This window comes from Natator depressus, chromosome 10 (genome assembly GCF_965152275.1).
Source record: "Natator depressus isolate rNatDep1 chromosome 10, rNatDep2.hap1, whole genome shotgun sequence".
Taxonomy (NCBI): domain Eukaryota; kingdom Metazoa; phylum Chordata; order Testudines; family Cheloniidae; genus Natator; species Natator depressus.
In genome coordinates, this window is record NC_134243.1 from 17,964,301 (window position 1) to 18,252,658 (window position 288,358).

General features: G+C 41.4%; 3 protein-coding genes across 4 annotated transcripts; all 3 read left to right on the forward strand.

The window, feature by feature from the left end:
* Positions 1 to 50,462: 50,462 nt before the first annotated feature.
* SMG1 (SMG1 nonsense mediated mRNA decay associated PI3K related kinase) lies at positions 50,463 to 166,614 on the forward strand. Of its 2 annotated transcripts, none has more exons than XM_074965387.1 (63): positions 50,463 to 50,664; positions 70,920 to 71,083; positions 76,098 to 76,253; positions 83,418 to 83,554; positions 88,830 to 88,888; positions 91,636 to 91,849; positions 94,809 to 94,934; positions 95,032 to 95,104; positions 96,023 to 96,120; positions 97,150 to 97,323; positions 99,024 to 99,248; positions 100,113 to 100,214; positions 100,888 to 101,157; positions 102,155 to 102,285; positions 103,808 to 103,969; positions 104,444 to 104,562; positions 105,402 to 105,489; positions 105,578 to 105,679; positions 107,416 to 107,556; positions 116,218 to 116,417; positions 116,744 to 116,940; positions 118,488 to 118,634; positions 119,524 to 119,678; positions 123,795 to 123,940; positions 124,679 to 124,880; positions 128,189 to 128,298; positions 128,689 to 128,836; positions 129,329 to 129,488; positions 129,953 to 130,073; positions 132,120 to 132,368; positions 132,810 to 133,094; positions 133,843 to 133,987; positions 134,280 to 134,415; positions 134,787 to 135,017; positions 135,136 to 135,313; positions 136,275 to 136,436; positions 136,887 to 137,104; positions 140,615 to 140,769; positions 142,432 to 142,654; positions 145,587 to 145,833; positions 146,555 to 146,784; positions 147,455 to 147,703; positions 148,149 to 148,287; positions 148,369 to 148,478; positions 149,942 to 150,160; positions 150,639 to 150,829; positions 151,178 to 151,350; positions 151,578 to 151,857; positions 153,185 to 153,457; positions 154,693 to 154,927; positions 156,466 to 156,692; positions 157,202 to 157,352; positions 157,436 to 157,625; positions 158,333 to 158,802; positions 159,546 to 159,683; positions 160,114 to 160,266; positions 160,562 to 160,741; positions 160,959 to 161,186; positions 161,713 to 161,924; positions 162,134 to 162,240; positions 163,351 to 163,530; positions 163,624 to 163,730; positions 165,086 to 166,614. In XM_074965387.1, the coding sequence occupies exons 1-63, from the start codon at positions 50,576 to 50,578 to the stop codon at positions 165,161 to 165,163; spliced, it is 10,965 nt and encodes a 3,654-aa protein (XP_074821488.1). In that variant the 5' UTR covers positions 50,463 to 50,575; the 3' UTR covers positions 165,164 to 166,614. The 2 variants fall into 2 exon arrangements, with proteins under 2 accessions (XP_074821488.1, XP_074821489.1); XM_074965388.1 differs by having other exon boundaries at positions 163,627 to 163,730.
* A 13,947-nt stretch (positions 166,615 to 180,561) lies between these two features.
* On the forward strand, positions 180,562 to 189,252 carry ARL6IP1 (ARL6 interacting reticulophagy regulator 1). The gene is made up of 6 exons (XM_074965389.1): positions 180,562 to 180,836; positions 184,327 to 184,460; positions 185,553 to 185,672; positions 186,832 to 186,949; positions 187,646 to 187,730; positions 188,839 to 189,252. Exons 1-6 carry the CDS (start codon positions 180,801 to 180,803, stop codon positions 188,955 to 188,957), a joined length of 612 nt encoding a protein of 203 aa, XP_074821490.1. The 5' UTR covers positions 180,562 to 180,800; the 3' UTR covers positions 188,958 to 189,252.
* Positions 189,253 to 195,685: 6,433 nt separating this feature from the next.
* Positions 195,686 to 202,582, forward strand: RPS15A (ribosomal protein S15a). Its single transcript, XM_074964614.1, has 5 exons — positions 195,686 to 195,848; positions 197,453 to 197,590; positions 198,531 to 198,610; positions 201,039 to 201,124; positions 202,449 to 202,582. The coding sequence occupies exons 1-5, from the start codon at positions 195,701 to 195,703 to the stop codon at positions 202,540 to 202,542; spliced, it is 546 nt and encodes a 181-aa protein (XP_074820715.1). The 5' UTR covers positions 195,686 to 195,700; the 3' UTR covers positions 202,543 to 202,582.
* Positions 202,583 to 288,358: the final 85,776 nt, after the last annotated feature.

Genomic DNA, 288,358 nt, shown 5'->3' on the forward strand with positions numbered 1-288,358 from the left:
TTTCTGTGGAGTGAAACAAAATATTTAATCAAAGAAGGAAGCATTTCTGACTGGTAATGACTGGGTTTATAGTGTGACCTTTACCCATTGGGAGGTTGAATGGCATATGCTAAGCCACTGAAGGAAAAATTGTGCACCAAATGGACAATAGAAAGACTGGTTTCTGAGCCAGCTGTCCACAGCCATTTGCCACTTGTGCTCTCCTTTAGAAGAGAGAGAGGCAAATAGCTGCTAAATTGCTCTTCCTGACTGACCTCAGGAGGAATGAAGCTGCCAGCCAGGAAGGATACAAGCCCAGAGTGCTGGACATGGAGAAAGTTGCAGAGCGTTGTGTTTCTCTCATGTCACTGGAAAGGCAATTGACAAAGTGTGCTTGTTTTAGACAGTTGAGCGACATGGACAGAATCATACTTAATAGCTCACAACTGGGTTTGTTTTAGTGTGGGAATGTAATGTTGAAACTAAGGCACCAACTGAGTTTAAGTACTTTGCTGAAACTTCAATCGCATGGAGCCTAAATGACTGCCTTTCAACAAAATACTGTCTTGTTACGATCAATACTGGGGAGATTACTTTGGTTCAACTGGTTTTGTACCCCCTTCACACAGATTGTCACAAAGCTGCCAAAGCCGGGCCCATGCTCAACCTCTTAAAATCTCAGGGTCAATGGGCTGTTACAGTCTCCAATGCTCTTCGCCCTTTCTTAGAGAGGAAGTTGTTCTTCCCTCATCCTTCACTTTGAGGAATGTTTGCTCAACAAAATATGCCTTAGCTCCTTATGCAGCAGAGTCTGCTGGAGCTAAACTGCTATGGAGAATAAATCCTCTCGGTGACTATTGAGTCTCAATGCTCATGTCCTTCTTGGTTATCTTCATGGGATGAGTAATATTTTTTAGCTGTTCGTTTCTTTCTACAAAGCCTAAAATCCCACCTCTATTCCCTAAAAGTTTGCTTTCAGAAGGATTAACAACAGAAAAGCAGGTACAAAAAGAGGCATTTCAAAGACTAGTTTGAAAAGGAATTAGAATGGCTTGCATATCTTTATCTTTGAAAACTCATGGCGATCGGGGGAAGTCCCGGACGACTGGAAAAAGGCTAATGTAGTGCCCATCTTTAAAAAAGGGAAGAAGGAGGATCCTGGGAACTACAGGCCAGTCAGCCTCACCTCAGTCCCTGGAAAAATCATGGAGCAGGTCCTCAAGGAATCAATTCTGAAGCACTTAGAGGAGAGGAAAGGGATCAGGAACAGTCAGCGTGGATTCACCAAGGGCAAGTCATGCCTGACTAATCTAATTGCCTTCTATGATGAGATAACTGGTTCTGTGGATGAAGGGAAAGCAGTGGACATGTTATTCCTTGACTTTAGCAAAGCTTTTGACACTGTCTCCCACAGTATTCTTGCCAGCAAGTTAAAGAAGTATGGGCTGGATGAATGGACTATAAGGTGGATAGAAAGCTGGCTAGATTGTCGGGCTCAACGGGTAGTGATCAATGGCTCCATGTCTAGTTGGCAGCCGGTACCAAGTGGAGTGCCCCAAGGGTCGGTCCTGGGGCCGGTTTTGTTCAATATCTTCATTAATGATCTGGAGGATGGTGTGGATTGCACTCTCAGCAAACTTTCAGATGACACTAAACTGGGAGGAGAGGTAGATACGCTGGAGGGTAGGGATAGGATACAGAGGGACCTAGACAAATTGGAGGATTGGGCCAAAAGAAATCTGATGAGGTTCAACAAGGACAAGTGCAGAGTCCTGAACTTAGGACGGAAGAATCCAATGCACCGCTACAGACTAGGGACCGAATGGCTAGGCAGCAGTTCTGCAGAGAAGGACCTAGGGGTGACAGTGAACGAGAAGCTGGATATGAGTCAACAGTGTGTCCTTGTTGCCAAGAAGGCCAATGGCATTTTGGGATGTATAAGTAGGGGCATTGCCAGCAGATCGAGGGACGTGATCGTTCCCCTTTATTCGACACTGGTGAGGCCTCATCAGGAGTACTGTGTCCAGTTTTGGGCCCCACACTACAAGAAGGATGTGGAAAAATTGGGAAGAGTCCAGCAGAGGGCAACAAAAATGATTAGGGGACTGGAACACATGAGTTATGAGGAGAGGCTGAGGGAACTGGGGATGTTTAGTCTACAGAAGAGAAGAATGAGGAGGGATTTGATAGCTGCTTTCAACTACCTGAAAGGGGGTTCCAAAGAGGATGGCTCTAGACTGTTCTCAGTGGTAGCAGATGACAGAACAAGGAGTAATGGTCTCAAGTTGCAGTGGGGGAGATTTAGGTTGGATATTAGGAAAAACTTTTTCACTAGGAGGGTGGTGAAACACTGGAATGCGTTACCTAGGGAGGTGGTGGAATCTCCTTCCTTAGAAGTTTTTAAGGTCAGGCTTGACAAAGCCCTGGCTGGGATGAGTTAGTTGGGGATCGGCCCTGATTTGAGCAGGGGGTTGGACTAGATGACCTCCTGAGGTCCCTTCCAACCCTGATATTCTATGATTCATATATACAGCACCTTTCATCCCAGGGGAAAAAGCCCTTTATATCCGGAAATTACTCCATCCACCACTGACATTAAGCCATCTCTGGAATAATACACAGAAACTGATGAATAATACACAGCAATACACAAGAGCTTGAGACAGAAAATGAAAAATTTTCTATCCACTTGAAACTGCCAAGGGAATTTTGGCAACAAGAATGAAATTTCTCAAATTGGAAACAACCTAGGATACCAGCATTATTAGCTCTACCCTTGTGAAAAATGCAATGGGATCTTTGATAATCACTGGGAACCAGGGCCTTAGGTAACACTTTGAAAAAGTGTCTAAGTCATTTAGGCTGCTCACTGACTTAGGTGCTTTTAAAAATATTTCCTCCTTGGCTTTATGTACACATCAGTCATATAAGCTATCATATCAGCATCTATATTATAAGACATTTTGAAACATTAAAACAGAAACTATATAGTATGGTAAACCCTCATAACCCAGTGCAATATTATAGTGAAATTGCAGGTTTTTATTTAAAAAGGGCAAGACTATGAAACTGAGTGTTTGTGTAAAAAAAAATTGCCAGGTACTTTTAACTTGTGCAACACATCTCCTTTCTAAATGAAACATTTTATGAATTCAAATCTCATTTGTTTGTTGAGTCTGCACTGGAAGAACTCATGTTCTGTTCCGCCACCTACTGGCAGTAAATGAGAATGTTGGTTTAATTGCAGGTAGGTCTAGTCAGATATTGTCAGTGTTTTCTAGGGTTTTTTTTTTATCACAAATATTTGAAATGAGAAATAATATTTATCTGTTTAAAATGTCTAGCTTTAACATAGCATCTTGCAGGTCAAAATATTGATCTATACTTTGGTGAGCTTGTGAGGTTTTTCCTGGAAGGAACAGAAGTTGTATAATTCTTCATGCATTTTGCAATATTGTTTATAAAAAAGTAAATGCCAAGTATGTGCATGACATTTCTTAAATATACATGCCTAGAGTTTTGTTCCACACTACGTTGCCCTTTCTCTGTAAATGTTATGAATGCATGGTAATATTTGGCCATCTGCTGGTGATAATAAGAATTGCATTATAACTATGCTAGTAGCTGGGAGCCCACTTAGTTCATATTCATTCATTGTGGTAGAGCAAGCATTTACAAAAAGATGCCTTCACTTAGGCCCTGATCCTGCAACTGACTCCTTGCAGAGAGACCCCTGTGCTCATACGGAGCCCTATCGAAGGCAAACACTACAGAATTGTCTTCCTGCAAAAAACAAACCCTGACAACGACTTTTGCAGTACTCCTTCTCCCCACTCACACACGACACCCCCTGCACACTGAAAACTACACAGAGAGGGTTTTGAAGCAGCTCTGCCCAGGGTGGGCCACATAGGAGCACAGTTCCCATTGGAGTCACATTGCTCTGAGGGAGCGGAGTACTGGGAAGCAATGCACTTCAGAGATCACGGGCTGCAGAGTGCCGTTCAAAGTAAGGGGGTCTAGATTTGCCCCCACACACACTTGACCCTCTTCTTCCCTTCTCAGGTTCCCTGCTGCTGCCACCACCGTGACCCATGAGCCTCTACCCCGACTCCTTCCAAATTTGAGTGAGTGGCATGGCAACCTGGTGAAAACCTGAGTAGGGGTGTCAACTTCCTATTTGCACAAAATCTAACACCCTTGCCCTGCCCCTCCTCTGAGGCCCCGCCCCGCCGCCCGTCACCTGCTCTCTCCACCTTCATTCACTCGGTCATTTTCACCGGGCTGGCTCAGGAAGTTGGGGTACAGGAAGGGGTGAGGACTCCAGCTGGGGGTGTGGGCTCTGGTGTGGGGCCAGAAATGAGGAGTCCAGGGTGTGGGAGGGGGCTCAGGACTGGGGCAGTGGGTTGGGATGCAGGAAGAGGTGAGGGCTCCCTCTGGGGATGCAGGCTTTGGGGTAGGGCTGGGGATGAGGGGTTTGGGGTGCAGAGGGGTATCTGAACTGGGGCTGAGGGGTTTGGAGTGTGGGAGGGGGCTCTAGGCTAGTGCAGGGGTTTGGGATGTGGGGGGGTATAAGGACTCCAGATGGGGGTGTGGGGCTAGGGATGAGGGGTTTAGGGTTCTGGTGGGTGCTCCAGGCTGGGCTCAAGAGGTTCGGAGGGTGGGAGGGGGATCAGAGATGGGGCAGGGGGTTAGGACACAGGAGGGGATTCATGCTCCAGGTGGCGCTTACCTCAGGCAGCTCCCTGAAGCAGCGGCATGTCCCCCCTCTGGCTCCTAGGCGAAGGCGCGATTAGACAGGTCTGTGCACTGCCCCATCCGCAGGTGTCGCCCCATCCTCAGGCACTGCCCCTGCAGCTCCCATTGGCCATGGTTCTCAGCCAGTGGAAGCTGCAGAGCCGGCACTTGGAGCAGGGGCAATGCGTGGAGCCCCCTGGCTGCCCCTATGCCTAGGAGCCAGAGCTGGGACATGCCGCTGCTTCTGGGATCCTGCCTTAGCCTGGTGCGCCACCAACTGGACTTTTAATGTCCCGGTCAGCAGTGCTGACAGGAGCCACCAGGGTCCCTTTTCAACTGGGCGTTTGGGTCGAACACTGGACACCTGGCAACCCTAAACCCTGCGTGCTAGGTTGCAACACCACTGGCTCAGATTTGGCCTGGCCGTGCCTCCATCATGACAGGATCACAGCAACCTGGCGCCCATGGCTCAGCTCGGTTGACAGAAGAATGCTTCTGTCACCCTAGCTATCATCACTCAGGGCAGTATATCACTACAGCAATGGGAAAACCCCTTCCATCCCTCTAGGAAGCATCTACGTTATAACGACATAGCTACGGTGCTGTGACAGCGCTACTGTAGTGCTTGTAGCATAGACATGGCCGAACAGAAATAATTCACCTAAACAAAGAACACAGCAATAAATGAGGGAGTGGTGAAGATAGTGTCTCAGGCAAAATATTGTTTGATGTAATTTGTTGGTGTCCAGGAACTATGCTGATGAGTGCCCAAAAAATACAATAGATTGATATGCAGATAGAAAGGGTAAAATCCTGGCTCCATTAAAGCCAATGGCAAAACTCCCATTGTCTTCAAAGGGACAGGAATTCATCTATAGGGTTTTGGTTTTTTTATATAAGATAGTTTCTCCTCCTCCTCTCTGCTCTGTGTTTTTCATTCTTTTTGAATTTTCTCTGCCCTGTTTCGCCTCATTCCTTCTTCTTTTTCTTTCCCACCCCAAATTGTTCTTGTTTTTCTTTTTAACTAGGTTGTCTTTGGTGAAAACAAACCAATGTTCAGGTCAGAATTGACAAACTGGATCAACAAAATTCCAGTGAGTTCATAATTTATGCAAGATGAATTTGTCCAGCCATAGCTTAAACTTATTTTGACTAGTGAAGGCCAGGCCAAAATTTGGGTGAAAAGAGACCAGTAAATATTTGTTTGAAATCAAACCCCACTCCACCAGCCTCAAACCCTTTTCTCTGAAATCAGCATCTCTGTGCTCTCTGATATTAGCATTTCATCACTCTAAGCTTGTCTACACTCGACTTTAGTGCCCCAAATTTCCTACCATGTCTATCACCGGATCAGCTCCCTGGTGTAAGTGCTAGTATAGACAAGGTACCAGCAGCCTCCGGCTCTTTAAGCACTGTGTTGTATAGACCTGTTCTGAGTTGGGTCAAGTGACACTGTGCTTAAAACATCAGAGCCCTTTCAAATCAACATTCCCTGAAACCTTACCACAAGTGGAGCTGAACCAAGTGTGGCAACAGTGGGAAGACTGGGGCAAAAAAGCCTTATATTTCTAATCTATTAGTGAGGATCACCATTAATTTCCAATTAAGCAGCAGCGTTGTGTGATCCTTGATGTTAGGATTATAAGGCTTGAATATTGTGTAGATGTAGAAACTTTGCCTATAACTGATGCTAACCCCATTCTTTCAAGAATCCTCTCATGAGGCAAATGTTCTGCCCACATCCCAGTCTGTAAGTCAGCATACTCCGAATTCATACTCTGAAGGTAAGAGTGTCAGAAGGAAAAGAACCCCAAGATACTGGTAAAGAACTAGGCGTGACCATCCCAACCCCTTCAACTACCACGGGTCCAATTCATGCCCAGAATAACTCCACTGATATCCGTGAATTTACACCAGTGACTAATCTTGCCAACTGCGTCTGAAAAATGTCTTTGTCCACTACAAACTGCCATCATTTAAAAAATTGCTTCTGGACCTCACAGCAAGGGTATTGATTCACTTCTGTCTATTCTGTTTTTCAGCTCAGAGCTGAGAGATAAAAAGCCTCTGCATTTAGCTGTTGGTCTTATTTATCCCAGCTACTGATTTTTCATTGCATTTCCCCTTCACTTTACCAGAAAAAAATAGTCTCGTGCTAACTGTAGATGTGCTGGTTTTCAAACCTGGAACAGAGATTGACTGAAACTTCAAACTTCATGGGTGTTTGTTGCTGGGGTTTTTAGCTTAGCTCATTATAAAAATGAGTAATTTGCAAATTTGGATCTGAATCCAGTTTGAATGCAGCCCAAACTAGAGGTTTTTGTTCAGATCCTTCTCTAATAATAATCAGAGCAAAATAACAAGTATTGGCCTTTCAGTTATTGCATGTGATTTTTATTATTCCCCCCATCCCCACAGAAAGAAACATGTCACAGATCGAAGTATTTGTTGGGGATGTCATACAGGAGAGAATGAGCCATGCAATTTGGAGCTGTAGAAGAACACATGACTTAAATTGATATGCAAAGGGTGGATGCATTGTTTAAGGAAAGTGACAGCAGCCCGGTAGGCATGAAATTCCTTCTGCTGGGAACACTGACCAATTTCTTCAGGTCGCAACAAAGGAACCTGCACAAAATTCTTCCCTCTTATGCCAAAAAATCCCCAAACCATAAACAATACAAGAATGCAAAACTTCTACAAACAAATCAGTCGATTGAATCCCTGACCCATGTGAAATCCAAAGTGGAAATCTGTAATATCTGGTAAGTAGTGGGGTAGATTCTTCTCTCAATTAAATCATTATAAATTCGCAGAAATAGCATTATCATCACTGGCAGTCTTTTCACTTGTAATTGAGATCAGAATTTGGCCCTATGACATTAATTTGTTTGTTTCCCCCTTTACTCTCTCATTTGCAAGCTTATTAAAATCCCCAACTACATTTAGAATTTGAGTTATATCACTTCTATTGTGAGTACCCAGTAGATACAAAAATTGGTTAATATGTTCAATTATCTGTGTCTTAGTTTTTAATCCCTGTTGACAGTATATTTATTTATCCTCACCTTTTCCCCATTTTCCTGCTTTCTTCCTTTCTTTTGTTTAAAAAATAAAAATATTTAAAATTGAAAAAGGGGGGTTGAAGAAAAATCAGTTTTCATGGGATTCCAACTGCATGATTAAATTCTGCCAAGCTATAATTCCCTGGGTCCTGCTTGTCTGCGGCACTGTAGGCTCAACCTGCACTATTGAATTCAGTGGGAGTACAGCCATTGACTTCAGTGGGGGCTGGACTGAGCCTATCTGAATAACTCCCATTGACTTTAATGGGAAGTATTTGGCTACTGTGGGGCTTGAATAGAATACCCTGTAGCTTTGACGAGAGAAAGTATTCACTCTACCCTGATCTGGTGTGGAGTGTAGCTATGTGATGTTTAACGTCTGATGCCTTCTGTTCGAGAGGTGGCTGCATTTTAGTAATGGATAAAGCAAGCACAATGCTGTATGAAAGGATGGATAGATTAAGTACAGACACGGACAGGGATCACTCCATAGATGGCAAATGGGACAACCTGTGTAAGAAAGACGCACAAGATTTGGTCCAGAATTTGTGAAGTCTGTCACTTTTGGATGTGTGGATGAAAGGCACTATAGTGATCACAGGTATTATTACTGTGGAGGTGTGTTGCTTCACTTTGGCTTGCCTTCTTGCGGTGTTTATGTTTTCATATTCCATGCATTTTGAAATGCTCCCCAAGTGGGTACATATTAATTGGCTTCACAGGAAGGCATCCTGTATAATACAGTCTGTTTTCTTGGCAGCCCAAACTAACTGCAAGCAATTTTTCTCCATTGTTCTTTTTTATTTGGCATATAAGCGTCTGTACATGCCATCCAGAAGAATGAGGCATGTGTTACCAATGAGCTCTTGACCATTATAGAAGAGAGGCTCCCTTCAGCAGCAGGGACTATACTTGTGACATTAGGATGACTACACGGCTAATCCAATCTTTTCTTGTGGAAAAAGAAAAAATGTGAATAGAAAGATAAACAGGATTAAATAATGTTGCATCCTGTGGAAGGTGATATGATCCAAACGCACTGCTAAAGGAATATAAAAATAATGTTGAGATAACCCTGCTTTACATTGTGTCTGACAAAAAATTATGGCCAACATTTTCAAAAGGGGCCTCTGATTTGAGTGTCTAACTTGGACCTCATTTTTTTTCCAGGTGGGTTCATCACCTGCAACCTCTAGTCATCTTTAGATCTTGCAGTTCTTGTTAAAATGGACCTTTCTGCCTTGGATGGGGCAGGTTATGATAAGTAAGGTCTGACCTTGCACAGCTTACCAGCATCTGTTCTACTGATTTTGGTAGCTCCTCAGAAGGCATAATATCTTTTCAAAAATCAGTTTTAGAATAATGTCTACTTTAGAATTACAAAGTGCTGGGAGCCAGTTTATTTATCAGAAAGTAAATTCCATGGTTTAGCAGCTCTTTCTTCAAACCCACAGCTGATTGAAATTGGGTAAAAGGTTCTCCATGTGTCAGAGTCAGCAGGCAGCTGGCTGAAAGAACACACTGTCAGAACTATAGGCAATGGGAGTGCTCCCAGCTAGGTAGTGACACTGAGCAGACTAGAGAGACTGGTTCCCTTAGGAGCTTATGTACCTGTCTTGGGATCACCTGGGGGGGTCCTCACCTGTGGATTGGCTGGACCCTGATTGAATGTTATGGGGCCTATCATAAGATCTGCAGGTAATTGCCTCTGATGACTCATCACACTCACTGGTTCAGGTATGGCTCGTTGGGCTCAGAAGTAACTAATTGTACCATGCTGACACATGGAAGAACAAAATTAAGCAACATAGCTGGTTTCAACATCTCTTAAGCACTGAGACTGACATTTTCAAAAGTGGCCACTGATATCTCAGGTTTTGGGTGATCAATCTGAGACAGCTAGGGTCTGCTTTCAGAAGTTCTGAGCACTCACAAGTCCAAATAAATCAATGTCAAAATTGCCTAATGAGCTGCAGAAAATGAAATGCACGTTTTCACCCTAGCCTTGAAAATGGAGGATTAGTTTTACCATTTGAAAATAGTGATGGGGGAAGGCAGAGTGGGGCAGGGAACATGGATGCGGACTTTCTTGCTAATTAAGCTCTGATCTTGCAAAGTCAGTGGGAGTTCTGAGTGCAAATTGGGTCTCAATTCTAGAGTAGGGGGCTAATTCATGTCTGGTATAAGTAGATTTAGAACTATTGACTTCAGTGGAGTGGAGCTTGCTTACACCAGGGCTGAGTTTTACCCTATGTCTTCTTTGAAGTGAGTTCTAGGGGGTGCCCTTATAACAATCCCGGTGAGTTCTAGCTGGATTCTCTCAATCCCGCTGGTTTCCTGAGCTCTTCCTTGTTTTCCAATGACACATCAGAAAATGCTGTTTTTCAACTGGGCTCTACTGGCTTGGCAAACGCTGTTCAGAATTTGCAGGTGTGCCCATCACCCTTTCTGTGAGAGTCACATACTTCAGCTAATAAATAAACTGAATTAAACCAAATTGCCAAAAGAATTAAAGGGCAATTACATTTTTTTTTACAAAAAGCTCACAAGAATCTAGAGAATTTAATTTCAATCAAATCTCATTCAAACAAATTATAAAATAGGATTTTTTCCCCTGCAAAAGCAGCTGAACAGCCTTCCTTGTTTTTCAGTAAGTGCTGACATTATTTATTTTCACTGTTAAGATGATAAATGATGTTGCAGTACATTTTTACAACAGAGAGATCATACTCTATACAAAACTGTGGAACAAAACTGGAACAGCAGCTCTGTTTTGTCTTTTTAGCCCCAATTCTGCAAGGTGTTGAATGCTCTCTATTCCGAAGGTTGCTGGATATACTCAGCACTTTGCTAGACCAAGTCCGATTCATATTAGCATTGTTTATTTTTTGTTTTACAGGGCCCAGAAGTGTTCAAGTCACTTTACAGAACAGACAGGAGACCTGGTCCCTGCCCCGCAGAGCTTAGAATCTAAATGAGACCCTGACACAGCCAATGGATATGAGAAAAATGGGAGGAAAGTGAAAGGTGCTCAATAACCAGGTGACCTTGAGTGGGTAGATATATAAATAGAAAGTGAAAGGAGAACAAGGGTTACAGCACGAATGTGGAGCTGCTTAGAATAACACATGCAGCTTAATGGATTATTGATTTGAGGGGGTTTTGGTTTGTTTCTGTTCCTGTTTTTGTCTTTGTTGTTTGAGTATGTTTTTAGCTAATGTCTTATGTACTTTGGGCCAGAGTCTGATAGCATTATTCTAGTTTAGTAGCAGCTTACTCCATGGGTAGTCTCATTGACTTTACTGTGACTACCCTTGGAGTTAGTCTCACTCATATTGAATATTGTCTGGCCCATTTTAAATACACACAGTGTGGGAGGGAGTGTATTACCACATCCATTTAAATGACATTGTGGTTGTATTTGGCATGTGTATTGATTTGTTAATTCCAAATAGGTTTTCTTCATTTACTTCTCCAGTTACATTTTGTCTTTATATTGTAATGGGGGCTAAATGAAAGGACTGTGAGGTGGGTAGCATGAAAGCAGGACTGGCCAACTAATGGGCAGCCAGAAGGAGTGAATTTTCAGGATGCACCTGATGGAGAAACGTGACCTCTTCAAAGTGCTTTTGAAATATGAATTAATCTTCACCACACCCCTGCAAAGCAAAAACTGTATTATTGTCCCCCGCTTTAAAGATAGAGACTAAGGCAGAGAGAGTAAGTCTCAGAGGGAACCAGTCTCAGAGCCCCTGCTAGAGCTCAGGAGTTCCCTGCATCACATGCTGTTGTAAATATCCAGTTCAACTTATCTTGTATTCTCTGGGGAAGATGAATACAGCCTGAAGTGGAAATCACCTAAACTGAAAGGTGCCACTTAGTACAGTATTTTCACAGATGTTAATATACTTTTGAGAAGCACTTGATTTTTAGTGATCTTTTTGTTCATATGTTCTTTTCATAGAAGGGTTGCCACCATTTAGAGGGTTCCATTTATGTCTGCAAAGCTAGCCCCCATATTTTTATACCTGCTATTGAACTGTATATGCCACTGTAAGTACTTGTGTCTTTACTAACCTGGCTGAACACTCAGGTCAGGTACTCAGACACGTAATCTGTTTTCATGGGTGCAAGCTTTGTGGGCACCACTTATTCCTGCAAAAGGGAGAATGGGAATAATCCGAGCTAAAAATACATCCCCTAAAAGTTTGACTCATGCTGTACAATGTATTCAATTTAAATTAAAGGGCAGTTAAATTAAAAGCCCTCCTTTGAATCTCTCCACTCTCTTCCACCTTGTTTCACTACAAGTTCACGCTTTCTGTTCTCATCTTCAAGACCCTATTTGCCTGCTTCTCCCTGTTATCATGCCTCTACTCTGCCAGGGACAGCTCTCCTGTCAGCTTGTCCTGCAAACATCTCAGGGCCTTTTTCCATGCTGCCCCTAAAGCATGGAATATACCTTCCTTGAACTGATCTATTAAACCACTCCCCTCTCCCGAATGTCTGCTCATGACCCATCTCTGCTGTGACACCTAAAATAAATCAGCCAATCAATGGGCTGAGGTGGGTCAAATAGGAAAATTGGAATTTACTTTCTGTATTTATAATTATCAGCAAAAGAAATTGCAAATGTAGGTAAGACATATATTATAGGCGAGGCCAGTAGCACTGCCTCTTATAAGGTTATAAGACCCTGTTTTCACTTGCTTATAACTTTGCCAGACTTAAAACTGCTCAGGCTGAAATTTTCCATGTCAGCTGCCTGCCTCAGCATGATTTTTTTTTGACTGATTGATTGATAGCTTTAGCCAACACAGTTCAGCCATTTCCACAAATACGATGAAGGAAAAATACATTGTTTTGCTCACGTTAAAAAAATAGATATGGTGATCTTTGCTTTGCAAAGCTGAAGAGCCCCCATACTTTGGAGTAGGGACTTGAAAACTGGCAGAGGCTCTTTGTGTCAGCAATCCTTGTAAAACTCTGCCCAAATCTGGCCAAGTTTATAAGCCTTGGAACACTCACAGTTCACACATGCTCAGGAAAGACTTCTTCAGTTTTAACAGCTAAAGACTCTGAAGATTCCATCCTCACTCAACATGTTCAAGCTTCTCACAGTTCCTAGTGATGACTGGTCCGCACGTGCCTCATTCCCACAGAGCAACTGAGCTTGCTTCATCCCCTCATAGCTGCTTCCCGTGCCTGGACAGTACATATGCCATCCCCACAGAGCGACTGTGACTTTACTTGTAATGGCTGCTCTAGCCTGGGGTGGGACCAAGCCCTGAAACCAAGAGAAGGGAGTTTGTCTCTCCTGTGCTCTCTATGACCTGCCTGCTAGTGCCCAGCCAAGTGTGGAGGAGGACGCCATCTGATTAGAATGCAAAGGGGACAAAAGCCAGAGCAGGGAGAGGGAAAGGAGTAGATTGGGTCAAGAAGTCCATTGAAACTGGGGTGGGAGAGAAACTGTGACTGACTGGGCAAAGAGACATGTACTGGGAGATGGGGATGCTGGGAGTTGGAGGGGAAGCTAGACCTGGTAGGGCAAGGAGACTGGAGCTTGGGCTGTCACCACTAGTGGTCAGAATCAGAGTCGGGGGTCAAGCCAAAGGACAGAGCCAGCATCAGAGAGTCAAGCCAAAGGTCAGATCAGGAACAAGGCAGAAACAGGTCAGGGAAACAGGAACCTGGAGCAAGGCAGGGAAGCAGGAACAAGTCAGGAGAACAAGGCTCAGAAGTCAGGGTCCAATGGAGCAGAAGTCCAGGAATAAATCCAGTTGCACAGACAACTTCCTGTGTCTCCTTCCAGCTTGAACAGTGCAGCTGGGTGAATTGATGGGGTCAGGCACTCCTCTAAGCAGGACTCACATGGATGATGCCTCTGGTAGAACCAGGATTCCATTACCCACTCAGCCCACTACTTACTAGCAAGCCATTGGGCTGGCATACAAAGATTGCCTGGGGACTGCAAACACAGATTCAAGACCTGTTGGTCCACAGAGAGAATGGGGAGGGGACTGGAACTGGAAGCTGGAGGAGGAAAGAGGGCTAGGACTGGCTGGACCAGGAGACTGGGACTAGGAGCCAGGCAGGGAGAGTGGGACTTGGGGGATGGGGAGAGACTGGGAATAGGCAGGGAACCGGGATTCTAAGAGCGAGTCCAAAGACTCGCTCAGAAAGGAAACAGGGACTGGGATGAGAAGCCTGAGGGGTGGAAATTGGGACTGGGTAGGTAAAGAGAATGGGACTAAAACAAGGAAGGACAGGACAGAAGGATCAAGGTTCGGGGGAATTGGCAAAAGTCGGTGCCTACTAGAGTATGTTCCCCTCCAGAGCCTGGAATGGCACCCAAGACAGGGCCTCACTATTCTTCTGCTCTTCACAAAAGTGAAAAACCCACTGGCAAAGTGTGTCGAGTGCTGGTCCACTTAGTGGATGACAACTTACTACTGCTGTGACTTACTCTGTTAGGTCAAGTGGCAGAAGTCTGTGCAAGAGATGTGAAGCTTCCAAACCTGCTAATGAGCCACATAGGTATCAATACTATGTTACATGATGGAATTTCAGAGTGATGTGGGAGGGGGAATCTCAGTTTGCTTTCTTTTTAAAACCTAGCAAATGACACACAAAAACTATGTTAAAAGAACATTATCAAGGTCCCAAAGTCATGCACCCAAAAGTTAGGAAATGCCAGAATTAAGATTGCCTGTAAAACCTTAATATGGCGCCCTTGTGCATGTGGATTAGGATACTGGCTTTCATTACATTCTCACATACTGTTTTTTCCACAGCTCCATCCACAGGATCTGGTCTGAGCATGAATCAGGGTTATGCAGTGAAGGAGATCCTTGACTGTAGGAACCCTGCTTCACTTGTAGCAGAAGATGGAAGGTGAACTGTGAATGAGGCAGGAGATTTCAGGAAGAGAAAGGACAGTCCTGGTGAAGGCAGTTGAATATTGCCTTGGAGAACTGGATTCTTTCCCTGCTTCTTCCATAGTGTTCAAACGAAATGCTGGGCAAGTAACTTAAATCAAACTTTCCACAGGTCTCTCACTAATTGTGCATTCCTCATTTTCTGGGTGTGCAGTTTGGTAGCCTGGGGTCTGATTTGCAGAAGTGCTGGGCATTCCCAGCTGTGAAATGTTCTTTGAACAGATAAAGTGCAATACAATGCTAAGTACTCAGAAATTTCAGGTCCTCGGCACCCCAAATTAGTGGAAAAATTTGAATTTAAGCTCTGTGCCTCAGTTCCCCATGTGTAAAATGGGGATTATACCAGCCCTTCACCTCACAGTGGTGGTGTGAAGATTAATCAACGTTTGCAAACCACTCAGATTCTGTAGTGATGAGTGCCATGGATGAGCTCATGAGGAAATTAATAATTCTGTCTTCAGTGCAGGGCTTGAATGGTGTGTATAAAATAGAACATGGGGCCACACACTGAACACTGAGGAGAAAAGAAAAGATCGAATAGCTGCTCATTAAGTGAGCACTGTTCAGTCTGTGCACTGAATGAGACAGGGTTCCATGGGAAAAAATAGAAGGTGATCATGTAATAAAATACTGCATCAGAATACATACGCATGGGGGGAAGGTGTATTAAGATTGCACCGGCAATCTTAATTCTAGCAGTTCCTAACTTCTGAGTGCTTAACTCTGCAATGGTAGTTTTTGTGTGTGTAATATATAATGTGCACAAATATGTATATACATATTTACAGTTCATTTAAAGTGTTTATAGTTTTATGCTCAATAATAGGGTTTCCTCATGTTGTTTATTATTTGTCTTTAGTGTAGTCATTTTATGACATATAAATTACCTTACCTGCGGAGAATGCAAGGGATCTAGCTTTAGATTTTCTATGCAGCTCTTTTAGTCCCACACAGCTCTGTTGCTGGCAAGGAGACATATCTCTGGCTTGTATCCTCTGTGTGGTTTCTCTTATTGGTATGCTTTTTCATTGCTATGGAGACTATCAGAAACTCATATAGCAACTTCCAGTGCCCCCTTATGAATGCGTATTTCATATCTGACTGCCTCAGAATGAAACATGCTGTTTTACTTCTACTTTCACACCTGCACTGAACGTTAAGAATATTAAAGGGGGTGTCTACACTGGGAATTTTTTGAACTGATGTAGTTGAACTGGTGCAAACCCCTCTTGTAGATACACTGCTAAGATGGAAAAAGTGACTGAATTAACCCAGTTTCAAAGTGCGGTAAACCACATCTGTGCCTGTGCGAGTCACTTTTTACACTGCTGCAGTGTTTCTACAGTCAGGTGCAGCTATACCAGTCCAAAAAATCCCAGCATAGACAAGTTCATTAATTTTCAGATCTTCAGTGATTATGCTGCTGAGTTTTTCAATAATGTTAATGGGCTGACACTATTGATGTATCACTCATGGTTGGATAAAACAATTCCTGCAAACACGTGGGCCAAATCAAAATTGATTAAGATAAACCACACATTAAAACACTGTTAGCCTTGTTGTGCTCCCAACCTTCATGGGATCCAAGTTCTCTTGAGTATAGGTGCAGTATGTGCGACAGTCATTAGACTCTGCTGTTAACTCAGAGAAGACTGGGGCTCTATGTAACCCCCAATGAAAACACAGAGGGCCAGTTTCACCACAGGCTTAAGAGGCCTGTCCTGCCCGTGGAGAGGGCTCCAGGGAACAGATAATTGAGCTTCCGCCTGTATTTCCTTTCGTAGGCACCACCATGGGGCGTGAGTAGATACGCGTGTTCTCTGTCTCACGCCAGTGCAGGCAGCCCACTTCCTGCTCCCCGCCCACCTGTTTCTGCCCTCCCTCTATAGGCTCCACAGTGCAGCACAGGTGGCAGCCCCCCCGCTCTACTGGAGGGGTGAGATCCATGGGGAGAGTTCTCTCCCGGTAGGCACTGACCCTGGGTGTAGCAACCTACCCTGAACTTGGAGGGAGGTGCACAGGTGCAGGAGGGAAGAGATTGGAGGAGGCACCAGCAGTTCAGTCTGTGTGTGTGTGTGTGTGTGTGTGTGTGTGTGCGTGTGTGCAGTGGCTGGGATGGGAGCTGAAGTGGCAGCACCTCTGTAGTTAGCTCTCTGAATAAAGGGTCCTCTCATGTTATTACCCAGCACACAGTACATGCAGCATGGCATCATCAGCGGTCAGTCCAGAGAGACCTCCAGCAAGGCAGAGGGCGTGACTGACAGGAGAACAAAGCAGCACCTCAGAACGGAACAAATCGGCAACCATATCATGAGTTAATTTGTGTATTTCTGAACCATATGCCTTTGACCAAAACCTTCTGTTTATGGTCAACACTTCCTGCCCAAGCAGTGGCAGGGGAAGGACAAGGAGCTGCCCCAAATTTGTCAGCTATGGCTAGGGTGGATGGTAGGGGGTCTTCAGGGCTGCTAGAATAGCCGGTGGAGGCCAAGAGGGTGTTGGGGGTGTGGCACTGGGATGTGGGCGGAGGTCAGCGGTACTGTGTCTGAAGGTAGGAGAGTGCTGGAAGGTGCCTGGGGTGCTGGGTAGAGGGGTGGGTGCTGGAGAGAGGCTAGAATTTCTGTAGGATGTCTGGGGATGCTGGATATCTTCCTGTCATGAGGTAGGCAGTTGGAAGCTGCATGGGGATCTGGGGGGAACACTGGTGGCTGCCTGGTGGGCTGTTGGGTGGAGGGGCAGAAGCCAAACGTCTGGTGGGTAAACTGTGGGAACGAGGGGGGTCTCTGCTGGGGCTGAGTGGGTAAGCTGTAGGCTGAGTGGCTGGGGGATAACCTGGGAGCGGAGGTGCTTTCGGGGTGGGGGGGAAGGCTGCGTGGGGTGCCGATGGTTAAAGTGGGGGTTAAGATGTGCTCGGTCTGGATGTCTAAAGTAGAAGTTGGGGAGGGACCTGAGGCTGTGGGGCTGGCTGACTGGGATGGTGCTGGGGGAGCCTGGTGTCAGTACTGGGCCTCTCCCTTTGGCTGCTGCTGTTGGTGCCACCTGCACTTCTAGGCTGCTGCTTCCCCCCTGTGATCCAGCAGTGCTGCGAAAATGTGGTACAGGGCCACCGGCTGAGTGAGTGTCATTCACAATATAGGACACCCAGCAGCCCTGAATCTGGCCCCTCAGCCATGAGCACTCCTTGTGCTGTTGTCTATATCCCTGTTTAACTTAATGCCTGCTCCTGCTCCATTCCCAGTTGCTCATATTGGTGCCTTCTGTGGCCAGTGTGAGCTGCAGTCAGCTTGCGCTTCTGTGCACTGCTTTTGGGGGACTTCCAGCTGCTGCAGGGTAGAAAGCCATGTCGTGAATTGGGCCCTGGTTCTGAGTCTGATCTTACACTGGTGTCAATCAGGATGAACTTCCTTTGGTCAATGGAGGACACTGGCCTGATTCTTCTGTCAATTACACCAATTTCAGATGGGTGTAACTATTGATTTCAGGGAGGCTACTCCTGATTTACACCAGTGTGAGTGGAGAATCTGTCCCATACTATTACAAACTACTGTGAGATCAGAAGCAGACTTTATGGGCCTGACTCTCCATCTGCCATACCAGTTTTATGCTGTGTGTGACTCCAGGGGTTTCTTGTTTGTGTGTGACTTACACCAGTTCAGGCCTGTGGAGGATCAAGCTCTGTATATTTAAAGTGCGGCAGGCTGTGACATCATCCAGCAGATCTTCACACACAACATGGGTAATTGCAATAGTCACTAGTATGGGCCTTTTACACAAAAGAATTGGTCTTGGGAATGGTTCAGTGACTGAGGTGGACAAAAAGGGATAAATAATATCCCAACACTTTGTAGGACCATGCCCCTAACCAGTGTCTCATGTAGTAGTTAAATACTTATTTCCCTTGTAGGTGCTTATTCTGGTTGCCTTCCCAGACCAATCACTTCTAGTGCCTTTTTCCAAGTAAGGTCTCTATCCGAGGAACAGTAACAGGGAATGTTTTTATGGATACAGTCTGCTGCTGTGAAGTTGAGACATAGCTGGAGTCTGATGAGAGTGGACAAATACTTTGCTATTTTAACTATTTGTGGTTGACTTGTCCTGCTTCACTGTGTATTGTATTTAAGTGTCCTGTGCAGATTTTGCATTGCTTATTGTTGTGATAAAAGAGGTGAGCCCAGTCCTGTACCTGTAAACAAGATGTTCTTGGGAACAGGAGCAGGCCTTTACTTATTAAACAAAAGGGATCCGGATTTGCCAGAATGTTGGTGTAAAGCAGGAGTAACTCCACTGAGGTCAATTACATCACACTACTGTAGAACAGGTAAGAGAGGAGCATCAGAACTATTGTCACAAAGAAAATGTATCAGTTTAAAAACAGCTGGCATTCCCCTAACTTAAAAACAGTTTAATAGGTCATTCTGGAATTCGATTTCTTTATGAGCTGAAACTCTAAATTTCTACCTGGAGTGAATCTGTATAGCTGGGAAACAAAAACTGGGCCAGAAGCTGTTAACCAACTTCCATAGAATTATGCTGATTTACCCCAGCTGAGGACCTGCATTTCTGTAATGCAAACAGAAAAGCGGCTCTTAAATAATCAAACACATCTTATTGCAGGTAAGAAAAGTTAAGCAATTAATCACAGCATGCATTTTTTTAAAAGTCTAATTTACATATTTTACAAGGCATGAGATTTGCAATGAACTAGAAAAAAATAAATATGGCCTGTCACTTATGTAAATAGCCCTGTGTTCACGGATAAATTAATTAGCTATATGTGAGGTTGCTTTAACATTCTGATGTATTCTGAGCAGACATTTATTTAGAGTTCTGTACATAGCCCAGATTGTACCATTTTACTCACTGCTCAGAATGGTGCAGAGATGCATCGTTCCAGGTGGCACATCTCCTGAAACTACCTGGAGCACTGAGGAGTATACACACTACTACATCTCTTGCGGAGTGCAGCCTATTCTCCTCTATATTAGTCCCATTCCGTCCTGCCCTCTTAGGAGAGTAGGGACAGAGCAGTGTAGGGCCTGCAATTCTGCCTCGCCCTTATATGAACTGTGCAGGAAGGTGGGGGAAGGCTCCCGCACCCTCTTCACACCCACTGCATACCTATTTAAGGACCGTAAAATCTGGCCCATTGAGTCTATCTCATTGTGATTTTCCTGTTCATTGTTTAAACGTCTCAGTTGTTCTTCAGCACATGTGCACGCACGCATGCATCCAGGATGTATGGCTGTATGAACGTGTCAGTGTGGGCTGGAGGATGGGGTCAGAACATCTCAGACTGAATTCCATTTTATCCGGAGAGTTGATTTGAACAAATAGACACATTAGGCTTTGAACAAATGCAAAGCAGTTTATTGTCTCAGAGTTTCACGCTTACATCTGAATTAGTAGGGAAGAATCAAAATAAAGCTTCAGTGTTATACTCTGTGAACAGAGGCAGTGAGGAAAAGCAATGTGCTGAAAGAAACAGCTTGTGCGTGATATATTATTGCAAGGTTAGTATTATTTAAGTGGAATGATCTCTTTAGCTGAAAGATTGGGGAATAATCTAAACTAGGAAAATTGTGATTCCATGCCATATTCTAAAAACAATCTAATGTCTCAAGCATTTAATGTAATTTACGTGTAAAAGGGTAGTAAATGTGTCACTTATTAATTATGTCCTAACTGTATGATAGATTGGTTATTAAAAAGGACATTTGTAGCTAGAATACTGTTCTGTATATTAGCTACAGAAAGGGTGGCCTTGAGGAAGACAGCTGTGTGGAATTTGGGGATGTGCAACAGAGCAATGTAAAGCCTGGTCTACACTGGGCGGGGGCAAGCTAAGTCAGTCTAAGTTACACAACTTCAGCTATGAAAATAGCGTAGCTGAAGTCGATGTACTTAGAGCTACTTACCGCGGTGTCTTCACTGCGGTAGGTCGACTGCTGATGCCCCCCCATCAACTCCGCCTACACTTCTTGCTCCGGTGGAGTACCAGAGTTGACAGGAGAGCGCTCAGCGGTCGATTTATCTCTTCTTCACTAGATGCGATAAATTGACCCCCGCTGGATCGATCGCTCCGGAGGTAAGTGTAGACATGCCCTGAGCTACAGCCTAGTAAAAGAAAGAAAAAAGATGACTTTGGTAAAGGATGTGATTCTACTTTCTTTGACTTCAACAGACTACCATTAGACTCTTCTACAGTAAAATTATTATTAATATTACAGTAGCATTGAGACCGTAATTAGGATCAGGGATCCATCATGCAAGCCACTGTACAAACACATACAAAAACACAGTTCCTGCCACTTGCAGTCTAAGACAGGTCACTTACAAAGGGTACAGGGAGGGGAAAGCAATTATAATATAAAAACATCCACACACAAAAAACTATATTAAAAGAACATTATTAACGTTGCAAAGTCAAGCACTTAAAAATTAGGAAATGCATGAATTAAGGTTGCCTGTGCAATTTTAATTTGGTCTCCTTTTATGTATGTATTATGATGATCTTTAATTTTAATACAATTTTGTGTATGTATTATGATAGTTTTTTATTACATAATTACATACTATTTTTTCCATAAAACTCCTGCTGTAACCTTAATTCTGGCAACAATGCATTTTCCCCCTCAGAAATGGTTGAACTGTTTTGGCTGAAATTTTCCAGACAAATTTATCATGAAGCAGACACCTGGCATGGAAAATTCCAGCTTGAATGGTTAAACGTTCAGCAAAGTTATTAGCAACTGAAAACAAAGTCTTATAATGGGAAGTGTAGCCCCGCCTACAATTATTGTTGTTATAAATACCCACACGTGTATGTAGAAGAAATTACACATATACTTGAGCATTTTTCCTTTTAATTAGTGACTAAAGAGAGAAATTTATTTTGTTAAATTTAATTTTATGCATCAGTGGCATGATATCCTTCTCTCTATGGTGAATTAATTCACTTTATACACTGCATTTTGTAAATGAACTGTAAATACAGAATGTGTGTGAGACCTTATTTGTGATGGTCTAGCTGTTTTATTAGCATATATTTGGGTTGGCCCCATTACTCACAAATGGTAAAAGTAGGCCAGGAAGGTTTGGATTCTAGGACTGATTTATTTCCTAGCTGAAAATGTAAACGAGTGGGGACACACAATGGTTACTTTACCCAAGCTTACATTGATTTTAAGTGTTTACAAGTCCTATAGAATATATTTTTGAATGGGAATATTAGATAGAAACAACACAGCACAGTTTACAAATCCCATCAGTCCCGAAACTAGCTGTGTGTGTATATGACACTCCTAGGTAGATTAGAGATTTTTTTTTAATGCAAAGGTAACACTTCATTCTTTTGATCGAGTAGGCTGACCAATGCCTCAGGATGGCCATAACAATTAAGGGCCTAAAGCAGAGGTGGGCATACTACGGCCCACAAGCCACATCTGGCCCACGGGACCATCCTGCCCCTCCCCTGCTGTCCCCCCTTCCCCCAGCCTCAGCTCACCGTGCCACCAGCGCTCTGCGCAGCGGGGCTGCGAGCTCCTGACGGCTCTAGACTGCACGGCTGTGTGCCTGGCTCCGGCCGGGTGGCGCAGCTGCCAGTCCTGGTGCTTGGAGCGGCATGGTTGGGGGGTTGGATAAGGGGCAGGGGGTTCCGGGGGGCAGGCAGGGGACAGGGGGCGGTTGGATAGGCATGGGAGTCCCGGGGGGCCTGTCAGGGGGCAGGGGTGTGGACAGGTGTTGGGGTAGTCAGGAAACAGGGAGCAGGGGGGGTTGGATAGGGGGTGGGGTCCCAGGAGGTGGTCAGGGGTGGGGGGTCCCAGGAGGGGGCAGTCAGGGGACAAGGAGCAGGGGGGGTTCGATGGGTTGGGAGTTCTGAGGGGGGCAGTCAGGGGGTAGGAAGTGGGAGGAGGTGGATAGGGGGCAGGGGCCAGGCTGTTTGGGGATGTACAGTCTTCCCTGCCCAGCCCTCCATACAGTTTCGGAACCCCGATGTGGCCCTCAGGCCAAAAAGTTTGCCCACCCCGACCTAAAGGGTGATTTTGTAAAATTTCTTCCTTTTGCTTTTATCTCCCATCAAATATTAGTCTGTCATTATCTGCTAGTTTTATATTTCTTTGCTTTGCTTTGAAGGCATATACATTGTGATTTTTATTTTTAAGCCCTAAACTGTAGTTCTGAAGTAATAATTAATTGTGAGGGTATTCCATAGAATGAGAGGACTGAAATTAATGTAAAGTCTTTGTACCGGTTATGCACTGTAAGAAGAGAACAATTATTATCTGATTCTGTTCAATTATATTGTATTGTTATTATTTATACACTGACCCTGCACTCCGCACTAAGGCAAAGTGTATGACTATTATATAAATGAAGTTTTAATCGAGTTGTATAAATGGCTCAAATTCCCAGTGTGGAAAACTTTAACTCTCATTAGGGCTGCTCTAATTTATGGCCGCTAGCTATGGCGTCCCAGAGGCCATTCAGCAGCCAAGTTTAGCCAGAACATAGCAACCCCCATCCAGTCAAACTTCCCCCACACGTTCACTCACATACTCACACCCAATGGTGGTGTGTAGCCGCGGCATAAGAACTGGTTTGGCTGGATCTATACCAACTCGGGAGTCTTGGCCAGTTTTTGCCCTTCGGCAGGCGAATGTGGGCCACTATGTATGACCCCTTTGTCCCATGTGTGGCGATTATCCTGTAGGACTGTTATGTGTCTTAACACATTAATTATTTTATGCTCCTCCTTGGGCTGTTTCTTTGGCTAACTGCTACTGAGCAGGTTTTCAATCTTCTATGCATGCTTTATTTGCACAGTATGCACACCGATCAAACAAGGGAGTTCAGCTCTGTTTGTTTTCCAGCCATGGCCTGTTTCACTTAGAATGAATGCATTCACATATCAATCAATCTGTTTTTCTGACATGATTTTACTTTTTTGACTCACCTGTCTGTTTAAAAAGGCAGGCCTGGTGCTATTAGTCAGGTTATCCCCAAAGCAGTCCCCAGCTTCAAGGCCAGAATCCTTCCTCCCCTCTCTACTGACATTTGATCAGCATAGATGATTATGTGACGGGTTTTCCCCCAGGTGCCACCTGGAACTAGGGTACCACTCAGCCCGCCTGACCTACCAGCCTGGGTTTACACTTAATTGCTGAGGCAAGCCAGTCAAGCCCTCCCTCTGGCTTCACACTGCACTTAACCTGGACGCATACAGGTAGGGACATACCCAGCATAAATGAAGTAAATACATAGGTGATTTCGTCAGTCAGGACCTGATCCAAAGCCCATGGAAGTCAATAGGAATCTTTCCATTGACTTCAGTGAACTTGTATCCTGTAGCCATCATGAAGGAAATGGGTCTTCAGGGGGGATATGAATGCAGAGCAGGTAGTGGCCTGCAGACCAGTTCAGGAAGGGCATTCCTTGGATTGGGGGTATAGAAAAAAGAGAAGGAGATGGTTGTAGGAGAAACAGAGTATCAAAGCTGCCATTATTGATGGAGTGGAGGGGATGGGTTATGGTATGAGATATGACACCTGAAAGTGACCCTGATAAAGATGTTGCTGCTTAGGAATTTTCCCCTTTCTTTTGAGGGTCTGGAGATGGTTATTCTCTTATTGACCTTTGTTGTATGTAGAGAAGCCACTTTGTAAATAATTTTCCCTGTAAGTATGCATAGAAACTCATTATTAATCATTTCAAGTCCCTAAAGAAATTGTCATAATTTTCACAGGGGTGGCATTGTCTCCTGAAAGAAATGCTTACAAATGCAGTTTGAAGAACTTCTAGCCACTGGGGTGTCTTAGGAGGACATAATCCTGAAATGTTTGGTCAATAAATAATGTCTCCACTTTGTTCCTCTTCGTCTTTGGCACTGCTGAAGAATTACTTCTTCTGAACATTTTTTAAACATGGACACATTGATGATTGCTTCATAGACTAAGACTGGAATAGTGAATCAGTGGGTATTTTGCAGGCATTTTTGGCTCTCAATTTTTTTGCTTTAACCACTAGATCATAAGCCTTTTAAAAATATTATTCATATTACAATAGCATGTGGAGGGCCAACTGGATGGAGGCCTATTGACCTACTGTATAGATACACTGTAGGGGACAGAGTTTATATTCTAAACATATAAAACAGACTAAGGGTGTGGGGAGAAGCAAACACACAGAAGTGAGGTAACATGCCCCAGATCACACAGCCGGTAGGTGGCAAAGCCAGGAAAACAACCCAGGTCTCCTGAGTCCCAGCCCAGTGCTATATCAGTGCCTATATAGGGCTGCTGCTCAGTTTCTCTGCATTTATTGTCCTCTTGGGGCTGTTGGCAGCTGGCAGAGGAACAGCTGATTCTGAGCACTTCTCTTCCTTAGCTGCACCATTGGCTACAGCTGAGGATTTGGCCTGGAGTCTTTATAGTGATGGCTTCCTTTTTTCACCCCACAATCCATTCACTTTGACTTTTGCAAATAGTCTGACAAGGGAAAATGTAATCAATCAATGAACAAGAAAAATTATTTAATTTTAAAACTAATAACAAAAAACAAACAAACCACTGATAGAATTAAGGTAATTGACTATGGAGGGACAAATGTATCTCTTAATTTATCTGGAGAACTGTAGGTCGTTTTGCATGTATATTTTAATCATAACAGGACAAGGTAGATTGCATAAATACTAAATGGATATATATATTTATTGGGTGCCTACTCTCTGCCTTCCCCCTCAGGAGCTTTGGGTGACGAAAGATAATATAAGAAGTATAAATAAAACATCAAAAAGTATAGATCAGTTAAAATGTAAACAAAATCAAAGTTCAGACAAATCCTTAGAGCTTAGCACCTGTTTTTTTTAAGACCACGAGGACATGACCAGACCTCCTGTGATATGACCCATTCCACATTCTTCAGGAAATCACTGCAAATGCACACTTGTCTACAAACTCAACACAAGCTGGCAATGCCACAAGGGGTTTGTCTGCACTGGGAAATTGCACAGGGGTAGAACACCACCTCTGGGAGTTGTGGTAACTAACATGATGTTAAACATTCAGTGTAGAGAGGGCCTATCATAGTTAACATTGCATCAACTGGTTGTGGTTAACCTTAGGGTTAACATTGAATACTACGTCATGTTTAATATTGAATTAGTTACTATGACTTAACATGTATTGTATTGGTTACTATGGCTCAACAAGCTATTTTGTTGCAGAGGAAAGATATAAAGAGCCTCAGGAGGCCAGTGTGGCTGCACATTGAGTTTTTTAGCTATCTGTAACCTTTCTGCCAGGTGGAGTCAGCAGCAACTAGAGCCAGGTTCAATATGTAGGGGTTCCTTTCAATCGATACCACATAGAACTGGCTTGAGCCCGCATCAGTAACCTGAGAAAATTACACACCACCCCTAGGTGCCTTTGAGAGGGAATATTTCCCCACTCGCAAACACAGAGTCTGAGTGTAGAAAAGAAACATTTAATGAAAGCAGGGAAGTCACCCAACATTAATTAGGGAAAATGCCACAAGTGGGATTCATCATAGTAAAACTGTGGGCAGGACACCCACCCCAGAGTGTGTGGGGCAGTGCCTTATGCCTCATGTTCTTGAGTTCTACGACCAACAGTTCCTTTTCTGTGCCCCTCTCTGCTCCCTCACAATCCCCTACTCACAGTGGTTATCCTTGGTCAGAGACAACCTCAGGGTTCAGAGGCACATCTGTGTGAGTTCACCTCCCACCCAGAGAAGAAGGCACCTTACTTGCTCTGGTATCTGAGCACTGGCTTTGGCTGGCTGCCCCAGCACCCGCTACTCCTCTCCGCTGGCTGTCCTGCCAGCTGCTGATCCTCTCTGCCTCCCCAGCTGCTCATTCTGTGCACTGCCTCACCAGCCACTTGTTCACCAGCTGACTGTCAGTCACCTTCTGCTGCCACCTGCCTCTCTGCTGTGACCTCTGCACATCAGTCTCTTAGTAATTGTCAGCTCTTAAAAGACAAGGCAGAAACACTGCCCCACCACAACTGATGTCAGCTTTGAGTGGGCATTTAAAATAACAAAGAGGCTCCTAATGAAGCCTATTTAGCTCTTTCTTTGAACAGTGGGGAGGAACAGGTTAAACCAGTCTGGGGAAGACCCTGAGGGAGGGGGGCCACACACCTTCTGGCTGGGACACCTGTCCCTACCCCTCTTATTTCCACAGGGCTCTGGCATTCAAGCCCCTGGCTTAACAAGGTCCTTTCAGCTGAGGGTGACCCCCTTGTGTGGGACAGGTTAAGCACAGTTCTGCTCCCCTTTATTCATACAATAATGCCAACATTGGTAACAGCATTTCACTACCCCTGAATTCAGTACTAAGGTGATTTGTAACCCAACACCAGACACAGTTGATCACTTTAAGCAACACAGCTCTATCTGTTGGATATCTAAGTAGAGTAGGTGTGTTCTTGTAAATACAGTTTGCTCCTTAAATCTCTTCCCCCTCCCAGCTAGCTGTCAGGGAAGAATTCAGCAGACCCTGTTTACATATCTAAAAAACAAAAGGGATAGATGCTGCAAATGGAAGGAGGGGCATGTCACCAAGGAAGTATAGATGGGAATAGCACAAGTGTGTAGGGACAAAATTAGGAAAGCCAAGGCAAAGAATGAGTGACAGCTGGCAAAAAATGTTAGAGACAACAAGAAGGGGTTCTTCAAATATGTCAGACAATAACGAAAGATCAAGGATGGTGTGGGTCCGCTGCTCAGTGGAGCAGGTGAGCTGGTAATGGAAGATTAATAGATTCATAGATATTTAGGTCAGAAGGGACCATTATGATCATCTAGTCTGACCTCCTGCACAACGCAGGCCACGGAATTTCACCCACCCACTCCTGCAATAGACCTCTCACCTATGTCTGTGCTATTGAAGTCCTCAAATCGTGGTTTAAAGACTTCAAGGAGCAGAGAATCCTCCAGCAAGTGATCCGTGCCCCATGCTACAGAGGAAGGAGAAAAACCTCCAGGGCCTCTTCCAATCTGCTCTGGAGGAAAATTTCTTCCCGACCCCAAATATGGCGATCAGCTAAACCCTGAGCATATGGGCAAGATTCACCAGCCAGATACTACAGAAAATTCTTTCCTGGGTAACTCAGATCCCACCCCATCTAATATCCCATCACAGGCCATTGGGCCCATTTACCATGAATATTTAATTACCAAAACCATGTTATCCCATCATACCATCTCCTCCATAAACTTATTGAGTTTAATCTTAAAGCCAGATAGATCTTTTGCCCCCACTGCTTCCCTTGGAAGGCTGTGCCAAAACTTCACTCCTCTGATGGTTAGAAACCTTTGTCTAATTTCTAGTCTAAATTTCCTGGTGGCCAGTTTATATCCATTTGTTCTTGTGTCCACATTGGTACTGAGCTTAAATAATTCGTCTCCCTCTCCGGTATTTATCCCTCTGATATATTTATAGAGAGCAATCATATCTCCCCTCAACCTTCTTTTAGTTAGGCTAAACAAGCCAAGCTCCTGGAGTCTCCTTTCATAAGACAAGTTTTCCATTCCTCGGATCATCCTAGTAGCCCTTCTCTGTACCTGTTCCAGTTTGAATTCATCCTTCTTAAACATGGGAGACCAGAACTGCACACAGTATTCCAGGTGAGGTCTCACCAGTGTCTCGTATAACGGTACTAAAACCTCCTTATCCCTACTGGAAATACCTCTCCTGATGCATCCCAAGACCGCATTAGCTTTTTTCACAGCCATATCACATTGGCCGCTCATAGTCATCCTATGATCAACCAATACTCCAAGGCCCTTCTCCTCCTCCGTTACTTCTAATTGATGCATCCCCAGTTTATAACTAAAATTCTTGTTATTAATCCCTAAATGCATGACCTTAAACTTCTCACTATTAAATTTCATCCTATTACTATTACTCCAGTTTACAAGGTCATCCAGATCCTCCTGTAGGATACCCCTGTCCTTCTCTAAATTGGCAATACCTCCCAGCTTTGTATCATCCGCAAACTTTATTAGCACACTCCCACTTTTTATTGCACTCTGCTTTTTCAGAAAAGTGTAACCCTTTAGTCCCAAAGGACTCTCCCTCGCTATCCTTTAAGAACTGCATTCCCAGTTCCAGTCTAGCAATATGCTTGAACTTTCCAACCAGGCTTTTCAAACTTTTTGACTACCTCTATTCCTCATCTCTGTCTGCCCATTCGCTCCCATAAACTTAATATTTTAGCCTCCCATTCACCAGTTACGTTGTGTGTACCTCAGCCTGCTAATGACCTCTCCTCTAATCCTGGTTCTCCCCACATTCCCCCACTCCCTGTAACCTAGTTCTTATCCATCAACACACTTTTAAAAGTGTAAAATAAAAAACATGCACACATTGTCTCTATATCCCTCTGCTTCCCTCTTTATATATTACTTTTTTTTTTAACAAAATAATACCTAGAGCCAAATCAGCTCAGAGGAAAAATTTAATCAGAAAAATTTGAATGATAATTGGGAATCATTTAAGAACACTTTCCAAGATGATAGGAAGGCAAAGCTACTCAATGCCTACATTGCTTCAGTCTTCTCACAAAAAATAACATGTGACTGAATGACTAGCAAAGTTACCATAGACAATAAGGGGTAGGAATAAATGGTCAGTTTTCGGAATGAAAGAGATCTTGGAGTGAATGAGTGAGACCCTGGAGTGAAGAGTGAATCTTCAGAATAAAAGAGATCTTGGAGTCATTGTGGAGAATCCTCTGAAAACATCCACTTAATGTGCAGCAGCAGTCAAAAAAGCGAACAGAATGTTGGGAATCATTAAGAAAGGGATAGATAATAAGACAGAAAATATCATATTGCCTCTATAAAAATCCCTGGTACACCTACATCTTGAATACTGCGTGCAGATATGGTCGCCCCACCTCAAAAAATATATATTGGACTTGGAAAAGGTTCAGAAAAGGGCAACAAAAGTGATTAGGGTATGGAAATGGCTGCCTTATGAGGAGGGATTAATAAGACTGGGACTTTTCAGCTTGGAAAAGAGACATCTAAGGGAGGATATGATAGAGGTCTATAAAATCATGACTGGTGTAGAGAAAGTAAAGAAGGAAGTGTTATTTATTCCTTCTCATAACGCAAGAACTAAGGGTCTCCAAATGAAATTAATAGGCAGCAGGTTTAAAACAAATAAAAGGAAGTATGTTTTCACACAATGCACAGTCAACCTGTGGAACTCCTTGCAAGAGGATGTTGTAAAGACCAAGACTATAACAGCGTTCAAAAAAGACCTAGATAAATTCATGGAGGATAGGTCCATCAATGGCTATTAGCCAGGATGGGCAGGGATGGTGTCCCTAGCCTCTGTTTGCCAGAAGCTGGGAATGGGCGACAGGGGATGGATTACTAGATGATTACCTGTTCTGTTCATTCCCTCTGGGGCACCTGGTATTGGCCACTGTTGGAAGACAGGATACTGGGCTAGACGGACCTTTGGTCTGACTGAGTATGGTCATTCTAATGTTGAATTTCACTGTGTTGTAATTGTAGGGGTCCTGGCCCAAAAAGGAGTGTTGGAGGGGGGGTGGTTGCAAGGTTATTGTAGAGAGGGTTGCGGAACTGCTACCCTTACTTCTGCACTGCTGCTGGCGGCGGTGCTGCTTTCATAACTGGGCAGCTGGAGAGCAGTGGCTGCTGGCCAGGAGCCCAGCTCTGAAGGCAGAGCTGCCACCAGCAGCAGTGCAGACATAAGGATGGCATGGGTAGCACTGCTACCCATACTTTTGCGCTGCTGTCTGCAGAGCTGGGCCCTCACTCAACAGCTGCCACTCTCCGGCTACCTAGCTCTGAAGGTAGTGCGGAAATAAGAGTGGCAATACCACAACCCCCCTAAAATAACCTTGGGAGCCCCCTGCAACTGCCTTTTGGGTCATGGCCCCCAATTTGAGAAACTCTGGTCTCCCCCATGAAATCTGTGTAGTATAGTTCCTTGGTTCAGTGTTTTGAAATGGGAGTCTTGTTGGATCCCTAACATGTTTGTGGGAAAGAGAACTACTGCTTCTTGCAGTGATTTCATAGTCTTAATTTGGCATAAGCAAATGTTTACTCGATTCAGAGCCAGTGCTATCTAACAGGCAGAAATGAGATTCTCACACTGTGGCCATGTCTACACTGGCTCACATACTTGGGTACTGGACTGTGCACATGCTTGCTCATGTTCCCTATACCCACGTTGAGTGTCCACATAGGATGTGCTGGACACAGGTAATGCTGCATCTACACATATACCCACACCCACAGTGCTGCTGCTGTTATGCAACTTTAGCACTGCCATTTCAGAGGCGGTATCCCAGACAGATATGCTCTAGGAACTGCTTTGCTCTGCGTTTGTTGGTACTGTCCCCTGCCTTCACACATTTGGTGATGGCAGTTCTTGATCACGTCTCCCTCCTGCCAAACTGGGTGGAAGACATGGAGCAATAGGATGATGATGTGGTTCTTCTCCATATTGTGGGACAGATTATGTTTATGCAATGGAGTAGACTATCAGCGAGATGCTGGATGAAATTTGAGCAGAACTTTCTGACACATCAAAGACTGCTGACCTTAAGGGTCAATGACAGTTAATTCAGCTCACATGGTACAGGTTTGGTGAATGCTGGTATTGCCTCAGTATGAACATTGCTTCTGGTGCATGAGAACTAGCATGTGCAGAGGGATCACATTGTTATGGAAACATGGGATGACAAGCCATGGCTTCAGAACTTCTGCATGAGGAAACAGACCTTCATGAAGCTGTGTGAGGAGCTTGCGTCAAACCTCCAGTGCCAGAAGATTCGATTCAGGGAAACCATACCAATGAAGAAGCGGATGGCTATTTCCCTGTGGAAGCTGGCAACACCAAACAGCTATCAGTCTATTGCAAACCACTTTGGGCTTGGAAAGCCCATTGCCTGGGTAATGGTTGTGCAAGTTTAAGACAGTTAACGCTGTGATCTACCCACAGGTGGTTGCCATAAGAAAAGTTCCAGAAATAATAATGGGATTTTGTCAGGAATCAGAGCCTACAGCACAGCCAGTCTCTGGGTAACCTAATGGGTGCAGCTGGCCTATAGTTGGCTGCCTGAATGGTTACGCTGCCTGATTGGTTGGAAGAGTCAGCAGACCAGCTCTTAAGCCCAGCAGCAGTTCAGTGGTTGCTCAAAGCATTCACCCACAGTTGCAATAGTTCTTGCAGTGGCTTGTTCTCAGCCTTGCTCCTGCCTCTTTCTAACCTTGTTCCAGCCTTGCCCCTGCCTTGATTCACTTCAGGTAAGCCAGTTCTGACCTTCAGCTCTGTTCCTGACTTTGGCTCTGACTCTGATCTCTGACTCTGGGTCTGGGTCTGGGTCTGGGCTCTGGTTCCTGACTCCAATTCTGACCCTTGGTTCTGGCCTCTAACTCTTGTTCTGACCCTAGGCTCCAGCTCCTGATTCTGGTTGTCATGCTTTGGTTCTGGCACTTGGCCTCTGACTCTAGCTCTAACCTTGGGCTCTGATTTTTGGCTACTGACTCTTGTTCTAACCACTAAGCCTGACTCCTGCTCCAATCACTAGGCACTTCTGAATCAAGTCCTGGTCACATGAAATTTGAGAGGATGAGGCTTCTGTCAATGGCACCTATATGCCAATACTTTGCTCACCAAAAGAGGCAAGTGAGTATATAAACCAGAAAGGTTACCATTTACTCATTCTGCAAGGCTTAGTGGTCTATAGAGGCAGATTCAAGAATAAAATATGGGAAACATTGGAGAGGTTCATAACACCAAAGTGTTGAGGAGATCAGGATTGTACTTAAAGGGGGAGGAAGGAACTTTATTCCACAAAAACTATATTATTCTTTGTGGTGTGTCTGTGCCAGCAGTTATTTTGGGGCCCTTCATACCTGCATGTAACTTGGCTCATGCAAGGCCTGGGAAAAAGGGAATTCAGTTACAAACAATTCAGTTACAGCACAATTACTGTGCTGCAGTGGCTCAGCTGCACCGGTGCAGGTGTGCCACTGTAGCAGTTAGTGAAGACACTACCTCCACTGACAGGAGAGCTTCTCCTATTGGCGTAGGTACTCCACCTCTCTTAGAAGTGGTATCTATGTCAGTGGGAGAAGTTCTCCCATTTATATAGCGCTGCCTATACCTGGAGTTCAGTCAGTATAACTGCATCACTCAGGGGTGTGGCTTTTCCACACCTCTGAGCAATGTCGTTATACCAACATAATTCTGTAATAGAGACTTGGGCTCAGTAGCTGCAGAATGGTCATGGAGTGTGTGTTTGGTAGATTGAAATCATAAGAACGGCCATACTGGGTCAGACCAAAGGTCCATCTCACCCAGTATCCTGTCTTCTGACAGTAGCCAATGCCAGGTGCTTCAGAGGGAATGAACAGAACAGTCAATCATAAGTGATTCATCCCCTGTCGCTCATTCCCAGCTTCTGGCAAACAGAGGCTAGGGACACCATCCCTGCCCATCCTGGCTAACAGCCATTAATAGACCTATCCTCCATGAACTTATCTAGTTCTTTTTTTGAACCCTATTATAGTCTTGGCCTTCACAACATCCTCTGGCAAAGAGTTCCACAGGTTGACTGTGCATTGTGTGAAGAAATACTTCCTTTTATTTTAAATAAACAAAATAAAACAGTTGCCTAGTAATTTCATTTGGCGATCCCTAGTTCTTGCGTAACATGAAGGTGTAAAGAATACTTCCTTATTCACTTTCTCCACACCTGTCATGATTTTATAGACCTCTATCATATTTCCCCTTAGTCATCTCTTTTCCAATCTGAAAAGTCCCAGTCTCTCCTCATATGGCAGACATTCCATACCCCTAATCCTTTTTGCTGCCTTCTTCTGAACCTTTTCTAGCTCCAATATATCTTTTTTGAGATGGGGTGACCACATCTCCACGTGGTATTCAAGATGTGGACAGATCATGGATTTATACAGAGGCAATATGATATTTCCTGTCTTATCTATCACTTTCTTAATGATTCTCAACTCTCTGTTAGCTTTTCTGACTGCCACTGCACATTGAGTGGATGTTTTCAGAGAACTATCCACAATGACTCCAAGATCTTTCTTGGGGGGGGGGGGTAACAGCTAATTTAGACCCCATCATTTTATACGTATAGTCGGGATTATGTTTTCCAATGTTCATTACTTTGCATTTATCAACATTGAATTTCATCTGCCATTTTGTTGCCCAGTCACCCAGTTTTGTGAGATTCCTTTGTAACTGTTCACAGTCTGCTTTGGACTGAACTATCATGAGTAGTTTTGTATCATCTGCAAATTTTGCCACCTCACTGTTTACCCCTTTTTCTAGATCATTTATGAATATTTTGAAAAGTATTGGTCCCAATAAAGGCCTCCGGGGGACACCACTATTTAGTTCTCTCCATTCTGAAAACTGATCATTTATTCCTACCCTTCATTTCCTGTCTTTTAACCAGTTACCAATCCATGAGCGGACCTTCCCTCTTATCCCATGACAGCTTTCTTTGCTTAAGAGCCTTTGGTGAGGGACCTTGTCAAAGGCTTTCTGAAAATCTAAGTACACTATGTCCACTGGATTCCCCCTTGTGCTTGTTGACCCCCCTCAAATAATTTAATAGATTGGTGAGGCACAATTTCCCTTTATAAAAACCATGTTGACTCTTCCACAACAAATTGTGTTCACCTATGTGTCTGACAATTCTGTTCTTTACTATAGTTTCAACCCAGTTTGCCCAGTACTGAAGTTAGGCTTACCTGTCTGTAATTGCCGGGATCACCTCTGGAACCGTGTTTTTTTTTTTTTTTTTTTTTTAAATTGGCATCACATTAGCTATCCTCCAGTCATCTGGTACAGAAGCTGATTTAAATGATAGGTTACATACCACGGTTGTTAGTTCTGCAATTTCACATTTGAGTTCCTTCAGAACTCTTGGGTGAATACCATCTGGTCCTGGTGACTTATTACTGTTTATCAATTTGTTCCAAAACCTCCTCTAATGACACCTCAGTCTGGGACAGTTCCTCATATTTGTCACCTAAAAAGAATGTCTCAGGTTTGGGAATCTCCCTCAGATCCTCAGCCATGAAGACTGATGCAAAGAATTAATTTAGTTTCTTCGCAGTGGCCTTATTGTCATTAAGTGCTCCTTTAGCATCTTGATCGTCTAGTGGCCCCAGTGGTTGTTTAGCAGGCTTCCTGCTTCTGATGTACTTACAATTTTTTTTGCTATTACTTTTTGAGTCTTTGGCTAGTTGAGCTTCAAATTCTTTTTTTGGCCTTCCTAATTATATTTTCACACTTAACTTGTCAGAGTTTATGGACCTTTCTATTTTCCTCATAGGATTTAACTTTCACTTTTTAAAGGATGCTTCTTTGCCTCTCACTGTTTCTCTTACTTTGTTTAGCCGCAGTGGTACTTTTTTGGTTCTTACTATGTTTTTTTAATTAGGGGTATACATTTAAGTTGAGCCTCTATTATGGTGTCTTTAAAAAGTTTCCTGCAGCTTGCAGGGATTTCAATTTTGGCACTGTACCTTTTAATTTCTGTTTAATTAACTTCCTCACTCTTGTAGCGTTCCCCTTTCTGAAATTAAATGGTACCGTGTTGTGCTGCTGTGGTGTTTCCCTGCCACAGAGATGTTAAATTTAATTATATTGTGGTCACTATTACCAAGCAGTTCAGCTATAGTCACCTCTTGGACCAGATCCTGTGCTCCACTTAGGACTAAATCAGGAATAGCCTCTCCCCTTGTGGATTCCAGGACTAGCTGCTTCCAGAAGCAGTCATTTAAGGTGTCAAGAAACTTTATCTCTACATCCCATCCTGTGATGTGTACCCAGTCAAGATGAGGATAGTTGAAATCCCCCATTATTATTGATTTTTTTTTTAATAGCTCCTCTAATCTCCCTGAGCATTTCAGTCACTATCACCATCCTGGTCAGTAGTATATCCCTACTGCTATATTCTTATCATTCAAGCATGGAATTACTATCTATAGAGATTCTATGGCATTGTTTGGTTCATTTTAAGACTTACTTCATTTGATTCTATGATTTCTTTCACATAGAGTGCCACTTCCCCACCAGCATGACCTGTTCTTCTGATATATTTTGTACCCTGGTATTACTGTGTCCCATTGATTATCTCATTGGGGCTGCCTACCCACCCATGTAGGTGCCAATGTGGAAAATACCATTTATATAGCTGTCACCTGCTGCACACTCCATTATGTATGTGAGGGTAAATGGAAGTGCTTCCATCCTGAGTGGACTCGGGACAAGTCCGGTTTACAAACTCTGTACAGGCAACCAGATCACAGCCTTGTGCATGCTGGTCCTGGCACCCAGACAGCAAGGGAAATCAGGGATTCTGTAGGTGTGCACCTCTTGACACAGCAGGGAGGCAGAGGGTGATATATATCTGTGCCAAGGAACACCTTCAAACCCTGTGCAACTGCTGGAAAAGCACATGAGGGAACACTGGCACATACTAGTGGCACTATGTACCTTTTTGAGGGTTTTGTTTCCTGGTAACTGAAGGTCATTAGCCATTCATTCCTGTAACAATTCACACATTACAGACAGTTATAAAAGGCACTTCCGCTGGGTTAACACTTTAAGAGTGGGTTTGTGCTGTGGAGGGTAGCAGCTGGTTGTGATGCAGTCCTTGTGCAATGCTTTCCTCCTCGCTGTTCACACCTGTTTGCAAATCTCTGTTGTTGGGAGTACTCAATCTCTCTGAATCGCCTTATCCACATTTGCTTTGGAGAGGGTGCATCAATTTTTTTTTTAATTGTTCTTTGTCAGTGGTGCTAACTGCACTTAGCAGCCATTATCAAGCACTAAAGTTGCTACTAAGGTTGAAACTGGGCAAGGTTTGTGGAAGCAGGGAGAAAGGAGGGGTTGTTTAATCAGTGGGCAATGGCAGATGCCTGTATTGATACTTGAATTGTGTTTTGATTTACTGCATGTTAACCAAGCCATAAAGACACTTATCTACCCACTTCCAGTGTTGTGACCTCTACTGCGCTGAGAACTAGCAGTGCTTTCTGTAAGCACACAACACCCACTGCCCTTTTTCCATCCCTCCCACAGATCCTCGGGACTCCGGATATTTCTGAACCTGGGGGAGGGGAGGAGCTGTGGGTGTGCGACAGACAGAAAAGTGTTTGCAGTATCATGACACCAGCCAGTTACGCCCTTCCAATTCATGTGCTGTGAATCATGGAGCCCAATCCCAAACTCTCAAACACCTTATATTCATCATCCTTAGGAAGAAGGGTCCACACAAGTCAAGGAAACTATAACATTTATTAGAAGTACTTTGGAACATGTAAGTAAAATATTTTTTAAAAGACATGTAAACCAGCAAAACATAATGGGGATTGAATCCGTGAACAATGACGTGTTAATGTCTCTGCACCTGTGTCCTTGCCCTCTCCTTTTTTTCATCAGTAGATTCCCTTCTTTCCTTCCCGCTGTATGGCTTCAGCTGCATAGCATGCAACCATCTGTTCACCACCCCTTTTCATCCTTTCCCAAACCAGGTTTACGTCAGTTTAACCGCATCTCTCAGGGGTATTGATTTTTTTCACACTCTGAGCAATGTAGTTATACCGACCGAATTTCCTCAGTCAACTTAGATATCAATACCTCTGCTGCCAAACTTAAACAGTTCTTCTTCTGACAGGCAGTGTTAGCTGCTGTGTTGTTTGTGTTTGAACTTACCAGGTATTTCACACCCTTCCTTCCCTTTTTTTGTAAATTTTGTTAAAGAGACAGACGTCCCACTAATAAGCAAAACTTGCCTACGAATGCCTCCTCTAACTGATATGTTGGGGGCATCCCTACTCATCCAAGATAATGCAGGTAAGAATCCTGGATGAGTGGGAGGCGGCTGAGTATCCTTATTGGGGGATGGAGGAAATGGTTCTAGTCAGCAGAACACTCCCATCCTTGGGGTCAGTTCCTGAAGCCTCTGCACCTCATGCAAGGTGATCCATAGGTGCCCATGGCCACTCTCATTCACACCTTCTCCGATAACCAGGGGGTCCTGGCCTATCCTCCCTCAGAATTGGGCTTCTGCCACTTTCAACCCTGAATGCTTTAGCCTCATCCACTGTGCCCTGGAGGGTAAGAATAAGGACATGGCAAAAAGCACATGCCACTTTTTCAGCCAAAGGCTGAACATTAGTACTACCCCATCAAACCCCATTTTAACTGCCTCTTTAACTTCTGTAAGTAGCCCATCTACAACAAGTGGTATGGAGTCTGGATCATCACAAGAGGAATTATTAGTGACCAGAAAACAAGCAAAGAAAAGTCATTCTTCATATTCTGCAGGGGGTTCCTTAGTTTTCAGCACCAACAGTGATGATTGCTGCGTCAGATCCAAATAAAATTCAGATAATCTCTGAACACAAGAACTGCCACTGTCCCTGACTCTCTAGCCCTGTGGAATATGCAGCCAAACCTCAGGGTCCACTTCCTTCTCCAAAATGGTCTCCTAGTCAAATCACAAAGTTCAGCCTGCACCCTAATTTTCACAAACCACTTTAACACTTTCTCTATGCCCCTGCTTCTGGGACAAGGCCCTATCAGCCATAATGAAAGAAATATCTCCACTGGTGAAAGATTTTTAACCTTCACTTCCCTTCGTGTAACACCCTGATTTTTTGGACTGTGACAGTCACCTATAAGCATTTTAGCGTCCAGATTGTTCAAGGAAGGAAAAAATGGATTATAAAAAGGTGGAGCCTCCTGACTATTAATATAATCCTCCTCACTATATTAATGCTTTCTCCTCCCAAAAGTTTCACTGTCTGATTAACAGTGCCTGTCAGGTCTCTCTCTTCTCCAATTGCACGGCTTCTAGCTGTGCTTGCAGCATGCTTTCTGCTCCTTCAGACTCACATTCTCACTCAAAGCCTTAGAATAGTAAAAAGAAAAGGAGTACTTGTGGCACCTTAGACTAACAAATTTATTTGAGCATCCGATGAAGTGAGCTGTAGCTCATGAAAGCTTGTGCTCAAATAAATTGGTTAGTCTCTAAGGTGCCACAAGTCCTCCTTTTCTTTTTGCGGATACAGACTAACACAGCTGCTACTCTGAAACCTGTCAAAATAGTAAAACACCGTGCCTGTAACTCAGTGACCTTGTTTCTCAGTTCTTGTAACTCACCCTTCGCATTTCTATAACTTGTTTCATATTTTCTGCATTCCATTGTTTCACAAAAGCTCTGGCTGCCACTAGCAAACCCTTAACAACTACAGCTTTTACCCTCTTCTTAGCAACTTTTTGTTGCCAGATAAGTAGCATTCCGGGAGATTAGCCACTGCCTCCAGCCAGATTTCTTAATTTTATTAAGATAATGTTGAAATAAGAAATGGTACAGAGTTCAAGCATAGAAGTTTCTGGTTGTCAGGGGATAAGGTACAGATGATCAAGGGGTGTAAAATTCGATTTAGGAGCTGGTGGAGTAAGGATTACATAATCTGCAATCTCCCCAACTGGGGGTAGAAGTTTAACCGGTCAGAGTACAACATTGAGATCTGGGGTAAGTTAGCCACACAACGGCTATATTCAGTATGCAGAGTATAGTGAGTGGATATGATGGTGGGGATGGGTCTACCCTCATTTGGTGGGATTTAATGTTCAGTGGGTTTATGGTTCCAGTTCATACGGTCCGATTGGGAAAGCCTCTCAGTCTCTTTCCCACAGTGGGTGCACAATGTCGTACCGGCTCACTCCTCCTGGTACTGTCGGTGGCTGGTGATGTGCTCGATGTAGATGTCCCTGGACCATCGGACGGTGTCCAAGACCATGAGGCGCTGCATGAGCCGTGCGTAGCGTCTACCGATCCCACAGGTCTACAGCACACGCTCGTTGCAGGGGTCCCAGGCGCCCAGGGCTCTGACGATCAGGGCGTCCAGCTGCACCTCGTAGCCCTTCGCTCTCAGGGTGTCGGCCAGAGGGGCGTATTTTTCCAGTTTCCGAGTTCGGGCTTCTCGGAAGCCCGGGGTCCTGTTCTCGAAGGGAACCGTGATGTCGACGAGGATGATCTTTTTCTGGGTTTCGTTGGTGACAACCACGTCGGGTCGCAGCGGGCTGTCGGTACCGGGGATGGCGCAGTTCACGGCGACCTCCTCCAGGCACGGTGAGATGGCTTTCACCAGGCAGTTCTGGATGGCGTTGTGGCGCAGCTGCCAGGCTCTGGAGTGGGGCTTGCAGCTGCACAGGACGTGGGGCAGGGTCTTGTTGGAGTAGCCGCACTTCCTGCAACGCTTGTCTCGGTTCCCGTGGCGGACGGCTCCATTGAGTGGGACGCAGTTGAGCCGGGCGCGGTGGATGAACTGCCAGTCGGTGAAGCCGCCCCCGGCGAGGAAGTGGTTGCTGACGTCCCACTTGCTGGTCAGTTCGAAGGCTTTTCCCTGGTCCAGCTTACGCTTCAGGGCTTCTATGTACAGCAAGTGGATGGCTGCCTTCAGGGTCTTCTCCAGCAGGCCCCTGGCGCTCGGGGTGACGATGGTGTTGCCCTCAGACCTGATCTGCGGCACCAGGCCTCCCAGCTTATCTATATATCTCCCCAGTGACTCCTTCACTTAAAAACTCCTTAAACCTCTCAATACTCTTAGGTCATGGGCCCTGGGATATTGGTTGTTAACCCCAATCTACATGTAAGCAGTGTCAGGATGAGCTCCACCCTGACATCTGGTGGTGAGGTGTGGCAAGTTGTGGAAAAGAACTTCGGGGCTGATCTCATTTGCATAGGCACACCAACCCCGCCTAGAATGAGGCCATAGCTGCCCAAATGGTCACTTTGACTGCTGTGGGATCCCCAGTGTCTGTTATTGGGGCAGGAAGAATAAATGGTTATTACCCTGATTATGGGAACTGTGCTTGGAACTGTACTTGGCCTTTTGTTATGATGGAGGGACTCGCCATCAACTAAGTAGCACTTGCTAGGTAAGGGTCATGGGTTCCAAAACTCTGTGAATTGAGAGAGGCTGGGACAAGTATTAATACTTGGTGGCATGGGCCCCTTGGTGAGGGCCTTACATGCTAATTGCACTTCCTCCTCTCTCCACTGTGGAATATTAGAGCTAATTTTGATTTCATTAGAAGTCTAGTTACAGACTGCTGAGCTCACTTTGGGCTAATAGTGCACCAGCACTGAGGCTCCCCTACTACAAGCTGAATTCACCAAAGAGCTGAACTGACTAAGAGCTGAGATCACTGAGTGTTGTGTTAAGTAGTGGGGGAGCCTGAAGATATATTGTGGAGCAGTTTGCGGGATGGCTGGAGTGCCTTGTGGACAGGCTGGTGGAGCAGTTCGTAGGACGGCGGGAGCTGCTGGGTGGGATGCGGAGCAGTTCGTGGGACAGCGGGAGCTGCTGGTGGGCCGCGGAGCTGAGCAAAGCAGTTTGTGGGGCAGCTGGCGGAGCAGAGCGAAGGCCTATGGAGCTGTGGGGTGCTCAGCTTCAGATCATGTAAGGTGCCTCTTACCCCCGCCCCCATCTCCACCCAGGTTGGGAGGTAAAGCTCTGCAGATAAACTTTCGAACTCTGGGGCTGCCCTGACCAGGGACAGAGACTTTCGGGTCATTGGACTTTTGGGACTTTGGGTGACTTGGGGTTGCTGGACTCAAGAACCAAAGGGAAAGGGCATGCCCCAATTTGCTTGGGGTGGGTTTTTTTTGCTCATGGGTTGTGTTATGAATCCTGTTGGTGGTGGTTCGCCAACATAATGCCACATTGTTTCTCTCTGTTATTAAAAGGCTTTTTGCTACACTCAGACTATGTGCTCACGAGAGGGGAAGTATTGCCTCTTGGAGGTGCCCAGCAGGGGTGGTATATATTTGTCCCAGGTCACTGGGTGGGGGCGTGAGCCGGTTTGCATTGTGTTATTGGGCCGGATCCCCTAGATATTGAACCCGGCCCTTGTTGCTGCCAACTCTGACGGGTAGAAGGGTTACATACATGCTGGCTGGCTTGCCAAAATGTTGGATTGAAATTCACTTCACTCCCAACACTGGCCACTGTCGGAACTTGGAAGACAGGATACCGGGCTAGGTGGACCATTGTCCTAACCCACCATGGCCATTCTTATGATCTTATAACATAACTTTGTGGCAGAAGCCCACAATTTTGATACTTTTCAGCATTCCAGGAATGTGACTGTTAGGCTTTGTCTACACTGGCACTTTTGTTGCTCAGGGGTGTGAAAAAACACCGGCCCCCCCTGGAATGACAAAAGTTTTAGCAATGAAAAGCACTGGTGTGGACAGCGCTTTGTTGGAGGTGGCTTTATTTTGTTGCTGGGAGAGCTCTCTCCTGGCAATAAAGAGCACTCACACAGCACACCTTGCAACAGCACGGCTGCAGTGGCACAGCTGCGTTGTTGTAAGGTGCGCAGTGTAGACATAGCCTTAGACTATCCTTGGTTCTCAGACAACTTTTTGCAGCTAGGAGTAGAGGTAAGAAATATCTACTAATGGTAAGAAATATGTACTAATGGTTTAAAAAAATTAAAATGTTCATAATGTCTCAATTACCAGTTTGAAATTTCTTCTTAAAAGGCTGGCCAACATTTGGAGAACATGAGTTTTCAAGGTACCAGAATGGAAAAGAGAGGTGGCTTTCCAGTCTCGTGGTGAGATCTGGCAATCTATGGCAGAGATGTTTCTGCTAATGTTCATACTTCGACATATTGCTGAGTGGAGAGGTCTGGCCAGCTATGAAGGTGGACCAAGCAGCTTTGTACTGCCGTTGAACCTCAAGAACCAGATGGAGTTTCTGCTACACCAGAAATTTGCTGAAATATATGCTTACACGACTGGAAAGCAATTTGACTAGAAATTGACTATATTCTCAGCTGTCATATGGAATTTCCATGCAAAAGGAGATGCGAACCACAAAAACTGCCCACTCTGCTGGCATCACCAGAAAATTCAGCCCCTGTTCCTACCTAACAACAGAGAAATGGACAGAGAAAGAAGAGGTGGGTGATGTATTATCCTCAGTCTGAATAAGAGTTCTGTGTAAGCTCAAAAGCTTGTCTCTTTTACCAACAGAAATGGATACAGTAAAGATATTATCTCACACACCTTGTTTCTCTAAATCCTGGAGCCAACATGGCTACAACAACACCGCATACAGGGAAAGAAAGAGAAACACTGCAACTTTATTTGGTTCCCTGAAGTTTCAGGTCAGCACCACAAGTCCCTTGCCTCTCCACTGCAAAGGGACACCACAGTGTGTTTATCCAACTGCCAGTCCAGATCTTTCTCCCACCCCCATTTCCCTCAGTTCCTGCAGCATGGCTCAGTGCAGGGAGAGGCCAGACACCAGGGACCAGGATGGTAAAAATGTTGTAATCCTCCAAAGGAGAAAGGAGTGCTGTGACTAACTTTTCCTCAGACAACCAAAGTGCTCCCTTCCCCCTTTCTGGACCTATCCGCCCTCCACCTCAACCTTTTCCTCCACTCTGTAACGGGATAGTAAGAGTTGGGGTGGGAGGTATAGAAGCACTGAAACTGTGTAATCTTCCAAGGAACAAAAGACCAGCCATTACTATGTTTACACAAACAACTGTCAGTTTCCTGCAACTGTCCCATCCCCAACTGGGACCTTTCTAAGCCTGTTCCCTTCCTTCCCCCAGTTCATGTGGACCCAGGATCATTGCTGCCTGCATGCTGGCTGAGAAATGCACAGACACAGGGGCACAAGATTTTTAGTTGTTAATCTGTTTTTTCAGACAGTGATTCATCTGAAATCAATAAAATAATTGATCTATGGCTGTATCTTGTTCGTGGACCATTTAAGGGTTGAAGCGGAGCTCAGGCTGGGCTTAAAATCAGGAATGTAGCAATAGAGTAAGAGGAGATATCGGTGGGTTCTGGTTCCTGCCATCATGGCTTGGCGCCTCCTTGGGTTCATTGGGAGGGGCGGGGGGAGTTTCCTTAACTGGCTTCTCTGGGTAGAAGTGCAAAATCACATGCTCCTTGTCCTCCGGTTCCTGCTGCCTCCTCCCTCTGGTGGCCCGTATTCCTATTAGACAATGAGGCCAGCGGGAAAGAAGAGGGAATTGTGAGCCACTTCAGGCTCTGTACTGGAAGCCCTAGATAGCACCCTGGCCAACTCCTCATAGAAGGGGGGTATGTACAATGAGCCCTCCTGGAGCAACTGTTTGAGTATTTTGCCCTTCTGTACAGGAGCCTCAAGTGCTTGACGCATTCTTGGCGTGGAGCTGGAGTCCACTCAATGCCTGCCGGCTCCAGCCTTTGAAATTTACCAGTACAGCTGTACATTTTGTGTCACTCCAGGCAAAGTCATAGAAGATAGCCTACTCCTACCACAGTGATCAGCACCCGGGTGGGCTCAGCAGACCAGAAAGCTACTCTTGGAGCAGGATCCGTGTTCACCTGTATTGATCTGTAAAGAGTGCAGCAGGAAGCTGTTCTGATGTGGTCAGTGTAGCTCACTATTACAAGTGAAAATGCAGGGCCAGGGACCTTTATAGATTGGTTCAGGGTCAGGAAGAAAAGGCTTCAGTGCTTTGGGGGACTGGAGTGGAAGAACTATTGAAACTCAAGACCTGTGCCCTCCCCTGACCCCTATCCACACTATACACTGGTACGGGTATGGTGCTGTGACATCTCTGACAGCGTGTACTGATCCAGTCTTCTCAGGTATAGTGGCTTACTCACCATCAGACACATGCTTCTGCCCTTTAGATGTGGATAATAGAGGGGTTATGGCAGAACCACGTGCATGGACACATGTAAAGTCATTAGTGTAGACAAAGCTAAAGAATTCAGTTAGGATCCCCAGAGAGGTATAAACACACTTTAAAAACAATCACAAGAAATTGCTGTGCAGTCTATATTGTCTTTCATCTAGTGATTTCATGTGCTTTGCAAATAATTATAAAAAGGCTGCTGCAGTATGTGCTCCCTTGAGACAGTGGCAGAATCGAGTCTGCTGTTGTGGCATTTCTTTCCACCACCTATGCTGGCTGAAGTTTAAGAGACAATATGGCCTGTTATATAATATGAATTATAATTGTACTGTTATGCATATTTTTTGCAGCGCACTTTATTTAATCTCCTAGACTTAATCTGTTCTCAGTGACATTGGTGTCAAAAGTAACTCCACTGAGTAGTTACTTATCCAGAAACCATTCACTTTAATGGAGTTATTCAGCTTTATGCCAGTGTAATTACAGGATGTGGCCCCTTGGTGCAGAGCATTTAAAGTAATCTGCATTTAATGAACAGATCATATGGAAGTTTATATTTGTGGGCAGGCCTCATGTATTCCATGGCATAAACCCAAGTTCTGTAGCAAGAACCCATAAATTCAAACTTAAGTATACGATATTAACTTATATTGGAGACCTGCAATAACCATCTTTTAATAGAATGTTTAAAAAAATTATATAAATTGGAAATATAAATGGTTCAGTGGAAAGAAAGTAATTGTATCAGTTGTGTTACCAAAGGAATACTGCTCCATGTAAACTGTCCTCTAAATGACCTTGATGCCATAGGTTAAATTCCCACATACCGTATCAGCTGTACTCAAATAATTTTTGAAATAAGTGATCAGTGGAAAACGTGTTAGTAATTGGAACAGATTTGTGAGTAGGTAAAATGTATTTTTCTCTTGTCATCCACATCAACAGGGAAGGTTACAAGATATTATTTTTTGTTTATTAGTGTTCAATTTACTGTATATTTTAGGTCTGTCAAGCAATTAAAAAATTAATCAGGATTAATCGCACTGTTAATAATAGAATACCATTTATTTAAATATTTTGATGTTTTCTACATTTTCAAATATATTGATTTTAATTACCACACAGAATACAAAGTGCATGGTGCTCACTTTATATTACACCTCTACCCCGATATAACGCTGTCCTCAGGAACAAAAAAAATCTTACCGCATCATAGGTGAAACTGCATTATTTCAAACTTGCTTTGATCCACTGGAGCGCGCAGCCCCGCCCCCCTGGAGCGCTGCTTTACCGCGTTATATCCGAATTCGTGTTATATCAGGGCACAGGTGTATTTTTTTATAACAAATATTTTCACAGTAAAAAACAAAAGAAATAGTATTTTTCAATTCAGCTAATACAAATAATGTAGCGCCATCTCTTTATCACGAAAGTTGAACTTACAAATGTAGAATTATGTAGACAAAAAATAACTGCACTCAAATAAGACAATGTAAAATTTTAGAGCCTCCATGTCCACTCAGTCCTACTTCTTGTTCAGCCAACTGCTCAGACAAACAAGTTTGTCTATAAGCAAGAAGCATTATCTCCTGCAAATGTAATGTCACCTGAAAGTGACAACAGGTGTTTGCATGGCACTGTTGTAACTGGTGTTGCAAGATATTTACGTGCCAGATGCGCTAAAGATTCATGTCCCTTCACGCTTCAACCACCATTCCAGAGAACATGTGTCCATGCTGATGACTGGTTTTGCTCGATAACAGTCCAAAGCAGTGCGGCCTCACACACATTCATTTTCATCATCTGAGTCAGATGCCACCAGCAGAAGGTTGATTTTTGTTTTTGGTGGTTCAGTTCTTTAGTTTCTGCATCGGAGTGTTTGTTCTTTTAAGACTTCTAAAAGGATGCTCCACATCTGTGTTTTAAATTTTTTAAATTAAATCATCTGATATTTAATTAAACATCTGTGTTTTAATTAAAATCAATATATTTGAAAATGTAGAAACATTTCAATTGGTATTGTATTATTTAACAGTGTGATTAAAAGTGCAATTAATCGTGATTAATTTTTTTAATCGCAATTAATTTTTTTTAGTTAATCGTGTGAGTTAACTGTGATTAATCAACAGCCTTAATTTACCATATCACTCAAAGAAGCTATTGTAAGATTTCTTGGCATTAAATGAACAAAATTTGCAATGGCAACAACGATCTAGAATGTATGAGCGTGTTATCTTATGAGGTCCATTGTTTCAGTTTGTTTACACGTTAGTGTAAAGGAGGTTGTGTAAACATCAATTTTGGATTAAATGAAAATTATACAATGTGTACATGATACAGTCATATCTGCATAGCAGTGTTATCTTTACAGGGAATCTCTATTCTAGGAATTCTTTGCAGGCTTTAGTAGGCACCCACTTGTAATTCTCAAACTACAGAATCTTGGTGGGTTGTGTTTCTCTGCTCAAATACTGTTTTTCTCCTTGGCCTCAGTCCTGTTTCCAAACTAGGAAATGGTTAGCATCTCTTTCCCACACCCACAATGGTGATTGTTTGTTTGTTTTTTTTTTTCTTTCAATATGTGGCTTTGTTAAGGGTATAGGTGGAGCTATGGAACCCAGAAAATGGCTTGGCTTGGCTTGTGCTCCTTACCATGCACAGATTTTTTTTTAGAAAAGCCATGCTGGGTAAGGAAGCAAACTGGTGAAGGTTGGAAGATGTAATGTGCTGTCTTATTTAAGCACAGTAGAAGTATACACCCTGCTTTTTATTACAACTAAAAGTGACACTTGGACTAATAGTTTTACATATTAAATCAGTAAATCATGAGGATAAATTGGAAATCAGCAAAGAATTAGTGGTGTCAATCAGCTCCAGAATTCTGCAATAGAAAGAACATTAGCAATGTGGTCTAGTGGACTGAGCACATTGCTGGGAGTGAGAAGACCAGAGTCCTATTTCCAGCACTCCTACTGACTCATTCTGTGACATTGGACAAGTGACTTAAACCTACATTTTCAAAAATGGTCTCTAATTTTGGGTGCCGCAATTTTTGGATATGCAGCTTTACACACCTACAGCTTTATTTTCAAAGGTGCTGAGCATCTGTAGCTCCCATAGACATCAATCCTGGGCTCTAGGTATCTAAATCTTGGACCCAAAAACTAAGAAGAGCAAACTGAAATGCCAATTTTGAAAATGTGGGCCTCAACTTCCCTGTGCTTTAGCTATCTCCTCTGCAAAATGGTGATTAAATGTTTTTATCCACTTTTGTAAAGTACCTTGAGATTTACAGATGAAAAAGTTCTGTGTGACAAATATTATTATTAATCTCATTGATCATGATGAGTTTAATTATTACTTAAGACTATCAAAATTTCACAATGTAGTCATTCTAAACAGAAATAGTTCAATTACGTATTGAATAGTGCTTGGCACTTACATAGCATTTTAATATTTGTACAGTGATTTCAAAATGACTCTGAAACCTGTCATTATGCAAGGCACTGAATTTAGCCGTATAGAGTGGAAATCTATCAACTTCATGAATTTTTAAATTTGTTAGTCTCTAAGGTGCCACAAGTACTCCTTTTCTTTTTGCGAATACAGACTAACACGGCTGCTACTCTGAAACCTGTCATTATTATCCCTGTTTTACAAAAGGAGAAAATGATACTCAGAGCGGCTAAATTATTTCCACAAGACCACACAGATTCAGGAGCAGTTTCATGACTAGAATCCAGTTCTTATACAATACTTCCTGCTCTACCCAATAAATCGGCAGTGCTCAAACTGTGGTGGTCTACAGACAGAGGTTGGCCACATGGTTCTGATTCTCTTTCTTGTGTCCAGCTGCTAAATCACATTAAAAGGCAGCTAAAAATACGTCCCTAATATTATGTTTCCTTTCCCCACAGGGGAGATAATCTGCTCCATTATCAGTGGGTGGTGATATGATCCATAAGATTCTTTCTTTGAAAGTCAGAGAATCTTTGCACTCGATATTGCTAGTACTCCACTAAAATCTGATTTTGATTTTACTGTTTTAAATTTATTTCTTCAGCTTGCTGAATATCAAATGCTACTGGTTAATTTTCTCAATTTAAATACCAAAAGAAGTAGAACTAAGACAGCAAATGAAAGGATTTATAATGCCGTATACAAGGGGTTATATGTGTAAAACTGACTCAAATATTTAAGAGTTGCAAGTGAACCAACATGATTTATAGTATTGCCCTGAAACTCCTAAGCACTTCAAAGCTAGTAGGTAGAAACACAGTGCATACACAGCGCCTACCCAAGGTTACCATTTGTGACACTGCGATGCATTATGATGACACTGGGTCACATCACATCAAAATATAATTATGTTGCAATTCAGCATTGTGATGTGATGGCTCTGAGCCCTGGAATTTTATTTTGGAACCTGTGGATGTCCTGCAAGCATTGCTTGAGGGATGCAAAACCACATCAATATGTTCAGTGCTGTCCAATAAAAAGCTAGAAGTGGCAATGTGCCAATTGACTCAGCTCATTCACCAACACAACTGCAGTTTATTGGCTTATATTAACAAGGCCCCCAACTCGTGCTGTTGTCCAACCTCGGATACAGTAATAAATAAGAGCAGTTAGGCCTATGAGCATCTTTACTGACTGTTTGCTTACAGTGTATTAGATTTCATGAAAACTTGAGGAATACTCAGTAAGAACAGGAACACAGGGTGACCAAATAAGCCAATGCAAGGCATCCATTTCTTGGAGGAGAAAAAAAATGCCTGTGTCAGACTACAACTTCAGCTGCTGCAGTTGCACCACTGTAGCACTTCACTGTAGACACTCACTACAGTGAGGGAGAGGTGCTCCTGTCGCTGTAGTTAATCCGCCTCCTCAAGAGGTGGTAGATGGTTTGACAGATGAATTCTTCCATTAACCTAATGCTGTCTACAGAGGGGTTAGGTCGGCTTAACTATGTTGGATGTGGTGTGGATTTTTCACACAAGAGTGACCTAGCTGGGTTGATGTAACTTTTTAGTGTCGACCCGGCCCTAGTATATTCCTTGAAAATGTATCCAATGGCACAGGTTTTCACATTCTTTCAAGTGTGAACCACGTTATAATATACAGGCATTTTCTTGTAGATTTGTCTCCCCTCCCATTTTCAGTCACATCCTTGTGGCAACTACAGCAGTTGTTTCCCTAGAAAAGTACTAGTACAAAGGTATCATGTATCTTTTAAAATGCATTTTAGCAGCTGGAAGTAAAAAGGAGAAACCAGCACAGTAGATTTAGCCAGCTTCCTGCTAACCACCCCCAATACCCTGTAGCGCACCAACCTATGAACTTCTGTCCTATATGTGGGAGAAAGAACCCCTGTGTGAATTGGGCTGGGTCAGGTAGGCAGGAGACCCCTCAAGGTACGTGGCAAGGTAGGAAACTACTTTGGGGGAGTAGTCCCCTCAATATGCGTGGGAGGGCAGGAAATCCTACTCGCCCTTCATGGGGATAGGAGACACCCTCATCACAGGATGACCCCCTCCTGAGGATAAACCCCCTCTTCGGGTGGGTGGGGGCCAGGAGGCTCCCTTAGGGGAAGGCAACCCCCCGGAACACACCAAAGAATGGGAGATAGGGGAGAGTTACACCAGGGGGAGACCCCTCCGGGGCGGGGGCCAGGAGGATGAGGGCTGAGTCCCCCGCTGCGGAGACTCCCCCCGGCTCGGTGTGCCCTCTCGGCGTGAGGGAAAGGTTAGGGAAGCCCGTTGTGAGGATACGGCGGGTCGGGGGGGCCGCCCCGGCCCAGTCCAGGGGGGTTTTCTGCGTGACCCCGCGGGAGTGACCCCGCTCGATGGCCGCTGTCCCAGGGTGCCCCGCGGAGGGCGGGCGAGCGGGGCGGCCCCATGGCCCGCGATCCCAGCATGCCGTTCGGCCAGGCAGCAGCAGCAGGCGGAGTCGCCACCGCCGCCGTCGTCTCCTCCTTGCCTGTGAGACAGCAGCAGCTTGAGGGGAGCGAGTGAGGAGCCGCCGCCGCCGCCGCCCCTGCCCCGCGCCGCTGCCCGGCCGGCCATGCCCTCTCGGGCAAGGTAATGAGCCGCAGAGCCCCGGGGTCTCGGCTGAGCGGCATCGGCACCAGGCAGCACTATCACCCGCGGAGCTGGAATGACTGGCAACCCAGGTGGGTTGGGCTCGGGCAGGGGGAGGCGCGGCCTAGGCGGCCTCCGGGGACACGCGGGGAGGGGGCCTGGCCTGTTCCCGCTGTGCTGGGGCCTGTGGAGATTGGGAGGAGGGAAGGTGTGGGGGAGAGGAGAAACCCCCGGCTTTCTACGTAGGCAGGCCCAGCTTCCTGAGTGCTGGGGCCTAGAGGGAAATGGGGAGAGGGGAGTGACCCACCCCCTGACTATTGGGGCCTAGAGGGGGGGTGCGGGGGGAGTGACCCATTCCTTGACTCTTGGGGCCTAGAGGGAGTTGGTGGGGGCGGGGGAGAGGAGGTGCGAGTGACCCAGTCCCTGACTATTGGGGCCTACACACTCAGGATTGGGGTGTGTGTGGGGTGAACGGGCACTGCCTCTCTAATGTGGCCTAGTCAAATGGGGAACGAAACGCCAGGACGCCTCTGATATAAAGGATCCAGACTTTGCTGGGTACTGGAAAGAGCTGGGGTAGGAGGTGTGGACAGTGGAGGGTATTTCCTGCTATATAAGCAATCCCTTATCTGTTGGTGGTTAGAGAGACAAAATGTTTCTATATCACACAACACGTAACGTCCTAGGATCCTAGTTGGGTTTATCTTGATTTAGCCCAGGCTCTCCTTCGCCTTTCAGGGTTTTGTCCTAAGTGATTTATGGTTTATGATGATTTTAAGACATTTCAGTTCAACTGTTGCTGGCACCCCACACAGTATTGTAAGTAGCAACTTTGTTGCTCAGTGACGTATTTTATAGTAGGAGACACTTTCCTTTAGTGGTAAATAGACGTTTTGAGTTGCTTGTATTGAAACAGAATTTACGGGAACCTTCAGTAAGTGCATTTTTGTTCTCTTTTTGTGTTTTTTAATTGGAAATTACTTGAAGGAGAATGGAGGCTGCAAACATACTGGCGGTTTTTCAAGGGCTAAAAAAATACCACACAAAACATATGTATAAATTTTGTTCTTTAATCAGGGAAAAGTAGTTCAGAGTTGTAAGTAAACTAATGAGATTTTTGTTTGGGATGTGTTGCAGTTATTACATTTCAATAAGTGAAAAGTGTATTTTGCATCTGAACTATTTCCAGCATGTCCTGTCACCCATATAGTTGCTAAACTGCTTTAGTTTACTATATTAATTTTTAAAGTTGTTTTTGTAAAACTTTGTAATTTGGCCTGAAGTACAGTATCTAAGTCCTTTGACTTAATTGTTTCTATGTCAAACTTTTTTGGCTTTGTTTGAATGTTACTAAAACTTAAGTTGGCAGAGAAAGGGACTACGGTTCTGAAGTTTGCTGTCAGTATCATGTAGTTTATTAAATTGATAGATTGTCATTGGAATGGGGAGATTGAATGGATGTGGAAGTGGATCCTGCTATTGTATGGGTGGAATGTTAGTTTCATATATGTGAAAGAATCAAAAGTTCATTTTGACTAAGTAGTCAGCTCTCCACATGTTAGGGATGTTAAGTATGCAAAAAGCATGCAACATTTAAATGATCACATGGTCAGACCTCACTAAATTCTGCTCTCTTTAGTTGTTGAGGTGTAGTAAATTGTAAGTTTAAAAGTTAGAAATTTGCAAACCATCATATTGATGTCCTGTTGTGGCATCCTATTTCTTCAGTAACTGTGGAGGACTTCTGATGGCCTACAGTCTGGTACCTCCCTTACTCTGCAGGCAATCATTTAGGGAATAATGGACTCCATACTTGAAGTCCTGGACTCCATACTTGAAGTCAAAAACTTTTAAGCTCTTGACCCAGAGTTTTCCCCCTAAGGGAAAGCAATAGATGTACAGTTTGTGTCCCTGCTGATATGGTGACAGCTGTGATAACGGCTTCCTGATAGGACATATTCATTTGCCACAAGACCCATCTTATTTTCAGCATAGAAAATGTGCTTTATAGATGCTGAAGCCCTCTCTATGCTAAGAAATTGACTTACTGAAAACCATTGAACTGGAGGAGGTGAAAATGGTATAACTGTTGGCACTGTAAGAACAAAACTATTCAGCAGTATTACAGAAAGTGAGACTGAGAGGAGATGAACCATTGTCACTGACAAGTTAGTTTCCTAATGTGAATGGGGCCTGGTCCTCTGCATCCGGAGGATCATGAAATTGGAGCATTTGTAAAGGAATAAGTGAGATCTGTAGCTGTCCTCGGGAGCAACCTAAACCTGCAGCAATTAGCTTTACCCCTTAGTTTATCTACTAGGCACCCAAAAGAGTATAAAAATGTGCATCATGAGAGTTGAGAGCTAATTCTACATATATATGAAGTCTAAAAATGTTACCATAATACAAAGATCACTTTGACCATATGAATGAATATATGGTTGTTTAGTTGAGCCTTGAACATGAAAAAAATCTTTGCAAAGGTATATTGTCAACGAATTTTAAAAAAATCTGATAGAACTCCCTTAAATAGTATGTTCTGATATATTTTTTTTAATTTAAAAGTAGCTGTGAATTTTTTTGCTTCCTTGTTTTATGTTTAGAATGAACTTTTGGATAGCAATTATAACACAAAATATGCTCACACTTTTTTTCTTTTTCTTCTTCTGTGTATACACCTGTCTGCTGTTTACTTACCAGTTCGGTTCTAGCTCTGTTGCTGCTGGTTAATGGTAAATAGCTTCTTGCAGGGACAGAGGAAGGTTGTATGCAGGGACCAAAATTGCAAAAATTCTATCAAATTTCCAATGCAAGAAAAAAGAAAATAGAACTTTTTTCACTAATCTTTCATGACACAGAACTTTCAAATGGAAATACTATTTTTGAAGTTGACTGTATCCCTCTAATTAGGATATTGTGTTTTGAAGTTTAATTATCTGTAAATGTGATAAATGAGATGAAATCTGAACTATATCATCAGAATCAAAACTTCCTGACCTTTGAGGTGTGAAAAATGTGGTTCTGATTTTTGTAGCTCAGATCCATCTCTAATAAAGTCTAGTTGGTGAAGCAGAATTTGAATTTCATGCCCATGTGAATGCGGCAGTACCTGTCAGATATGTGTGGGCTGGTCTACACAAAGTTTTTGTAACACTGTATATTGACCAGGAATAAGCTATATGATATACTATAAGCTCCTTTATTCCTGAATAACTGCATCCATGCTAGGAGGTTGTACCGGTTTAACTATATCTGTTTCTAAATGGATATAGCTTACTGTGTATGGACAAGATCTGAGTATATGTGGCAGAACTTTGATCAGGAGACTTGATCAGATTTATACCCTCCATTGCTACCTTTCTGAACTTTCAAGTTTCCACTTCCTTTGGCTTTTGGAAGTAAGAAAAAAAATTAAAAATTCATATCACTGTGTAGCTCCTGCTAGTTTGTCTGCTATTAATCTTTAGCATTGAGCTGATTTAACTGTGCAACACACAGTACTTCACACTGACAGGAAAGCAGGGTTTGTGCAACACAGTAGCATAAAGCAAACTGATGTCTACTGATGCAGCATAATGGTAAAGACTAGAACCATGGTTTTAACGTTCACCTTTTCAGGCTATGGAGAGAAAGGATAGATGGATTTTAAATCGCCTGCTCCTGTAATCAGGAGTTACTTCTGGAATAACTGAACTTCTCTTTATGAACAGAAAAAGACACAAACAAACCAGTAGCTGAGGATGTATATGGAAAAGTAAGAAACAAAAGCTCTGACTGGTAAAAGTTCCAAAACTACTCTGATAGATACAAGTTCAATCCTGGAATTTAATTCTTGAAAATGGAAGTTATCCTTCTCATGCAATGTAAGTTAGTGTTTTGAATTATTATTGTTCATTTGTATTACCGTGGCACCTAGAACCCCTGGTCATGAATTAGGATACACGTGTGGTAGGTGCTGTACAAATACAGAACAAAAACATGGTCCCTGCCCTCAAAGTGCTTATAGCCTAAATTTTAGGCCTGAGCTACATTAGAAAATTGTGGATCAGAAAATCCACACCCTTGAGTGCTGTAGTTAAGTTGGCCTAACCCCCAGTGTAGACATGATTGAGATGAGACCCCCATAAGAGTTTTAGCTGTGTGAATTGATAGACAAGGCTGTATCTTAGATGTTATACAGAAAGAATCGACAAGATTTATGCATAGACTTGATGTGAGGACCTAGAGAGAGAGAGATCCAAGATGATAATGACATGCAGGTTACGGGCCTGAATGACAGGCAGGAAGGTGGTATCATCCACTGTGATTGAGAAAGCGGGTAATGGGGAGGGTTTGGTGGAAAAGATTAACAGCTCTTACTTTAGCTGTATTCAGCTTGAGCTGACAGACAACCACAAGGACATGTCAGAAGGGGACATATCTGGTGAGAAGTGGTAGATCTATGAGCATAGAGATGGTTGTTCAGTTTCTTTGTGGATGATATTCCCCAGAGATAAAGTGTAGAGAGAGAAGAGAAGGGGGGCCAAGTACAGAGCCCTGTGGAACCCCCACAGAAAGTTGGACAGGTGATGTGGAGGATCTACCAAAAGACATGCTGAAGTACCAGTTACAGAGGTAGGAATAGAACCAGGAGAGGACAGAAGCATGAAAGGCAAGGGAGGGCAAGGTTTCAAAGAAAAGCATGGTTGACTATGTTGAAGGTGGCTGACAGGTCAAGAAGGATGAGGATGGAATACTGGTTCTAAACTTTGATTAGGAAGAGGTCATTAGAGATTTTGGGGTGAGGGATTTCAGTGGAGTGCAAGTGACAGAAGCCAAATTAGAGAGGGTCAAGGATGGAATTGGAGAAAAGAAAGCTATTGTAACCAGTGTGTTCAATGACAGGTTTCAGAGTAGCAGCCGTGTTAGTCTGTATCTGCAAAAAGAACAGGAATACTTGTGGCACCTTAGAGACTAACAAATTTATTAGAGCATAAGCTTTCGTGGACTACAGCCCACTTCATTGGATGCATAGAATGGAACATATAGTAATATATATACATACAACACATACAGATAAATTGGAAGTTACCATACAAACTGAGAGGCTAATTAGTTAAGATGAGATATTATCAGCAGGAGAAAAAAACTTTTGTAGTGATAATCAAGATGGCCCATTTAGACAGTTGACAAGAAGGTGTGAGGATACTTAATTTATGGAAATAGATTCAATGTGTGTAATGACCCAGCCACTCCCAGTCTCTATTCAAAGCCAAGTTAATGGTATCTAGTTTGCATATTAATTCAAGCTCAGCAGTTTCTCCTTGGAGTCTGTTTTTGAAGCTTTTCTGTTGCAAAATTGCCACCCTTAAATCTTTTACTGAGTGGCCAGAGAGGTTGAAGTGTTCTCCTACCAGTTTTTGAATGTTATGATTCCTGATGTCAGATTTGTGTCCATTTATTCTTTTTGCGTAGAGACTGTCCAGTTTGGCCAATGTACAGGGCAGAGGGGCATTGCTGGTGCGTGAAGGCATATATCACATTGGTAGATGTGCAGGTGAACGAGCCCCTGATGGCGTGGCTAATGTGATTAGGTCCTATGATGGTGTCACTTGAATAAATGTGTGGACGGAGTTGGCACTGGGCTTTGTTGCAAGGATAGGTTCCTGGGTTAGTGGTGTGTGGTGTGTGGTTGCTGGTGAGTATTTGCTTCAGGTTGGGGGGCTGTCTGTGTTCAATGAACTTACAGATAGATGGAAGAAGGTGTTGGAGAGGCAAGTGGGGTCAAGGTGGTTCTAGTCTTTCTTAAAGCAGTCACTCTTAACCTTCCAGACTACTGTACCCCTTTCAGGAGTCTGATTTTCCTTGCATGCTCCCCAGTTTCATCTCACTTAAAAACTACTTGCTTAAAAAATCAAACATAAAAATACAAAAATATCACACCATATTATTACTGACAAATTGCTTGCTTTCTCATTTTTACCATATAATTATAAAATAAATCAACTGGAATATAAGGATTGTACTTACATTTCAGTGTATAGTATACAGAGCAGTATAAATAAGTCCTTGTCTGTATGAAATTTTAGTTTGTACTGACTTCACTAGTGCTTTTTATGTAGCCTGTTGTAAAACCAGACAAATATCTAGAAGCGTTGGTGTACCCCCAGAAAACCTCTGTGTACCCCCAGGGTTGAGAACCACTGAATTAAAGCATGTTTATTTGTATTGTGAGGGGAAGAGCGAGAGGAGAGTGACAGGTTGAGGAGAAGAGGAAATGAGGGTATGAGAGGAAATCAGGAGATGGCATGGGATGGGGTCACTGAGGCAAGTGGAGGGATTAGAGAAGGTCAGACAAGAAACTTCTATGTCTCAGACAGGAGAGAGCTATAGGAGGGGATTGGGAAAGGAAGGAAGCCAAGGGAAAGGGAAAGTTGTCACATTTTGCCTATGTTGTCAACTTTTTCTTGTACAAGTTCATCCTGAGTGCAGAGAGAAATGGAGGCAGGAGGCAGGGAGGGTTTGAGTACTGAGTCAAAAATGTTGAAAAGGTGGCTGGGATGGAGGACATGACATTCAGTTAAGTTGGAGAAGTGGAGTTGTTTAGGAAGATAGCTTGATTACAGGCTTTTTGCCAGAGATGCTCTGCTGTGTGGGAGCAGAAGGAAGTGGATGTTGTGACTGAGCCAAGGCTGCAGATGGACAGGATGGGTCTTGCAAAAGAGTCAAGGTGTGGAGGGGAATGAACCATGGAGAGAATCAGCCACCATATCAGTGGATAAAAAGGGAGGTGAGGACTGAGAGCAGATAAGAAGTCATCAACCTTGATAGACTGGAAGTCACAGAATATTCTGAATGTTTCAGTGTTGTATGTAGCAAAGAATCAAAGCATATTATAATTAATTTGATCAGGATCTCCTATTTGATATTCTGTTGGTTTCATGTAATGTTCATGGAGCAGTTTCTTTTATGCAATCCATAAACATTGTTAGTTTTTCTGCAAGTTACAAGTTCTTGTGTGGCTTTTTCAGTTTCTTTTCAAGTGTGGCACATGGATTTCAAGATTTTCTGTTCTAATATACAGAGCTTTTAAGCTAATTATGTCAAGGATTCAAACTTGTATAGAGATAACGTAAGCATGTAGTGTAGTATACAGAGAGTTACCTGCACAAGTCCATTTACTGTGTACATGCTCTATTGCCTTTTCGGTGCCAGCTTGCACTGAAAAGATAACTTACTGAGGTAACAACTGATAGTTGTGGTTCGTGTTCCCAACAGAGATACTGCAAAATCCTAGTAGAATGCTTTTCCTAGCACAGAAACCCTTTTTTAAATATTGTAGTGTATCGGATTCCTATTCCACTCAGAATGAAGAGATACTTTTTTCTAATTCAAGCAGTTTTACTGTTGTATTGGGGATTACGTTTTAATTTTATGACAAGAAAGAGCAATAAGGCTTGATGTGTAAAACGAAGGTAGAAAGAATTGAGGTAGCAGTGATCACATTAGTAAAATTACGGTAAGAGAGATCCTTCATATGATGAATATTTACCTATAGTTACTCAGACGCCACACTTCGCTGCTGGCCTCCTTGAAGTGTTTTGTTGTTGTTTTTTTTTAAACAAGTATTCTATTTCTGTCGTCGTTGTTTTGAATCAGCTTCAGTAGTTTGTCCCAAATGCCATGCTTTTCTAATCTTGAAATCAGTCAGTTCAGTTGTCCACTGAATTGCTTTACAGAAATTGATTGATATGTAATATTTTATCCTTGTTGGCCACATTAGTGCTGTTATCTAAGCATTCATGAAAACTGTTGTGAATAATTTTCCTCGTCAATCTTACTAGTCTTTAAAATGACCTGCAATGGATTTTTAAGTATTATACATTATTAATTCTATATAAAAGTGGCCTGTAAGATGATGTGTGTGGGGGGGAGAAGATGTTGTTTTTTGTTCCTTTTTAATAACTTGGTAAATAACTGAAATATCAAGCTTGGGTTTTTTTCTAGTTTTGCTGGAAGACCTCTCCCAGGTCTCGGAGCAAATAGATTGTGATCTCCCATGTCTTGACTGAATGGTCAGTGGAGTTGAATCTTCTAATAAAGATATCCTTTCTTCAGAATGTTCTATGATCATCTCTGCTACTACAGCTAGAGGCCCAAGTCATTTCTGGGATCTTATTGTGCTAGACACTACAAATACAGAAATAGACATTGTCGTCTTGTCATTAGGAGGATTCTTTAACCACAACATTTCTAATTGTTTTTAAATGGGCATCAACAAACACCGTTTTAAACATTCTGACTAAAAATGCCTTTTTCTCTGTTGCCTAGGTTTATCTTTTGAATTCTGTGAAATAAAAATTGGGGGAGAAAGGGATAATCTTTCCTTCCCATTTTCCTTAAAATGTGGGGGTTGGTGGAATAGCAGTGGAAGTTTTCTCCCATTTTTCAGGTGCTTGGACTTTGGTTTCAGGAAGTGGGAGCTTGCTTTTGAAAAACAGCCTTGGCAAACAGGGCAGGAAACGCAGATCAAAGCCTGCCACCCCCACCCCCTTTTTTTTAAAACTGGATTTCGATGCCAATTTGTTTCTACGTATTTTGGGGAAAGGAGAGCAGTTCTGTGACCCATAGGGATTTATTTTTCATTCTAGAAATGTACCTCAACTTCAATTTTGGACAGCATATTTTCAAATTCATATATTACCTCAAGGCAAAATACACTCTACCTGATGGATGTATAACTCCTCTGCTCCTTCAGATTTCCATCTTGATTTGTCAACATGTAGCTATCAGAAAGGTCAGTTACTATTGTCACCTCATTTGTTATCCGTACTCCTTTCTACCCTTCATTGGTGTCTTGTTGACCCCAAGGACTTTGGTGGACCTCCCTGTGCTCTAGCACAGTAGTGATTTTGTCATTTTTGTTGGCACAGTGTGAAACTGACCAGGATCACATAATCCTGGTGCTGGCACCATTGTGGGTGGGTAGTTATAGAGGATTGAATTTGAATGGCTGTATGCCAGAGGGTGTGTGAAGAATACTAAGTATTGAGAGTCTCTTGGCTAATTCAGACCAATAAACAGGCTAGATGTTCAGTTAGTCATTCACCTGTGCTGTTGCAGGTTATAAAATCTCTGCTAAGAGTGAATATTTTAATAATTAACTTCCTCTGGAAAAAATGCCTACCTTGCAAGGTGGGTACAAATCTGACTTTTTTTTTAAAAAAAAAAACAACAAACCAAAAACTAAAAACAAATATTTTTTATTTTATTTTATTTTTAAAAAGTAAATATGTTTAAAATTAACCTTGAATTTAGTACCAAATCTGTTTTAGGCCTAAATTTATTATAATCTCTTAAATAAGTAGGCTGAATCCATGAGCCTCTGTGACGAACTGTATGTTAAAGGCTACTCTTCTGTATAAAAAAAAAAAAAATCGGGGGAAAAAATTAACTTTTAGTATCAAGCTTTATAAATATGGCAAAATAGGTCATGTACTCTATTAAGGGCTTGTTTTGTTTAAAACAGTTTATATGCTGTTTTGTGTGTTTAATTAAATTCTAGTCACCTTTCTAATGCATCCGGACACAAATCATGAATAGAAAATTAATTATCTTGTAAATAAGCAATATATTCATCATCTTCTAATACTAAATACTAGTACATACTAAAAATGTACAGTTAATAAGAATCTGAAAACGTTAAACCTTTAATAGTTGTTTAAATAAATAAATGCTATAGTTTAAGGCTACATTTTAGTCAAGGGTATTTTTATTAAAAGTCATGCACAGGTCACGTGCCGTAAACAAAAATTCATTGTACTGTATACCCCTAACTAAAACTTGGGCTGGGCACCGCAGGTGTGTGTCGGGGGGGATGTGGGCTGGGGTAGGGCAGGTGCTGCAGGGCGGGCGCACGTGGGGGGCCGGGGCTCCTGGTGGAGGTCAGGGGGCGCAGCTGGGGTGGGCCGGGCGGCGGCTGCAAGTGGCCTAGCACCCCAATGGTTCTGGGTGGCGGGGGGTTGGAAGGTCTGGCAGGCTCCGTACCCGGATCCCTGCAGCTCCCTGGAAGTGGCTGGCATGTCCCTGCAGCTCCTAGGGGAAGGGAAGGCCAGGGGAGCTCTGTGCGCTGCCCCCGCCATGAGGTCTGGCCCCGCACCCCAACCCCCTGACCTGGCCCTGAGTCCACTTGCATAACCAAACTGCTGCTGCTGGGCATTCTTAGGCAACCCCTGAGCTAGCCACACCGGCCGCTGCTTTACTGCGGAGGTCATGGAAAGTCACGGAATCCATGACCTCTGTGACAGACACGCAGCCTTATTATAGTGCAAAAAGATGTACCAAATCTAGTGTAATGGCTCTATTTAGTTGTAAATCAACATTTTAATGGTTATATCAACCAGTCAGAATGCACCTTTCTTTAAAAAATAACTGAAGTACAAATGGAAAAGTTGCTTAAAATTGATGATTTAAATTGAGGCCTTCCAGTTGGAGATTTAAATCAATCCACCCTGCTACCTTGGGCACGTAGGTACTGGGGGTTGTCTGCATGGAACACTTGACCAGCAAGGCTATTCCAGAATAACTAATCTGCTATAAAATCACTTTTATTCCAGAGTAATTTCCACAGAGGACAGTTATTCTGGGATGGCTAAATAATAGCAGAATAGTTAATCTGAAGTGGCCATGCCAGTGCATTGCTTCTTTGTAGACAAGGCCATAGAAATCGTAAACCCTTCTGGCATCCTAAAAGTGTTATCTCCACCCAGCTGCTATGATAGGTTATTTTTACTGACTTGGAACTATAATCAATATATTCATCTAGGAGGGAAGAAACCAATCTATTTGTAAGGTCACTGACCTTCACGGGATGATGTATTTCCTCAATCATAATGACTCTACTTTTGACTGACTATTAAGTGTACTCCTTTTCCAAAGAGATTTCTGCTTGTCTCCTTATTCATTTTTTAGAACATGAGTACAGTAACTTTTGCGAACATGCAGTGACTATTTGAGTGTTTTAATAAACTGGACTGCTCTTTTTTTTTTTTGGATAGGTGGGGAAAGAGAATTCAGAATGTTGCTTTGTGAATGTGAGCTTCCCAGTTTCGAAGTGCAACACAAAAACAATCACTGTATGGGCAAGGAAATTGCTCAGTAGGCAGCTATGCTGATTTGCTTCTCTTCTGTTACCTGATAGTGCATCTTCTATCCATACTATTCTGTGTTCTTTGTCTGCTCTCTAATCATGAGTTTATCATATAGAAACAAAATCTAATTGGCACTGCCCTGTGGAAGTGCATCTAACACCTTATAGTGTCGTTATGGTTATCCACCTTCATTTGGTTTCTCACATCTCATTCCAACTGCACAATTTTTATTCAATATCTCATCATGTATTTGTGACTGAGCTGGTCTACTGGCACCACTGCATAATGGCTTGGTCACCACATTGTGTGTGTTCTCTTATGAGGTCATGTCAAAATATGTGACCGATGTAAAATCGGCATTCCACAAGACTTTATGAGACGGCATTAACAGAGTTATGTTCATTACTCAAACTTATCTGCCTGGCACAATCTAGTCAAAATATAAATATTACTTTATGAACAAGAAAAGTGCCATCTTAAAATACAGGCATGCGTTTAGAAAGGCAAGAATACAAGTTTTGTATATCTAATTTGCTTGATGTTTGATGGCACAATTGTATTGCATCATAAAAGAGGAAATGGGGAGACAGGTCAAGGAAGTATACTTTTAAATGCAAGTCACTGAAAAGGTTCTGTATTTGTAAGTATCTATGTAAAGTGTGTTATGGTTTTAAAGTGGATAAAATAGATTAGCACTCTCTCCAAAATATATCTACTCTAATATAGGAAGAAGCTTTTAAACTTTAAATGATTGAAAATGGGTTTATTTTTATGGTTTTATTCTTAGTATTTACCAGTAATTGTACAAACACATTTGGATAAGCACGCACAAGCCATGATTTCAGCAGTCATCTTGCTTTTTGTTCCTTCAGTGAAATATAGAGGCTGAATTTCCATAGTGACATATTATGATGTCACACATGGAACTCTGATAAGATCAAATCAAAAAGAGAATATGGGCTGTGTGACTGTTACTTAAACACACATTTTTGAATAAGTAACAAAGTAATACTGAAATGACTGCTAAGAAAATTGCATAAATTTTTGCATAAATTTTCTTATTCCAAGCTTGCTTCAGTGTGAGAATCCATCTTCAAAGCATGACAGGTCATAGTTGAATCATTAAGTCTATTCTCAGGAAATCAAAAACTTGTATTGAAGTGGCCCCTTTGTGCCTGCTGAGAGAGGATCAGAAATTGATGGTTGTTTGAAATGAGAACATTGATTGCAAACGAGAGGAACAGACTTTTTAAAAGAGATAATAATGCTTGCTTGAGAAAGATGCATGGTGGCAAAAGAGCTTTTTTATTTAAACAAAACGCCACTCTCCCTTCTGCAGTTGATGGGCTGTTATGCCAGGTTGACCGGCATCTCTTGTTTCTGTTAGTTTGCAAGACTCTGCTCCCAAACACAGAACCACAATAGTACATAATACTTCTCAAAGCATCTACAGGCTTGTAAAGCATGTAGGCTTCACCACAATAAAAAAGATTTTAAAACACTCTTTTTAAAAGAAGGCAACATTTCAGGAAGTGAGGTTAGTCAAGAACATGTGCAATTCTCAGGTCAACTGATGTACAGAACCCCCCAGAGTTTAAAAGTGCGAAGTCAGTTAATGCTTTACTCAACTTAGGGTATGTCTACACTACGAAATTAGGTCGAATTTATAGAAGTCGGTTTTTTAGAAATCGGTTTTATATAGTCAATTGTCTGTGTCCCCACACAAAATGCTCTCAGTACATTAAGTGCATTAACTTGGCGGAGTGCTTCCACAGTGCCGAGGCTAGCTATCCCACAGTTCCTGCAGTCTCTGCCGTCCATTGGAATTCTGGGTTGAGATCCCAATGCCAAATGGGGCAAAAACATTGTCGCAGGTGGTTCTGGGTACATGTCGTCAAGCATGAAAGCAACGGCAGACAATCGTTTCGCACCTTTTTTCCTGAATTACCTGTGCAGACGCCATACCATGGCAAGCATGGAGCCCACTCAGCTCACTGTCACCGTACGTCTCCTGGGTGCTGGCTTTTTTGCATTGCTACAGAGCAGCAGCTCATTGCCTTTTGGCAGCAGGCGGTGCAATAGGCCTGATAACCATCGTCATCATGTCCGAGGTGCTCTTGGCCTCCCTGGTAAGGTTGGTCAGGAGCGTCTGGGCAGACATGGGCACAGGGACTAAAATAGGAGTGACTCGACCAGGTCATTCTCTTTAGTCCTGCCGGCAGTCCTATTGCACCGCCTTCTGCCGAGCAGCCAGGAGATGAGGATGACTAGCAGTCCTACTGCGCCGTCTGCTGCCAGCCAAAGATGTAAAAGATAGATGGAGTGGATCAAAACAAGAAATACGCCAGATTTGTTTTGTACTCATTTGCTCCCCCCCCCCCCCATGGAATCAACGACCGACAATCGTTTCGGTGAGGTCTGTCAGGGGCACCTTGAAAAGTTTAATGGAGATTCAGTCCTGCCTGGAATACCGGGGGGGAGGGATAGTTCAGTGGGTTGAGCATTGGCCTGCTAAACCCAGGGTTTTGAGTTCAATCCTTGAGGGGGCCATTCTGTGTGACAGTTGTTCTTGTTTCTCCTTGATGTAAAGCCACCCCCTTTGTTGATTTTAATTCCCTGTAAGCCGTGTCATCAGTCGCCCCTCTCTCTGTCAGAGCAATGGCTGACAATTGTTCCGCGCCTTTTTTCCATGTCGATGCCATACCACGGGAAGCATGGAGCCCGCTCAGATCACTTTGGCAATTATGAGCACATTAAGCGCCACGCGCATTATCCAGCGGTATATGCAGCACCAGAACCTGGCAAAGCGAAACCAGGCGAGTAGGTGACATCAGCGCAGTGACGAGAGTGATGAGGACATGGACACAGACTTCTCTCAAAGCACGGGCCCTGGCAATGTGAGCATCATGGTGCTAATGGGGTAGGTTCATGCCGTGGAACACCGATTGTGGGCCCAGGAAACCAGCACAGGCTGGTGGGACCGCTTAGTGTTGCCGGTCTGGGACAATTCCCAACAGCTGCGAAACTTTTGCATGTGTAAAGGCACTTTCATGGAACTTTGTGACTTGCTTTCCCCTGCCCTGAAGCGCAAGAATACCAAGATGAGAGCAGCCCTCACATTTGAGAAGCGAGTGGCAATAGCCCTGTGGAAGCTTGCAGCGCCAGACAGCCACTGGTCAGTCGGGAATCAGTTTGGAGTAGGCAAATCTACTGTGGGGGCTGCTGTGATGCAAGTAGCCAACGCAATCAAAGATCTGCTGATATCAAGGGTAGTGTGCCTGGGAAATGTGCAGGTCATAATGGATGGCTTTGCTGCAATGGGATTCCCTAACTGTGATGGGGCCGTAGACGGAACCCATATCCCTGTCTTGGCACCGGAGTACAGGCCGGCGAGTACATAAACCGCAAGGGGTACTTTTCAATGGTGCTGCAAGCACTGGTGGATCACAAGGGACGTTTCACCAACATCAGCGTGGGATGGCCAGGAAAGGTACATGACGCTCGCATCTTCAGGAACTCTGGTCTGTTTCAAAAGCTGCAGGAAGGGGCTTTCTTCCCAGACCAGAAAATAACTGTTGGGGATGTTGAAATGCCTATAGTTATTCTTGGGAACCCAGCCTACCCCTTAATGCCATGGCTCATGAAGCCGTACACGGGCAGCCTGGACAGTAGTCAGGAGCTGTTCAACTACAGGCTGAGCAAGTGCAGAATAGTGGTAGAATGTGTATTTGGACTTTTAAAAGCGCGCTGGTGCAGTTTACTGACTAGGTTAGACCTCAGAGGAACCAATATTCCCACTGTTATTACTGCTTGCTGTGCGCTCCACAATATCTGTGAGAGTAAGGGGGAGACGTTTATGGCGGGGTGGGAGGTTGAGGCAAATTGCCTGGCCGCTGGTTACACGCAGCCAGACACCAGGGCAGTTAGAAGAGCACAGGAGGGCGCGGTACACATCAGAGAAGCTTTGAAAACCAGTTTCATGACTGGCCAGGCTACGGTGTGAAAGTTCTGTTTGTTTCTCCTTGATGAATCGCCCTCCCCCTTGGTTCACTCTACTTCCCTGTAAGCTAACCACCCTTCCCTGCTCCCTTCGATCACCACTTGCGGAGGCAATAAAGTCATTGTTGCTTCACATTCATGCGTTCTTTGTTAATTCATCACACAAATAGGGGGATAACTGCCAAGGTAGCTCGGAAGGGGTGGTGGAGGAGGGAAGGACAAGGCCACACAGCACTTTAAAACTTATTGAATGCCAGCCTTCTGTTGCTTAGGCAATCCTCTGGGGTGGAGTGGCTGGGTGGCCGAAGGGGCCCCCCCACCACGTTCTTGGGCATCTGGGTGAGGAGGCTATGGAACTCGGGGAGGAGGGCGGTTGGTTGCACAGGGGCTGTAGCGGCGGTCTGTGGTCCTGCTGCCTTTCCTGCAGCTCAACCATATGCTGGAACATTAGTTTGATCCGTCATCAGCCTCGTCATTGAATCCTGCCTCCTCTCATCACACTGCTGCCACCTATCAGCTTCAGCCCTCTCTTCAGCCCGCCACCTCTCCTCCTGGTCATTTTGTGCTTTCCTGCACTCTGACATTGTCTGCCTCCACGCATTCGTCTGTGCTCTGTCAGCGTGGGAGGTCAGCATGAGGTCAGAGAACATTTCATTGCAAGTGTGGTTTTTTTTCACCTTCTAATCTTCGCTAGTGTCTGGGAAGGAGAAGATCCTGTGATCCTTGAAATACATGCAGATGGTGGAGGAAAAAAAGGGACAGTGGTATTTAAAGACACCTTTTCTAGAGCAATGGGTACACTCTTTCATGGTAAACCTTGCTGTTAACATTACATACATAGCATATGTGCTTTCGTTACAAGGTTGCATTTTGCCTTCCCCCACCACATGGCTAGCCCCTCCCCATGGCTAACAGCGGGGAACGTTTCTGTTCAGCCGCAGGCAAACAGCCCAGCAGGAACAGGCACCTCTGAATGTCCCCTTAAGAAAAGCACCCTATTTCAACCAGGTGACCATGAATGATATCACTCTCCTGAGGATAACACAGAGAGATAAAGAACGGATGTTGTTTGAATGCCAGCAAACATACGCTATAATGCTTTGTTCTGCAATGATTCCTGACTACGTGCTACTGGCCTGGTGTGCTAAAGTGTCCTACCATGGTGGACGGAATAAGGCTGCCCTCCCCAGAAACCTTTTGATAAGGCTTTGGGAGTACATCCCGGAGAGCTTTATGGAGATGTCCCTGGAGGATTTCCGCTCCATCCTCAGACACATTAACAGACTTTTCCAGTAGCTGTACTGGCCGCGAATGCCAGGGCAAATTAATCATTAAACACGCTTGCTTTTAAACCATGTATACTATTTAAGAAGGTACACTCACCAGAGGTCCCTTCTCCGCCTGCCAGGTCCGGGAGGCAGCCTTGGGTGAGTTCGGGGGGTACTGGTTCCAGGTCCAGGGTGAGAAACAGTTCCTGACTGTTGGGATAACCGGTTTCTCCGCTTGCTTGCTGTGAGCTGTCTACAACCTCATCATCTTCATCTTCCTCATCCCCAAAACCTGCTTCCATGTTGCCTCCATCTCCATTGAAGGAGTCAAACAACATGGTTAGGGTAGTGGTGGCTGAATCCCCTAGAATGGCATGCAGCTCATCATAGAAGTGGCATGTTTGGGGCTCTGACCCAGAGCAGCGGTTCGCCTCTCTGGTTTTCTGGTAGGCTTGCCTCAGCTCCTTAAGTTTCAGGCGGCACTGCATCGGGTCCCTGTTATGGCCTCTGTCCGTCATGGCCTGGGAGATTTTGACAAATGTTTTGGCATTTCGAAAACTGGAACAGAGTTCTGATAGCACGGATTCCTCTCCCCATACAGCGATCAGATCCCGTACCTCCTGTTCGGTCCATGCTGGAGCTCTTTTGCGATTCTGGGACTCCATCATGGTCACCTCTGCTGATGAGCTCTGCACTCACCTGCTGCTTGCCTCGCTGGTCAAACAGGAATGAAATTCAAAGGTTCGCGGGCCTTTTCCTGTCTACCTGGCCAGTGCATCTGAGTTGAGAGTGCTGTTCAGAGCGGTCGCAATGGAGCACTCTGGGATAGCTTCCAGAGGCCAATACTGTCTGATTGCGTCCATGCTACCCCAAATTTGACCCATTTTGACAGTACGAGATAGTACAGTGTACTGTACTGGAAGGCCATGGTTATCAGAGGAGCCAACTGTTATGAAACTTTTGGGTGTTTAAGCTCAAAGCAATTGAAAATCTGCTGCTCTGTTGCATTGGGTGGCTGAGACAGCAGACACGCTATATGGGACATTCTCCATCTCCCTGAGCGTGAACTAGAAATTTCTGCAGTTTACCCTGGAGGGAGAAAATGTGCAAGGGCCATGTAAGTGGAGTTGGAGTATGATACAGATACATGTGTCATAAAATGGGCTTCATTTGCTACTTAATACCATATGCTGTAGTAGTGACTGTAGTTCAGTTGTGTGGGCATGTTCACAGCCCACAGTTAGTTCTCATGAGCAAAGTCTTTTATTCAGGCTTTCCCTGTTGGATCAGGATTTGGGCCTAAGGGACATCTGTCTGTTGCAATAGGAAAGTATTAATTGGGACTCTTAACTACTTGAGTCTGTAGACTGGGGACAAAATTGTAATTTGGGGTGGGCATTGGGGAATTCAGGAAAACAGATGTTTGTGTTTTGTTTTGTTTTTTTAAATCCCCATGTCAAGGTTCCTCCCCCACTCTGAACTCTAGAGTACAGATGTGGGGACCTGCATGAAAAACCTCCTAAGCTTATCTTTACCAGCTTAGGTCAAAACTTCCCCAAGGTACAAAATATTCCACCCTTTGTCCTTGGATTGGCCGCTACCACCACCAAACTAATACTGGTTACTGGGGAAGAGCTGTTTGGACGCGTCTTTCCCCCCAAAATACTTCCCAAAACCTTGCACCCCACTTCCTGGACAAGGTTTGGTAAAAAGCCTCACCAATTTGCCTAGGTGACTACAGACCCAGACCCTTGGATCCTAAGAACAATGAACAATCCTCCCAACACTTGCACCCCCCCTTTCCTGGGAAATGTTGGATTAAAAAGCCTCACCAATTGCATAGGTGACCACAGACCCAAACCCTTGGATCTGAGAATAATGAAAAAGCATTCAGTTTTCTTACAAGAAGACTTTTAATAAAAATAGAAGTAAATAGAAATAAAGAAATCCCTCCTGTAAAATCAGGATGGTAGATACCTTACAGGGTAATTAGATTCAAAACATAGAGAACCCCTCTAGGCAAAACCTTAAGTTACAAAAAAGATACACAGACAGAAATAGTTATTCTATTCAGCACAGTTCTTTTCTCAGCCATTTAAAGAAATCATAATCTAACACATACCTAGCTAGATTACTTACTAAAAGTTCTAAGACTCCATTCCTGGTCTATCCCCGGCAAAGACAGAATGTAGACAGACACACAGACCCTTTGTTTCTCTCCCTCCTCCCAGCTTTTGAAAGTATCTTGTCTCCTCATTGGTCATTTTGGTCAGGTGCCAGCAAGGTTACTTTTAGCTTCTTAACCCTTTACAGGTGAGAGGAGCTTTCCCCTGGCCAGGAGGGATTTCAAAGGGGTTTACCCTTCCCTTTATATTTATGACACCCCAATAATATTTTTAGTGGTTTTTCACCTGCAAAGTGCTTGACAAGCACTAACCCTCAGGACTGTTGTTGTTTTGTAGATTGGGAAGCTGATCTTTGAGGGCATCTTTAAGAAATGGTTGAAGAAATAAATCTCTTACTATTTCTTGGTTTGGTAACCTTTTTGCCTGCAAAGTGTATTTAATTCCACTGTTTTGAATTTGCCTCTTGGCTCTTACCACAGTGACCTGTTTCGTTTTTATTGGAAGACCATTGAGGATTTGTCGTATTTTCTCTTCTGATTTTTTGGGGGGTTTATATTTAAGAGTAGAAAAATTAGACTATCATTTTTTTTCTTGATTTATTAAATATAAACAAAGCTCATAATGAGTATGGGAGATCTTTGTGGCTTGCTGAACAGCCCCCTCTGTGAATAATTTTCAGCAATGTGAACTCAGGTATCATTCAGTGTGTTGTATAAAAATCATTTTTGTTGGATATAGTTTTACTGGATTTAACCTAAAACCTCCAATGCTACTTATAAGGAAGCATTTAAGAGTCTGGTCTTAATTAACTTAAGATACTGGACTTGGATATGGAAAACCAATAACTTCAGAATATTAAATCAAGTTACACCATTCAAAGTCAAATTCACTTGACATATATGGGGAGAAAATGAATGATGTTTCAGTTTGTCACTCCCCCCAAAGTTATTTAGCATGACATAAAGTATATCCAACACACTTAATGAAAGTAATGCACCTTTATAGTCTTTTCCCAGTTTCTTGTTTTGTAGTTATCCTGTGTATGCTAAATAACTTCCTAACGTTAAACTTGCTGCTATACTTTTGCATTATACTTGAGAGGTACTGAAAATATTTGGTAAAAATTCTTATTATATAATTATTTTGAGACGTATTAGTGTGATAGTCTTATGATTTGGTTTTTTAAAATCTCCAATTCTGGGACATCACAATTAAACTTCATTCTGCAAAGGAATTGCCTGAAAAGTCATTTGTAATTTCCTGACCCTTGAAAAGGGTAACAGTTCTTACTTTGCAGGTTTAATTCTTCCACAGTCACTTTCCCTTTAAATCTCATCTCAGTATTATGCAGCTCATCACAAACAATATGTCTGCTTACAGGGAGGAATTACCTTGGAGCAGTTCTTAGTTCCTCCACAGTTAACTACATGGTGTTTGTTCCTCGCTGGGGTGGGTATGTGTGTGTGTGACAGAGAGCTCAGTCTGCTTTTCTCTTTTTGTCCATCTCTTCTTTCTTGCCAAATTGATCAAGATCTGACATTCCATGCAGTCCATCCAAGTCTGAGAACTTGACCGTAGTTCTTACAGCAGGGCATTGACCCGCTAGAACACATTACCTTTGTGTTCTGTTACTGTGCTTACTCAGTTCTGATTCAAGGCACAAGTTTAAGGTGCTTGCTTCTTCTAAAAGTAGCTAGGGTATACAGTGTAGCCTTATTTTTCTTTCTAAGAAGATTATTGGATTGTTTTTGAATGTGAGCTGTGTTCATAAATGTGAATCCCTCTTTTAGTGTACTCTTACGTAAAAATAATTTTCTTTTTGTAGATCTGACAGTGCATCAGCTGATCAAGACAGTTTAAAATACCCTGCATCCAGAGACCGGGGCAGCTCTGCCTCCTATGGATTACAACCCTCAAATTCAGCTGTGGTGTCTCGACAAAGACACGATGATATCAGAGTCCACACTGACATACAGAATGAAGAAAAAGGTATATGGATTTCTGTTTCATGTGTAAAGCACCAGGGGATATCCAAAAAAACCCTGAAAGGCAGAAAACTTAAAATTGATAAAAGGGATTGTCTTTACACAAAGCGTAATTAATCTGTGAAATTGATTGCCACAAGATATAACTGAGTCTAAAACATAGCAAGATTCAAAAAATATTAGACGTTTGATATGGATAATGAGAAAATCCAGAGTTGCATTATATAAAATAAAAAAACAGATATTAATTGACTGATTAGAAAGAAACTTTGCTGTGGTTCTGTTATTCCATAATTGTCTGCTATGGCTTTCTGGCTCCTTCCTCTGAAATACCTGGTACTGGTTGCTGTTGGCAGTAGGTTACTGAAATAGATGGACCATAGGTCTAATCTCTTATGGGAATCACTATTTTTCTAGTGATCCTAGCAGTGGATTTGGAATTTACTTCTGGGATCTAGTCTGTACTTTTCCGCTCGCTGTAATCTTGAGCAGATTGTTTAACTTTCTGCCTCAGCTTACCTTTATTATAAAATTGGTGTGATATCTATCTATCCCACAGTATTATGAAGTTGGTAGATAAAACACTTCATGGTGCTTGGAGAAAGTATGAAGTATGTTCCTATATCTATATAAAAAAGTGACATTTGTCTTCAACTTTATAGCTGTTTTCTGATTGGGAAGGTTCTCTAGATTCTAACAGCTGGTCTACGCAGCACAGCAACGTGCACTAGAGTAATTTGAATTCTAAAACCCACCAGTGTTGTGCAGTAACTAGCATGTGTGGACTCTGCTGTGTGCACTAAAAATTCCCTAGTAGGAAAGGGTCTGAGTTAGAAGAGTCCATGATTCTCTCCCCCCCCCCGCAAGTTCTGAAAAATCATAGTTTTGCAGTTTTCTTTGTGAAAGTCTATACTGTGGAAATGACCAAACACACTGATTTTGGTCATAAGGCTTGGGAAGTATTTCGTTCTAGTAGACTTAAAGGATACATACCTCCACATTCTTATCTTATCCACTAAAGGAACTCGCATTTTATGATGATAAATCCATATTTCTGTCTAGCTTTGTTTTTTGCTCTGGTCTTTGCACTAGTGGTGTTTTTGGGTATGTCTACATTACAGACTTCTCTCCACTGAGTCTGCCTATAGAGGTCCAGGTACTTGTGGCTGCTTGTGTGTGAACTAGTACATGTATATTTAACCTGATCAGAATAAGTTATGTTTTGTCCAAGAAATAGTCAAGCTAATAGCCTGTAGACAGATAATTGTCACAAATGGATTGTTTCTATTCATTCACAATTTTGACTCAGTAGTGATCATTGGACTGCCATTGGTGGAATGTTTCAATCCTGTAACAAGACTTGAGAGGTTACACCACTCTTGAGCAACACTCTAGGAGGTGGTGTTTGGCAAGGAGGGGAAGAGTACATTTCCTCTTTTCTTCCCTGTTGTAGGCAGGTAACATTACATTTGATTGTGAGGGTACTGGAAGTTCATTCCACAACCTTTCACAGCAGCAAGCTATTCCCCTGTGTACTAAATTTCCACCATTGCACACAATGTTGTCTGCATGTTTCTTCTAAAATGAAGAACACTGTAATATTAACATATTTAATTACTCCTGGTGGAATTTTGCACCAAAATATTAAAAATTATATGGACAATATTGTAAAATTCTGCATATTTTATTTGTCAGAATAACACAATATAATCATGTGAGCACCAATTATTTTGGTAATTTATTTCAAAATACCTGTCAGCAAATATGTCTGTAACAATACAGATGACACACAAGATTCAGGAAATATTTTTTGACAAATAGATTCCTTACTAGGCATATTAACACAGAACGTTGAGTAAAAATTCATTTAAACTACAGTGTAGGAACATATTTCCTGCACCCCTCAGAAGCAGTGCAAAGGCTTGGGGGAGTCAGGGTAACAGAGGAGCTGAGGGAGAGGGAAATAATTGCTGGGAAGAACCCTAGTTGTGAACTTGGAGGGTTGTTGGGTGTGGATGGGAGACATATGGAACGCTTTTTGGGGGTGGGGGGGGGTGTAAGGGAGTCAGTGAGCCTCCCTCATGCAGACCCTGGCCAGCCCCTAGCCTCTCCCGTTCAGTCAGGCACATCTGTCCCCGTCATCTGTGTCCCGGCGCCTTCACTCAGCCACCACTCTTCTCCTGTCCCCCATGTGTCCCTGCACCCCCACTCTCATTCAGCCCTGCCTCAATACTATCACCCCACTAGCTCCTGTGCCGGTGCTCCAGTCTCTTCCCCCCCCCCCCCAGCCCTTCTGAACCCCAGTCTATATGACACCCCAGCAGGTCCATGTGCCACACTCTGTCCTTCCGTCTCTTCCCCCCCCCCCCCCCCCCCCCCCCCCCGGTCATATCCCGTTCCTCCTTATCTGTATGACAAGGTGGATATTTAAATGTGGCTTTGGTTTGGTATGAAGTCAGATGTTACCTGTCACCTTCAATTAAATTACATGCTTTTAGTCTTGAATTTTATTGTGGTATACTGTCCCTTAACCATAAAATGTATTATAAACATAACAATTAAAAGAAGTGTTGTTGTAGCCATGTTGGTCCCAGGATATTAGACAGACAAGGTAATATCTCTTATTAGATCACCTTTTAGTGGTGAAAGAGACCAACTTTCAAGCTTATACACAGCTCTTATTCAGATCTGGGGAAGGTATGCAGTGTCACAGCTAAATAAAAGAGGGGGACAGATAAGGAGTAACCTGTGGTGCAAGAGACCATTCAAGGTGAAGTGAGCTGTTAACATCTCTAGAGTCATAGGACAAAAGAGGGTTAGTGGTTTACAGATTGTTGTAATGAGCGATAAATCCAGTGGAGATACATCTGCAGGTTTTGCATCTGTTATTTCTCTTAAAACTGCCTTCACCAAACAAGGAAACTCCAGAGTGGAGTGTTGCTTTACTTGTGGCAAAAAAGCCTTGATGACATATATTCTTTCTGTCTGAACTGAAAAAAATGAGAGAGAAGTTGTAGATCAAATAAAAATACATAATAAAAGATTATCCTTTACTATAATTTTCCAGTTAATTACATAATATACTGTACATAATTTCAAAGTAAGGAAGTTATAGGTCTCTGTACAGAAGTTTGTGGGGTCCTGAGGGAATGGTGAAATTTTCATTAACATCTCAGATGCACTGCTCTTGGAGAGAAGCTTTATAATTGCTCTTTGGGTCCACTGCATCTCAACATCATTTGGACTTCAGTTTTTAAATTTCCTAATTCCTGCAGCTTTAAAAGACATACCTGTTCCAAGCAACTGCTATGGCTGCTGGAAGATGGTCTGCGTAATAGTCATATTTCTTTTTCATCTTCCTTATATTGTGAGGCAGTTTGGCTTCTGGAAGTGGTGTTGCTGAGAGAGGGCCTATCAGCCATTGGTGATCTTGTGTCAAAAAATCTAGATGAGTTCTTCCATGGTTGACTGACTGGAGGGGTCAGGTAGGGAAGAAATGTTAAAAGGCTGCCTGCATGGCCTGAAATTTTCTTTCCATGTCTGAGCTTCAAGATTGAGTTCTTGCCAATCAGACAAAGGATTGTGAAGGCCCAATAGACTGTTCTTTACCCTGTACAAATTGGCAATCCTGCGGAGAGATGGGCAGAGGGAAGTCCACCACACAAAGTGCTGCAGGAGACATGATGGAGCAGAAGGTTTCTTCCATTCACTATGTAAATTCTCAGAGAACTGGTTCTTTCAGGATGACAGTGGCATTTGGCTGTCACCATAGGACAGTATGAACACCACTGGGCTGTGCAGTACCATGAGGAGGCGCTGCAGGGCATTGGGAAGGTCATGCACAAGAGACCATCCTTTCCTCTGGGTTGGCTGATCAATGGTGAATCAGTATCTAATTAACTTCCAGGGCTTGTATAGCCTGGAAATGTGCAGGCTTTTAAGGAACATGATCCATTAGGGGAAAATGTGTTAGTTCAGAAAGGTTTTTAGAATTTAAGGCCGTGACAGCATTTTAAATTTTATTTAACTGTTAGTGGAAGTGTTTCCAGTTTAAGTATATGTTGTGCACTTAGAGTGGACCAGTGGTTCTCAATTTTTTGTATTGGTCAGCAAGCTTCTGAATGCGACCCGACCCTCTTCCCCCCCCCCCCCCCTTACAAATTAGAAATACTTAAAAAAAATATTCAATACTGTTATAAATGCTGGATGTGAAGTGGTGTTTGGGGGTGGAGGCTGACGGCTCGCAATCCCCACATTACCTTGTGAACCCCTGAGGAGTCATGACCCCCAATTTGAGAACGCCTGGAATAGACTCTGTTCCAAATTTAAAAATGTTTTTCCAAATAATAGATTTGTTAGTACACCGTATGTGAGTGAGGATATTCGTTGACACATGCAATTTTTCAAATTGACAATGTCCCTTTTAAGCATTTCTACCTGGAATTTTTTTTTACTGGCTATTGCTACAAATAACCCCTAACATCTTTATGACTGAAACTAGAGAACTTCCTCTCAGTGTGTTTTCACCATTTCCCAGAGTGTACAAGATAATGTTTACCTGTTAATAGCAGCAGCAGGTCTGGAACTGGAAATAAGCAGGCAGCAAGGAACAGGTGGGTAAGTGCACAGAGGATGGGTGGGCCCTAAGCCTGTTTACACTCAGGCCCACCCAGAAGACCTCTCTAAGCATAAATAAAACCCTAATCTTTTTAAGGGATTTTAAAAAACTCAAACATCTGTATTATTTTGAAAATTGAACTTCGATTTTTTTTTAACTCTAATTTCAGTTTGATAGTGTCCCTTTAATTTAATCTGAACAGGTGACCCAGAAACTCAAAGGGCCTAGCAAAGCACTTTTGCATATGAAAGTCTAAAATCAAGCCAAATAACAAATTCAATTTTATTCATAATTAAAACTGGAAGCCTTTTAATTATTTAAACACTTTATTACATTGGTATAATGAGGTACTAAATAGACAATGCAATAACATTCTGATTTCAAACCAATTTTTTCCCAGGTGGCTACAATGTCAATGGAGGATCTGGGGAAAATACTTATGGTCGGAAGTCGGTGGGGCAAGAGCTGAGAGTTAACAATGTGACCAACCCTGATTTTACCAGTGTTCAGCATGGAAATCGTGCTTTAGCCACAAAAGACATGAGGAAATCACAGGGTAAGAATGCTGTGTGTTTACAGGAAGAATACAATTTTACACTTCAAAATAATTTACTGTTAAACTTCCAAAGATAGGTTGACTGCAGATTAAAAATATTTGGGGAAAAATACACAATTTAAAAACAAATGTTTTGGCTATATTGTTACATGGGAAAAAGAACATCAAAATATGACTCTCTAATTTGACAGCTCAATTTATCTTCTAAAGTGAGGAGCGTGGTCTACTTAGTGATAAGAGCAAGATGGGAATCAGTCATGGGCTCTGCTCCCGCTGCATCAGAGACTTCCTATGTGAAGTTGAACAGATCTTCAGCCTTATTTTTATGATGGTTTAATTTGAACGGTGTTTGCGTGAAAATAGGATTTGTTTTATGACTAAATGAACTCAAAACACTAACTACAGTTGTGTTACTTAGTCCAACAACAGCCGATTGTTATAATTACATCTCTACTCCGATATAATGCGGTCCGATATAACATGAATTCGGATATAACGCGGTAAAGCAGCGCTCCGGGGAGCAGGGCTGCTTTACCTCGTGATATCCGAATTTATGTTACCACAAGTGGTTCCTCTGAGCTCCCCCCCCCCCCCCACTTGCCGCGGCTCCCCCATCCCAGCTCACCTCCGCTCCGCCCCCTCCCATGAATTCGCTATAGCTCCGCTTCTCCCCCTTCCCAGGCTTGCCACGATTGGGGCAGCAAGAGGAACCTCTCCCTGCCCCAGGTCACCTGCGCTCCGCCTCGGCTTCCTCCCCTGAGCCCGCTGCCACCGCTCCGCTTCTCTCCGACCTTCTTTCCAGGCTTCCCACACCAAACAGCTGATAGGCGCAGCAAGCCTGGGAGGAAGGGAAGGAACGGCGAGAAGCGGAGCAGCAGCGGTGGGCTCAGGGGAGGAGGCGGAGCGGAGATGAGCTGGGGCGGGGAGCTTGGTTTTCCTCTCCCTACCCCGATATAACACGGTCTCACCTATAAGACAGTAAGACTTTTAGGCTCCCGAGGACTGCGTTATAGCGGGGTAGAGGTGTAATTAGTGGTTCCTAAAGGCCTCCACCAAAATTGACTGTGCTATGCAATTTATAAACAAATAGTAATGGACAGTCCTTGCCCCAGATAGTTTAGTCTACTCTAGGGAAGACAGACAAAAGCTGTGAGAGACGAATACTATCTCCATTTTACAGATTAGAAAACGGGGACACAGACTGACTTATTCAAATAGAGATTTTGTGGCAGAGCCAGGAATTAAACCTAGACCTCCTGAGTCCCAGTCTAGTTCCTTAACAACAAGAATATCCTGCCCTTTCTGATCTCTTCAGATGAGTCATAAGTAGAAGAATGACTAATAGCTGTCCCTGTTTTAAGTCTCATGTCTCTAGTAATAGAATTTAGGGGTGAGAAGAGAGAATACTTTTCAGTATTAGCAGAATATTCTTAATAGTATGTATGTTTCCCTTGAGCAAGCCACATCTCTAAGTTGCTTCTTAAAGTGCAAAAACTACAGTCTTTAAAGAATGAAATTTAAAAATAACCATCTGTGACTAGTACACATCTGTTCGTATTTCATCTGTCTTTGGACTCAACAGTTTGAGGGCAACTTTTTATTGGGGAGAGTTCACTAATTGGTGGTGTAATCTCTTAGCAAGTTATGTTGAAACTTGGTGTCTCCTTTGAAATATAGAATAATTTTTTTGTGGTAGGATTTTATTTTTAATTTCTTTGTTTGCCATGATCTGAATGTGGTTTCTTTACAGTTGTTTAAATATGGAGGTTGTCTTACTTTGAGGGGTAATTAGCATGTTGCAGAAACTTCCCTATTTTGCAAACAGAAAGTCTTTTGCAGGTGTCCTGTGTTTAACGCTTTGCTTTGCACAACTTTATTCACGTTCATTTTGTCTTTCTGACTTGGTTTTCAGCCTATGATTTAGGCTCAACTAACTGGCAGTCTCAACATTTTATTATGTAATAAAGGTCAATATTTCATTATTAATCAAATTGAAAGAAAGCTGTTTTTAACAGAATTATAAACTGGAAGACTTTTTCATGGAGAAATGAAGTACGTCTATCTAACCAGTAAACTGTCTTTTTTTTTTTTTGCAGTTTCATATTGTCGTTTCTTTTTGTATATAAAACAGCACAGCTGCATTTTAATTGAGAAATAAATGTATAGTTCTTGCTCTGAAGAGATTACAAACAAAAGGATAGACACACAAGATGAGACACCAGGAAGTCAAGAGATGAAGATTTAATTACTACAGGTTTAGTTATTTCTGTTAACTTTAGATCTACAAGTTAAAACTGAAGAGCCTGCCAGTTCGCTCCTACCTCCAGAGCTGCAACTGGTGACAGAAATCCCTCTGCGCAAGTTTAGCACTGCCTTATTCAAGACATTTCTAAATTAGTTACTAAAGAGTACTTATATTCTTATTCCTAACTATAGTATAACTAGTACAGAGTGCATTTCAGAAAACTAGTTTCTCTGTAAGGCTCCGGTGACCTGTTTCTCTGCAACCCAAATGCTACAGAAATTGGCTGACAAGGCAAAAGAAAACTTTGAGCAAAACTACTCATCCTGTTCCTCTCCTTTCTTCCACAGTGGGTCAGAGATTGGTGATTTTCTGTTTTCAGATGAGTCATTACAGTGCCCTTGCACCCTGCTCTCCTATCTCTATAGCTTAGCCATGTATGGGACATTGGCAGGTAATCTTTACAGAGCAGCTGCCAAATAAGTCCAGCAGCCAAAGGTTTCTCAAATTAGAGTGATCTTCTTGTAGCAGGGATTCCAGTTCCTAGAGTGGGAATTTCATGGAAGAAATTCCAGCTCTTGCATTAGCAACACCAGGAGCTGACTGTGGTTCCTTCAACACTCCTCACTGGATATATGGTGTGCTTTCCCATTTCTTAAGACCATGACTTCCAGATAAGCCAAGAGAAAAGGAAAATGAATTCCGTATACATGGCTATAGTAAAGTTGAATACATTGTGCTCAGTTCCAAGGAAGAAATTACAATGAGGAAGTAACACGTTCTCCAAAAGCCTTTTTGAAATTCTTTGAGCTTTTGGGGATGTATAGACATGCTGGCCAGAAACAAGATGTACATTAGACTGCGTCAAGTTTTCCTTGCCATTTCCTTTTCATAAAGATGCCCAATCACCTATCTTCCTCAAAGTTTTAAGACTCTGAACTAATGGCCGATGAGAAACGGATTCTCAAATGCCATTTAATTTTTTTTTAAACCAGGCAGGGCAGCTACAACAATCGATACCTGTCTGGAAGGTTGGGAAGCACCTTTCCCAACCAGAATACCACAAGGAGCGTGGTCTCCTAGGGTGAAATGACCAATTAATGGTTTACCAGAACAAAGAGTGACAATCCACAATGGTCTCAAACCATTGATCTAGTAGTCATTGATGACTAACCATAATCTTTCTCATGCTCCATATGTCTTAAACAGCAGGGAAAATCTAGCCAACCAGTCTTCCAGAAGGAGCCCTACATTCCCCTTTAAACAGGGGAAGAAAAACTACTACCCATCTGAACTCCCCCATTCAAGAGAACACCATCACAGTTGGCTGGCTAAGCAAAGAATGGATGAATTTTATGGATTGGCGTTGCCACTTCCTGTCTTAGTATTAGTAGTAAAATTGGTTGGCTTTCAGACCTAAGGGCATCCAAGCAAAACTACAATTCTTCTTTTTGTATTTTTACCCACGAGACTAAAACATGGAGCAGTAGCCACTCTCAGTTAGGACCAAGGGAGCTCTTGTCCATGTTTACTTTTTTCTTCAGAACCAGAGATCTCACTGAAGATCAAAAGAAGAAGAGCAATAGTCTTTCTTATCATGCAAACCTGATGTAGGATACCATGTATTTGGGGATCAACAATCTCTGGGAAATAATCGGTTTGTTCCACACAGGAAGAATCTGCTAGCATAGGAATCAATGCCATATCAAGATCCTGCCAGATAGAAGTTAGCTGTCTGGTTGTTTAGGTTATCTAATTATTCTCTTTTCCCCAGTGTTAACATGCCTTTCTCCTCAAAGAAAGAATTATGAATAAAGTCTATGTATGCCTGTTGGTATTCAAACACTAGAACAAGGTTGGACAAATCACTCCTAATTCTCATTAAGATTGTACAAGTGCGGGATTTTTTATCACTATGGTATGGATAAAGATGAATCCATGTGGAGTGCATGTTTCCTCTATCCTTGTTTGTTCTCATAGTAATGACTACGATTTTCCATCATCCAGATGTTAAGATATAGCTTAAAGCAGACTCTCTATTACTTCTGATAGATGAGCAGTTCATTTTCCTCAGTTCTTCTATCTGATATTAAAAATATTTACTGAAAATTGATTTAGGTTTCACTGTACATTTTATTTATCAGAGTCTTTTCACCTTCTCATGACCTGATTTGTAGTGAGGGATCTCAGGGGAAACTCACTTATGTTTGTTCTGCTTAGACAAACAGGTACCAAACATAGATTCTATTTCCGAAGTAAACCAAACTTTTCATAGTTCTGGAGTAGTTCTGATGTCATTTGGTAAGATTCTCTCCATGTAAAATAAATCTGACAAATTTTAGACAACTGCAGAGTCATCAAGATTCCTGAAGCTAGTAGGTTACCATCTTATTTAGCAAAAACAACAAGGAATCCTTGTGGCAACTTAGAGACTAACAAATGTATTTGAGCATAAGCTTTCGTGGGCGAGAACCCACTTCATCAGATGCATGGAGTCAACTGTCAGTAATGGGCCACTCTCTTACCACCTCAAAAGTTATTTTTCCTCCCTTAGTATCCTGCTGTTAATAGATTTATCTCATTAGATTGACCTCACACTTGGTAAAGCAACCCCCATCCTTTCATGTATTTATACCTGTTCCTGTATTTTCACTCCATGCATCTGATGAAGTGGGTTCTAGCCCATGAAAGCTTATGCCCAAACAAATTTGTTAGTCTCTAAGGTACCACAAGGACTCCTCGTTGTTTTTGCTGATACAGACTAACCTGGCTATCCCTCTGAAACCTGTCATCTTATATAGGGCTCCAACTCACCTATCAGTAATAACCTTGTGGACCATGGGATGGCACATCTCAAATGAAGGTACTGGTCAGGTAGTAAATTGATCACTCATTCACTAAACAATACAAAACTTATGTGGAGTCCATACTCAACACAACATTTGGACGGAAAGGTTTGCATGTAGTAGTAACTTGTTAACTTACATTTATTTTATATTACAGTGGCACAAAAGAAGCCCCGACTGAGATCATAGCCCCATTTGCTCTGTACATACACATATATTATAAACAGTCCCTGCCCAGAAGATCTTGGAGTCTTAAACAAGACAGAGAGGATGGAAGAAATAAGTATGATGCCTATTTTACAGATTAAAAATTCTGTATTTGTCTCTCTCCTAACATTAAAACAACGTGACCTGCCACCCTCAGTGGAGTGGCAGTACTTAAAACTAAAACAGTTCCTAATCTTTCAGTTTGGTGTGGATGCCCTAAGCCTGCTAAAGGCCCCAGAGTGACAGGAAACCTTGGAAATGCCTCATAAACTCCCCAAGTCCATGTCTGCTATATATGCTTTATATATGCTTTAGTCTGGAGTTCTTTGTGTAAGCATATGAAGGTGAGTTATCACAGTCCTTAAAAGAATCTCAGTAGCAGAGCATATTACAGAATGTTACAAATGCTTCTGTGGATCTCAGACTATGCCTGATACAGCAAAAGATTCTATTCAAAATGTATTGGACTCCACGGAGGTTTTGCAAGATGAGGGCTTTGTCCTCTGATGTATGTTGGTGCTGTAATAGAGAAAAAGGAAGCCTTCTGCATGCTATGGGACTGTTGAACAGTCAGGCAGTTGTGGAAAGAGGTGGACGCAAGTGATACACTTCTTCAACCAGACCTCAGTTTAAAATTATTTCCTAGGTTATGTACCTACTATGCTTGGTTTAACTCCACCACAAGACTTTGATTCTTGAGGGTTGCCATGATTATGAAGCTCATGATTTTACAAAAAATGAAGGAGTAGGCTTATGCCCGGAATAGAGCAATAGTATTCGGACCTGTCTGAGTGAGCAGTGAAAGAAAGAATATCTTACCAAAATTGAGAGCACTTATATGAATTGGAAGAAATTTGGACCCTGTTTCTTGATACACTTGGATAAAGAATGCAGACAGCTCAAGGAATACAGACTTCCATTCTATCTGACTCCTCTACTTTTTTTCCTCTCCTTTCATCCCCCCAGTTCTCTCTTTCCCTTTTTTGGCTATTTGTGTGTATTTTTATTGTTACCTCAATCCTAACATGTTGTCTCTGTGCAGTATTGTTTTATTTTTGTATTATCTAGTCTTGCATCTTTGACAAGCTGTAAAATTGCATAATTTTATTGAATAGCCTGTGAAATGGGTGGTATTTGGTAACATACAAGCTGTAAATTGTTTACTTTTTGTATTTTTTGTTTCTTTATGAATACTAATAAAAATGATTGTCAAATCTGTGTTCTACTGTTCTGAATTTCTGAAAATGTGTTGTTTCATTCCAGTTAAAATCTCTCCTGCTTGGGACACCAGCTGCTAAGATTTCATTTTAAGATCTTTGGGCCTGAATATACTGGAGATTAGGAAAGTTTTATATTCCCCTGAAAACTTCCTTTTTCTTAATAGTTAGGGAGAATAGGATCCTATAAGAAGTGGAGACATAATTACAGTAAAGGTGTTTTGTTTTGTTTTTATAAGTAGAAGACCCTGCTGCAGAGGCAGGAAAACAGAGCTGTTCAAAACAGTTAACCTGTTCTTATTGTTAATCCATCATAAAATTAAATTTATTTCAGTTTTGAAGTTATTGCTCTTCAACAGGCAGGGTTAGCCTAATGCTGTAACCACAGGTTTTGTTCTGCCTAAGAGCAACAAGGAGACCAAAGAGACATTATAGAGTGTGTACTATTTGCTAAAGAGAAGAAATTTTCAGGTATCTGAACCCATTTTTCTATTTCATTTTTTTAATTTGAGGCTAAGGTAAAAACAAAAATAAAACTGGGTTTTGTTTTTTCTCAAGAAATGGCTATGCTATTAAAATATACCCATGAATTTAAGTTCAGCTTGCTTAGTAAATACTCATACACCATTATAGAGAAAAAAATATTTTTCAGAGCGATCGTTGTCTTATTCTGACGAGTCTCGACTGTCAAATCTTCTTCGGAGAATTACTCGGGAAGACGACAGAGACCGAAGACTGGCTACTGTAAAGCAATTGAAAGAATTTCTTCAGCAACCAGAAAACAAACTGGTTAGTAATGTTAACATGCAGTTCCATGTATCATTAAAATGTATAATATGTTCGTTTTCTAAATCAATTTTCTAAACATTTGACTACTGAAGTGTAGGCTGGGTTAATGCACTTGTTTTTTTTTTGTTTTTTTTAAAGGGTAAACATTTCTGGGCCATGTGCCTTTTCTGTAGTGTTCAGGAAATGATTTATAGCTTGATTACTTAAGACGTTTGCCTCAAAGCAAAACCACAAAATACGTGTGAGCCCAAGATGTAAATACGACATCCATTGTACAGCAGTCAGTCTGTTCTTTTTCTTCTGACTGCTCCTGGAAATATTTTCTTGATGCATTAAGTGCATTTTTACTTGCATTGAAATGATTTTCTTGTATTCAAAATAATAATTAACTCGAATATTTTTAATAAAAATTGAATACTTATATAAATCATGGATTACTGTGGCAAGGTTCACAGCTGAGGGAAATACAATTTTCTAGAAAATACAGATGGGGGAGGGAAGAACTTCCTACAATGGTACTTGGGGAACCAGAAGCACCCCATCCCCATTTCAATTATGAGCTAGCTTGATGCAAATATCATTGTCTCACCAGTAGTTTCCCAGCTGTTGAACAGGGACGGGTGATAGATTAGAATCCTGTGAAACCTGCGTGATAGATTATTTCAGAAAAACGAACATTTGCTTAACACCAACCTCTCAGATCTCTCTGAAGGGCAAAATAGAACCACTGAAGCATGAACCTACTACTCCTTCCAGGAATCGCTGCCAAGTTAGCAAAATCTCATTGTTAACTGTATAATATAATAAATCTGAATCCTGTCCATTACCAGGATTGGATTGATAGTTAATGATTAAAGGGCAGTCTCTGTGTTGCAAACCAGACTTAAAGCCAGTTAAAAGGGGCAAGGTCATAAGAGGGCTCCACATGGAGTTAATTTTGCTATAGCCATCTTACTATCTTTGCCCAAATAGGAAAGATTATGGCAAAATAGCTCTGGTTCCACTGCAGCCCTCTGACTTACTTCATCCTTGATCCTGTGTAACAGGATAGCTTGCACCTTTTAAAGGTGAGAGGCCTGGGGCCAGCCAATCTTTGGGAAGTAGGCACACCTTTGCAGGGATCAGGTTAGTTCCCTATAAGAGCAGCAGGAACCTGCAGAGAGAGGGCATGCTCAGGGAGAGAGAACCAGAGGAAGCTGTGACAGAGACTGTAAGAAGAGTTGTTGTGCACACGAGACCTTTGTCCAGGCAGAAGGGTTTGGGCCTGGAAGACGGAGAACAAGGCTGAGGGCCAAGGAGAGCAGATTCCATGGGAAGAGAGAGACTTCAGCCAGGTGGGGCTGAGAGTGGCTTGCCAAGACAGGAAAGAGCTGGGGGGAGAAGAGAAGTCCCAGGACTGAGTATAGTTTTGCCTTTCATGCCAATAAATTAGATCCTAGGAGAAGGGGTGTTATTTAAGGAGCCCCTTGAAGGGGGGAAATTGAGGCAGGGTTGCCTGTTGAGTGACTTCGGCTGCGAGAGGGCGCGGAAGGCAGTCCTCACGATGAAACTCTAGCTGCAGGCCTTTACCATGAGACTGCGCTGCAATTGTTAATTGATATCTTAGCAGTAGACTGAGTTCAGATATTGTCTGTGTTGATTATTTTAGGTCCGCTACCATAAGGGGCACAAGTCCAGTTTGCAAGTTGGAAGTCAAAGCTTTGTGAGCCCATCTAGTATTTTAAAAATGAACTGAAACAGAGAAGACATTGCATTGGTCTCCTCTAAATACAAATTTGCTACCATGAAGGCATCCAGTCTGGCCACAACAGAAATATTACTGTTTCTTGGAGAAGGCAGCCTTGATTCAGTAGACAGTATACCTCTCAAAGACATTCTGGTGGTTAGGGCTTCCTTGTTCTGGAAGAAAGTGTTTTGCCTCCTCTGAATCACTGTTAGACACAATAAGAGTCTTCTAATCCCATTCTGCAATTTACAAAGGTTTGGCATTATAGACCTGAGGTGTGAGAAACAAAGAGCAAGTTTGCCAGTATTTACTTGTTGGCGAGAGAATGAATCTATGCAGGTAAAATAGCTACATGGGATATTTATGAATTTCCTGTTCTGCAGCAATTGGTGCTGAGTTCAACAGTCTTGCTATCAACATCAGAGGCTTCTTTTGAAAATCATATAAATGTTTTTCCCTCTTAAAGTTTAAAGCAGTGCACTTTTCTCATGCAAATGAGACCTACATCAGTTACTCTCCTTTAGCTTATTTTACAGTAACTGTAAAGTTTCCTTCTGAAAATCAGTGTGGTGTTGATTTCTGCATCATATTGAGTATCTTCTTTTATTGAATAAATCTTGTGTTTGGTCTTGATTATTAAAAACCAGGAAATGCATATTCCATTAAGGATTCCTATTGTCTATCAGGCATGTGAGAGGAGCTATTATATATATGTCTTTAAAAAAATAAATAAAGGCATAAGAATACTCCCAGTGAAGTGCATGCCTGTTTTTATGCATTTCATAGCCACAATGCTGTTAAAACTTCTGAAGGAACCCACTACTCATAAAAAGTCTTATCTGATGCTGATTGGAATAAAAATTAAGCATAAGTAGCTGGGAGGTCAGACTACTTTTACATGTGAATTTTAGTTCACATGTATTTATAAACATCTTTTTGGAATCTAACATAGGCCTGTTTCCCTCCCACCCCTTGTGGATCTTACATGTTTTAGGCTTAGTTGTATCTGTCAAGCTCTCCAGTGGCCTTGGGATTTTTCATACGTATACTCAGAAAAAAATACTGATGGGCATCTGTGAGCATTTCATGTTGTTTATTTTGGGGTGGAGTATAAGTGTGTGTGTGTGTTTTAATGTGGGAGAAGTTAAGACTCCTCAAAATGGGACAGTTGAGAGCACTGTCATCATTTTAGTTTGCTAGCATGAAAGCAGGACTTCAAAATTAAGGGTTAGCCTAGCTGAAAATATGAGGACTTGCTAAAAATCTCTTCATATCATTTTATTTGTAGGATCTTGGCTCAGGCTCTCACTATTTATTAGTCGACCTCTTCCCCATGCCCTTTTCCATCCTCAGTCCAACCTCAGTTTTTCATAATCTTTTTAATTTAGACTTTTTATAACACTAGGGAAGATACAGTAGACTTGCAGATATATTTCTCAGAACACAGTGCTAATGCCCATCAAACTTGTCCTTAACTCAACAGTGAAGGAAGTTTTAGGGTAGACCCACAAACCATTAGAACAGTAAGTATCATACTTCTCACACGTGGCCTGTCAGAACATTGTCAAAGCCTCTCCACAGTGTCCAACTTTTAATATTTTTATAAAGGAAATATTTTCTTTAACTTAGACCATTCCAGGAAGTACACTTTTCATCACTGAAATTTTTAGCTATGAGCGGATAATGTTCTTGACATAATCTTGAGCCAAAACTTTAAAACCTACTCAAGACAAAGATTTTTAGTGACCCATAATATCTGTAGGCACTAGATCAGGGGTGGGCAAACGTTTTGGCCCGAGGGCCACATCTGGGTATGGAAATTGTATGGTGGGCCATGAATGCTCACAAAATTGGGGGTTGGGGCGTGGGAGGGGGTGAGGGCTCCGGCTGGGGGTGTGGGCTCTGGGGTGCAGGAGGGTGGGACCCCAAGGGGTTCAAAGGGCAGGAGTGAGATCCAGGTTGGGGCAAAGGGTTGGGGCATGGGAGGAGGTCGGGGTGCAGACTCCAGGCAGTGCTTACCTCAAGCAGCTCCTGGAAGCAGCGGCATGTTCCCCCTCTGACTCCTACACAGAGTTGTGGCCAGGTGGCTCTGAACGCTGCCCTGTTCGCAGGCGCTGCCCCTGCAACTCCCATTGGACCTGTTTGCTGGCCAATAGGAGCTGCAGGGGTGGCGCTTGAGGAAGGGGCAGGGGCCGTGTGCGGAGCAGAGCTGCATAGAGCAAGCCCCTGACCCCGCTCCATGGCAGGAGCTCGAGGGCCAGATTAAAACGTCTGAAGGGTCGGACACGGCCTCCGGGCCGTAGTTTGCCCACCCCTGCACTAGATGCCACCACCGTTTTTGCATTCTGTCTTGCAAAGCCTGCATAAGTCTTTCCCTTCCTTGTTGCATGGTATCCTGTGCCTTTTCATACTTTCTTTCCCAGAAGCAAAGGTTCCCCAACTTGTTTTATAATGACACCATGGTATTCTGAGGGAGTCGAGCACACAGTCCCTCTCATTTTGCCATTGTTTTCTGAAATGGATCAGCATTGATCAGAATGTAAGATTTTTTGAAGTGACCACACACTTTTTTCCCCAAGCACATTAGAAGGTAAACATGTTTTATAAATAAAAAAAACATAAAAGTAGGAGTATTAGTTTTTAAACATGTCATGTTTTTTGTTATAGTGCCTAACACTATTGTAGTTGATGTATTTTTGTTTGACCGTGCATTGCAGTATATACCATGCAAGTAACTATTCCTCTAGCTTCAGCAATAATTTCCTTTGCAGAATAAGAGATGTTACTGTTTTTTCCAAAGTTAGGATCACCTAACAAAATGTGCTTTTTTAAAAATTTTTTTAATAAATACCCCCCAGCCTTAACTAATCAATTAAAGGGTTATTCTGCTGATATACCTGATGGTCAGCACAAAATTGTGTACCCGTAGAAGACATGACAATAGAATCTCAGAGTTACGAACACCTTGGGAATGGAGGTTCGAAATGTTCGTAACTCTGAACAAAACATTATGGTGGTCCTTTTAAAAGTTTACAACTAAACACTGACTTAATACAGCTTTGAAACTTTACTATGCAGAAGAAAAATTCTGCTTTCCTTTTTTTTTTTTTTTAAGTTGTTTACATTTAACACAATATTGTATTGTGTTTTGGGGGTTTTTTGGGTCTCTTCTGCTGTCTGATTGCATACTTCCGGTTCCAAATGAGGTGTCTGGTTGATTGGGCAATTTGTAATTCTGGTGTTTGTAACTCTAAAGTTCTACTGTACTGGAGATAAGGCTCTCTTCATGTTTGTGATGCAACAGTATACGTTTAGGCTTAATTGCAGCATGTTAGTAAGCTTTTCTAGCCAGTGCAGATAGGTATGAAACATAATCTGTAGCACAATATTACAAATCTATTTAAAATAATTCATAGCTGTGTATGATGTCCAGGGAAGATATAATGGTTGTCCACTGTTGCTAATAATGTTTTAATGTGAGTGTAGGAAGGGTCTAAATTGCAGTAGCAATTGTGTCAGTTTTAAGTGTATATCCTTTAACTATTGCAGGTACTAGTTAAACAACTGGATAATATCCTGACTGCCATACATGATGTGCTTAATGAAAGGTAAGCTGCAATAAGTTAGAAAAACGAAGCAGTCGAAAGTTTTAAAGGGAAACTGTCCACTTGAATGTTTTCAAATTGACTAATTTCTAAAATGTCTATTTTCTTATAGAGCACCTTTTCAAATATTGTGCCCTGACTTAAAATAAAAAATCCTTTTAAACATTTTTAAGTGCTTTTCTGCTCCTGTGTTAACAGCAAAGGTGAAACTGACTGTTGGAAGTATGTAGAGTCAGTTTCACAAAGTAAACACAGTGCAAAAAGACATTTTTCTCCAACTGTCTATGAAGTAATACTTCATAGGCATGACAAGCTATATGAGTAGGGTGGGATTTTAAAAAATGCTTAAGGGAGTTGGGGTTCCAACTCTTAGGCATGTCAGAAAATCCCACCCACATTGCTGAAGTGCAAAAATGACACACACCTTATATTTCTGAGGTGTTTACTTTTTTTTCAAATCTTAGATGCTACTTTTAACAATAACATGGACAGAATTTTAATGTAGAAACGTGATTGTTATTTGTTGTTATCCCTGTAATTGAAAGGTTCTATAACATCATTGACAGGTTTCAGAGTAGCAGCCGTGTTAGTCTGTATTCGCAAAAAGAAAAGGAGTACTTGTGGCACCTTAGAGACTAACCAATTTATTTGAGCATAAGCTTTCGTGAGCTACAGCCGTTGAAGTGAGCTGTAGCTCACGAAAGCTTACGCTCAAATAAATTGGTTAGTCTCTAAGGTGCCACAAGTACTCCTTTTCTTATAACATCATTGACACTTGTTTATTCTCAATTGGTATACTTAAAATATAGATTAGTATGTAAGATTCGTATAAATGCTCATTAGTAGCCATAGGTATTTTGACAAACTTTTATTTGGTGGTCATTGCAGCAGAAAGCCTCTCTTGGCTTTCATCCAACATGATACACTATATGTATTGCATTACAATCAACTTCCTAATCCTTATAAGTTGCCAAGGATACTTTCACAAAGCTACTGGTCCTGTTTCACGATGTGTATTGAGCTGACCACTGTTTAGTAAAAGTCACTAATATCCCTGTTCAGACATTAAAATAATTCTTCAGATGACATTTTTTGTTTCAAATTCAGGAGATCTTTCATGAACAAATTCTACAAAATAAAAAAAATTAACTTGAGCTTATTTTTCAAAAACTCTTTCATATTATATCCATTTGCAATTTGCATCTCTCCATAATAGTTTCCTACTCCTTTGTTTATATAGTAGCTTTTTTCCAAAATTTCTGCAGACACCCAAATCCCCTCTTGTCTCTGTCGCTATACATGAAGGAGACATTAGATATGGTTACAAGGAAGTAAAATTTTACACAACTAGAATTTTACATAACTAACCTCTGGAACTAAATGCAACTAGAAATCATTGGGACTAAGAATTTAAGTAGGACTCAAAAGAGTGATCCGTTTGTATGGGTAAATAAGAACATCCATAATTGCATTAGACTCAAAATACCTTTTTAGAAGTGTGTGTGTGTATGGGCATAAGCAAACCCACTAAGTGACAGGGGTTAGAAGGAAGCTTCTTTTGTGAGCAGGTTATTCCGTCATTGTCTGCTATGGGGTTTTTTGCACCCTTCTCTGAAATATCTAGTGCAACTGCTAAACAGGATACTGATGTACACAGACTGCTGATTTGATCTGGTATTGTACGTAATTCCTAGGTTCCTAAATAATGAAAATAATTCAGACATTAAGCATTGGCATTTTTTTAACTTAACCTGAAAGTTCAATTTCACGACAGTAGCTTCTGAATCTGTCAGTTTTATTTTGCCGTGTTTTCTGCTGGCTGAATTAAATAGTTGGACTCTTCAAGTTTTTAAATTTTATACCTAGAATACTGGAGCTTTATTATAATGTAAAGGAAGTAAGTTATCCTTGGGGGGTTGGAGTGAGAGAACCCAAGTTTTACTCATTTGAATATCTAATTATAGGAGCATACAGATTACAGAAATTTTATGCCAAATGCAACCTTGGTACCTATGTGCTATAACTTAAAATAAAATTAATATTAAATGTTACATATAAAAAATAAATTAGTATTTTTTTAAGCCTCCCCCATTGGCCAATAGACAAACTTCATACAAGCGAAGAAACACAGTCCAACTAAAAGCTAAATGGAAACTGTTTTACATGGTTTCTAGAAAGTGGCCAGACATAAGTTTTCATGTAGTGTGAGAGGGAGTGAGTTCCAGAGGATCTCCCATTAAGAGTGCATTGCCATAGGCCACAATAAGGTCATTTTGTAGGGTTGCCAGAAGAACACCTGAGTAGATAGAATCTGTTGCAAGTGGAGCATGAGAGAGAGGCAGTGTCTGAGGTAGCCAGGCCCTGAACTTTATCTCTACTATGTATTCTTGTATCTAAAGTCAGCTGTCTGTTTACTTGAGGAGATTTGTTCATCAGATGGCAGGTCTAAAATAGTTTTGCCAATCTAACTGTAGTATTTCCATATTTATATAGACTTGTTTAGTGGAAATCCATTTCTTATTATTCATTTTTACATAACTGATCTAAATGGCTGGTGCAGCTATTTAGTGGAAGGAATACAATAGCTTCATATATACATGCCTTTTTTGCATTAGAAATGATTGCTTGTGCAAACTTTTTTACTGAATATGTTCAAGATTTTTTCTGTTCTTGTACTTGTTCACTGTGTAAAAAGATCTAACTGCTTTTACCTTCTGAAAGCTTAAATTAATTTTTTTTTATAAATACAGTAGCAAATTGCTTCAGGAACTGAGACAAGAGGGAGCTTGCTGTCTTGGCCTTCTTTGTGCTTCTTTGAGCTACGAGGCTGAGAAGATCTTTAAATGGATTTTTAGCAAATTTAGCTCATCCACTAAAGATGAAGTTAAACTTCTTTACTTGTGTGCAACCTACAAAGCACTAGAGACTGTGGGAGAAAAGAAAGCCTTTTCATCTGTAATGCAGGTAAGAATAAAAGTTAAAATTGGGGCATTATTGCTTTTCCGGTATTTTATTGATGCACAGCTTGAATCAAATCATTGCTTTTACTAAAATGAACACATGAAGAGTAAGCAGTCAGGGTGTTAGAATAATAGAGATACATAACCCTGTGGAAAAACACATTTTACATTTGGAATAGAAAAGTTTAATATTTTATGAGATTTAAGTTTACTTTTTCCTTTAAAAATGTGATTTGAATTTGATGTCTGGATTATAGTTTGAAAAATCTTTATATAGTAAGGATGTGTGAAATGTCCTTCTTTATTCTGTTCTTGGTTAATATCTAGTCTGTAAGTATTTTAGAACTAAAACTACTACTTTATCTCACTTCTTGTGACCTTGCCGCCTGCTCTTGGTTATTATAGCAATTTTTTCCACCTTTTTACTTGATTAAACTGGAAGACTTGGCAGCAAAACTTGCCAGACCCTCCCTCCCTCCCCTTGAAAAATTATTTTCAGTCACAGGGACATCTGAAATATCACCTGTCCAGTATGAGGGCTGTGAAATATTTAAAATAAGCCTGGTGGCTGGAAGGTCCACCAGAGCACTAGCTTGTTTTTGTCTTGTATTTTAATTTGTACCTTTTTACTCTTCATCCCATTTTGTTCTTGTGAGTATTCATGATTTCATCAGTTCCCTGGGTTGTTTTTGGTTGGGAGACCTGCCTACACTTAAAAGGGTTTCCGGTATAGATATACTGGTAGAGTTATGTTGGCAAACTGCCCTAGATGGAGATGTTCTTTTGCTAGTATAGCTTAAACCAGTTTCTAAGATGGAGTAAGGCTTTGTCTGTATTTAAAAGTTTTTTGCTGGCATAATTATGACTGACATAGTTATGCTGGCAAAAGCCCTGGTATAGATGGCCATTCTGGCAAACCTTCTAGTGTAGACAGAAATTATATTAATAAAAGAGTTTTATTGCCAATATAGCTTACGCCAGTTCCCAAATAAACTTTACTGGCAAAAGGACTCTTGCCAGTATAGCTGTGTCTACACTAGGTTTTTGTTTTTTCTCCTCCTGTCCTTGACCGACAGCTATGCTGGCAAAAGCCATAGTATAGAAGCAGGTACAGTGGCAGAAAATTCATCTTGCCAGTATAGCTTATTTTGTTCAGGGAACTGGTAAGAGTTGTACTGGCAGTAAAACTCTTTTGCCAGTATAAGTTGCATTTATATTAGAAGAGTATGCTAGAATAGGTATAGTGGAATAACTATATTGGCAAACCTTTTGTAGCGTAGACCGGGCCTAAGGACTCTTACCAGTTTAACTGCATCTGTACTAGGGCTTTTGCTGGCATAGCTATGTCAGTCAAGGTTGGAGAAAAATCACACACCTTACCGATATAGCTATGCTGACAAAAGTTTTAAGTGTAGACCAGGCCCACACCTGTAGCATAGTTGCTACGCTCGTTTTGAAATGCTAAACTTTTTTTTCCACGGTCACTTATGAGGATTCCTTCAGTGGAAGAAGTCTGTAAGGAAAAAATGCCAATTATGGTCAAGGAGCTCATTTTATTTAGTGGTCGCTTCAGTTAGCCTTTGGCCTGAGGTACCTTACACTTTTTTCCATCTCTCAAATGTTTTATTATGGCGTGGCTATAGCTCCACCCTCCCCTTCTCCAGACAGTCGCTCCAAGCTAAAAACATTTGTGATTTACCCTGGGGATCAGCCTACAGTAAACCCCAAATGTTTGGGTAAAAAGTATTCAGACTGTCTTTTAAAAGGTGTTAATTGTCAGTCAGTTAAGTCAAGATAAACTGTAGAGAAACAAGGCATGAGTTTATGCTTTACCTTTAGATTGTGTCTACAATCTGGAGACTTGATCTGCACTTAAAAATTAGGTTGACATAGCTATGCCATTCAAGGCTGTGAACAATTTCGTTCCCTGAGCACTGTAATTAGGTTGACCTAACCCTGGCGGAGTTGTGGCTAGGTCGATGGAATAGTTCTTCCATCAACCTAGGTACCACTAAGCTGCAGTGCTGTAGCTGTGTTATTGTAGTTTGTGTAGTGTAGACTAGACATACCCTTAATTTGGGTGGTGGTGTTCCTACATTGATGGGAAAAACCCTTCTATTGACATGTCTGTGCTCCAGGGTTATGCTGGCATAGCCACACTCACATTGGAAGGGGTTTTTCCATCCGTGTAGGAACACTGCCTCCACAAATGAAATTAGCTATGTTGACGGAAGCATTCTTCCGTTAACATAGTTGTATCTACACGGGGAGGGGCGGGGAAGGTCAGCATAGCTGTGTGATCAGGGGTATGTTTTTTTTCCCACACCCCTGATCAGTGTAGCTATGTAGATGTAACTTGTAAGTGTGTAGGCCAGGCCTTAGGAAAGACCAGGCTTCTCCCTAAGCTAAAGCATGAATGCTTGTAGCCTGGATCAAAGTGAAGAGTGACCACTTAGTCTTTATGAATGTTAAATATCTCCTAACTGGACGTAAAAAGTCTAGTGAAGACAAGCCCTTTGTGAACCTCAGGTATTTTGGAATACCCATCCACACGTTCAGCCCAGGCAAGTGTTAGAAGAATTGTTAGGGGAACCTTCAAGTCTTTTGTAGTTCGTTGGAAACCCTAACACCATGCAAGCCCTCTCCCAGGTAGCCTTATTAGTCTCTGTAATTCCTAGTAAGCTTAAATAAATTTGTCATTGTTAACCTATCACTTTCCCCCCCCCTTTCACACCTTGGCATTTCCATGTTTCATAGGAAGGCAGAAAATATATACTATACATCAAAATGCTATGCAAGTACCTGTTGCTTGAATCTTAACAATGAGCAGCCATCTGTTTTGTATCAGATCTTTCTTATGCCAGTCAAGGTTACAATTGATTTAACAGCATTCATGACTTTTCAATATTTTTGAATAAGCTGAAATGACTAGTAACTTTTTTTAATTTGTGACTCTTTTTAAGCTTGTAATGACCAGCCTGCAGTCCATTCTAGAAAATGTGGATACACCAGAGTTACTGTGCAAATGTGTCAAGTGCATCCTTCTGGTGTCCCGATGTTACCCACATATTTTCAGCACCAATTTTAGGGTAAGCTTGTGCCTGAATTTCTTCTGCCCCCTCTTATTGTATAAAACATTGACATAGCACATCACATAGGTGATTTACCTTTTTCATTGCTTTCAAGGACACAGTTGACATATTGGTTGGGTGGCATATAGATCACACTCAGAAACCTTCTCTGACACAGCAGGTGTCTGGTAAGTCTGGCCTACAAAATCGTTACATGTGATGACCTACTATTAGTGTTCTGCTCCACCTTGTGGAGGATGTGGATTTATTTCTAAGCGTTACTCACTGCCACTGCGCGCACACTGCTGTGGAGGCAACCTGCCTGATCCCCAGACAGAGGATGCCTCTTGTCACTCAGTGGCAACCCCTCCATGTAAGTGGCATTCATTAATTATTAAAAGTCCAATGCAGTTCCTTCCCACATGGGGTAAAGGAGTTTACATAAAAACAAACAAACAAAAAAGTCTGGTTATATGGGAGACTTAGTGTATTAACAGAACTCAGAACCAAAAAACCTATTGTCATATACCATTCATGTCAGTCAGTTAAAATTTAATTAAAGGACATTTTAGCCAGCCTGCATTTAAACATCATTTGCTTTCTCTGTTAGAGAAAATTAATTCATTCTTATAGTTATCAACCCTCAAGCAATTTCTGAAAACATAACCTCCTTCTTGTGCACCTTTTAAAAATAATGTGTTAGAAAAAAGGAAGGATGGATTGGGATTCAGGAGACAAGTTAATTTTCTGGCTTTACCACAGACTTCCTGTGATGACTTTGGGCATGTCACTTAATCTCTCTATGCCTCAGGTGCTCATCTGTAAAAGGGGACTAATGTTTCCTTTGTCTGTTTAAATTGTAGACTCTTTCTTACAATGTATTTATGCAGTGTCTAGCCCAGTATGACCCCAATCTCCTTGAGGCTCCTTGGGTTACTGTAATACAGATAATTATAAATAAAAATAATTTTGTTCTTAAAAAAAAAAAAGAGAGAGAAATTTAAATGAGTCATCTTTTCCATCCTTCAGTAATATGTATCTGAAATTTTATACCTGTGTTCTACTTTGCTTGTAACAATCTGTTTCACTTGGTCTGACTTATACAGGATGGCTACAGAGCTTGGAGCCATTTTGGGTAGCTGATCTTGCTTTTTCCACCACACTTTTGGGTCAGTTTCTAGAGGATATGGAGGCATATGCTGAGGTAAGCAAAGTTTATTGTGAAGCAGCATTAAGAGTTCTAAAATAATTAAGATATATTATAGCCATAAAGGCCTGTTTGAAGAGCTCTGTGTAAGCTTGAAAACTCATCTCTCTCCAACATAAGTTTATCCAATAAAAGGTATTACCTCACCCACCTTGTGTGTCTGATCATATTACCTTGTTTTGTTAAGTTTATAGAAAGTACGTTGAAAGTAAGGTGTGGGGTTGATGAGAGGGGACTCAAATGCTGCATACGCTTGTAGAAAATAAAATAAAATATAAAGGTGCTTGCATACTGATATGCTTCTTGGATGAAATTCTAGCCCCATTAAAGTCAGCCCCTCTTGTTTTTAGGAAGTCTAATTTTGAGGATGGAACTAGGGAAGAAACAATGATCTTTCGTAACAGATTAGTCAGTTAGCTCTGGGATGTGTTTAAGACATGCATGTTGAAACAGTGGGGTGCAATATTGCATTTTCTTAGAGAGACAAGGTAGGTGAGGTAATGTCTTTTATTGAACCAGCCAGCTTCTGTTAGTGAGAGAGACAAGCTTTTCTTAGCATTTTCCGCTAGTTTGTAATGTTGTCGTCGTCATGATTTCCTGTTAAAACAGATGAGATGACATTGAGATGTTCACAATAATTGAAAGGACGACATAAAAAAGAAAGTTGCTTCTTAAATCTTATTTAATATGGTACCTGGTTTTATTTTGCTATAAATTACAACAATTATGCATCTGTAATTTGTACACCAGTAATCTATCTTAAAATTTGTGGTGACTGTATACACAGAGCTAATGTAAATACAGTTTTCCAGACATTTTGTGGTGTTTGTCATCTTTAATTAACAAGTATAATTACAGCTTGTTGAAGCTATAGTGTAAAGAGAAAACTCTGGGCTTCTTAGTGTTGTCATATTTATTGTGATACATTTGGGATACATCTGATATTAAAACTGAATTTTATATATATTTTGTCTATATTATAACTGCTTGTACTTACTACTTAATGACATAAATTTTCCTATCTAGGACCTCAGCCATGTGGCCTCTGGAGAATCAGTGGACGAAGATATTCCTCCTCCTTCAGTATCACTACCTAAATTAGCTGCACTTCTTCGGGTTTTCAGCACTGTGGTGAGGAGTATTGGGGAACGCTTCAGCCCAATTAGAGGACAGCCAATTACTGAAGCATATGTAACTGATGTAAGATTTCAGAACATGTTTCATGCTACTTATTAAGAAATATTTGCTGGTAAATTTATTGTAAATAATAATGAAACCCAACATCCATATTTTTGCAAAATTTGGCAGTGTACAAATGTACTCATGGTCAACTTTACTGAAGGACTAGATTTGTTTGACAGCTAATAGAATCTGATTTAATATTAGTAGTGATTGTGACAGAGACCTGAGATAGCTATATGTACCAGAAACCACAATGTATTTGATGTAAGTATTTTTCCAAAGGTTTTTCAGTCTGACCTGGCTATAGACCTTTGTTATGATCTGTTCAAATTATCATGGTGCAAATTATCATGATGCTTTAAAAAAACTGGAGTATAATTATAACCAGCTAAAGGTTTGTACTTTATCCCTTTCTAATCTTCATCTAGTTGAAATCTGGTATATAAAGTTTTTTTCATTTTAGAGTATCTTTTGGAATAGATACTATTGCACAGTATGAGAAGGTGACTTTTGTTCTTACGTTGGTAATACAAAAATAATTAATGGGTTACAATCACAGTTAAAGCAACAAGGATCCAATGTAATCAAAACAAGGAGACACAGGCATAAGGTCCTGATTCTGCAGTTGAATCTGAGTGGGTGGACCTATGCCTGTACAGAATCCCATTGATATGCCTGCAAGGAGTCCCAGATTTAAGGGTCCACCTGCACAGATTTCATTATTGGGATCTAAGGTTGTCTGAGTGACATGTGCATAGGCACTGAAATATGAGACCCTTGTGGGACAAGTTAAGAAAAGAAGACCAGTTCTTTTCTCACTGAAAGCAATAGAAGTTCTAACATTGACTTCAGTTCAAGGACCCAAAGTAATTACTTTAACTCTGTGTTTCTGTGCTTCTTTTAGTTCATTGTCTTTAAAATTACTCTAAATTTGGAGTTGTTGCATTTTTTGTATTTAATGAAAATATAAATGCACATTAAGCATTTTTAATATTTATTTTGACAAAGAACTTGCTCCAGTGCAGAGTAGTGTTGGATTCTGAGATTATTAACAGGAGTGTCATATGTAAGACATGGAAGGCAATTATTCCACTCTACTCTGTACTGGTGAAGCCTCAGATGGAGTACTGTGTCCAGTTTTGGACATCACGCTTTTCAGAAAAATGTGGACAAATTAGAGAGAGTCTGGAGGAGAGCAACAAAAATAAGAGGTTTAGAAAACATGAGGAAAGGTTAAAAAGCCTGGACATGTTTAGTCTATAGGAGAGAAGCCCTGAGGAGGGACACAAGTCTTCAAATATGTAAAAGGTTGTTACAAGCAGTGTGGTGTTCAGTTGTTTTCCTGTTCATCAAGGGTAGGACAAGAAGTAATCGGCTTAGTTGTCAGCACAAGAGATTTAGGTTAGATATTAAGAAAAACTTTCTAACTCTAAGGATAGTTAAGCACTGAAACAGGTTACCTAAGGAGGTTGTGGAATCCTTATTCTTGGTGGTTTTTAAAAAACAGATTAGATAGACATCTGGCAGGGATGTTTTAGATGTACTTAATCTTGCCTCATCATGGGGGGATGGGGGAGATTAGATGACCTCTTGAGGTCCCTTCTAGCCCTGCATTTCTGGTTCTGTGTAGTTTCAAATGGATGTGGGTTTTTCCCCTATGCTTAAATAACATCCAGTACTAGTTAAACTGACTTGAATTCACTTTCCTTCTTTTCCAGGTTCTGTACAGAGTAATGAGATGTGTGACTACAGCAAACCAAGTGTTCTTCTCTGAGGCTGTATTGACCGCTGCCAATGAGTGTGTTGGGGTTTTACTTGGTAGTCTGGACCCCAGTATGACTATACACTGTGACATGGTCATCACATATGGCTTAGATCAACTGGAGAATTGCCAGACTTGTGGTACCGATTATATCATCTCGGTCTTGAATTTATTGACACTGGTACATACAAATTCTCATTTTTGTGGGGCTTTACAATTAGAAAAAAATATTTAACATATCTCATTCAGGCACCTGAATTACAAACCGATTTAACAGTAAATCGTGATCTTTGTTTCCTTTTTTTCTATTTCAATGTCTTGTATTCCCCTTCCCCTTCTCCCCCCCCCCCCAAAAAAAACCCCCAAAACAAACAAACAAAAACCTATCAAATGTTTGTAATCATTTTGAAAAACTGGTAGAGCTTGTGCTGATAGCCTTCCTACTTAGTCCTATTACTGAATAGTTTCCAGTTTATCCAAAATAATTTTCCTTTGACCTTTGGATAGTGCCTATTCTTTAACCAATAGGTTAACTTTCCTCTGCAAATGGTAGCAGTATTTTTGATGAACTGCCAGAGAGACTAGGATTTAGTATGTTTATGCAGTCACTCTGCCATGGCTAAACACTTTGGATAGCGGATGACTTCAGAATATTGATCTCAACAACCTGTGTGTTGGCTAAATAACTGTTTTAACCTCTATTGGCTAAATAACCATATTAGCACATTACCATAGAACTTACGTCCAGCAATCTATATTGGTCATATGCTTGAGTTCCACTTCGGTTGACAAGATAGCATAAAAATAGCCTGTCCTCTGAATATTGACTTTTGGCAGAGCAGTTATGTTTTTTCATTAACTTACAAAAGTAACTAATCGGTATCTATGTAACTGATTTCTTAACTCTAATGTAGTCAAATATTTATAAATATCTTTAAGGGGTTCTGATTTATTAAGTTCTGTAAATTAGTGCCATAAATATGTCTGAATAAAGAATTCAGGCAACTGAAGATGTATATTATCAGTGCTTATGTTTTGTCTCTAGATTGTTGAACAAATAAATACAAAATTGCCATCGACATTTGTAGAGAAATTGTTTGTACCAGAATCTAAACTACTTGTACTCCGTTACCATAAGGAGAAAGAGGTAAGAAGTGGATGGTTGCTACTAATATGCTATAGCAATTCTAATACTGTTTTAGAGGAGTGGTATATTATCTTATGGAATTTTGCCCATAAGAAGAACAGTTAGTTGCGTAGATGTCTGAACTCATTAGAAAAACAGAAGCCTAAACTCAGGTTTGGTTATTGTTCATTCGGTTGTGGCATGTGAGGAAACATACTTTGTCACATACCAGTCAGAAGAGAATTCTTTTTAATTTGCATAGCATCATTTGTTAATAATATAAATTGGAAGGTGGAAAAGAAAAGGATTACAATCCAGTGTTTACTTGGGGGTTTTTTGTGTGCGTGCTAAATATATCTTAACTCAAAGTTTATTTAGTAGGGCTTTTAGCATATATTTTAAGATTAACTCAATTTTAATTTTAGTTTTACAGTTGATTCTGAATGGAAGTTCATCTACTTGTGGCAAATAGTCTAATTTGTTTTACTATTGGCTGATGTAGTTTTGGTACCCTAAAATAATGATCAGCTTAATTTGCCTAGAAGAATTAAAGAAACAGTTAATTATAATAAACTGAAGAGTGAGACCCTGTCAGACCATACATGTTCATAAGTCTTTCTTTCATCTAACAAGAAAGCTTCACTTCAGAAATATCTCACAGTTAAATAACATTTTGAATCTTTTCATTTTCAAGGTTGTTGCAGCAGCCCATGCTGTCTATCAAGCAGTATTGAGCCTGAAAAACATTCCTGTTTTGGAGACTGCTTACAGGTTGATTCTGGGAGAAATGACCTGTGCTCTAAATAGTCTCCTTTGTAGCCTACAACTTCCTGAGGCATGTTCTGAAATCCAGCATGATGCTTTTAAGAACCATGTATTCAATGTGGCTAATGCAAAGTTTGTAGTTATATTTGACCTCAGTGCCCTAACTACTATTGGAAATGCTAAAAACTCATTGATTGGGGTAAGTGTTTAACTGCAGTAAAAATAAATACTTTTTTAATTTTTGCTCAATAAATCATATAATGTTTGGCTTTTATTGATAGATACAAGTCTCTGTGGATTCATGTAATGCATATAATCTTCATTTCATGCGTGCATATATGTACTTAAGGTGTCTTTTTCTTGATACTTCATTACTTTTGAGGGAGGAATTTTAATAACTTCCATGGTGCAAAATTGTTTGAGATAATTATTTCTAGTCTTAAAAGTGTGATGAAATATAACTTCCACATTACAGTACTTTACTGGGGTGATGGTAATTACTTCTGATACCATCAGGACATTCTACTATCTTGATGAGAAAAGAAAGAAACTAAAATAGTTTTGACATATCTTGCAGTGATCCTCACTGACAATAAAACGCTACCTTGCATTTGATGTCGTGTTTTCTGTCTTTTCAAGGTAGAATATAAACCTTTTGGGGCAGTGTATGTATAGGGTGCTTTTAAAAAAAAATGGGGACAGCAAAGTAGAAGATTAGCAAACAAGGTCAGAAATATGAAGGATATATTTTCATTAAATCATTTAAAATATAAACAGCCAAAAAAAACCCAAATCTGCCATTGTATTTGAATACAGTATATCGAAATTACCGAGTAGGAAAGAAAAATGTAGAAAACTGCACTGTCTCCAACTTCCGTATTGTGCCACTTTGATTCAAAGTACCCTTGCATCACCTTTTAAAGAAAACTTTTACTCAGAAAAGACAGATGTGTGTTTCTTCAACTATGGGCAGGACAGCATTCACATTTGAGAAATTCTAGATAGACAAAAACAGTAAAGATTACTAGTAAAAATGTCCTAATTTCAGCAGGTTTTTTGTGATTTCAGCATTACATTTTTTTGTTTAAAGCAAATTTGACCATTTATTTCTTTATAAACCAGATACATGTAAATATGACTGATAGCAATATCCTTTACATACATATTTTTATGCTTTTATTACAATTGTTTTGTAGATGTGGGCCCTTTCTCCAACTGTGTTTGCACTGTTGAGTAAGAATTTGATGATTGTTCACAGTGACATAGCCATTCACTTTCCTGCTGTCCAGTATGCAGTTCTCTACACTTTATATTCACATTGTACCAGGTAGGAAGATCACTAAGGCATTAATATTTAAGAGCATAAATAGATAGATGTAAACTGTATTTGAGTTTAGGGAAGAATTTTACGATAGCAGCACTGATGGTCGTGTAATCAATGTGTTGCCACCATTTCTCTTATAAATCCTTATTTTCATTGATTTTATTTTCATAGGTACTAGAGATCACCCATGAAAAACGGTTCTAGGTTGAAATTGGCAATGCATATTCTCAGTTTCCTAAATATCTGTGCAAAACATAATTTTAGATAGTTTTAAGATTGAGAGTTAAGGTTTATTTTATAATTTCTAATTTAAGTGTGTCTAAAATAATTTTGCAAGCAGTTTATGATGTGAACTAATGGGTTTTCCTTTTTTGAAAAAAATTAACCTCTGGTATGTTACATGGTTCCTCTGATACTTAGCGTATTCTTTTCAGTACACATTAAACAATGCTTCATTTTGTATGGCATCTTGCATGCAAACATTAACTGAAACATTGTACATTGCAACTGCAAAAATTAAAGTAGATTTTAATTGTTGTATTGGGGATAAAATACCTATGAATAAAAAACTTCTAGATTTCAGATCAACAAGTAGTCATAACATGTCCTAATGACTGCAAGGGTGAAGTAAAAAATCCAGCTTGAAATAGAAGAAATCTGGGGGGGAACAGATTGCTGAGACACAAGTTGCTCCTGTGCCACCTTGGAATTAATAGTACATGATTGGTCACTCGTTATCTAATGCTTGCAGTGATGTTGTGGCTGTGTTGGTCCCAGGATATTAGAGACACAAGGTGGGTGAGGTAATATCTTTTATTGGATCAATTTCTGTTAGTGAAAGAGACAAGTTGAAGAAAAGCTCTTTGTAGCACGAAAAGCTCTTTCACCAACAGAAGTTGGTCCAATAAAAGATATTACCTCACCATTCTTGTCATTCATTACTTAAAGTATTTTGCAAGGTATGTCTTGTGGTTGAATCCATCATTGGTGATGAGGGATAGGAGCACTGACATAAACTAGAACCATGGTGCGCACAAGCACGGTGGCAGCATCTACATGCAGTTTTGCAGGTCAGGACTGAATGACATAGGCAGTACTCTTATTATTCTAGACTTGGGACGCTTTTGAGCAAATGCTAATAGATGTGACAAACGGTGTGGTGATTTTGTAGTGGAACACATCTGGATCAGACCCTCTCAACTTATCTAGCTTTAGCTTCCTTTCTTGCTTATATACCTCATATTATTTCTGTCGCTGTTTAATGTTGAAATTACATTTATTTTCAGTACTTCAGAGGATTTGAGGCTGTAGTTAGCATAAAACTATTTAAAAATAATTAATTTAACCCATTCTTATTTAGCTAGGCATTCATAGTGCATTGGAGCTTTTAAATTTTAGACTATCATGCGATTATAACACTGAAACTAGTTTCTGGGCAACACATCTGAGTATAACACTGATTTTTTTTTTCTGATTTAGTTGTATGTTTAAGGAAATAAAATACTTTTTTCTAATTTTCCTTCAGGCATGACCACTTCATATCCAGTAGCCTCAGCTCCTCCTCTCCTTCTTTGTTTGATGGAGCAGTGATTAGCACTGTAACCACAGCTACAAAGAAACATTTCTCTATCATACTAAACCTTTTGGGGTTATTGCTTAAGAAGGATAACCTTATTCAAGATACCAGGTAAATAGTATTGTCTTCATATCAGAGATTGAGATTTTTTTTAAAGAGAATTATTAGTTCTGATTTAGAACCAAGAAAATGTTTGTCATTTTCTTTAGAATAAAAAAAGGAGTGGTGAGGACTAAATATTTCAAAGTGGAGGATTTTGGTTTCATACAAAACATAAGAACTAAAATAATCATTCATGCTCAACATAATTGGTTCATAGGATTCAGGCTAAAACACTGAAAAAAAAAAAGTTTTCATATTCATGAAAACACCAAAGGTGAAACTCTTCTAGGCCAAACATTGAATATAGAGCTTCCAAAACTCAATTGTTAGGTAATTTTCACTTATTTAATGGTTTTCTTTCACAAATATTTGCAAGTTTGCATTACCACATTGATGTGAAAACTCAGGATATTTAATGTTTTATGAGTAACACTGTCCCAGAATCTAGTTTTATAGAGTGACTAGTCTGTAATGCATTTTTAGGAAACTACTGATGACCTGGGCTTTGGAAGTGGCTGTTCTAATGAAAAAATCAGAAACATATGCGCCGTTATTCTCTCTTCCATCTTTCCACAAGTTTTGTAAAGGACTTCTAGGAAACAGTAAGATCACACAAAATTGTTTTTTCTTATTGATTACCCTTTATAAGATGCCATTAACTGTATTGATATGTCCTTGGGTAAAGACAGCTGATTGATAGATACATCTGTGGTCATCTTCTGATTTGCAGTTTTTTGTTGAGCTCTGGTTGCAGCTGCATAACCACTCCCTTGCCTTTTCCTCTTCTTCTTGTTCCTCAAACTGTCAGTTATTTGGAGAAGAGAATGTCCTTGCATGAAGGGACTACAATCATGAGACTGATTAAGCTTCTCAGTGGAATAATAGATATTTGGAAGTCAGATTGCATATGTTTGACAAAGGATAAACAGTCCTACCATAATTTGAGGTATTGTGTTTGATAGAGATTGGAAAACTAAATGGTGACAGGGTTATGGAAACAAGTATTCTAGCCCTGCTCTTATATCCTTCTGGCCTTGGACAATTAATTTACTTTCTTTAACTCTGTTTCTCCTAACTGCAAAATAGGCAAACGTATATTATCCCCAACACATAGGGCAATATAAGGATTAACCTGTCAACAATGTTTTAGGTCAGAAAGTGCTACATAAGTGCCAGGGATTATTCTTGATGATGATTATACATTTTTAAAATGACACAATCATGTTAAATATACATGGTAGGGATACAATTTCAGTTTTGATTTCCATGCGGCTTCTATTAGTATTAATAAAATCCATGCAGTTAAAACGGAACAAAATAAAAATGAAATTATTTTTTTATACAGTAATGTCCTTAAACGTTCAGGATAGCTCTGTGTGGAGATGAATGAGTTTTTCCATCTTAATGAAAATGACATCCTTTATTTGTACCCTTAATGCAGCCCTTCTTGAAGATGTGAATATCTGTCTTCAAGCATGTAGTAGCCTCCATGCTCTTTCATCTTCCCTACCAGATGACCTTTTACAAAGGTACTTCCCAAAAATTCAATAAATTTTCTTAATATATTACTAGATGCACATTTTATTATGACTCAATTTATTTTATTTATTTATGCAGGTGTGTTGATGTGTGCCGAGTTCAGCTAATCCATAGTGGTGCCCGTGTAAGACAAGCTTTTGGGAAACTGTTAAAGTCAATTCCTTTGGATGTAGTTCTGAGGTAAATAGTTTGTTTTAAGTATTTGTGTATCTAGAAAGTGTTTTACTACTTTGTTTCACAGTCTAACTTTATTTTAATTTTAAGAAAGTACACTTCTGTAATGTATCCAAATAGCTTAGCTATACAGAATTAATATTTTTTAAAAGATCATATAAAACATGACAGTACCATGAGAGTGTTTTTTTGTTTTTTTTATTGGGTGCTTAGTGTACTTTTAGCATAAAATGACAGTTATTGACTTGGAGTTTAATGAAATGTGAACTTTGTAAGATCAGTATCACCCGGTGTTTCAACAATAACATCATCTTGGTCTCCAGGACACAGACTCCTGGCTTCCAAAAAGCATTTTTCATTCTCATAATCTGCGAACATACTTATTTCCAGCAGTTATAACTTTTATTTTGACTGGGAAGAAGGTTGTTGCTTCTGTGCATATCTAGTAAATTCTGATTTTAATATATCAAATTGTATTCTTAATCTAGGAACATATGAATGTGTTTCCTTCATAACGTCGTCTTTTGGGCTGAAACAGCTACTATCTAGAGTCAAATATTGACAAACAATGTATGGCAACTCTGTTATATATATATATATTATAGACCACCCTATAATTCAGTAAGATGATTCAACTTGTATAGGCAGAGTACTTGAAGTCCAGAAATGCTTCTAGTATCTGGTAAATTTATCGAAGTATCAAGTCCCTCAAACCTTACATAAATCTTTAGATTCTACCTTAACATGTATTTATGAGCTGTTTTCTTTTATCCTTGGATAATTAAATAATCTATATTTTTAGACATTTCTTACTCTAATTTCTCCTGTTCTGCCAGAGACTGCCATCTTTCTTAAGGTGTTCTTCCGACTCGGCAAAACAAGTGGCAATGTTATACAAAATTCTTTTTAAAAAAAGTAATTTGTGGTATTTTCCTGGCAAATTAAAAAGGTATAAGTGGCAGAGACTGGCTATAGAGAGACTCCTACCCCTATTCTTCCCAGTCCAGCATTTATATATATGTTGAGGGGGTTTTGATGGTGGGACTTCTCTGGAAACTTTGTCTCTTTAGAAGCTTTTCAGAAACTCAGTTGTTTCCCTCAAGGAAATCCTGCCAATATAAAATTCCACACATGTATTAAAAAATTTAAAATGTACTAGTCAGCCCCAAATCTCTTAATGATAACAACACACACAACAGAAAAAGCCCTTGCTTTACTCCAAAGGGTGAGTAGTGTACTGTCAAAATTGTAGTTTACAAAACCAGTTATAATCCTTAACTTCAAAACTTTCACTGAGGAGTTTCTCAGCTATTTAGTATAGTAACTTTTCAAGCAAACAGCCAAGTCTCAAAATCTTTATCAGTGACCTAAAACAGGTACAAAAGCAGTTCAACAAATTGTACTCCAAAATAAAATATGTAGTTCTGCTTGGTTGAGGTCACTGAGTTGAAAAAAGGTAAAGACAATTACAAATGTATAGGTAATTGGAGATAAAGTACATTACTTTTTTAGTTTTTGCTTATCCCTTCTCTCTAGGCCTATGTGGGATGAGATTGGCCCAATGAGCTCTAGGGATGTTTTGCTGTACATGCAAAAACTAGTTAAAACTGAAATAGTGTTGCAGTTTCTTTCCTAAAATTAGTAAATACCGGGAATAATTTAAATTTGTTTTGTGAACTTCCTTGTATAGTATAGTTTGGTCTAAGGAGAATCAGACATATCTTATGTTTTTCTGTTTGTAGTAACAGCAACCACACAGAAATACAAGAAATCTCTTTGGCTGTAAGAAATCACATGAGCAAAGCTCCAAGTAATACATTCCACCCACAGGACTTCTCTGATGTCATTAGTTTTATTTTGTATGGGAGCTGTCACAGAACAGGGTAAGAACTTTTTGTACCTTTTAAAATAAAAAATATCATGTAGAATCCACACTTGACTATTTACTAAGTATATGCCTATTATTATTGGACAAGTTTAATGTGTTTGGTTTGCATTGGTTACCTTGAATCCTGAAATACGAAATTAGCTCATCAACAGACCTACTTCAAAAGTGGTAACTAATTTACAAATGGTTTTGCTTCATAATGTAGATATTATCTGTGATGGAATTTGAGACTCTGCTTTTATTAAATATGTAAGACCAAATAGCTTTGGTAGCTCTCTTCAATGCCCCCTGGAAGAATTGGATTCATTTCAGAACTTGGGCCTCTTGCTCTTAAGAGTTATGGAAAGTCACTTTTGGTGGTAGAAGGCTGCTTCCACCTTTCAAAAACTCCTGTTCAGCTACTAAAAAAAATTGCTTTTTGTTCACCCTCTCAACCTTTCAGTTAGTGAGAACTGTGTATAGGGTTGTGCTGGTGACAGTGTAATTGAACAAGCATTTTAATTACATGACTGTCTTTTCAGATGTTTGTAAGTGTGTGCGTACTTTGTGCTCTAACTTCTCATTCTTTTTCTCATCCCAAAGGCTAAACTTATTTTGGAAAGTTTGGTAAAATTCCATTGAGCTGTTTGAATTATCAGGATGGGAAATGCTTGTGGGAAGGTGTCTTCTGTCTTAGGCCCCAGTTCTATAAAGAACACCATGTGAGCAGACACCCATTGTAGTTGGTGTTGCTCCACCCGAGCACATAGGTTTACACCTGGCTAACTTGGGGGATTTAGTTTTAAAAATGAAACTTCTCATGCTTGAGCCTTTAGATATGTGTGAAGAAATTTAGTTTAGAAAACGCGTAGGTGTGTGATTGAAATAGCCACCAAATTATAACAATTTAGCCTTGTGAGCTGTATGTAGTGTTTTTCAGTTAAATGCAAATGCCAGTACATTTGTTTGGGTGCAGTCTCACAAACGTGATTATATTTACAGCATACACGATATGATTGTGTAGACATTGAAATGAATGTATGATCATTTTGCACGTCACATCACACACAACAAAACCTACAATACTGTGTATAACCAAGGGGGATTAGTTACAGACTGAGATGTTACTGCAATACAAATAATAAATAGTAATTGCAGGAATGCAGTTGCTGTGGGAAAATTGCTTTATATATCCTGATGCTTTAAGATATTATTAATCCTCAATCACTTTTCCATTGAATTAAAGAAGGTAAGATTCTTCTTTGAAGTAGATGTAGCCATGTATTCCATGTGGATGTGTGCACCCCACATACCAGTGAGCCAGAGAACTTTGCCTCGCAGTACCTGTAGGGGCAGCACTTGCGCCCTGCAGCCATAGCTCTTCCCCTGGCCACATAAGGGTGGTGCTGCCCTCACCACCTCGGTTTCTTTGCACTGCCCATGGATAGAGTTGGAGCTCTGTGTGGTATCTTCACCTCATAAGAACGACCATTCTGGGTCAGACCAACGGTCCATCTAGCCCAGTATCCTGTCTTCCAACAGTAGTCAATGCCAGATGCTTCAAAGGGAATGAACCGAACAGGGCAATTATTAAGTGATCCCAGTTATGATTTTCACCTTCATGGCATCTTCAGGTAATGAATTCCACAAATTATGTGTTGTACGACGAAGTACTTTCTTTGTTTTAAATCTGCTGCCTATTAATTTCATTGGGTGACTCTGGTTCATGTATATGTGAAGGGGTAAATAACACTTCCGTATTCACTTTCTTCACACCATTGATGATTTTATAGATCTCGGTCATATCCCCCCTTAGTCATCTCTTTTCCAAGATGAACAATCCCAGTCTTTTAATCTCTCCTCACAGGGAAGTTGTGCCATACCCTTAATGGTTTTTCTTGCCCTTCTCTATACCTTTTCCATTTCTAATATATCTCTTTTGAGATGAGCAACCAGAATTGCACACAGTATTCAAGGTGGGAGAGCAGTGGTATATTTTCATATTATCTGTTCCTTTCCTAATGGTTCCTAACTTTGTTAGGTTTTTTGACTGCTGCTGCACATTAAGCGAATGTTTTTAGAGAACTATCCACAATGACTCCAAGATTTTTCTTGAATGGTAATAGCTAATTTAGACCCCATCATTTTGTATGTATAGTTGAGAATTTTTTTCAGTATGCATTACTTTGCGTTTATCAACACTGAATTTCATCTGCCCTTTTGTTGATCAGTCACCCAGTTTTGTGATATCCCTTTGTAACTCTTTGCTGACTGCTTTGGAGTTAATTATCTTGAGTAATTTTGTACCATCAGCAAACTTTGCCACTTCACTGCTTACCCCTTTTTCAGGATCATTTATAAATACGTTGAACAGCACTGGTCACAGTATAGATTCTTAGGGAACCCTGCTATTTACCTCTGTCCATTCTGAAAACAAACCAATGATTCCTTCCCTTTTAACCAGTTACTTATGCATGAAAAAAACTTCCCTCTTATCCCATCACTGCTTAATTTGCTTAAGAGCATTTGGTGATGGACCTTGTCAAAGGTTTTCTGAAAGTCCAAGTACATTGTATCCACTGGATCACCCTTGTCCACATGTTTTTTGAGGCCCCTCAAAGAATTCTAATAGACTGGTGAGGCATGATTTCCCTTTAAAATAGCCAGTTGACTCTTCCCCCAACAAATAGTGTTCATCTGTGTCTGATCATTCTGTTCTTAACTGTAATTTCAACCAATTTGCTTGGTACTGAAGTTAGGCATATCAGTCTGTAATTGCCAGCATCACCTCTGGAGACTTTTTTTAAAAATTAGTGTCACATTGGCTATACTCCCATCATCTGGACAGAGCCTGATTTAAGTGATAGGTTACATACCACATTTAGTAATTCTGCAACTTCATGTATGAGTTCCTTCAGAACTCTTGGGTGAATACCATCCGGTCCTGGTAACTTATTACTGTTGAATTTATCAATTTGTTCCAAAACATCCTCTACTGACACCTCAGTCTGAGAGAGTTCCTCAGATTTGTTACCTAAAAAGAATGGCTTAGCTGTGGGAATCTCCATCACATCCTCTGCAGTAAAGACCAACGCAAAGAATTCATTTAGCTTCTCCGTAGCACACTTGTCTTCCCTGAGTACTCCTGTAGCATCTTGATTGTCCAGTGGCCCCACTGATTGTTTGGAAGGCTTCCTGCTTCTATTGTACTTAAATTTTTTTTGCTGTTTGCTAGTTGCTCTTCAAATTCTTTTTTGACCGACCTAATTATACTTTTACATTTGACTTGCCAGAGTTTATGCTCCTTTCTATTTTCCTTAGTAGGATTTGGCTTCCAGTTTTTAAAAGATGCCTTTTTGACTCTATTGGTGGCATTTTTTTGGTCCTCTTACAGTTTTTTTTAAATTTGGGGTAAACATTTAATTTGAACCTCTCATGTTTTAAAAAAGATTCCATGCAGCTTGTAGTCATTAAGCAGTCACACTTTCACTCCCAGTTTTCTGAGAACTTTTATATAGTAATATTAGTACCTTCGATTAAGTTTAAGTGTTAGTTTAGTGTTAGAGTAGTTAGCTGCCCTGTGTGATGCCCTCACCAGGGTTCAAGCAATGCCCACCATGTAGGGGGGCTATCCCCAACAGTTTATTGTGCCTCAGCGAGGGTCAGAGCACCTCTGTTTAATCTATCTGCAAGTCATTCACCAAGAGGACTCAGGTGGCAAGAGACTTGCAGTTGAAGCAGAATCTTCTGGAGCAGGCCTTGAGGCCCTCATCTCCTCAGCAGTTGCCTTTGGATCCAGCAAGTGATGTTGGCCTGCTCTCGGGCCCTGCTGCTTCCCCCAAGAGAAAAGGGGGTTGTTCACCCTCTCTGGTGCAGTGAGAAAGAGGTCCTAAAAAATATGAGTTGGGCCCGTTCCAGGGCTCGGGGAGATGATGACTTTTCTAGGAGGAGTGTTGACCAGCATTGTATTTCCTTTGGCATGTGGAATGGAGCAAGTCTGTCCAACCGCTCCCTAATATTGGACCGAGAGCAGCGAGGGCCCTTACTGCCAACTTTGGTTCTGGCCATGGTGCACAGGTTGAGTCAGGTATTGACGAGATTGGCACCAGCGCTAACTGTCTCCATTATGATAACATACCATGCATCAGACCTGCTTTGCCTCTCAATCCCAGACTTTCTCTTGTTTCAGGAGTTCTCTAGTGTTATGGCATCTACTGGCTCATCCTCCATTGTGTCTTTGGCACCTTCTGGCCATATCGCAGTCACCAGCTCTGTTGGCAATGCAACTTCTATCGCATAGGCCAGACTGCGGAGTCAAGGCTGGGCCCAGCACTGAAGGCCCCCACGATGCTGGTGCAGGCTTCAGCACAGTTACTGTCTTGGAGGCAGATCCCATCATTGAGTTTGGTACCAGCTTCGGTGCTGAAGCCTCTGCTGGCAGTACTCGTGCAACTGATGCCGATTCCTCCCTCCTCTTTGGCACCTATGCTGCCTCCTTATTGTGCTTTAGATGAGTCTGACTGGTTCTTTGCCCCATCAGGAAATGATTCCCCCATTGTTACCACAGAAACTCTGGTATTCCTCAAGATCCAGGCTGGGGTTATCCTCCTCGTCCGATAGGTGCCAGAGATCACCCTGAGATCACTTTCACTTCCAAGATTGACATCTGTCCTGCAGTTGGGAGAGGGTCTCTTGGCCCTCTACCTACTGGCCACCAATGCCTTATACACAAGTCATCTAGTGGCCTCCTTGGAATTCCTGGGATACTCCTCAGTCCCTGAGGTCCTGCTCCAGATCAAGATCACCAATCCTGATCACCACTCCCATACCATTTCAGCTGCAAGTGATTGCTGAGTTGATTCCCCAAGGACCTATGTGGCTCTTCTGTCATGATCTTGTGGTACAAGAACAGAATCAGTCATTGGCACAGCAAACTACCTTCTTGTCCTGCCCACTCTACTGTGCTGGAATCTTCCTCTCACTTGGTGTCTGAGGACATTAAAACTTATCAGGACCTCCTCTGGCATATGGCCACTGCCTTGGGTATACAGGAAGAATTTCTGCAGGAGAATACGCATAAGTTGCTGGATATTCTCCAATCATTAGCTCCAGGTAGAGCACCCCTCCTGATTAAATGAGGCTTTTCTGGAGACTACAAAGGCCCTCTGGAATACCCCATCTTCATTGCCCCCTGTGGCGAAGTGTTTGGATGCAAGGGTTCCTATGCAAGGGTTTGAGGGTTTCTCTTTCCACCAAGCCACTAACTCCCTGGTGGTGACTCCCTGCCAAGCCCTGTCATTTGCTGCAATGTGTAAATCCACACCCAAGGACAGAGAGTGCCAAAGAGGATGGAATTGGGGAGAAAGATTGTATACCTCCTCTTCCCTGCAGATACGCATATGAACCAGCGGGTGTTGCTCTCTAAATATGACTTTGTTAATTGGGCAACCATATCTAAGTTCATGGAGAAATTGCCAGAAGCCTCCAGGGAAAAGTTTAAGGTATTAATTGCAGAAGGCCATTTGGCCAAGATTTTGTTGCAGGCAGCTCTGGAAGGGGCGAGTGCCTCAGCCAGGATTATGGCATTGTCTGTAACCATGAGGAGAGCCTGATGGTGACAGAACTCAGGTTTTGTGCCTGATGTGCAGCAGACCATTGAAGGTTTACATTTGATGGCTGGGTTTTGTTTTCAGGAAAGACTGACAAAACTTTACCCTCTTTTAAAAGACTCCTGAGCTACTTTGTGCTTTGGGAGTATATTCTCTGGCTGTGAAGAGGCACCACTATAGTGGTTAGCTGCTGCAGCAGTTATACCGCTTGCAGTGATTTTTTTTGGATAATTGTCCCATCCTGTGTGGCAGTGGAATTACTCCAGAAAGAGCCAGTGATTACAAAGGAGGAGGTCCTCTGGTTCTGAGTTTAACTAGTCCCTCCCACCCATCTGTCCACCTGGCATCTAGTGGGTACCCATTTTGACTTGTTTAACCTCTCCTTTTCCATGCCCCCAGTTCAGGGACAAGCTAGCCCACTTGTACAGTGTTTGGGACTCAATTACAATGGACAACTGGATCCTAAACACAGTCAGATTGGGATATGCCATACTGTTCCTCTCCATCCATCCTCTATTTAAGCCTCTAGCAACTTCTTCTTTCCACTTTCTGTGTCAGAGAACAGCTTTCCTTGTGGTGGTAACATTTGTAAGGAGAGTGTGCACATTGCAGGCTTGGATGGCGGAGCCTCTCCACATGCAATTTTCAAAAGACAAAGTAATCCTGAGGCCGCACCCAAAGCAAAGGTGATTTCCCAGTGTCACTTGAACAGTGTTATATATTTACCAGTGTTCTTCCTTAAGCTGCATTGAACCCCAAAGGAACAGAGTCTTCGCACCTTGAATGTCAGGTGATTTTACATTTTTATGTGGCTAGAATTAAACCTTTTCATTCCTCTCTGTCTGTTTCATATGCAGACTGAATGAAGGGTCAAGTGGTCCCTTCACAGACAATCTCCAGGTGGATAACATCATGTATTTTGACAGCATATGAAGTAGCCCAGGCTACGCCTCCTCAAGAGGTGTGAGTGCATTCCAAGCAAGTTCAGGCAATGACCACAGCAATTTTCTATGACGTTCCTATATTGGACATTTGCAGGGTGGCCACTTGGTACTCTGTGCATACTTTTGCTATGTGCTATGTCATTACAGCTGTGTCTGGATCAGATGCAAACTTTAGGAAGGTAGATGTGCTGCCTTCTTTAAGTAGACTCTGAGCCTCACGTCCTGCGAGTACTGCTTGCAAGTCACCTGCATGGAGTACACGGCTGCATCTACCTGAAGTAAAAAAAAGTTACCTACCTGTAACTGTTGTTCTTCCAGATGTGATACAAATGTGTATTTTGTGACCTGCCCTTCGTTGCCTCTGCATTTGGGGTCTGTACTTCAGACCTTTTATATGAAGGAACTGAGAGGATCGGGGCAGTGCCACCCGTATACAGCCAGGGGAGGCCCTACAGCCCCAAGGTGTGAGAGCCTCTGTTACTGGTATGTCCCAGCTCCAGAGCATGGAGTGCACACACCGACCTGGAATACACGTCTGCATCACATCTTGAAGAACAGAAGATAATGTATTTTTCCAGACAGAAACTATTAAAATTACATAATTTACTAATGCAGATTGTAAATATTAAATTTAAAGTTTCAGTTAATTCTTTTTGGTATGTAAAGACTTAATGTATTAAATCTACAAGAAGGGATGTTATGTAAGCCTTTGTGTAATCAGTTTTGTCACCATGTAGCTACTAAAACCCACTACTCTGCTCACATCCATGTTGAAAGAGTTGAATATGTTTTTTTATTTTACTTTTTATTACCACTGGGTTGGTCATGTGGCATTAGGAGGGCCTTGAATGTTTTCAGAAGTTTCTGAAAGCAGACTAGGTAAGGCAGCATTTGTGAACCCAGAGAGCAAATTCTATATACCTCATAGTCTTCAACCATCTGTTCCTCTTTTATCCCTGCCAATTCACTCTTAAAATTAAGGTCTTTTCAGCTGTAAGTAAATAATTTTTTTGTTTGGGTTTTTTTGTTTGATTTTAATTGTGGTCTGTTTAATAGTTGATTATTTTTTTTCTGATAGCCTTAAGTCAGCTGGGTGTGATAGGTGAATTTGAGTAACTTCTTTTTCTTGTCTTAATTGCACCATTGTCCTAGTGGATTTCCTTAGCTTGATGCACCCAGTACCTCTATACAGCTAGTCCCATTGTGCACAAAAGATGCTACAAACTAATGTTGACTGGTATATAGCACACTGCTTCCTCAGGTACTCCAGATGCCATCAACCTTCTTGCCTGGAACCATATGCTCCATATAGTTATACATGCCCCTTCCTCTCCTCCTTCCCCCCCACCTCCCTCCCCCAATGTATAGGTATTCAATACAGATGTCTTTATACCATTTCTGTAGGATGCCTATCTCCTTCTCATGTATTTGACATATGATACACACAGAAGTTATACTGATATCATCTGCATTCTGAGACTGCAGACTCAATGCAAACTGACAATGAGGCATGTTTTGATGGTGTTGGTTCATGTTAGAAGATGAGACAGTGTTGGAACAGATATTGAGTTGTGCTACTTGCAGTTGGCTTCACTGTGATCTTTCTAACTTGTGGGCCTTCTCTGTCATTTTGTACACCTGGAAGAGAATGTCTAAAATCCTTTTTCCGGTTTTTGGCACCAGCTGAAACGATTTACCATTCCAGTTTTTGGGATGCAATATTTTATGCTGCTAAATCCTCACAATCTTCATTAATTTCTATTCACATCTATTTTTATCTCTCAGAATTTTGAATATCTTATTTCTCTTTGCTCATTTTCATTTTCAACCAAAAGTGTATGCCTCTTTTTCAAATTTGTCTTCTGCACTGTGTTTTCTTTACTTTTGGCTAGCAAACCCTTTGTCTCCATTTTTTCTGCCTTTGTCATTTTTTTTGCAATGTTCTTGAGCTCTGTATTTGCTCCTGCAGAATAATCCTGTGTGTGTGTACACGCATGTGCATGACCATAGGAAACATAGGTCCATTAGAGGTTTGATTACAAGAGTAATCAGTTACAAGCTAAAATACATTTACAGCTATGCATATAGATATGAATTGCTATATTTGTCTTAACTTTTTTTCAGGAAGGACAATTGGTTAGAAAGATTGTTCTACAGCTGTCAGAGATTAGATAAGCGTGACCAATCGACCATTCCTCGCAATCTCTTGAAGACGGATGCTGTACTGTGGCAGTGGGCTGTTTGGGAAGCAGCTCAGTTTACAGTCCTTTCTAAGTTAAGAACCCCTCTAGGTAGAGCCCAAGATACGTTCCAGACAATTGAAGGTAATATAAAGAATGTATATTTTTTTAATGGGATATTTGGTTTAAGAAATAGAGTAGTGAGCTGTTTTCTTAAGTTATGGTCAAGATAGGAAAAAATTACTTTCTTTTTCAGCAATTTGTTGCTTTTTTTAGACCTTTCTTAAATGTCAAGAAATCAAGTGTTATATAATAATTATGGAGATGCTTTATGTAGTTTTTTATTTGTTGAAGTACATGTTAATAATTTTAGACTCAATTTTCACAGCTATTTTTATATTCTATAAAGATGTGAATACCTGATTATTTGGTAACCAGTGTGTTGACAAGTTCTGGCCAAATGTTCATAGGTATCATTAGAAGTCTTGCAGCCCACACGTTAAACCCGGATCAAGATGTTAGCCAGTGGACTATAGCAGACAATGATGAAGGACACAGCAGTAATCAGCTTAGACTTGTTCTCCTTCTACAGTACTTGGAGAATCTGGAGAAATTGATGTACAATGCTTATGAAGGATGTGCTAATGCACTCACTTCTCCACCCAAGGTTTGTCTCTTTCAATGCTGACCATGTACTGCAAACTGTCCCACAAAAGTGGGAATATTTCACTGTATATCACTAGATGTTTATCAAGAATCATATGCCACTTCTGAATGATTCCTTGTAATAACTTTTCTATCGAAATGTCCGATATACTACCCTGATTATAAGCCAACAATTTTTCCACTTTTAAAAAATTAAAAAAGCTCAGGATTACCTAGTTGTTCTCCCTATTGGTGGAGCTTACTGTTTTTGAAAAAGATCAGCTGCAGACAACCTGGTTTCCAAACATTGTAGGCTTGTGTTCTGATTTTCATTTAACCTTGTTTGTCTAATTTCTTTTCAAACAAACATGATATATTCCTTCAATTTCTTTTGCTTTACTTGATGTTATTTGCTATTAAACAACTGAAAAGGGAACATCATTTTCTTGAGTAACTGTTTACACAGCAGCACAATATCAAACACGTTGCAGATGATAAAATGAATAACTATTGAATGTGAATTAAAGGCACAGTAGTCACTGCTCTATTAAGCTATCGACATTTGTTATGAAATGCATTCAGTTGTGAGGGGTTCAAGCTGCCATTTGTTGGATATGAAACAAAAATTGATGTATTTACAGTTAAATCTATGAAGCTTTGGCCTTCATAGAAACAAATTGCTTTAAAAATTGAAAGGACCACTTTGCTGTTTTCCCATTTCTGTTTAAACAATCTGTAAAATGGCCAAGCTGTTGACATTGTAAATCATGTCATAATTGCAATGAGTTTTTGCAAGAATTATTTGTTTGCTATTTTGCCTGTCCAGACATGTATTTGGAAGGGTTCCAAGGAAACCATTTCTGTTTGTTGAGAACAAATCCATCCAAATCTGATAGATTATAATATTTGGTAGAAAGATATTGCACCACTTGTGTGTTTGCGTCAGAATCTCTACAATTATAATGTATGTTGTCATTTCCCAATGTCAGGTCAAACTGAATTTGGGAGTAGTCTAGAATTAGTGTATTTTGCTGCTGTGCAGGGGATCAAATTTTAAGGATCAAGCTGAATTCTTTTCTCCCAGGCTGGCAAGAAGTAGTGAGTCACTGATGAGGCAGAATTTCTCTCTTTTCATCCCTTCTTTCCCCCCAACTTCCAGCCTCTTTCATATGGAAATGTGGTCCTCCAAGAGCAGGTATTGACGGAGGGTTGAATAAAGCAAAAATATTTTCCAAGAAATCATCCATTGTAAGTAGGGCTTCTTAGGTATGGGGGAAAGAGAATTTGAAAGGACAAGTTAAAACACATTTAAATCTAACTTCTTGTCATGGACTTGCTGACAGAAATCTTCCCACGGCAACGCTGTTACATTTTAATCATTCTATAGTAAATTACACCACTTGAAAATTTAGTTAGAGAAGGGAACCCTTCTGGATAAAGATTATGCTGTGTTCTATGTATTAAATATTATAATGCATCTATTTTAATTTATACAAAAATAGAAAGTATTGTTTTATAAAACTCAGGATCTCTTTTTTTTTTCCTTTCTCCCTTCCCCCTATTGTAAAGGTTATCAGGACATTCTTCTACACTAACCGCCAGACCTGCCAAGATTGGCTAACTCGGATTAGACTTTCTATCATGCGGGTTGGATTGTTGGCTGGTCAACCTGCTGTGACAGTCAGACATGGTTTTGATTTACTCACAGAAATGAAGGTAGTATATTTTTCAAAATTTAGTAAGCTGTAGGAAAAAAAAATTTCCCTAGTATTGTATATAAACTAAAAGATAAACCAATGGATTAGGTAATCAAACCAATAGGCCTGTCAAAAACTGTATTCTAGAGCAACAGTTTTGAACTTTTACTTATCTATTTTTGAGGGGGTGGAGTTTTTTCTAGGCAAAATAGTTAAAATTTGGAAATTCTGTGTGTTACACATTTAGTCAAAGATTTATAGCTAGCTCATATTTTGAACTATATAATTCCCACTGTTTAAGTAAGGAGCCTCTGTTTAAAACTTGTGGAAGGTTTTGATACGTTTGCTAGACCAGTATTTTTCAAACTTTTTGTCAGTGGAACCCTTCCTGATATTGTGAAAAGCAACCCTTTTCTAACCAAGGACTGGGATGAGGACTGGAAGAGGATGAGGTCCCGGAGGAGATCTTTCTACAAAATGTTGGCACAATGAGTTGGAAAAACCACTGTGTTTAGAACACTTTGTATAAAAGCTGAAGGGTACCGATGACTTGTTCGATAATGTTGTTTGACCTTCTTAAAATGTGTGTGTTTTTAGCAGAGAACGCTTTCTAGATTTATGGGTAGTAATTTGTCTGCTGATGAATTTCTGGGGATTTGTGAAAAAGTAATGTATTTGCATAAGTATAGGCCATGAGCTGGATGTGCTTTTCAGAGGGTAGTGTACAGTGTCTGGTTTTCAAATATTCTTTGCTCTACTTTGTGGGAGTGGGGTAACTGTGACCATTGAGAATACTTTATTAAATATAAACATGAAGTATTGCATTACACATTTAAAACATTTAACAATGTACGCATCTTTTCTCTTCAAACAAGATCTGTTAAATTAGGCTTAAACTTCATTTCTAGGGAAGTGAATTGGAAGTGACAATTATGATGTTGGTGGAAGCACTATGTGAGCTTCATTGCCCTGAAGCTATACAAGGAATAGCTGTCTGGTCTTCTGCTATAGTTGGGAAGAGTCTGTCTTGGATTAATTCTGTAGCTCAGCAAGCAGAAGGACGGTAAGTTGGCACAAATGGCTGGAGAACTGGTATAAATATGAGCTTATTTTCTAAATACATGAAGTGCCAATATTTTTATCTCAATTAATGTAAGTTGCTTCATGGATCAAAGCTGCTCTTCTGGTTTCCTTATCTGAACAAGAAGTTCACTTTTAACATGTCTTTAGGAGATGGTTAGCATGTCCTAGAATTTTTTAAAAACAGATGCATAAGAACATCACTAAGTTGTCAGTGTTCAAGGATCAGCTGTGCTGTGTTACATTTTCAAAAATTCTCTGTAGTGTAGTAGCATTATTTAGCCAGGTTTATGTTGCAAATTATTCTTTAATCTGAATTTTTTTTTACCCGGTTTCCTGGCCAGAGGTAGTAATCTGAGGTTCTTTAAGGATATCCAGATGTAATTTTCAGACCTGGCTCTTAACCCTTTTTTGTGTTATGAGTGTTGATCACGCTGAGGTAGTGTCTTAAATTACAGCTCAACCCTAGTCTACACTACAGCGTTAGGTTGACATATGTTACGAATTATACCTGATAGGACATGCACACAACTGCTGCGAATTATACCTGATAGGACACGCACACAAATGCTACGAATTACACCTGGTAGGTCACGCACAGTTCGAATCTAGGCTGAGGCACATAAACAAAGTCCACAACTGCAAAGTTCCCAAAAAACACCAAGTTTATTACGCTCGAGCGTGGTGCCCCCCTGCTAGCCAGGAGGGGACCCCGAATACAGATTATACAAAGGTTATATACCTCTTAGCAAAGCATGTTGCCCTTGTGCATCGGAAACCTTAGCCAATAAACAAACCCTTTTTTTTATCTACCACCTATCCCTGCTTGGTGCATTCTTCGTGCTAAACTAGTATGTTAATTACACAGCATGGTCCTAAAGCGATGCATCAGTAACTTTTATTATCAGGATGGGAGGCCTCACATCAAAGGCCAGGAGATAGGGAGTTAGAGACAGACAAAGAACAGATAATCAGGAATCAAGGCAGGCTGGAGACAAGGAGGAGGATTTTCACAGGAATGCAGTATCTAAGGAACACTCCTCCTGGTGCATGATGTGCTTGCTTTTAGACAATGGTGGGCCCCAAACCAAAATGCAGTCACATGTGCTAACTTTTCCTTATGATTTACAGCCACTGCGGTGGCTGTAAGTCAGCCTAACATAGGTCGACTTGTTTATAGTTTAGACCTACCCTAAGAATCTGTAGAGCAGTGTGGTAGATTTTAAAAAGTGGATCAAAATACATGGAAACATACTTGAAATGTTCATCCACTTATGGGGAAGCAACTCACCTTTTCACTGTGGAAGGTAGTTACTGAATCCAAGAAAGGAAACAGGAGACCCCTGTTAATTCTTAGGTACATGTGCAGACAAACAAAACCTAGGCAGGCAAAAATCTATAGAATTGTTATAAGGATTATTGATGTCTGTTTTCTTTTGTTAGGTCCTACAAAGATATGCATTATTTGAAAGATACAAAGTGTGGTGTTCAGAAATACTTTCTGTTAGTAATGTGAACTGTTGCTGTACCAAGACTTACAGAAAATCTTCAGTCCTAAAATTTACTGTACTAAACGTTGTTTAGCTAATGGACATCCAGCGTCACTGTGTCAAGACAGTTATTACATGTGTGACTGAATAAGCAAAATAATGTTTGATCTATTATTCAACTATTTGAATAGTCAAAGCTTGCAACTCTGTTGTTATGCAACGTCCTTTCAGATTGAGATGTTGGGATATGACTAGTACAACAGGCCACAGTGAAAAAGGAAATTAATGGGACATTTCTGAAAGGAAGGTTAGCAGTGAAAAGGGAAATGTTGGTTTACGTTGTTTGGTTTAACATTTGTTTTGCAGTACTACTCGGAGCCTCTCTATCATGATGATTGGGATCTCATTCTGTTAAGTGCTGCACAAAGGCATAGGATGACAGTCCCTGCCCCTTCTTACAGTCCATGAAAATATGCAATACACAGAGACTAGAGGGTAGAAGGAAAAAGTCAGATACAATTATTATAAATATATATATACACCTTTACATTTTTTGTTATAAAGAAAAAAAGAATTATTCCCAACTGCTGCTTAAACTAGCCATCATTATATGCTCTTCGGGGTGTGGAAAAGTGTCTAGTTTTGTTTGGTTGTGTTTTAATTTAGGGCAAAGACATCTAAATTTGGGATTTGTGCTGTTAAGTATATACAGTAAACTAAAATAAAATACTGTTTTTTGTTTTTTGTTTTTTTTTTAAAGGTCCTCATGGGTTATATACTTAGCACTACTGCCAACCCACAGAGCTAATAATTTATTGAAAATAGATATTATGTTGTATAGTTTTAATGTGGGCAGTCTTCGGAGTTTTGAACATGTAGGGAAAAACATCCTTTCCATCCATACCAAACAAAGTATTTGTGTTTTACATATTAGACTAAAATTCACCTGTGGGAAAAACATGCAAACACCATTCTGTGTCCATGTATACCTTTTGTCCTGCTGGCATACTGAAAGAAACAACACTCTTAATCTCTCTTCCCACCTCTGTCTCTGTCACAGGTGCTTCCTTCCCCCTGCCTTCTTAACTGCTTGGTTTGGCCTGTGTGGAAGCATCTTCCTGCAGGACTAGCTTCGATGTCTCTCACCCTCCAACATTTTACCACTTCCTTCCTCTGCCACCAGTCAGGGCCCATAGACATGCTGCCTTAAGTGTCAACATACCTTAAATAGGATCTGGTCAGAGGCATGAAGAGTCAGTGGCAGAGTGAATGCAAATCAGGCCTGCAGATCACACCAGTGATCTTCTCTTCTCCTGCTCTGTTGAGTGAGAGAAATGGGAACTTCATGGCTCTTCTCCTTCAGACAACTTCAGCTCCCTCCATAAGACCAGCAGTGTCTGATAAGCACTCCTATTATACAAGCCTCAGTTAGGTAACCTTGCCAGATTACAGCTCTCTGTCTCCCGCTTGTGGTTCCTGTAAGCAGAGAAAGAAAGAATCCAATATTTGCTTCTCTCAGTTAAAGTCATGAGTAGCAAACCTTTGTGAATATAACAAAGCTGTTAGTCTAGTCATCTTTCATCTGCGGAGGTACAGTACTCACAGTATGCTAAGTGCTTTCCAAACAGGTGAGAGAGAGCGAGAGTGAGCCTTGTTGCAAGGGCTTCAGAGTCAAAAAAGGAGAAAACATATTAGGCTGGGAGTGAGGTACACATGAGCAAAGAGGCCATGGCAGTTAGCGTGTGTCCTGTTTGTTCCGTGGTTTTCGTTCGTTCTTTTAAAAAATGTTTTCTTATGGGGACAGTGGCAGGGGAGCAAGGGAGATACTAGGAACAAGGTTTGGGGGAAGGTCATTGAGAGGCAGGAGTGCGGGAAGAGCAACACTGGCAATGGAGGGACTGTGTTGAGGTGTGAGAATGAGATTAGGAGTCAGCAAAAAAACAAATCTAGAATTCAGATTGTAAAATGCCAGCTGCTGACATCTTTAGGGCCTAGAGGCTGTGAAGCTCGTTCCACTAACCATGGTTTCCATTCTGTCTCCCCAAACCAACGTAGCTGGGGGAGCTTTGCTCGTCCTCACCCTGCTGTGTTGTTGCTTCTGTCTCCTGTGAGGGAGGGGGAGTTTCTGGCAGACGTCTCCTGTGAAAAATCATATTATAGCTACTCCATCTAGAACAGTGCCAGCAAGTAAATTTTGCTTCAGTTTGGAGTAATTTGAAGTTGTCATGAAAAGCTGATACATAGTTTCATATATGTGAAATTATGCCTATCAACTGACCACCTTAATTGTTCTCCATCTTCTTCAACCTTATTTTTTAAAGATCCCAGTTTGATGTTTTGGGTTGAAGGATAAAGACAATTCCAGGAATAAAAGAGATCAGTAACTAGATCACCCACCTTCAGTAGCTTCCCCGCCCCACCACTTCTGTTTTCCAAGTTTTACCATAGGGAGAAATCCTCTGTGGTCTTCCTTTGTTTTATTCTTGTGGCATTGCAGGGATCATTCATTCTGTCCTTTTATAGGAAAGTTTAATACAAACTCCATATACAAAAAGTAGAAAATCATTGCTGTAAAATGTTGACTAAACATTAAATCTTAAATGTTTAAGGTTTGAAAAAGCAACTGTTGAATACCAGGAGCACTTGAGTTCCATGACAGGAGTGGATTGCTCCATAGCTGGTTTTGATAAATCTGTCCTGAAGTTGGCCAATTCAAATAGTGGCAATAATGCCAGCCCAAAGCATTCTTTCAATGGTAAGTATTATTAATTGCTTTTTAAAATGGTCACAAACTCCATGTACTGAATATGTACATAACATTGTTGTGGTTTACAGGTAATATAGTCAACAGTAAAGCCTTGCTATATTGTCTTAGTAATTTACATTGTAAATACTTACGTACAAGTTTAACTGAATAATCCAGTTGAAGATATTGGGGCTACTCACTTATGTAAAGATAAGCACATGCATAGATGTTTGCAGGTTTGGGGCCTAGTGAAGAGTTGGATAAAAGCAAGGATAATACATTGTATTTTAAGCAGTTTAGTTTTAATTATTTAGACTTTAATACATCATTGCTTCCAGTTATTTGTATACGTCGTGAATGTACTATAGTATAAAAAGAAGCCTTAAAATGAGACCTTGCCACAGCACTCTATTAAAATCTTGAGAAGTGGGAAGGGGTATTTTGTACACTTTTGTGTGTATTATCAGGTGCACATATTAGTTTAGTTCTTCTATATTGATCAGATCATTTTCTGTCTTCCAGTTTCTTTATAAATATTAACTAAATTCTTCCAAAGCCTCTTGCGTAAGTATTTCAGTTTTACAGGTGATAAAATATGCTACAGATGAGAAGTTAGGTGCTGTAAATATTGTGTAACTAATCTTATCTAAAACAGATGAAACTTTTTGCCTTAAAACATAATTTCCAAATGCTTTGTCAAGTAATAAGGCTTATTTTTCTTAAATATTGATTTTCTTAATTTCACAGGTGAAGCTAGAAAAACTGTTCTGACTAAACCAAGTGATTCTTCACCTGAAGTTATAAATTACTTGGGTAACAAAGCATGTGAATGTTACATTGCAATTGCTGATTGGTCTGCTGTACAAGAATGGCAGAATGCTGTCCATGACTTGAAAAAAAGCACAAGTAATACCTCAGTCAATTTAAAAGCAGACTTTAACTACATAAAGTAAGGTTCTCATTAATTTATTCAATAATATCTCTGAAAGCAGTAAACTGTTACATGAAAGCTTCTCTTAGTCTCATCATATCAGTGCCATGTGGTTTCCAAGATCTTTATCTTTCGTGATGCAAAATGAATAATGATTTAGTAGGAAAACTTCCTTGACGTATAGTAGCTATAACAAATAATTAGTGAATTGACACCATCCTAAATAAATCATTGAGGCTTTCATGATTCTTAAGATTAGGAAAGGCCTCTTAAATTGTCTATTTGGAGGCAGAAGATAATGGATTTGTTTTAGTTATTTTTCATTGTAAGGGGATTCATCCATTCTCACAACTAGAATAATTTTTTAAAATACCTTATCTTTCACTTGTATCTTTTTTTATTCTTTAGATTTCTGAATTAAAATATTTTGACTCTAAAGCTTTCTTCAGAAATTAAAGAAGATTATGTTGGTTGATAGCTAATGATTCATTAGATACAAGGTGGATGAGGTAATATTTTATTGAATCACTATCTGTTGACAGGAGAAATTTTCAAGCTTACATGGTGTTCCTCAGGATCTCTGTGTAAGCTTGGAAGCTTGTCTCTCTCACCCAATAAAATATATTACCTCACCACCTTGTCTCTCGAATGTCCTAGGGCCGACACAGCTACAACAACCCTGCATATATCTAATGAATCATGATAGTCTTTAGGTTTTTTTAAGTAAATAAAAAAAAGCGCACCTATGATTCTAGCAGACATTTGTCTTGTTACTCAAGTGGGTTTCAGCCTTTCTTCATTTGTGAACCCCTAAAAATTTTCCAGTGGACGTGCAGACCCCTTTAGAAATCTTACACATAGTTTGTGGACCACCAGGGACCACAGGTTGAAAACCAGTGTTCTAGGGTAATGACAGTCTTTTGCGAACAACTTAGACGTAGTCTGCGGACCCCTAAGGGGTCTGTGGACCACAGGTCCAAAACCACTGCTCTAGTTAATATAAAGTTGGAATTGCAATAGATAAGACTTCTGTAGCCATTCCATTTGAAGATCTATTCTTTTCAAGCCTGTACTTCTCCAATAAACTTCATAAAAAAATCTTTTGTCTGAAGTTTCTCACATGCAGACTTGGGCTAAAAGTAAATTCTTGGGGAAAAGTTTAAATATAGTCTGTCAAGAAGTTTGAGTTTCTAAGGATAGTGTTTCTTTTTTTCTGTTAGTAAAACTGGTGGACTTCCTCATATAAACATAACTCAAAAAGTTTGTTTTTTAAAAGTTGCCATGTAGTTAATCCACAATGTAGGCAAGTCTTTACGATGTGTCTGAAAATATTTTGTTTAGAAATAGTTATGAATACTTCATATCCTCATCCTTTTTAGATACATTTGTCTGTGCTGGCAGAGATTTTTCAGTCATAGGCATCCACAAATAGTTTGTTTGCAGGTGCAGAGATTTGATCATTCTGAGTTGTGTGGGGCAGGTGTAGTTTTATCCAGGTCGTCTGTCTAATCTACATGTTTTCTTGGTTATTAGGCACCAAATTTATACACCCTCTAAAAAGCTTCTTAGGGTGCTCTATACCCATTTAAGATTATGACTTCACTGCAGAATCAAGCAAAAGGGAGAAACTCTGTAGCTAGAGAAAGAAGTTTTTAATCAAATAAATATGCAGTAGTAATGGGAATATAAACGTTTTCATAGTGATTGTGGGTTTTTTCTTCGTCAGTCCAGACACTTCATATTTCCTTTCTGTCAGCAGATGGTAACAGAACACTTGAACATTTATATCATGACATTCTGTGTTAAAGGGCTTGTTGGCTCAATCTTCAATGTCTTATCTCAGTTGGCTGACTGATGCTGTTCTAGAAGAATCTAGTCTCCTGAACTGCTCAACTGATATGCTGTCAACAGGGTAGAAGGGTTGGGTGAGGAAGTTAGATTTTGGCTGTTGCAGGCTGTCAGCATACTCCTGTGTAAACTATGCCCTACACAAGACTCTAGGGCAGTGGGTCACAACCTGTGGCTTGTGGGCCGCTTGCGGCCCAATCAGCACACAGCTGCAACCCATGTGACATTCTCAGGGCCCTACAGATAGTATTGGATGTGGCCCACATAACACATAGTGGCCCATAATGGTAAATAGGTTGCGAGCCACTGCTCTAGGAGCTTGTCTATGGAAGGACACTCAGGAAAATTAATTGAAGGTGTAAATTTAAAGTGGATTAGTTAAATCAAGTTTAAACCCCTTTGTGAATGCTACTATTGAGAATTAAAGTGGCCTTAATTCACTTTAATTCTGAAGAAGGTTCTCGTAGGGGTTTAATGCAGTTTAACTAATCGCCTTTAAAATTTAGTTTGGATTAATTTTTCTGAGTGTCCCTGTGTAAACAAACCCTGTGTCTCTTGTTGTCATGTGCACCAAGCAGTTCAATTACCGGCCAAAAAAATTTTTGGGGCCTCTTTATTAGCCCTATATAAGTCAATGGTAAAACTCTCATTGACTTGGATGGAACGAGGATTCCCCCCCTTAAAGATAAAGGAAAGCTCTTTTTAAGATTGCTCCCCTGAAAGGATGTTACTTTAATTTGCCAGTATTTATTCTTTTCCTTCCTTTATCCCTACACCTAGTGGAAGAGCAGTAGGTCTGTGGACTAATTGATGATTTTCTATAAATATGAAACTTTGAAATGTTCTTTAATTTTGATAGTCTGATAGCTTCTAAATTTTCATGAATGGCAAAAATTGAATTAAGTGTTTTCTGCTACGTTACCTTCATTTTACAGATTATGATTGTATATTAAGATGGAAATCTTTGTTTTCAAGTTATGTGAATGTGCTCTGACTTCCACCTTTAAAAGTGCTGTGTGAGAACCTCAGGGCTTTGAATAAAGGTATGTCTGCACTTGAAGCTGGTGGCATAATTCACAGCTAGAGGAGACATACAATAGCTCTGACTGAGCAAGCATGCTAAAAATGGAATGTAAATGCAGCAGCGCAAGTGGGCTAGCTGCCCTGATTGCCTGTCTAATGTTTCTGACACACATTCTGCGTGGCTAGCCCTTCGTGGTGCTTGTGCTGCTGTGGCTATATTCTATTGTTAACACGCTAGCTCACTCAGAGCTAGCATGAATATCTCTTCAAGCTGGGAATCACACCCCCTGCTCGAAGTGTACATATCGTAAGGCTACATGGAAGAAACATGTTAAAAGACAATTGGTTTATTAGTAGTGCTCCTTCTGGCTTTTCATTGCTGTTAAGTTGTAGGATCTTCACCAACTAGGGTGAAGTAGGAGTATGGAAATAAAACTATAAAAATTGAATTGCAGATCTTTAAGCAGCTTTGAATGTGGAGAACTTACTGACTGTACAGAACAGCTAGAACTGCTACCTGGAGAAAACATCAACCTACTTACTGGAGGATCCAAAGAAAAAATAGGTACAAATAAAATCAAAATTCATAATAAAAGTAATTCCTAAACACTTATTATAAGCTTAAAATACAGTACCATATCAATATAGAAATTATACTTGGAGACTTTCTGGATACAGATTCCAGAGTTCAGCAGAACTACTGTAACTTTATTTACCAAGTTGAGAATTAATTGGCAATCATAATCCTAAATGCTGTTGTATCTTTTTTTTGGATATATATGTGTTTTTTGAGAAAAGAACTTGGACTTAGAAATGTAATTTTCTCATTAATTATCAATATTTGTTCTGCAGTTCTTATCGCAAACTTTCTTCCTTTCAAAACTTTTATTGCAAGAATTATGGTAAAGGTTGGTACTTTTTAATCATTTGTGGAATGTATGTATAATCTTTGTAGACATGAAGAAGCTGCTTCCTAACATGCTAAGTCCTGATCCAAGAGAATTTCAGAAAGCAATTGAAGTACAGTTGTTGAGAAGTTCAGTATGTCTGGCAACAGCTATTAACCACACAGAACAGGAACAAAAGTGGCAATTGATAACTGAGTAAGTTTTTAAAGAACCTTTGAGTGAATACAGTGACCTTGTATAACTTGTGTGAGACACGTTGTAATCCATTAAAAACCACTTTGTAGTAACTGTAGTCTTTGTTGTATTTAAGTATGGAGCTTTTGTTTGGCTGCCTTTCTGAGAATACATGAAGTTGTGTTTCATGGATTAGGAGTATAAACCACTAGGAGAAAGAATAAGGAGGGATTTTAATTTGAGATCTAATGCTTTGTTCACCTGGCCAGTTGACAGTAAACAATGCTTTGAAACAAACAATCTGTGGAAACTTATTGTGCATGATAAATGATAGGTTACGCAAGACCTGATCTTTTCTTCCATATGAAGAGGCTAAATTTTGCTGCCTGTTGCACATTCATAGGTTTTTTTTTATGTTAATAAATAACAATATCTGTTAATTAAAAAGACAAGGATAATTAGTAGCTAATAGAATGGACTGTTCTAGTTTCTAACACTAAATCTTTATTTCAGAAATATTGTAAAATACCTGAAGCAGACGTCACGAATCGCAGTTGGACCTTTAAGACTTTCCACATTGACTGTGTCTCAGTCATTGCCAGTGTTGAGCACCCTGCAGTTATATTGTTCATCTGCTTTGGAAAACACAGTATCAAGCAGGCTTTCATCAGAGGTATGTTTTATGTGTATAAATTCTTAAAATAATATTAATAAGGTCATGTGTTAATACATGCATCAGGTAACGTCCCTCTGCAGAGATGGGCTCATTCTTATTCAAACTAAGTTAGAACACATTGAATTTCCTAACATAGTTGCACCTGAAAATACTTTTTTTTTTAATCTGTTAGTAAAATTTCTGACCATTTAACACCACTTCCACCTGCATCTTTGTAATCCCACAGTAAAAAGGGCTTCATTGCAGGACTCTTCAGACCTCACTTTAGACACCTCTCTCATGCAGTAACATCCCTGCTCAAACAGTCCAACTAACCAAATATTTTTGGTGTTACGCTTTGCTATATAAACTTAAATTGGTAAACTACAGCTTACTCCACTCTAAAATATTCTGTAGGTATTGAAAACTACAAGTTCTACATTATTCCATGACAAACATGAAATTTTTTATGCCTTCCACAGGACTGTCTTATCCCTCTTTTTAGTGATGCTTTACGGTCGTGCAAACAGCATGATGTAAGACCATGGATGCATGCCCTAAGATATACTGTGTACCAGAATCAATTGCTGGAAAAACTTAAAGGTATCTACATTTTATGTTGGTCTCTAAGGTGTGCCACAAGGACTCCTCATTATACACAATTAGTAACTTAGACTTTTGTTTTGGTAGAGGCACTTGCATTTTCATGGTTCAAATAATTTGCTTAGAAATATGCAAAATATGCTAAATAAAATTGTTTTATTTAGCAAATGCTTATGTATGTTATAAAATATTTAGGAAACAATGCTATAATGTAATTCACTCATTCTCAAGTTTTTAAACACTTCCATTGTGTTCTTAGACATACCTTGTGCTGTCATTAGTGTGTTTTCAAAAACAGGCTCCTTTACAGTAATTCAAGTATGCAGTATGCTTCTGGTATGCAAAGAAGCAGGGTACAGGTAAAATCTCCGCCCCGGTTTTTTTCTTCTTTTGGTAATCCATGAGTCTCAAATTTTAAATGTCAAACTGGAATTAAAACTAGCTACATGAGACGAGAGCATACTGTGGAAGAGTGATTAATGTTTTTAATACTGGCTCCAAACAGGTTTTTTACTTTTATATTGTCTAATAGAATCTTAAAATGGAAAAAAGTAAACAAATTGCGAAAATATTGCTTTTCTTATGTAACTAGTTTTGTGGCCTCTGACATCAGCCATCTGTTAAATCGCATGCATATTGGGGGGAGAGCGCCCACAATCTTCTGCTCCAAAGCCATCTCATATATCACTTGACCTAACAGACTCTTCATTAGTTGTCAGTGATATTTTTTTTTGCTGTGAATCACCCATCCAATACTCTGGATTTTATCTGTCTTCTGATTTAAAAAAAAAAAAAAGGTATCAGTAAAATTGAACAATAATGAATTTGGACCATTGTCAAGAATCTAAAAACCCTTAGGTCATTCTTCTCTCTTCAGAAAAGAAAACTCCCACTTAATGGTCCTTTTTTAAAAAAAAAAAAAAAAAAAAAGTGCCTGGGAGAATAATGAAGGCTCAGCACGATCTGAAGCTCAGTACAAACCAATTAGAAATATTTGAGCAGCGCTCATTTCTTTGAAGAGAAAGCAGTAGTATACATAGACTTAAGCCAGCATACCAGTTTTTTAAAATACTTATTTATCAAGTTTTCACAGGTCTACATAGTGCCAAATCCAAAAGAGGTCCATGTCTTTTGTTAGAATTTGATACAGAGAAAGCTTTTGATAGAATAGAGTGGAACTTTCTGTTTATGTAGTCCTATCATGTTGACATTGACCCCCAATTCCTTAAATGGATAACTGCTCTTTATACTGGCCCAAAAGCAGCTGTGCCTTTTGGACTTAGAGCTTCCCTGTTTGAATTACACAGGGGAGCTAGGCAAGGATATCCATTGTTTCCTTTACTTTTTGCATTTCCATGGCCTTTATACAGAGGATAAAGAATAATGAATTTATCACTGTAAGCATGACAACACCTCAGAAAATAGCTTTATGTGCTAGTGATGTAATAGTATCTAACCTGAACATTTCCTTAAAATTAGTATTTAAAGAAATCCATGATGTCAGGAAAGCATGAGGCTTGAAATAAATTATACTGTTTCTATGTTTAATTATAGATCTGTAATACTAGCTATAAATTTACCAGACTTTGAGAAGTTATCCCTCCAGAAAACATTTGGGTACACATAGGCAACAAATTCTGTAAGATACTGGGGAATTAAAATCTCAAAACAGCCAAGAGTTAAATAATTTAATTTTTCAAACTACTGTTTCAGCAGATGAAAAAAGACTTGGGGTGCTGGAGGGAAGTATGCAATTACTTGGTTGGTAAGAATAGCCACGATCAAAATTAATATTGTTGCCCAGGATATCCTTCTTGTTTCAAAAAATCTCTCTAATCATTCCAGATAAAACTCTGGCAGGCATACAGAGAATGTTAGAATTTATATGGACTAAGAAAAGACCAAGAGTGGGTATAGTTTTTTCCTCTATTGGTAATTGCATTCTGTATATGGCTGGCATGGTGAGGCAATCATCTACCTGTGTTCCAAATGCAATTATTGCTTTAAAACAAAGTTTTGTCAACAAAAATTTGCTTTCTTTTTCAGAACAAACTGTCTCTGTTAGAAGTCATCTAATGGAACTGGGTCTAACGGCAGCAAAATTTGCTAGAAAACGGGGGAATGTGGCCCTAGCCACACGATTGCTTGCTCAATGCAGTGAAGTTCAGCTGGGAAAAACCACTACTGCTCAAGATTTAGTGCAGCACTTCAAAAAATTGTCAGCACCAGGTCAAATAGATGAAAAATGGAGTCCTGAACTTGATATTGAGAAAACAAAATTGCTATACACAGCTGGTTAGTGTTTGATAATCTCACATAGATACTATGTCTTATCGTACTTCTTGCCAGGTTGTTTTTTCCAAGAAATCATAATGGTACAGTAAACCTAGAAATTGCTTTCAACCCAATAACTAATGTCTCAGTTTGAGTATTTTAAAATGGCTTTTCTCTTAGGTGTTTAGATTTGAAGGAAGAGAAACTCCCGTTCTTACACATTGCTGAGAGTACAGAATTGTTTCTGTATTATAAGTTTAACTCTTATAAATATTTGGCCCTGTAGTATAGACTCTTATAATACCCCGGTAACGTCAGCAGATAGAAAAAGGCAGTCTCTCATTTCTGTTCATGATTTGTTAAAGCTGCATCTGAAATTTGCGGAATTTTGAGATTACAGGGAAGTGCTTTGAATAAAACTAACATCTCTGATAAAAATGTACTGTGTGTCTTGATATGCAGGTCAGTCAACACACGCTATGGAAATGCTGAGTTCTTGTGCCATATCTTTCTGCAAATCTGCCAAAGCCGAATATGCAGTAGCTAAGTCTATTCTTACGCTGGCTAAATGGATTCAGGCTGAATGGAAAGAGATTTCAGGTCAACTGAAGCAAGTATACAGAGCACGACAGCAACAGAATCTCACTGGCCTTTCTACATTGTCTAAAAACGTATATACTTTGATTGACCTGCCAGCTGTTAATACAATAGAAGAGGAATATCCTAGAATTGAAAGTGAATCTACAGGTAGAAGTTCCTCCTCCTAGTTTATGCTTTGCCAGGCTATATGGTTAGTCAGATGTGATGCTTCCAATAAGGGGCAGAGCCAGTTGTGCTGGTAAAGTTTAATGTGGTACAACTGCTTTGCTGTTTTAAAAAAAATGATTTTCAGACTTAGGTTAATATTTTACATAAAATTCAGATTTTGGTGTTTTGTAGAATTTAAATACTAAGGGGAAATACAGGAGCTTGGAATGAATTCTCTTAAGGGCAACACTATGCTTTTAAAGTTATTACAAAATCATAATAAACTCTCACTTAAGATCTAGCACCCAGACTGTAAATATAAAATCTATATTTAAATACCTTTAATAAACTTGAAAAACAATTATAAGATTTTTTTTCCTCACAGGGTAACTGATCTATTTCTAAACACTTTTATTGCTCTTACAATTGTGATGTGTGTTGCAGTTAGTAAATTTGGTTGTTTTTTAGGAGACTTCTCCAAGTGTCACAATTAAATTTTTCCTCGTTTGAATCTGGACATCCTATCTAATTTAGGCCTCTGTTCAGCACATGCTCTCTACCTGACTTGAATCTATATTCTTTTCTCTTTACCTTTCCTATATCTCTACTCTCTTTAAAGTGATATATTGAAGTCTCAGTCTCTGAAGCACAGTATTCTGGTATTTTGGAGATCAGGATTCTCATAAATGTGAATCAGATGTGTTTATTTTTGTGTGTAACCTCTGTTGCTCTATTTCCACCACCACAGTAAATATTGGCGTTGGAGAACCTGACTTCATTTTGGGGCAGCTGTATCACCTGTCTTCAGTACAGGCACCTGAAGTAGCCAAGTCATGGGCAGCACTGGCTAGTTGGGCTTACAGATGGGGCAGGAAGGTAGTTGATAATGCCAGGTAAATCTATTATTCTTGTTTTTAAAAAAATAAATACATAAAAAAATCTTAATTTCACATTTGTTGAGTATATGTTAGCTCTCAATAAGTGTAATTCACCCCTGTGCGGTTCAGAGAGCCAAAACAAGATGGATGTGCCACTTGTGTTCTGTTTTGATTGCTGGCCCTCCGAATAGGGGTGAATTTCACCCTAAGACGAAGCCTTAAATATACAGTATTATGAAGGTAAGTAGCTCTGTAAATATTTACATTAATTGTGGTTTTGGGGTTGATGACTTATTAAATGTTACAGTCAGGGAGGTGTCCGTCTTCTGCCAAAAGAGAAATCTGAGGTTCAAAGCTTGCTTCCTGACAACATTGCAGAGGAAGACCGAGAGAAAATCTATGGCATTCTTGGGCAGGCAGTATGTCGTCCAGCTGGAATTCAGGTAAGTGGAAACTTGCATTCTTGAAAAATGTTCCAATTCATTCAGCATGCCACTTTAGCTTTCCTCCCTGATTGTGTAGTGGACTACAATATTTATATAATATCTTCAATCAAACTTCTCCCAAAATGGCATACTGCACAAAAAATGCGGAAATTCCCAAGAAATAAGCTATGTTAGTGATTATACGTGTATGGCATTATGTCTGCTCTGGAATGAGGCAACTGAAAGAACTGTGTGTGTACACATTTCAAATTCCTGGCTACCCTTCCTGGGATCAGCAATTAATATACATTGTGGAAAAGTTTTGTGGTCTTGTTCAAACCAATTATCTCATTCTTTCCTCTTAATATTCTTGCATAATCTGAGTTTAGGATGAAGATATGACCCTCCAGATCACAGAAAATGAAGACAATGAAGAAGATGATATGGTAGATGTTATATGGCGTCAATTGCTGAGTAGTTGCCCCTGGCTTTCAGATCTTGATGAAAATGCAACAGAGGGGTTAATCAAAGTGTGGAGAAAAGTAGTAGACAGAATCTTCAGTCTCTATAAACTGTCCTGCAGTGCATATTTTACCTTTCTTAAACTCAATGCTGGTCAGGTATGCATTACAGTCTGCTGTGGTGATGAAAGCTAGTTCTTAAACATTTTTAAAGCTCAAGACCCATGACAAAACAGTATGGTCAGTTAAGAGTGCTACTTCTTTCTGTAATATGTAGGTTCCTCTTGATGAAGATGACCCCAGACTACTTTTAAGAAACACTTCTGAACAAAGCACTGATGATGTTATTGTGATGGCAACCTTGAGATTGTTGAGGTTACTTGTGAAACATGCTGGAGAACTTCGACAATATCTAGAGCAGGGACTAGAAACAACCCCTACTGCTCCATGGAGAGGTAAGGTGGTTTTAGCTGAATTCTTAAATTGAATTTTGACCTAATAGGCAGATTATTGTGTACTCTTCATCTAACAAAACCTACGTTTTAAAAAGACTTTGGTATTCCCTAAGACTTTTGCAAAGACTAACCTGTATTCAAATTTGAAAGACTATTTTAAGTTTCTTGTAGGAAGTGAATGACCCCTTCCCAGGTTGGCCAGAGGAATGGACCATATATCCCTGAATTACAGTGGTAACTGCTGGACAGTGGCAGCCCTTCCAGGAATGGGTGAATTCCTACCACTTATCTCAAGTGCTAGGATTAGTCAGCAAGATGCAGTGACCTGACTATAAAAGAGTGATGCTGAGTGGAAATGACAGGTTTCAGAGTAGCAGCCATGTTAGTCTGTATCCGCAAAAAGAAAAGGAGTACTTGTGGCACCTTAGAGACTAACAAATTTATTTGAGCATAAGCTTTCGTGAGCTACAGCTCACTTCATCGGATGCATCCACTGCACACATCCAAAGAAGTGAGCTCTAGCTCACGAAAGCTTATGCTCAAATAAATTTGTTAGTCTCTAAGGTGCCACAAGTACTCCTTTTCTTTTTGAGTGGAAATGGATCTCTCCTTATTGCACCTTCTACATTGTCACAAAATCACATTTGTTTTTGGAGCTTCTAGTGATGCAATCCCTAAAAACTATATGACACTGACAGGCCCAATGTGCAGGACTCAATTGCTAGCGCTCTGTTGCAAGATTTATGTACTAAATATAATTGACTCTGCTTCTTGAATGGTAGGGTGAAATAATCTAGTACCCATACACTAAAAGGTAGAGATCTTGCTGTGGTTTAAATAACAGGAGAATGTGACTGTTCAGTTTCATGGTACAAAAATTACACATCACTGAAAACCTCTTTCTGTGGCTTCAGTGTACAAAAATCAATGTAGCCCTTTTTTCTGCTCTTTTTTTATAAAGGTATTATTCCTCAGCTCTTCTCCCGCCTGAACCACCCTGAAGTATATGTTCGTCAAAGTATTTGCAATTTACTGTGTCGAGTAGCTCAAGATTCTCCTCATCTTATATTGTACCCTGCAATAGTGGGTACCATTTCACTTAGCAGTGAATCCCAGTCTTCAGGTATGGAAGGATTCTTTTTGTTGTTGTTGGGGTTATTACTTAATGCCAAATAGTTGATAAATGAAATAATGTTCAGAAGGTCCATTTTAAACAATTTGCTGAGAAATACAGCAAGTCTATGTATGTGTGCTGCTAGCTAGAATACAGTATGTTTGAACTTTTACTGTTTATACAGTAAAAGTTCACTTTGGTTATATCTTTCGATACAACACTCCTTAAGGTGTGACGTATTATGGACTACACCTGTAAACTGTCAAATTCTAGTACCTTATACAAAGACCCCTTTGGCACACCATAATTTTTTCATTATGATTTCATATATTATATCTAAGCCTTTTTATACTTCCATAAGTTTGTGCAGTACCTAGCATAATGGGGGTCTGATTCAAAATTTGGCCTTTGGATGCTACTGCAGTATATATATTATTCAATACACTTTTTCTAATCTAGGGAACAAGTTGCCCTCTGCAATCCCTACTTTGCTAGGTAACATTCAAGGTGAAGAACTATTAGGTGGTGAATGTGAAGGAGGAAGTCCCCCGGCTTCTCAAGAAAGTAATAAGGATGAACCAAAAAACGGATTAAATGAAGACCAAGCAATGATGCAGGACTGCTACAGCAAAATTGTAGAAAAACTGTCTACTGCAAATCCAACAATGGTGTTGCAGGTAAAATAAATTTGTTTTTTTGTAATTTATTCAGGCTGACTTGTAACCAGACATACAGTTTGTGAAATTATGTATTCTTTGAGTGCTTGCACGTGTCCATTGCAACGTAGGTGTGCGCGCGCCCTGAGCACAATTGCCAGAATTTTTTCCCTTCATGGTATCCGTTGGGTCGGCTCCAGTGCCCCCTGGTGCTGTGTGCTCATAGTGCTAGTATGTAGCTGCGCCAAGCCCGCATCCCTTCAGTTCCTTCTTACCGCCTGTGACGGATGCTGGAACTTACCTCTTTGCTCAGGCAATCTCTTCCAGTGGTTTCTTTCTCCTTTTTTGGGGTGTATATAGTTCTTGTAGTTTAGCTAGTTTGGTGGTAGTAGTAATACTTTTAGTAGTTAGTGTGTTTTGGATGCCTCTGTACTTATTTGGAGAGGCTTGTCTGCTCCCCAGTGCCAGGGTATGCCTCTGTCACTGGGTTTTAAGCCCTGCTCTTTCTGTGGCAAGTCGACTAATTGTGTCTTCACCAGACCCGCTAAATCACTACCACGGCGTTAACTACATCAACAGGCAGGGCGGAGTGCTCTCTTCCTCCCTATGCCAGGAGGCAGTCCGGCTGTGGGAGTTCTGCATTACACACTCAATCTACCTAGAAGCATCTTACCTGCCAGGTACACAGAACAAATTCGCAGATCACCTCAGCAGGTCCTTCTGCACTTGCCACAAGTGGTCCCTTCATCCAGACATGGCAAGGGACATCTTCCAGAGCCTAGGTATGGGACTGCCTTTATAGACCTGTTTGCTACCTGCGACAACAGGAAATGCCATCAGTTTTGCTCCCGGAGGGGCCACAATTTGGGTCTCTTACGGATGCCTTCCTGTTGGCATGGACAACTTACCTGTATTACACTCTTCCCCCCCACCCCCATTCCATTAATTCGAAAGGTTCTGTCGAAAATCAAGCAGCATTGAGCACGGGTCATCCTTATAGCCCCGGCGTGGCTCAGATAGCACTGGTTCACTCACCATCCTCAAGCCTTTCAGTGGAGCTCCCACTGCACCTGGCTGAATCCTGAAGAGCAAGCTTGCTCAGAGCAGATTCATAGAGTCCTACTAAGCAGTAGAAAATCTTCCACCATGGCAACTTACCTGGCAAAGTGGAAACAGTTCTCCATCTGGTCTTCCCAATGGAGGGTTCCATCTATACAGTCCTCATTGCAACTTATTTTGGAGTACCTTCTGCTCTTGAAACAACAAGGTGGCCATTTCATCTTTCTATCCTAAAGTTGACAAGAGATTGGTCTTTTCGCATGAAATGGTAATCTGTTTTCTCAAAGGCCTGGAGAGGATGTTTCCTCAGGTAAAGAAACGAATCTCTCCTTGGGACCTAAACCTTGTCCTGTCAAAGCTGACAGGCCCGCCCTTTGAGCCGCTAGGGACGTACTCACTGTTTCACCTCTCCTGGAAAGTGGCCGTTTTAGTGGCCATCACTTCAGCCAGAAGAGTTTCAGAGATCTGAGCCCTCATGGTGGAACCCCCTTATACAGTGTTCTTCAGAGATAAAGTACAGCTGTGTCTGCATCCAAAGTTCCTCCCAAAATTGGTTTCACAATTCCATTGCAGCCAAGCAGTTTTTCTACCAATATTCTACCCTAAGCTGCATGCAGATGGAGAAGTACAGCATCTGCACTCCTTGGATGTTAGAGGGCCCCTGGCATTTTATATTCCACAGATCAACTGTTCATAATGATAACTGAGCGAATGAAGGGGCTCCCCATCTCTGCCCAGAGGATTTCGTCTTGGATTACTTCATGTGTCTGGGCATATTATGACTTCGTGGGAATCCCTCGTCCACCTAACCTGACTGCTCACTCCACGAGATCTCAGGCTTCTTCGGCCGCTTTCCTAGCTCAAGTCCCTATTCAAGATATCTGCAGGGCAGCTCGGCACACACATTCTCAGCACACTTGCCATTACCCAACAAGCCAGAGACTATGCCAACTTCGGCTGGGCAGTGTTGCAGTCAGTGTGTCATAGAATCATAGGATATCGGGGTTGGAAGGGACCTCAGGAGACCTCAGGGTTGGAAGGGACCATCTAGTCCAACCCCCTGCTCAAAGCAGGACCAATCCCCAACTAAATCATCCCAGCCAGGGCTTTGTCAAGCCTGACCTTAAAAACCTCAAAGGAAGGAGATTCCACCACCTCACTAGGTAATGCATTCCAGTGCTTCACCACCCTCCTAGTGAAAAAGTTTTTCCTAATATCCAACCTAAACCTCCCCCACTGCAACTTGAGACCATTACTCCTTGTTCTGTCATGTGCTACCACTGAGAACAGTCTAGATCCATCCTCTTTGGAACCCCCTTCAGGTAGTTGAAAGCAGCTATCAAATCCCCCCTCATTCTTCTCTTCTGCAGACTAAACAATCCCAATTCCCTCAGCCTCTCCTCATAACTCATGTGTTCCAGTCCCCTAACCATTTTTGTTGCCCTCTGTTGGACACTTTCCAATTTTTCTACATCCTTGTAGTGTGGGGCCCAAAACTGGACACAGTACTCCAGATGAGGCCTCACCAATGTCGAATAGAGGGGAACGATCATGTCCCTTGATCTGCTGGCAATGCCCCCACTTATACAGCCCAAAATGCTGTTAGCCTTCTTGGCAACAAGGGCACACTGTTGACTCATATCCAGCTTCTCGTCCATTGTAACCTCTAGGTCCTTTTCTGCAGAACTGCTGCCTAGCCACTCAGTCCCTAGTCTGAAGCAGTGCATGGGATTCTTTTGTCCTAAGTGCAGGACTCTGCACTTGTCTTTGTTGAACCTCATCAGATTTCTTTTGGCCCAATCCTCTGATTTGTCTAGGTCCCTCTGTGTCCTATCCCTACCTTCCAGCATATCTACCACTCCTCCCAATTTAGTGTCATCTGCAAACTTGCTGAGGGTGCAGTCCACGCCATCCTCCAGATCATTAATGAATTAACGTCCTTGAACTCTGAGCCCATCTCCTGTGCAACTGTTTGTGAGTCATCTACATTGGAATGGACATGTGCAAGCACTCGAAGAAAAAATATTTGCTAACCTTTCTGTAACTGTTGTTCTTCGAGATGTGTTGCACATATCCATTCCAAGACCTGCCCGCTGTTCCCTCCCTGAAGCGATCGGTAAGAATAACCTGAAGGGGTGCGGGGTCGGTGGGGCCCCTTATACTTGTGCTACGAGCATGTAGCACCAGGGGGTGCAGGAGCCGATCCGATGGAAAAAATTCTGGCAAATGTGCTCTGGGCACTCACACACCTACACTGGAAAGGACGTGCAACACGTCTCGAAGAACAACAGTTACAGAAAGGTTAGTAGCTTGTTTCTTTTGCGTGGATGGTTGCTAAAGTTTCCAGTGTAACTTTGATCTTACTGTAAGGATGTCATTCTTTCAAGACATTCAAGCTGCTATTAAATAGATGACCTAGAAAAAAAAATCTTGAACTTTAAAAATAAGGGCATTTTCATTTATTTTATACAGGTTCAGATGCTAGTAGCAGAGCTGCGCCGAGTTACAGTTCTGTGGGATGAACTTTGGTTGGGAGTGCTGTTGCAGCAGCACATGTATGTCCTCAGACGGATTCAGCAACTGGAAGATGAAGTCAAGAGAGTTCAGAACAACAACACTCTACGGAAGTAGGTTTTCATGAATAACTTCTAAGTAAAAATTGGTGAGAGAAGACAGATTGTCGCTGCGCAGTAGAATTATTAAATTGACCGGTCATGCTTTTCCTCCTAAATCGGTATCAGAGGTCAGGGTGCCACAGCTGGTACTTTGGTGCACTCCATTTGCACCACACAGAAGGTGCAAGTGGAGCAAAATATACAGCAATACGTTCCTTGCTGTGGATTCCCCCAGTATGGAGCAGTCACCTGTGGGTGTAGAGCTACAGTATTCATATCCTACTCCTTCCCTTCTCACAGCCCTAGTACAGGCTCATGTCAGCTGTGTAGAAGTTTGTCAAGGGTAGAGATGGGAGTGGCTGGTGTACACTGTACTCCAGCTATTCACCTCTGGTGTACGGTGGTGGAGGGACAGTTAACAGCTCATGTTAGGCTTGTATAGGAAGCTTTAATCGATTTTCAGCTTGTCTTTTTCCCATTCCTGGGTTTTCCTGGGTGGCTGTGTGGAGGAGGGAAGTGATGCTTTTTGAAGCACTTGTCTAGCCTCCGGAAGAATAGATGACTCTCAGTCCTGCTCTCCCTGTAATTACTTCTGTCTAGCATGGAAGCAGACAATAAAGAAGCCAAAACTATTACTGCTTCCTCATATGCAGTGCTACATGCAGCCAGGGAGGGAGGAGCAGCTGCTCAGAGTCCTCCCTGCTCACACCAGAGCAGCTTCTGTGACTGGAAAGGAAGAAGTGACAGGCTGTGCCTCTATTCCCCATAGTGATGGGGCTGATTCAGAGGCTTCCGTTTAAAAAATTAGAAGCCAAAGCTCAGGGGACCATATTTTCAATATGTAACCAAATACAAATTTTCTTCTTAACACAGCCACCCTCAAAGGCCACAATTTAGAGAACTGGGAACCAAAGGTTGGACATCCCTGTCTTGACTGCTTTTTAGTTTGTTGTCTCTTATTAATGTATGAGATCACCTTTATCATATATCTGTTTGATTCTAAGTTCTGCACTGATAGGCAAGATCGAAGATGGAAAAATATACTAAATTTAACTAGTAACACTTCTGTGATTCGTCTTTTCAATGATAAGACATTTTATTTAGTATAATTTTGTACCCAACACTAGTGTTGTACCCAACATTTTTGAAATGTTAGACATAAGTGTTTCTGGTACGACTGATCTGTCTCCTGTCCTGAAACATCAACCGTTGACAAGTTCCAAGTGTTTATTGCCTCTTCTTCTGAAAGGCATCACAAATGAAAGTCCAATGGATTTAGAAATATAAATTCAGGTTTGTTTTGCAGTGTTTTTTTATGAAGAAGAAAGGAGCTTGTTCCTTGGTAGTTTGACAATTATTTATAATATAGACATTTATTTGACATTTATAATATACTGTTAAGTGTTTTGGGTGTACATAAGTAGCTTTTTTCTCTTCCTGGTATTAACATCTGGTTGGCTCACTTACGGGTTTTTAAATATTGCTTGCTGGTGTTAAAATACCTATTTTCTTCTATTTTATATTTATCCTGAAAGATTGGCATCTTAATTTAGACTTTGTATTTAACTGGGTAACTGTCAGTGTGATATAGCCTATAATAAATATGCCTTTTGTTTTAAAATAGTTCGTTTTTAAAGCTGGTATAGAATTATTTTTTCTCTCCTTCCTACATAGAGAGGAAAAGATAGCAATCATGCGTGAAAAGCATACAGCTCTAATGAAGCCCATTGTATTTGCTTTGGAACATGTGCAAAGCATCACTGCAGCTCCTGCAGAAACTCCTCATGAAAAGTGGTTTCAGGACAATTATGGAGATGCAATTGAAAATGCTTTAGAAAAACTTAAGAACCCTTCTAATCCTGCTAAACCTGGAAGCAGCTGGATCCCATTTAAAGAGGTACTGTGTCTTCAACATGCTAGTAAAGAAAATTATATATAAAATCTGATAACTTTTTCTGCTACATATGATTAAACTGACTTTTTACTTGTTACTGGAATGACTAATGTACCAATCAAAGTCTCTTCCTCTGTATCATGGGTTTGAATGTCGTCATATTTTAGGGCAAGATCATAGCTGGTTGAATCTGGGAAGATTAACAAGGACAGATTTTGTGTCCTCATTACATAGCAAATATTTTTGTCTCAAGAGCGGAAGCTGACATTAGGAACTTGTTTAAAATCATAATAGGGCCAAATTAGGGCAGTGGTGCTCAAATTATAGTTTGCAGAATGACATGCTTAGGAACAAGGCACAGGTGCCTTAAGACAAAGGAAATATCCTCTCATGGATTAAGTAGACTGCAGAATGAAGCAGTGTGAGAGCTATCACTGCATCAATAAGCATCTGTCCTCCAGTACCATCTGACTATAGGTTGGTTTCATCCCTTGCAATTAGAGGAATGTTCCATATGCACATTTTTTTTATGCCCTCTCCAGGCCTTTTAGGAGCTCTGTTATCACCACATCCTAGTATTTTGCCTCTGCCACAAATACAGCTTATATCTCTACCCTCTCCACTACTAACCTTCCAGCCATTGATAGTACTTTCCTTTTTTAACCTCCTGCCTTCTAGTCTGTGGGATCCTGGAAAATGATAGGAGCAAGCAGCTATTCCTTTCCTGTTTTTCCCATCCTATCTCTTCAAACTTCTCCCCATCTCCCTCCCCATGAGCCAAGTCATCTCAGACTCTGCTACCGAACACATTTCCTCTCTTGGAAGTCCAGCAGTGCTCCAGTTAGTTTTAACAGCAGTCCTCAACTTCTCCAGTTCTCTTTACATGACCTGCTTTCTACCACCTGACAGCCTTACTCAAAAATCTCACAATTCTTGCAGTCTCTCCTAGTTCCTCCAGGTACTGGCTTTGCCATCTCAGTACTGGAAGACTTGGGCTGCTAGATCAAGGTAGGAAATACAGCTCTTTTCTGAAGGTTTCTTTGGTGTGACTTTGTTTATGAAGTAATGAGACTTTTATAATCCTTCCACCAATGCATTTGGTTGATATTTTTCTATTGGTTGAAGCCTGACTTTGGAGCTTCAACAAGTTCAATGAACTACCATCCTGGAATTGTTTTAAATTGTTTCATTAAAGGTCTCAAGCCCAGCACTGTGTAGAGACAGTCTTCAATGTTGGCAGCTCTGGACCTGGCAGAACATCTTGGTCACCTACTGTAATATGAGGCCTTTATCTGTTAGCTGTCCCTGTGGCAGGATGGGGAGCTATACCACATGACTCCATTCCCATTATGCCACTGAGTTCCAGCTCAGGGCCCTTGTTTGGAACATCCAGAACCAATCCTTCTCTGTCCCTTGCTGCTCCCTGAGCTGCCTCCTACCTTTCTTCCTCTATAGGCTTCCCCAGTGTCTTGCTCTGTTCTCCCTTTTTGGAGCATTGGCTTCTCACCAGTTTCCTGGGATCCTCTCTGCAGGCCTTCTGCCTCTCTGGCAGCTGCCTTTTTCCGCAGGAGTTCCCCCTCTAACTGAGGTACCTTTTATCATGTCCAGGTGCTAAACTGTTGAATTAACTGCCTCCCAGTTACTCCATGAGTTAACTACTCCTAGGTGAACCTGAGCTGTCTCATTCCCCCTTGTGGAGCCTCTCAGAGGTAGGCTGTGCCCCTGACCCCTTCAGGGGGCTAACTACCCTCTGGCACCTACGTATCTCCCGCTTCATACCCGCTAAGTCTTAGGATCTGTCTTGTGACTCCTTTTTGGTCATCTCCTATCCTATTTTATTGCTGATGCTTTAGAGCGTTGTAGCAACAAAAGAGCTCTTACAGGCAGGAAAAGAGAACTGAAACCTGGTCTATACCAAGAGCTTACATTGGTGTAGCTATGTTTCTCAGGGGTGTGAAAAGTATAGAGACATAGGCAAAGTCTGCACTACAGACCTATTACGATATAACTATGTTGCTCAGGGGTATGAAAAATCCACCCACCTGAGCATCATAGGTCAGTATAACTATCCCTCTCTGTAGACAGCACTATGTCGACAGGAGAGCTTCTGTTGACATAGCTACCACCTCTCAGGGAGGTGGATTAACTGCGCCATGAAAGAAGCTCTCAGGTCAGTGTAGTAGTGTCTTCACTAAAGCACTGCAGCAGTGCCATTATAGCGCTGTATGTGAAGGCAAGCCCATAGCTATACCGACCTAACCCCCCCAGTGTAGACAGCACTAGGTCGATGGAAGAATTCTTCCAATCTACCGCCTCTCAGAGAGGTGGATTTATATATACTGGCAGGAGAAGCCCTCCCGTGAGTGTAGGTAGTGTCTGTATTGAACCACTACAGCATTTTAAGTGTAGACATCCCTAAAGAGAGATGATGTCCAACTGTTAAATGGCCAGAGCCAACCTGGTAATTGAACTGGATTGGTAGATGGATGCTATTCAAGAAAACCAATTTATATATTAAAGTTAGCCTGTTCTGCAAAACAGAAGTGAGGAAACCTGCAGATTTCTTGGTAGCAAATAACTCTCTAGTGCTCTGCTCTGTCCTTTCTTCTGTTCCCAAAACAGACCTAGTACCAAATCTTAATAAATACAGGAACTAGCCCCTTTAAGGGAGTTCCCTTCTTTTAAATACAGTTTTCTCTAAGCCAAAATCTTTTCTTTTGTTAAATAAAAATGGTGAAAATAATGTTACTGTCTTTGATATGGTTTTGTCACCAATAATTATAAATATAGATTAGTACATCAATAAAATGGAAGAATACATGGCATAAGAGAGAAATTCCTTCCTTCCCCCCAAAAGTGGAAAATCTGTTTGTGTTTGTAAATGTTTACCACTACATCAGCTTGAACCTCAGCTTTTTAATCATTTCTTTAAAAGGTTATGCTAAGTTTGCAACAAAGAGCACAGAAACGTGCTAGTTACATCTTACGCCTTGAAGAAATTAGTCCTTGGTTGGCTGCCACGATGAACACTGAAATAGCACTCCCTGGAGAAGTGTCTGCTAGAGACACAGTCACGATTCAAAGCGTGGGGAGTACTATCACAATTCTGCCTACTAAAACCAAACCCAAAAAACTCCTTTTCTTGGGTTCAGATGGGAAGAACTACCCATACCTTTTCAAAGGTAAGACCTGGAAATTTCCTCAGGATTGGGGTGGGAGGGAGTTACATGTTTTATATGTATGTTATTCAGGCTTACACTCACTTTAAATTAGAGAGTAGCACACCTAAAGTTGGAAAGATGTATTGTGAACTTTGAGTGTGTATTGTGATAAAGTCAGTCTGGCCAAAAAACTACTTAGGTAGCCCTTAAAATTATACCTGAACAGTGGATGAAAGACATTGTAGGTGTCCATATGTAATAGTGTCTATCATCCATCAGCTTTTCTTTCCAGAAATTCTGTAAGATTCTTTGACTCTCAGAAGAAGAGGCCTGTGGGTCCTTGTGGCTGTTGCAACAGAAAACAGAGTCCCAGCTGCAGCCTGTTTTGATCTTTCTTCTCAGCTGAACTCTCTCACAAAACTCATGCAGTAGCCTGAAGAGAGAGCGTCAGCCTGAGGCGTGAATGGTAGTGAAGTGATCTGCAGAGCTGGCATTCCACTTGCATGCTTCTCCCGTGGAGTTAGAACAGCAGCCCAAGCCCAAGGACTGTTTTCTTAGCAAATACCCCATTGCTTAGGAACCCATTCTGGGCCTGGATAGATATATAGCTTTTTAAGTCTAAAATGAAATGTGCACTTCAGAAATGCTACTTTGGGGGATTCATTTAAGGAAAAAGAGCTTTTATTGTTTTAGTTGTAGAAGCTAAATTTTAAACAGAATACTTTTAAATTTTATAATACAGGTTTAGAAGATTTACATCTAGATGAGAGAATCATGCAGTTTTTATCAATTGTGAACACCATGTTTGCTACAATTAATCGTCAAGAGACACCACGGTTTCATGCTAGGCACTATTCTGTGACACCGCTGGGAACGAGATCAGGCCTGATTCAATGGGTGGATGGAGCCACTCCTTTATTTGGCCTTTACAAGCGGTGGCAGCAGCGAGAAGCTGCTTTACAAGCTCAAAAGGTAACTTTTGTATTTTAAACTAATTAGCGCCTCTCAGAAGTGGAATATATCATAAGTTGCTTTAAAACCTAAAGCAAATATTAAAATATTTTTCATTATTTTTATCTGTACATGCATTCGTTCTGAGTAGATCTGTGTTCATATCTTATGGGTTTGATCAGATGTCAGGCAAAACTGTATAGACAAATTTTGTCTTTTAGAGAGAGGAACATTTCTTAGGCATATTTTAATTTAATTATACTATTCTTGCGTGATACTTCAAGGGTAGGAGCATTTTTGGATGGCTTGAGCTAAAGTTACTCTAAACCATTTCAGTTTCTTTTCCATTCTTAGCTCTTTTGTCACTTTACCTTCTGTAGCTTTAGAAAGGGATTTTCAGAAGTGCTAAATGTTGTCCTAACCCTGCTGCCACTGAATTCAGTTATAAAAGTCCCATTGACTTCAGTAGAAGTTGAGGTAGGACAGTGCTGAGTGCTTTGAAAATCACTGTCATAAATTTAAAAAAAACCCAACGTCCTGAATTTGAAATAGTTAGTCCAAGCGCTGCAAGTCATAATCAGGAGAGAGGATTTAGATTCCAACTTTTTTAGTCTGAACTGACTTTAGGATAACTTCAACTCAGTATTGTAGTAGAATAAATAAGATAGCTTTATAATTCAATTTCTTGTAGGCTCAGGATTCTTACCAGACCCCTCAAAATCCTGGAATAGTACCTAGACCCAGTGAACTTTACTACAGTAAAATTGGACCTGCTTTGAAGGCAGTTGGGCTTAGTCTAGATGTATCTCGTCGTGACTGGCCTTTGAATGTAATGAAGGCTGTTCTAGAGGAGCTTATGGAAGCAACTCCACCAAATCTTCTAGCTAAAGAACTTTGGTCATCATGTACTACACCTGATGAGTGGTGGAGAGTTACACAGGTAAGCTAACATACATTATTTTCCTTTTTAAAACCATATTTTTGACTTGAGTGAGGGGCAGTAGATGCTTGGGATGCTTATAGCAATGGCACTCTTGTAGGGACAGGCGAGCTAGTACTATTGAATCATCACTTACCAGAAGTGTGTGCTTTAATATGGATAGTTGGAAGAAGGGAGTGAGAGAGAGTGGAAGTAAAAGCAGAAAAAATGGTGACCTAGAAAGAAGTAGGAAACCTGATTACCTGTATCTTAATTAGCCTATTAATTGAAGTTCTTAAAGAAATGAGTTAAAGAAATGCTCTGTTGGTAGATGTCCTGAGACAATCAGTAAAGGAGAACTTGCAACTGACTGCTGTGAATTATCCTAAAAAGAATAATAAAAAAATAAGTGATTTTTTTTAAGGTTCATAAAACCCAAAATATTATTCTGAAATTTTCTTTAAAGTCATACGCGAGATCCACTGCAGTTATGTCCATGGTTGGCTATATAATTGGTCTTGGAGACAGACATCTGGATAATGTTCTTATCGACATGACTACAGGAGAAGTTGTACATATAGATTACAATGTTTGCTTTGAAAAAGGTAAAAAATATTTTCTTTTATATACATTGTTCAAATATAACCTTTTCTTAATAATTAAAAATCTGAATCTTTCTCTTGAAGGAAAAAGCCTTAGAGTACCAGAAAAAGTTCCGTTCCGGATGACACACAATATTGAAACAGCACTTGGAGTAACAGGAGTAGAAGGGGTTTTCAGGCTTTCTTGTGAACAGGTAGGCTGTGTGACTTCTAGAAATGTGGGGAACTCTCATCTGTTTGTTTGTTTGGAAATGCTTCCCTTCTTCTTACTGCCTTTTCAAAGCCTTATTTTATTCTTATTCTTTAAATGGTGTGTTTTGATATGGAGGAAATGAGAGTATTATTTTGGGGACATTTTATATTTATGTGAAACCGTAAAAAAAAAAAAAAGTGTACAAGTATATAAAATTTAGCTCCAGATGTTGGCATGATCACAATGGTCCATTGTTTGGCAGGTTTAACTGACTATTAAAAATCAGGCTCTCCAGATCAGAAATATAAAGTATTATGTTTAGAATACTATGTTAAAATTTTAGATAAATGCAATGTAAGAAGCACATAGCCAATCATACCTGTCAACCAATTAAAATTAGAAATAAGGCACACCTTTAACCGTGAGCATGATTAACTATTGGAACAAACTACCAAGGGAAGTGGTGGATTCTCCATCTTTTGATGTCTTCAAATCAAGACTTGGATGCCTTTCTGGAAGATATGCTTTGGCTAAACATGGTTATTGAGCACAGTACTGGGGTAATTGTGTGAAACGTACTGGCCTGTGATATACAGGTGGTCAGACTAGATGATCTGATGCTATCTTCTGGCCTTAAGCTCTATGAATCTATTATGTCTTATGGGGATATATAAGATGGTTAGAGAATTTAATATGTGAAAAGTTTTTGTATTCTAATAGTAAATTGAGGGGGCATTTTTGGAGAATTTGTGGTGATATGACAAAGAAGGCATTAAGTTTCACTGAAATCTTAACTTACTACTGAGCATGTTCAGAGACTTCTTTCAGCCCCTAAGAACCTTTTTATTTATTACTGCATACCAAACAAATGAAGTAGCTCTCCAGGAAGACTATATGCATGTCAAACTTACATTTCAGACTTCAGGTTTTTTTGGTGTACTGTCATGGGTTTTTTTAAAAAAAAAAAAAGAGAGAGAGAGAGAAAGAGATTTTTATTTTTTTTATTTATATGTTACACAAGGGGGAAGTTGACATTTATTTACTCAACCATAACTCAGATGACTGAAGGGATTTTGCTTAGTTGTCATTATCTTTCCTCTTCTTTCTCTACTACTTTTCTTCTCTCTGTCTTCCCACCTCTGCACCCTTTATGCACAAATAAAAGAAAAATCAGCTTTGGGCAGAGACAAATACAGAAAAATTCATCCCCAAAGTAAATGTTTTCAAATAGTTAGGAGCTTGTGAAGAAAGGTTAGAACGCAAACTCTGGTGCAGCTGTAACTCAAAGTGCTATTTGAACTTGCAGCTATAATTGTATATACTTCAGTATATCCACCTTCAGGAAAGTTATGGATTGCTTTATTTAGCTATTCAAATATTAATGTCTATATTGTATTTAAAAACTGTGCTATTTTATGAGGATAACTTAACCTGACTAAACTTGTTAAAATACACAAAATACAGGTTCTACATATTATGCGACGTGGGAGAGAGACTTTGCTTACGTTGCTTGAGGCTTTTGTTTATGATCCTCTTGTGGACTGGACAGCAGGAGGGGAAGCAGGATTTGCTGGGGCTGTGTATGGTGGTGGTGGCCAGCAGGCTGAAAATAAACAGAGCAAAAGAGAGATGGAAAGAGACATCACTCGTAGCCTCTTTTCTTCAAGAGTAGCTGAGATAAAGGTGAAGTAGAGTCACTAAAGTAAAATTTCACATTATACTATCAGATAAAACATTTTAAAAATGCTAAAAGTCTCATGAATAGAAATTCTTCACATTTTAAAGTAGTTTTTGCATGTTAGAAATACTATTTACTAAGAGCATAATACTGACCTCTTTTATTGAGCTAATTCAGGCCCAGATTTAGGAAGGTCACTGTTTAGGAAGGACACTTAAGAACACGCTTAACTTTTAAGCACATGAAGGTTAAGTATGTGCTAAAGAAATTTCCTGCATTGGGCCACAGGGTTGAAATCTGAAGCCTAGAGACATTGGTCAAAATATTGACCTATATCCTAAAAGCTTAATACCTGTGATAGTGAAAGAAACCTGTACCCATGGATTACAGCTGAGCAGCAGCGCAGAAATGAAGTACTCCCTCCTCTATCCATTTGAATAAGTATCACATCTATTTTTCTAATTTCTATATCTTGATTTATAGGTAAACTGGTTTAAGAACAGAGATGAAATGCTGGTTGTGCTTCCTAAGCTGGACAGCAGTTTAGAAGAGTATCTAAGCTTGCAAGAACAGTTGACGGACATTGAAAAATTGCAAGGCAAATTACTAGAAGAGTTAGAATTTCTAGAAGGAGCCGAAGGAGTGGATCACCCATCTCATACATTGCAGCACAGGTATCGAAATATCTATGCTTCTACAGTGCATTTATTTGAGGATCTTAAAGCTTTGTTTAATATTGCACTGTTAGCACATTACAGCTTTTTATGAATAGGATGCTGTATGCACACTGGTTAATTTTATAACGCTTACTTCGAACCCGAGACTGACAGCAGTGAGAAACCTGTTCTCACAGTGCAAATACAATTAGTGTTTAATATATTTGTTTTTAACTTTTTATAATATGTAATCTGTGAAAATTATAAAACAGATTTTCAGATCAATTGAGTTAGTACTGCTTTGATCGGTGTAGTTAAATATTTCTCATATGGCGGTTAATAGATTCCCTGACTTCTATAACTCAGGTATTCTGAACACACCCAGCTGCAATCACAGCAAAGAGCTGTTCAGGAAGCAATCCAAGTGAAGCTGAATGAATTTGAGCAGTGGATAACACATTACCAAGCTGCTTTTAATAATTTAGAGGCAACACAACTTGCAAGTCTTCTTCAAGAAATTAGCACCCAAATGGACCTTGGTATGAAATAAATAGTATTGTATCCTTCTCTAGGTATTTTTATCCATGATAAAATAATTGAACTAGTATTTAAAACCAAATGTTTTCTTAACAAATGACTTAAAAGTATGTTTGTAATACTCTGGTTTTATACATATAAAGATGTGATTTTAAATTATGGTCATATTACATATGTGATCACCAATAGTTACAGGAAAATAGTTAAAATTTTATCTCTTTCTTGAAAGGTCCCCCAAGTTACGTACCAGCAACAGCCTTTCTACAGAATGCTGGCCAGGCACATTTGATCAGTCAGTGTGAACAGCTAGAGGGAGAGGTTGGCGCATTTCTTCAACAGAGGCGGTCTGTTTTACGTGGCTGTCTTGAACAGTTGCATAACTATGCAACAGTAGCTCTTCAGTATCCCAAAGCTGTGTTTCAGAAACACCGAATTGAGCAGTGGAAGACATGGATGGAAGAACTCATCTGTAACATGACCATAGAACGTTGTCAGGATCTCTACGGGAAGTAAGTTGACAGCACAATGGATTTGCCTAGTAATTTAATACTTGCTACTTTCAAGATATCTTTATATTAAGCGGCAAATGTAAAACACTAAAGTTTTGTTTTTATATTAAAATGCAATAGTCTTTCCAAGGACTGTTTCTTTTTAAAGTGCTATTACAGAAGTTTTAAAAAGATAATAGAGAATATCTTGTAAAGTGTGGTCACAGCTTCATCCATGTAGTGACAAAACAGAACTATAAATATTGTTGCTTTATTTTGTGATTAGTGGCTGTGCACAGCTCTAGGAAAGTGACCGTCATGGTTTAAAACAAAACAAAACCCTACCCCACACCAAGCAGAGTTTTGATCATGAAAAAGAAGTGCCTGAGACTCCATGAGGTCACTAGGGACTTTGGCATTGTTATCAAATACTACAATGATGGGTGGTAGAAAAACTCAAAAGCACAGTGAACTGGTATTTAGTAGCATGGTTAGTGGTTTTTAACATTAATTGTACTTCTGAAATTAGGAGACTTCTAGCTTGTTGTCCACAAATTGATCCTGAGAATAGATTTTAGTGTTAATGCTGGATTATAATCAAAAGGCAGAAAGGTAGGATGTCCATTGACTTACATCGGTGCTATTCTAAATTTATTGCCAACTCATTCCCTAAAAAATGTTGAAAGGTGACACTGAAGAAGGAAGACTTTATTTTAACTCAAAAAAAAAAATTTGCTAGATCAATATACTCAGTGCATCTACTGTATTAGAGAAGTTCTGGAAACAAAGGATCGAATTCTGGGTAATGAAGGGGAAGTGAACTTAAACTCTCCACCTCGATAAAAGGAGATGCATTCAAAACAAAAGCAGTGTTAATTTGCATTTGTATCCTGGCTTAGATCAACTCTCATGATTTCTTTTTGTGCCAAAAGTAGGGGGGGAAATGTGGGTGGACATCATGACTTGGGTCAGGCACTTGTATAGAAGCAGACTAAAACTGGTTTGGAAGAACCAAAATTTTCAGAAAAGGGGGTGGGGGGTGGGAATCTTGTGAATTTTTTGCCATCTTTTTTTTTTTTTTTTTGACCGAGAGACTTGATCTACACCAGAGCTGTCCATGCACTATTGTACTCCATGTCAGGAGCCATTGAATGAGTTACAAGTCCATGATTTGACAGAAGAGCCAAAGTAGGGTGGCCATCGTCCACTTTGTTCACATCTAGAATTTGGCCCCAAATATTTGATGATTCAGTTCCTGTTTAAATATGGAGTACTCTTCCTAAGGAATGGAATGCAGCTTGTTAGAGCGTCAGAAAGGAGAACTTGTCATTTTGTTGTCATTTTGCAGGTATGAAATGCAGTATGCTCCTCAGCCACCTCCAGCTGTATGTCAGTTCATAACTGCTACAGAAATGACTCTTCAAAGATATGCAGCAGATATAAACAACAGACTAATCAGACAGGTGGAACGTTTGAAACAAGAAGCAGTCACTGTGCCAGTTTGTGAGGAACAGTTGAAAGAAATTGAACGTTGCATTAAGGTTTTCCTTCATGAAAATGGAGAGGAGGGGTCATTGAGCCTAGCAAGTGTTATAATATCTGCTCTTTGCACCCTTACAAGGTGAGCTGTCTGTTTATAAAATATACTATAGGTAGATGATCTCATGGTACCTGGATAGGCTGCCCCCTTTGAGACCCTTTTCCAGTCCCCTTGGTGTACCCTTTCCAGTTTCAGGCCTGTGCCTCCACTTCTTTTTGTGCTGGGGGTCTTGTGATCCAACCACTGTCTCTGGGTTACAGCCCCCCTGGCTACCACCTGTGACTAATTCAGGAGATCCAGCTGGGGTTAGATACTGCAAGGTTTCCCTTTGGGGAGCCTTGTGACTGTATGTGTGTGTAGTAATGCAGAAACAGCTGATTTAAAAAAAAAGAGCATGATTTATTTTTCCCAGAGATACTCAGTGCTTAGAGAAGTGGATTTAAAATAAGAAACCTACATGCATATTTCCTTACCTAAGCTTTTAACCTCTTAATCCATAGCTCAGGCGGGTCTGGCTTATTCCCCATCTCTTGAGTTGGGTGAAACAGTCTGTCCTGCTTGCAGCTTTTGCCCCCAGTCCCTGAATGTCAGTCACTGTTAGCCTTTTCACGGTCACATCCTGACCAGCCTCTCTGACCACTTCCCCACCTATTTTTCTGCCAGAAGCACCTTTTAAACTTGTCAGGATTTTCTGATCTTTCAGGTTCTCCTTTGATCCCAGTTCAACTTTGGAAGAGTAAAACAACCTAGCTTGGATGAATCCAGCTAGGTGGTTTCCCCCCCACACACCACCACACTTGATGGCCCAGCCACTGTTATCTTAATTCCCTTGTAGCTGCCTACCTAAGAGGCTGTCTTATCTGTCTCATTGTTTCTCTTCTTACCTGGCTCCTCAACACCCTTTTACAGCCTCCTTTGATTTCACTCTATGCATTTAGGCAGGCAGCAATACACAATTGCTGGGAAACGGTCACACAGTATTCATCAGAAATATAACAGACATTTTCCCAGGTCATCACAGATGACTATATATTCCTTTTTTGGCCAAAAAAGGAAATTTTTTTTACACTTGAGTTATTGACTTTAATTAGAAAATCACATTAAATTTACATATTAATATCAATTTAATATCAGTATTAGAAATCTAAATTACCATATTGCCTAGAATATACTATAAAATATGTTGCCTTTTTTTAAGATCTGTTCCATTCCATGTTTTTATGGCTAGCTTATCAATTTAAGTGGTAGCAAAGTAAACTTAATATGCATTAGCACATGTGCTTTTACTTGTCTAACAGAAATATTGCTTCATTTAGACGTAATCTAATGATGGAAGGTGCTGCATCTAGTGCTGGAGAGCAACTGGTTGATCTGACTTCAAGGGATGGAGCCTGGTTCTTGGAGGAGCTGTGTAGCATGAGTGGGAATGTTACATGCCTCGTGCAGTTGTTGAAGCAATGTCATCTGGTCCCACAAGACTTGGACATTCCAAACCCAATTGAAGCATCAGAAGCAGTTCACTTAGCTAATGGAGTTTACATCTCACTTCAGGTGAAGTGTACTTTTATGCCATTGTTTTTTTCCCCAAAGACTTCGGTGGAGCCATATAGTTTGTTGTGTTCCAGAAATTCTCCTAAAAAAGTATTTATAATTATTTTACATTATCACCAGAAGTCTTTCATCAGGAATTAGTCTTAAATATCCCATTTATTCCCTGACTCTCAACCTATTACGTTTACTATCTTTACTTCATATTTAAATGACTAAAACAAACTATTAATGCAACCCAACATTTTGAAAAAAGTTACTATTTATTAACCATAATGAGATATAGAAGATGGAGATAGTAACAAATTAGTCAAAATAACAGCTTTATTTCTTGCTGTTATTTCATATTATTCCATGACCCCTATCACTGGGAGTCCAAAAAGGTTTCCAAATAGTGTTTAAAATTTCTCATTTCTATTTATTTCTAGCTACAGTTTATTCCCACCCCCCCACAAAAAAAAAAAAAACCAAAAAACCACAAGCCGTTTGAAACACACTAAAGGAATACTTTACAGGCCTCAGCTCCCAGACGTGGGAGGGGGGAAATTAACTATCTTCCTTTTTCCCTCCAGAAGAGTGCTAACTCATAGAAACTTTTCACTTTAAGGGCAACTCTGAATCATATGGATCAATTTCTTGGTTTTCACCAGCCATCCGTTTGGCTATGACAGGTGTGACTGTTACATTTTTGAGGATTGTCGTGCTCCCGAGTCACTTTTCAAAAGCACTCTTTACCCACCTTTATAAAGGGCTTTGAGAGTCTCTGAAGAAAGGTGCTATTTTATAAGTGCAAAGCATTAACCCGTGTTTCAGAAGCATGCATATAACTTAATTGCACTGCACACAAATATGGCCATATTTCCTTTTGAGTTCTTGGATGAGACTTGAAAATCTTACTAAACTAAGCTAACTAACCTTTCTTTTGGTGCATCCTGTCTTGTTTTGGAGATGGAGGGCACTGGCTGATACCTTACACAATCTGCTTTAGCCCTCAGATGCATTCTGCTTAGTGAAAATAGTGGTTCTCAAAATGAAGTCTCTGTACTACCAGTTAGTCCTTGCAGAGCTGGTTGGTCACCTGGTGCTATAACTCCTAATTTCTAGTTGCTAAACAGCAGTCAGATAAGCTAAAACTACTTTAAATGTTTTCCAATTATTTTTCTGTACAGAATTGGTTATTTGCTACAGAGTGGTGGTTCAGTAATCTGCATAAGTCATGAAAAGGTGACAAAGTGGGCAACAAGACACTTTCTCTAAGATATTGCCGTTACTACTTAATGTTTTAAAACCCTTTGGTTTATGTAAAATGCCATTGCTTTAGGTTTAGAACATCTAAATTCAAAGTTACAGGGCTTCCTATTCTCAATTTATATGATAAAATATTTGAAGCAAGTTTCTGATCCTTTTGCTAGTCAATAGTCTATTGTCTTCAAACAACCTTTACTGTAGGTGGCATAATTATAATATAAATAAGGCATTGCATAGGACACCTAAAAAGGGAAGAAGCTATTTTTTTTCTTATTCTTGCATATTTCTGACAGGAATTGAACTCAAACTTCAGGCAGATCATTTTTCCAGAAGCTCTTAGGTGTTTAATGAAAGGAGAGTACACTTTAGAAAGTATGCTTCATGAACTGGACAATCTTATTGAACAAACAACTGATGGAGTCCCTTTGCAAACACTGGTTGAATCTCTTCAAGCTTATTTAAGAAATACAGCTATGGGGCTAGAAGAAGAAACACATACTCATTACATTGATGTTGCAAGGTACATAGTTTTGTGTGTGTTTCCTTTAGTTCAAATTCAGTATGTTTTGCCATATTCTAACCCACCATATCCAATTCTTGGTTTGTCTTTAGTTTGATTATTTGTCACCTAACAATGAATAATAGTAAAATGAGTATAAATGTGAGATTATGAAAACTTTTATATTTTAATCAGCATAAATTAGACATTAAGATACATTTGATGTTTGGGGTATTTCCCAAAGTGTACAGGCAACACAAGACCATTCTTTTAGCCAGACACTTTTGTGTTAGAGATTTAAAAAGAAAAACTTAGGAAAATATGGAGAGACGAGATTTCAGGAGAGCAAGTGTCTCTAAAATCTGAGAAGGTTGTGAACTGGAGTGAGGAATTCATAATTTTTGCAGTTCCTGCAGCAGCCACTGTTTGAATGAGTTTTCTGCACAAGACTTCCTGGTCAGATAGAATCACCAGTGGCCATAGGTATTTTTGGTACCAAAAAAATCTTAACCCCTTTATCTTTTTCCTAGAATACTTCATGCTCAGTATGGTGAACTAATTCAGCCAAGAAATGGTTCAGTTGATGAAACTCCAAAAATGTCAGCTGGTCAAATGCTTTTGGTTGCATTTGATGGAATGTTTGCCCAAGTAGAAACTGCATTTGGCTTGTTAATTGAAAAGGTATGGCTTTATTTTTCAAAATATCCTTGAGGCATAAGGCATTTATAAAACAAGAAAATAATCCTTTCCTTACTTTCATTCAGCTAAACAAGATGGAAGTACCTGTTGCTTGGCGTAAAATTGATATAATCAGGGAAGCCCGGAGCACTCAAGTTAATTTCTTTGATGATGATGATAATCGACAAGTTCTAGAGGAGATTTTCTTTCTAAAGAGACTACAGACAATTAAAGAATTTTTCAGACTCTGTGGTACATTTTCTAAAACTTTGTCAGGTAAATATGCATGAATGTAAAAGAAACCATTTTTGTTTCATAGCAATAGGAAACCTCCCTGTTCTACACGTTTTTACCTGTGATCTGAGTACAGAATGAAACTAATCTGTATTTTTGTAACTTACATAGTTTAAGATGCTAGTGTCTAGAACAGGGGTCTCAAACACGTGGCCCGCAGGGTTCTTCCCTGCAGCCCGCCAAGCTCCACACGATTTCTGTCCCCTCCCCAGCGTGCCACGTCCCCAGCCTACCTCCAAGCCAGGGGTGGGCAAACTACAGCCCCGGGCCGCATCCGGCCCATGGATTTGCCAACCCTGTGGTGCTGAGGGCCCCACGCCCTGCACCCCAACTCCCTGCCCTGAGCCCCCTGCCTGCGCCCTGAGCCCCCTGCCTGCACCCTGCACTCCCTCCTGCACCCCAACCCCCTGCCACACCCCGCACTCCCTCCTGCACCCCAACTCCCTGCCCTGAGCCCCCTGCTGCACCCCGTGGGCAGGGGTGGGGATGGAGTCAGGGGCGGGGGCAGCGGCCCTCAGGCCAATGTATGAGTCCTCATGCTGCCCTCCTGGTGATTCGAGTTTGAGACCCCGGTCTAGAAAATAAATGTAAATTCTGTCATGTAATAATGTTGTTGTCTGTGCAGAAAATAAATGAACTTTTTCTAGATACACAAAATGTTTATATGAAATATTGTTTATTTTTTAAAGGATCAAGTTCACTTGAAGATCAGAACACAGTAAATGGACCTGTGCAAATTGTCAATGTGAAAGCCCTTTATAGAAATTCTTGTTTTAGTGAAGACCAAATGGCCAAACCTATAAAGGCATTTACAGCAGATTTTGTGAGACAGCTTTTAATTGGCCTTCCAAATCAAGCCTTGGGGCTTACCTTGTGCAGTTTCATCAGTGCTCTGGGTGTGGATATCATTGCTCAAGTAGAGGCTAAGGACTTTGGAGCAGAAAGCAAAGTTTCTGTGGATGACCTGTGTAAGAAAGCTGTAGAACACAATATCCAAATTGGCAAGTTCTCACAGTTGGTCATGAACAGGGCAACAGTATTGGCCAGTTCATATGACACAGCATGGAAGAAACATGATTTAGTGCGCAGACTTGAAACCAGTATTTCTTCTTGCAAGACTAGCCTTCAGAGGGTGCAATTGCATATTGCCATGTTCCAGGTAAAACCATATGTAAACTCTTTCCAAAATTGTTCATCTAAAAATATGCTTCAGTTATGTCATGCAGGTACATAAAATGCATATTGCTTGTGGAGTGTATAATGAATGTTGGTGGTTTTTAGTAAACTTAATTTAGTTTTCAGTTTTTAAATTTTGTTTAATACACAGATGCGGAAGAATAGCGTAGCATGCTGGTGGTAGCTTGTGGAGTAGTCTTCCTTTTGGAATGTTTTGTATGTTTTAGAAAAGTGGAGTAGGAAATTGTTTTTTATTTTAAATGTAAATGAGTTGTTTATAAAAATAATAAGCAATAACAATTAAAACATTAATTGCTAAACTGTTTCATAGATGTCTTCTCAAATATTCTGTTTGTTAACCTGTGATGGGTTTAAAAAAAAAAGTATAAAGTGTAATCCGTTTTCCTTTAGATTAAGGGTACATAGATAAATATTTTTCTGAAGGGTTAATAATAAATGGTTAATTTAGTCCAACAGGACAGTACATTATTTATATCCATGGCATATAACCATCTGTATCACTTTCTACTGATGTTCATAACTATCTATGATGCCTGCTGCTTATATTTGTAACATATTTGCCATTTATTAATTGTTTAACCCTTTATAAATATATCCTTGATATAAAATGTAACCATGATGTTAGAATTAATGTCGTCTTATAAAAGTTTAACATTTTTGAAAGAAATGATATAAACTTCAATACAAATATTTTTTCTGAAAAAGTGGCAGCATGAAGATCTCCTTATCAGTCGCCCACAAGCCATGTCCATTACTCCTCCACCCCGTTCTGCAATTTTAGCCAGCATGAAAAAGAAACTTCATACGCTCAGCCAGATCGAAGCTTCAATTGGAACAGTTCAGGTATTTTCTTTTTTTGGGTGTGTTTTTGCAGCATGTATAAATGTGAATTCTTTCTCATTGTGTGGACTGCGTTAGTACATTCCAAAAGTGTCCACCTCTTGCTCACCATAATTCTGGATATTAGCCAATGTACGCTAACATCTTTTACCTGGCCTTGTTAGTCTGAGTTGCCTTTCTCTGTCCCACCTTTTGCGTAGTTATTCCATTACTTCATCCCTCTGCCTCAGCAGACACAGCATTCTCTGCTTGGGATGGCAGGAAATTTGCTCTATGACTAAATACCCAGGTATACAAAGCATCCTTCTCCTGAAGGCTGAGACACTTATCCTTCAAGAGGAAGGGTAGTCCCATGGGTAGAGTTTTGGGTTTTTTTAAACCAAAGTCTTTGTGTTTTTTTGCAATTTTTTGGTTGATCATTTCCTCAATATAGGAGAAGCTAGCAGCACTTGAAGCAAGCATTGAGCAGCGTTTGAAATGGGCAGGAGGTGCCAATCCTGCATTGGCCCCAGTCCTACAAGATTTTGATGCCACTATTGCTGAAAGAAGAAACCTTGTCCTTAAAGAAAGTCAAAGAGCAAGTCAGGTACTATAAGCTATTTCATTGAAAGTTTTGTTCAGCCCTACTACAGGTAGAGTTTGGAAAATCTCTGGTGCCAGTAAGGGCAGTTGACTATTTTTGGGAATTCCAACTGCTTTTAAATTAGAAAAATTTATATAATGTTATTGCCCATGAATTGACACAGTTGTTACTACTGCCTGCTTTGAGTGCTCTTGTCTAGAAGTAGACTTGCAGATAAAAGCCTTGAAGCTTCATTGTGTTTTTATTTGATGTAATATGCAATTTAATTGGGGTGGTTCTCACTTTTTCTACTTTGTAGGTTACTTTCCTCTGCAGTAACATAATTCATTTTGAAAGTTTACGCACTAGAACAGCAGAAGCTTTGAGTCTTGATACTGCATTGTTTGAACTTATCAAACGTTGTCAACAAATGTGTTCATTTGCATCACAGTTTAACAGTTCAGTCTCTGACCTGGAGCTACGTTTACTTCAGAGAGTGGTGAGTGAAGTTAATGGGGGAGACGGATTGTAAAACACAACATAATTACCAAACTTATGAATGGCTTCTCCACTTCATTTTCACTTACTAGTTTTGTGTGCTTGTTTTAGCAAGTAAAGGGTATTGGGTTAAATCCATTTAGTCGTAAACATAAAATGGAAGTACTTGTATAGTAAATTATTGTATCTAGATGGAGCTTAAAATTTTCTTTTTTCAGGGCACCAATCTTGAACATCCTATTGGTAGCTCTGAATGGCATCTCTCAGCTCACAAACAACTAACCCAGGACATGTCTACGCAGAGGGCAGTGCAAACAGAGAAAGAACAGCAGATAGAAACAGTTTGTGAAACAATTCAGAATCTGGTTGATAGTATTAAAACTGTGCTCACTGGTCACAACAGACAACTTGGAGATGTCAAACATCTGCTGAAAGCCATGGCAAAGGTAATGCCCAAAATTTCCATTGTTTTGTTACAGAAGACCTACCTAGTGTTCAAGAAAAAAAAATTACCAGGGTATTCATGTTAGGCTACCTCATGGTATCCCCTAAAATTAAATATTTAATAATGGTGATTCCTGCTCACATACATAGGGTTGAACCGATTAACACTTTGAGATCAAAGAAATTTTACTCAAGGGTCTATTGAGTAAAGGGGTTCAGGTCGGAGTGATACAGGTTGATCAGATATTGGTAGACCTAAAGCTTGCCTTTTTTGTACGTATGTCTCTGTTTCTGTTTTAATCCACACGCGCGCACAAACCTTTTTAAAATGCTGGACATGTCCAACATTTCCTTTTCAGGTTAGATAAATCTGAAGAAAAATTTTCTTATTGAAATTACAGTCACTTATGTACATGGTGTTCATAGGAAAACCCATCAAAGGCTGTAGAGGCAGGGCAACTGCTAAGCTTTTCTAAGATACAGAACAAAGCAAACATGAATCTTAACGCCTAGTTTCTTTGTTTATAGGATGAAGAAGCTGCTCTGGCAGATGGTGAAGATGTTCCCTATGAGAATAGTGTTAGGCAGTTCTTGGGTGAATATAAATCATGGCAAGACAATATTCAGACAGTTTTGTTTACATTAGTTCAAGCTATGGGTCAGGTCCGCAATCAGGAGCATGTTGAAATGCTGCAGGAAATAACTCCCACCCTGAAAGAACTCAAAACACAGAGTCAAAGGTAAAGCTATATCTTTTGTATGGGTGTAGAGAATTTTCTTTTCTGTTTACATATGTAAATAAATCCAGACACACATACCATTCTAGTTCTTTTCCAGTCTGTTTGCAGAATTTCACTTCATTTTTACTCAGGTTTTCATCTGGGATTTTCAAGTAGCATACTATAGCTGAATGTATAAATATTTGTATTGACTTTATTATGTTTCCTAGTGTCTACAATAATCTAGTGAGTTTTGCATCACCCTTAGTCACGGATACATCAAATGAATGTTCAAGCCCAACATCAACTACTACATATCAGCCAACCTTTGCTGCAGGTAACATTTGGGAAAGTATCAAATCAAACATGGAGAATTTTTTAGCAAAAATAAATAGAAAAATAAAGAACTAAATCTCTACAGGTATACTGTTTTGGCACACTTACTACACCTATTTCTGAAAGAGAAAAAAATCAAACTTGGTGGAACAGGTATTTCTCACAGACTACGTGTGTGTATACCAAGTTTTAATTAAAAATATTAGTTTTATCCAAATTCAGTTTGAACTGTTAGTCTGAAAGGACAGTTCTTAAATAGCTGATCGAATTTTCATTCAGACTTTCCAAATTTTTGTCGGGGTTCAAAATAAGCATGACAAATTCTATACTAAAGGATAATTTTTTTTGAAAATTAACATTGATCTGCCTTGTAAACCATTTCTACAGCTTCCTTCAGTCCATTCTGCACGCACAGTTCAATAGTAATGTACATTCACAGCAGGTGTGTGTGCTGTAGGCATATGGAGGTGACTGCAAGCAACTTAGACCAGGCTGTCACACAAATGGCCCAGTTAAGAAAAGTTTCTGGAGTGCCACGTTCTCCTCAGGCCTCTGAGGTAGAGGAGCATATGGAGAAAAGGTGGATGGGAAACCAAAAGGCCAGTAATCTGCTTAGCTAGTAAAGGTGAAGCTGCCTTGAGAGACAGGTAGCTCCAGGCTGGGTGCAGAAGAAAGAAGGGGAGGAGGGAAAGGTCATAGTAGCTGGAGAGAGGAGATGAAAAAGGCAAAATCAGAGACTTAAGGGGCAGAAGAGAGCAGTATGCCGAGGCTAATGCAGCTGTTTAGTAGTTGGACAGGATTTGTGAATGGGATGAGAAGGCCAATTTACAATTAAAAAAAAAAAAATCTATTTAGTGTCAGGAATCCAAATCCCAGGACAATGGAGTTGAATTTGCTTATTCATTCATATGCAAGTTGTTAATTGGAATACCCTGCCTGCTAATCATCTCCCAGGAACTTGTTTTAGAGAACTAGCAAGTTACTGACCTGTTTATATATATTTCCTCTTATTTAGAATTTTAATTTTTACATTTAAATTTGAGTGTAAAATCAGTTTTAGTAATACTTTTCTACATTCTGTTGCTCAAATGATTAAACATGATCTTTACAGCTGTGCGTAGCAATACAGGACAGAAGACCCAGCCAGAGGTCATGTCGCAGAATGCAAGAAAGCCAGTTCAGAAAAATCTTGCTACGTCAGCAGATACGCCTCCAAGCACAGTTCCAGGAACTGGCAAAAGTGTCGCCTGTAGTCCTAAAAAGGCCGTCAGGGACCCGAAAACAGGAAAGGGTAAATAGTGGAGTAAAAATTGTTGTAAAATGTGTTAACGTGCTTCTATATGTACTGTTAAATGTAGCTGATTGTTTGAATTTGCATTTTTAGCAGTGCAAGAAAGGAATTCATATGCAGTTAGTGTGTGGAAGCGAGTCAAAGCCAAGTTAGAGGGTCGAGATGTGGATCCCAACAGGAGAATGTCTGTTGCTGAACAGGTGAGTTGAATTTCGTAAAAGTTTAAGTAACAGTCCTTGTTAACAATACTTGTCAATAAAGTATCAATTTACTTATTTATCTTTCATTAAAGCTTGACTGCAAAACTGAAACCTACAGTGAGTGGTTTTAGGATTGGTTAATCCACATTGGAATATTGTGCTCTGTCCTGGTTGTTTAATGGAAAAGAGGGTCAGTGGGAGGGATAAAATGGGAAGCAGTATTGCTACACTAGATCTCGTTTGGGAGAGGGGCGTGTGATAGTGAACAACAAATTAGACGTGCCTTTGCAATACAATGTGGGAGCAAAAGCACCCACGGCAAGTTTAGGTTTTATATGCAGAGAGTCACTGCAGAGTAGGGAGGCTCTGGTGTAAAGTGCATCAGTAATATTCCATTTAGTTTTTACTGAACATCGTGCTGCCTATGTCATATGTATTTACTTTAGTGACCCAAAAGTTCTCATTCTTGTTAGCTCTGCAGAGCCAACACAACTAAGTGTGAACTATATTGTATTCCTTTTTTCATGCATCAGAATTGTTGCCTTTTGTGCATAGCTTTGCAACTCCATGTCTTTAATGAGTAACATAAAGGGCATAATTTCCTTGTGAATTTCAGCATTACAAAGAAATGCTTAATTTTACACACGTAAGAGGTTCCATTGACTTCAATGGCACTAATCTAGTTCAAACAGGAATTCAAGGAAGTCCTATGTCCTGCTATGCAGGAGGTGCTGGATGATTGTAATGATCATTTCTGGCCATATAATTTATGTATATAAAAAGCTGAGCATGTTCTCAACTGTTTGCAGCACTGGGGCTTTAAAGAGGATACTTGGTCTTTCCTTTCCTGAAACTTTGTTTAATAGGCAGCAGGTTTAAAACAAACAAAAGAGAGTACTTCACACAACACAGTCAATCTGTGGAACTTGTGAAGACCAAAACTATAGCAGGGTTCAAAAAAGAATTAGATAAGTTCATGGAGGATAGGTCCATCAATGACTATTAGCCAACACCATGCTCTGGGTGTCCCTAGCCTCTGACCGCCGGAAGTTGGGAGTAGACGACAGAGGATTGATTGCCTGTTCTGTTCATTCCTTCCGAAGCACCTGGCATTGGCTACTGTCGGAACACAAGATACTGGGCTAGATGGTCCATTGGTCTGATCCTGTATAGCTGTTCTTATGTAAATTTGTATGAATAAATTAATTGAATATTTAAAGTTTACTTAGAAATTCCCTACAAAAGTTTCTAAATGTTAAGGCCTAGTTAGGAAGTACTTTTAACAGTTAACTATGATATGAAAATGCATTCAGTTGCACTAGTTTTAATAACTTATTTATTTGTCTCTTTAATAGGTTGACTTTGTGATTAAGGAAGCAACTAATCTAGATAACTTGGCTCAGCTGTATGAAGGTTGGACAGCCTGGGTATGAATAGGAAGAAAGCAGATCAGTCTGGTTCAGCAACGTCAGACATCCACCAGAATCAACTCGGCCTCAGGCATCCATAGCTGCACCACAGCCGGTGGTGATGCATACTGGGGCTTCATCTGAGGAAACCTAGGAAATCTCGGTGCACTGGGAAGTGAATCCTGCAGGATAGCTGCACTCAGGGATATGCTAAACACAATGGTCTGCAACCCCCCCAGGGTCAAGGGTGAAAGCTCACCGCCTGAACAACACAGTTGTCTTTCTGCTACAGAAGAACTGCAAACGTGTCAGGGGGTTAGCTGCAGAAAAGAAATCGGAATGCTACAAACCGCGGAGTGACTGGAACTCAATTCCACCTGACCCTGTGAACAATTCAGGAAACATCAAACCCTGTTCAAAGAAAAACAGAAAAATGGGGCCGTGAAGAAATCACAGCAAAGGGAGATTTGATGCATTTAGATTCTTGTTACTCTTGTTGGTTGGCAACAGTGCTGGTTGAGTTGACCAGTTAGTATAAAAAAGGCTACAAGATATGAACTTCAGAAATGGACTGAAAGCAAAGAGCTGTATCAGATACACACTACATTGGAAGAACTTCTGAGATAGAAGAAAAAGCCTTTTGTGTCTTCCCCTTTTTTTCCTCCTCTTGTCCCGCCCCCTTGGCTTATTCTTGTAGTTTAAGGTGTACTTCCAATATACTTTTTATTTCAATCCTTGTATTTCACAGTTTAGTCAAATTAACAACATAATTTTTGTTTGGTAAACAGGAAATTTTCCAAAAGCACTGAAAATATTGAACATTCATTGATTATTTCTGAGTTGGCTGATCAAATGCAAAATGTAATTTTGGTTACTTTAAAATCATTTCTGTGATTTTTATCATGTACAGTTTCTCAAGATTGTCACTGTGCATTTAAAAGTAATGAATCTAGCAGGCATTTGATTTAATGTGCACTTCCCTCTGCTTGCAGTGTACACTTTTTTGTAATTCAGAATTGTCCCTCAAATCTCATTCTACTGTGATTGCTGTAGTTTCTTTGGTAAAATGTAGCGAATCCAATGTAATCTTTACCTTTTTAAAAACCAGGATAGAGTATCTAGTAGAGTTTTACATTGTTGATGACAGATAAACAATAAAGTGCTGTTCTGGTGGAGGTAGAGTGATATGCTTTTTAATTCACTTTCTTAATACTTTAATTTACACTTGTAAATTATTGTGCTTCAGTTTACTGTGGTTTTCAGGACCTATACATATAATATTAAAATGAAGGACTATCCAATTTTTGTTCAACTCATTTGAAAAGATTTGTGCAAAGTAATTTTTGCTTTGCCATAGGACTTCAGTAGATGGTTCAATAATGCATTGATGATTAATTTCTTACCATCAAGATTTACTTAAATTCAGCTTTGCACTCAAAGTGTGGTTATGGTCGGAAAAGTTTCTATAAAAATGGCATCTACTTAACAGATCTACATCCAGTTTGTACTGTCATATCTGCCTATTGACTAAAATATTTTTTTCCACTGGTTTATTCTTTAGACTATATTGACTATGCCATACTATGGAAGAGAAGAGCTGGTTCTTTTTCTGGCTCATGCACTTAGCACAATTCTGTTCCAATTACAGAATCTATTACTAGTGGTGATGTCCAAGACTGAAAGCACATTGCTTGACTCTCTGATCCCACCCAGATTCTCTACTTGTAAACTTAGCAAATTTGGTATAAAAGCCATTAAAAGATGATAAACTTGGAATTCCATTTTAGCCACTTAGAACTTTAGAACTTGTGCCATTTTAGCCACTTTTCAGAGTAAAAACACACTTTAAATACTGAGCTACCCAAAATGACTTTTTTAAATCAAAATTTAATCATAATTAAATATCTTGAGCCAAGTTCACCACTTGCATGAGCTGACACAATTTTCATTGACGTTAATAGAGTTGCACTTGCTTCTGTGAGTGGAGAGCTTAGTCCTTTAGCTAGAGTAGTGATTATCAAATAACACAAAGTAACTGGCATAGTAACAGAAGAACATACATTATTTTACATATTTACCATGTGTTACCTGTTCTGCCTTCTCAGTAGGTCCTAGGCAGATCTGCGTTCACTCTCCTTTTGCCAATCTTTCATGGACGTACGCTTGAAGTGTAAGATATTCCAACAAAACTATGGCCTTTTATGCATTCTGATTGCCTGACTAGGTGTAGAGAAGTCACAGGCTATGTTTATTGACAAATGCATTCCAATATCAATGCTTTTGAAACTCTCTGCCATGACATGTATTGCAAGAAATACAGTGTTTGAATGTTAAAGCAAAGAAAATTCGTATGCCTAACAAGACACTCACACTGTTAGTCCATTTTACTTTTTCTCCACTTTAAAATAACCTTACAATCTGTATTGGAGCACCATAGTAATAAGACTGTATTATACATGCTGTTTTATTTCTTGGAAGCTGGGGGAGGGGAGGGTTAATGCACTCGCCTGTGGCTCATGTATTATACCTCTGCCATCCAGAAATGAAACGCTTGTGTGGAGATGGGTTCTTTACTGCCTAACTGAATAAAGTTTAAAAAGAAAATCAGCTTGTATTCTTGGTTTCCTTCTATGGTATTCTAAATTACTTCTGTTTTTGTAAGTTGTAGGGAGAGGAACAAAATTAAATCATCTTAAATAGCAAGCAAGTGCCAAATGTAGGCCTTTAGAATTAAGCATATGTGTAACTTTGGCTTCAGTAGGACTTCTCACATGCTAAGTTTTTTGTAGTATTGGAGCCTCAACGAACTAGGGTTGTAAACATTTTTCTTGGTAAATATGCAGATTCAGTATAAAGTTAGGAAAACCTAAAGGGCAATCTGTGTACAGTAGAATCTGCTTATAAATTAGATCTTAATAGAGAGCTTAATCTAATTACATTTTTTAAAAGATGAGACAGTTTTATGAGCTGGATGAAACCATGTTATAGGCTGAGTTTAAACCTCTGTTATGGGCTGAGTTTAAACCTCTAAGCTGATGCATAAACCAGTCCTCCATTTAAGATAGTTGTAAGAGACAGTTAAGGGGTCAGACCTAAAACAAAGCCTAAAAGAGTCTGCCCAGAAACTAGCACCAAGGGGGTAGAGGGATTGACTGGGTATTATGACCAAGTGGGTGTGGGTGTAAGAGAACACAGAAAGAAACTAGGAACAGACAAGACTGCAAGAGGAAAAAAAGCAAGAGACGAGCAATAGTCTGTGAGCACCATGTGACTCTGGAAAAAGCTAGAGAGCTTTTGGGTCTGGGTTTGTTTGTAGAGGTTTGGGGGTTGGGGCTATGAAACTGGGTAAACTATGGGTAAACTATGGGTAAACTATGAAACTGCTCCTTTTTGTTCTTGGTTCCTTCTGCATTCAGAGACGTGGGACCTTATAAATAAACAAGAATGCATCAAAGAAATGTGACTACCCCCAATTTCTATATCCCCAGGGTCCTGAACTTTGACTAGTTGCTCAGTTCAAAAGGGGCTTCACTGTTGTCAGGAGTGGGATTCATTTTTTCAAGGAGAGAGATTGTGAGCTGGTATCCTGTTGAACCAAGATGGACCAAATAAATTGAGTTGCTTGTGGAAATCAGAAACGGCCAGCAGGATTGAAAACAAGACCTAAAACAGAAAAGGAGTACTTGTGGCACCTTAGAGACTAACCAATTTATTTGAGCATAAGTGCTCAAATAAATTGGTTAGTCTCTAAGGTGCCACAAGTACTCCTTTTTGCGAATACAGACTAACACGGCTGCTACTCTAAGACCTAAAACAGGAACTGGAGACTTTGCCAATGGAATTAAAACAAGATCTGGAGGTTTCCCAGAAAGGGCTCAGAGATGGCTTGCAGGCTGAGATTAGATCCCTGTTGGAGCAGCAGCTACAAAGTGCCTGGACAGATTGAGGAAACCCAGCTGCAACACACCCAGGATGGAATGGTGAAACAGATTGATGAGGTGATCAATAATCTGACTGCCCTAGACTAGAAGTTTTTCCACAAAATAATGCAGATCAAAAAGGCTTTGTCCAGTTTGGAACTTGCTAACTGAGATGAACTGCAGTAAGAACTTGAGCTGAAAATTCAGCTACAGAAGGAAATCAGAGTCACTCACTGACCATAGTGGAAGATAACTACCTGAATGAGGAATTGAGCCAACCAGAAGACTTGGATAAGACCAGACATTTACAATGGTTTTCTACCCCATTTGTAAGCCACATATGCCCTGAGGGGAGAGATCAGGTTGTCTCAGCTCAAATGATGCAAAAGCCCCACTATCTTTGAGGGGAAAACTCTCCTGGAGGCTTATTTGGCTCAGTTCAACATAACTCAAATGAATGACTGGGAAGAGGGACATAAAGGGGTATTATTAGCCACCAATTTAGGTGGCCCAGCTCTGATTGTGTTGCAGAACCTACGCCCAGAAAAGAGACATTGACATTTACATTGACATAAAGCTGCCAGAGTTAGTATATCACCTGTGCATGAGCACACATGACTACTTTATTGGCACTGTGTGTGCGCACCATGAGTGCTTGTGTCAATGCACAGGTAGGTATCCCAGTGCCACTCACCACTACCTGGCACATTCTTGGGAAATTTTCACAATGCATTTTGGGGCAGAAACAAGTAGCACAGCACTGACTAGGAGCAAGAGATCAAGTTCCCATCTTATAACTTTCTCTATCCCATAATGCCATCCAACGTTGCAACAGGGGGAAAAAAAGCAAAGAAAGCTAACCAGTAGCCTGTGAGCACAATGACCCCCAGAGAAAGTTTTTTGGGTCTGGTGTTGGCTAATGTGGTTTGGGGAGCTGGTAAGCTAAAAAACTTATCCTTTTTTTTTATTGGTTCCCTCTGCATACAGAGATACAGGACTTTGTACATTCCTTGTAAATAAACAAGATTGCATTAAATAAATACCGAGCTACCACCAATTTCTGTTTCCAACTGAAAACCCACAAAGCTGTGAACTTTGATTACCCACTTGGATCAAAAAGGGCCAACAATAGCATATCTTTTGATACAAAGCTATATACATAAGTAAACTATGGAATAATCCTTTAACATAACTGACATTAATACCTAATTTTTCCTCAGGGCATACTAAAAGAACAGAATTATTTTCTGCAGGTTGGAAAAGCTGTTTAGCTTTGCTATGCAAAAACCAGAATTAAAAATGTTGTTAAAGCTAATGTTAAATTTATATAATACACAGGTTAAGAAAATAGTGTCTGTACACCTGGGCATAGTGCTTAGATTATCCACAAATACAAAGTTTGTTTTAAAAGTCATAAGATACATATAGTACATGATCACCAATAACCCAAATTGAGGTGAATATAATTTTAACAATACAGTTAAAATATTAGAATCCGAATACTCGGGTACCTCACTCATGAAAAGTTGTACAGAGTTCGTTGTGGAAAGCCAAATATATCAATGAGTGAAGATTGTCCCTCAGTAATAGAATTTAGGGTAGCTTGTCTATTTAGAAAATACACTCCATCACGTGCACTTTCCTCAGCTAAGATAATTGGAGCCGTACTTTGTAACTCGTGAGAATTTTACCCATAGGTTTTACCTTCAGTAAACTGGCCATTAAGCCACCATTTTCAGGTCCTCGTGAATTAATTTCTCATAAAAGTTAAATTCCAAGTGGCTTTGTAGTTTTCAGTTGTAAAACAAATATTGATAGTGGAACTTTGGTACAGGAAAAAGTTACAGTACCAGTTCCAAGTCTAATGTGAATTAGCGCTGTAAGTTCACATAGATGGAGGAAGTATTAGTCCAGTGGTTAGGGTGCTAACCTTGGATTTGGGAGACCCTGATTCAATTCCTTACTCTGCCTGTGTGATCTTGAATAAGTCTCTTAGTCTCTTGGTTCCCCATCTGTAAAATGGGGATAATACTTCCCTACCTCACAGGGGTGTTGTTAAGATAAATATGCTACAAGATTGTGAGGTGCTCAGCTACTGTGGTAATGGGGCCCATAATATATAACCTTAAATATACTTTGATGAAACTATGATAAAAATATCAAGTCATAAAACTCAAGGTAAAATTATGAAGTTGTGAACACGTTTTCCAGTAATCAAACTTGCCTTTGCTAAGCCATTATCTACTTTTTTCCTTTTCCTTTAATGCTTTGTAGGTGCTTCATGATCTTTTGCCTGTTTTAGCTTTCCTTCTTGACTATCAATAGGAAAGACCCTTTAATGCAGCTGTATTAGCAACTTTACATACATTTTTAATAAAAATCATTTTTGTTGATCCCTGGTAGTTAAGTTGTCTGGAGTGCCTTGTTGGTGCTGTTTCCCATTGCATGGTTGTACTGTACTGCCCTGAGGGACTAATAGCTTGAAAAGCCATTACATTTTCACTAGTCTAGTCTTCAGTCTTAACATGTAAATATCCTAAAACATTTTTTAAAAGGAAAAAAACCATTCAATCTATGATTAACAGCTGTGACATACTTTTAACCCCATAAGTGAAGATTATCAGTTTGGGGCTAACATGCCCTATTACTTGTCCCCACGGTTATACAGTAATTTCTCAACTTCCTTTGAAATCTAGTCAAAATTAGGTTTTTGTAATCAATGGGGTTTTATACTAGTCTTGTAGGAAACTAAGAAAAGGTAGCATGGTCTGCTGGAGAGGCACCACGCTGGGAGTCAGGAAACCTTGGTTCTATGCTCAACCTTGCCATTAACTTACCATAGTGCCTTCCTGGCAAGTCACTTAAATTCTCTCTGACTTCCATTTCCTTATCTATAAAATGGATATAATATTTACTCTTTTTATGTGAAATGCTCTGAAATCTATAGATGAAAAGCACTATAAAAGTGCTAAGTATTACTTTTAAAAAACTCTTTGCAGTCAACAGCGTGGTAAGCGGGCATTTTGAGGGTGCACTCAAGAGCAACCTGCCAGCCTGTGTCCTGGATCCTGCTTCCCGGCATTTCTCCAACCACCTGTCCCCTTTCCTCCCTGCGTGGGCCTCTATAACTTTGGACCGTTGGGTCCTCAGCACTGTGGCTCAGGGTTATACCCTCCAGTTTTTCTGTCCCCCCCCTTACACCCCCCTTCCCTGTCCCTCTTCAGGGACCCGTTTCATGATAGTCTGCTTATGCAGGAGGTCCCTCTAAATTACAGGGGCAGGGGTTTTTACTTCTGTTACTTTCTAATCCCAAAGGGGGCCTAAGGCCCATCCTGGACCTGCAAGACCTCAACAAATGTGAAGTTTTGCATGGTCTCCCTGGTCTCCATTATTCCTTCCCTAAATCCAGGAGTCTGGTATGCTGCCCTCTATTTGAAGGACGCTTACTTTCATGTATCGACATTCCACAGGCACAGACGTTTCCCACATTTCATGGTGGGGTCTGCTCACTACCAATTTGCGGTGCTCCTGTTCGGCCTGGCGACAACCCCAAGTGTGTTTACAAAGTGCATGTCGGGGATGGTGTCTTACCTCAGGCATCGGGATATCCAGATTTACCCTTACTTCGACAATTGGCTGTGAGGCCTGCAACCATGAGCTACGCCCCATGGCGATACCGGAGGACAAGGTGCTCGCCGCCAAGTACGCAGCGTCCGGTGGGGCTTGTAAAGAGGTCCGTGCCACTGCCTTGCCCTCCTCCACTATCACTCCAAACTCCTCCCTGGACACTGTTGGCACGAACTCCTTGAACCTGAGCAACGAGTTCCGGGAGCTGAAGCTATACCAGCTCAGAATTGCCTGCTGATTGGCAATCCTGAGTTGGAAACTGCCCCCCCCCCCCCCCCCCGCTGTCGAGTACACCTTATGCTCAAAGAAGTCCAGGCACTTGGCATCAGGCGCTGGGGCTTGTTGCCCGTGCCTCTCCTTCTCGTTCACTGCTGCAACCACCAATGAACAAGGCTGCAGGTGTGTGAAGAGGTATTTGTACCCCTTCGATGGAATGAAGTATTTCCTCTCAACGTACTTGGCGGTGGGAGGGATGGAGGCCGGGGTCTGCCAGACAGTCTTGGCATTGGCCTGTATGGACTTAATGATGGGCAGAGCCACCCTTGAAGGATCTTCCAGGGCCAAGATGTTAACCATCGGATCCTCCAACTCCACCACCTCCTGGGCCTGCAGACCCATGTTGCGTGCCACCCTGCGAAGGAGGTCCTGGTGGGCACGGCTGTCTATGGAGGGCGGTCCGGAGACAGAAGTGCCTGCAACAGCCTCGTCTGGGGAGGACGACAAGGAGGCTAATGGGGGAACAGGGTCCTCCTGCTCTTCAGGGACCTCCCGTCCTGTCTTGCTGGCTGAACCAGGAAGACCAGGGTCCTGCTCAGGAACTGGAGTTGGAGTTGGTTCCATGGGGGGTGGGGTGTGGGCATGGCACCTCCTCGGCACCCCTAGGGGTGGGGCGACTGGCGGAAGCCTCCAGCACCTGCAGTTCAAAGGTGGACGATTGGGAGCCTTCAGACTGGGTGCCCTGGGCTTGGTGGTACGCCCAGGGGGTTCAAAATGGCCGCTGCGCTGGTCCCTGCCACTGTGCAGGCCACGGTCCTGCCTCCACCTCACAGCATTCATGGCCTAACCAGTGCCAACCCCGCTCGGAGTATCTAGATCCCGTCTTCGCGTCTGAAGATTGGGATCTGGACCGCGATGGCCAGGGTGATTCTGAGCGGAGCTGATCTGATGAACAGTGCCACGACCTGGATTGATGCTGTGATCTGGAGCTTCATGGGGTCCCTGAGTGGCACCAGGAGCGAGATCTGCTGCGCGACAGGGATCGACACACGGATTGGCATCACGAGCAGAAGTGCTGGCACCACCTGGATTGGTGCCGCGAGTGTGACCGGTGCTGCGTGTGCGAGCGGCAGCGTGATTTTATCAGTGGTGCTGAGGGTTGGAGCATCACCGGTTTGCCTTGGGACAGTGCCACTTGATGCAGTACCAAAGGCTTGGCGTAAAGGGTGGGTGACCTGAGCGCTGTCATGGCGATGAGGTCCCTCACAGCCTCAAAAGTGGCCAGGGTGGATGGCAGTTCCACCTCCTTGATGACCTGGGCCGGGGAGTCAAACGGGACCGGACTCGACAGTCCCCCTTGCAAGGCCGAAGTCGATGGTGCCATCTCCGCAGACTTTGGCGCTGGATGCTCCTCTCGAGGACACACCCCATTGGCTAGCTCCAGAGGACCTCTGGGACAGAGAGCTGCTCCTCGCTTGCTTCTGGTGCCGCTTTGGCACCGGGGAGCAGTGGTGCCGTGAGTCTCTGCCTGAGTCCTTCTGTGGTGTTGCTTCCACTACATTTGCTGGGGTGCTACGCACGGATGAACTTGGCACCGGGTCCTGCCACACCACTGGAGGCTGTGGTCTAAATGCTGCCTCCATAAGGAACTGCTTGAGGCGAAAGTCTCGCTCCTTCATTCTGGGGCAAAACCCCTCACAAATCCTGCACTTGTTGGCTTGGTGAGCCTCCCCCAGACAAGTGTCATCGGGGTCGCCTGTTGGCATGGGCTTGCTGCAGGACTTGCAGGGCTTGAAACCCTGGGATTTGGGCATGTAAGCCCTCCCAAGGAAAAGCGGTCAGGATAGAGGGTAAACTCCGCAGCCCAACTGCTAACTACTAACTAATGACTAAGAACTAACTAATAAGTACAGAGAACAAGAAACAAACAAAGCTAGGGAAACATGGTAGAACTTGCTGAGCAAGATGCCACAGTTCCAACGACCGTCACTGGCGGTAAGAAGGAACTGAGGCGGCGCCGGGTCAGCAGGATCATATATTGAGCACCATGAAGGTGCCACTCCAGGGGGCTCCACAGCCAACTCGATGGGTGCTGCTAGGGGAAAAACTTTCCAACAACTGTGCACGCAGCGTGAACACACCTAATTGGAAGCGGTATGAGTAATCACTCGAAGAAGAAATTGCGTGTCCGTGACTGAGGAGGAAGAGGAGAGAGTTGTAAGGGGGAATTCAAGGCAATTTGAGGGGAGGAGAAAAGTCGCATTGTCTTTTCTCAGTTTCCACTTGAAACAAATCAGCAAGATCCTGTGCAAAGAAAAATGGAAGTAGGAAGGAAGGTTTGAGGAATGAGTCAAATGTGGCAAAAAGGCAGAGAAGTTGAAGTAGAACTGTTTAGCTAGGAAAATGGGAGAACTGAAAGAGGAGAGAATTACTTTGTTATGGAGCAAGACCGCCTGATCACGGGATTTCCACCAGAGAGACTGCAGCACGAGATCAAGAACAGAGGAAGTGGATGTTGGGGATGAGCCAAGGCTGGGGGTTTGGAGGGCAGACCTTGTGATAGGAGAAAGTGGCAAAAGAGTCAAGTTGTGGAGGAGAGTGAAGCATGGAGAGAATCAACAGCTGTATCAATGGAAGAAAGGAAAAAGAGGCAGGGAGGAGAGCGCTGAGAGCAAACAATTCAACGCTGATGGACAGCAAGTCACAGAAAGGCCAAGAAATAGGGCATGAGGTGGGGGCAGGGGGCTGATAGACGATGTTGAGGGAGACCAGCTGAGGGCACCAGAGAGGTCAGAGAGACAGCAGAGCTTGGTCAAAACCAAGTCCAAGCCCATTCGGTGAGCAGGAGAGTTGAACCATGGCTGCAGGTTGAATGAAGAGGTGCTGGTGAGGAAATGTGTAGCTAAGGGGTCCAGTAAGTTGTCAACATGAAAGACTTGAAGATTGTGAGGCACAGAGGAAGAGAGCAAGCCAGGAATCTAAATCAGAGAGGAAGGCTGATGGGAAGAACTGTAGAGGATAGCGAAAAGGGGTGGAGAATTAGATGCAGTGCTATTCAAAAGAGGAGAAAGATAGGGAAGAGGGAAGGTGTTGGAAGTGGCAGGAAGAGGACCGGAGAAGCCCAACACTCTCACTTGGTCTGCTCCAAGTTGGGGAGTGTGGCTGCAGAGGCAGTGTCAGACAAAAGGATCACTGTGAGACCCAGGAGCTGGAGGGAGAGATATATTAAGAGGTCATGGATGACAGATCTTTTTCAAGATGAAGTGGATGTTCCAGAAATGGAAAGCGAAGAGAAGGAGGGAGAGAGAAAGAAGGATGGGCATAAGGTTAGGAATGGTGGCATGAGAAGGGTGGAGACAGGTGTGGGACATGGAGAAGGTGGGGATGGAAGGAAGGTCAGTGTTGAGGCAAATGTCACCTGTGCTGAGGAGGTGGTGGCTGCAGAGGATGTGAATGTGGGTTCTGGATTTATGCTGGCAGGAGAGGGGCAGAGTACAGGATGGAGATACCTCTACTCCATGGATCCAAAATCCAAGTGGTGATAGAACACATAAGAAGGAGCTAAGTCATCTTTGCTTGGTCAGGAGGCCATTCAGTTCTGGACTACTTGTGTTCATCAAGGCCCTACATTTTCCAGGCACCCAGAACTTGATGGCAAATCACAATAGTAGCCAATTCTCAGACAACCATGAGTGGCTGATAAAGGACCCAGTGTTGATGAGAAACTTTGCAAGTGGGGATACCTATCACTAGATCTATTTACCAGGAACCAGAACAAAAAATGCCAAGTGTCTGAGAGTGTCCAAGTGTCCAAAGGAGGCTCCAGTCTAGGCTCCCTGTTAAATGCCTTTCTTATCCCCTGGATATCAGGACTTATCTATGTCTTCCACCTAGTCCTCATGACACTGACAATCTGAGGAAACCAAGGCAAGATGCTGGATACATGATTATGATAACCCTGGCCTGGGTCAGGCAGTTCTGCTATTCAGATCTGATGAACCTCTCACCGCAGTCCCCTGATCACTTTGCCTAGCATAGGATCTGACCGTTGTTCTATGAAACTGCAACCGGACACTGCATTGTTACAACTGACGCCTGGATACTGGCTGGCTAACATCCACCAAAAGAACCTAAAGTTCACATTCTACCCTAAAGCACAAAAGTCTCAACTAGACTGACTTATAAACCTAAGTGGAAGAATTTTATTTCGGCATCTCATCACTAGCTGTCTCAAAAACACCCTTTTCAGCCATATAGGGCTAGTAAATAGTTCAGAAAAAATCTGGACTTTCTATTAGTTGCATGGGAGTCTATTTAGCAGCTATATCTTCACATCACTCTATCTAGGGCCACAGTGTGGGTTTGTTTGTATTTTACTCTACAGGGGTGGTCTCCAACTTTTTTATGCACAAGATCACTTTTTGAATTTAAGTGCAACCCAGGATCTGCCCCGGCCCGCTCACTCCATCCCCCCTCCCTCCGTCACTCCCTCTCCCCCACCCTCACTCACTGTCACTGTGCTGAGGCAGGGGTTGGGGATTGGGAGGGGGTGTGGACTCTGGGCTGGGGCCCAGAGGTTCAGAATGTGGGAGGGGGCTCTGGGCTGAGTCTGGGGCAGACTGAGTCTGGGGTGCACCAGGTGGTAAGAGGTACAAGATCTGGGAGGGAGTTTGGGTGCAGGAGGGGGCTCCCGGCTGGGGCAGAGTGTTGGGGCACATGAGGGGGTTTGAAGTGCTGGCTCTGGGAAGGGAGTCAGGACTGGGTCAGGGGCTTGGGGTGTAGGAGGGGGCTCAGGGCTGGGGCGTGAGCTCCCGCTGGGCGGCACTTACCTTGGGCGGCTCCCAGTCAGCAGCATAGTGGAGTTAAGGCAGGCTCCCTGCCTGCCCCACGCTGCTCCCAGAAGCGACCAGCATGCCCCCATGGCCCCTGAGGGGGTGGCGGGGCAAGAGTCTCCGTCCACTGCTCCTGCCTGGAAGCACTGCCCCTGCAGCTCCCATTGGCCGCAGTTCCCTGTTCTTGGCCAATGGGAGCTGCTGGGGTGGTAGTTCCAGGTAGAGCACGGAGATCTCTGCCCCCGCCCACCCCACCCCCCAGGAACTGCGGGGACATGCCGGCCGCTTCTGGGAGTGGCATCGGGCAGGCATGGAGCCTGCCTTAACTCCGCTGTGCCGCTGGATTTTTAGCAGCCCGAGATCACGATTGACTGGCAGAGGCTCCAGGATCGACCAGTCAATCGCAATATATGGGTTAGTGACCACTGCTCTACAGTGTCTAGATTCCTTAGTTGCCTTATTTGTGTTCTTTTTTTTCCCCCAGTTTAGGAGTGGTCCTCTTGGGACCGCAATATAGTATTAATAGGGTTAATGGGCCCTTCCCAACCTTTGAGCTCTTGGTAACTTATTCCCTCTACCACTTCCAATGAAGACTGCCTTTTTAGTAGCCATTACGTCAGTTTGAAGAGTATGAGAGACTCAGGCCGTCAGGGGTAACTCCCCTTATACATTGTTTAATAAAGATGGGGTCACTGTCAGGCCTCATCTCAAATTACTGGCTAAAGTTGTTTGAGTTCCGTATGGATCGATTTATTCATCTCCTAGTTTTCTTCCCCAAGCCTCTCCATGCCAGGGGAAGCTAAACTTCATAGAATTGATGATGTAAGGGCCCTGTTGTATTACAGTTAACAGGATAATCATTCAGAAACACACCTAGACAATTCATGGCCGTTTCTGAGAGGATTAAAGGTCAGGCAATATTCTCACAAAGGTTATTGAAATAGGTCTCTGACTCAATAAAAACACATCATGAGCTAGCAAACTTCCACCCACATGCACCCATTAGAGTTTATTCCTCTAGTGCTCACGCTGCCTCTGCTGCCTGTTCGAAGAATGTCCCTATTTCTGAAATTTGAAGGGCAGCTAGCTGTGGAGTTCACTCCACCCTTTCACAAGACACTCTAGGCAGAGGCTTCCAAATTGGTATCCATTTTGGTAGGGCTGTCCTGCAGTCATTATTTAACTGGCACTCCTGCCACCTCCAAGCAAACAGACAACTGCTTGTTAATCACCAATAGTGGAATCCATGTGGACAATCACTCAAAGAATAAAGAATGGTTACTTACTTTAGAGTAAAGCTGGTTCTTCAAGGTGTGTTGGTCACACAAATTCCATGACCTGTCTTCCATTCACACTACTACACAGCCCCCTCCCCTGGAAATCTTTATTGACAAAGGAATTGAGGGATGGTTGGACCTGTTCTGCCCTTTGTGTGGGGAGGGAGCAGAGAGGGGGTGTGCGTGTGTGACGATGTCTAGGGCATTGGTACTTGTCCCCCTACCAGCACTAGTCCCTAGGCAGACTGCAGGCCAAATCTAGACTGCCAGGCACTTTTGAATGGACACCCAATACCTTTTTATTTACTTGTTATTTTTTTAAAATTATTTTCTCTGCAGTCTGGACCTTGACTATACCTTGACCATGACATTTGGACCTTGACAAAAAATTGACTACTCCTGCCCCATACCAAAATAATCTGATCTTAGACATGTGTGCATTAAAAGTAAAATTCCTATAGACAACACATCTTGGAGAACCACAGTCACTATAAAATAAGTAACCATTCTTTCTTTTTATTTACCTTCAGGTGTCTGAGTCTTTAGGTACACTCAAATCATGTTTTCAAGCTCCTCTCCAAAATCAGGAGGGCTTAAAACTTGCTTTTTAAACTAAAGCTGAAATTCTTGCATAAAGATTCAGCTCCTTGGACACAACTGATTAAATCAAACATCAAATCTCATTGTAAAATTACACAAGATGGGACCACTCTACCAAGCTGATGATTGGTGGAGGCGTGACTCATGGTTTTTGAAAGCTTGAAGTGGTTTAGCTGAAGTTCAGACCGCTCTGTGGTTGTGTATCCATTTTGTTTGTTCTTCTGTTGGCCCTCCCTTCCTGTTAGCCCCATCCACCCATTCCGCTACTGCCCATAGCTGCTTTTCCATTTGCCAAAAGCAGGGGGACTGCGTCCGCTATGGCCAAACCGCGCAGTGTGTGCCGGATCGGCTCTGTCCACACCACTCTGAAACCACCCCCCAACGCGCTTTCCTGAACGATGCGTCTCTCCAGCATGTGGTGTTCCCTGAGTGTTCCTGGCGTAGCCACCTGAGGGTGCTGCTCTGCCCAGGCGCAACTATCACCATCCCCCCACTTGCTTGGCCTTTAATTCCACTCTGCTGCTTTCTTTTCTTTTTGCTCATCCATAGTCCTCTTCTAGGCTGGCCATAGTCCTGTGCTCGTTGCAGCTGTGCCCTTATGGACCAGTGTCTGTGAATGGTTTTTGTACCTGTGGCAACTACTGAAGCAGGCGCCCGCTCAAGGGGCAAAGTACCCACTGAGGCGTAGCTGTGAATGGGAGACTCTCCCCTCCTAGATGTGGGGGGCTGTGAACGGTGGCGTGTCTCCCTCCCCCCCGCCGGGAAACGTGGGACAGCTGAGAGGCTCTCCCTCCCATTGCCCCCAGGAACTTGGCAGACAAGGGAGAAAGCCCCCCCCCCAGGGAGATTTCGGCCACCAGTTAACGCTCTACACTACTGAGAGGAAGAGGAGAAGCGGATCCCTGATTGGTCGCGGCCTGTATTCAAACTGCAACTGCTAGCAGGCTGCGGTTGCAGTTGAGCGCTCTGGGATTGGCCTGACCCAGACTTGGAGTCGGCCAACCAATTTGGCGGGCACGGCGTTTGGGCGGAGCCAGCCGCTTCCCCCTCCCCGCTGGACGCCGCGTCTATAAGGGCGGCGGCCGGGGGGGCTGGCGGGCTGCTGCAGCGCGGTTTGACGGCTGCAGTGCAGCGACGGGGAGGGCGCGGCTAGAGGACGAGAAGCAGCAAGCGCACCCACTCGCACAAAATGGCGGAGGGAGATAACAGGAGCACCAACCAGCTGGTGAGCGGGTCTTGCGGGCTGGCCAGGGTCGCTTGGGAAGCCGGAAGGGGACGTGAGCGTCTCCGGCCCCTTGCGCCGTTCTTCTCGCTGCCCCGGGCGCTGTCTGCTCGGGGAAGGAGGGAGATAGTGGGGCTGCGTCTTCCCTGCCCCCTCCTCCCCCCCCCATCTACACGCGTCTTCAACCCTCGCTCTCCAGCCGGGGGTGGCGACCAACGAAAATTTATCCCCTCCGGCGTTCCGTAGTGAGGGGGTCCTGGCTTTGTGCGGGAGGCCGGGCCTGTCCCGTTTCGCTCGCCTCCGGGAGATGCTGTTGGGACTGGCTCCCGCAGGCGCGGGGCAGTCTGTGCGGTGGGGACGGAGCGCTCGCGGCGGGAGGCCGAGCCTACCCCGCGGGAGCTCTCCAGGCAGATGGCGTGGGGCCGGCGGCCCACTGAGCCCAGCGGGGGTGTGCGGCCGCTTCCGTGTGCTTCCCCCCGCCCTGGCTGACCGCCTGAGCCCGTCGAAGCGCCGGTGGCCCGACGCCTCCCTTGGTTCAGCCTCCCCTCCCCCAGCCTTTGGTGGCTTTGGTCAGCGCGCGCAGAAGGGCTCCAGCCGCTGACTGCGCAGGGCGTCCTCGTGGTGTTAGCACCTGCCCCTGTTAATAAAGGGGACAGGGATTAGCCGGGCGCTTCTTAGCAAACCTCACGCGAGGCCTTGGTCACTTGTAATTGGCCCAGCCCTGTATGCAATTTTAGAGTCAGATTGTTTTTTACGTAACATACGCAGGCTTTTTTTTCTTAGTTTGTAATCTCTGTGAGAGAACCTACCAGGCTTTCCTGAGGGGATGGTCATATTTCAACGTATTTAGGGTGTGACTAGGTGTTTGACCGATGTAAGAGGACCGCAGCAGTTGCAGGGTGGTTAGTGGGATACCTTAAGGTAAGGGCTGGATATAGCTACAAAGCTGAGGGTGGAAGAAGTGAAGACTTGACTTAATGGGTGGTGGTAGCCAAACAGGGGCAGGATGCGTTCATCTTCCATTCAGTTTAAAATTTAAATAAAACAAATCTGAGAAGTAGATTTGGGTACTCCCTTGGACGTGTTTTTTTATAGCTATATTTTAATATTCTTCAACTTGTATTATTCTAAAAATTCCAAATAGACAAAAGGGGGGAAATTATTTCTTGAAAATATAGGAAGGAGGAAATAGCGAAACTGACTAGATGTAGGTGCTACCAAATGCACAAACTAAAACAAAAACCTGGAAAAATCATGCTAATTCACTTTTAAGAAGACAACTGAAACAATAGGCAATTTGAACTTACCATCAATATACATTCTCATTGCAGAGGTGTCCTCTGGTCTTGAAGTCTGATGGATTAACCATGACTTTGTATGAGTGGTTAACCCGTTTGTTGTTGTTTATATTAGAGCAGAGGGTTCTCAAACTCTGTGGTAAGAAACCTTATTGGAAGTGATATCCCAAAAGGTCTTTTTAAAAAAGTTTCATGTACAGTCATCACCTGCACTGCAGCATTTCAGAAAATGCTTGGGAAGCAAAATGCACTTGCCTGCTTTGAGCCATAATGGTCAATAAGACTTTATTTATTATTATTATTATTATTATTTTTTTGCTAAGCCTAGCTTTCAGCTTGCACCAGGCTGCACAACTTGAGCTACTGAAGTGAACTTGCAAAGTTCCATATCATCCTTCAGAGCTCATCTCTAAAAAGAGACACATGTACACTGCTGGTTCAAAACGTGCAGCTGTGCAGATTGGTGAGATAAAAGGGCCTGTCACAAACAAAGCCACTGCAGAGTATGAGCTCCCTCTGCACTCCCTACCCTGTAGAGGCTGCAGACTGGGCCCTGCAGTACTGGGAGGCCTGGGGCACATGGGGATTTTCCTCCTATCTCCGCAGGGAAGTATGCGCGCTTGCTGGGGGGTGGTGTCAGTTGGGTCTAGACTGTCTGTCTGGTGGATAAAAGCCTGTCTGTGATACTAAGGAGAGCCACCTGGCTCTTCAGCAGCAGAACTGGCTAACTGAAATCCCTGCTTGGCGGGGGCTGGAGTTGCTGAGGAGCAAGAGCGTTTCTACTCCAAGTGGTATCTGATACCCAGTAAAGCCAAGACTCCCCCATTCCCCTTCCTTCTGAGTCACCTGCTCTTTAGTTATACACAAGCACAGCCCTTTTCTCATTAATGGTGCTTTTTAAAATTTGTGCAAGAGCTAATAAAAATGTTTTGTATTTTATTTAAATTTTGTGGGGTTTTGTTTTGTTTTTAAAGGAAACAAAATGAATTTTGACTCACACTCAGCAATAACCCAAATAAGAATTAGCAGGAACATCAGACTTAAATTAAACAAGTTAGTCAAGTCATTGACTGTAGCTCAGCAGCATATCAAAATATATCAGGACACCATTTATGATATACTTATTTGTTGTAATTTGAGTAACATAAAAGGCCTAGTGGTGGCTTCATTGTGTTTTTTGTTGTATGTTATAATTAAGTGATGTTGTAATTAAAGTTGGGTGAGATTTTTGATTACCATTTTTTGTTGGAAATTGAAAATATTCATTAGTTGAAATGTATCGTTCAGATGAAACTTTTATCAGGAAGGTTTCTCAGGTCCGGAACAGAATTTCTGGTTGAAACCAGAAACCCACTCTAGAGTAGCCAGTTGCCCAGTGGTCAGGGCACTCTCCTGGGTTGTAGGAAACCCATATTCAACAAGACTCTGGTTTGCATGATTCAGATGAGAGACTGGAATCTGGGTCTGCTATATTCTGTGTGAGTGCCCTAATCACTGTTTTATTGGGTATTTTAGAAGTGTTTATTGTGGGAGGAGAAAGTCTTGCTTTTGTTTCACATTGGAACAAAAACAAATGTTGAAATCTGAGAATTTTGTATTGGAATTATCTAACATTTTAGGCCTCCTAGGCATTTACTTCACAGTCTGGATATACTTAAATTAAGCTTATGAAGGGCTGAATTAAATGTGCATAGGAAACAGAAATTTGTATGTGATACTTTGAATATCTTATTTTCAAAAAGGTGTTATGGGAACCAATAAAGGTTGGGGAAACACTAGACTAGGGGATTTCTTCTGTGTCTGAAAATAGCAGATTACAAATCTTTTAATATAGCACTATGTCTTGGGATGCTATTCAGGTTGTGAGTCTCAAAACAGTGTAGGGGATTTAGAGACCCATTCTACTCCGCAAATTGCTTGGAAAATCTTAGTCTCACTGTTTTGATTGAAACTGACTATATAGCTTTATCCCATACTCTTTTGGGTCTGACTGAGGAGAATTTTTGATATAAAAATGTTTTTCTAATTGAAAAAGGAGCTAACCATATATGGTGTCTTAATAAAAAATAACTTAGTTCAGAGTGGCTTCACAACCAAAGGTCCTTATTTAATATAATTGGTGTATCTGTAAAGCACTTTAGATGTAAGAATTATTTGATTTCTTAATGAATGATAACGCTTTTTTTTTAATACAGGCTGCAGAGACTGCAAGTTTGGAGGAACATTTGCAAGGATGGGGAGAAGTAATTCTGGTAGCTGACAAAATCCTTCGTTGGGAGAGAGCTTGGTTTCCACTTGTATTGATGGGTGGTGTTTCCTTTGCTTTTCTGTGAGTGTAGTACCCTCTGATCACTTACATCTTCGGATAGCAAAAATGCAGTGAAACTTAGCAAGTCTTTACTTCTCTAAAGATGCATAAACAGAGATCTTGGAGTAAGAATCCTGCACAAATGCAAGTAAAGCAGAACTCCCCAAGCTCTAAAGATTTCTCTTTCTGAGCGCAGTGGTAACAGGAAGGAGCAGAAGCCACGTTCTACCCACACACAGGCCAGTGGCAGTGCTGATTTAGTCCCAGAAACCTTAGAGGACCAACTATACCTAGACTATCCCTGATGGGTTTGTCTAACCTGTTCTTTAAAACTTTCAATGACTGAATTTTCACAGCCTCCCTTGGTAACCTATTCCAGTACTTAATTGTCCTCAAGTTTTTCTTAATATCCAACCTAAATCTTCCCTGCTCTAGATTAAGCCGATTACTTCTTGTCCTACCTCCAGTGGACATGGAGAACATATGTGCACATAGTGATTCTTTGGTGCTTGGAAAATAATTCAGACTTTTTGTAGGGATAAAGTACTACCAGTTTCTTGATTCCTGAGCTAGCACTCACCATGCGTGCATTTTCGTAAAAGCTCCTTGGTGTATCAACGCTTAACGTGGGTTGGGGAAGTATCCCCAACCTGCTGTCCTCGGGATGGTGTTGTGCATGCCTGTGCTAGGGAACTGTAGATCAAGAGTGACAAGTCTCAAGATGACATCTTCATAGAATTAGAAGAAGTGAAGTAACTGTCCCTTCCTGAAATAGTGTAAACGTTCTGTATTGCTAAACAATCTGCATAGCACATTGTCTTGCTGCAGGTTTTAGTGTTAGCAGGTTTTAGTGTTGTTCAATACAGTGATATTTTGGAGGGTACTGCAGGGGAATAGTTCTGTATTGGTGTTCTTTTTTTGGTTTTTATTTTGTTTTAAATCACTGGAGCTAAGAGCAACTTTGAACCACTTAACTTGTTAAATTTGTTTAAATCTAAATTTTGTGTTGAACTCAAACAACATCCTTTTAAATGCAGCAATTTAAAGATTTAGACAAACTGAATTTTCAGAAATCCACAAGCAAGCAATTTTTACATTGCCTTTTCTTTACAGGATGATCTACTACCTGGATCCTTCTGTTCTTTCAGGTGTCTCTTGTTTTGTCATGTTCCTGTGTTTGGCTGACTATCTTGTTCCTGCCCTTGCTCCTAGAATTTTTGGCTCTAATAAATGGTATGTAAAATGAAAACTAGACAAATAAACCCCTTATGGCTTTCCTATTTATGAAAATGAACATTGGCAAAATGGGCAGTTGAGTGGCTAATATCAGGTCAGTTGTGTATACCAAAGCATGTAAGGGTAAGGCGCTCATCACCTACTAACCAAAAGATGCTAGTGAGTTCAGTGGTAAGAAGTCGAGCTTCATTTTATTTTAGAAGATGGGGAGGGTGGGGTACTGCACATCTTCCCAGCTCTGCCTCATTCCAGCTAAAGACATCTTTAGTGATGGGCATATTGCCTTAATCTGCTTTAAGATGTTGCCCTACTGCTAACTTTATTCTTTTAAAGCTAACACTTCAAGTCTTAACAATTCAAACTGGTGTTAAATATGATTGGTGTTAAATATGACCTAACTAAAAATCTAGAAAGGGGAGTATACAGCACATGAATGAAAATTTTAGGTGCTGAAGTGGAGGAGTAGTTCTAAACATAAATTAGGATGAAGAAAGTAATACACCGAGGGACCTTGAGTAGAAATTTGGGTGGGTAATAATCAACACTTCAACTTGGGGGAAGGGAAGTGAATTTTTATAGAAAGAAGTAACGATAACCTGACCTACTGGAAGAAAAACCTAGAGAATTACATGTTGGATTTAAAAAAGACTCTAAAATGGGATAATTGGCTAATACCAGGGTAAGACCGTACAGCTTTTTGAGAAAAAATTCTATGCAAGAGTATCAGCTAGTGTAGCCAGACTTGGCAGTGGATAAAACTTCAGTAGTAGTATGCATCTCTTGTGCATGCTCTAACGTAGCATTATGCAAGCCTTTTGAATTAATTGCCCCGAAAGAATAGTACACAATTTCTGAGCGATTCAGTGTACAGTGAATTCTAGAACAAGTTCAAAGTATACAGTCAATTGATAAATATGGGGTGCTCAATAAAATGGGCAGTAATTTAAGGAAATGTAAAAGTAAACAAAATCAAGATCATGCTTCAGTGTAGATAACACTGATGTTGAAAAGTTAAGATCTCTGCGTGTTCTTTGCTTTTACTGAAAGAGCAAGGAATTTTACATGCTGAACTTTAAACTGACCTTTGGATGATATCTTAGGCTCAAGATATTTCAGATTGTAGTAAATTTATTTTTAAAAATTCCTTTTTAAAAAGGACCACAGAACAACAGCAAAGATTTCATGAAATTTGCAGCAACCTGGTAAAAACTCGTCGCAGAATTATTGGCTGGTGGAAACGTCTCTTCACATTGAAGGAAGAAAAGCCTAAAATGGTACTTTACACACTTGGTCCTGAGGGGTTGGGGGTTGAAAAAATTACTTAAATTGTGATTCCGCTTTATTCACATTTGAAACAAGAGTTTTGTCTTTTTATGAAATGGCATCTTGTATTTAGATTTGGCAACTCTGGTTGAGTTTGCAATGTAGGGAACACATCTTATTTTTGTGAATCTACCAAACGAGAGTTCAAACACTGACCAACCTTAAAAAAGCAGAGTATAACAACTTTGAGGAGCCCAACTTCTGAGACCATCTTAAATCAATGTCTTTCAGTAAGCACCTGCCATCTGAAAATGAGGCTCCTTTTAAGGTGTGTCAAGTTAGGCACACCTTAAATATCTTGGCCTAAAAGTAACTTCAGATGCTGTACCTTTCTTATCAGTTGTAATGGTGGTGCAATTACACTAAATATTTCTCTACCACATCTGCGTGAAAGACCCTTGCAAACAAAAGGAACAGTTAATACACTGGGAAACTGATGAACTGAAAATGAGAACATTCGTCTGTGGTCTCAGGTCAGGCATTTTAAATGGTGTGTGTAACTATAGTGTGTAATGGTTGGGTGAGCGAGGGGCGCTTCCAGCTAAAGTGGTTGGAGGTTCATTTCCCTTTTTAAATTTGGGAATTTAAAATGCTGTGAAATCCCAGACATGACTTGAGTAACTTAATGTTTTATCTCTCATTCTTAGTACTTCATGACCATGCTCTGTTCTCTTGCTGGAATTGCTTGGGTAGGACAGCAAGTTCATAATCTCTTCCTCACCTACCTTATAGGTAAGTGTTCATACTTTGCAGAGTGGATACAAACAAGAATATTTTCCCCTCTTCTGAATAGAGACACGATAGCCAAAAGTTCACATGCTAAACTGCTCATTTGTTTGAAACTCACTGTTTCCTGATGGACCTACTTTCCCACTTCCACTGAAAGGACAAGCAATACAGTAACTCCTCACTTATTGTCATCCCCGTTCACGTTGTTTCATTGTTACGTTGCTGATCAATTAGAGAACTTGCTCGTTTAAAGTTGCGCTATGCTCCCTTATAATGTTGTTTGGCAGCCGCCTGCTTTGTTCACTGCTTGCAGAAAGAGCAGCCTGTTGGAGCTAGCTGGTGGGGGCTTGGAACCAGGGTGGACCGGCAGCCCCCCTAAGGTCCCTGTGCGGCAACCACCTAGCAGGCTATCAATTGCTGGGCAGTTCAGCTGTCTCTCTCCGCCACTGCTGTGTGCTGCTCCTATTCTGTGTCTTGAAGCTTCTCCCAGGAGCCTCCTGCTTGCTTTGCAAGGGGGTGGGGGGAGGAAGAGGGGTGCTAATGTCAGGGTGTCCCCCCCCACTCCTGTACCCCATCTCCACAGAGCAGGCGGGGGAGGGACATGAGAGTGTTCAGGACAGAGGGAGCTTGCTGGCAGCAGTTGCTGTCTCAACTTGTTGATCTACTTAAAGGGGCAATGCACATCTCTCTCACACACACACATGTCTCTCTCTCTCTGTCATGCTGTGTCTCCTTCCTCCATTCGTGTGGAGTGTGAGGCTACATTAACAACAATGTAGTGCTATTCATCATTTAGCAGTAAGGCATTCCTTGGGACATATTCCACCCTCTGACTCCACCATCTCAAGCAAGCTTCACAATCATCATTGCTGTGTACAGCATTAAATTGTTCATTTAAAACTTATACGGTGTGTGTAAAATTGGATTTGCTTAACATCGTTTCGCTTAAAGTAGCATTTTTTAGGAACATAACTACAATGTTAAGCAAGGAGTTACTGTATAAAGAACACTTAATAGGGTTTAGCAAACATGTGGGGTTATATAGTGAAAGGAACTTTTTATAAGAAAATATGTACTGTTAAATAATTTGTTCTGTCTGATCTCATTTTAGTGAGTGTTTTGTTGCTGTTTCCTGGATTAAACCAACATGGAATCATTACCAAGTATGTTGGAATGGCAAAAAGGGAGATTAACAAACTTCTCAAGCAAAAGGAGAAGAAAAATGAATGAAGCATCACTTGCTAATTAAGCTACAGCATAAGATGTCCCTGGGAACAGTTTCTAGAATTCCTCTATACTTATTATAGAAGCAGTTACTTTGCTCATTGGCTCTAATTAAAATTGGGTCCCTATTCAGCAGAAATGCCATTCTCTCAACAGCTGTGAGGGTCTCCTGTTTGCTCTGGTAGCACATGGTTTTGTAGCCTGCTGGTGATTATATTTGGGAAATACCTATTTTATGCAATGGGGAGCCCTGCTGAACTTATTTAACATCCACACCATGTGGGAAGTCTTAGCTGCTAAAGCACAAGAATTGGCACTTTTGTAATGTATGAATAGTATCCTCATAATGAAGTTAGTAGTGTTGCCCCACCATCAATAGGCTTGTGGGCGCAGAAAGCAGCGAAGTATGTGATTTAAGAACTAGTTAATTGGTGTGGAGATTTTTTTACTACTGATTCTAGTGGGAAGGGACCAATTAACAGTCTTCGTTCCCATTCAGTTCTTTCTGCGGGCACTTGCATAGAATTATGGCTAAAAATGAATCTGTGGCCTAGCTAAAATAGTATTTATTTGTTTCTGTTGGCTCGCTTAATCGGTTGAATAAACCATGGATTATTTCTGCCAAATAGGGCTCCTGAACACTTAAATTTGAATTTAGTCACTAGCTGTAGTGTAACTGTCAACTCATTGCACTGAAAATGTTGAAAGTGGCCTAGGGTATATGTACCCAAACAGTCAATTATTTTGAAAACTGCTGTAGTCATGGAGCCATGTAACAAGTCTGTTTTTATGTATGTTGTCCTGTCCATAGATGTACTAGATATTTGTCTCTTGTAAATAATCCTGTCTTTTGAGTTATGACTTCAGTTTTTAAAACTGTACTTCTGTTTCCTCAAGTAAAAGCTGAAAGATGTTTACGTATCAAGGCCTCTTAAAAGTTGAACATTTGTTTTAAAACTATCTTTCTTCTATGTTTGTTTCAACTGTAAAACAGGTAAATGGTGGTACCTTTTAATTTAAAATATAGACTTGAGAAAACCATTTTGAAGAGTTGCTCTTTCACACATCCCTGTTGTGTGTTCACAATGTATCTGATCTTTGCCAGGATGAGAGTGGAGATGTGAAAGTACTTTCATTCTTCAACCTCACAAATGCATCTATGGGCACAGGGCTACTATCTTAAGTGTCTCCCCTATTGCACTTAATCTAATGATAGTAAACTTCTCTCTTTATTTTTTTCCTAAAGAGTGGAGCTTGTCAGTATAACTGCTGTTTATTCAATCTGAGAAGTAGTGCCTATGCTGCTGAGAAGCCTGGAACATCATGGGAACAGAAGAGACCATAATGTCTTTTCTCTGCAGCAAATGGAATTCCTTCCACTGTTGCTTGTCATAGCTTTCATAGCAGCAGCTGCTTATGACTGACCTAGGTCAATTTTTAGGAACTGTGAATAAATCTGTGGGGAAAGGGCATATATGAAAGTGACAAAGCAGGCCCAATCAACAAAAAATACAAGTTTGAACTCTACAAAGTTAGACACTGCTGGGGAAAATGAAACATTTGTTAATGTCTCAAAGCTGACATTTAACTAACTTTGGATTCTGACTATGATGAGTGTCCCATATGATGAGCAAGAATACTCTGATATAGAATTTCCCTTAGCCTCCATGGCTGCAGAGAATCTTTAAAATGTAAACTGATGTAGGGTTAATAGTTTAAGCCTATAAGTAGCCTGAAGTAGTAGCTTTCAATGGTATGAACTTTTCCATCTTAATCAACTTTGAAAAAATATGCTAATGTTAACTTGCTCACTTCTAAAGATCTCTCTAGAAACAGCAGAACACAATTCCAAACAGCCTCTAATGGGCTTCCCAGATGCTAAAGATCTGTTTTATCAAGCTGCCAGGCCTCCAGCGTTTTCCCAGCCAGTTTTCATAATGTGGATTGATGCATAACTAGCATACTGAAGCTTAAATTTAGGGTGTATATGTTTAAAAACAACCAGCTTTGTTAAATGGTATAACCAAGTAACACTGTGGTATTCATATACAATAAAAACATCCCATTTTAAAAAAAATTGTTGCTGAAGAATCTCCAGACATCTGTGACGTAATTCAAGAGGTTCACTCCAAAATCTAGGCTTGCAAGGGATTACACTGGCTCTTGGCTATGAATGCTTTCATGTGGCTTGAAAACTGGGTGAAGACCATAATGCAAGATCAGCCTTGGGGATAGTGAAGTAACTGTTCCTTGGTTTTGAAGAAACTATACCTGGCATTTTTCTGTGCAATGTTACTACCAAAATATAGTGGCAATTTGGAAAAAAAATACCTTTGTTGAAGGGGTGGAGTGGGAAGAGATGCCTCTCTGAGGAACAAGACACTTATTTTGGCATCATATAAGTACAACTACTTAACCTTTTATTGCAGCACCTGTAGAAGACCTTGGAGGATGGCTTTCTCACTTCTCTTTAAAGCAATCCACTCCACATAACTATTTCACCACTCCCTGTGCTTTTTGATCCTGGTCTCCAGAAAGGGCTGGAGATGAGGATAGAATTTCCATAGAGTCCTAAAAGGGGCTCAGGGAATGAAGCCACCCCATTGTTTTCTTCCAAGATCTGTTGATTCACTTGCAGAGAATGGAAAAAGACAGCTCTGTGACGGAATCCAAATAAGTGATATCTTCTTGATTCCAAACTTAGAGTGGTACATCTGCTATATTAATGATAAATACCCTCATGCAGAGTTTGTGGTGGGTGGGAAAGGCCTTCCACCTCCCAGTGAATGTCATGTTATCTTGTGAATGCCTGAAATTTAACTGCACAAAGTAAAACAATCTTTTTTATAGTAATTAGGTGTTAGCTGTACAGAAGAAGGGGGAATTGTGAGGATGTGCGATCCTTAACATAAAGATATCCTTTTAAAATACCAACAAAAAACAAGCTAACTATATTCTTTGTATTTTGGTAAACTTGAATTCGGATAGAAATGTTCATCTTGCAAAAGGAGTAATGGTATCTTCACATCCTAGATTCTACTGTTCTCTACTCTTTTTGTAGCTTAAATGTCTGTATTTCTTACACTGATATAAAACTGGCCTATCATGCCCAGTTTAGGATTTTTTCCTCTCCCCACAGATCTCTTCTGTGGGCCTCAAACTTATTTACTCCTTAAGACTAAGTTTTTTGTTTATAAATCTATGGCTCCTCCATAATGTTTAGTGAGTTGTGTGCAATTTCAAAAAGAAAAATGGAAGAAAGGAGGTTTAATCAATCATTTCAATTACCTCACTTCTGCTGAATGTACCTGCAGTAATATACACCACGCACAGAAGCTGAGTGAATGTACCACTGTGATTTAAATGGAATATTAGTACATCAGGGAATACAGCTAGAGTGAGAGTGAAAGGGTCAAATCCTGTAATGTGCTCTGTACAAGTGGCTCCCTTTCTCAGAAGGAAAACTCTAGGATCTGAATGCATGTTTTTCATAATGCTGGAGGAGACTAGTGAGTATGAAGGGCTGCTGTTGTAATTACATCAGTCAAGAAAGAGCTACAATGAAGGAGTTACCCATAAGAAAATATAGCAACCAGAGAAACTAATTCCTCAAAACTCAAACCTGACCTTTTCAATAAAGCACACAACTGCTAACCAGTCTCATTAGGAGTGCTATCATACATGCTATTAAAAGGAGAGATCATAAATAAACTAAGGTAGAAACTTTTTTCAGGGTTTGTCTACATGAAGAAACTTACCAGCATAATTATACCAGTAAATTTCCTTGTACAGGCCACCTCTTATGTCTTCTGTGTTTTGAGTCACAGTAGCAGACCCAAACGCTTGAGGTTAGGCAGCTGTGGTTTTGTATTGCTTGAATCAGATTTACTGGCAGAGTGGTGCTGGTCTCCCATTGTGGGGCTTTGACTGCATGAGGTGCTCAGTACCTTTCACTGTCAGTTCCTTTCAATTTATTTTCCTGCTGTTTCAAAAGAGATTTCAGAGTTTAAGGCCAGAATGGACCATTGGATCTAGTCTGATCTGTATACCATACATTTCATTGTTACCCCTGCATTGAGACAAGTATAATTTGTATAACCATAGTGCCAGGACCCCAGTGTGGTAGGCACTGTACAAATACAGAACAAAAAGACAGTGCCTGCCTTCAAAAAGCTTACGCTCTAAGTAACTTGTGTTGGACTAAAGTGTATCTTCCAGAAAGGGAGGCACTCAGCTTTTTTTCTCCACTAGATGAAAAAGCCCTTAACTACCTTATATCTTCTGGGGAAGGCCTTACACGCTGCAATCAAGTAATTTCTCAATCTTTTTGATAAACTAAACAGAATGAGCTCTTTGTCTCTCACTGTAAGGCATTTTCTCATTGTTTGAATAATTTCTGTGGTTCTTTACCCTCCCCAGTTTTTCAAAATCCTTTTTAAAATGTGGGTTATCAGAATTGTATGTTGTATTTCAGTATCAGTCTTACCAATACCAAATAGAGAGAAAATCACCTTCCTCCTCCTGTTTAGTTTTCCAGGCATTGCATTAGCCCTTTTTGCCTCAGCATTGCACTGGGAGCTCATGTTCAGTTGCTTGTACGCTCTGACCCTTAATTCCATTTCAGTCACTCCCTTTCAGGATACAGTCCCCCATTTTGTATGAATGGCCTGCATTCTTTGTTCCTAGATGTATTAAAATATTTTGTTTGAATGGGCTTATTTTACCAAGCAATCCAGATTATTCTGTGTGACTGCTCTGTCATTATTTACCACTCCACCAATCTTTGTGTCATCCACTAATTTTATCAGTAGTAATTTTATATTTAGTTTTAGGCAATTGATGAAAATGTTGAACTGTACTGGACCATGCACATGGCAACATATACCATGCACAGAAGCTGAGTGAATGTACCACTGCAGAACCCTGCTAGAAGTATCCCCATTTGAAGATGATTCCCTATTGACAGCTACCTTTTGAGATCCGTAAATTAGCCAACTCTGAATCCATTTAACATGTGCTTTACTGATGTCTAATGCTATTTTTTTAATCAGAATGTTATGGTGTGCTAAATCAAACAGCTTACAAAAGTCTATTACGTATATAGTTACCTTTCTCAACTAAACGTGTAATCATCACAGAATTGGGTTTGTCATAAAACCTATTTTCCATAAAAACATGGGATGAATTATATTCCTATCTTTAATCTTTTATCAATATAATCCCCTGTCAACTTTATATTATTTTGCTCAGGATTTATGTCAGGCTAACTGCTTATAGCTAACTGAGTCACCTCATATGCCCCTTTTTGAATACTAGCACATAAGTAGTCTTCTGGTATTTCCCTGGTATTCCAAAATTTATTAAAAATTAACAGTGGCCAAAGATCTCCCCAGCCACCTGTTTCAGGACATTTGAGGACAAATTATTCTGGATTGTTCATTTTAAAATGTTTATCCCTAGTATATGGTCTTTGACCTCCTCAGTTTCTAATGCACTGGAAACTACTTCATGAGCCTCATGTATGATTACAGGTTTCAGAGTGGTATCCGTGTTAGTCTGTATCAGCAAAAACAACGAGTCCTTGTGGCACCTTAGAGACGAACAAATTTATTTGGGCATAAGCTTTCATGGGCTAGAACCCACTTCATCAGATGCATGGAGTGGAACATTTAGTAGCAGGTATATATATACATAGTACAGGAAAAGATGGGAGGTGCCTTACAAGGTTGGGGGTCAGTTTAAGAAGACAATTCAATTAACAGAATACCAAGGGAGGAAAAATCACTTTAGTCGTGGTAATAAGCATCATCTTGTTTCTTTCCAAATACAAAACAGAAATATTTATTGAATACTTCTCCTTTTTCAGTATCATTATGAATAATTTTACGGTCTGATGTCATTTCCCTAATGTCTTTGGAATGCTGTCAGATGCACAACACAAAGCTCCCTTCCAGCCAGTTCCACCGCTGATTGTGCTGGTTGCTGAGGTCCCCACTTCTAAGTCCTGAAGCACTTACCAAACTTCTCTGTTTCGGCTCCCTAACGGTGTGTGGTGACAAGCTCCACCCTTATGGAGTGGGAGGCAGCAAGCTTCCGCTGTGAAGCCCCTGACAGGGCAAGGCAAAGAGCTCACCCCATGCCCCCTTGGGTAACTGCCCCCCACCAGAGCCCCCTGACTGTGGAAGGCACAGAGCTCATTGCATGAACCGCTGGTGTTTAGCTTCCCCCTTAGCAGGTCCCCTCCTTGACTGCAAGTCACAGAGTTCAACTCATGGCTTCCTAGTCTGTAGGTCCCCGCTTATTGGACTACACCATGTGGGGCACTTAGCTCCCCACTTCTGGTACCCCTGACTGGGGGAGGGGCTCAGCCTGAGGGCTCCCCACAAGCTCCGCGCTCTTCCCTCAGTGCATCGAGTCGCTGCTTCCCTGCGCCAAGGCCTTCACGCTGAGCCCCCTTCCCCGCCCCAGGGCTCCCCTCGCCCCCCAAGATGCTGAGCTCACCTACTCCCCGCGAGCCAGCTAGCTCCCGTCGAACCACGGGCCCCCAAGTTGCGGAGCGCGCCCCTCCTAAAAGACGGTGACTCGGCTGTGACAAGGTGAGCGGGCATTCAGTTTGTCCGTTCACACTTGCCCTCACCCTCCTCCCTCCCTGATCGGAAGTATTCCGGTTGCTATTGGATACCTGGCGGAAGTATCAACTGCCTGTCCCAGGAAGGGCCAAGAAAAATGGCGGGCGCCGCTCTCAGCCAATGACAGCAGGAGAGACCTGCGAGCGCTTCTCTCCGACTGGGAGAGCGGGTATCGCGACATCCCTGAGATCTCCTTCCACCAACCTGAGTTCCCATAACGCCCTGCGCGAGCCCGGCCTCTTCCTTTTTCCGCCATCTTGCTGCACCGGTGAGTTGCGGGCCTCGCTGGGCCCTGGGCGCCATCCGCCGTGTACTATCCCCATCCTGGCCCTGCGGGCGTCTTCACCCGCCTTCCCGCCACCTCTGGACTCCGCCCGGCCGGCTCAGTCTGTTTTGAGCCGCCTGCGCCCGCCACGGCCGCCGGTGGAGCCACCCGAATAGGGAGGGGGGAGGCGCTTTCCTAGCCTGAGCCCCGCTCTCTGGAGGGAGCTGCGGTGGGGTGGGGGAGGGTTCGGGTGGCAGGCTGGGCCCGAGGAGCGTGATGGTGGGACTCGGGCCGCGGGAAGGGTGGGGGGGTGGGGGATCTGGGGAATGTGAGACAGTACCCTGGGCCCTGGGAGAGGGGGTGGTAGGAGGGGGCATCGCGGGGGTGAGGGGGCGTGCAGACGTAGGCTTGGCCCTGGAAGAGGAGGAAGAATCGGGGGCGGGAGGACGCAGACTGGGCCTGGGTAGGGAGCAGTCAGTTTCTCTGAGTTCAAGCTGAATCTCCCATAGTTTATCTCCTGTTAAGTCGGTGGGTGCTGACTGAGTTTAGCAGTAAATGCCCCCCTGCGCAGTGCAGATAAATACACCAGGCAGGAGGTTATTTTGTGTGGCAATGTGGCTTGATCCAGCCTTTCTGGACTCAAAGCACCTCAAAGATATTGTAAAACTCTGTAGGCCAAATGCTGACAGTGTAATGGCTGGGTAGGCAAGTGGGGCGATAGTACAATGCCTTGTTTAACTGTGGGATATGTTGCCTTAGTCATCAGAACACAAGCTTGAGTGCCCAAGTGCCACAATATCTTCAATATGCAACTGGATTTCTGCCAGAGATGGGCGAATTGGGCAATACCTAAAAGGTTTTGTCCTTGTTCTGGACAGGATATAATGTGGGGTAAATGATTCTTGAAACCCACTATCAAGAGTTGACAGTTTTTAGTGTAAAAAAAAAAAAAAACACCACCCTCCCCCCCCAAAAAGTGCAAAGCCATGTCACTTTAATGGTATAACAACTCTGTAATTTAAACAGGGTCTAAGATTTTGCTCAATACTCCACTGCAGTCTCAACAGGCTTAGGTCCTATTTTGAGATTTTAGCCCACATTAACCAGTAGGTCCAAAAATAACTAGTGACTGTTTCAGTCTTGGGGTGACAGATTTCAGAAAGTACAGCTAATCTCTGGAAATTAGGTCTTTCTCATATTGAACACCTGAAATCTCTTATCACTTATGAAAAATCCTGGCCAGGATGTCTTGCAGCATCTTTAAATATGCTTTAAGTCTAGACTGTAAGTCTTTGTCTCTGAACATATCTTATTGTAGAACACTAAAGTTTTATGCTGTATATGTTGTATAAACTTTTTGTGGCAGAAAATGTAGACTGTTGAATATAGTTATGATGGGTTTGAATTGTGGTGGTCATACCCAAGTAATAACTTGACCTGTGTGGTGTTTGCATAAAACATCTTGAAGCTTTGTCAGAATAACAACATCTGCTGTTCTGAGTTCAAAAATTCTGAAATTAACAGTGTTAGCTTTTTTCAAAAAGTATTCCTGCTTAAATGTGAAACCAAGAAGTTAGCACACATAACTAACTTTGTTCCACACACAGGCATCATGGTGCGCATGAATGTTCTGGCCGATGCCCTTAAGAGCATCAACAATGCAGAGAAACGTGGAAAACGTCAAGTTCTCATTAGACCGTGCTCTAAAGTAATTGTCCGGTTTTTAACTGTGATGATGAAGCATGGTAAGTCATCAGAAAGTAAAATTCTTATCTAATTATTTCTATAAAAGTTAAGAGGCACCAAATAGTGTAAAGCTCAACTATCTCCTGTAGGAAAGGGATATTGCATCACTTGCAATGTTTCAAACTGCAAAAAAAAAACCAAAAACATTTGGGGGTGGGGAGTGGGCAAGGGCAAATACTTTGTTTATTGTCTTTTGGTTGGTGTGTTAATGAATAGCATTGGAAAAATTTGGGTATGCTGCCAAGATAAAGCCAACAATGCAATTTTTTGGAAGCTGTCCACAGTGGCCAGTGTTCAGTGTCTGAGTGATTCCTTAGATAAAACATGCATTGCCTTTCCAAGTGAACTTAAATTGCATTTAGTTTGACTCTGTGGGAAAGTGAGCTGATCAGTTACTCTGCTCTTTTGTAGAGTAAGCTAATCAACCTGTTAAACTTCCAAGTTGAAAAGAGTACTTGGAGACATGCAAGACTAACCTTACAAAGTTAGTGCTGCCTCGAATATTGCTGGATATAAGGCCATTGTATTAAATACGTTAAATGGAGAGTAATGTGTATTCTGTAATAGCTGAAATGTGATGACTTGTCTACATGAAAAAGTTGCACCATTTTAACAGTTGAGTGCTAATAGTTTTAAGTGTGATTGTTAAACCAATTCAGTGACACCAAGGCAAAAGGCTGTGTGTGGATGCTTATTTGGTTTAGCTTAAGTTGATTAGGACTCTTAAGCTAAACCAAAGTAAGTCAGTCTTAAACCAAAATAGGTGTCCAAAAAAGCTTGGCACCAGTTTAATAAAATTGGTATATGAACTGATTTTAAGTTAAACCACTGCAGCTCTCTCATGTAGACATGGTCTAAATGTTAAGTTTTTGACTTGTCTGCATTTAAGACTACACTAATTTGGATAATAAAGGTTCTGCTTGATTTAATCGTTCACAGGTTACATTGGTGAATTTGAGATCATTGACGATCACAGAGCTGGGAAAATTGTTGTTAATCTCACAGGCAGACTGAACAAGGTAGGGTTTGATTTAGTGCTGAATTCTTTTTTCTTTCTAGAAAGCTGTTTAATTCTGAGAAATATACACTCTTCCTATGCATTTATATTGTTAATCTTTGAAGGAATTCTGTGAATGTGGTTGTGTAATAGATGATTTGATAAGGGCATGTGAATGGAGGCTAGTCTGCATGTGGCTTAAGTGGAAGCTTTCTTGGGTCCTAGTGATTGTGCTGGATAAAAATGTACTTGAGCAACCATAACAAAGTAAATTAAATTAAGCTTGTGTGGGAATATGTACAGGGAACTTTGCTTGCCAGCACCACTTTCTCTGCTTTTTCCTTAGGGGCCTTCTAGTATGTATATATTGTTCAGTCATACACCCTGTCTATATTTGTGTAGTCTCATATTCCAGTTTCAGACAACAATTCAGTTATGAAATAATCAGTGAGCTAGAAATTGAATACTTAAGTATTTAAGCTGACTTTAATTGGAACAGATTTGTTTGGAACATGTTTAAGAAATGCAAACTTGTATCCAGGTGATGCATAATACTAGTAAACGACTAGAGAAAATTGTAGAAGTCAAGCCTTTCTGCTACTAACTGGATTTTGTCTGCAGTGAACTGTTGAGCTGTGCATCTTGTAGTTATGTCAGTGCACTGCATAACTCCTTCCTAAATATCCATGTAATGTTTTTGGGTTGTCAAGAAGATTTCTTTAACTCTGTCCGGAAATCCTGTGGGCTATATAACTTGACAGTTACCATCATGATCTATTATAACAGATTCCTCCATTGGTTCAAAACCATTTCTCACTTAAATAGTTTAAATGAAAACACTGCCCATCCAGTATGTCAACATTCTGAATTGGTAGCAGAGAAAGTTGACCCCTCATGAGCATATTTTGGATCCCTTCCATAAAGAACAGAAATCTGTCAACATAAACATGTTTTTCAACTGGAAATTACTTGTCTGGAGCAGGCTGAGGATTGTACAAATGCAATAGTAGAATCTCATAATTTGACCAGGTGGAACTATATAACAGTTTGGAGTCTGTTGTATTTTAGGATAAGGGTTTGTGCTGTCACTGAGCTACTTGGCAGTTGTTTTTTGAGTGATGTTTGGCACAAACAAATATGTTTTTCTAGAGTAGTTCTGTTACTTGGTCCAGTCAAACATTGAACAATGCAAAAACAGCATACTTTTTGTGCATGCTTAAGTGGCAAAGACTTGTTAAAATAAATGTAAATACCAATTAAATGGTGAGAATGAAAGTTGCTGTCTGCTCCATTTTAGAGGCCATATTTTTAGTGTCACTGGTTATTGACACTTCAGCACTTATGATACTAACCCAAGATATAATCTATGTTGGCGGTTCTAACTACACTGTATACTTCTGGTTTTTAATCATTTGCATAAGATTAGTATAATTAACTTGAACATTTCTTATTAGGTGGTGAGTTTCTAGGCATGGTTTTTAATTTCTCAGACATACAAAAAACTTAAAAGTTTGTGTCCAGGTAGCTAACTTTGTAGATATTCAGTTCTTCTTTGCCATGGTTAAGAACCTGGGAGTAGTCTCAGTTCTTTGGTAATAATGCTCTGGAGTTAATGCCTTCTTTCAAGGAGTATACAGCATGCTCTTAAGCTCTCCCAGAACTGAACTGGCCACAAAATGGCATTGCCTTCTGAGTTTGCAGACCCAGCAGTAATGTAGTTTCAGCCCTGTCTAGTTGAAAGGAAGACGGTAGTATCAAAGCAGCTCAGGACTGAATAGTTAGATCCTCTGCTTAGTCCAGCTGACAACTGAGTATGTGCAGTGGATGAAGTTGATGGAATAATGGAGTGCCATTCTTGGATACTTTGATCTTACCCTGTCAGACAAGTTGGATACTTGATTAGCACTATTAATCCTCTTCTGATCAATGATTTGGCGAGACATAGCACTGAATGCCTTAAATGCTGCAACTTGTGTAGAGAGATAGGTAGGCTAGCTATTATCTTTTATTGGATCAACTTCTGTTGGTGAGAGAGACAAGTTTTCAAGCCACACAGAGCTCTTCTTCAGGTCTAGGAAAGGTATTCACAGTAAAATGCATGGTGGAACAGATTGTAAGGAACCATTCAAGGTAGAATGGCCTATTAACACCTCTGCAGTCATAGGATGAATAGGGGAGTGTGTGTTAATGGGTTACAGATTGTTGTAATAAGCCATACATCCATTTTCATTCCCAGACATGAAGAAGAGCTCCATGTAGCTTTGAAAGCTTTTGTCTCTCATCAACAGAGGTTGGTCCAATAAAACATACTACCTCACCCAACTTGTGTATCTCATATCCTGGGACCAAAAGGGCTACAATTACATTGCATATACAACAATGCAAGAAATATATGTAGTAGTCCTCCTGTATCAAAGTTCTTCAGCTTCTGTTGGGGTTTTGTTTTATAGTGTGGTGTGATCAGTCCCAGATTTGATGTTCAGTTGAAGGACCTGGAAAAGTGGCAGAACAACCTTTTGCCTTCACGTCAGTTTGGGTAAGTGCCAGATATGCAGAGTTAAATTGTTGAAATTCACAATGAGGAGAATTGCTATGAATTGTTCTAAGTGAAAGTAGTTGATGCAAAAAAAAACTTCTTCGGGTAATTTCATAAATGAAACTAGCACTGTTTTGAAGATCTCTGTTCTGATCACTTCTTCAGAAAAGGGGGACACACTTAAAAATCAGTTTTTATATAAGCATTTTTTATCTACCGCTAAAAGTTAGCGCCAAGAGACAGCGTTCTCTGTTTTTCCGTTTGTGCATCTGACAAGACTTCGTATAGTCAATTTCATCTACATCATTCTCACTCTTCTCCCTCCGAATGTTGGTCTTAATTCTGTAGAGACACTTAAAAAGAAAGTTGTAATAAAAATACAAATTAACAGGTACTTGGGTATAGGTGTAGTATCAGAAATGACTGAGGTCTTTTTAAAAATTCTCTAGATACCAAACTAAGGACTTTCTTTTAATAGAGGCTTTGGCTGTTACATTAAATCAATATATAGTAGAATCCCACTGTCACTGAATCTTGTGACTAAGTGAACAAACACACCAAAGCAAGGAAAGATGCATTACAAAATGTACAGTTACTATAAAGAGTTAACTGTAGCTAAACATTGCTCTGGTATTCTAGTACATATGCTTCAGCATATTTTGTGTGAATTAAATAGAAACTCTTGTGAGGCTAATCTTGACAGTGTCAGCTTTCGTGCAGAAAGCATGATAATTACTATAGTTAGGTGTTAGAAATAACTAGAGTTACCTCAGCTAGCTGAAGCTTAGTACTAATATTCAGGTATTAGCAGCATCAGCATGAGCAACTTTAGGAGTTCTACCATATGAATTTTTTATGCTCTGCTAGCAATCTGGCATAATACCAACTATACACTTGTTATGAGCAGGTAATTGGCATGGGTTTGAAAATGGTGACATGGGCCAACCGCAAAGTTGAGGCTTATGACCTTGCTAACACTGCTTCAGCTCTACAGTGCTAACAGCGGGAATGTCAAATGAAAATTCCTAGTGTAAATAAGGTTTGTGGGGAAGTCAGGAAGCCTACTCTAAAGAGCATATCGTCAAATGTAAACTTACCCCAGTGCAATTTTAAATTCTCAAGCATTTCAAAATAGCATATTTGTAGGGTTTGTATAACTATTTTACATTAGAACTGTTGTAGTCTAAGTTGTCACATTTCCTTGCATTGGCTAAAGAAGCTGAGACATTGCACTACAAAAATGAGATTGGATGGTTTTTCTAATTGTATGAGTGGTAGGGAAATCTACCAGAATATGCTACTGAAAATACTTTTTACTTAATAGGTACATAGTGCTGACAACTTCCGCTGGCATCATGGACCATGAGGAAGCAAGGCGAAAACACACAGGAGGCAAAATCCTGGGATTCTTTTTCTAAAACTTGTAAAACAGGCATACTAATAAATTGTTCAAATGGACTCTGTTTGCATTCAGTATTAATGGTTTAGAACACTTCCTTTGGGAACACTGCAATATATAATAACACTTAAGACCTAATGGTACACTCCACACACTGTAAAACATGGAAGACGTATTGTAATTGAGCCAGTTTTAGATTTGGCATCTATTCCACTCTGCTTACAATTTTCTAATTCTACCAAGCTAATTAAGTTCAGTTCAGGAAGAAACAAATTATAGCCAATTACTCCAAAATGCCCCCAAATCCTCTGTGTAAGCTCTGAAATTTTGAGCTGCACAGTATTATAGCCTATGACTGGTGCCACCTCTTATTCGGAAGTATGACTATCTAGTGCCTAGGGTTGTTAATGTGGATTGTTTTACCTTAAGGTTAGGTAATGAAAGATGCTTTACAAGTTGCTATAAAGACAGTGCCCAGGGAATAGCAAAGCAGCTTGTGTGCTTTGAAATCTAAATTCTAATCTTATAAAAGTTTCTACTAGTCCAGGAAATAAGTACAGCGGAAAATTAATCAATTTGTTCCTAGGTTTTCCAATTAATCTTTTTGTTAAAACTTTTTCTAAAAAAATGCAAATGTATATGCCTTCTCAAAGTTGCTGTGCAAATTTAGAGTTGTGAGGTTCTAGGCCTGTTGAACCCATTCCAGAATGGCAAAAAACCCTGAGATCTCGGTCTCCCACAAATAAACAGAGCAGGCAGCGACAAAAATTGGATTAGCGTTGAGTTATCGGTCACATTCTTCAAAGTCCGAGTACTCCCAAGATACAGTGGATTTTTTTTTAATGCTGTAACAGGAGAAGAGACTTGAGCTCATTTCAAACAGTACCAGAGAATGTGAAGCAGGCTTCCTTGTAGCACAGCTGCGCTGCTGTAGCACTTCAAGGTAGACCTTACTTATGCTGATATGAGGGGTTCTCTCATTGGCGTAGGAATCCACCTCTTCAAGAGGCAGTAGGTAGGTCGAGGAAAGAAGTCTTCCCTTGACTAGTACTATTACGCTTATAAAAACTCAGGGGGAGTTTTTCAGGGGACAAGGCAATACGCAGTGTTTATTTAAAATGCTAAACAAATATTAAAAATCAGTAAGTATATGCATATATCCAAACAAGCGCGCACACGCAAAGATTTTGCGTCTGGTGTTATAGTTACCAGTCCTTATTGTTGCTCGAGTCAGCCTAGTGGCCAGCTAGACTGAACACGAGTAGTGGGAGCTGGGCCTCTTCGAACGCATCCAATGCTCTGTTGTTGCAGAACGACCCAAAGCCTCCTGGCTCTCGCCCACCTTTATAGTAGTTGTCTTTCATGTAAGTCTATGGATTTTGCTTTGTCAACTGGGATTTGTTAATTGCAAATCTGCTGTTCTCACAGTCGTCTTTCATCAGTAATGTTTGGCTCCTCAATCACAAACTGGGTGCTGGGTGTTTAAACAGCTGCTCCTTATCGTATAGTTTTTTAGTTTGGGGTGGATGCCTTGCTTTCAAGGTCATTAATCTGCACTCCTACAGCCATCAGGACAGGATGACACTGGTGTCTTGTGATTACTCGTCTGCTCAGCTGGCCTCTTATCTTTCAGGTGAGTTGCATCATACGCGCATTTAACTTATGCAAATTCAACTATATGCACTTGGGGGGGGAGGGGGTATCGATCTAAGTTAAGCAACTTCAGCTGCGTGAATAACGGAGCTGAAGTCGACATACTTAGATCTACTCACCGTGGTCTTCACTGTAGTGAGCTGACTGCTGCCACTCCCCCGTCGACTCTGCCTGCGTCTCTTGTGGTGGTGGAGTACAGGAGTTGACGGGAGAGCGCTTGGGGGTCGATTTATCACGTCTAGACTAGACACGATAAATCGATCCCCGCTGGATCGATTGCTGCCTGCTGATCCAGTGGGTAGTGTAGACAGCCTCTATGCGCATTGAAACCTCCCGCCGAAGAGGGACAGCCTTCTGATGAGAGAGAATTCAAAGCCAGCCAAGGTTGGCTTCACAGTTTTAGGAACCGCTTCAACCTCAAAAACGTGCAGACTGCTGGTGAAGCTGCCTCTGCCAGTGAAGAGGCAGCAAAAGCCTACTCTGAATAATTAAAGAAAATCATAGAAGAAAAGGGCTATCTTCCAGAACAAGTTTTTAATGCCGACGAGACTGGGCTCTTCCGGAAAAAAATGCCCAACCACGCTTACACTTCGAAATCAGAAAGACAAGCCCATGGCTTCAAAGCGGCTAAAGACTGTGTGACTCTGTTGTTTTGTGACAATGCGGCTGAGCATTTAATAAAGTCGGTCTTGCTGTACAGGGCTGCAAATCCCTGTGCCCTAAGAGGCAAGAACAAAAATCTCCTGCCTGTGTTCTGGCAATCAAATAAAAAGGCTTGTGTGACAGCAGCATTATTTCTGGATTGGTTGCACAAGTGTTTCATTCCGGAGGTCAAGCGGTACCTCGAAGAGAAAGGACTTGACTTTATAGTGTCGCTGATCATAGACAATGCTGGCCACCCTGCGGCACTCCGGTTTGCGATTTAAGGGATTTTCAAGGGTAATTTTGACTATACGCGATTTTCGCCTTACGCGCTGACTTTAGAACCTAACCCCGGCGTAAGATGCGACAACACTGTACTTACATCCTTGCATACCTCACTCACACAAAGAACTACTATAAAAAGAACATGAGTACTTGTGGCACCTTAGAGACTAACAAATTTATTAGAGCATAAGCTTTTGTGAGCTACAGCTCTAGTCTCTAAGGTGCCACAAGTACTCCTGTTCTTTTTGTGGATACAGACTAACACGGTTGCTAATCTAAAAGAACTATGTATCTGTCTACTAAGCAATTAGAGGAAGTTAAACAGTTTCACAGCTATACATTCTTCTACTCAGCAATTAAATGGAACGGGCTGTTGAACAACTTTCTAACAAGCAGGCTTATAGCAAAACATGATTTTGAAACAAATCAATCTCATTTAGTACTCTTAACTCTAACTCAATCCAAAACAGCTTAATAGATCAGGGCAACTTAGTCCGGGATTGGTATTGGGTGTGCACTGGCTAACAGCACTGTCTACACAGAGACTTAGGTCGACTTAACAGCATTACTTGGGTGTGGATTTTTCACACCCCAGCCTGGCATAGTTAAATAGACCTAGTGTAGATCAGGTCTTGCACTAAGATTTGAATAGACTTGTTGGAATAGAACAAACATCTTTACATTTTTAATCATTAAATATATGGTTTTCCTTAGTGTAATCAAGTATACAACTTGCAGATTTCCTTATCTTGGTGTCCTGGGCATCATTGCAATCACTAAAAATAACTGGATCAGATGGAGGTCTTCCACTGCAGAATCTTAAGCTGAGCCTAAGAAGGAAAACTAACTTTATTCATAGTGATTGAGTTGAATAACCTAAGAGTAGCAGTAGACTGATAAATGAAAAATAATGGGTTTGGTGTTAAAATGTTCCCTGAAAGAGAAAATTGGAAGACATTATGTATTCCTAAAAACAGGTTCTCAAGTTGTTTTTTTGTAAGCATGGGGATACCTGTTTGTGCTATTTAGTGGTGATGGATGCAGTTCACATTGTGAGCTCTCAATCTTGCAGCTTAATGTTCATAAAGCTCTTGGGATCACCTTAAGATATACTGTTTTTTTTTTTGTTTTGTTTTTTTTAATACCTTGCTTTGTGGTGTTACCCTCGACTGGAAATAGTTGAAATGTAGATGTAACATCAAAGCTGTGGTGATGTGTTCCCTTGAGTGAGGTTCACTGTGGTTTTAAGCTCACTAATTTAGTTATTTTCTTTTGTTTGTGGCTTATGGAGCCCAAGACTAATTACAATAATCAGTCATTGGCATGTGTATAGCTCTATCCAGTAGTTTATTTGCATTAGGTGTGATTGCTTTAACCTTATACAAGCACCTCATTGATGTGGTGATCCTACTTCGGAAACTTCTGAAGTGGAAGAATATTTCAATGTCTCTGGATGATTTCTCAGTTTAGGCTAAGGCGGTCATGTATTAGAGTATATTCAGTTTATTTAATGATCCAATACCATTGACACTAGGCCTAGAGCATCTGTTCCTTTGCATTAATAGTCCCTGCACCAGATGCAAGGGAAGGGCATGTATGTAAGTAGGTGGCACCAGGAGCACCATCCCAGGACAGATTTTATTGTACATAATTAAGTTTGTTTTAGAGCATGGGTTTCCAGACTTGCCTACTATGGACTACATTCTCATATGGGCTTCCTTCCCATTCATGATCAAATAAAACCCAGGCAGCAATTACAGCTTTAATGTAATTTAGCAGGTAAAAGTAAGGGAAAGCAGCCCCATGTGATCAGTCAGCCTTCCACAGATGGAAAACTTGAAAGCAGACTTGTAGTGTTTGAAGTTACCATATACGCAAGCACTGGACTGATTCCTAAGGGAAGGAGCAGCATTGGTTGCATTTTAAAACAAAACAAAACAAAACAAACTTTTGCACTGACAAAGTGAAGAGACTGCAAAAGCAACTGTGGAAGTAATTTTCTGTGGATGCTATTTGTCTGAATATCTGTCTCATCCTCATCATTAGCTGATACTGCTTTGAAGTTATAAGCCTGTATCTGGCGCATCTATAGTCACAAATTGAAATGTCACCGTACAACATGGAAAAGCTAAAATGGGGTAACATGAAGAGAATCTTGAAAGCTGTAAAATAATAAATCAAATTGCATGTCTAGGTAGTTTTGCTTCAGTAATAGTCCCCATTTAACTCTGCCTAACATAAGATTTCCATAATCTCTGGCTGTGGTTCTACTAGCTAGTTGCTGCAGGCTAGAGATCCAATTAATTTCTGAAACAAGATTCAGCAACTAACATGTTGGATTACGGCACCCAGCATAATGCCTTAGTATGGAGCTGCCTGAGAAGGTTTTGTAAAAACATTCAGTTCTAAAGCAGGCTGTAGAAAATGGGAAGAGATAGGTGCTGAACTGTGGCAGTGCTCAGAACGTTTAGGTATCTTCCTGAGTGAAATCTAAACTTTGCAGATTGTCCAGAAAAGCTCCAAATCCAATAGCAGGTAAGTGTTCTGAACTCGCATGTGTGCCCCTCCCCAAGGCTAGCCTGACGTGAACTTTAGAGAAAAACATTAGCCTGACTAACAAACTTGAAAGACTACATCTAGTTGCTATTCATAAACCTGCACGCTATCCACTATATTAAATCTAACTCCTTGAATTAATTGCCTTTGGAAGTGTTTCTGGAAGCAGAACCTGCTTGCCTAGTTGAGGAATGGTTAGTATTTGTAAACCGTGAATAATAGGAGTTCTTCCCACATGCACAGTGCATTCTCACTTGTATGTCCCAACGATTTACAAAGGTGGGTAAGCATCACTAGTCCTATTTCACATGTGGTGGAATGGTTAAAGAGTAAATAACTCACCTAAGATCAGCCAAAAACTCTGAGGCATTCTGGAAATAATGGTGGGTTATCTGTTAGACCAGTGTGCCCCAACCTTTCCAGACTATTGTGCCCCTTTCAGGAGTCTTGATTTGTCTTGCATACCTCAAGTTTCATCTCACTTAAAAACTACCTGCTTACAAAATCAGACATAAAAATACAAAAGTGCCACAGCACATTATTACTGAAACATTGCTTACTTTCTCATTGTTACCATATAATTATAAAATAAATCATAGGAATATAAATATTGTACTTACATTTCAGTATATAGACCAGTATAAACAGGACGACTGTGTGAAATTCTAGCCTGTACTCCAGTGCTTTCATGTAGCCTGTTGTAACACTAGGCAAATATCTAGATGAGTTGATGTACCCCCTCAAAGACCTCTGTACCCCCATGAGTACATGTACCCCTGGTTAAGAAACACTGTATTGGACATCTTATTCTTCTGATCACATGCACTGTAGAAACAGCATCTCCCTTCCTTACTGACGGTGGGCGTTTCTTTTTCAGAGTTTAATTTATTGTAAAAAAATAATAATAATAAAAAGCACTTGGATTAATTTTGCTGGATATGTATTTCTCTTGCAGTGAAAGATTCTACCAGCAGGTGGTAGCACATGATTTAATCATCCAAGGTTTTTCGAAGGTTATGCTAAATCATGATGGAGGCCCTTCTGTCTTTTGTGTAGCTAAGGAAAGATCCTGACTCTTACCTCACACTAGTGTACTTCTGTTGAGTTGATCCTGTTTTGCACAAGGCTAAATGAGATGAGAATAAGGACTGAAAAAGAAACTTGCTCTACAAGATGCTGGATCAAACTGAAGCCGGATGTAACACCAATGATTTCAATGGAATTTTACACCGGGACTGATTTTTCTGATCCCTTATGTTTTAATTATTTTGTGGGAGAAGCCAATCAAAGCAGTTCTACCAAGAATGGCACACTTTTTCAGGTTCTTAAAAACTAAGACTTATGGGTAGGGCCCTACCAAATTCACAGTCCATTTTGGTGAATTTCACAGTCATAGGATTTTTAAAATAGTAAATGTCATGATTTCAAATATTTAAATCTGAAATTTCACAGTGTTATAATTGTAGGGGTGCTGACTCAAAAAGTTGTGGTGGGTTTGCATTATTATGCAGTATTATTATGCAGTACTGCATAATATAATTTGCATTATTACGCAGTACTGCCACCCTTTCTTCCGTACTGCTGCCAGAGAGCGGCACAGAAGTAAGCTTGGCATGGTACGGTATTGCCACACTTACTTCTCTGCTGTAGCCTTCAGAGCTGGGCTCTTGGTTGGCAGCTGCCACTTTTTGGCCATCCAGCTCTGAAGGCTACAGCAGAGAAGAAAGGGTGGCATGGTATGGTATTGCCCCCCCCCTGCCCCCCCCGCCCTCTGCACTGCTGCTGGCAGGGCACTGCCTTCAGGGCTGGGTGCCTGGCCAACAGCTGCCACCCTCCGGCTGCCCAGCTCTGGAGGCAGTGCAGAAGTAAGGGTGGCAATACTGGGACTCCGTAAAATAACCTTACAACCCCTCTGAAACTCCCTTTTGGGTCAGGACACCCCCAATTTGAGAAACACTGGTCTCCCCGGAGAAATCTGTATAGTATAGGGTAAGAGCGCACACAAGACCAGATTTCACGGTCCATGACACTTCACGGTCCATTTTTCATGGTCGTGAATTTGGTAGGGCCCTACTTGTAGGCCAGTTATCAGAAATACAAGTAGTAATTACAGGTAGATCTTTACCATCCTTTAAATTGAACAAAGTCAAATGATTTCAATGGCTTTCTTAGCTCCTTTGAGATGCTAGGAGACAAATTCAGTGGTGAGAAACACTGATGGATGTTAGCCATCAAGCAAGAACAGGACAGAAAATGGATGTATGTGAGTTTAAGTGGCAAAGCTTTGACTTTCATCATTGCAAGTTGAGGGATAAGAGTGGGTATAATAGGAAGTTCAACTAATAGAACTGTGTAAGGTAAAGCAGATCTTCTCATTTTCTCTTGTGTTCTCCTTATCTTTCCTACTACATCCAGCCCCTACTTTGACGTGTAAATCCTAGGTGGCCTACCCACTGAATGCCAAATCAGTGCAAGTTACATTGCTTTACTGCTTCCTAGTTCTGGACCCACTTACACCACTGTTTACTGCTGCATTTGGCTCAGACCTCTGTGGTCTTGACACATCTTGGCACTGTGGGTACATGTAGCAATCTGAAATGTGTTCCCACATCTATGAGACATACCATTACTGTGGTTACTAATATTGTAGATACAGTTTGGTCTAGATATAGCTGTTAATAAAAGGTATGATGAAGAGCAAAGCTAAATGTTACTCGAGTACTGAAGTTACATTCTAAGATGCGTATAGGTAAAATGAAATATGGGTGAACTCCTGGCCCCTGTAGTCAATAGCAGAGCTCTCATTGACTTGAATCCAGGATTTTATCCTTATTGGGAATGGATTGCAGCCTTGCTGCCAAGTCTCTCTGTTCTACTTTAGGTAGGAAAGTTCTCTCTTCTACTGTGACATAAAATTATCTTTTTGCCAAATAATGTAAGAAACAATCTGCCCTGCTGATGATTAACTTCTTTAGAGTTATATAAGGGCTGAATTTCTAGGGTGTATGAACTGATGAGTTTTTGGTATTTCCAGTTGCTCATTTTGTAAACAATATGTCCTTTATCTGCTAGGCTAGTAACAAAAACTTCAGGCCATGGCTGTATCTGCATTTGGTTGAGAAGTTGCTGTGAGCCTCTCCCCTTCAGTTTGTCTGTGGCACTTCAGATGGTATAAGTGGCAGATGCTTCTCTCAGCCCCACAAAATGTGATATTTAGTTTTTGAATCCTGAGGAGCCAGCCCAATCATACTGCGTATGTTTACTGGTCTTTCAATTCAGGTAAGCTTCAGCTAAAAGGCCTGCATCTCAGCTTCATCCGTGTCCTAAAACACTAGTGTCAGATGCGAGGTGTGGTGTTTCGCCTTCTGATAGAATCATGATGGAGGGCTCTTCTTCTTCTGACTCTACATAGCCAAAGAGGAATGATGCTGATAGTCAACAATATTACACCCTGCAGATTGCTAACCTGAGTCACTGATGAACTGGGTTCTCTCCCTTGATCCAGGGGCACCTGTAGTTTCCCTTTTCTCTCACTACTCCTTGCAGTTCTTGGCCTTTATAAAGACCAGGTGCTTTTCACTATCTCCAACCTCTGGCCTGAGCTGAGAGGCTGATGAGTCACAGGTGTGGCTGGGCCCTTCTCCTGTTAAAAAGGCTGGTTCACCCAGTGGCATTGCTTTTGTCTGCTTTTTCTTCCCCAGGAAAATCAGTGTCCTATAAAAAGCTAATGGAAACAGAAAAAGTGAAGGGGCTACTCAATTGGTTCATGATTACAAATTGCATAGTCTCAAATGACAAGGTTTCTTGTGTTTTTTTTTTCAAAAGGCTAATTCAGCCAATTCAGATTTATAAACAAGATTAGCCAATGTTAAATATCTCACAACCAAATAAATCACATTATGATTTGACCAAGAGCTTGATAAATTGTCTCAGTAGATTTGGTAAACAGAACCTGAACGTTTAGTCCAGAGGAATGGCCTATTCATTTCAGGAAATTTCAGAAACAGCATGTATTCATTCTGAAAGTCACCTATTCAAATGCTTTCTTTTCTCCAAAGGAATCTATTTATACACACAGTTCCATTTTAAAACAAATAGAATTATCTAATTTGATATAATATTCCTGCTGTTATACTTATCTGTCTGGTACAGTAAATAAGCATTAAGGACTAGTGGCTCCACTTTAACTGTGCAATTGGTATTAAAGTAGGCGAAGATTAAATAGAATCTGTTATTCTGGACCTTTTGTATTTGATACCAGAGTGCTCTGTGATATTTCTTTGTAACCATGGGTGTAAATGAAAGTTTTCCCATGTGTCACCTGAGTACAAATGTCTCATTTGGTTTCATTTATAAATTGTATTTCTATGATAAAGATATACCAAAATGTTGGCAGAGTGCATTAAAAGCATAACTGGATAAGGATTCTCTATTGAATGAGGTCATTTATTTGAATACCAGTCTACCCCTTCTGTTAAAGAAAACAGGATCAATGACAACAGAGGGGGAAATGTGAATACCGCTGTAAATAAAATGAAAAAAGAAAAGGAGTACTTGTGGCACCTTAGAGACTAACCAGTTTATTTGAGCATGAGCTTTCATCAGCTACAGCTCACTTCATCGGATGCATAGCATATCGTGGAAACTGCAGAAGACATTATATACACACAGAGACCATGAAACAAAACTTCCTCCCACCCCACTGTCCTGCTGGTAACAGCTTATCTAAAGTGATCATCAAGGAGGGCCATTTCCAGCACAAATCCAGGTTTTCTCACCCTTCCCCCCCCCCCCCCCACAGACACACATACAAACTCACTCTCCTGCTGGTAATAGCCCATCCCTCTTTGAAACCTCTCTTTATAATGCGCATGATAATCAAGGTGGGTCATTTCCAGCACTAATCCAGGTTTTCTCACCACCCCCCCCCCCCACACACACACCCCCCTCCAAAAACCACACACACAAACTCACTCTCCTGCTGGCAATAGCTCATCTTACAATGTGCACAGCAATAATCCAAGTTTAACCAGAACGTCTTGGGGGGGGGGGGGGTTTGTAGGAAAAAAACAAGGGGAGATAGGCTACCTTGCATAATGACTTGGCCACTCCCAGTCTCTATTCAAGCCCAAATTAATAGTATCCAATTTGCAAATGAATTCCAATTCAGCAGTTTCTCGCTGGAGTCTGGATTTGAAGTTTTTTTGCTTTAAGATAGCGACCCTCATGTCTGTGATTGCGTGACCAGAGAGATTGAAGTGTTCTCCGACTGGTTTATGAATGTTATAATTCTTAACATCTGATTTGTGTCCATTTATTCTTTTACGTAGAGACTGTCCAGTTTGACCAATGTACATGGCAGAGGGGCATTGCTGGCACATGATGGCATATATCATATTGGTGGATGTGCAGGTGAACGAGCCTCTGATAGTGTGGCTGATGTTGTTAGGCCCTGTGATGGTGTTCCCTGAATAGATATGTGGGCACAGTTGGCAACGGGCTTTGTTGCAAGGATAGGTTCCTGGGTTAGTGGTTCTGTTGTGTGGTATGTGGTTGTTGGTGAGTATTCGCTTCAGGTTGGGGGGCTGTCTGTAGGCAAGGACTGGCCTTTCTCCCAAGATTTGTGAGAGTGTTGGGTCATCCTTCAGGATAGGTTGTAGATCCTTAATAATGCGTTGGAGGGGTTTTAGTTGGGGGCTGAAGGTGACGGCTAGTGGCGTTCTGTTATTTTCTTTGTTAGGCCTGTCCTGTAGTAGGTGACTTCTGGGAACTCTTCTGGCTCTATCAATCTGTTTCTTCACTTCCGCAGGTGGGTATTGTAGTTGTAAGAATGCTTGATAGAGATCTTGTAGGTGTTTGTCTCTGTCTGAGGGGTTGGAGCAAATGCGGTTGTATCGTAGAGCTTGGCTGTAGACAATGGATCGTGTGGTGTGGTCTGGATGAAAGCTGGAGGCATGTAGGTAGGAATAGCGGTCAGTAGGTTTCCGGTATAGGGTGGTGTTGATGTGACCATCGTTTATTAGCACTGTAGTGTCCAGGAAGTGGATCTCATGTGTGGACTGGACCAGGCTGAGGTTGATGGTGGGATGGAAATTGTTGAAATCATGGTGGAATTCCTCAAGGGCTTCTTTTCCATGGGTCCAGATGATGAAGATGTCATCAATATAGCGCAAGTAAAGTAGGGGCGTTAGGGGACGAGAGCTGAGGAAGCGTTGTTCTAAATCAGCCATAAAAATGTTGGCATACTGTGGGGCCATGCGGGTACCCATAGCAGTGCCGCTGATCTGAAGGTATACATTGTCCCCAAATGTAAAATAGTTATGGGTAAGGACAAAGTCACAAAGTTCAGCCACCAGGTTAGCCGTGACATTATCGGGGATAGTGTTCTTGATGGCTTGTAGTCCATCTTTGTGTGGAATGTTGGTGTAGAGGGCTTCTACATCCATAGTGGCCAGGATGGTGTTATCAGGAAGATCACCAATGGATTGTAGTTTCCTCAGGAAGTCAGTGGTGTCTCGAAGGTAGCTGGGAGTGCTGGTAGCGTAGGGCCTGAGGAGTGAGTCTACATAGCCGGACAATCCTGCTGTCAGGGTGCCAATGCCTGAGATGATGGGGCGCCCAGGATTTCCAGGTTTATGGATCTTGGGTAGTAGATAGAATATCCCAGGTCGGGGGTCCAGGGGTGTGTCTGTGCGGATTTGATCTTGTGCTTTTTCAGGAAGTTTCTTGAGCAAATGCTGTAGATGCTTTTGGTAACTCTCAGTGGGATCAGAGGGTAATGGCTTGTAGAAAGTGGTGTTGGAGAGCTGCCGAGCAGCCTCTTGTTCATATTCCGACCTATTCATGATGACAACAGCGCCTCCTTTGTCAGCCTTTTTGATTATGATGTCAGAGTTGTTTCTGAGGCTGTGGATGGCATTGTGTTCTGCACGGCTGAGGTTATGGGGCAAGTGATGCTGCTTTTCCACAATTTCAGCCCATGCACGTCGGCGGAAGCACTCTATGTAGAAGTCCAGTCTGCTGTTTCGACCTTCAGGAGGAGTCCACCTAGAATCCTTCTTTTTGTAATGTTGGTAGGCAGGCCTCTGTGGAAATAAAATGTTTCACTTACACTGGTGCTCAGTGCACGTATGTAACATTATGCAAATGAGTGCTAAGCAAATAAGCTGAATCTCTGGTGAAACAATAGAAACAAAGGAGAATTTATTAAAAAATTCTCTATTGCTGTCATCCTATACAAAGGAACTGGACATAGATAGGGTCTCATCAAAGTCATTGGGAGTTTTGACTTCCGTAGGAACGGGGATTGGACTAAAGAGTAACCTGTCAACTTCTCGTGGGAGCTCTTTGTAAATATACAAATCTAGCTACCATTTCTGGAAAGGTGGTCTTGTAATTTAGATTTGGCCAAACCTGATTTTAGCACAGTACTGGGAGTCGGCGTTATATTCCCAGCTCTGCCATGGACTACTCATGGGGCCTATGAAAGGTAACAAACTCTTTGTGCCATAGTTTATTGATCTGTAAAGTGTGGCATTATGATTCATAGAGAGAGACTGTTATATTTCATAGTGTGTAATCAGCTAAATTATACTGGGATACTATATCTTGACTAATATGAAGTCCACTGCTGTACTTAAAGGGTTAAAACTTTACAAGTAAGGGGAAATGGCCCCAATGCCTGTCGGGTTTCAATTGGTACTGGACAGTGGTGATACATTTAAACAAGAGGTTTTTAACAGCCCTTGTTAGGGAAGAAATTGTTATGTTTGTGTATTGGAAGCAGATGGCATTTTCTTGTTCATTTTGCATAATGGTTTTGGTTATAACGCTGTTCTAGTTACACGGTTCCCTAATCAGTATGGCCTCCAAAAATTTAACAAAAAAAATTTGTTGTTTTCAGGAATCATCTTTATTAACGCAGCACGTGCACATATAAAGATGAGCAGATGTCTAATTAATAACTAAATTACAACCTGTTAAAATGTGATACTTTTGCTTTGATATGATGATATATTAGTCACACTCACTTTATATAACCAAGGATTCAACTGGAATTTTATACCTTGAACACACCAGGCATACCTTGTTCATTTTTCTGAAACTGAGGAATGGCTATGTTAAATACTGTACAGCTATTTTAAGTGATCTGGAACAAATTGTTCTAGCTGCATTCCTGCCTGAGCTTGACAGGTGAGAAAAAACTGTGGACCAGAAATATACATACACAGTATTAATACAAGTGGAGAAATGGTGCTTATGTCATTTTGACAATAATGTTCCCCTGAGTAATTCTGGATTAAGAGATTTTTAAGGCCAGAAGAGACCATTAGATTATCTATCCTGACCACCTGTATAACACCATAGAATTTTATCCAGTTACTCCTGTACTGACCTGGATGAAATTCCTAGACAGCTGGAGAGAGAGAAAGCGAGAGAGGGGTTAATGAACAAACATAAACTAGAAGCCTGGCTAGCATGGAAAATTGTTCCATTGGAGGTTTTAACATTACAAAGGTTTCATGCATCAAACTTAGAAATCTTAACATACATGAGTTCTATGGCACCAGTTTAGACATGTATGAATCTGTTTTGGAAAAACAACAACGCAATCTTACGAATGTCTAGTTACTCAGCTCCCATTTAAAAATAAATAATCTGATTTCTATCTAATTTCTTGACTACAATAAGTCGAGCTCAGTTTGCTCCACCTGTATTTTGAATTCTATATTTTTTTTGCTCAGATTCTTTATCTAATATACCAGTCAAATATGCAACTGTTTTATAAGAATACTACTTTACACTGACAACACCTTTAATTTGAGCATTTCAAAGCTCTTTTTGAACAGCCTTCCCAATGCCCCATGTCTCTCCATACCCTTGTAAGGTACGTAGGTAAGAATTATTACTTCCATTGTACAGATAGGTGGCTTGCCTAATGTCACACAGCAAGTCAACAGCAAAGGTAGGAATACGATCCAACAATAAAGAATATTAGTGCCATCAGTTTAATTATTTGAAAACATCAGCTGGTTTGGCCAAGCACAATGTGCTTTGTAAGGGGCCCCACCTAGAAGCAGACACAGAAGCCCCATTACAGAGTTGGTTGCCGGCAGAAAAGTTTAACTTTTTTGCTCGCTCTGGTAGCTCTGTGAGAGACATGTCTTGTTCTTGTGAGTGCATCAGGGTAATGCAGTACTAGCTGATCATAGTTCAGTGCTATACAAACAAAAGAATGCAGGATACTCCATCTCAAATAGCCAACAACACCCAGCACCCACAATTTCCGTTCTTTTTACAGTGGCAAAAATTCTATAAGATAGAAATCAAATGTTCTTTGACATCAGGCTGGTTTGCTGCATATTTTCATGGAACAGGTGTGTTATTCCACCGATTCTGGGCTGTGACTCCAGAATTTGGTTTCCCTAGTCAGTGTAGCCATAGGCACTTTTCAAATGGGTCAATTGAGCATTCTTGCAGTGTAAGTTGGTTAAATGTGCTGGTATCAAGCCATGCACATGTTACTAAGCAATGTAAGCTACAACTTGCTATTAAATCCAGTCACCTCACTTGGAAAAGAGGTTGGAAATGAAGAATGATGTGTTTGAGGTTGCTTGCCTGGTATGCTTATTGAGTGACTTTGCTATTTAATCATCATGACCTCTTGTGCAATGGTGCAATGCCAACAAGAGCCTCATTACTAACCTGATGTCCATGATACTGTACTCAGCAGAGCCCTGTAGAGTTTATGAAATGTCCCTTTGTGAGGCTACCATCTGTGATTTACTGTCTGCACTGGACCCATTGTAATATGTGATGACCATGAACGTAGCAACTTTGGACATGATCGTTGTTTGAGGAATCACAATCCTGTCTTGGTAGGGCACTTAAATAGCTTCAGAACTTCACTACAGTTCTGAGTGAAGGCAGAAAAGGTACCAAGATGACACTGGCACGCCAGTCTCTGTTGCAAGCCATGCCAAGTATCCCTACATTTTGGGCAAAGAAGGAGCTAACTGAGTTTTCTGGGAAGACCTATGATGGTACTTTACAGCTATGCAGAAAAGGTAAGTGGCATCTTCTGCTGATGAGTAAAGTGCTGTACTGTGTGGCTCTTAATCATTTTTCAATAGGTTGATCATCACCCAGGGCTAGGGGCTCATTGCTGAAGGAGGGTCATAAACTTTTGCTCCTTCCAAAGAAACTGTCAGGGAAAAATCTTATCATTGCTCTGCACTTCCTGAAGAAGCCCAAATCTTTCCTGTTGGATTTCTTTGTTTAATTTTGGGCGTGGTTATGAGAATGCTGGAAATATCAAAGGTAAAATGTGCTGATGTACACTGACTTTGTGAATATGAGTGAGTGTATGATATTGCTGGGCGGATAAAGAACTTAACTACTCCTGTGCGCTAAGGAAGTTTTCCATTAGCTCAAGTGGTAAAGGATTCTGATTTTGAAACTGAAGGAACAGGATTCTAGGTCCAGCTCGCAAGTGAAGATATGTGATTTATCCAGCAATTATATCTGATAGGAGTGCTTGAATTCATTGCTGCTTGGTACCTGGCCGTTGCATTTGAACTCCTGTTTTGTAGAGGCAATACTTAACTAGAGGAATATATGCACTGAATAAATCACTCATTGTTTTCTATTCTGCAAGAAGATAATTGATTTGAAAGATTTTTGGGAAGTGCCTTGTCTGGCACTAAATTATAAAAATACTTAAGCAAGCATCATAAAATAAAGAATTCCCATTCACCATCCAGTCCCTGATTTAGAATACCTTCTTTAGTTCCTGGTTATAATACTGAGTTCTTTCTCAAATTCCATCCTAAAGGATCCTTGTATTTATTATAGCATCATGCCATTCAGCCTAGGGAGAGCCGTGTTCTTCCAGAAACCTGCAATCACCTGTCTATGATCCCTAGATGTCTCTATTGCCTTAATAGATGGAAATTTGAAAGACAAAGAATGTGTTAGCCAATCACAACATGTTATCTTGAATAGAAATGTGCTATGTGAAAGGTTCCATAGTTTTCTACTCTATTGGTAAAATAGAGTGAGGTTCTTCTATTGTGTCACAGGGCAAAAATGTTTGTGTAAACTTCTTTATTGCTTATCACCAATGCAAGCAGATTTTGCAGCCGGTTGGAATTGTATAGAAACAGAGGAGACAATTAAGATCAGAAGCAAAATGTGAAAAGCAGGTAACTGGTTGAGATTAAAAGAAAATTAATGTCTAGAAATTATTTCTAAACCACCTTCCCAATCTCATTAACTCCACAGACAGAGCCTCATGGATCCTGGAGTTTCTGTGCCAGTTGCTTTGGGGCAGATCATTCTTATGGTCTGATTTTTCAGAAGTACTGAGTACTAACAAAGTTCATTGTAGTCAATGGGAGCTGGAGGTAGTCCGTATCTTTGAAAATCAGGCTTTGGGTGTTGAGGTCAGTGTGAAATCATAGAAAAATGGTGAGGAATGCTTTGGACGTTACCAGGGATTCTTTTCCTCCACACCCTTTTGCAATTCATGTTGATGGTCTCTCATATACTTCAAATGGCAAGAGTAACTATTCTCAGGAGAAAAAGAGCTCATCAAAGCATAATCCATGGGTCTCTGTGTGGAGTAATAGTTAGGAGTCCTGGTTCCCAGTCCTGTATGCTAAGGTCACTTCCCAGCTCTGCCACCTACTCTCTGTGTGACTTACTTAAGTACTTGTGTCCCTCAGGGTGAAACTGGTGTGTTAATTCTTACCTAGCTCAAAGACAGGTTGTGAGACTCTGCTTGTCTACACTTAAAACGTGACAGCACCAATTTTTTACTAATATAGTTAGTGGTTCAACCCTAGGGTTATTTTGCTTCCCAAATCAGAATAAGCTATGTGGGTATAAGCACATCTATAGTGGTGCAAAGGCATCCACGCTAGGTGGGTTTTGCCACTTTAATTGTACCAATATAGTTAAAACAGCACACTTTCTAGTGTAGACAAGCCCTCTCTGATCTGGCCAAGATGCCCTCAGTGCAGGATCCAAACATGGTATGGAACAAAGGTGGCTTTAAGCCAGTCCATTTTCTGATGCATGCTTGCCCACAACTCCAAGGAACTGTTCTGGCAACTTGGAATTATCGGGTTGTAGGGAGGCCCCGGCCATAACTTGTTTTCCCCAAACATGCCTCTATGCCAGGGGCTGGAGATGAGGTGACCTATAATCACTATGGAGACCTTCTGGCTAGATCCTCAAAGATATTTAGGCACCTAACACCCAAAATGTCTTTCATGTCACCCAGAGAGTCCTACACATGGGGAATGCTCAGGGACCAAATTTAGCAGTTTCTTTTGCACTGCCAGAACAGCACAAAGCAGCTGGAGTCACCCGAGAACTGGGTCCACTGTATGTGTCATAGTTACAGTGGTATGAAAAAATAAAAGCCATTTTATATCAATGGATTTTCTTGTTCCAAAATGTAGCTGTGAGAGCTTGCCTCGCAAACCAGCGAAAGAGGAATCCAAGGCTGGCAGGCAAATACCACAAAAATAGAACACTATTGCTACAGTGGGTAACATGTTCCCCTGACAGCTGAAGTATAAACTGAACAAAAATCTGCTTTAATTGCTATCTCTCTGTCTACTGCCTGCCTAATTCACTAAAAATAAAGGTCTTCTCTTTAGTGATGCTCAGAACTGAGCTAAGCAGACGTGATTGGGAGATAAACATGTTTGGAATAAATACTGATATGAATGACACTTATTAGCTACAGGGTGGCATATTTATCTCTCATTAGGTAGCATAATAGCACATTGTGAAAAGAGAAGGGTTCCTTACTTTTGCATTATTATTTATATGTAAACCCCCTACAACAGATCATCATGGTGGGGAGGCTTGCAGATGTTAGTAGATGATTTTCTCTGTAATTCGCACTGGCATTGTTTATTGGTAGCTCTGAGCAAACAAGATGAGCACAGCTGCAATTTGAGGTTTTCTCCTTCTTTGTCAAAAAGTTACTTTGTTCACTTCACACATAGGGGATGAAACAATGGAGATGCGCTGTGAGGGAAGAATGTAGCCAGTTACATCATTCCCTCAGGCCTCCTAAATACAATATATCGGAGTCAGGGCCAGACTCCTGTCTGCTGTAGCTCCATTGAAGCAAAGGGCCAGACTGTAGTGGATTTTGCGCAGGTTTGCAAGGGGAGATGCTGCAAGGTCCCATGCGTCCTGCTCCGGCTTGCACAGGGTGGTAGAATGAGCGAATCCAATTGGCATCCCCTGGGTATGTATAGGGGAGGAGCCAGACTCTGACCCCACACCTTTCCAGCCCCATACAGCAGAGTAGGGTGGAGGGGATTGCACTTTGTGCCCCCTACAGGGACATGCAGCAACTGTCCCACCACTGTATAATTTTCCCCAATGCAGCGTGGCTGCAGTGTATGCCTTTGCCAAATAGGCCCAATCTGGCCATAACCAAGTAACAACCTTGGCTTGAAGATATCTGGTTGAAGCATGAGGGGGATGAACACATTTTCATTTATTACAAGTAAATTACAAGACCCAATCTGAAGTACTGTAGGTCATTAACGTAAAAGCTTTGATCCTCTCCCCTGGACAAGCCAGGCAAACCTCCGGGGGCCATGCACTATGCAGGCTACTTTACAGTCAACATAATGTGAAAAGATCCTGGGTGGAAGATCAGATCAGTCGTTTGGATATTAAATATATTTGTTTTTGGATGGGTTGGCCTTGGCATCTCCTTCATCATATTATTCTTTGTTCTTATTTCTTTTACTTTATATATTTTTTTGGTAGTGCACTTTCCAGGCATTCAAGAAGCGACAGTCTCTTTGCCAAGGAGCTCACAGCCTATGGAGAGACAGGTCGAGCAGGGTTAGGAGAAAAAGAGCAATAAACTAGGGGTTCTGTACACATCAGATGCATTCGCTCTGAGCAGCATAGAAGTTGGTTTTCGGATTTGATCCAAAGCCCACTGAAATCAGTGGTACTCTTTCTATTGATTTCAATGGGCTTTGGCTTGGGCCCTTAAAGAAGGCTCTGATGTGCACAACATAGGTCCTTTGGTAGCACTGGCCAGCTTCTTGGCAGAAGCATCTTTATCAGTCAATGGTATCGTTTCCTTAAAACTGCCAGTTCTTCCAGAGTCCCTGGAGGATAAGCGCTGGGGCATTCTGTTGAATTTGTATTTAGAATGTGGCCATTGAACCAACCTGGAGCCTCCACATACTGCCGATAGAACACTGAACGATCTCTTGGAGGGTGGGATGCTCCCCACCCTGAACCATACAGAAGGGCACGGCAAGCAACTTCATTTGTTTTAAGGAAGAGCTTGACAAATTTATGAATAGGATTGAGTGATGGGATGCCTTATGGGGGAAAGGTACCTGTCAGTTCATGTTTCATGTTCCTAAATCACATGCATCAGGGCTTCAGCCAGCCACCTGGCAGGGTCAGGAAGGGCTCCACCCCACAATAAATTCCCATTTTGTTTTGGTTTTTTTGGTTTCCTTCCACGGAAGCATCAGAGGTGGCCATAGCTGGAGACTGGCCAGGGTGGAATGAGATGTAATTAAGAATTCTCTCAGGTGCTTGGCTGGTTGGTTTTTGCTCACCTGCTCAAGGTCTAATTGATCACCATATATGGGGCTGGGAAGTAATTTTCCCCCAAGTCTGATTGGCAGTGACCTTGGTGGTTTTTGTTTGTTTGTTTTGGGGTGTTTTTTTTTTTTTTGCCGTCTTTTGCAGCATGTAGGTATGAGTCACTTGCCAGGATTATCTGGGTATATTTCAGTTCTCTGCCATTGCAGGGGCCTTGGGCATTGGTGCACCTTGGTCCCTCTATTCTCTACCTGTGGCACACAATATTCTAGTCTCCTGAGCACTGTAAGACTTTGGTCTAATTCTGGTTGTGGGGTTCAGTGTGCAGATGCTGGGTGGTGTTGGTGTCCTGTGATATACAAGAGATTAAACTAGATGATATAATGGTCTCTTCTGGCCTTAAACTCGATGACTCTAAGATCTTAGAAATGCTTAAGAGGTGATTGTGGTGTGACACTCCATATTCTTCATAGAAATATGCTTAAGATATGAATATACCATAACTAAGATATACTTTATGCAAGATGGCTCATGTAAGATATCATTGAAAGGTTATGAATTACTCAATGTGATTATCCAATTTGTATGCATGTATCATTTCTGTATCTGAAGTTAGGAATATTGACTATGTAACAATTACAACTGTGTGTGTACTTGGGGAAACGCACACCAGACAGTAAGCAATCATCCTGAACGAGCCATTTAAGAAGGACAATAGAACTCTGAAGATACTAATCTCCCACCTTCCTGAGGAGTTTCCTGGGATGCTGCATTGACACTACAAGGTCAGGTGATGATGTCACCTGATGCAAAATACCACCTTGAACACTGCTAGTACTTTCCCACCGGAAACAAAGGCTTCCCACCTTATGTAAATCTTATTTAAGGCTGGGGAGTAAGGCAAATAGGACTCTTCTCTATTGCCTTCCTGCCCAAGAAGAAAGACTGCTGAAAGTACCTGAAGAGACAAAGGAACTAAGCTGAGGGAAAGGCAAGGGCTGAGTCCAGACTGAGACAGAGGAGTCTAGTCTGTAAAGAGAAATAACTGGAAATTTAAGCTACAGAAACTCTGCATCCTGCCTAAAGTCAACATTTAGGGTGAGAAATTACATTTTGTAACCTGTTTCTTTAGTGAATCAAGCTTAGTTTGCGTGTTTTGTTTTATTTGCATAGTAATTTGCTTTGTTCTGTTTACTATCTCCTATAATCACTTAAAATTTACCTTTTTATAGCTAATAAACATATTTCTTGTTTATAACATAACCCAGTTTGTGCAATTTATAACTGGGGGGTGACGCAAGAAGTTGTGCATATCTCTCTTCACATTGAGGGAGAGGGTGAATTTTTATGAGCTTGTACTGTGCAGATCTTTGTATACAGCACAAGACAATATTATATGGGGTTTACCTCTCCACAGTGGGTGTGCACATAAGTGCTGGGTGAATTCTTTCACACAGATCTGACTGTAGTCTGTCTGCAGCTGTGTGTAGTCTTGCCTGGGAATGTGCTGGAAAGGGGCTTGAGAGCCTGGCACAGCAACCCAGGGCAAGGGAAACCCAGGCTGGCAGGCTGGAGGGCTGAGTGGAACCCCAGCACATCAGATGGCATCCCAGAGAGGGGTCCAACCCATCACAGTGATGATGCAGCTGGCATTTGCATTCAAACGAGAGCTGGCTGGGAATGTTTTGTCAACATTTTTTTTGTTGAAAAATGCCTATTCGTCAAAACCCAAACCGTTTGCAAAACAGGTTCAGATCTGAAGAACCTTCCAACTTGACAAAATGCTGAAAAAAGTCTCAAAGCGGTTGATGTTTTGCTTTGCCCTTTTTCAAAAAAACCTGTTTTCTGATTCAAAATCAATTTTTGTTTAGAGATTTCAGCTGATTGAACTAAGAGGTTGAAATCCAAACAACATTTTTTTGTAATTATTGAAACAAAATGTCTCAACTGACCCTAACTGAAACTTTTTTGTGGGGGTATATGAATATTTTTTAAATTTTGACTTTTCATTCCAGTTTGAGATGGGAATTTTTTTTTGAACTTATGAAATAATGAAGGGACGGGAAAACTGTTTCCTGCCCTAGGTCTATTTTCTAACTCTTTCATCACAGAAATGCAGGGCTGGAGGGCCTCAAGCGGTGATCTAGTCCAGCCCCCTGTGCTGAGGCAGGATTAAGTATATATAACCCATACCTAATAGGGGTTTAATGTTGGGTTCTAAGAAAAAACTGGAGCATCACTTTGTGTGAGAGGAGCCTGGAATCTCACAGTGGAACTGTGAAAGCTGAGTAACAATATTTCAGGGAGCTTTAATGGAAGGATACCTCTCTTGATGAATCTAGTTCTATCCTGGTAAAAGGTGTTAAAACTACCATTATTCTTATACTATAGTACAGATGATTCCATTCCACAATAGCTGAGCTGTAAGAGGAAAACCCTTGGGACACATGCCCATGAGTAACAAACTTTCCATTCCCTCAAAGTTCATTTGATTGAGTGCTTGGTTCAGAACTACTCTAAAAATGCCCAGCCAGAGCTTGAAGTATCTCATTACCAGGTGTTCAGCTTCTCGGAACTTTCACTCAAGGGTTGTTGTGGGTTTTGTGTTTTCTGTTGAATTTTTTTAATGAAAATGTCAAAGCCGGGGGGAGGGAGAGAACAATTACAAAAAGTGCTACTTTGCTTGAAAATAAAAATGCTGACTTTCAACAGCAGGGGCTTTCAACAGTGCTTATTCTGTTCTGTGCTTCTGATTATATATTATCACAAAAGCTTTTGGGATGCTGTTTGGTATGAAAGGCCTGGTACAAATATGAAATTGTTGTTTTTAGCATGCTGTAAGGTAACTCAGGTTTACCTGGAGGCAAAGCAGGAGAGAAGAGCAAGTAGGAGGTGTTGCTACTCAGACTGTAATCCTCTCCTACCAGGAGAGGAGCAAACAGACAGAAGGACAAATACAATAAATAATAAATTGGCCTCATAATTGACCGAAATCATAACAGTTCTGTTCCAGGCAATACGGTCTAGCAAATAGTGCCCTGACCTGGGACTCAGAAGACCTTCGTTCTATTCCCAGCTCTATGACCTGGGGTGAGTCATTTCACCTTTCTCTACCTGTTTCTCCTCCTGTGCCTTATCTGCTTAGATTCAGAGCAGAGATTCTTTTGCTATGTTTTTACAATGTGCCATGGAGCCCTGATCTCAATTATGGCCTCTTAAACACTACTGTAAACAACAACAATACTAAAAGTTCTCAAACAGGTCAAGAACAGGTGGGATGGTAAGATGTGTGTAAGATGGAAAGAGCTATCCTGATAACCAAGCAACCAGCAAAATTATGAACCGGAAGGAAACATAAGTAAGGTCTAAAATTGACCTCAAGTGGGAAAAATCTTTGTAGGGGACTGGAACTGCTGTGAGGTTCTCCTTGTGGAGTGTTCCTAGAGCCGTTCTGTCTGGGAAAAGGGCAGGGCTGAATTAAGGCATAGGTGATGTAGGCCTGTGTGTAGGACCCGGCCCCAGCTCCTGGAGACGTAATTGCATCAGATTCTCAGGTTTTGTTTTTTTAAGAAGTTTCTATTCCTCATGGTTGTGAAGAAAAGTTTGCAGATGTGATCCAGGTGTAGCCAACTGTCACTCTCTTGCTTTGCACTGTCACTACCTGAGTCTGCAAGTAGCCAGAAGAAATAGCTCCAAGAGGAGTGAACTTCTCATACATCTTAATGGAGTGTTAACTCCCAAACCCACTGCTGTAGGGTGGCCCTGCTCACACCAACCCACCACAGGACAGTGTGTGTGGCAGGAGAAGAAGAGGGTAGGTGGGCCTGGCCCATCCACCCATGCAGAACATGCTGGCTGCAAAAGCACCAGGGCCTCCTGTGCTTCTACCATGCTACTTCCAAGGGAGCACCTCTGCTGCTTCTTGGGGTGGTGCAAAAGGTGCTCCCGTGCCACTACCATTGCAAGTGGGGGTGGAGTCACAGGGGGCCGGATGATGTGCCTAGAGCTCTGGATTGTTTTTATTTTGTCCCAGGGAGAAGAGGTTCCCTCTTCTCTTGGAGAACAAGCAGGGGGTTTGGCCTAAAGATTCTCCAAGACCTACTGGAGATTAGGGGCATCTGTGCTGGTTCTGAACCCCGCCCTGAAACATCCCTAGCTCCCTGGAGCTTCCACAGCATGGAAAAGAAACTCAAAGACATGGCATCCAATTTCAAATAGTAAAATATAAACCATATGGGAAATATCTTCCAGGAAAAACAGGACTTCATATAAACAGACTGTAGTTGAAACAATTGTGTTTTATAGATAATAATCTCTGGCTCCAACAGTAGAAGTAAAGGACAAAAACTGTGAGGAGCCAAAAAAGAGTGGTTGTGGGAATGAATCTCAGCGAAATGAAGATGAAAAAATACACAGAAAAGCATAGAATTGCCTGAGACAGAATCAGAACTATCTTCCTAGAACGACAGCTGAGATCATATAAGAACCACATAGTGAAATGTAGAGGATCAGGCTAAAGGCCAGGACTAGTTGGCAATTAATAGTGGAAAGAGCAGGCAGCCAGAGGTGGGAGCCATCCTGGCACTTCTATTCTTCCAGTTCAAGAACAGTAGTTTTTCAAGAGTAGGCTTTGTTGGTAGGGGATGGTCCTTAGTGCAGGTGATTGTAAATATCACTTAGAAAGGAATATGGACAGATGGGCTCAAGCCAGAATGGTCAGGTGAGATTTCAAGCACCCCAAAATTTGGGAGATGTTCAGATCCGGGTTTTTATTTCCATGGGTAGAGAATGGATTTACTTGTGGGAAACTTAAATGGTATAAGGAAGTCTCTGGACTCTGGAAGTCAAATATGTCAGAAGCATTGCTGTTTATTTTACCTAACGATGCCTGATGGAGCTGCCATGCAGTGGCACAAGCTGTTGCCCTCTCATGAAGCTATGTGTGTTGAACATGTGTTGCTCTTTTCAATTAATTTCTATGCCAACCTGTTCACATTAGAGAGTCATTGCTATGCATTAAGGACCTAACCCAAAGAGTCCTATTGACCTCAACGGGCTTTCGATCAGGGTGTAAGGGTCCAAACCTGCAACTCATGCCAAGTGGTACTGACTTTTGTGAGTAATCCCATTGACTGCAATATTACAACAACTCATGTGACTAAGTACTGCTTAGCATGAACAAGGGTTACAAGCCTGGGCCCCAAATATTAAGTTCCTCCCATTTGCACATTGAATGATCAGATATTAGGAACAAAAATCAATATTGGTAATAGAAATGCTAAATGTAAGTGCTAGGGAGAGATTAGATATGATTAGTTTGTGTGTTATTACCTACATTTAGTCATGAGACATGTATATAGGGCAGATCCTCACCTAGTGTATATTTACACAGATCCATTGAATATACACAATTGTCCTAAGAATGTCAGAGAAGCAGATACATCAATAATCTGTATTCTGACTCTTTCTTAAAAGAGAAGCAATGGGGACCACCCTAGCTGAAACAAGCACTTGGCAGACAATAGAATTCAAAGGTTTATATAATTCTTATTCTGCTGCTGCAGCTGTCATCTATTCAAGAGCTGGGATGATATTTTTAGTTGGAAGGGAGAAGCGTGTCCCAACTTTATGCTAATAATGTATTTTTGGTGCACTAGCTGATTTTCTCAGGCTGTTGAATGGATCAAACAATTTGCCTTTTTGGAGCCCCAAAAGACATAGGTGCCTAACTGCCACTGTAGGCACCTAAATCCAACATCTAGGAGACACTGAGATCCTCAGCTGCTGCCTAGCTCTGGAGGGGCTTATAGTCCCTCTGCCTAAATTTCTGCTTTTAAAATCCTCATGGCCCCTAAAAATCGGCCAGTGAGCATGTGCACAGCCACCTCAGTCTAGGCACGTGGGCACCTAGGCTCAGGCCTAGGCTTCAGTGTTCCCCTGTGAGGCCCAATCCAATGGGCATGCTCTGAGAGTGCCTAAGCCCACAGAAAATAGCCAGGGGAGGAAGTAGGGATGCCAACCATGTAACTTCCACGCCTGTGGTTAGAGCACTCACCTGGAGATGGGAGACCCAGGTTCAATTCCACTCCCTTCCCCAACCCTCGGGTGAGTACCCTAACCATTGAGGTTAAGGTGTTGGGGGGCACCACCACTTTTTTCTCCTTGGTTTTGTGTGAAGGAGCTGAGTGGCCTAACTTCAGGAGAGGGTTTGTGAACATGAATCCTGAGCAGAGATAGGGGGCTTAGGCAGCTCCCTGCTCAGTGGGTGGGCTTTTGTGAGTCCCATTCTTAGGCACCTATTTCTCCCCATGCCTTGCTTAGGGAGCCTCGGTGCCTAACTCAGGGCTGTGGATTCTGCTAGGTGTCAAGACTTGTGAAAGCTCAGTGTCACTGTGCCCAAGTCCTTTTGTGGATCCAGCACTAAATTCATAGAATAGCTTACTCCCCTTTTTGCTGTCAGTTTGTCCCACACAATTTTAGTACTACCTGGTCCAGGTTTTTTTAATATGGATTCCCCGATCACCAGATGTGAGCAAGCCCTACAAAAATGAACCTTTATTAGGTAAGTCATCCTCAGCAGAAGGTGTTACATGCACACCTTCTCCTCAGCAGAAGGTGTTGTGTGTGTGTATGTTTGTACACACACGCTCTCTCTTTCTGCATGCAAAAAATGCAGGCGGGAGTGCAGTGTCTATCTCCTGGTATCTGAGTACTGAATCTAAAAATGTATCTGAACTGGAGAGAAACAGAATCCTTTTTCTAAAGGTCGTATGTTGAAATTAACTAAAAGAGACCCCAAGAAATCTCCATTAGTAAAATGAAGTTGCATATACGGGACAGCTCATTGTTTTGAAACTGACAACTGGACAAGCTCTCTCCCCAAATTAAACCCTAGTTTATCACAGAATAAACATGCCATGCAGTTAAATGAATCAGAAATGCAGCAGACGCTTGCTTTGTGGCTTTCCTTCCTGGCTTAGAGTACTTTGTTGCTAATCAGTGCACATTGTACAGAATATTTTTATACCACCATGAGATAGGTATTATTCCCACTTTAGAGATTAGGAATGAAAGTGGAGGGAAGTTAAGTGACAGGTCTGAGGCCACAGCAGAAGTCTATGTCAGAGCTGGGTTTAGAATTCAGTTATTCCTGGCTCCTAGTTTATGCTCAGACTATATCCTTTTCTGACAGGCAATTCTTGTTCTCCTTCCACAGCTGCAGATGGTCCTGCCAGCAGTATACCCAATGTGATCCTGCTGCATGGAATTGAGGAAGATTTGGAGGAGCTCACATAGGAGTTCACCCTGCCAGAGCAATCATTATACACTCCATTTCCCTTTACACATGTTTATTCTTTGCATGAGTTAGCAGCCAGGCCACAGAGTGTGTGTGTGTGTGTGTTGGGGGGGGGGACCACTTGGGAGATATTGTAAGGCAGTTTATTCCCCTGGGGCTGAATGCATAGCAATGCTCCCAGCTCCTGCTGGCCCAGACAAAGCAATACATGCAAAATATTAACCTCTCACCAATCATTTAACCGTTTGATACCCACCACTACCCATAACAGCCCTTTGTGGCTCAACATTGGGAGAAACAATAAATCCTCTGTGATTTCTGAACTTGTCCTGTAGAATTTCCCCATGCAGCTGCAACAACAGTGTAAGCTGTGAGCATCTTTCTCCAGGCAACAGGTTATGGAGATGATTCCTAGCTACCAAAGAAGAGACGGAATGCACTGCTGGGGCTGTGAATGACCCAACTGTATAGAGGCAGGTGACCCCTCGCTGCAGTAAGCCGATTGACAAAACATCCCTGGTCACTTGAAATCACTTGACATGTGCCCTTGAGTAGGTAGTATGATCAGCGTTTTTCAAGCCTTATTCTTATCTCACTACAGGTCACAAATGCCCCAGAAGCAAAGGAAAAAACAACAAAACAAAAGGAAACCTGGAGAACCTGTAGTCTGACACTGCATTTGATGAATGCAACTTGTTCAGAAGTATCCAATGGCTGTATCTAGGCATTTGTATCACGCTCATTATTGTAGTATCTTAGTGCCTAGAGTTGGAGGGTCCAACTCCCTTGAGGTGTATGTAGCCTCTGGAAAAGGCAGCCCTCCATATTGAAAAAGGGCCCTTTTAAGATTTCCTCTGAGTTTCTCTTATAAATAACCTCTTCTGTTGGCCTCCCCTGCCTCCAAACTTCCTGTTGTCTCGTGATTCTGCGGGACAGAAAGTATCACTTAATTAAGAGGCTCATGTGTCCAGGGGAGCAGAGGTGACTCAGGAAAGTAGACCAGAGTTTGAAAAGCTGTGGGCCAGGGGCTACCTCTGACATTAAGGAACTTTCAGACTTCCTAGATGCATTTTGGGAATCTTTCAAAGGAGCAGAAATTCACATCATGGGGCTGTCATCTGTATCTAGGCACTGGCGTTTATTTTAGATCAGAAATGTTGACTTGTTACCGGAGATCTTGGAGGCGAATAGCCAGCAGAGCTGGGAGATTAAAATAAAAAAAAAATCAAGCTGAGTCTTTGACAAAACCATTAACATCTTTTTAAAAACTAAAAAAAATAAAATAAAATAAAAAATAACCCTAACAAATTTTTTCTTTTCATTTTGATACTCTTCCTAGATTCTACTGGGCCTGAAATAGATGCTATCCTTATGGCTTTTCTGACCCCTTTGGAACCAGAAATGGTCAACAGTAACACAAAAGATTTATGAAACTTTCAATCCAGTTTCTACACTAGAGAGATTTAAAGAAGTCTTAAAATATGTAGGGGCTTCACTGAATTGAACCACTGGAGATGGGTGAGTGGAGATTCCATACATCTTTTTTGCCTCTTTAAAGAATCGTTCAGCACATGTAACCTGCTTTCATTTTCTGCATCATGGCGAACATAAATATGTAATGTCCACCTGTTATATACTAAACAAAGGAAGCAGTGAACAGCAAACTTGCATCCCAGGTTTTTAAATATAGAGCCAGATTTTCAAAAGAGCTCAGGGTCAGATTTTCAAAGAAGCTCAGCTTCTATTTAAGGCACCTAAATAAGAGCCAGATTTTCAGAAGTCCTCAGTTCCCAGTGTGCTGAGCTCTTTGAAAGTCTGTCCAGTCTTATTTTGGTGCCTACAGGGAAGCTGAGCTCTCCTGAAATCTCTAGTCCCAGATGTGGGTCCTAAGTCCTTTTGAAAATTCTGGCCGTAACATCAGCACAAAGGTACACAGCTGACTTCAGCCTTGTAGAGCTTCATGATTTTTTTTTGACTAGATCCCTTCCTTCCTTAAAAGTGTGACTTTAGGTGCTTTCTAACAGGCACCTTTCTTTATGAGGAGCTGCCTTTCTCTCAGGCCACCCATTTTAGAAATCTTTCCCAGAATGCTTTTCTAACAGCTGGCCCACTGAAATTTGTCATCGCTAAGCAGCTGCAGCCCTGAAGCAACCATTCAGTGGAGGCTTGCTGTAGCTCCTGCTCTTCCAGCTGGTAAGTACTCCAGATTTGTTTCCCCCTTTCTCTCATGAACGAGGAGATGGAAAGTCCTCTCACTGATGCAAAATTACCTCAAACAGGTATTCGTTTCCTGCCAAACCTCTTCCTCCCCCAGGTTTGTGATGGGCCATGGCAAGTGCAAAGAAGCACAGAATGAATTAGCTGGCTAGGAAATAAACACTAATTTGGCATGATTTCATATTAGCATTGTAGCACTTTGGTGAAGCTGATTGCTTTTGCTTTGATCTAAAATGTTTAAGCAGACATATCCTGAGACACCCATTCCTACAGAATAAAAGGAAAGAAATAAAGTAAGGGTGGGTTAAGTAATCAGTTAAACTGAGGAGGGAAATAACGCTCACTCAAAATGCCTATTTTCAGAGGAAATACTAGTATCTGAGCTATGTTTTCTTAGGGAACTGGCTGGCTCTGGTGGTCAGTCATAGGGAAACAGTCTTTCACCTCTAGGATCCCCAGTTGTAATCCAGCCCAAGTGAGGAGTGACCAAAAGTCATTGCTCTCTGAAGGCCTCTGTGCTGAGGAACAATGTAGAGGGGAAAGGGTGTTCCAGAGGCAGCTTTCCTCAGAGGAAACCCTGGCTGTATGGCTTCAGTAGAGTAGGGAGAGAGAGCCCACCACGTGTGTGATGCTATAAGTCCTCTGCAGTGAGAATCCAGTGTGTTCAAGGAGGCAGAACCCTCTATTTCATTCCCCAGGGAGTGTGAGAGGCCAACATCTCTCAGCCAAGGAATGACTTGGGGATAACTCTGGAGTAAAAACCTCATGGAGTATTCCTCTGCCAAGTGCTGCCTCCTGCATGGGTGACTGTTGTGGTGGCTTGTCCATCTATCTACACCTCTATCTGCCCTGATCAGGGTAGTGCTAGAACACACATGATACACTGCAAACATGCCTTGTCTTGAAAGAGTTCCCAAACCTCAAACACTTCACTCCCCCAGGGAAACAGAAATTGGCCTGGCATTGGCTCAATAAGGCACTGATTAGTCCACCACCCTCAGCTGAAGGTGTAATTACAGCTTATCCTTTCAAAACAATGCACTTGCACCTACTTCACTTGAAGTTTTATAACAGCATCACACAAGGGTCATGGGCAGTTCAGGCACTAAAGATCATGGTTGCAGCTAGGGTCTGTAAAAGCAGAGGGAGAAGCATAGGGCTGATATAAGTAGTCCTTTGCTGCCTTCTCCCTTTGCAAGGCCTGGTACCTGGGCAGGAGGTATGTGTTGGAAATGGGAAGAGGAGTAGGCAGAGCATTAGGTGCTATGGAGATTCTGTCCTGCAGTGCCACCTATAGGCTGTTTGGGAAAGGCTTCCATATATTAGATCAGCGCCTGGGGAATCTGGGCTATGGCTCCCATGGAGCTTGCGCCCATCTTTGTTGTGCTCTGGAAGCCTGCCTCAACTGCTGTGACTTGTTAGCACCAGCTCCAGCTGACAGATGCTATTGAGCTGGAACATGGTTTGCTCCAGAAGGGGAGCTACACCTGGGCAGAACTCCTCTGGAAGGAAATATTCCAGGATTTTCTATGGAGGACAGATACAGAGCAAAGAGTTTGCTGACTCTTATAAGGATTTTCCAGGCTTCCAGGAAAATAATGTTTGCCTGGTGCCTGATCTTAGGATTTTTTGCCCACAAAGGAAGAGCGTGGCTGGCTAACCATAGGCCCTGGTTTTTTTTAAGTCTTCCCTGGCTTTGTTGCCTAGAAGGGGCTAGATCCTCAGCTGGTGTAAAGCAACATAGCATCATTGACTTCAATGGAGAAAATATTCCTCCACGACCTCACGGGGCGAGAGGGTACATATCTTTGGAAACACTTTAGTGGAGCTACCTTGATTTACACCAGCTGACCATCTGCTCAGAGTGTCCTATTGGCTTTTCTGGTGGTAAACTGTATCATGTGCTTCTAATAACCCTCCCTCTGTTGCCCTGTAGTCAGTGATGCCAGGGCAAGCGGTGTGTGTGTGATGTCATCTTCTTTCCCAATCACACTTTCCAAATGGAATAACAGCTTCACTGCTATCTTGTGTTGCCTCCCACACAGAGAGTGGTGCCTCTCAGAGCTCCTCTCTATTCCTGGCCTTGCTAAATCTCTAGCAAGATGTGCATTTTAAAGGAGCGATAAGCATTTTATTCTTGACTGAAGTCAGGGGAAGAGCTGTCAGCTGACTGAGTGGTTCTGGATCCACCTGTCATTTATTTTTGGAAACGTTCTCCCAGGCTCTCCCATTAGCCGTTTCAGTGTGTCAAGGTGAGGCAAGGATTAGTTCTTTAAAGAAAATGAGTCAGACCCAGAGCTGGTGTCAGTCAAACTCCAGATAGTGCTGCACAGATTCACACCAGCTAAGGACCTGGCCTACCCTTCCTTTTTATAGAAAGGAACCATTCTCCTTATGCACCCCCATCTAACTGTATCTTGAGCTTCAAGGACCAAACCAAACCCCCCACAAAACATCCCTGCAGTTGAACAAGTTCCCTGGATTCACATTTCAAATATGTTTACATTTAAAAGGCTGAGGTAAAAACAGAATGAGACCCGGAGAAAGTGGGATAGAGACAAAAGTCAAGGGGTGTGTGTGTGAGTGAATGTGTGTGAGCGAGAGAGAGAGAAAGAAAGAGAGACACAGATATACAGAGAAAACGCATCATGTAGCTTAAATGAAAAAGCAGCCAAATAGAAAGCTTGGCTTCTCTTTTGTTGTAATCTCAGGCACACTGTGATTAGTAGAGAGACATTTTTCTCATCAGTACCATGCTAGGAAAAGAAGAAAACTAATTGGCATCTGCCACCCACTGTTTTAATGCAATTTCTCTTAAATATTTTCTGTGTACTGCATTCTGTTGTCAAAAAAGCAGCTTTTCCATGGTCTGTGAAACACATTTCAGTACAAACACAGCTCAGTACAAAGGTCACCCCGTCAAAAAAATGTTTTTCCTCAGTAGAGAGAGTGCCAAAAGTGGCATTTTGCTGTATAGTCTCCCCCTTTTATTTGATATTTCTTAAGTGGTAGACAGCTGGAGATTGTAATTTTTCTTTGATGAGCAGAATTTGAGGGAGCCTGTTTTTTTTTTTCTTACTGGAATATGGACTCTTTAATAGCTACTTATGACAGGTAATTTTCTTCTGTCTCTTGTTTCTTTTATGGCTCTTATTATCTATTGTTTTTGAGATTGGCTATTGTTCCTTATATTAGTGTGTGTTTCGCTTAGTTAGAGTTTAATGGTAGTTAGGCTCTCAGATGCTAAATTACATTCCCCATCAGCCTTTCTGTTTACCTGATGCATGTCAAACATGAGAAGGCTCTGGGAACCTGCATACAGAACAAGAACAGTAAATCAACTGTATATCACATTGTAGACTACGGCCAGAGGTCAAGCAACAGCATCAAGAAAGGTTTTGAATGATACCCCTCCTCCCACAATTGTTCCACATGTTTAGAATAAGGCAGATTCTGAAGTTCTAACTGAAGCTGTCAGCATCCAGAAGTGTTTGTTTTCTGCATGTTCTCCCAGACGTGCTTGTAATAGAAATATGGGCACAAAACAAGCCTGATTCTTATCCTCTTTATGTCACACAGGAGCCATTACTATGTGTGGGGGATTTACCTGGTGTATATTTCACCAAGGGTTTTCAATCACACTGTTTATCGCTATTCATTTGGGGGGTTGAAGAGGGCGTGGATTGTTCAGTAAGGAAATGGTCTCCTTTGTTGTGCTGACTGAATTGACCATTATAAGATACTTTTCTGAAGAAGCATCTGAGAGGCAGGAAAAACAATGATTCCTGATTAGCTCCTACCAAGTAAATGTCAAGTAATCTTCCAGTGCTGGCAAAGGAAAGATCAAGACATTTAAGAACGCAGCAGCGGAAGCTCTCCCTCCCCTGAAAAGAGCTACTGTTTATTTTTGTTGGGAAACACAGTCTTTTGAGAGAGAATTCTAACAATTTCATCTGTAATTAGTCCAAGTACATTGACTTTAGGCCTACCTATGTTTATCTAACAGCTCTCTGAAATGAGTAGTATATGTAAAGGATCATAAACCTTTAATCTTAGATCATCCCATTAAAGAGGATCCCCCGAAGTAATGTATCTCCACAATGGAGCTCTTATTGGGTGATGTGGGCACCCTTGGAATCTTAATATTTTCAGACAATGGCCTAGGTGGGACTTGAATCTGGGACTCCTGGATCTATAAGCACAAGATGCTGCTGCCTGAGCTAAAGAAAGAGCTCCCTTAGCCTGGTGGTAATAGCAGACTCCCAAACTTATTAGTTGAGCCAGCTGCTATAGGGGAAGAAAGTGCCACTGTGGGCTACAATGCCATCTGTCCTGCAGGTGGAATTCCATTAAATAACATTGAGTTCTTTTTCAAAAACGTCTTTTCTTCTGGAGGGACAGGAGGATTTTAAGGCTCCCGTGGCCTGATTCTTTACCTAAATATTGGATTTGGGGGTTTTTAGGCAAATAGGATTGGCACAAATGATACCAAAACTGCAGGTGTGTGTATTTCAGTTATGTGGACAAAAAGTTACTGAATACAATGAAACCTGCTTTGAAGAGTCATACGAGCAAAAATTGTTGTTAGTGATGGTCTTTAACTAAAGACAGAATTAAACTGTTATGGAAGTAGCCTGGATATACTTTAAAGTGATTGCTTCAGACAAGAAGTTGTTATTGGGGGTGGTCCTCCCTGTTGCACTTGTCACTGTGCAGTTTCTATCTGTTCTTGCTGCTAGAATGCTGTGCATTTTAGGAACAGAATTTATTTTAGCTTGTTCTTTGTCTAATTACAGGGCAAAGTAGTGTACATGGTAATGTCAACTTCTGATCTCCAAAACATCGTTATAAACACTGCTTGCCACAACTCCAGTCTATCGACAGACATTCACCGGGGTTCAGGCCTCTCACTGTAGGATCACAGAATATCAGGGTTGGAAGGGACCTCAGGAGGTCAACTCTCCCTGCCCCTGCCTTGCTATTAGTTTCTGTCAACCCTATGAAGAGTTCTCATATGCTATGAAGCTGTCAGTCAATTTCCACCCGTGGGGGTGTTTGATGTTTTGTCAGTAGAGTGTGTTATTTATTCTTTAGGCCCAAACACAACCTAGTTCTTGCATAACAGTTTTTGTTGAGCTTGGTCATCCGTTTCAAGCAGGACAGATTGCTAAAGATCTCTGTCACTTCCAATAGTTCTGTTCCTCCCATTGCTGAGAGCAAAAAGGGCACCAATGTAACCCATTTCCTGCAGTTCAGTTCCACTAAACTCATTGGTCCCTTGGTTGACTGCATATTGGAAAAGCAACTGTAGTAGCTGACAGTGCAGTACTGCCTTTTATATCAAATAATGCTCAGCACTGTCAAAACATAAGCTGAATATAGGCACCGAGAATCACAGAGTGCTGAATCCTCCCTTTCCCGGGGCATGCTGCTAATATTATTGCAAGCCTTTTTGATTTAGACTTATTTTGGACACTAAATTGTTGATTTGACCTTGATTTTAAGTAACTGATATTAAATAACACTGTAACATGCCTGTTTCCTAATATGTGCATCTAACTCACATTCACTCTTCCGGAATTTCAAGCCATTTTCTGTGCTGCTTTTGCTTTTAGCCATTCCTTTGGTTCACTCGTCCTGCTGAGTCCCAGTAGAGTATCATCAAGCAAGATGGGTGAGGTAACTTCTTTTACTGGACCAACTTCTATTAGTGAAAGAGACAAGTTTTCAAGCTACACAGCGCTCTTCTTCTGCCAACCGAAGCTGGTCAAATAACAGATATTACCTTGCCCCCCCTTTTTGCCCTAATATCCTGGGACCGACCACTACAGCACTGCAACTGTCAAGTAATGTACTCACTAGGTGGCAGCCACTGACAATTAATGCCTAGACAGAGGCAAAACAACCCTGTAAAATATATTCCCACCCTTAACCAGGGATGGTATTAGCGAATGATAAGACACATGCAATCACAACAGATAAATGCCAAAAAAGCAGCAGTTTAGTTTAAATGAATCTCAGACTTTTACGCAGATTGAAATTTCTATCAATCCATCCCCACATTACCGGAGTACCTCAGATATAGACAGTCCGTATGGTGAGCTTCGACTGACTTGCCACACAGAGTGTGTGCGTGTTTGTTATAGGTGCCCAAATGAGGATGCATAAAAGTAACAAATGATCCCCGGTTTGGAGGATTCCTCACAAGGGGAAGCCTTTTTATTGTAGTTACAGATTTTTCTTTTCTCAGGAGCCAGCCCTTCCTTCACTAGCTGACTGCTCCAGCACATCTTGGGCTTCAGCTTAGTTTCTCTGTGAGACAGGCAGTTGGGTGCACAAAATGATCCAATGTTTTAAAAACCTAGAAAAACAATTTAAGCTATTTTTTTTTCAAACCCTTCTGTTTGAAGGGTTCTCCACTGAAGAGCTCTTCAGTAGTTGAGTGAGAATTCTCTTGTGGTTGGCTTTAGTGATCACTGAGGCTTCTGGAAGGAGCTGTATTAAATAGGATATTATATGTAATTCATTTCCGAGTTGGAAGTATGATCCAGTGGTTAGGACACTAGTCTTGGACTTGGGATCCTGACTGCAGCTCCATGCTGCACTTTGTGACCCGGTGTGAATCACTCTCTCTCTTGCTTATCTGTGAAATGTGGATAATAGCACTTCCCTACCTCCCAGGGGTGTTGGGAAGATAAGTGCGTTAAAGATTGTGAGGTGTTCATATGGTGTGGTTGTGGGGTACCTGAGCTGCTTTTTGTTGAGGGAACAGTTGTCTTCAGTGACCCTTCTGGCTGCATCCCTCCTAATTGGAATGTTATGGGCCAGATTTTCAAAGAAGTGCTACCCCCATTTAGGCACCCAAAAATCTGTCTCCATGTGACGGGGCACAGCTTCCAGGGGGGCAGGCTGCAGAGTGCTCTTTGTCATCTCTGTGCTTGGCTTGACAGGTTTCCATTCATTCAGTGCTCATAGCTTGCAGCTGTGTTTCCAACAGTCGCACTGTCCTACCTTCCTGAGCAGAAACCTCGGGCCTGGTCCATCTCCTGTGGAATTCAATGGAAGTTTTGCCACGGACATGAACGTTGTGCCCCTCGGGGTCCAAGCTGTGGTGTCAGAGCCAAAGAGTCTGAGAGAGCTCTGGGTTCTAACTGATCAGCATCACACAGAATCATAGAATATCAGCACTGGAAGGGACCTCAGGAGGTCATCTAGTCCAACCCCCTGCTCAAAGCAGGACCAATCCCCAATTTTTGCCTCAGATCCCTAAATGGCACCCTCAAGGATTGAACTCACAACCCTGGGTTTAGCAGGCCAATGCTCAACCCACTGAGCTATCCCTCCCTTTGCCCCCCAACATGACATGAGCCTCTCCATACCATGGGTGCCGGTTCCAACTAGCTCATGCCAGACCCTCTGAAAGGCACAGTGCCCCGCACTAGCAGCGCACACAGGTGAGCGCAGCATGAGGATAGCTAACTTGGGTATGGCTTTGCAGTTTGCTCAGTCTCAGGTGCCAATCGCCCAAGTTAAGTCTGTGGGGAAGACACGTCCACAGGCTGCACTGCTCCACTGGCTAGGAGGGGTCAAGCCCTGTCTCCTTCATCCCCCGCCCCTTCCCATCCACTTTACAGAAGAGTGACCTCAGGGCAATGCTTGCATTCTCCAGCTGTGGTTTCTTGCACCCTGCCATCGTCCTGCTCTGTCCACCAGAGTTTCTGTAAAACTTTCTTTATCTTGATTCCATTTGTGATGAACACAACAGGAAGAACTGTACAGAGCAGCCTCCAAGTGAGAGCAGAGAGATCCTGAGTTAAAGCTAAGTGCTCTGTTATACATACACGGGTATATTTATCCAGCTGTGGGAGGATAATCCTGCCAACAGTCTATGGAGCCCTGGGGTAATTTGCAAGTCCCAGCAGCAAAGAAATGAAATGTTCACTTGTTCTGGGAGTATAGAGTACCAGAAATGTGTGGCAGAATTTTTACCTTGGGCACATTCCTGCTAGTGTGCCCTCTCTTCCCCCCACTCTCCACATATACAGCCTGAGTTTTTAGTAAACAAATTCTGTGGCAAAACTGTGCATCACTGAATTCACTGTGCATGTTTAGGGCCTGCATCCAGGAGCTCTGCTAATGGTTTGTGTCTGTCTTGGCTAAACATAACGGACACATTCACTACTGTATGGAGGCACCTCATTTAATTGGACATCAAGCTACAACAGTCTAGCCAACTCTCATTGTTTTATTGTGGGTCTCATGATATTTGGGATATTTCTTAAAGCACCAGCTCCTGGAGTCATGTTACTTCATGAAAATATCAGCCTTTTAAAAACCGTTTCTAGTTTTTGGGGAAAACTTCAAAACATGCCCTGAGAGCATGCTAGATGCTCAGAAACCAGAAGACAAAAAGGACACTATGGGTTTTAATTATTATTTTTATGGACAATTCTAAAGCCAGTCTCCTGAGGTTTTGAGGCCTGGCTCATGATTTTTGAATGCTTGGGGTTGGCAACACTGCTCAAAGCCTACCCTTGTAACTCTGATCTGTCACATACCTTTGTTGTGGGTGTCTACACGGCACTGAAATCTCATCACCACTATAACGTCCAGCCATAGTCACAGACAAAACAAAAGGTAAAAGACAGAAAAATGTAATGACCTCAGATATTACCATAGGCTCCACTCTCATAAGCTTTGTCGATTCTTCTGATTCATTAATCAATGTGGAGTGAGAGAGAGACATGGCTCTGTCCTGCAGACGCAACCTTTCCTGCTGCATTGTCTGTTGACAGTGGCCTATACAGAGAATTGTCAAAGTGCAAAAAGAGACATGAAATGTCTAGTAAAGGGGAACAAATATTCAAAGGCAGCATGTTTAGTGACCAGAGTCAGGGAAAGCTGGTAGTCAAGACATAGGCATCGACTCCGTGGGTGCTCCGGGGCTGGAGCACCCACGGGGAAAAATTAGTCGGTGCTCTGCACCCATCGGCAGCCAAACTCCCCCCCCCACCCACCCACCTCCCCTCCATCTTCTCCCCTCAGTCCACTGCGTCCCCGCTGCTCCGCCTACCTCCCAGCGCTTGCTGCTGCAAAGCAGCTGTTTTGCAGCATAACAAGTTCTGGGAGGGAGAGGGGAGGAGCAGGAATGCAGCATGCTCAGGGGAGGAGGCGGGGAAGAAGCGGGGCCTGAGCGGGGATTTGGGGAAGGAGTCCAATAGGGGCAGGGAGGGGTGGAGTTGGGGCGGGGACTTTGGGGAAGGGGTTGGAATGGGGGGTGGACAGGGTAGGGGTGGAGTTGGGGCTGAGCTGGGGCAGAGAGGGGTCGAGCACCCACCGGCACCATCAGAAGTCGGCACTTATGAGTCAAGAGCTCCAGGGTCTGTTTCCAATTCTGCCATTGACTTGCTGCATGAGCGTGAAAACCATATCACCTCCCTCTTTCAATGCCTCAGTTTCCCTATCTGTGTAATGGACAGGGTGCACCATGTAAAGCATGTTGGCATCTTTGTGTTATATAATTGCAAAGCATTATCAGTCCTAGATTGTTATGCTCAAGCCCTCTCACTTAGCCTTGTGATTAAGGCATTGGCCTGTTTAGGAGAGCTGAGGTCAATTCTCGGCTGTATCACAGAATTCCCTTTGGACAAGGTATCAGATCTCTCTGTGCCTTAGTTTCTAGCCCATACGATGGGGTTGTAATAGTTCCCACCTCTCACAGGGCTGGTGGGAGGATAAATTCACTGACGTTGGCTGTGGTGTCGCGGGCAGTAAAAGCACCTCGGTAGAAGTCATTCAGCTGAGGCACAGCATCCGTCTGTTCATTCAGGAATATGGCTGGGATTCTTTCTTTCTTTCTTTCACCTTGCTCTAACAAGTGTGTGCCAGACCATACTGCATGATCTGCTGCTCCGTCAGCTGAGGAGGATGGACACCTGGTTTTCAGTGGAGGTAGGCTAGTAGAGGGGAAAAAATGGCCCCTCGGGGAATCACCTATGAAAATGAAAACCATGAATAGCCATTCGTGAACTATTTGAAACAGCGATGGAATCTAAGGAAGTGGCCCAGATGTGTCTGGCATACGGCAGGAAATGTTGTAAAACCGGGGCCATGAAAAGCAAATATGTTGTGAGCCAGCCAGGTTCTTAGCTGGGTAATACGAATACCACAGTAATGACAGGTGGGCTAATGGTGCTCGTCCTCCTGAAAACCTGCATCGCAGGCTGCTCGCTGCTCTACACCTTGGTGGGTGTTCTCCAGAGAAACAATTCCACCCCAGGATGAAACAGGAGCAGTGTGTGATGCCAGGCAACGTGAGAGACCAAGTGCTCCCGTCATCACAGAATTATGGGTCAAATGGAAAACTACATATGTCGCAGCATATCAGGCTCTGCTCTCATTAGGGAAGATCTAGCCACCTACACGGATGAAGTATGAAAATATCTCATTGTGGACTGCCTGCAACAGGATAGGGAAGCAACAATGAGGAGTGGGGTGGAATCCCATCAAAGTCAGTGATTTTCACAATACTGAACTTATTGAAAATATGTCACAGTAGGCATGTAACATGTGTGTGTATTGTCCCACTTATGCCAAGGCCAGAAAATTCTGACCGAGCTGGAGGAAAATAACAATTTGGGCAGAGATCGCATCAGGCAGGATGCTTCAGCTTGTTAAAATGCAACTTACTGTATGCTTGAGAAGCTTCTGCAATGCATAAAAAGAAACTGCTCATGCTTGCATTGGGAGTTATAAAGGAGAACAGAAACATATTTTTTCATTGCTTTCTACTGGAAAATTATTTATTGCCACTTAACTTAACAGTCTCTGCGATCTTAAAGTGGTTATTTGGAGAGTCAGCAATGAGAATGGAAGTGTAAAAATGGTTCAGTTGCTTATCAAGTAGCATCAGAGCCTTTTGTTTGGAAATAGGTAAAGTAAATGTAAAAGCAAATGATACATTTCTGAACTAGTAACATTTGAAAAAAACCTACCTGGACTCTAAATTATCCTCAAGCTTTCAAATGTCTGGAGTGTTTGAAAGGAAAGAGTAAGAGTGAGCCTGGTCTCAAAGGCAGAACTGGTACCATAATCCATAGTACAGATTGTTGGAAGGATGTTCTTGCAAATGAATGTTGGAAGCCTCATCATTGCATTCCTCTGCATTTTATTTATTTATTTAAATCCAAGACCATCTTGTGACACGTAACACGTGCAAGGTTCTGGAATATCCCAAACAGGCTAGTGACAGATTGGTACCTCCAGTGCCATCTGCAGAAATGGTTAGTCTCTTAGAGCCATTTCTGAGTGCTATTGAGCATATGGATAGCACTGGTCTTTTGCAATGAATACAGAGCGAGGCAGAGCAATTCAGGCAAACAGAGCCATGGTACCTATTCATGGGCTGCAGATTACAGCGCTGGTCTAACACTTTAACTGCGGTCTACACATTAGATCATATTACAGTGATGGTTTATGCATTAGGAGTACCTTAGGTAGAATATGATCTTTGCATAGGTAGAAGAATATTTCCATCAAGAATAGTCAGCTATTGGGAGGAGACAGCAAATAGCACCAGGAACCAAATGTCCCAGAGTTTATTATACAATCGCTAGGGCACAAGCTTGTCTGATTATAGAAGCTACCCTTGTATTTGCAAGTGCTCTTAACAAGAGAGAAGTTGCAGAGAGAACAAGTTAGCAATGGTTGTAACCGGGTTATCGCAGCATTTTAATGGTTCGCTGCTCTGTGTTTATCATTGGCTACAATAGCTCCTGTTTCCCCAGCCCTCCTGATATTTCTGGCATTTATCAGACTCTTTATTATGGCATCACTATCTAATAAGGGACAGCTTGGTGAAGAGAATGTGGTGGGAATAAATAGAGGTTTTGTCTGGCCCCCACCACCAAACCACTGGTTACAATTGAGCAGGCTTGTTTCAGTCACGGGCTAGTGACTAATGCAGTTCTTACAGACAGTTGCAGAAAAATAGGTTGTAAGGAGAAGCTACTGAAAGTAAATCTGAGTGACCATCTGCTCTGGGCAGTCTGTATTGTTGTCCAAAAGAGACCGTTCTGATTAGAATAAACGATGGCTTTTTCTGTGGGCTCTCTCTTGTGAGTGGGCGGGGGGAACCAATGAACCCTACAAAAACTCCAGGGCCAGTAGACAATATTGAGTGCTATGTTATTGGGAGCCACTCAGTTAATACCCAGAGCCTAATGAAAAGTAGCAGGGCTGTTCATTACTCATCAGGTTATGCTAGTTATTGGAAATTGAAAAAATAAATTAATACATTTGAGCGTGCACTTATTGAGGTTGCATCTCTACCACAGGTAAAATCTGGGAGGAAAGACTGCCTGAGATGGACCAGATACCATGGAGATGATCCATCCTGGACATCAAAGTAGAAAAAACTTTTCTAACTTTGCAACAGACCCCAGACATTGTAACCAATTGCTGTGTACTGTGAGCATGAGTAACTACAGTCATGTTCCTTTCAGATTTGCTGCTACCGGTGACTGTCTAAGTATATCCTGGTTTTAGATTTGGCCCCATTTCAGGAAAGCATTAAGCATGTGCTTGAGTCCCATTGAAACCAATGGAATTTAAGTAGATGCTTAAAGTTAAGCATTTTCCTGAATATGGATGGACTTAAGCATATGCTTCAACGCTTTCCTGAATAGAAAGCTATGGAAAAAGAGGAATTAATGATAATCAGTGTTGTGATGAATGGAAGATGGTATTTTTAATACAAATACTTTTCCTCGCCCTACCGGATTGCGAACAATAACCCAGACACCCCTCCTGGCCATCAAAGTGTCTTCACTTCTGTTTTCTGCTGCTATAACATGCAGTGAACTAAAGAAAATGAAAGGCAATTGGGCGGAGCTGAAATGTTAAACATTGCAGAGAGTGTGGAATCGTGTCAGCTCCAAGCTTGTAAAAAGAAAAATCATCATTCAGTACAGACAGCTTAATAGGCTCATAAAATTTGGCACCATCAAAATCACGATTTTGGTTTAATCAAAGCATGGCAGGGGAACCTTGAGAAATGACATCTGTATTATCCCCTGATCAGCCTGAGAGTAACATCAGGAGCAGGCTGGAAACAGCTCAGAAAATAATTTCACATGGAGGGCTTGCTGGGAAAAGAACGCAAAAATAGATTGAAATGAAAGAATTAATAGGAGTATCAATAACCTTCCTACAGCTTCCATGAGACGTGACTTGAAAACGATTTGAAAGTTGGAATCTGTTATGTATACTATGACCATCAAGACAGGCTGGGAGATGAGATGAGATGAGAATCCAAATCAGGTAATTAAAAGACAATCCTGGAAAGTACTAGGAAAACTAATGCTTAAAGGCAACACACCAAAAACTACTAGCCTGCTCTCCAGACACAGGTGTGAAGTCAAATTCTGATCTCACTTACACTTAGTGGAATGAAGAGATTTACAGCAGCGTGACTGAAATGGGAATATAGCCCCTTGGGTGCAAGGGCTAATTCTCTCCAGCAAAGAGCATAATGCATCTTTGCTTTCAGAGGAAATTCTGTGGGTGTAAGGTGAGCAAGAACTCATCATCCAGAGATGATGTGATCGTTGAGTCTGATCCAAAGCCCATTGAAACAGCCTTATTGAGTCCAGTCCTGACATGGGTAAGCATCTCCTGAGTGGTGCTGTATCATACAGGAGTGGGGAAAGTGGGAAATAATGGACATAGCTCCCCACCCCTATACCCCCAGTGTGTATCTGATCCTTGTGCACTTGTACTGTGCATGGGCAGAGCCGGTGCTAGACATAAGCAGACTAAGCAATTGCTTAGGGCCCCGAACAGCTCAGCCCCCAGTAGCTTTTTTTTTTTTTTTTTAATATGTGTTGGGGGTTGGGGGGAGGATATTCCTCCTTAAGGCTCCCAATGGGTGTGGCAAAAATACTGTGTGTTGGCTGCTTTTGCCATTCCTGGGTCAGGAGGCTCAGGTTTTGAGCTCTAGGCGTAAATTGTGCTGAGCATGGGGCTAAGGAAAAACAAGCCCTTCCAGCACTTAGGGGAAACATGACTTAGGAGCCTAAGCTACTCTTCTAAAAGCGGTTTAGTCACTGAAGAGCCTCACTGTAATTCAAAGTCAGTGTTACTTAGACACCTTTATGAAAATTTTACCCATAATGCTTATATATTTAAAATGCTTTACAAACATTACATAACTAATTCTCACAAGTTTTCTGGAAGCATTATTATACCTATTTGACAGACAGGGCCGTTAAAATAGAAGAGTGATATGACTCACTCAAGGCCAAACAGTGAGCTAGTAGGTGAGCTGGGATTAGAATATGGGAATTCATGACTTCCAATACTCTGCTTATTTGTACCATCCCACCCTTCAACAGAGGATCCTTTGTAGGTTTAATGAATCCTCATCCCCAAAATGCTGTACCGGCTTTACTCTCAAACCACAGTGACACACAAATGAAGTTCTTTGTAGGACAGGAATGCATCAAGCAAAAAATTTCCCATTCCCTGTATTTCACTTTTTTTGGATACACTAAACAGTCCTAGATTCTGTCTTCATTCACTGGATCCTAATGTAGTGGACACTCCAGCACACCAATTCAGCTGCTGCTCTGCAAAAATAAATAAATAAAAATAAAAGCCCAAGAACAAATATTCGTAGCAAAGGGGTTGCAACTAAGGCTCTAGTGATAAAGAGAATGTGGCTGGTAGTTAATTTGCACTGCTCGAACCAAAAATATATAGAGAGAGTTTCACACCAAATTCAAATTCATATTTAATTTTATGTTTGCAGTGCAGACAGCCAGCATTTGTCCTCAAGGCCAAACCTTCGATATTTCATCATTTCAAACTTAGAGCGTTCTCAGAAAGAAGCATTGTTGCTGTCTAGATTTCTAAAATGTGTGAAAGCCACATGTCTGTCTCGATGGGCTTTACTACACCACACAGGATCAGTGAAACTATTGAATAAGAAAAAACACTTCTGTGTAAGCACACTATAAGCCAAAACAAAGATTAGGTCACATGGGTCTAACTAAGACCAACGTTGTACATTTACATACAAAGGAGGAATGGAACAAAACAATAAAACTGGTCATTTTAGCAACAACCCAGGTATTTCTTTCTCTATTGCTCTCAAAGGGAAGAGAGTCTGAAAGTAGTTGACACTAAACTGATTGATGATTCCTCTATCTTGGCGTGTCTTAGCAGATAAGCATGAAGTAAAGAGATTTGTGTTTTCAGATGGGCTGAGAGCGCAGAGAGGAAAAGTAAGCAGCATTACTTCTGTGTTGCGGGCAAGGGTTGTGGTCTGGTTGAAAGATGGAAAAACCATTCTGCCACTTCTGAGAGACTTCTCTCGTCCATCGAGTGCTCCCCTTCCTAGTGACTGGCCCATGCTTTCACTTCTCTTTGGGGCAGGACCCATGCTCCAACCACTCTCTGACTGGGTCTCCAGGTTGGGCCCCTCTGCTTGCCAACCATGATACTGAGCAGGCTCAATGGACGTGGCACCTGGAAGAGTTTCCCTTGGGGATCCTGGCGACAGTAACTGGAGGCAGTGACACATAAGCAGATTTTTAAAACTGAGTATGATTTATTGTGCTTAAAAAGTGCACAGCACTCTGAGAAATAGATGTAAAGTAACAGGAAGTCTATGCGCATGCTGTCACACCTATGCTTGGCCTTCCCCTCCGGTCCCTAGGTAGCCATAGCCTTGGTGTTGCCCCTTTTCTTGGTGCCCCACAAGTTACAGCCTGCTTGCTGCAGACCATGATGCTCAGTCAGTCTTCTCTGGGGGGCAGATCTGTCTCTTTATCTCCCTCTTCTCAGCCTTGGCAAAACAGCCCTGGGCTGGGTTAAGGAGTTGACTGTAAACCTGGCTGTTATGTTTGGTGCTTGCAGAGATGCTCCTTATCCAGGCCCTTGTTTGACCTTTTTTTGTCTCATTTCTTTAACAACCCCCTTTGGCTTTGCTCTGTACACACAGGCAGGATAATACCACACAGATACCATATGCCCCTCAGTGTATTTATAAAAAACAATAGAAATATTTCCCAGGTCGCCTCAGAGGCTACTCCACTCCCATTGGACGAGAAGCTGGATATCAGTCAACAGTGTGCCCTTGTTGCCAAGAAGACCAATGGCATTTTGGGATGTATAAGTAGGGGCATTGCCAGCAGATCGAGGGACGTGATCATTCCCCTCTATTCAACACTGGTGAGGCCTCACCTGGTGTACTGTGTCCAGTTTTGGGCCCCACACTACAAGAAGGATGTGGAAAAATTGGGAAGAGTCTAGCAGAGGGCAACAAAAGTGATTAGGGGACTGGAACACATGAGTTATGAGGAGAGGCTGAGGGAACTGGGGATGTTTAGTCTACGGAAGAGAAGAATGAGGAGGGATTTGATAGCTGCTTTCAACTACCTGAAAGGGGGTTCCAAAGAGGATGGCTCTAGACTGTTCTCAGTGGTAGCAGATGACAGAACAAGGAGTAATGGTCTCAAGTTGCAGTGGGGGAGATTTAGGTTGGATATTAGGAAAAACTTTTTCACTAGGAGGGTGGTGAAACACTGGAATGCATTACATAGGGAGGTGGTGGAATCTCCTTCCTTAGAAGTTTTTAAGGTCAGGCTTGACAAAGCCCTGCCTGGGATGATTTAGTTGGGGATCGGCCCTGCTTTGAGCAGGGGGTTGGACTAGATGACCTCCTGAGGTCCCTTCCAACCCTGATATTCTATGATAGGTTCTGCAGCCCCTTACATGGCCCTCCCCCATGAGGCAGTATTGGCAGATCCATCCCGCTGCACATCCTCACCCTGTCTCTTCTCCTGGCCTGCCCATAGCTAGCCTGCTTCCACGGCACAGGCACTGCCAAAGGAGCTGAGATGGGCTCCCAGAATCCTGTTCCACAATCTACTTGGGCAACAGAACATTTTCACTTTGCAGCCAAAGAGGTTTCCACAACTACAGAGGGAGGGGGAGGATTTGCCCTGGCTGCAGTACCTATTGAGTATCATGGTAGAGAAGGCTAGCATGTCAGATGTGTGCTTCCAGCACTGGTGAATGAGGAAAAATTGTTCCCCTAGTTTCCTCGTTTTATGTAAGATGTGGGGTTGCCTCTTACGATTCACGGGAGAATATTGCTAGGAGAAGTGATGAAATGCAATCTATGCAGAGGGTGCAGAAATACCTGCAGAAGCTACGGCTAAACTGGACCATCTTTCAGTCATATTCACAAAGTGCTTGTCATTTCCATTTCATAGCCACCTTGAAGCTGCTGTTCATACAATGCATATTAGAGGGGGAGGTAGGAAGAAGTCTGTATCCAGAGTGTTATACCCAATTGGAATAAATCAATATGCATGTACTTGAAGAAAATTATTTCTATGTGGTGCTCAAAGTTTGTGATTCTAGGTATTTTTTCTTTTCAGCACTTGATTTTTCCCATACATGGTTGATTTGACTGGGAATTATTTGCAGGTAGCTTCAGAGGATCAAAGCCAGAACCAGCCTTTACAACTCACTATTTATCCCTCTGCCATTCAGTTTAGGCAGATGGTAATAAGATTCCTTTTGTGCGGCCTGACATTCATGTCTTTTGTTTACTCTATTGAAATCGTTTTGCAGGCCTCCCACATTTTAATAAGCTGTAGAGAATCTGGCAACATATTCTACAAAGATTTTCTACAATCAGATTAACAGCAGCAAAACGAGAAAATGCCCCTTCTCCCCATAGTTGCTGAATATATTCGGTCATAAAATGTCAGAATCCTACATCTGACTCCTTGAGAAGAGCACCTTCTCCATTGCTGCCTTTAATCTACATTATTATAGGTTTAAAGCAAACACACTCATTTCTTGCCCTTTAATGTCTCTAGTTTTCACACGAGACTGAATGATTTTGTGAAGGCTGTACTGACACTAAATGACACGCTCCTACACCTTTAAAGGAAGGTATTCCCTGTCAGAGACAGGAAAAGTCTCATTAGTCTTTTCAAATCACTCCCAGCAGGTTTTTCTGCAATTCCTGACTTGTCAGGTGCATAAATATGCTTCTCTAGTTTAATCAGCCATGCTGATTGTGCACGATCACTATGCTGGAGTTTGCTTTGCTTTCAAATGGACAGGTGAAAACATCTTTTTTAAGCAATGGTGAAAGACAGAGAGCCATGCGGAATCCTGAGAATTAGTTGGAATGTGTGAGATATAAGTTGGAACCTGGTCATTTATTTCCCAGAAAATACTGTGGTGAAGGGCATTATAACTATTGGAAAGGTATATATTAAAGAAGAATTGCTAATGTGATCTCAGTCTCTCACTCACAAACATACGTTAGGAAACCGGATTGGTTAAAGAGCACCCCCAACACCTGATGGGACACGCAATCAGTCAGGGAATCTGTCCCTTAAGAATTCAGCTACCTCTTGTGCTTTCACTACATTTGAAGCTATAAGTATAGGGGGTATCAAAACTGTTTTCGCAGCAGCCAGTTGTGGTCTCAGAATCCAGGAGTTTATTTGGATGTCAGTGACAGAATGGTCAAAAGTCAGGAATGGATGAATGAGTAAGACCCAATGACTGGACTGGATCAGATCCAAAGCATAGTTCCCCTGACTTAAATGACTCTATGCCCATTTACACCAGCTGAGGACCCAGTCTTTTTTCTTGCCAAAGCCTTTAGTAACAAAGAACGATGGAGGAGAAACACAGGCACCCTACAGAAAATAATTGGATTTATCTGCTGTCTGAGAATAACACATCAGGATTAGTATTATTGTTGTTGTCGTTATTGCTACATGATCAGACTCTACATAGTATTTACTCAGGCAAAGGCCCCAAATGGGCTCAATGGGTGTTTTGATGGATCAAGCACTGAGTGCTGTAGGATTGGTCTCATAGCGATGAGTGAGCTCCCCCTGTGGTCTCTGTGGAAATTAAGTTCCACTTTCATAGTATGAGACGGGAAGGTATGGGAAGATAAGAGGTTTTGGAGTGTTCAGGGACAGAAGGATCTGCCTGGCTCACAGTGAAGTAATGAGCTAAGTTCCAGGCTTAATGACTGGCTCTCAGACAATCATACTGCAGGATTCATAGATGGAGGCTAAGGCCCAATGAATCTTGCTAGTACTGCCTGTGGCAGGGAGCCAGTGAGGAGCACAGAAGAAGGGGGCAGTGGCTCTATATCCTGTTCCCTAGATCCCATGGAAGCCTTTTCTGTAGGTACACCATAGAGCTGGGTCTCTGCAGGTTGTTAGGGAAAGTGCTGAGGGCTGCTCTCCGCAGCATTGTGCCCCTCATTCCCACATGATGCCCCTCCAAGTTGACCCACTCAGTATTCTCTGCCACTCTGCTCAGCCATGGAAGTGTAAGGTCAGGGGCTGAAGACAGCAGGGCTCTTGAGAGAGTGCCACCTCAGCCATGGGTGAAGGGGTGGCCTAGAGAGCTGTGTGGAGACACTAGGCTTGCATGAGGATGGCCCTCTCTGCTGTCTGTGGCTGGTTTGAGGTCCTTAAGTGATGAAAGCAATGCTCACTTTGTGGGAGGACAAACCCTTCCCCCCCTTCCCCCCCCCGAAACTCATGACGTTTCCTGTCCCCTCTAAAGCTAATTTCTATGCCTGTGTTGATTTGACCCTTCGCTTTAACATCTGAAGCTGAGACAAAGAGAAAAATTAGACGGGAATGGAAGTGGCAGCACCAGCACACAAAAGAAAATGTGACGCATGCAATGTTTGAGCCATTTCAAAATCTCTGAGCAAGCAATGCCAGATTCACCAGCAGGCATGAAGAGATTAAAGAGCTCTCTCTCCATGCCTGTATTCAACAACACTTTGGATGCAAAACAGCGCTGGAACTGATAGCCTGAAACAAACTGCCACTCAGAGCAAGTGGGATGCAAGAGAAGGATCTGAGTTAGCAAATGGAATGGGGCAACAACGTACAGAATGAAGTTGGCTGCAAGGTGGTGACCACACCACATGTGCTGACTGCAATGAGAAATTAAGATCCCCTCTCCCCCAAAAACAAACAAACAAACAAACAAAAAAAACCCCTTCATCTCTTCCATAAAAGTTTTAGGTCATCATAAAGCATCAGAGCAGCAAATTATCCCAGTGTTTCTAAGATGCTATGTGTGTGTGGAGATGAAGAATAGAAATGATTCCGAAAGTCTTGGAAGTGCATTCTTTTGAGCTCATTTAGATGAGGACGCTTTCCCACACAAACTTTAATTAAAGTATTTGATTTTCATTTTGTACATGGAGTTAATTTATGTGACACAATTAAGTCCCTTTTGTGTAAATAAAATGTGTTTTTAAAACTGGAGTAGGTAATTAAAAAAACCTTTTCTTCTGAAATTTTAACTGCCTTTAATCTCAAAAGATTGTTTCATTTTAGCTTTGTTTTACTTGAGCACTTTTGAAATGGAATCTGTTAAACATTAGGATGCATTTCAAATAACCTCTTATATCCCCGTGTTTTTCTTTTATGCACAGTCTGGATTTTATGCCTTGCATTTGAGATGTTTAAAGGATCTTGAAAGCATTTAATTGGACTAAGCAATGAATTTTAATTCAGCCACTGGACCTTATTGCTCAAAGTAGCCTGGATGAAGTGAACTGTTTTTTAGTGTCACTGCAAAACAGTAGAAAAGTCATGGCTATGTCCTTCTTTGAAATTTGTGTGATTTGGAATAAAAACACTTCTGGATGTATTATTAATTGAATAAATGACACACACCCTCTCTCTCCATACATATAAAATTATCATCAAATCTGGTTTCCTGCATTGTGCAGTGATCATAGAATATCAGGGTTGGAAGGGACCTTAGGAGGTCATCTAGTCCAACCCCCTGCTCAAAGCAGGACCAATCCCCAACTAAATCATCCCAGCCAGGGCTTTGTCAAGCCGGGCCTTAAAAACCTCTAAGGAAGGAGATTCCACCACCTCCCTAGTTAATCCATTCCAATGCTTCACCACCCTTGGAGTGAAAAAGTTTTTCCTAATATCCAACCTAAACCTCCCTCACTGCAACTTGAGACCAGTGTTCCTTGTTCTGTCATCAGCTACCACTGAGAACAGTCTAAAGCCATCCTCTTTGGAACCCCCTTTCAGGTAGTTGAAAGCAGCTATCAAATCCCCCCTCATTCTTCTCTTCTGAAGATTAAACATCCCCAGTTCCCTCAGCCTCTCCTCATAAATCATGTGTTCCAGTCCCCTAATCATTTTTGTTGCCCTCCGCTGGACTCTTTCCAATTTTTCCACATCCTTCTTGTAGTGTGGGGCCCAAAACTGGACACAGTACTCCAGATGAGGCCTCACCAATGTCGAATAGAGGGGAACGATCACGTCCCTCGATCTGCTGGCAATGCCCCTACTTATACATCCCAAAATGCCACTGGCCTTCTTGGCAACAAGGGCAAACTGTTGACTCATATCCAGCTTCTCGTCCACTGTAACCTCTAGGTCCTTTTCTGTAGAACTGCTGCCTAGCCACTCAGTCCCTAGTCTGTAGCAGTGCATGGGATTCTTCTGTTCTAAGTGCAGGACTCTGCACTTATCTTTGTTGAACCTCATCAGATTTCTTTTGGCCCAATCCTCTAATTTGTCCAGGTCCCTCTATATCCTATCTCTACCCTCCAGTGTATCTACCACTCCTCCCAGTTCAGTGTCATCTGCAAACTTGCTGAGGATGCAATCCATGCCATCCTCCAGATCATTAATGAAGATATTGAACAAAACCGGCCCCAGGACTGACCCTTGGGGCACTCCTCTTGATACCAGCTGCCAATTAGACATGGAGCTGTTGAGCCTGATAATCTAGCCAGCTTTCTATCCACCTTATAGTCCATTCATCCAGCCTATACTACTTTAGCTTGCTGGCAAGAATACTGTGGGAGACCGTATCAAAAGCTTTGGTAAAGTCAAGGAATAACACGTCCACTGCTTTCCCCTCATCCACAGAGCCAGTTATCTCATCAGAGAAGGCACTTAGGTCAGTACTTGATAGAGAGAAACAACATCTTCCCCAAACAAACAGAAACCCTCCCACAAATAATCAAAACAATAATGCACCTGGCCAATATTGCCTTGCTATAAATGACTGAAAAAGTACCTTGCTGAGCTGTCACATGATTATCTTGCATCCTGAAAAATGAGATCTGATTACTTCATATTAGCACACAGAAGTATTGTACTCATGTAATTGGATCTCAGGGGGAGCATAAGGAGAGAGAGATTTGGCCATCCATGTCTTTAGTGTTACAAGACCGCTCTTTATAAAGGGACTCATCTGTGATTATTTTCATGCTCAGTTTGCTTGAGACTTCATAGAGGATATCAACTGCTGTCTTTGGATTGCCAATTGTTTTGTTGTAAACTAAAGCCAGACCCTGCAGCTTCACACTACTTTAGTGTTGACCATCTCATAATAAGGTATAAATTTCGGTCCTTCTGACTATCAAATAAAATCTCTTAACTCACATACTCATCTCCTAGTGTTTTGTTATATTGCTTATTAATACAGATAAACTTGATTGCTTCAAAAAGAGGAGCAAAGTCCTTTTCCCATGATAGATATTATTATCAAAAACACTTTGGGGCCTGGTCTTTCAGTCTCCACGCATGTAAGACTAGCCTTGGCAACATTCAGAGTCTAGCCTGAGTAAGGACTGCAGCATTATGCTGTTTGCACACTAATTGCAATCTCTCCTCTAATTTAAAGATCATGTGCTACAGAAGGTTTGTTTGGCTTTGTCTACACTACACAGCTTTCAGCGACAGGGCTGTGTCGCCACAGCCGTGCCGCTAAAAGTTGTGCAGGGTAGCTGCTGTTTGCCGGCTCGCCTGCCGACAAAAAAAACTTCCACCTCCAAGGAGCGGGGTTAGCTTTGTTGGCAAAGAGCGCTCCTGCTGACAATGTGCTGTTCATACTGGCACTTGTTGTGGCAAAACTTTTGTCTTTCGGGGGTGGGGTGGGAGTTTTTAACACCTCTGAAAGACAAAAGTTTTGTCGTTTAATTGCCAGTGTAGACATAGCCTTAGTCTGGTAATTCCTGTAAGTAGAAGCTTTGCTCACTCTTTCCTTCACAGTATGTGTGTGCCCCTTCCTCTTGTGTGCACTGCTCCACTACATTTTCCTTAGTGAGGAGGCTTAAAATGCCTGTAAGTATTCTCACACCTGCAAGTCCCGTATGTTAATCAGTTTTGCTGTCTTGATAATCTCCACCTGCTTTCCCAATCTTCATTCCCTCCCCTCCCAACCAGATCTCAATGGTTCTGATAGCTAATTCTCTCCTTTCTGGAACACTGATAAATGGAAAAAGTACAGGCTTTAGATTTTCATTTGCAGCTTGACTAGTCATACTCGCAAAGGAAACTTGCCTCGGCATTTAGATTATCATTCCTTCAGCCCTCCAGTCTGAGATCACATTTAAAGTTTGTACTTTGGAGAAAAAAGGGGGAAGAAACCCATCTCCAGAACTTTAAATCACACTTAAACCACAGTCTGGAAAAAGTGAGGCTGCATGCACAATGGTGTTCAGGGTTATGCTGTTCCAAGGTGTTAACCCATCAATAATCTGGATAATTCAACAAGTCAAAATCTGCAAGCGTAGCTGTATCAATTTACTTGGCATGAGTTCAGGTCATTATAAGAACCAGCAATGTCTTATCGTTTTTTTTTTTTTTTTGGGTAGCTTTTTTTATCCACTTCAGATACTTGGGTAGTGGGTGCAACTGTTATGTGATGAAGTTGGATTTCTGTTCTTACTCATGCAGCTTCACTGAGACAAAGGAGGTGGTTTCCAGGCAAAGCAGCACAAAGCATTTTATTTAACTGCTACAGTATAGAGTACCTAGTCATCCTCCCGCTCTGCTGTGCTGATTCAGAGCATCAGTTGCATTGTCTCTCTTCATTTTCCTCCCCGCCCACAGGGCTGGGATGAGCTAAAGGCGTAGGCAGGATGTTGGTAACTCTTATAGCTAAAAGTACAGTCCCATCAATCCATTACACTACCTGCTTCAAAGAGTCAGTAGCGGCCCCTTGTGAAAATGGAGGAAGGATTTTGTTTTACTGAGTCCTTTCATTTTGGTGAGCCTGTGTTCAGCACGGTCTGTTGGGCTCTATTCTTGCTGAGCAATACAGCCAGTAAAGATCCTTTGAACTGCTAGATATCCCTGTGTATTTTCTAAAGGGACAGGCATCCCATTTCTCTGAGATGTCTTTACTTGTTTGTATATAAGTAACAATAGGATCTGGTTAAAAAGTTTCTACCGTTTTTCATGGAAAATTTTGACCTCATTTCTGTTCCGCAGGTTTGAAAAGGGAACCTTTTGTTTGAAATTTTTATCAAAAAATTTCAAACAGTTTCAAAAACGTTGGTGTTTTCAATTTTCAGGTATTTTGGTGGGCTTCTTCCCCCTCCTTCTCTCCCCCCTCTTGTTTTCATTTTGCAACTGAAAAGTAACAGGAGGCTAGAAGGGGAAGGCAGAAAACTAAAAAGAGAAACATTTCACTTTTGAATAAAATGGAAACTTTCACCCCCGACCCCCCAATTTTTTCCCCACAAAAACTTTCATTTAAAAAAGCCCGTTTTTCAACAACAAAAATTCATTTGAAAAATTCTGATTAGCACTAGTGAGAAGCCCCAAGCTTTAGGCTTCCCACTCCAAGTCCTTACTGGCTGGACAAAAAAATGAAAGCCATTTCCTTGGGAGTTCACAGTTCAAATACAGCAGTGGGCAAAGAGTAGACCCAGTGCTGCTTTCTTTGGCAATGTAGGACCACTCAAAGCATAATTATTGTGTGCAGTGATGATGCTGCACTGTACTTGAGTGAGCCTTCTCTGACTCTCTTCTTTTTCTCCTGTATGAATTATTAATTTACCCTACTCCTCTCTGCTGCAGTGGATTAAATAACTCTGAAACCTGTAGTCTGAGTGTAAAAGAAGAAAACCAGCTGATGCCCCTTTTATCCTGGAAAGAGGCAGAGAAAATCACAGTCTTCATGGCATATCTAGTGCCATGATGTCCATTAACAAGTCTCTCTGTAGCACGTCTTTTTCTTTTTGGACCATTGTTTTGTGGTTAAAGCACTGGACTGGGAGTCAGGAGATCTGGCTCAACATTTTCCAAAGGGTCTAGAGATTTTGAGAGCTTAACCTGAGATGTCTTACAGCAGTTTAATTTTTCAGATATTGCCAAGCATAAGAACTAGTTGGGAATTTTCTGACAAGATGTTCTTTTATAGGAAAATGCCAATTTGCCAAACAGAATGTGTTTGCAGGAAACAGTCTGTTTTGACAAATCTTCAAATACAATTTTTTTTTTGGTGGAGAAAAAAAAAGTTTCTAAGTTGTCAAAATGAAAACGATCATTTTCTGGCTGCAAATGACTTTTCATTTTGAAACATTAGTGAATTTGTATGAAGAAAAGGTTTTAAAAAAAATCAAAATGATACTTTGAAATGGTCAAAACGCAATGTTTCAATTGACCTTCATACTTTTTTTGATTATCAGTTTGTGAAAAATTTTGAGATTTCAACATTTTTATCTTGATTCAGGAGAGGAAATATTCTGAACTCTCAAACTCTCCCAGGATTGGAAATCCATTTCTTGCTCATCTGTACTGAGAACCCGCCCTCTGACAGTCACCTCAAAGGTGTCACATGCTATGTCCCCAAAGTCCACACTCATTTGGAAATTACTGTACTTGGGTTTTTCCAAGGATCTATCAGAGATTTGCTGGCGGACTTTTCTGTGCTTTGGCTCCCTCATCTACAAATGTGAGATGACAATACATCTCCGATGTCACAGCAGAGGAGTGTGGCTGCATTAATGTGTGTGAAACATTCTGAAGTCTTTGAATGAAAGGTACAGCATAAAGTATTGTCAGACACGAGCAAATCAAGTTCAATTAAACATTTATTGGATTAATTTAATTTTTATTCTGTTTGAGAACTGCCTGTGAACAGACTGCTAAATTTTCCAATAAATTCTTTATTCTAAATTATTTGTGAGTTTCTACAGCAAATAATTCTTGGTCTGTGTGTAACCTGTGAACAACTAGTGAATATTTGCAGTTGTTCAGCTATGCAAATCATGCAGTATTTGACTCTCGTCCTTGATTGGATAACTTAGGTAGTTTCCCAACATAGTGTGAAGTTCAAAGATTAAAAACCAATATACAAATTCAAAACTTGCTTTCAGCAAATACTCTAAGCATTGGAACTGAAATGCTTTGCTGGATTGGGGTGAGAGTTTTCATCACCTTGCCAATCTGAGCCCAAAGAACAGAGACACCACTCTTTGAAATCAATGAGAGTCTTTCTACTGACTTCAGTGGATACTGGATTGGGTCCTAAATTCCTTTTTCCATGAATGTATGGGTGGGTAAGCAAACTTAAAAGGGTTGAAAATGTGGATAAATCAAAATTTGCCATCAAAAAGGAATATTTGCAGAGAGAGAATCCTGCTAGCTTCTCAGCTTTGATGATTATTTTTAACATTTTAGACTTCCTGTGTCTTTTTTCTGTTTGTGGTGGTGTTGTAGCTGGGTTGGACCCAGAATATTAGAGAGACAAGGTGGGTGACCTGAAGAAGAGCTCTGTGTAAGCTCAAAATGCCTGTCTCTTTCCCCAGCTGAAGTTGGTCCAATAAAAAATATTATCTCATCCACCTTATCTTTCTTCTATGTAATATATGATTTAATCCTTAGCAGGGACACTACTGCTTCTGCTTCTGTCTGCGACACCGAGTTTAGGTGTAACCCGTATTTGCAGTCTGCCTTATATCTATGTGCCTTTCAACAATGCCAGGTGTGAAAGTGGCAGTGGGGAGGGCCTAGGTTGAGTTCAGTGCTGGTTAGCTAGCTGAAGCAGGGGAGAAGGCATTTATATGAGGAGAGGGAGGGTGCCTGAATGCAGGAGGAGGATATTCCCAGTGTCTGGGGTAGAGTGGAAAAAGTTGCAGTGCCATGTATGGGAGGAGGAGACCTCAGGAGTATCAAGCTGGAAGAGCATGTGGCCCAAGAGGTGGAGAAGGAGGAAATGAGAGCTGTGAAGTAGGCATGTTCTGAGTCATGGAGCACTTTGAGGATGTGGGGTTGGATTTGAAGTAGAAGGGAACAGGAAGCCAGTGGAGGGGGAGTGATATGGTTTGTTGAATGGAGCTGACAGACTCAAAGGGCATGGCAGAGGTGCTGAGCACAAATTCTTCATCCAAATCCATCCACCCAATACATATCACAAGAGCAAAAAATAAGGAACACGAAAGTTTAAAAACATCAAAACCTAAGTCAGCAAACATGCATTGTGGGGCAAAAAAAATCTCAAGATGGGAATCACTGATGTGACACAACAGCAGTGGAGAATAGGGCTGCCAGTGACAACCAGTTCAGCTAAACAAAAACCATAGTGGCACACAGCTATCCAAGATCTCATTATTTATTCCACCCAGTATCACTGCTCTGGGGACAGCGTGAGATGTGACTAAATAGGTCAGAGTTTCTGCTTTATTGTGTTCTATTACTTTCTGCCTCTGATGGTTTTATTGCATGTCATGATATAAAGGTCCAGTGGATTGTTTTCTCCTGGTTTTTAATTTGCTTGATAGTCTAGTGACTGGTATGAATACCATTCTTCCTGTTCATTATGGAGGCATGCATGTGGCATTACAAAACACAATAAACTCAAAACTGTGCTCAGACTCATGAAGATGGAAATGCTGGCATCCTGACTGCTGCTAATATTTCACTTTTTAGTCTACTGTATGAATCTCTTTGCCCCATTGGTGAGAGTGACTTGCTAGCATGTGCAACAATGTTCACTTGGTCGGAGTTTTGGCTGTCCTTTTAGATTAGTATAGCTCCCAGCCCAGCTGCATTGGTATAAACAATTAGTTCATTCTGCTGGTGTTAATTAAAATAAGCTAAGAGTATCACTTGTTATCATGGCTTCTAAAGGCATACAAGCATCTCTGTGTCTATCAGCCCATTCCCATGGCTGATCTTTGTTTGTCGATTCATGTTGTGGCTGTGTACAGATTGCTAAATCTGGAGTGAAACAGGAGCAATCATTAATGAAACCTAGATGATTTCTTGCTTCTACAGCAGTCCTTGGTTCAGTGTCATGTTATAGCTATACCTCCTTTCTTACACCAAAACAAATGCAACTATAAAATTAAATCCTTGCCCTTTGTTACTTAGGTGGTGTAGGTAGCTATGAACCTGTTATGGTGGGAGTCACCAGGTGATGCTAGTAGGCATATTGGTGGGGGTATGCTTCATTTGGGGGCAGTGCACAGCCTTTGAAGAAATGATGCATTATTGTTCTGTTTCTCTTTGGTGGAGTTGTTGCAAGAAGCAGGAGAATTTCCTATCCGCCTTAAACTCTTTAACTAGCAGAGCTGCTCCATGGGAATTTGGCACTAGTGAGTTGGCTTCAATTCCTGAAAGAAGGGATTGCCTGCTTGTGGTGTTCAACCACGTCTGTTCAAGGACTGGTGTGTCTATAATGTAACTAAAACAAGCTGAACAAAGAAAACACTGGAAATCAATGTCACTGATTTCTCCTCCATCAGGAAACTCACCTTCAAGTCCTTGAATTCTGCTACCACCTGGCAGAGGGGGGTGACAACGTAACGATTTTGATTTCTGCGTATTTCACCTTGACATCTCCAGGAGTCTGCAGGGCAGCTGCCATTTTGTGAAGTGGAGTTGATGCAGTATATTACCAAGGCAGCCAACATCATGCTCGCTCATGGAAACCTTACTTTTGTTCATTCTTGTTTTGTTGTCTTCCTTAATTTAAAATAAGTAATTCATAGTGCTAGTACATGGTTGCGCTCTGTGTATTGAAATCATAACCACACCTCTCTTTGTTTCAATCAAATGGCATCACTATTTTCTTAATCAAAACCCTCTGAAAACAAATTCAACCATAAAATGATTTTTAATCTTTAATATTTATATGACAGAAACAGCTCCAGGACTTGGGGCCGTACCATTACATGGTGCCACATAACCCTCTGTAACTTATAATTTGCTTCTAATTTGCTAAATTAGATTCTTTTCTTGCAGCCTTTGGAGTACAGATGCTAGCTTGGCATCAAGTTTATCTTGTGTTTCTCCACGCACCACAATATCCTCAGGGACATTCAGTACTCCATGGATTCCTGATTGCTGACTTTCAATGACATTCTGAAAGATCTCTGCTGCTGATGCGAGATTGTCCTCTGTCCTACAGGATATAAAAGACAACAGTGCATTTAATATATTGGAGTATATGAGTCACAGCAGCAGTTTGTATGATTTATCTATAAGACAATGGTGCTGCCATGGCATGTTCTGTAAATATAAGCACAAACAAATCATGCTGTAACTGGTAGTAAATTTCCTTTACTGCTGAAGTGTCTAAATTAATAAATGCAGTGGCAGCATATACAATAATTAAATAATTCAAAGAATATGCTGAATAGGAGGCTGCTCACCCAGTACAACTGTGGTCCATTCACCTTCTCTGACAAAGGTATGGGAATTCAGAGACACTGCAGAGAGAAAAGAAAACAACATACCTCATGATGCCTGACGACTCTGCAGACCTTGCCAGTGGGAGAAGGGCCATGGCAAGGGCTGGGGTGGGAAAACAACCAACGTGCAGTCTTAACTCTATAATGGATACCAGTGTCACACACCAAATTACACATGCACACTGTGATCACTTCTGTAACATCTACGTTAAAAAACAGGACCCAGTGTAGAACACCATTAACAGTGCAGATCATCCATTCAGTACTCTTCCTACACTGTACAGAAGAAACATCTTACCACTACCATTTGCTACCCAACACCAAACCTCACGTACATATGTGTTCCATACAAACCAGAATTGTGGGTGAAATCACACATAAAGGCTGCACCAACCCTCTATTAATCAGGCACATAATACCAACAAACATGGAGTTCCAGGGAGCCTACTGGTTTCCACCAAGGCCAGGGTGAGAAGGGGAACTGAGGAGTGGTGTGTCAATGAGGTGTGGAAAGATTTTACTGTTTAATTTCCTTGCCTTTGATGGCTTGTGTTGGTGGACTATATAGTGTAACAACCTCCGATCTAGGCTTCCTAAGTTTTTGGTAAGGGGTATATCTCGGGGTAACCCAAATGTGTCATATATTATCTTCATATTCCCTTTTGTAAGATGTATTGTTTTGTATGTATATGAGGGCTAGGGTAGGGAGTGCGAAGAGGAGAAATGGCTTTCAAGCGCTCTACATAGGTTCCATGAACAGACAAGGAAAATAAAAACATCGTTTTAAAAAATGTTCATTTTTCCCACTTGAAATGAAGCAAGCGGAAAAGAGAAGATAGTCAATGAGAGGCACAAAGAGGTGTGAGTCAAATGCTGATGTGCATATGTTCCCGCATAGGTGGGAAATATCATAGGGTCTCCTGAGTTATATTTTCTATTGGCAATTCTGGTGAGGGAAGTTACTGAGTTAATCCAACTAAAATAATCTGCTGAATTGGCTTGGAAGATAGTCTCTGGGAGTCTTCTCTGAATTCTTGTTGTTTTTTAAATTCAGCTAAAATCAGCGTCCGACCCAAACAGGAGCAGGGTCACACATTTTGTGCTGACTGATGCACCTTGTACAACCCCCCTGAAGTCACTGGAATAGTATACAGTGGAATATGGCCACAACTGTATGTATAGTCATAGCTCTCTATTACCAAGCAGTTTACATACAACTCGTCCCCCTGTTAAAGCCACATCTCTTTTAACCCAGCTTCCGCCCCACTCTCCAGCAGATTAGGGCAAGTCTGAGATGCTACACCCTCTCAGAGAGTGGAGGTCTTGATTGTGCACCCCCAGTACTCTAGTCTGGAAGGCATTAGTGCTGGAGTGCAGAAGGAAATAGGGAGTATGTCAGAAAGACACTTCTGGAACAAAGCTTTATAATGAATGTTTTCTGAAATGGGATGGAAAGGACTTTTATATGGGGCTTTTAAGGGTTTGGGTTTACTATTTTGGAGATAATAGCCTCCAAATTAGCATAGATTGTGTCTTCTTCACAGGCTACTCTCTGGTACAAGGGATGCTTTATACTGATTTGATTTAACATAAGAATGGCCATACTGAGTCAACAATGGTCCATCTACCTCAGTATCCGATCTTTGGACAGTGCCCAATGCTAGATACTTCAGAGGACATAAACACAATGGAGCAATTATCAAGTGATTTATCCCCTGTTGTCCAATCCCATCTTCCGGCAGTCAGAGGTTTAGGGACACCCAGACCATGGGATTGCGTTCCTGACCATCTTGACTAATAGCCATTCAGGGACCTATCCTCCATGAACTTGCCTAATTCAGTTTTGAACAAAGTTATACTTTTGGCCTTCACAACATCCCTTTGCAATGATTTCCACCACCTGGCTGTACATTGGGTGAAAAAATATTTCCTTTTGTATATTTTAAATCTGCTGTTGTTAACTTCATCAGGTGGCCCTCAGTTCTTGTGTTTATGTGCAGGGATAAATAACACAACCCTGTTCACTTTCTCTATACCATTCATGATTTTTATAGACCTCTATCATATCCCCCTTTGTTGTCTCTTTTCTAAGATGAGCAGTTCCAGGGCTCATCTGCACTGGGAATTTTAAATCAGCGTAGCTACATCTCTTAGGAGTATGAAAATTCTCCATTGATCTAGCTACTGCCTCTCGGGGAGGTGGATTACTTATGCCGATGGGAGCACATCTCCTTTCAGTGTGTTGTGTCTATACTGAAGCACTACAGGTGCAGTTGTGCTGCTGTAGTGTTTCAAGTGTAGACAAGGCCCCCCCCCCCCCCATTTTTAATCTTTTCTCGAATGGAAGCTGTTCCACGCCTCAAATCATTTTTGTTGCTCTTCTATGCATCTTTCCCAATTGTAATATATCTCTTCTGAGATGGGGTGACCAGAACTGCATGTTGTATTCAAGGTGTGGGAGTACCATGGATGTATGTAATGGCATTATGATATTTTTCTGTTTTATAATCTATCAATTTCCTAACGGTTTCTAACATTCTACTAGTGTTTTTGACGACTGCTGCACACTGAGTGGATGTTTTCAGAGAATTATCCATGATGACTCCGAGATCTGTTTCTTGAATGGTAACAGCTAATGTAAACACTGAATTTCATCTGCCATTTTGTTGTCCAGTCACCCAGTTTAGTGGAATCCTTTTGTAATTATTTGCAATCGACTTTGAACTTAACCATATTGAGTAATTCTGTATCATCTGAAAATATTTGTCATCTTACTGTTCACCTCCTTTTCTGGATCATTTATGAATTGCTTAAACGGCACAGGTCCCAGTGCAGATGCTTGGGGGAATCCACTATCTACCACTATCCACTGTGAAAATTGACCATTTATTCTTACTCTTTGTTTCCTGTCTTTGTTTTCAGCTCAGCACCTGTGTTTGGAATTGCTCTTCAGTACTATTTACTTAATCCTTTAACAAGTTTAGGGTTGTAGATATTTTTTTACTTGACTCCCTGATCAAGCAGGTGAGACCCTGCATTAGTGTAACAGTTATAGACAGCATACTTGGCTTTAAAAGACTAGCTGTTGCAGAAAGCATTTTTCATTTGATCTCTTAAGGCCAATTTCTGCCTTCAGTTACACTTATGTTGTCCCTTTGATTTTTAAAGTGTGGGAGTCTGATTTTCTTCTCACACTAGTCTTACACTGGGGTGTGAATCCATTGGCTTAAATAAATTTCCTCATGATGCATTTTCCAGTGGGAGCAAAAGGAGAATCAGATAAAGGAAGAACATTTTTTTTAAAATCAAAATTCTGAACAAACAAACCAAAACTCTCGGTTATGTGACTCTTTCAGTATTCTAGAAATGTAGGACCTATACAAAACTCATTGAACCTAATGGAAATTTTTTCATTGACTTCAGTGGGCTTTGGTGTTCAAATGCCATACCAATGTTCAACATTTTCTTTGTTAGGTTCAAACTTTGTCTTCCTGTAAGAAGTTTTAATAAGAGTAGAGAATGCATGGAATATTTAAGTTGAATTGTACTTTAAAAACAGACAAGGGAGCTAGTTCTAGGGTCTGAAGGACATTTCCCTTGATTGGAGCTATTTTCCCCCCCGACATCTATGAAAATAATTTGAATTTTGCTGAACCTGTGCCTGATCAAATATTTTTCCTTTTGAATTGCTGCTGTATTTTAGTAGGGATGTGTCAAGTAGCTATGTCATTATCTCCGATGTTCTCCTGTAGATTCAACAGGTGTCCTATATTCAAAACAAACTCTACAACTGAAGATAAGAATAAACCCTTTTTAATGATAAAATGATGTGTATAGCTGCAGATGAAGAGTGGCAGCTTGCTTCACAAATTCACATTCTGATATGCTGAGTGAAGAGAGTATGAACTCTCTATAGGTGAGAAAATACAAGTAAAGGTTTGCTCCTGGTATTTCTCCTCTTTCTGCTTGTAATGCCATTCAGCTGAATATAGATCATTCTACTAAAGGGAGATAAACATGTTGCCATTGATCATCCTTATGGGTATGTGATGTGTTGTGTGTTCAAAGGAACAATCCCCCTCCTTCCTCGAACCCCAGACTCTCTCAGTTGTGTGCCTAGTTCCAGAGCTGGATTTAACATGCATAAAGAAGGACTGGACTGCTCAGTGGGTTATCATCAGGAAATGGAGCGTCTCACCTAGACTACTCGTTTGAATCCATCTCAGAACAGTAGTGACTGACAGGGGTTGGAATTCAAATGCTCTTTGGTTCTGTATTTGAAATAGGTTAATGGTATCATCCCAGTCCCCAAGGGATGGGTGCCCATTGCAATGGGCATCCTTGTTGAGGACCTCAGCAGAGAAGCTAAAGATTGAGTGGACATGGGTCACTGAGCTCTCTCTTCACACCTAACGCTGGTCTCTCCAGGTAATAGTTCAGATACATGTGTAGGGAAGCTTGCATCACCATTGTTAATGCTGCACCTACTCTGTGGATTAATACGGTCCTTGGGTCTCCCTGGCTGTTAACCAAGCAAGTTCAAACGCATGCAATTTTGTGTGCAATTTTGTATGGAAAGGGAAGCAAAACAGAGGTAATATGCTACGATTTGGGCGTATGACTCTGGGAAGCACCTGGTCTCCACATAATATAACAAAGGATTTGTCTGTATAGCTTTTCCATTCAGAAACTCATTGAATGCCCTGGTATCTACATCACTGAAGCCCACAAAAATAGTTTTTCCTTCATTTTCATGCCCTTCTAGAAATTTGAGTGCATTTCCCCATTTGACACAGGCTGAAGGAATATAACACACATTTAGTTTTTGTTCTCTTTTACTTATGATTTATGGTCTTTAAAACAACAATTGAACAAATATAAAGTGAGACAAAATAAAACTCCACAGTCATTTGAAAAAGCCTGATATCTTGGATCATGTTTTGCTAGATAAAAAAGATCAGATATCACCTATGTCCTCACAAACTGCTTCTTCACACAAAGCAAATAATCATAAACCGGTTATTTCATTGGCAGTAAGTTTAAAATCAAAGGTCTTGTCTAGTAATATAACCACATTGTCAGACTGTTTTTCTAACTGTTGCTGTAAATGTTATGACATTCAAAAGATGCATCAGATTTTGTTGTTTGCTGTGTGGCTTAAAGCATAAATATAGAAAAAATGCCAGCAGAAAAAATGTTAGTAATTTATATTTGAACCTGGAAAATTCTCTCGGGTTTCACAGAAATATCCAAAGTAGCATGAAACAGTCTGAATTATTCCCCATTTTTTATACAGCTTGTTTTGTTTGTGATGACCTCTTCCCTCCATTTTTACTTTGTCATGTAAAATGTTTTCTAATTAGAATTGCTTTTTAAAGGAAGCCAGTAAAACACTATGGCAGATTTAGGCCCTTATCCTGCAAATAGATGTGCCTCTTTGAATCTATATTCTAGTGCGGAGCCTTCCTGAAGTCAATGAGACTCCAAACAGGAATATGGGTCCATAGTGGGGATGCTCTTAAGGGGGCTTATCCCATAGCCTTTTGGAGGTAGCAAACTTGTTGCCATGCTTCTTTTGCAAACACCTAGTATAACCTTAGCATTATGGCCCAAGTTTGCAATGTGCTAAGCATCTCCTGAGAGGTACTGCACAGTGTCTTTAATACCCGTTGAAGTGTGTGGGAGTTGAGGATGCTCAGAGTATTAGGCCCCTACTAAATCATCAACTGTGAATACCTTATGTGAGGGAGGTCGTGACGGCATAACACTGAAGTATGCAATAGAGCAGGAAAATCCACTTGGTCCACAGATTCTGTTATCTGTATTACAGTATTATCTATAGGCCAGAGGCCCATGGTGCTGGGTACTGTAGTACAAACATATGACAGACAGCCCCTGAGCCTAAGTGCTTACCATTTTAATTCTAATACAGGCAAGTGACTGCCATTATTGTTCCAGTGAGGTGGCAAAGTTTGCAGATGATACTAAACTGCTCAAGATAGTTAAGACCAAAGCAGACTGTGAAGAACTTCAAAAAGATCTCACAAAACTAAGTGATTGGGCAACAAAATGACAAATGAAATTTAATGTGGATAAATGTAAAGTAATGCACATTGGAAAAAATAACCCCAATTATACATACAATATGATGGGGGGCTAATTTAGCTACAACTAATCAGGAGAAAGATCTTGGAGTCATTGTGGGTAGTTCTCTGAAGACATCCACGCAGTGTGCAGCAGCAGTCAAAAAAGCAAACGGGATGTTATGAATCATTAAAAAAGGGATAGAGAAGAAGACGGAGAATATCTTATTGCCCTTATATAAATCCATGGTATGCCCACATCTTGAATACTGCATACAGATGTGGTCTCCTCATCTCAAAAAAGATATACTGGCATTAGAAAAGGTTCAGAAAAGGTCAACTACAATTATTAGGGGTTTACAATGGGTCCCATATGAAGAGAGATTAAAGAGGCTAGGACTTTTCAGCTTGGAAAATAGGAGACTAAGGGGGGATATGATAGAGGCATATAAAATCATGAGTGGTGTGGAGAAAGTGAATAACGAAAAGTTATTTACTTGTTCCCATAATATAAGAACTAGGAGCCACCAAATGAAATTAATGAGCAGCAGGTTTAAAACAAATAAAAGGAAGTTCTTCTTCACTCAGTGCACAGTCAACCTGTGGAACTCCTTGCCTGAGGAGGTTGTGAAGGCTAGGACTATAACAGGGTTTAAAAGAGAACTGGATAAATTCATGGAGGTTAAGTCCATTAATGGCTATTAGCCAGGATGGGTAAGGAATGGTGTGCCTAGCCTCTGTTTGTCAGAGGGTGGAGATGGATGGCAGGAGAGAGATCACTAGCTCATTACCTGTTAGGTTCATTCCCTCTGGGGCACTTGGCATTGGCCACTGTCGGTAGACAGGGTACTGGGCTGGATGGACCTTTTGTCTGACCCAATATGGCCATTCTTATGTTCTTAGAGGCTTGTGGGAGGGTACCAGGATCCTAAACATGTCAGTCATCAAAAAAGGTCAGGCCAGGGTTGATTTGAAACAGAAGCCACAGGGAGAAAATTCTTGCTACAACATCTGTTCAGTCTCTCTGTCACTGCCGGACCTATGCTGGCGTACCTACCTTCTCCCCCTACCGATCCACCCCTTGCTTGGGAGTCTATCCACAGCCAATATGGAGCATGCTTTCTCTCACAGCAAGTCTTTTCTGAATGTCTATATATTCAATTTCGCAACTTTATCCTATTGCTCCAAGATATACCCCCAAGTTCTACACTGAGAATTTTCTCTTCATTCATGGTTTTTGTTAGGAGAGTGCTCTGTGAGTATGTCTACACCTTGATAAAAGGACCCCAGCATGGCCCCGACCGGCCTGGGTCAGCTGAAATGGGGCTCAGGCTGTGGGGCTATAAAATTGAAGTGTAGATGTTTGGGTTCAGGCAGGGGCCTGGGCTATGAGACCGCACAAGGGGAGTGGATCTCAGAGCCCAGGCACCATCTAGAGCTCGAACATCTACATGGCAATTTTTAGCCCTGCAGCCAAAGCCCCACGAGGCTGAGTCAGCTGACCTGGGCCCTGAGTTGTTTTTCTATTGCTGTGTAGACATACCCTGAATTTCTAAACTGTTAATAAAGTGCCAGTAGATGGCACTCAAGAACATGTAGCACAGTTCTTGGGTTTTCTAGGCCCAATGAAATGCAAATGGCTTTCTCTTGGTGCTTTTTACATCACCTTCTAGCAGTGTTTATGCCTTCTAGTAAATGCAGACTGTTACTAAATGCTCCACCCCTCCTCCACCCTTAGTTGTCTCTTTGTGTAGCTTCTGTAATTTTCCATGAAAGCTGGTCCTGCCTTCATACAAAATATTTTTATCTCCACTCCTTCTGGTTTTCAGTGTCCTGGCCGGTGTCCAGAGCTGAATGCAATGGGTATAGCAAGGACTCTGTAAACTGCACCATTTGGGCTCGTTTAACACTAATCCATCTCAGCCCTGCAGTTCATGTGCTAAACTCCTAGCAAATGAACCATCATAACAAATAATTCCCCCCACCCCAACATATATACAGTATTCCTCATACAGCACAAAAAATCCCAGATTGCTGGATAAAGCACAAAAATACTATATTAAGTAACTGAAACCCCTTAATTCGTTTAGCGTAGCTTGGGCATTCCACAGCATCATTTATACGTATATTACTATTACTTTACGCAGCATCATAAGTAGCGATGATTCAGATGAGAGAATGACCAAGTGTTTTCTTTCAGAGTAGCAGCCATGTTAGTCTGTATCTGCAAAAAGAAAAGGAGTACTTGTGGCACCTTAGAGACTAACAAATTTATTTGAGCATAAGCTTTTGTGAGCTACAGCTCACTTCATCGGATGCATTCAGTGGAAAATACAGTGGGGAGATTTTATATACACAGAGAACATGAATACAATGGGTGTTACCATACACACTGTAATGAAAGTGATCAGGTAAGGTGAGCTATTACCAGCAGGAGAGTGGGGGTAGGGGGGAACCTTTTGTAGTGATAATCAAGGTGGGCCATTGCCAGCAGTTGATAAGAACCTGTGAGGAACAGAGGGGTGAGGGGGAGGGGGAATTAACAGCCCCCAACTAAAACCTCTCCAACGCATCATCAAGAATCTACAACCTATCCTGAAGGACGACCCATCACTCTCACAGATCTTGGGAGACAGGCCAGTCCTTGCTTACAGACAGCCCCCCAACCTGAAGCAAATACTCCCCAGCAACCACACAACAGAACCACTAACCCAGGAACCTATTCTTGCAACAAAGCCCGTTGCCAACTGTGTCCACATATCTATTCAGGGGACACCATCATAGGGCCTAATCACATCAGCCACACTATCAGAGGCTCGTTCACCTGCGCATCTAACAATGTGATATATGCCAACATGTGCCAGCAATGCCCCTCTGCCATGTACATTGGCCAAACCGGACAGTCTCTACATAAAAGAATAAATGGACACAAATCAGACGTCAAGAATTATAACATCAAAAACCAGTTGGAGAACACTTCAATCTCTTTGGTCACTCAATTACAGACCTAAAAGTGGCAATTCTTCAACAAAAAAACTTCAAAACCAGATTCCAATGAGAGACTGCTGAATTGGAATTAATTTAATTTGCAAACTGGACACAATTAACTTAGGCTTGAATAAAGACTGGGCGTGGATGTGTCATTACACAAAGTAAAACTATTTCCCCATGTTTATTCCCCCTCCTCCTCCCCCACTACTGTTCCTCACACGTTCTTGTCAACTGCTGGAAATGGCCCACCTTGATGATCACTACAAAAGGTTCCCTCCCCCGCCCCCCCATCTCCTGCTGGTAATAGCTCACCTTACCTGATCACTCTCGTTACAGTGTGTATGGTAACACCCATTGTTTCATGTTCTCTGTGTATATAAAATCTCCCCACTGTATTTTCCACTGAATGCATCCGATGAAGTGAGCTGTAGCTCATGAAAGCTTATGCTCAGATAAATTTGTCAGTCTCTAAGGTGCCACAAGTACTCCTTTTCTTCAAATTTTTTCTATCATTGATTGACACAACCCACATCTACTGGGTCCAGGTGCATGAGCTATGAAATGGTGTGACACAAGCAGTTAAAGGTTGTTTGTAGGGTTTTTTTTTTAAATATACAGAACATAGAACAAAAGTAAAGACATGAAGTGGGTGAAATAGCTGTGGCTTAGCCTAAGACCTGCTTGAATCATCCATAGAATTATATAACAAATCTGAGACCTCACAGGGAAATAGTGCAAAGCCTTGAGAACAAGTACAGTACTCAGCCTTTTGTATTTGGAAACTAGTTTCTGTAGAAATTGAGGCTTGCAAACAGCACAGTAGATAGTCTTATGGTCTTGAAAGCTAGTATGTATCTACTTATTTAGCTCATCTTGTTATAGAGTGTCTTCCCTCCTGCTCCTCAAAAAACACAATTCCTTTTTGATGTTACCCTGGTAAAACAGTATTTGTCAGGGGATTAGCCTCAACCCTATAAACTCTAGTTACCACCCTTCAGTTGGGCATAAAAAAAAGTCAACATCTTAAGTGCTAAGTTTACAAAACATTAGGACACCAGTGATCTGAAAAGCCAATCCCCGAGGTAATTTTTGACTGCATCGCCTTCTGGGGTTTTTAAAGTTATTTTCTCATTGTAAACTTCAGGTTAAATCAGTGTTTATTGTGCAGTACTGGGTCCCAGTGGACAAATGAGTCACAGATGAGTGGTTTCACATGTCTGTGTTTAAAGTATTCTTTTATTTATATCTTTTTATTGAGTCTTCTCCAAGGCAGCAAATAGACAGATTTAGTTTAAGTGATAGTAGTTCTGTCATCAAATATAGTGAATCCGCTGTATGACTCTTAAAAGACACATTTTAGAGCTCTCATTCCTTCAAGTGATGCTGCTTAGTCTCGGTCAGGAACAATGCAGTCTGATTTAAAATAGACATTACAGTTACAAAATAGAGAAAAAAAACCCTCTATTAGAGAGGGTCATATGATGAGCCATGATTCTCGAGATGTAGGCGGTGGGCTAGCAAATTTGAGATGTCTTGAAGACAGAAAAGACCCTAATGACTGAAAACAAACACTAATCAGAACATGGCTGAGAACTGGCGTAAGATGCTCAAATACCAGTGAAAAGAGAGGGGGAAAAATTAAGTTGTAATTTGTGAGTCTTTCAAAACCTGCTTATTTCAGGAGAGATTGTATTGTTATGAACATACACAATTCATCAGACCCCAGTGGGTCTTTCCATTGACTTCAGTGGACTATGGAAGAGGCCCATCATGAGTTATGGAAGAAGATGGGCCAAATTCTCTACTGGCCTAACTCTACTATGTACAATAGAGAGAGGCCACCAGTGAATTTGGCCTGATGACTTCAGCTAGCAATGGTCTTCCATTCACAGGTTTTGTGGATTCTTTTGGAAACTGCATTTGGAAACACAAGGCCTAATTCATCACTTACTCATGTGATGCTTTGTTTTATGCTGGTATTTCAGTGGCGTTATAACTGACTTTCCCTGATGTGAGAACAGAGTTTGATCCCAGATCACTATGCAAGATATTACTACATTTAGGCTTTAACACTAGACTTATCATGTCTACTATAACATATAGCATGGTATGCAGTACAGTATTTTGCAAGTTGCTGCTATACCTTATTTTTTTGCATGGAACTGTTTTTGTTTTTCTCAAACACAATAAGGGCTATATGAAGTCAAAGAAATTTGGACCCCATTTCTTGATGCATTTGGATAAAGAATGCAGAGACAGTCCAATAATTCCAGACTACCATTCAACCTGACCTCTCTGCTTTTCTCTTCCTCTTCCCCTTTTTGCGTTTTTTTTGTTTGTTTTGTTTTTTAGTTACATCCACCCTAATATCTGTGTAATATTGTCTGATTTTTGTTTTGTTTTGTCTGGTCTTGCAGCTTTAAACTTGTGTCATTGCATAATTTTATTTGATGTAGACAAGCTGTAAGTTGTTTATCTTTTAGTATTTTTTATGAAAATTAAATTTTAAAAAATCACAAACACATGAACAAAATAAAATCACAAAAAACACTACACTGACAATTTGTAAAATTTCCTCCTCAAATATTAACTGATTTTTTTAAAAAGCAAAAATAACAAACAAACCTCCTCTTGCATTCTATTTGCTAGAGGACATCTACTCCGCAAATGTGTGCACTAAATTTCAATCTGATTGATAGGATTTGAAACAAGTGTGTGTGCACATGTGTGTGTGACCATTGTAGTGCAGTCAATTACATTTTGTTTTAAAAATCAGGTTTTCCAGGGTTCAAATTTTTTTCTTTCTTCACTATGGAGGTAATACCGTCAAGTGTTTTGCTGTTTTATTGCTCCAAAATATAAACTGAAAAAGGTTAATGTGTACCTTTTAAATGAAGTCTTTGGATGACAAACTTGGTTCTGAACTGGCCCAGTGCCCCCTCCATGGCTATATCCTCCCACCATGAAAAAGCTCCCATGCATCGTATGCCTTCACTGAAAGCCAAGTTAATAAAAGATTGGTCAACTAAAACTGACATAATTACAGGAAGAGCTTTTGTTTTCATAGGGCAACTAGAAAAACAAAGCTGGCTCAGGTGCTTGGGGGCAATATTCAAGTGGACAGATCCCTCTGCAGGTCTGCTGACACTAATCTGCTGGCAGACTGGTTTGTTTCACCGCTTGCTGTTTCCATAGTGACAAATCTCAGGTGGGATGACCATCAGATAAAGGCCTCAGCTGAGTGCAATATGTTTTCGGCTCCTGCTGCATTCAACCTAAAATCTTCCTTCAGAAAAGGATAGCGAGTGCCACCAGCTTCGCTTATCAATTCTTGTGGGCACCTTCACTTACACCATGTTAAAATTAATGGGCCAAATTCTTCACAGGTGCAAATGTTTTAAACTCCATGAAAATAAATAGCGCCGTGCCCATTTATCCCCAACATCGCTAGTGAGCAGCAAGCCCATCATCTGGGTGGCCAAAAGACAAGGGACCTGATTCAGCAATATGGTGATTGCCCCAGATGGGGAGTTCTGATAGCACACAATGGCTCATTATTATGATTTGTTGTTCTCTGACACACAAGCATGCTAGGCACAAAGCATACAGACAAAAAACTGTCCTTGCCCCAAAGATATGGCAAGTTACTTAGGGAGGAGGTATGAAAGGGCTACAAAAATAAAATAAAGTAAAAAGCCCCATATTTGACTCATTCCAAATTCCCATTTCTTGTTATTTGACTCCATTGCACTGACTGCAATGTTAATCCTGGCATATTGTTTCTTGGAAGCTGTTTTCTAAATTCATATTCCTGCCTTTCCTATTTTTTTAAGACTTATAATTTAACCTTTGCCTCTTTTCAGTTTTTATTACTATTAATGTTTGCCTTTTCTATAAGGTTTTTACTTTTTGAAAACATAGTATTACCCTATCCTCTCTGAATTTCAAACATTTGACCCCCCAATTTTCCATTTTAAAAGTGAGCGAGACAAGGTAGGTGAGATAATATCTTTTATTGGACCTATTTCTGTCGGTAGAAGAGCTCTGAGTAAACTTGAAAGCTTGTTTTTTTTCACCAACAGAAGCTGGTCCAATAAAAGATATTACCTCCCCTATCCTGTCTCTCTGATATCCTGGGACTAACATGGCTACACCATCACTGCAAGCAACTATTTAAACCCTACTTAGAACAGTCAAGTTACTCGTGCATGTAAATATTTGCAGGATGGTGCTCTCAGATTCTGAGTCACTGTTCCAACCCTTGCTCTTCTTTGCATAGAGTCAGATTACCTTCCTTTTGTTTCCCAAGTGGGCTTCTCCCAGCTCATTCACCTGCCTTTCTTGACTAATACTTTGCTCTCATAAAGCCCCTACATTCTTGCTCTCTTGGCCACCTGCCCTCCCATGTTTATCTGCCTTTGTAGAGCAGCTACTTATATCACATTTTTCATAGAGTGGGACTGTGCCCTCCAGATCTGCATACAAAGGGTACCATGGCTACATGGCTCTTCCACCCCACCCATTTGCATAGAAAGAACACCTAGCTGCATCTGCAGCACTGTCTCCTCCTTTCCTTTGGACTTCTGGAGGCTTCTCTGTGCGTCCAACTCTCTGGCCCCGAGGAGCTTAAAAGGAAAAGATCCCCTGTCTGCATTATGAAAAGGAGTACTTGTGGCACCTGTGGATGCACCTACAGCTCACTTCATCGGATGCTTATGCTCAAATAAATTTGTTAGTCTCTAAGGTGCCACAAGTACTCCTTTTCTTTTTGCGAATACAGACTAACGCGGCTGCTACTCTGAAGCCTGTCTGCATTATGTTACCTTTCCTACAGAACCCCTCCATGGCAAGGATCTGCCTTTACATCTGTATGCAGCTTTGGCAGGGGGAGCCATGCTTTCAGGGGCCAGTGTGGGGTCCAGTTGGTGGGGCTAAAGCTGGCATGAGTCCTCTGCAGGAGTGACTCTAGTCTCTAGTGTGTCCTTGTGATCCAAAGAGTTTTTGGTGGGCCCTATCATCTAGTGTAGATTTGAAAGGGAGACAAACAGGGCTCTCCCAACCCCCCATTTTATGAGGGTATCCTTAACAGTTTTTCCTTCTGCAGAGCTCTCTCCCATGGGTTGTGGGCAGAGAGGGAAATCAGACCCTTTGATAATCAAGATGGACAAGGTGACCTATAGAGGAGGCCATTGCAGGGCTGCTGTCACTAGTATATTCTCAAATAGTTTTGTTCTGTATTGTGGTAAAAAAGAACAAAAACTGAAGTGAAGGTTGGAGGCTGCTAGAAAATATCCTTCTTCCTGGGTTACCCATGTGATACCCTCTTCACTCTCCCTCCCCCCAAGACCTAATGTTAAAATTAGTCTCAAGCTTACTGCCTGAATGCTTTCTCCACCTATGTCTTGCTAGCTGGCAGAACTTGCACTGCCCATTTCTCCTTCCAGAATGACAGCCAGGCAATTATTACAGTGCAATTTAAAGACCATAAAATAGAAGAGGAGCAGATGGCAGGCCATGTATCTTTAACACGAGCAGTGTATGTCACTGTGGTATATATTGTCATCACGCGCTGTGCTGCTCTCACAAAATCTTGAACAATGGATGTTACCATTAGACTAAGAAGATGTCAGCCCAAGCAAGAACCTAGGCGCGCGGGCTTTGTGGCTGTGGCAAGGAATCTGGGCAAGGCACTTCAGTGACAATGAGATTTAAATACTTGCCGTTAAGATAATCACAATAATCTATCTGCCAGCATTTTTTTTTCTAATTAATTGTGGGAGGCAAAATCCTTTGACCAGCTGAATGAAGAGGTGGCATTGTGACTATTCTTCAAACTGTCATACCACTGGAAGAAGCCATTGTCCAACTCATGAAACCACAACTTCCCCAAGATGGCGGACCCTTCCCACCCCATAAAGACAAACATTTACCTTTGAAAAGGAAGCTGGAAAATGAATATTTTGGCAAAAAGGATGCAGAATTCTGAGAAAAGACTAGAAAAGTGACTGTCACTGTCAGGGCTGGCTGCACCTCTGCTCCCCTCCTGGTGTCTGAGTGCACTCTCTCAGGTGCCAATCTTAGTGCCTTCACCTTTCCTGGGGTGGGATTCTCCCCTGTTAGACCAGGCCCTGCTGGGCCACTGTACCCCGTGAATCACCTGTTCTTACCTAGCAGGTCTGTCTGGGTTTGGCATCTGCTGTTCTTCCCTCTGAGTCTGTGACCAAAGTGCTTACTAGTAAGAAGAAAGCATTTAAAGAAAATGGATTTTAAAAGATAAAAAATCTGCATGCACATTTATCCCCCATCTCTCAATGGTGACATGGCCACGCCTAGCTTCTTCAGACACCCCAGTGGGTGTCTGTGTCAGACTGGTTTCCCCCCAACTAGCTAACCCCCTCTTGAGGGAGTCTCTTTAAATGGCTACAGTCCTTCTGATCTGCTGGTTCCCAGGTCTCGGCCCTGCTTGTCAAAATCAGCTCTGTAAGTTGGCTGGAGTCAGGAGATAGATTTGAAGAGTTTTCTAGTGTGGGTGTTGTCTCTTAACAACCCTCAAATGGCTACTGGAGGGGATGTGTGCCTAATCTTGAGCCACTCGTCTTCCCTTCCTGCTGCTTTTTCATTACAAATACCCCTATTGCATTAAACCAACATACTCCTACAGTAAATATCCAATAACCAGGTCAGCATACAGCGTAACAGAGCAGCTGCATTTTCCACAGTGATACTCATGGCAAAGACAATATGGATACAAGCCTATGTATTTGGTTCATATATTTAGGATTGGAGCATTCCATTACTAGTAACAATAGTAAATACTAACAAAAAAGCTTTTAGAAGGGAGATATAATATGCTTACACCAATCTCAAACTATTAAGCATTACAAGGAGGCTCCTGTGGGAGCCAAACTATCCCCCATTCTTATTTATTTGAATTGCAGCAGCATCTAGGTGTGCCATTTATTGATGAGGATCCTGTTGTGCTAGGTGCTGCACAAATAGACAGGCCTTGCACTGAAGAGCTTACGGTCTTTGACTGTAAACTTTCTGGGGCAGGCCCAACTTCTGTCTACTTTGGGCATGTCCAGCACCAGATACTTTAGACGAAGAGGGCAGGATACAGCACAAGATGGACTGTGGGTCGATCCAATATGGTAATTCTTTTGTTCCCGGTAGGAAACTCTGGACTAAATTCATCACTGTTATTACTGTAGGAAAAACTACCTGTAGTAATGTGGTCATCAAGGGATTAACTGGGTTACTCAGAATATTATGGATTGGAGCCATACTCCACCCCTTCCTTACTTCCAGTTTAGTTAGTGTATGGTTTTCTTTCCTTCCAACTTTACGTAGTTCACTAAAGTAGCATGTTCCTAGTCTACAGAACTGTAAGTAGAGTGAGCTGCTTGTGCACGCATTGAGTGGGCCCTTACAGAACTATTGTTGTGAACTATCCAACGAACCTCCAGGCATCAGTAAGGGTGACTTAAGTCCTCCAGCTAATTATAGCATCCGTTACACAAAAGTCCCTCTTCTGATGCAATGCTACATGTGGATGATGTGTTCTCTGCCAGTTAACAAAGATTTCCTGTAGCACAGTGGGATATCTCTGCTACATGGGGGACAGATCCTTAACTGGTATAAATGGGCACAACTCTTTCGGTGTCAATAAAACTAAGCTGATTTACAAAATGAGGATCTGGAATATGGAGTCCAAAAAATGCCTTGGAAAAACAGGGCTGCTTTTTCGGGGGTGGGGAGGGGGAGGAATGCCAACACATCCTGGATTTTATTGGTGCTAAAGGGCCTACCTCATTGCTTGATAAATTTGTTCATTTTTTTCTGGAGGTCCTGATGAGCAAAAGGAAAGGGATAGTAGGGCTAATGAGACAAGCTTACAAAGTTAGCAGTATTTAACAGAGAAAAGATTACCCTCTCTGTTGTTGTTATGGAGTTCATTTCAGCTGGTAATGATACTGACTAATACCTTGGCTGTAACAATTTGTGTTACAATTTGTGTTTTCAAGGCAAACTTCCTGCCAACAAGCCCCATCCAAATGAACAAGTAAACTACAAGAACAGTTGTCTGGCAGGTAAATGAAAGTGGAGATGTTTGGCTTTCATACTTTAGTTGTATTTCATTTACTGAAACTGATTTAATTATTTATTTTTAAATATTGAAAACTCTCACCCTGAGGTGAACAAACAGAGGAGAAAAATTCCACCGAGACCGAGAAATGAGAAGCTAATGTGCTGTAACATGGCTATAAATCTGCCACCAAGTAACACAGGAATACTGAGGAGCTTGATCCTGTAAAGCTCTGCCCTACAAGAGGAGTCTTGCTCAGGCAAGCAGGCGCAATGCAGTCAAGCCAGAGCAGGTTGGTGCATAAAAGTTGTTTCCATCTGCTTCCTGTGGGTGATCTATGTGAAGTGAGTTTGCTGGTCTCAGTCCAGTTCTAAGTGGACAGATGTCAATCTCGTAAATACGGCAGCCACAACTGGCAGCATTGGTGGCGCTCTCAGTGGAGGGTGTGTCTTCACAGCACAGTTAGCTCAAGTCCTAACTCAAGTGTTATCCCTAACTCGATTCCTGTCCAAACACAAAAATCTGTACCTGGAGTTAGCTCAAGCTTAGGGCACCACTTCTCTGGCCTGTGGGAGGAGAGGGGGTTGGTTCCCAAGCAGTTGATGCTCCACTCTGTGATGTCCTGCCCTTTTAAATGTTCAGGGGGCTCTGTACTCTTCCCACTGCAAAGCCTCATTTTCCTGTTTAATTTCAGTTTAGCAGTCAGAGCAATAAATCTAACCACGCAGGCAGGTTTGTGTCCATTTCCTTCTCCGCTATCACCAGAAATATGACACATGCCAGCTAATAATGCAGAGGGGCTGCAACAGTTACAACAACTCATCTACGGCTAATCTGGTCACTTCGCTGATCCAATGAGTGTAACTCCCATGCTGTTTTTTTGCTCTCATTCAAACTAGGCTAATTCCAGTTTGCTAACTGTGCTGCAGTGAAGACAAGCCCTGAGAGGCCGAAGACTAAAGGGACTTAGAAGTGGGTCAGATTTGCAAAGTAATGTGTGGAGGCTTGTGTTGGGGCTGCTGGTGCTTTATATATTCTTGGGATAAATGAGTATTTTGGTGTCTGCAGCTGCTTTGGGCAACTTTCACCAGTGCTGAAATTACTACTGTTCTCTTTGAATTTCTTCTTTCCTAAGGAAAATGCCTAAGCAAGGTTTCATGTCTTTCACTCCAGCTAGCTGAACCTAGTGCCATTTCGTACCCAGCTGGGACCCTTGTAGTTTGCACTCCGCATCTTTAAGAAGCGAGTTAGCTAAACAGAAACTTCCCAACAACCAAGTAAGAGTTGTGCTGAGTCGTCGTCTCCTCCTCCCCCCGCCCCTTGAGCTGGAAGTCATTTATCATAGAGAGTTTTCAGTCCTGTGGAATCTGGCTTAGTGTTTCTCAAGGGATGGAGGAAGGATTGCTAATAGTTTTATGAATCCATGTTAGTTTCTCTCTTTAGAACATGAACTTTCTGCAGAACAGACTGAAGCAAAGTCCTGTGTCCAGGGTGACTTTTTGCTAAACAGGTTGGCAACGCTCTATTTAGCAAAATCTTTTATTCACCTCAGATTGTACTGAGGCTCCCTGGTGTTCCCCTGCACAGAAGAGCCGTGCACAGGCAGTGTGAGAGATGCTATGAAAGGAGACGTAAATACACATTGTCATTTCCCAGCACCATGGTCACTAGAATGAGTACAGTTATAAAGCAGTGATAAGACAATATTCTGACCCGAATCAGATCAGTCTCCCACATATGCCCTATTCCCCCACTCTCCCCCCCCCCCCCCGCCCCAACCACACACACAATTGTCCCTTCACTTATGTAAAATACCTTCATCTCCAGGGGAGAATATTTGCGTCTTCCACACTACGAAGATAGTGATAGGATTGTGTTTTGGCACAATAACCTTAGTTATGTAAAATTTACTCAGGATATTTAAAAAAATGCTAAATGGAACTTGCCCATCTTTTGAAGTCAATGTTAGGAGCACCCAGAATGACTGCCCTTGATAATGCCAATTCTAACCTAATTTGTAATAACTGGTCACAGATTCTTTCAAAGCGGGCTTTTTCCCCCTCCCTCAATGCCCAGTGAAATGAATCTGTAGATGGCAAGTACTGGACCCTGACACACATAATGTCATGTACTGATGCCAGTGACAGACTGTAATAAATTGCTTGTCTGAGTCAACAACCAGCTTCTCCAGTTCTGTTTGTCTTCTTGCTAATTTTGTTTCTCTGTTCAGTTTTCCTGGAATCTGTGCACACCTATTGACCTGATAAATAACTGGAGCAAGCAGCAGAGATAAGGGGAAGCTTTACACTCCAGAGGTCAAGTTAGCCTCCAAATGGTATTTGTCTTAACAGAGAACAAATTCAACACTAACCCAAATAGGTGTCAAATGATTGTTTAGTCACCTGAGAAAATACTGTGATCAGATTACATGAACTCTCATTATTTTTCCATTGTATTTCTTTTTTCTTTAATTTCTCTTTGGCTTCTGCTACAAACCTAGAAATAGAGGCCTTAGAGTCACATGGTACTTCAGAGCCACCCCAAGGCAGATGTGAAGTCCAAAATAGGTTAGGGTTGGTATTTTCAAATTGCAAATAATAATAATAATAAAAAAGGTCTTTAAAGGGAGTGGAAATAAATCACTAACCTTCCAAGGTGTCTATTTCAGGTATTTCTATTGTTTATCTCTGAATAATATTAAGCAGTGGAAATATTATGGAGCCATGCAGATGGGGGGGATTCCGTAGCCAGCTGCTGCCCTTCAGAATCCCTTTCAAAGGGATTCTCTCCTGGAGGAAGTGGTGGTGGGACACCAGAAAGGTAAGTTTGGGTTCATTTCTGGTTTATGACTTTTTTTAAAGTCATTATTCGAGGAATCTCCTAGTCTAAAGGTGTTCAGTTTCACTTGCCATAAGAATGAGCCACTCTCAATTTAGTTTGATTATCATTCCAAAGAAAGTTCAAGAAAATATGTTACCCATTTTTGGATGCTTCTCCAGTTTGCCCTATAAAACTGTAGGACTGGGGATCAAATGTAGGCCTGGTTTTGGGGTGGTCCCATAGCTGCATTGTCCCATGGGAGGCTCAGATGCCTCACATTGGCACAAATCCTCCCTGAGCGGGCCAGTGAAGAGGGGGACTGCATGGACAGTATCATCCTCTAACATTGTGCAGTTTGCTCCTCCTAGTGAAAATGGTCTGCTTTGTGGGCTGGTGCTGAAGCCAGGTGAGTGCATGGTCCTGCCTTCTCCTTGCACCTCTCTGCCTTCTTTGGAGAGCATCTTGCGCTAATGGAAAGATTCCTATTAACATCATGGATCAGCCCCAATGGGATAGCCTTTGCATGCTCAGGGACTGTGACTGAGAGAGACTCTCACCCCAAGTTATGGAAGGTTGGCACGGCAGTTTGGATGCTCTCCCCACCCGTGCTTGTAACAATCTACCACAATCTGGTTCTGAGTTAGGTATATGAGCAAGCTGGTGTCAATTGGTTATGGTGCCATTTCTACTCACTCTAAGGGCAACCATTACATTGTTTAAGAAAAGTGTCAGAGGAGCCAGACCTTGTACCCATTAACATAACTCTATATTCAGTACATCGGATACCTCCTCTTTTGTGTGTACTTAAATTAATTATTTCTCATACAAATAACTTATAACAACAGTATTTCATCACATTACTACGCATGGAGGTAAATGTGGATCTCAAATGAGTGACTTATTTGTTGACGGTGTACAGTTGGAAAGGGTGGACAGCTCCCTAATGCATTTGAGTTTAGTATATACCATAGAAATGTAACTTATAATTCTTCTGTAGTTAGATTAGTTGCAACAGAGTTGACTCACCATATGTCTTGCAGTCCTTTCATCTAGTATACCAGGGAACCATCTTAACTCTCTTTCTGCTACATTTCATTGTACCAAGTTACTGAAAGATGTCTGATCATTTCATCCTTAATTGTGGTTTTTCCTTGGATAGGCCAGTTTGTGTGATACACTTAATGCAATTTAGATGTAGTGTTTAGTTGTGACTATTTCTTATAAACATCAAATAGTTCAGCTGGGGAGCCTGCCCCAGAGAGGAGAAGGAAAGTAAGAGGCATCAAAACTACAGTTCTCAGGAGGTATCCTGGCAACTCAGGCAAATACAGTTTAAAGCTGAACCAAGCTAAAACAAAACATTTAGACATTTCTGAATTGAAATCTTTCTGCTTTCCGTGCTACGAAAACATCTGGCATTTCATTCTGATCTGGAATGAAAACAAATGTCAGAATATCCCAATTTCCCACAGGATGGAAATTCCAACTTTTTGACCAGCTCTATATTGAAGTCTGTAGAAGTTTTTCTATTAACATTAACAGGCGCTGAATCAGGCCCTATAATGCCAAAATGTCTGTTTATATTTTATAAAGAATCTCCAGGCTGAAGAACTAAGGGCCAAGTTCTCCTCTGGAGTAAGGAGGTGTGACGATTCTGTATTTTAATTCTCATTATTACTCCAGGGCTGAATTTGACTATTTAAAACAAAAGCACTAGCATAAAAAAACAGTGAAGGACTCTAAGAACTAACACGATATCCTAGGCAGCTCTCCATAAATCAATAGAAGGAATAGTACTAAAAAGGCGGCTTCTCAGACTTTAATAAGATGATGTCTGTGAAGATTACATATTGGCTTATAGGCATAATATTTCATTCTCTCCAGTTCTTTATCATCTTTTCTAATATGTCAATGCTCACATCTTGTGCTTGCACGCTTATTTCTGGTCACTCCTCAGTCAAGTAACATTTAAAAAAGAAGTAGTAAAAGATGAATTCTAAAATGCCCGTGTTAGGATGGTATAATGGCTGAGATGGTAAACAAACTATTCATTTAAAGAAAATTTATTGAAGCTGCATATGACATTGGTGACTGCGAGAAATTGTCATTCAACACCATCCCAGCCATGCTACCACCACCAGGAAGATCACTGTGGAGACACAAACCAAATGGGGGTAGAGGATCTCTTTTCTGAACAGTATGGAAAATAAAGTGATTTCTCTTTCCCTGCATTTGAATAGTAGCCCATAGCAGTACTGAACTGAGCGTGTACTGAGAGAACGCACATGGAATAATCCCCACTGGCTAACAGAAAACAAATGTCTAGCTAATCACCCTTCAAAGAAGCACGCATATTTTCTGTCAGGGCCCTTAAAAGACATTTCCAGCTGCTGGATTGTTCATGAGGGTTGCATTATGCTCTGTGGCTCTTATTCCAACTGTTCCCCATAACTACAGGTTTCCTAGACATCTGATACAAGAGACTCTGCTTGGAAGCCTCAAAGGCTGGTGATTTATTTTTCTCCTTAATATTCAGGTCTTGTGTGATCAGATGTATGTGACATGGGGGTAGAGTTGCCTAAAAGGGTGCTTTTGCTGTAAAATAGATGGTACTTGCTCTGTTAGGCATGCCACCCATCTAAACTCATTTTAGGTTGCCATCCATGTCAGCTGGAATGCTACCATCTGAATGGATAAGTGAATTCTTGACAGACAGCCAAGCAAAAATGCATGTGCCTCACTTAGAGATGTTACTGACAGATTCAGAATGGGAAACATTCAGTGTTTGATCTCTATTCCTGTACCTGTAGGTTCAGGGAATAGGTCATTACTATCTTAGCTCAAAGCATGATCAATAGTTTAGATGATGCCATGACTTTTGTGTTTAGTGAGTCAAACGTAACATATCATAAGCACTAGAGAGGTATTTTAGCTCTAGAAAGATCTGTGCAAGATTTGGTTTAGATAGTGGTTTGGTGGGGAGACCAAACTCCATCTGAACAGTAGAGTTGAGCCCAGAATGGGGAGCTTGTACCCAGATCCAAGCTTCTCCAAAGTGCAAGGCCATTCACATCTGAGGTTCTGGTTCTAGCCCATCTCTAGTAAATAGGTCAATGGAAGAGCTCCGTGAATAGTGTAAAAACCTGTCTGTGAACAGTTTGCCCAAATAGAACTCTGGATTTGATTTTTTTTACCCTTTTTACCCATTTACATATTCAAATTGCTGTACAAACTGGTTCTTACAAAACCATTGCAAGTTATGAAAACACTTGTGCCCATTTTACACATGGGGAAACTGAGGCAGAGAAGTGACGTGACTTGCCCAAGGCCACCCAGCAAATCAGTGGCAAAAACAGATTAGAATTCAAAATGTCTGTAGCTGAGATCTGTTTAATCTGGAAACAAAGTTTGTTTCCTGACAAATCAGAATATATTTTGGGTAAAACAGCAAAATGTATCCCGTCATGGAACAGCAGCACTCAAGGTAGGTGATTGGTCACAAAAGTCAAATACTAGAGCTGGGCAAAAAAAATGTTGGACAAAACTTTGTTTTGCTGAATTAAATTTGAAATTACTTCTCCATTTGGAAATCTATTTCAATTTCATTTTTTAGCGAGGGTGAAAAGTCAAAAACGAAACGAAATGTTTCATTTGGGTTGAACAAAACATTTCATATGACCTGAAATGAATTTTTGTTTTTGCTTTGGCCGGTGAACCAAAAAATTAGTTATTACCAAAGATCCCATAGATTATGGGATCCTTTCTATGAGCAGTTCATGAACAATTCACTCACTCTAGTACGTTAATGAAAGTTACTCATGAAACCATTCTGAATTATGAACAAACATGTAGAATTTCATCTGTTTGTTGACAATTTATGATAAAAAGGGCTAAATTCATTGAATAAGTTGTTTTTAATGAACAGTTTGACCAGAGAGTATGTGAACTTGTTCTATAGGCCTCCACAAATTTTATGCTGAATGGAGCCTCAAAGTTTAATCAGAAATACAACTGCTTCCTGAATATTTTACAATGATCCTCTTTAGAACTATCATAATGACTGAAGTATTCCAACCCCCCTTCCAAACCTGCACACCCCAGCTCCCAAATCTCTGGCCTTTTATAAGTGTTGTGAAATATAATTATTACCACACAGAATGAATCTGGTGACATTAACATTGTGGCCAAGATTTAGTAAGATTAAAAAAAGAGAGAGGATGTTTATGTGGATAACAAGAATATCCAGAGTTCTAATCATTAATGCTAACAAATTTTGGAAGGACTATAAAACTTCATGTTTCAGATTTAAAACCATCTCTGTTAGGGATAAGGATGAGACTTTCATGGGGTGGGCAGATAATCCCACATCTGTCTACTGCAGCAATGCTGGCATCTTCCTCTGAACCATCTGGTGCTGGCTACTGTCAGAGACAAGGTAATGGACTAGTTGGATCACATTTCTGATCCAGTCTGGCACTTTCTATGGATATTTAAATCTTGACTAGAGCTCTAGAGGGGACATGCTAAAAGTATGCAACATAATTAATGGGCTAGAGAAGATTAGATTGGGCACTTCTATGCACCTATTCTCATAACACAAGAACTAGGGGGACAGTCAATGAAATTGAAAGGTAACAAATTTTAAAACTGATAAGAGGAGATACTTTTTTTCACAATTACCTTGTGTCACTGAATTCCACAAACTATCACTGAAGCCAAGAGTTTAATAGGGTTGAAGTATGGATTGGACATTTATATGGCTAATGAAAAACATCCATAGTTGTTATGGCAAGGATTACAACAACAACAACAAAACAACTAAGTAGAATTCCCATTATACAGAGAAAGGGAGTGACTTGTCCATAGTTATCACAGTGGTAGTCAGTGTCAGAGTTGGGGTTGGAATTTGGGAGTTCTTGGTTGCTAGCTCCATCCTTAGACTATTGACTTCATTAGGTTTTGGAAGGGATATAAACCTTGTAATTCAGGACAAAAACCAGCTTCTAATTAGGAAGAAATTTAACTGCCTGCTGCATGGATTTTTTTTTCACCTTTTTCTGAAGCATCTGGCATTGATCACTGCATATTTGACTAGACAGATCACTTGTCTGATCCCATCTGGCAATTCCTATGAATTCTTCCAGTCTAAGCTTCCTCTGTATAATACGAGATCATGTTGGGAAGCGAGTGTGGCTTACTGTATGTTTACTGATTGCTGCATTAGCATTAGAACAAAAATGGCTAATCATAATCTGCACATGTGAATTGCTTTTGGTGCAACTGTTACAGCCATGAGTGCACATGACTGTTAAACAGGATTAATGAGTGTTTATTATGTTGAGGGTAACTGCATGGGATGTGCCGCAGATTTATGGAAGAGCCTGGCTACAAGAAGAGATCAGCTGCTTTTAACACTGAATGGAGACAACACCCCTTCCACCAGTTTTAAAAGTTCTCGGAGACAAATAGCTGCTGTGAGGTAAATGGCCAACCTGAAGCAATGAGCTAGAGACGTGGTTTTCAGCCTGTGGTCCACGGACCCCCTGGGCATCTGCAGGCTATGTTTAAGGGCTCCACGAAAGGCTGTCATTACCATAGAACAGTGGTTTTCAACCTGTAATCCACATACTATGTCTAAGATTTCTAAGAGAAAAGCTGCTATGGAAAAAAGAGGGAGCTTTTAGAGGACTTGCACCTGATTTTAAACTTTTGGCATGTTTAAAAACAAGCTCTGAATGGATAAGGCAGAAATTTTCCTACACTTTAAATGAGATCTAAAAAAACCCTACAGTAATGGGTTTGGTTACCATGGTGTTTAACGGTACAAATCAGCAGATACTTCCAACAATGAGCAAAGCTTTTATCTGCCTATATGGCTGAGTTAATTTTCATCAGCTGGAATTATTTATTTAGTCGACTTTAATAACTATAGATGGGAGTATCACAAAGGGATCTGATCCTAATACAGACAGCTCCTGCTGACTCCAGAGGAAGGAAGATCAGACCAAAGTGCACAGGTCAGCGGAAGCAATCTGGGTAACTATGAAGTCCATGTAGAACCCTATTGAAGTCAGGGGCTGATCTGAGGCATGGGGTTCCACTTGCATAGACCTCGCTTCAGAATTAGGGCCTAACATTCTAATCCGTACAGTTACAGGCCATCAAATAAAAGCAGAGCTTGTAAAACACAATGGCCTTTCATCGATAATGTGCCAAAAAAAATAAACAAAACTGGCTGCATTTTAAAAATTAATTTTCAATGAACGTGGAAACACTGAGGGCCACAGTAGTAAAAATACTGAGCAAATATGTAGTCCTTTTATATGTGTCCCAGAGGAGGGTGAATATTAGGAATTCCTGTTTTACAGTTTCAAGAGGCGAAGTGACTTGTCCAAAGTAATCAGAGGGTGAATCAGCGTCTGCAGTAGGATTAGAATTCAGGAGTTCTTGGTTCCTAGCTCCCTCCTCAGATTCTTGACCCAGCTTCCTCTAGAGCCCAAAATCTTCACCAGTTTTGCTGAAACTGAAAGCTTCAGAATGAGCTGTGGTATCTGCCATGCAAAATGTTAGAAGCAGAGATGTATAAACTGGTTCAGATAAAATAAAGTCCCTAAATGGCCCCTTTCTCAAAAACAAAACAATAACCAAAACAATCAACTCCCCCCCCACAAACAAATAACAATAAGAACAAACCAAACTAATAACGCTTTGTCCTAAACTCAAACCAAATCTTTTCTGAGGTGTTAAAAATTACTTAGTTTCGCCCCCTCTTCATGCTGCTCTGGCTTCCACAGGACTGGAAACAGATGTGCCAAAATCTAGCAAGTCAGGCTGTTCTTGCATGATAACTGACTTCTCAGAAGTATGCAGTGTTCTTGAAGCCGTGTTGGTCCCAGGATATCAGACAGGCTAGGTGGGAGAGGCCTGAAGAAGAGCTCTGTGTAAGCTCGAAAGCTTGTGTCTCTCACCAACAGAAGTTGGACCAATAAAACATATTACTTCACACACCATGTTTCTCAAGAAGTAGGCAGTACCACAGATCTCATGGGATTCCCAACC

Excerpts from the sequence above, each read along its gene's own strand:
- SMG1 (XM_074965387.1), top strand. The coding sequence starts at position 50,576 with ATGAGCCGCAGAGCCCCGGGGTCTCGGCTGAGCGGCATCGGCACCAGG. Across the intron at positions 71,084-76,097 it reads CATACAGAATGAAGAAAAAG|GTGGCTACAATGTCAATGGA; the intron begins GTATATGGATTT and ends ATTTTTTCCCAG. Across the intron at positions 101,158-102,154 it reads CTAAAAACTCATTGATTGGG|ATGTGGGCCCTTTCTCCAAC; the intron begins GTAAGTGTTTAA and ends ATTGTTTTGTAG.
- ARL6IP1 (XM_074965389.1), top strand. The coding sequence starts at position 180,801 with ATGGCGGAGGGAGATAACAGGAGCACCAACCAGCTG. Across the intron at positions 180,837-184,326 it reads ACAGGAGCACCAACCAGCTG|GCTGCAGAGACTGCAAGTTT; the intron begins GTGAGCGGGTCT and ends TTTTTAATACAG. Across the intron at positions 184,461-185,552 it reads GGTGTTTCCTTTGCTTTTCT|GATGATCTACTACCTGGATC; the intron begins GTGAGTGTAGTA and ends TTTTCTTTACAG.
- RPS15A (XM_074964614.1), top strand. The coding sequence starts at position 195,701 with ATGACAGCAGGAGAGACCTGCGAGCGCTTCTCTCCGACTGGGAGAGCG. Across the intron at positions 197,591-198,530 it reads AACTGTGATGATGAAGCATG|GTTACATTGGTGAATTTGAG; the intron begins GTAAGTCATCAG and ends AATCGTTCACAG. Across the intron at positions 201,125-202,448 it reads TTGCCTTCACGTCAGTTTGG|GTACATAGTGCTGACAACTT; the intron begins GTAAGTGCCAGA and ends TTTACTTAATAG.